Consider the following 240,906-nt stretch of genomic DNA (forward strand, 5'->3'; position numbering starts at 1 on the left):
TCTGGCTGCCTGGTAAGCTGGGACTTGATGCGATGACCCAGCATCCCTCATATGTCTGCAGAGAAGACAACCGGGAGTTATGCAGTTCTAAGTACATCTAGTCTCCTTAGATCTTCGTATATGATGGAGAAATTAATGAAGGCTGCAAGCCTGATTTATTTGCCCTCAGCCAGCTGTAAGCTGTGGCTGCCTTCATGCGAACAGCAGGAGAAGGACAGGACTCTCCTCTCTGGTTAATCTGGCTGTTGCCCCTCCTCCTAACAAACCTTTTGGAAAATTCTTTACTATGGACTATCTCAGAACTGACATTTCTTTATTACAGTCATTGGAGGTTAAGGGTCTAGGAAGTGTTTGCACAGGTGCAGAAAGTGAGGGCAGCATTCTACTTGACGATGCTCACTCTTAAGGCAGAGGAACGGAAACTAGGGCTGTAAATTCACTGTTGTGAATACTTGAAGGTGGGAATGGAAACGAGTTTCCCACCAGTTCCTGTGGGAGGAAAAGATCACCAAGCAGGGCACATTCTTTGGCAGAATTCCTCTTCCCTGTGTGCCCAGGGTTTGGCCCACGTGTGCCAGTGTTGCTTGTCAGCATGGGGCCAGGGCTGCAAGAAGGGCTGCAATTGCCATGTAGCAAAGCAGTGCACTTCTGGTATATAGTTCACGTGTGGTCATCCAAAATGCAGCTGGAGGTCATCTCAGAAAGAAGTGCTAGCGACTCTAAATTAAAGCACTGTCCAAAATTCAGTGGCTAAAATTTAATATTTACAGATGTTTTAGACCACACACACACACACAGAAGTGGTGTGAGACTAATGAGTGAGCTGTGTTTGAAGAGTGACCAGTTCAAATGTGGTAGACCTTGTAAGGTGGCTGAAGTTCATGCTTGTTATACCAGGGCAGAAGGTGGGTTATCCTTACGCAGGAACTTGCGTGGAGTTTCTGCACACCTGAGCCAGTGTATTCTTAGACATGAGTCTCAGGCACAAATTTCCCCTCAAAATTCCATCAAAATATGCTTTTGTTTGCATATCTCCTAGGTGTTGATTGTAATGACTCTTTCCTGCACCTTCCCCTCATTCTGAAACACAACCCTAATCTCTCCACATCTTGTTCATCAGATTTTCCTCAACCAGGTCAATACCATGTCACACTTTAAACAGTAGAAGAAGCAGGTACATGGTTAACAGCAAGGCTCACAATGTTGCTTATGAAGATTGAAGTAAGTATTCTTGAATTAATGTGGGAAACGATTGAAAAATCTGTTGTATAAACAAAGTCCAAGAGTGTTATATTCTAAGATAAATAATACCTTGTTTACAGGGAACAAAGCCAAATGAAATTATAGTTGCAGTTGAACCTTAAAGCATGGTTTGACTGATTAGATAAGGAACTGTACATAATATCTGAGAAATTTCATGTTGTTATTGAGAAGGAGCCACTGAAACTTGAAAGGGTTGTACAACGTCATGGTCACAGCATATATCAAAATAACTTGGAGGTATGGTATGTTTGCCTGGGTGACGACTAGAAATACATGGGATAAACAAGATCAGTAGATTGTTCTGCTGAGTCTGGCAAACTTAAACTTTTCAAGGAATTTGATTCAGTGCCCTGTGTTAACCCTTCAGAGACCTTAAATACTGATCCCATTTCAAGGATGTCATGCACACACTTAATTCTACTAAAATATTGCAAGCAGTGGGGTGTTCTCAGAGAAGGGAGTCATGGTGACTCAGCACACCAGAAGAGTGGTGCCATGGCTCTGACCTTGTCTGTCACAGAAAACCCATGAAGTTATGAATAAACAGGTGCTAATCCTGGTGCCATGTGCTCTGCTCCCGCTCACCGCCTGCAGAAGAGCAGCAGCAAGCCTTCCTTTTGGGGGCCCGAGAGCTGTAGAGGGGAGTTACGCAGGGTGGGCACTTGTCCGCAGCAAACATCATGGTGCCTGCAGCTTGCTTGGTCTTGCAGAAAAATTGAGTGATCTCAAGTCAGTGGTAAAAGCTTTCTCAGGAGAGCCAGGATTTTGCCTCTAAAAATCAAGTGGATGTGGTGTTGCGCTGCCTCACTTTTTAAAGGAAAGGGTTGCAAGAAGACAGCATTTCTGAAAACGCGGTCCTGAGGAAGAAACACAATGCCTTCTAGCTTCAGGCAGAAGGTGGCTGGTTGGGCGAGGTGTGTTTCAGTGCCCTTTCTAAGGCAAGTCTGTTTCTAGATACTTAAATACCAGGGGGAAAAAAATTAAAAAAAAGGTCAGTGATTTGCCTGTAAAATCTGAAATGTGGTCCTGAGCCATGGGAAGCATGGACAGGGAGGTCCCCAGGGTCGGGCAGGGGCAGTCAGTCCCTGTGGTACCCTCAGGGCCCTGATGTAGTCAGTGGCTGTACCTGGGGCGTCATTTCCAGTGCTGGACACCCTGGTTCCAAGAGAGCTGTTGGGAAACTGGTCTGACACGAGCATACCAAGATGGCAAGGCCCTAACACGGAGGGGCTGAAGGATGTGGGCTTGTTGGAGATAGGGAGGCTCAGGGAGACCTGGACAGCAGCCGACACATGCTTGGAGAGGAGTCATAGGGGCAACGGAGCCAAGCTCTGCTCCGTAGAAATGGCCAGAACAAGAAAAGTCAACAGACACAGGTTGTGTCTTGGGAGTTTCAAGCTGGGCATCAGTCAAAGAAAGGTCACCAGGAAGTTAGTTGCCCAGAGAAGCAGCAGACTCTCCACCCAGGGAAGTTCTTGAGGGTCAGCTAGACAAGACCTCAGCTGACCCAATGTAATGTTGGTGACCATCAGATCTGGGCAGGAGGTTGGACTTCTGTGACCCGTGGAAGGATTTAATGGGCAACACCATCTATAACTGAAATTGGTTTGCCCTTTTGCTTGCAGGCTCGGCGGTGCCCATTAAATGCTGCTGTGCCACGGAAAGATTCCTCCTCGAGGCGTCACACAGACCTAGGCCTCCAGGGGCTTGTTGGCTAACCACAGAAACCGTAAGAGACACTTGTGTATGTATTCATAGCCTGGAACCAAATGCACTGTTACCAAAGGAGAAGCACCCGGCTGTACTCAGCTGCTGCTCATGAAATGCTTTCTGCACTCGCACCTTTGCTGGTTGAGGAGACTACCTGCTGAGTGCGAAGCTGGCGGTGGCTCTGGGGCAGGGTAATGGTGGCCAGCTGCAGCACCCCAGCACGGGGTGACCCAAGCACTGGGAAGCCTGGACCTTGCAGTGCTCCATCCCGTAGCTGCGTGCAGCACTGCAGTAACCCGTGTCCAGCAGCAGCACGTGACACACGCAGGACACTCTGTTCAAGGAAACCTTCTGGTTTCTGACTGTTTAATAACCCTCTTAGTTGTTTGAGTTCTTCCTCCACATTTAAGGAAAAGTTGCTGTTAGTGGCTGTACTGATTGCCAAGGCTTCATAAGCAACTCCCCCGGCTACTACAGCCCTTGGAGTCCAGAGGAATTGCTGGTGCTGGTTTAATGCTTGGGGAGCTCCTGGGTCAGGCTTCCGACACATTTTGCTGGAGGGAGATGATGCACACCCTGCTCAACCCTGCACAGGTCTTGCACGGCACAGAGGCTCCGCGGCACCCCCGGGGATAAAGCCACAACAACGGAAGTAAGTGGAAGGGTTGGAAAGAGTGGTAGCAAGTGAGGCATGGCAGGTGGTACCACCACTTTTTCAAAGATTCACGTACATTTTGAATTCGTTGCTCAGTCTGGCTTTGTTCAGAGGTCACTAGGAGCTGTGGTTTCATCCCACCTGTGGGAGCTGGGGCTGGCCTCAGCCATGTGGGCAGCTCCCCTCCTCCCCTGGCGAAGCAGAACCTCTCTGGTTTTGCAGAGACAGATAAGAGTCAAACAACTGCTTGGCACTGTGACATGCTCTCAGTGTGTCTGCACGGTCTAAACATCAACTGGGACTTCAAACCTAATTGCTTTCAGTGAGTTAAGGCCACACGTAGGGAGAAATGAGAAGTGCCCCAGGGAAGGATGAGGCATTACAAATGCTGCATCTGCTGCCAAGTGACTGTTTCCTCATTCGGAGAAGTATTCTGAATAACTCGTTCATGTCAGGACATTGCAGGGTTAGGCAACTCACAGGGGTATGGCCCTGCCTGGAACCAGTGCCGCATGAAAAGGCTTTCTAAGGAACCCTGGTTGGCATGGACCTGCTCCAGCTGCCCGGGTGAGAGCATCTTGTGCTGCTGTGAAGGACAATGGCCTGGATGCTGCAAAGAGGGGTTGAGTATGCTGGTCTGGTTGCTTTTCAGGACAAATAGGCACAGATCCCTGCCCTCAGTCAGTCCCACAATACCAGGGAGACCACCACACACGACATCCAGATATCCAGGGGTGGGCCCAAAGACTTTGCACCCAGCATGTTTTAGATCTACTCCCATTCAGCGTAGGAGCTGATTCCCCAGGAACCTGCAAATCCTCCTTGTCTAGGAAGGTTCTCCCTTCCCACCACGTAGCAATTTCAGTCACGGTGCTGGCTGGCAGGAATGCAGCATGGCATAACCAGACCTATAGTCTGTAGACTGTACATCTGTATGTATATAGACACCCACACAGTCAGATGGGAGAAACTGTTACACCACCCCTGCAGAAAAGAAATGTTATTTGAAGACACTGGTGTGCAAATTTATTTTTTCACTTGGACATGCGCAAACAAACACATATCCTGTAGGTAGGAAAGTATTCTGTCATTATTTTCCTTGTTCTCTGAAGCTGGTTTTAATATATGGATAGACTATTTCATCCCTGATTCAATATTTGTGCTATTGATTTCCTTGCTCATGCCATTTATTTTTTGCAGTCCTCTTTTGCTTTATTTTTCCTCGTACCTTTTCATACTGTTTGCTTTAGGTGTAGTCTGTGGAGATATGTCCACACTGCAATCAGCCAGTGTGGTCACACATGCACACTCGAAGCTAGTTCCTGGGTCAATGGCAGTAGGGTGAGTACAGCCCTGGAGTAACTGCACCCACCCTGTTGCACCCTTTCCAAGCACACACTGTGGGCTGCAGGACCACGCTTCAGAGGGTGGAGGGGTCCTTCTCCCCATCTCGAGTCTCTTGATGGGGTGGGACGAAGGTGCGAGGAGCAAGTTAGCAAGCTAGGGCTGTTCGGTGTAGGAAAGAGGCGGTGGTGGTTTGTAACAGGGGCTGAGAAGACCACGAGTTGCGTGGAGAAAGTAAGCTGGGGTAGCCGTTGACTGTCTCTCCTCCACCACAAGGACGGGGCACAAGGGAAGCTAGCAGTAGCTTCAAAGCCAGAGGATCTTCCTCATCCTACAGTGTGTCATTCAGCACAGCTGAATGCTCTGCTGCCTGCAGGATGCAGCAGAGGCTGGTGGATTCCTTGGGTTCAAAAAGGTGGTAATTTAAAGGAAAAAAATAATAATTAAAAAAAAGAAGCTTCTGTGAGGAAGAAGTGGCAGGATGGAGATACTCTTTCGTTGCACAAAATTCTGAAGTATTGTTTTGCTGAGAAGTCATTTTATCTTGAGTCATTTTATCTTGAGTCATTTTAGTTCAACATAAAAATCATCTCGGCACTGGAGCTTGCTAATTTCAGCATTTCTGGTGCAACAGTTGAACCAGAGTTGAGGGTCAAGCAGTCATAGCACTGAAATCCCAAGCTCAGCTTCCACACGTGTTGATTCCTATATCTGGACTGATTTTGTCTCTTGCATCTCAGCCAGGGAAGCGTAACAGGATCTTGAAAAATACCCAGGAAAGGTATTTTAATGTTGCAGCATTTTGGCTTGTTAAAGCAGCTCTGTATTTTTTCCAAGATGGCCTGGCCTAAACCCTCAATTTCCTATGATGACCACAGGACTTCTCTTTCAGATTTAACACCAGCCAGCAAGTGCCATGCAGCCGCTCGCTCACACATGCAGCCTGGTGCAGGATGGGGAGGAGAATCAGAAAAAGGTAAAAACCAGAAAAAAGTAAACCCCGTAGGTTCAAATAAGAATAGTTTAATAATTGAAATAAAGTTTTTAAAAAATTAATAACAACAATAATAATGAAGAGGAGAGGGAAAGAGAGGGGAAAAAAATCAAGTGATGCACAAAAACAATTGCCCACCACCCGCTGCCCAATGCCCAGAAGTGATCAGCAGCCCCCAGCCAGCACACACACGCACCAGTTTATATACTGAGCATGACGTTCTATGGTATGGAATATCCCTTTGGCTAGTTCGGGTCAGCTGTCCTGGCCATGCTCCTTCCCGGCGCTGGCAGGGCTTGGGAAACTGCGAAGTCCTTGACTTAGGGACACTGCTCAGCCACAACGGCATCATCCGTGTGTTACCAGTGTTACACTCATGCTAAATGTACAACGCAGATACTAAGAAGCAAATCAATTCTACCCCAGCCGAAACCAGGACACAGGGCAGTGAGAGTGCTACACGAGAACTTTTTGCTTGAGTAGCTATAAGCCTACATTTGGTGTATGTGCAGTTTTGGCCTCTGTTTTCTCTCTCTGCTTTTTTCAGGAGCAGACCCCTGGGTGGTGCTGGGTTGGGCACAGAGTGATGTGGTTTTCATTTCTTCTGGAGGTAAATGCCCAAAGCTGGTCACCTACATCCTTAACTTAGGTCCAAAAACCCTCTTTCAAGGTTCAGTGAGAAGGAAACAATGAACTACCGTAGACATTTTATAACATCAATCACGTCTCTGGTATTTGACTCTGGGAAACTCATTACCAGGTAGCTGGGGTCAGATGACTTGGAATCAGTTAAAATCTGGGCTTGGCCATTTTGCATCAACCCCTGATGTCCAATTGCCTGTCACAAGTTGGTTCATGTAAGACCAGGAGAGAAGCTGCCTCCTGGGAACATGGGATGCCCTCAGGGCATGGCTGACAGGCCACTGTCATGGCCCATGGTTGGTGCAGTGAGTGAGAAGTGATCAGATCAACACTCCTTTCAGAGTAAGAGCAGCACTGGCGTGTCAGGATCATTACGTGGACGAGATGTGTCTCACTACTAGGAAATTCCTAATGACTGGGATATAAGCTTAATGAAGTGATGGGCGGGGAGACACCAACATAGCACCCCAAATAAGGTCCAGCTCAAAAGACACGGACCGAATCCCTGGCTGATCTGTCTGCAGTTGTTTTTCTTTTTATTCCCCCAAGACTTCTCATCACTTTTCATTTCCTACGCTGTGATTCGCAAAGGACTCCACTTGTACTAGATGGTACATGCAGGAGCAGTCCTGCTGTGGTCAGTGGAAGGGACCTCCTTGCCGTGGTGCCCCTCAGGACCCAGACACGGGCTGTATGTAGCGTGTACCTTGGCGGATGCACCGCTCACCCCCATACCTCAGAGCAACTCCTCAGGGTGGCCGGGAGGATAAGTTCATCTTTCCAGAGTACCAAAAAGGAAACCTTTGGTGCTTTTGATCTGTGCTTTGAGTGTTACTCTGATTGGACATAGAACAAACAGAAGTAACTTGAAGCCTTAGATGGTTATAACAAATGTAGAACCATACACTGCTATTATAAAAGGCAACTTCTCCATAACTAGACATGGTGTGGCAAGTAAATGATGTAAAACTAAGGACTGGGTTGCACTTCATGTCTTTCCTACTTGGTATTGGTATCTGTGGTCATGGTTTAGATGTCTAGACTTGTTTTTTCATTTTTGATACACAAAATAAACAAAACCTGAACAAAGGGCAAGCTTGTAAACAGGAGCAGCCACTGGAGAAAGATGATGGTGTTCATTTGCATTTTATTACCTGCTTATGACAGTTAGTAAGGTGACTTTCCTTATAGCAGATACATGCAGATAAGGCTGATAGCCTCTGGTATCTGGTTTTGCAAGCTGGGAAGTGAGTTGCTGAAGTTACTGGTAATAGGCTGGAAACGGCCTGTGAAAAATATATCATAGAATTATAGAACCATAGAACGGTTTGGGTTGGAAGGGACCTTAAAGATCATCTAGTTCCAACCCCCTGCTATGGTCAGGGATACCTTCCACTAGCCCAGGTTGCTCAAAGCCCCATCCAGCCTGGCCTTGAACGCTGCCAGGGATGGGGCATCCACAATGTCATCTCCTGTTTCTGTTAATTAGAAGAGTATAATTTTATGAGATAGATTGAAGTGATTAACTGTTGTGTTAAGTGTTGTGACTGTTTGGGGAAAAAAAATCAAAAGGGCTGGTATTTTTCATACCTTCACCAAGGAGGAGGAAAAGAAGTCATGCTGCTGAACCACAGCCAGCCACTCTGGCCAGCAAAGACAAAGGGAGATTTGCCTGTAGGAAGGACGGAAATCACCTGCTGACAACATGAAACGAGGTAAAACTATGCCTTTGAAAAATGTTCCTGCAGTTGAAGTTGAAATCTCTTTTCTCAGACCTTACTGAGAAGAGCAGTCTCAGGCGGTATTACAAATACAAAGGTTCGATGTCCTCTCCCAGCAGGAAAAACTTGTATGAGCCAGGGGAGAAAGTTAATGTAAGAGTGTTGTATCACATGCCAAGTTTAGTGCCGTTGAATCGAGGTACTACCAGTGCATAGAAAAAAATCATGGGAGCAGGGAAAACCAGTAGATGCACAAAGTGAAAGAACTGAAAGCTAGATGCTGTCTGCTGTAATAAACAAAAAATTCCTGTAACAGTCAAAAGGTCAACCACCTTCCAAGGTGGAGAAGGTTCATGGCAGAGCAGAACCCACACCCATTCAACTTCTACAATCCTTCCTTGAATTCTGATGTTCAAAGTGAGGGTCAGAACGTGCATGCAGTTGAAATCAGCCTTTTGCGAAACCCTATAGGACTGGAAATGTGAGTGTTCCTGGTGACTACATGCCCTGCTTCCACCACTGACCATCTGGCACGCACCTAACAAAATTTTTTCAGGAACGAAGTGTTACTGACATGAACCCGTTCCTGTTTGTGAAAATCTGTAAATTTTCCTGTAGAACTGCTGTGTCAACACAATTTAATCTGCCTCCAACCAAGCATGGAATGATATATATGCTGATAACAGGTTGGGACTGGATTAGAAGGCTACTGTCAGTGATTTCAGATGAAGTGGATTGCTCTGTTCCTGCAATTAAGTGGAAACCAGTAATATACATCATAAACGTTCAGATTGTATCTGTTATTGATTATGTTGTTGTACTGACATTCCACATATACTTTACTTCATCCCATGCTGTTTCTAAAGAAAAACGTCTTTCACCCTTTGGGAGGAAAGACATGCAGTGTAAAAGCAATGCTGAAAGGTAAATTGGGGTTACAGTGGGGTTTTTTCAGTAGTGAAATAGGTAATTGCCAGCACATTGTCTGATGCTGAATGGTGAGTGATGCTCTGTCTAAGAACGCTGGCGGTTTGGCTGTTCCTACAGATGTCCCACAAGATTGTAGATGTGTACTGAACCCTCGGTGCCCTGTGATGCACTAGTGATGCTCTCAACTAAGGACACCCAACATACACCTGCTAGCGAGTAGTGACATGCTCAAAGGGAGGGATCTGCCAACTCAGCACCTAGCTTACGCTGACATTTCAGCACCAAATGAAACAGTCCTCCTGAAGTAAATACCTAGCTACCTGAGCTGATGGAGAGAAGTCAGTGCCTTTGAAGGCTTCCACAGGGAGATCTTGTTTAGGGAGATCCTACGTTTAGGTGTGCCCGCCTTGCAAACTGAATCCTGCCTTGCTGGACCCTGGGCTGCTGCCACGAAGGGAGGCATTGAGGCCTGAGGCTGCTCCCATGGCTGAGCTGCCACTTCACTTCTGGGTATGGGGGAACATGTTTGTATCTCTTTCTGGCCACTGTTCCCATGTCGCTGTTGGCCTGTGTGTGGCCAGCTTTCCCCTCCATGGAATAGACTCATCTCCCCATCTTTGGTCACCCTGAGGACCAGCATGGGGAGGCACATGGGGTCCAGCCACCTCCTGGGCAGACGCCTTTGGTACAGCTGTCAGCAAAAAGCATCTGGCAGACAGCTCCTAATCCACTACTTTTCTTGATCCTCCTGGACATTTCTCCCGTTTCCCACCTGCCGGGCTATCTCCCTTGACATCTGCCTGATGCCATGGGGAGGGGACCAGTGCTAGAATCCTTGGGCTTTCCAACCCGTAAGTGTAAACACTGGATTTTGGCCCACAGCTTCAAATGCTTCTGTCCCAAACATGATGACAAAAATCTCATTAACTTCAAAGAGACAAGACCTAATGAGGAGGTCTGTTTTCCTAAAGACTAAATGTTTGTGGGCTGCCTTGTAAAGTTGGCCCTCGAGTTGCAGTCCCAGTAACCTGGGTGTCAGGGCATAGGTGCATTCTTGTTACTCATCTAGCCCGTGATTTTACTGTTTGTCAGTGTAGGGTCTGTCCACTTGTCATCTGATTGTGTAAGTCCACCTTCCATGTAAGTCAGGATTTAAGTTTCGCTGTTTTTCAGGGTCTGACTATGTGCAGAGGGAGTTGTAGTCATTTGTGTGGGTTTTTTTTTTTTTTGCCACAGGAACTTCCTTTCTCTAAACACCACCCCTTTGGCAGTGGACCTGCTGACACCTCAGAGCCCGGCACTGATAAAAAGGGCAGCCCGTGTTCCTTCGCCACACTCAGAAGCGAGTGGCAGAGGCTACTCAGGAGCTTGGAAGCTGCTGGCACTGCAGGCACCTCGGGTCGAAACGCTGACAAGAGCCATGAGCGGTAACGCTGGTGAGTTTTTAACACTCGGCACGATAACCTGTGTTAGATGTGCGGTTTGGCAGGTCTCTCGCAGGGAGGATGGCAGCTCTGGCAGAGGTGGGGGGGTTCTCACCCTTCTGACTGCCATAGGTGACACCTCGGAGAAAGGGGTTTCGATGCCACTGCTGCTCAGGGGCAATAGGTTTGCTCTGGCTGTGCAAGTTCTGGTTTTGACAGATCGGTAAAGCAACTGAAAAATGCGACTCACTTTTCATCACTTTTCATCACTTTTCATCAGACTGTAGACATCAGGTTCTATTGGTGATAATGGGAAATAAACGCAGCTCTTTAAAACTTATTCCACGTTAAGGTGAAAGGAACTCTTTTTCTTTCAGTCTACTAAGTTGAGCAGGTTATTGCTTTTTAGTGATGGCTGGTACCATCTGACGGAAGTTTTGAAGTTAACTGAAAAGGGGACTTATTTGGACTTGAGCTCTGTCCTTTGGCCGTCCTGCCTGCCCTGTTGTCAGAAGATGCTGCGCTACTTAGAAAGGTACCCAAGTCTCTCCTGTAGCAGCTGCTGAACCACCACCGCTGGCTGTGCTCCTGGGGCCAGCCCAGGCCCAGGGTGCCCCAAGCCCCCAGGCTGCAGCAGCTGCCTGTGGGCTGGCTGGTGCCTGCAGCAGGGCCAGGAGCAGGTCTCCGCAGCTATCGGGAGAGGAAGGGTGTCCTGACACTGCTTCAAGCCCCTCCATTTCACACTGCCGTATTCTGGGTGTGGATGAGACGTCTCTGGGATGTGAGAGAGTGCCTGGAGGTTGGGCAAGGATGGGAAGTAAATGCAGGAGTCCAAATTTAGCTTTCTCTTGCAAAACTACAGTTCTCATCCCACTTCCCTCCTGTCCTTCTGAGCAGCCCTTATTACCACTGAAGCCAGGCATGCTATAAAAACTCTGCTCCATATTAATATATTTTTTAAAGCCTATCACCTCAACCTCATGGAAAAAAGGCCCCAGATCCTTACCAATGCAAAGTCCTCATGTCCCTATTTTTGTTCCAGGTGATCGCTGTGCTCTCAGAGCTCTGAACACCTCCCCAGGGGGACAGCAATGCGATGGGGCTGGTGGGTTAGTGCAGGAAGGAGCTCTACAGGAAATAAAACATAGCACTAGGAGATAAAAATAAAAATACTTCTTTAAAATTTCTTCTAAAATAGAAGTCTGGCAGCGTTCAGTGTTTGGGTTTGCTTCTGGCCTGCTCCAGAAGCGAGCACAGCTAGGGCTGCCCCTTGCAGCTTGAGCCTCTGTCCCTCAGTGGGTGTGTTCTTGGCGTGCTCAGCTCTGCTATAAATTGTTAATTCCCGTGTCGGCAAAGCAGAGTGCTTGCAGGCAGCCGGGCACAGGGCACCCAGGCACCCAACCCAGTGCCCCAGGCAGGAGGCAGAGCAGGAAGCCAGCGGCACGCAGGGGCTGCCCAGGGATGGGGGTGGCAGGCTGCGGCCAAGTCCCTTTGAATGCAGTGATGGGAAAGCCATCTTGCATGGAGCCAGCTTGCTCCGTGGCATTTCTTGGCTCAGGATACCGTGCCGGCTCTATCACAGGGTATCACGGGACTGTTTGCACAGGGATAAGTGCAGGGCAATCGGTAGGCAGTGCTGTGTGTGGACAGGTCTTTGGCACCAAGCTCTGCAATGTCAGGACACTTTCCAAGGCAGCTGTTTTTAGTGGCTTTTCTCTGTGCATCCTCAACATCAGTGATGACCAGAAACACAGGATGGAAATGCAGTCCCGAAGTTAGGAAATGCTGGAAGGATGGATTCCCCAGGGCCCTTTTCCCTGAGCCATCCTATGCGTTCAACTTCCACATCCCTCCATAGCCCTTTCCCATCATCAGGGCTGTTTTCTGGTACCTTCTCAGCCCAGCTCCAGGGTTTCCATAAGCAATAAGGTTGAGCAGCTTTGGAGACTGGAAATTTGTTAGTGCTAAGGAAGACAGGCTTGCCCTTCATCCTTTTCAAGAGGATTAAACAATATTAGCTGAAATTTTTGCACACACACCCCATTGTGCAAAACATCAGCCTGAGGTTGGTATCTGGCAGGCAGCAAGCAAACAAAAAGCACTCAAAAATGAAATCAGTTAACAAAAGATAACGATGGTCAGTTCTATTTCCTGTACGGTTTTTGTTATGTAAGTAAGATAAATATGGCTATATTTAATAATTATGATAAAGACATAAAGTTATAAATATATATTGATTATATATTTTATAATATGTATTATCTTTTAAAAGATATAAATTTTATCATTAAGATAAATATAGTTACTAAGAAGAAATACACAGATATAGTAACCTGGTGGGGATCCAGGGGTGTCAGTTCAGTTTACTCAAGGCTGTAGTCGCTGCTGGGTGCAGGTGATTTCAACCATCCCTGGATCTGGCCCTGCCTGTGGCACCTCTCATGCTACAGCAGCTGCCAGCAGATTTCAGCCTCTTTGATGTTAGGCTTTTGTTGATACGCCGGTTAGCGTGGTTGCCTGGTGCCATGTGAGTCTGTCAAGACCTTTGGTGAATTAATCCCCTCAGCCATTATGCCTTTGACTGGCCGATTTCTGTTACCATAAGCCGTTTTACATTTCCTGCCTCTCCCATGTCTTCGTCTGAATCACTCATGAGGCAAGTGCTTTTGAGGTATTGTTACTCCCTACTGTTCATATAGAATTTATCCTTCAAGGATATTTAGTGGGCAGGTACAAGACAGGTCGAACCCTTCCAAAGGAGTATAGCTCAGCCGCGTTCTGGCATGCTCCAGCTCTCCCTGTCACACCTGGGCAGCCTGCCAAAGCCTGACGTAGTGACCCCCAGATCCCCGTCTTCATGGAAAGCTGAGGGCTTTCCCTTTGCTCAGGTGTATCACCGGGTTGCACCTCTCAGAGCTCCACTCCTGTGCCACAGCCCCGAGCTGTGAGCCGCTGCGCACGGAGGTGCTGAGGCTCTTCCGAGCCCTGCTCCCATCCGGAGTTGCAGGAGCAGAGAGCAGCCTAGGAGACAGCGGCTTTAAATGCCATGTCCTACCAAATCAGCTGCTGTCTTGGGAATGAATGGGAGCGAGGCACCTGCAGGGACTCCCGCTGGAGTCCAAAACCCTGCTGAGGTCAAACGGCAGCAGCACCAGCGGGCATGGAGGGAGGCATCGCTCCACGGTGAGCGTGCTGCAGCAGCCCGCCCGGAGCAGGGACAAGCGCCTGCCTTGCCCTCCGAGGCAGCCCGGGGCTGCTGCCACATGTCCCTGCCTGCCTGCTGTACCACCCAGGGAGGCTGAGGGATGCTTGGCCTCTGAGTGTTTCTTTTATATCATGTTATGTCATGTTATAACATATCATATGTCATGTCATGTCATAGTAAATTTATTATAGTCTTTATTGTATGACACAATATGATATTATACTATACTTTATAGTGCTCTTCCCCCCCCCCCCCCCCCCCCCCATTTAGCATTCCCCTGAACAGGCAGCATCTCAGCAACACAGCTGGCTCCCAGCCCCAGCCCTTCCTTTGGTTACTTGGGTTGTAGGAGAAACCAAGTCCTTGGCAAAAAAGATACATCAACAAAACCTTGCACAGGTTTATGTATGCAGACTTCTGTAAGAGGTTGGTCAGTGATTATCGTGATATTTTTGGGGACTAATCTTTGAAGGGGAAATATGAAGAATGAGGTTCAGTGTCCTGAAGAGCCCCATTTCCCAGGCCCTTGGCAGCCCAGAGGGACTGGGGGACTCGGCACCTGAGGGGAGCCAAGTTTTGGCATATTCGATTTATTCCCGGCTTGACTGCACGAGCTATGTTTTGTAAGGAGCAATTAAAGCTACTGTTAATTATTATTTGAAAATCACAAAGAAGGTGTTCAATGCTAATATAAGGTTTGACCAGAGGGGAATACACTGAGATAAAAGTCCCAACAGTGAGGTTGAATTTCTAAGCTGCCCTCTGCTAGCTGGGAGCTGCCTGGGAGCACGATGTCTGAGTGTACCTTGGCAAGCAGTGCTTCCATCACCTGTCTGTACTACTACTACTACTACTACTTGTTTTAATACCAGCAGTAACAAAGAACCATTTGTAATACTCAAGGAGCTGATGCTCCATGCGTTTGGTGTGGCCCAGACGTGCGGCAAACAGGAGTTGCTCTTGTAGCTTTGGCTTTAACAAGGTGCCACAGCAAAGCAGCTGAGCAGACGGGGACAAGGAGGAGAGGGCTCAGGGACACGGCAGGACCATAGGCATTGCCCACAGGGATGCTGAGGCGGTCAGGACCTTTGGCGGGCTCCTATGTGTGATGTTGGGGGGAGCGCGGCTGCCTCGCAGCAGCTGCAGTCATGGAATACAGATGCACTGTCCCCACTGCACTTGAGAGGGGGAAGCGAGACTTTCGCTATTACAACAAAACGTGGAGTTGTGCCATCTTCCTGGCCCACGGTGGGCTGTGGAGCTGGCTCACGGCAGCTGGCCAGCTGGCAGCGTGCAAGGATAGCCCAGCAGACACGGACTGCCAGGCCGGTGAGATCCCTTTTGCAGCCTTTTGGCTGCTGTGGAAGCAGCCCCAAGGGCATGCACGCAGGGGTGCTGGGGGGCTGGCTGGGTGCCTGGCTGCGGCAGGGGCAGAAAGCCTTACATCGCTTCCAGCTCCCCCAGGCCGCTTGTTCCCTGTCACCCAGGGCCACCTCAGAGGCCAAACATCCCTCAAGACTCCCTGAGCTGCGAGGGAGGGAGGCGGAGGCACGCTGCAGCTGCCCGGGACCAAGCAGTCGGAGGGCAAGGCAGGCGCTCATCCCTGCTCGGGGCGGGTTGCTGCCGGCCTCTGCAACCCATCCCAGCAACATGACTCTCTATCTCTTTGTACATATGCTGAGTATTTGTATATGATATGATACTACATTATATATTATATGTTATATATTCTATGTAGTAGTATATATTATTATTTATAATGTAATATAATGTTGTTATATGATACAATACAATATGCTACTATACGATACTTTACGTTTTATATATCTACATAAACCATTGCACCATTCATTAGCTGTGGTGATCCTCAATCCTGTGGTGATTCCTTGTGCTAGATCACTGGACACTTAGATGTTTTGATAATTCACAGGATTCCATTAAGAGGAAAACTGTATTTACTGAGCAATTTACCATCAATCTCTCTCTTTTTCTTTTCTTTCTCCGTTTCTGCTAATGGCTTTGCAGAGACCAGTCTGGCAGTCACTGGGATTGACTTTCTCAAGAGCCAGAACTCCTGCCTGCACCACACGGATGCGTACAACATCAAGAACCTGGTGGTGCGACGGGGGCAGGCCTTCCAGCTGCAGGTCAGCTTCAACAGGGCACCCAGGACAACCGACAAGCTCTCCGTGCGTTTTGGCTTTGGTAAGCAGGTCCCCCCTCTGCGGCCATCGGACACAGCGGGAGAGCCCCAGCTGCCTCTGGCTGCCCGTCCCTGTGGCACCGCAGTCACTGCAGACTCGTGCAGCCCTCCTGCATCTTGTGCTGGGTTTGTTTCTAGGCGAAAAGCCAATGAAAGTCAGGGGGACCCTGATGTCACTGAACCCGAAGTGGGAGCAGGATCCCAACGAGTGGCGAATCTCCATCATCAGGAGCAGTGGCAAAGAGGTAGAGCGCGTGGGCGGTGCTCCTGCATGGAGGGCAGTAATGCCAAGCCCATCGGGAGCTACAGAGCAAATCCTCATACCCCTGTCCTGCTTTCCTGTAGCCCTGTAATCTTAGGCGGGCAGAAGCCTTGCCCTGTTTCATTCATTGTTCCTGCCCTGCGCATGCAGGATGTGCCCCATGCTGCCGCCGCCTTCTCCTCCCTCCCTGCAAGGCCCCCCACGGCCACCACGTTCGGCACTCGTGTCGGTCAGTCGCGTGGAGCAGTGCTTCTGCCGTGCCTGTGGCCGTGGTGGAGGGTCCATTGTGCCATCTCTCCTTGTCGCCTCCCCAGTGCCTGCTGTCTATCACCAGCTCGCCCAAGGCCCTGGTGGGAAAATACATCCTGAACGTGAAGGCTGGGACTAGCATTTACGAGCCTGAGAACAGTGCTATCTACCTTTTATTCAATCCCTGGTGCAAAGGTGAGTGGTCCCGCAACTGGCGGTGATAATTACTGCTGCTAGGGATTGTCCCTGGGGGGGCTTTTCCTCACATTTTTCCTCCTCGCTTTCCCACATACATTGCTTTTTCCCCATAAAACGTCTCAGCAGCATCCTCACAGAGCCTGTGGGAAGCTGGGCAGTAGCAATGAGCCAGCTCCTCACTGGGGGGTCCCCAGTGCCAGGTTCAGGGGCATCTCTGTGCCACCCCTCTCTGTTTCCCTGTGCCACCATAAAGGTTAACTGAGAGGACTGAGTTGACTTTAAATCCAGGTAAAAAAATAACCAGACAAAACCCCCGTGTGTTGTTGGTTGGCATCAGCACCGCAGCTCTCTCTGTTGTCTGTCTAGTCCACTGAAGTGTTTGCTCAGAAAGAAGCATTTTGCTAAAATAAAACAGTGGTCATGTAGTGATAGACCCACAGGAGTAAAGGAAAGGTTAGTCTTGCAGGAAATTCTTCCAAAATGCGAGTGCTGCATGGTCGTCATTTGATGTGAATGTTACAGCCCACCAGCTCCCCAAGTTTAGCTTTCCAAGGAAAACTTCATATAGTGTGTGTGCAAATGACCTAACATCTGAGAGGGGTTTTTTTGCTCCAGATGATGTCGTCTTCCTGGCTGATGAGGCGCAGAGAAAGGAATATGTGCTCAACGATACAGGCTACATCTATGTCGGCTCTGCATACAACATATACGGTAGACCCTGGAATTTTGGGCAGGTAAAACACAGTTGTCTTGTTGGCATTACCCTTATTTGCTCTTTCTCCCTTAGGTATTCATTTCAATGAATCAGACCTATAAACAGTTCAAAACTGTGAGCGGCTCAAAGCGCTTGAATAATCCCACCACTTCACTGGGAGGGCTCACTGCTTAGAGTAATCTGTGTGCTTGAGTGTTTTCCGCAGCCACAGCTGGAGAACGGGTTTTAACGGCAGGTTTATAGTCGGGCCATGAGACCCCTGGCAAAGGGCATGGAAACTGGGGACAGAGCATTTCTGGTTGAAAAAATTCCCCTAAGGAGTCCTCTCCACTCTCATGCAACACAGTAGCTGTTGGTAACCACAGCTCATGAGCCGTGGAGAGGGCTGATGGGGAAAAAAGTCTGATTGTTTACCTGTTGCATCATGATTGGGAAAAAATAGGGGAAAAGCACCGGCAGAGGTTGTCGTTGTTCAAGTGGTGCCTTCACCGATTACGAGGTGAACTGTTGGGTGCAGGACACAATCAGCCCTTCTTCTCAGGAAGGGTGCTCCTCGATGCTGCCTCCCGGATAACTCCAGTGGCGTGGCACAGCAAACTCGCTCGGGCTAGAGATAAGAGATGGATGCCAGGCCAGGTTTATTTACACTCCATAGAAAGCACACGGGCACCCAAGTGGAGCATCCTACACCCTACCCAGACAGACTTCCACACCAAAATTGTTGGAACCTGGGGTTTTTTTCCTTTTTTTTTCTTTTCTTTTTTTTTTTTTTTTTGTTTCGTTCGTTTTGTTTTATAAGTCTGTGATTTCAAGCTGCAGAATGCAGATGGCCCAGAAATAGTGTTCACGCTGATGCCGTCTCCCCGAAGGAGCTAGAGGGCATTGTCCATAGAGCTGTTCCTACCCTTACATTTATTCTGCTGTTGAGCAGTGAGAATTGATATTGATATTCTGCCAAGCTTCATTGAATCGGATGTTCAACATCTCTGTATACTGGACTTCAGGGAGCTTTATCAGCAATTGCTAATTAGGAGTCTTTTGCTGTAATAATCTGCATTTATGTACTCTTTTTCCCCTGGGGTTCATTTTGTAGCTATGTCAATAGGCTGGATATCTGTAGTGCTCTTAAGTTTTCATTAGACTTGTGAACAATTTGCAGGGCTGTAGAGGAGATGATGTTGGCAACTTAGGACTATGCACCAGGAGTAGAGATCGCTGGGTCAGGTTCCAACTGTGTCTACAAGACACATGGGACAGGCTTTTGTCTTCCAAGCTGGGGTTTCATTTAAGCCTCTCTTTGGAGAGAACAGTTTTGGGAAGCCCCATAGGCTTGAAATTCATTATCATAAAGGAAGTTCAGAAGTTAGAACTAGTCAGTTTCCTCCATGTACTTAGACAGACTTTGTAGTGATTGAGCAGATTCTGGTTTAGACTGGCGTATAAAAAAGTCTCCACTTCCTCTCCAAAACAGTTTGAGGACTTCATCTTGGATGCCTGCATGTATCTGCTGGACAAAAGCAAACTCAAGCTGAGCTACAGAAGGGATCCTGTGCTTGTGTCCAGAGCCATGTCTGCTTTGGTATGCCTCTCTGAGAACTGCTTTGCACCTCCAGCTTTCCCTCCTCCTTCTTACTTGCTCTTCTTTCCCTGGCGCCTTGAACACCATTTCAGGATGCATCTGAAATGGGTTCCTTCGGGAAAACACAAGGAAAGAGCCAGAGGCATTTTGGGTGGAGGGAAGAGGCAAGTGAGATACAGCATTTCCCCATCTCCAAAGCCTGCAGCTGCCCCAGTGGCTGTGCTTCCTCAGCAGCTGTGCTGGCAGGGCCAGCACAAGGGTTGCGTTCTGGGGGGCAAGTGCTCTCTGCGGTGGGGACCCTTCTTGGAGCCCTGGGGTTTAAGATACAGGATGCAGAGTGCATTTTGGCTGCCCCCGAGCAGCCGTGCCACCTCCCTCAAGATATCCAGGTGGAGGGTTTCCAACCAGGGGAGCCCCCAGCCGGCACCGGTGGCCTCGCTGGGTGCCACAGGGCTGTGGAGCACCTGGGGAGCCACAGGGTGGGCAGAGACCTTGGGCTTTAAGCCTTATTCAGCCTCACCCCTGTGTTTTTCTCCTTTGCATGTGTGTGGCCACAGGTTAACGCCAATGATGACAGCGGTGTCCTGCTGGGGAACTGGTCAGGGAATTACAGCCACGGGACCTCCCCTATGGATTGGATTGGGAGCGTCTCAATTCTGCAGGACTATTACAGAACGAAGAAGCCAGTCTGTTACGGACAATGTTGGGTCTTTTCAGGAGTCCTCACTACAGGTAAACAGTGAAGCATCTCCCTTCTTTGCTGTTCTAATTACTATGCTAATAAGGCAAATTACCATGCCTCTGAACGTCAGATGTGGCAGGGTTTGTCACCTAAGGAGAGGCTGAGGGAGCTGGGACAGCTCAGCCTGGAGAAGGGAACGCTCAGGGGGTCTTATCCGTGTGTATAAACAGCTGACAGGAGGGAGTGGGGCAAACAGCCAGGCTCTTCCCAGTGATTCCCCGTGACAGGACCAAAGGTTACGGGCACAAGCTGAAACACAAGAGGTTCTGTCTGAGCATGGGAAAAAAGTTTTTTTCACTGTGAGGGTGACCGAGCAGTGGCACAGGTTGCCCAGAGGGGTTGTACAGTCTCCATCCTTGGAGATATTCAAAAGCTGTCTGGACATGGTCCCAGGCGCCTGCTCTGGAGGACCTCGGGCGGGCAGAGGGGTCGGATGAGGTGATCCCCAGAGGTGAGTGATTTTGTGACCCTGTGTTTTGTCTGTCTGCGCTGCAGTCATGCGTTGCTTGGGAATTCCGTCCCGCTGTGTGAGTAACTTCAACTCAGCACATGATACAGAGGAGAACCTGAGAGTTGACGTTTACCTGAATGAACTCGGAGAAAAGCTAGAGAATAAATCCTTCGACTCTGTCTGGTACTGCCAAAGGGGACCAATGCTTTCTAACCCCCAGCACCACCCTGCAGCACTGCATTTCCCAGCCCCAGTAACTCCTTTGAGAATTTCCCTCCTGCTTTGGGTTTGCTACCCAGGAGAGGGAGAGAAAGCCTGGGGTTTCACAGTGTTACATGCAAATCCTCACTAAACCTGCCCTTACTTAAGGGTTAAGGGAGGAGATCACAACTCCTCTGGCTGTAACAGCTCACTCCTTTTCTTTCCAACCCAAACGAACACAGGAACTTCCACGTGTGGAATGACGTCTGGATGAAGAGGCCAGACCTGCCAATGGGGTTTGATGGCTGGCAAGCAATTGATTCAACCCCTCAGGAGAAAAGTCAAGGTAGGGTTTGCCTAGAAAGGCTCTTCTGCAACTCCCGAGGGAGGCAGGGACATTTTGTATGGAAACCATGGTCCCCAGTCAGCAAAGCATGCGTTCCCCATGTCACTTGGGCAGTGACATCCTAATGCCGGAGGTCTCGCTCCTGACATTTCAGCCCAGATTTACTACTAAGAGTCAACTGCCAAGACCAGGATTCCTGCTTGGGTGGGTCTGAGGGTGGAACAAAAATTGGAGGCTCTGCTCATATTTGAAAAAGCAAATTATGTTGAATATGCTTTCTAGGTATATTCCAGTGTGGTCCATGCCCGCTGAAGGCTATCCGAGAAGGGGATGTGTATTTGCCCTTCGACAGCAAGTTTGTGTTTGCGGAAGTGAATGCTGACAAAGTCTACTGGGTTGTCAGGAAGGTGAATGGCAAGGAGAAGTACACCAAGATGGGCGTGGAGACCCAGTGCATCGGCTTGAACATCAGCACAAAAGCCGTGGGGCAGAACACGCGGGAAGACATAACGGCGCAGTACAAGTTCCCTGAAGGTGACTGCCCCCATCCTCTAAAGCAGTACCAAAGAGGAGACCCGTGGCCGTGTAGATCACCCCACAACGGGTGTTTTCTCCAGCAGATGCAGGGGCCAACCCGGTGTAAGGCCGGGAGGCAGCGCTGCTCCCGGGCGTCTTCACGCCCGCAGTGACACCTATGGGCTGCTCCTTAGGGACAGATGCAAGCAAGCTTGCAGGCAGTGAAAGGAATGGGCTGAGTGACCAACCTAGTGGTCAGGCTCACCATTGCTTCATTTCTTCATCGTTTTTGTCTTTCTGTTCCCCAGACCAAATTTGAAACACAAAAACCCCCACATTCCCTCCCCACGGTTCTCAGGTCAAGCCGTGTTGTGCTAGACTGTTAAAACTCTTCCCAGTGAGGAGTGGGAGAATTTAAGATCATCCATCCTCCAAAAGTGTCTCCTTCAGGAAATTCTTCCAGTCCAAACTGTGCAGTTAGATCTGGTGGTAACATAAACCAAGAGGGTCTCCTCAGCAGGGGCTGGAAGTGTCCTGACAGCCTCTCTGCTCAGAAGCAGAAGCATAAATACGGCGAAGGTGGCTCTGGGTGATGAGACTGAGATCACAGCTGTCACCCATCTTTTTTCTTCATCTAGGCTCCAAAGAGGAAAGGCAGGCCATGCAGAGAGCTACCTCCTTCATACAGCCTTCAGGAATGACACCTCGCGCGCGCTTTGGTTCACCTATGCGCATGGCTAACAGCACGGACTCCAGGCCTGAGGTCCTGCAGGAGGCAGTCTCCAAGACTGGGATCCAGCTTGAGATAATCCATAAAGAGGCTTTGTATCCTGGCAATCCCCTTGAACTGGCTGTCACCGTGAAGACCTCTACTCCTGGGAGCTGGACCATCAATCTTACCAGCTCCTGCCAGCTGCAGTCCTATACTGGGAAAGTTCAGGCTAAACTTGGACATATCAAGGAGACCGTCAAGCTTGAAGGCAAATCTGGTAGGCACGGAAAGCTTGCTGCGTGCTGTGGGCTATTCACGGTGGCGCTCGGGGGGTCACCCAAGCTGGTTCATAATGACTCCGCTATAGGTCAGTGCATGGCACCGTATGGCACAAGGAGCAGAAACTGCCTGCCCCGCCTGCCTCTCCTGTTACTGCATCTGGGACCTCAGCTATAGGCTGGGATCCCACCACAGCAGGGAGCAAAGCGTGAAGGCCCTGGCCCCGCTGCAGCTTCAGCGAGGTGGTCAGCAATGCAGCGGTGTGGGCAGACAGACATTTGTATGGTGTGAGCAAGGTGTGCTGGAGCATCTCCCTCCCATCCTCACTGCCTAAGCATCAGGGAGGCCACCACAGGCTTTGGGTGCACTTGCGTGGGTCAGATCCCTCACAGGATTTAGGTGGCTGGAAACGTCAGCTTTTTTCCATTCTTGTGCTTGCCACTCTAATGGTGATCAGCTGGTGGTGATGCTGTGAGCGTCATTTTCTGAATTCTTCACCCAAGCAGGTTTCAGCCTTGCGGCTGCCTGCCTGGCTGACCCCAAGAGCTGTTCGCTGTTTGTTGCACATCTTTGAGCAACCTGTTGAGCAACCTGGGTTGCATGTCTGATCCCTGGCAATGTGACTGAAATCTGCTAAACAAGAGACTAAGGAGTGATGAATAATTAATAGCACTTGCTCATCCCAAGTGTGAGACACTCCTGCAAAAAAAATCTTTGCTCCTGGTGATTGCTGAGTGTTTTCACACATATACTGTGGCTGTAAAAATGCAGCAGGGTAGGACACAAAGGTAGCTACATACATTTAGGGATAAGGGCAGGCTTTCTTTTTCCTTTATTCCCAGAAGCAAGGAAGCCTTGCAGTTAAAGCAATGTTCAGGCTCCAGTGCTGCTGACTCCAGGGCTTTTCCGAGCCGCTGGAAGTCTGTGCAGGCAATTAAAGACAAAATCTGATGTGAAAGGAAAGCTGCTAATTTTATAGCAAGCAGTGCCTCAGAGAAACCCCAGGGGACGTGGGTTTAAACGTACCCAACCTCACGCTCCTCTGCCTCCTCCCGAGTGCTGGGGCAGCCAGGGACGAGGGCTGCTGAGATGCTGGATGTGAGCCTGAGCTTGGTGGGGAGATGCTGTGCGCTCAGCCACCCTTCTCATGGGCTGCGTGTGTCAGGTACCACCCACCCAGCCAGGGCTTCACCCACAGGGACACAGCCCTGAAGGACCCCTGGGTCTAGCTGAAAGCGGGGTGGTCTCTGCAAATACATCTCATCCTGCACCCTGGGACACCATCCACCAGAGCTGACTTTGCCACATGCCTGGGCATGTGATGAATCATAGAATTGTTTAGGTTGGAAAAGACCTTTATTATCATTGATTCCAACTGTTAACCCAGCACTGCCAAGTCCACCACTAAACCATATCCCTAAGCACCGTGTCTACAGGTCTAAACACCTCCAGGGATGGTGATGCCACCACCTCCCTGCGCAGCCTGTTCCAACGCTTGACCACCCTTTCAGTGAGTAAATGTTTCTTAGTATCTGATCTAAACCTCCTCTGGTGCAACTTGAGGCCATTTCGCTTTGCTTTTCCTTCCTGTTGCTTGTTATCTCGGAGAAGAGACTTACCAGGTAGCACAGATGAAGCAGCGAGTTGCGTTTTCTCTTCTGCAGAGATGCAGGTCCCTCTGAAAATTATGGCCGACGCATACATGAAGACACTGGCCTCAGTGGAAGATGAAGCACTCATCCACGTCACCGCCATTGCCGAGGTCCAGGGGACAGATGACAAGCTCACCAAGGAGACGACAATGAGCTTCGAGTACCCCCCCATCACCGTCCAGGTGCGGTAGCTGCCAGCCTGGCTCCTCAGGGACAAGGGTTAAAGCCCTGCTCACTGTAACACCGTGGTGGTGTTAGCATTCCCAGTGGCATCTCCGGAACAGCTGCCTCCTGGGATGCTCAGTCCTTGGCATTTTATTTGGCTGTTCAGCCTTTATTTGAAGGTTGAAAGCAGCCATGAAATGAAGAGTGGCCCATCTCAAACGGGCAGGCAGGGGCTGCTGGCGGGAAGGGGATGGAATAGGACAGTTTGTACAGGGCCCATCTCTGATCCCGCAGCTCTGTCTCCTGAAGGAAAAACAAGTTGAGAAACCAGAGGGAAGAGCTGGGAAAACAGGCAGTGTGTCAGAGCACACAGTGCTGCAGGAGGGTGGAAAGGATACGAGGGGTTTGTCCCCTACCGTGCTGGTGGTGAGGAGCAAACCTGCAGCAGCTCCAGCATCTTTATTACCCCTCTGATCCCCAATATTTGGGTTTGTTTCTGTCTTTCTTCCTCTGCCAGATGCCAGAAACAGCCAAACTGAACAAGGAGTTCACCTGTGCCTTCATCTTCAAGAACGAGCTGAATACTGCCCTGGACAACTGCAAACTGCTGGTGGAGGGCCTGGGCCTGTTTAAGATGGCAACGTTTGATGAGGGGTAAGGAGACGAGCCCGGTATGAAATGAGCATGGCAGGACTCTGCTTTGTTTCTTTTTTTTTTTCTTTTTTTTTTTTTCATTTCTCTTGAAGAAGCAGTTAGGGGATTTGGAGTAAGGGGGCCCTTTGCAAGCTGTTTGAAACCGTGCCACATTTGGGCACAGTCCATGCAGCAGAAAGACCTATGCAGAGGTTTGTATGCTCAGGGCATTCAGGCACGACAGGGACTCTCCCTGCGCTCCTTGCTGCGATGCCAGGTGCTGCCCAGCCAGTGTGAACACAGCTGCTTCCTTCAGAACCAAATTCAGTGTTTCAGCAATACCAGGAGGTCTGGGGAAGGTCCTCAGGACCACCGGCCGGCACCACCATGCCGAACCCCACTTGCTGCACTTTGGTCACAGGAGAAGGGAAACACCCACCCTAAACAGAGGCAGCAGCTATTTCTTTAAGCGAAATGATTTGAAAGTGGCAAAAAGAACCGTAACTCATGCGAGGACTATTTGTGTTTCCTTTGCCCTTAGGGATGTAAAGCCTGGTAGGATCATTAAGTCTCAAATAATATGCACTCCAACAAGACTAGGAGAGAAGAAAATAGTAGCCAAGCTGACCTCGACCCAGATCAAAGGGATCTCTACAGAGAGGGCCATCACCATCACCGAGTAGGATCAGTGCCTCGGTGGGGCGTAAACAGCGGCCTTACTAAACACGTAGCACCACTGCTGTCCTGGGCACTTCTTGCCTCCTCGATTGCTACAGTACTCTCGAAGAGGAAAAATCCCATTAGGCCAAGGGAAATAGAATGACTTAAAGGACACCGTTGTGTTGACTGCAGTTAATTGTGATTCAATAAAAATTGTTGAAATGGACTGTGTGATTTGGTTGTATGATATCACCAGGTTGGGGCGGCTCTAAACTCACGAGGGGACATTCCCACCTCAGGCCAGGGATCAGAGCTTGTGAGGGTGGCAGCTGCAGCCAGCAGCGGGTGCGAGCCTGGGGTGTTTTGCAGCCGCTTGGCTGCCAGGGCCAGCAGTGCTGCGGTCCTACAGGGACAGCCACCCAGGGACCTCACTGTGCCACAGGCTACTGCACAGCTCAAGAAATGTTTTAAGCAAATCCATCCTAGACTATTCCCTCTCCCTCCCAGCTGGCCAGCTGGGGAACGTACTAGAATGTGCATTTTTGTTGTCTTTAGACAACAAAAAATGCAAACCTGGCACAGTCTCCCCACACACCATTTTTCATACATCATCTTCCTATCCCACCCATTTTGGGGTAGGGGGGGTGTGTTTGGGGCATTTTTTGAAGCAGCACTGTCTCCAGCAGCATTACCAGTACCTCCCTAGAAACGTACAACCTCTATCCATCCCCTTCCACCCTGAACACTGGGTTACAGAAAGGACCTTGACAGCAGTGTACATCTGGAGCCCTTCCATTAGTCACATTGAAGGAGACAACAGCTGCGCACAGCTGGAGCCCAGCGCTGCACTGCACACCCCAGCCCCTGACCCCATCAAGGGACTGCTCTGCCCCGTGGCACCGCCACACCGCCGCCAGCAGCGCTCGGGCAGTGAGGTTTCCAGCCTTTCTGCCAGGAAAGAGGAAACTGAGCCACAGAGTAATACAGGGGTTTATTTATTTCTTTATTTAAAAGGCAAATATTCAGGCATTAGCACTGTAGAGTGGAAAAAAATAAATGGTGACTTAGACCTGGCCGTGTGCCAGCCCATAAAAAGAGAGGAGGAAAAAAAACGGGAAGAGGAAAAAAAAAAAAGCAAACCAGAAGGAAGAAAAAGGCAAAAAAAGGTTTTGACCACTCCCTTGCTTTTCAAAGATTCGAGGAACCCCCAGAGGAGCGCCCAGGCAGCTGTTGGGCCACAGAAGGTGGTCAGGCTGCCCCGGCCCCTGCCACTGCTCTGCCCACGGTGTCCCAGCACCCCGCAGCAGCACTGGGTCCCCCCCCAAGGCCACCTCCTGTGGCGGCACAGCAGGGAGCAGGAGCCCCTCTCCATGGGCAGAGCAGGTGCAGGGTCCACGTGCGTGGTGCCCATGGGGAAGGGAGGAGCAGGTGGTCCTTGGCAGATGGCACATCGGTCCTTTAATAAGTACAATAGCATAAAAAGGAGTTATAAATAGCAAAATATATATTTTTTCAAGAGATGTAAAATTCTTTACTTGCATAGAAAACCTGCCATAGAAGACACCAAGTAAGAATACAAGAACACTTTCTACATCGGCCACAACCCTGCCCATTATGTATGAACACCTCATGCTGGAGCAGCGATGGGATCTCCAGTGGCCCATGCAGCACTGAGCAGTGCAGGGGGAGCACCCTCCCCCACCCCCACATCTATGGCACCACAAACACGCTCTCCAGGAGCACCTTCCCCAGGGCCCAGCCAGTTGCTGGAACCATAGCAGCACGGCCTGAAGACGAAGGCACAATTTAACAAGGGGTAAGGAGTGCGTGGAGGGAAGGGAAATGGTGGGTTTGGTTCCAATTTCATGAAAATCATGTTTGGTGTCAAGCTACCAGGTAGTCATTAAAGAAGGTTTATACTAGAGCTGTAGTTAAAGATTTTTCCAGCTCACAAAGACTTCTGCAATTTCCAACAGCTGACACACCATACCGACACAGAGGAGATACACCAAAGGGTACTGGGACTTTGCCCAGGGCAGGAGGAAGAAAAGGGGGACGAGGGAGACTGACAGCCAACAGACACCAGAAGAACTGATTTGCTGGACATAGGAAATCACCCCACCAGGTCCTGGGGGGCACCAGAGCCGGCGCTGGCCTGGCTGCCTACGGCTCTGCGTAAGGCACAGGGACTTACCCCCGTCTCTCACTTGGACCAAAATTGTGCTGTGGGAGGAGGGGAGACAGCTCTTCTGTCTCTCACCCTCCTCTTCACACTACTTTTCCACTTCAGCTTTTAAAAAAACCACCAAGAAATGCCAGCACCTGAGGAACAACACAAGAGGTGGCAAACAGAAGTGAAGGACACCTGTTCTCACGGTAAGGCGAACCAGGTTTGAGAGTAGAGGAGGAAATACACCGCCTCCATCCACGCCCACCAGAAGGCACGCACGTACATGGGGTCTGTGTCCTGAGAAGCATCACGAGGTGGTCCCTCCTGGGCTCAGATCCCCACCTGCCTGCCTCAAGGTGATTTCCAGCCATCGACTAGTTCCCCCCCCCGGACCCCGCAGAGCCATTCCCACTGCAGCCACAGTACTGGAGGCAGGGATATTAACGGGATGCAGAGGTTGGACGGCAAGCCAAAATTAGAAGACATGAGCTAAAACGGGCACTCTTACTTTTTCTCCTTCGACATCCCTATTGCTCCCTGTAGGAAATCCCTTACAGATCTCTGTGTGTCCCTGATGTCCCTTTCCTGTGGGATGCTGACAGAGAGGAATGTATTCTGGTGCAGAAGTAGGAGAGCTTCTTCCCTCACTATCACACTGCTGCACAGGGCAAAGACGCTCAAGACCTCATGTCTAAATGGCATGAGAGGACACCTCAATTCCCCCCAGATGCTGGGTGTTTCCCTTTACCTAAATTTTTATAAATACACAGTTCCTAATGATTTTTTCTAAATCTATCTTTCATTGACAAGAGGAGACATCCAGAGGGGACAGGGGATGGGACGACTGTTTGCAAATACCCCTTGGGTTTTAGCCGAGCTGTGCTCCTAACAGTCATGGCACTCTGTTCCCAGTCCCTTTATCTGTCAAAGGGACGGCTGTGGCAGAGGGCAAGTCCAGGACAGAATCTCATCTTTCCACAGTAGCCCTGAATGTCACACCATTCATACATATTAAGATGCTTTTTTTGCAGGGGTAAAAAAAATAATATAAAAATCTTGCACAAATTCCATTTGGTATTGCTTCTATAAAGAATAAAAACTTCATACAGGTCTTTCACAAAATCATGCTTTCATCCCCCAAACTCCTTTCTCTTACTTTTGAGAGGAAGCAATTATCTTTGGTCCATGTTACAGGGGAGGGGGAGATAAAGTCAGGCATGTCCTGTGGGGGAAAACCAGGAGCACACCTTCTAATATCCTGCAAAATTTACTGACAATAAAGCTAAGGGAGATGACAGGAATTAAAAAAAAAATATTGCAAAACAGTCTAAATTAAAAGTACATTGACACCTGGAGGATGCCAGGTGTTTGTAGCGTTCTTGAATGCAGGGGCGAGCATCACCCCTGCATGATATCGCTGCAACTATTGCCACCAGCAGTGACACTTCCCTTGAGTGATGCACGTTCCTTCTATGGGTTCACCAACACTCACCAGGAGCTGGCTGCAAAATCAGCGTAAGGAAACCCTGCGTAATGGCAAGTACTGGTAGGACAACATTAAACCCCAGTAAGATTAAGCGGCAATATTAATTCTCAAGTAATTCTAGCTATCAAGAAAAAAAAAAAAAAAAAAAAAAAAAGAGACATCAAAATTAGACAAGTCAAATGGAGAGAGCCAGTACCTCCATCAGCAGGGTGCTCATGCCTTGCTCTCTCCTCCGACCCCAGGAACAGCCCTGGTGCCTGGCCTAGACCAGCTGCTTGCTTCCTGGGCTGCAGAGTTTGGCCAGGCAGCTGCTGCTCCACACATCCTATGTGCTAATGAACTGCAGCCCTGGGGAAAAGCTTCCCCCCCAGCCCCAACTCAACAACCCAGCCAGTATCTGCCCGCTCTCAGCTGTGCTGGCCACCAGCAAACTCTCCTGCCAGCCTGGCACCACCACCAGCCCGCCGGCTCCGACACTGCTCAGGCAAGCACCACCAGCCTTGGGCAGCCCCATGAGTGCAGATGGTTAAAATTTACCCCTGGAGATACTTCAGTGCCCAAAGGAATTACGCCCAGGGTGAGCTCACCCATCTCTATGTCCGTAGCCCCATGTCCCACCTCTGCTACAACTTGAGCACCAGCAGCTTCCATAATCCAGAGGCAGCCTCCATGGGATGAGCTAAACAGGACTTGTTTTTCAAGAAAACCTTTAGAGCTGGGCTGAACTGGCCATTGCACAGGGCTTATCATTTATCCCTCCAAAAGGCTGTAAGAGCAAAAGATGAACCGGACTCCTTAGGACTGCACATTCCTGGGAGCTGGGACCAATCTGTCTGACAACTATAAGCTTTCCTTAACGGCCAAGTAAGAAAAGCTCAGTAAAGCAGCTGATGCAGGTCCAAAAAAGAGCTTATGCACTTCATAACTTACAGAGCTTTCCCTGGAGATTTGCATTGCTTCTGCTAGTGCTGTACCTGTCTGCCAGATAGATATTCCTGAATTTTTTAATGCACCAGAAGTATGTTAAAAAACAACCCTTTAAATCTTCAGCACAATTAGTTATTAAAAAAAAACCAAAACCTGAAAGCTGCTCCTGACATCACGGAGGATGCTTTGCTTATTCATGCAACACTTGGATGGCAACATCTCGAGTGAGAAACTGCTCGATTTCTTCTTGGGTCATTATTGCAGACGCAGGAGCTGCTGCCACTGCTTCGACCGGTGCTGGGCTCTTGCAATTCAGGTTCGAAAAAGGGTTGAACCAGCCCAAGGAGAAGGCACCACCAAATGCCAGCTTCATTCCTTCCCAGCCGCTGATCTTCTCCCAGGTCGGCTTCTGATTTTTAAGACGCTCAATACCCTGCAAGAAGAGAAGAGTTTTGGGTTGTCTCACATTTACAGCAGGTATTTGAGCACCAGCTCCTGCAGCACATGTAAAACTACCTACCTATAACCAGGACATTACTCAAGTTTTAGTTAACGATGAAGACAGACGTCCTGCATTACTGAGAGCTTCACCCCAAATTTAAGAACAAAACCCTAAACCAAGGCCAAATTAATGGACAATCTGAATCTTGAGGACTTACTTTGCTATCAGCTGCTACTGATTTTTATGTTAGAATCGGCATCTTAAAAGCCATCCCTTTTGGAAACATGGACTACTTCTCCCACCACTTTTTGAATCCCTCCAAAGAGTAACAAAATACAATTAGAACTTAACATTTTGCCTTATTTGTGCATTTTTACAATAGTTCAGACACAGGCAAAAGACTGCAGTTTTTTTCCAGTGATCAGGAACGTACCACAGCCATACCTAGGCTTGTCACTAGAAGCTGACATGAGAACAAGTTTTCTCTGTGCCAATTAAGAGCAAATATTTAAGAACCCGATTTCCATTTAACGAATTGTCAAAGACAAATCATGATGCAAAATGGATACTCGCTGAGAGGTGAGGAAATCTGTACAGTGGAAGTGGAGGCTTCAAAATGGGACCACAGCCTTGGTCAGGCAATATTCTGATTCATTCTCCCTCCAAGAACATCCCTTTTAGTAAAGCAAACATTTTGACTGTATTTAAATGACAGAACCACCAAATCCAGGCACTGACTTCTTTTCTGGTAGTCTCCTCCATGCAGAAATAAGGAACTAAGAATTTTTTATTACTTTTTTAAGGCTACCGCTATGTGAAATAGGGCACAATCTTTTATGCCCATTTTCTGTATCATGTAAGAGGAGTCATATCTACAGCTGCATATGACACACTGCTGCTGATACACAAGTGACCATGTAGAAAACCTGTTCTTAGAGAAGCAAGAACACCGAATCCAAGTTTTGAGACACTCAAGGAAAGGAAAAATGAGAAAATTCAGTTAAAACCATTTAAAAAGAGCAGTTTTAGAAGAGCTGGATGAAAAATACACCTTGTCACATTCTAATTCTGCAGATTTTCCCTAATGACCCAGAAAACATTTCAAAGCTTTGTGGAGGAGGTGGGGGGATGAATACATGCAACAGCTGCACTCACAGCAAGCCTTATAAAGTAACATGACATTTTAATACGGCAGCAGCTTCGTCTTGCAACAACATTGAGTCAGCATGAGCAGGCCCAGGAGAAAACACACCATAAACCAAGGAATTACGTGCAAAGCTTCATTCATGCCCTGTTTCTCATGCTGACTTAAGAGAAATCCAGCAATGAATTCACAGAAGGAAATGATGCAATACTAAAACTGAAGTCTTCAGGGTTGCAATTTTGGGAAAAATTCAAGCCTTGAAGGACAAACGCGCACCTTGCAACGCTAAGCACAGGCACACGTCCCTTCGCTCCGCTCCCAAGCTTGCAAATGCGCGGTTTTGGCTGTTCCAGGGAGAATCCCTTGCAGCCTCTCGCCCCTTGGGATGCAACACTTCATTCGTTCTGCCGCGGCCAGTGCCTGTCCTTACCTCCCCGCTGGGCGAGCTGGGAGAGGAGCAGTGCTCACGCACAGCAGAGCAGAGCCTTGGCACAAAGCCTTTTAGCACTGCCGTGTGCTTTTCCTGCAGGATACTCTGGCTCCAGCGCCCTGCGGCTGTGCAACCAGGAGGCAGACGGTTTTGCAGCTTAAAGCAGATGATGACCTTTGGTTGTCAGCTGTTCCTTAGCAAACTGCAGAGGCTTCTAATATATTAGTAAGAAACTGGCACCATGGCTGCAGCATTTATTGCGTGAGTATCTAGAGAGAAGGAAAACAAGGAGCACAGGGCAGTAGAAACAGGCACCAAGCATTTAAGACCTTCCCCAGCAGCACGAGCCTTAACCCTGCCCTCAGTCACGTACATAATCCGTTTCGATCCATGCTTACATCTAGGCTGGGAATAAGGATCTTGAACACTTCTGGGCAGCAACCCATCTCTTCCCTTCCCCCAGAAGCATCATTCACCTGCTCTGAACAGTATCTGCTAACCAAGGCGATAAGCAAGGTCAGGCTGAGGTTGTACTAATGCCAGATTAGGGAGCAGTTAATCGGAGGCAGGGGCATACTTTCTCCCTCCCAGCCTGACCTCAGTAATGCCTTCGCAGCATGCATTGAAAATGAGCAGGAGTTTTAAAAATTGGATCGCATTCTGGCTGCCTGCCCCACGGTCAGTAGGGCATGAGGTTTTGCCTTAAAATTTTTTTGAAGAAGATGGAAGAAATGCACAAGACATTTCAGTACTGTTTAATGAAACTTCTAGTGTTTAATGAAACTAAATAAAAAAAATTTATTTACCCAAAATCTCTCACCATTACTTTACAGTGAGAATTTTGTATTTCAAATTAAACCAACATTTGTTTCTCTTTCCCATCACACAACTTAAAACAAGGGCACTTAAAAAGGGGGCTCAGAAAGCATCACCTTTGACTATTTCAAATGACATAGCTTTGAACAAATACTGAAAATAGAAGACATACATAAACAGAAAATACCAGACAATCCTGCTTCAGTAAGAGGTAAAATGTTGCAAACGCAGGGAGAGTAAGGTAAGGTTGACCTGTTAGCACTGTGACGCTGTAGGATATATCCTGTTTCTCCCATTATTGCCCTCAGCATCTGCTCCTGCACAGTGCCAGAGGAAGATGGGGGGCTGCGTGGCCTGACCCAGAAGCAATCTGCGGGACAGCTCTTGCACGTTAGAAGAAATGCATGAATTTCTTTTAATACACTTTTCAAATCCAAAAGGAAAGAGTGAACAGAAAAGGGAAGCATTGTAACAATTTCTCTCTCAAGGGGAAGATGCAGGAAGCACCACGATCAGAAATCATGATCAAAGCAGACTTCCCCTACGGCAGGTCCTTGCGCTCATTTCTGCTTGGAGCACCACTTCGCTTTTCAGAAAAGAAGTACCCTGCCTCTGATTGAGTTTGTCCTTCAATTTCTCTTGGCCATGCTCAGACAGAACTAGCACCTGAAATCAGGTAGTCCTGCCCAAGAAAATACTTTCTATGAGCAAATCAGCAAGTCTGCCTTTCTCGTTTTGATACTGACCCACATTTAGTATCATTCAACTAGCATCAAATTGTGCCAGCAAGTCGTACAGAGCAAATAAAACCGAGGACCCCCGGTTACTGACACACACACATAACAGGCACCAATGGGTATTTCTGCAAACCATGATGACGCCTCATTTAAAAAGTACAAACCAGTTTGACTGAAATTCTCAAATACTATATAACGCTGTTTAACAAATGAACAAATTTGTACTTGTTTGAAACAAGAAAAACTGAGCAATCACACATTTTTTCACAATGGTCAAAGTGCCAGAACAACTTAACTGATCTTCCTCCAAAATGCGTAGTGAATAAGGGTAACTAAAATAAACCCAAACTGGAATGTGCACCAGTGCAATTTATAATTGAAACAATTTTTAAAGCAATGAACTGTATAGAGAGATGCATTCTTTGATTGTCTAGGTAACTAAAGCCTCACCCCTCAATACATCTGGCTTTGTGTCAAGACAGCTTTAGGGCCAGATTCTCTAAAGTTCAAGTTACCCCCTGCACCTGTGTCTCACCTGCTGAACTAATCCTGGCCACAGAGCCAGCCCTTAACTAGTAAGCTGGGAGCATTCTCTGAAAAACACCACTGCATATAAAATCAGAGTTACATATTTATTTATAATACATATTCCACTATATGCAATAATAATAATTCCACTATCAGCAGTATCAGCACTATGAAAACAAAAGCTAAACTTTTCCTGAACTTTTCTTCCTTAAGGAAACGTGTATGCAAAGGCCAGATTTCCTTCACAGAATCTCCCCACCCAAGCACAAGTGCAGCCTGTGGCTCCCCCTGTGCAGCCCCGCAGCAGAGACCACAACATACCCCTGATGATCTAACCCTGAGCAAGCAGGATTACAGAAATAGCCCACCTACACAGCAGAGCAGTTACTAACAGCCTCTTCCAAGTGGCAAAATAAACCCACTGATTAACAGATCAGTATATTACCGATTAACTCAATTTTAAACTTAAACAGTCAATTAATGCTTCTGCCTGCTTGCGTATGGAAGTGAGAGCTCAGAAAACCATTACAGATTTTTCCCAATGTTTCAAGTGAGGACAGTAAATAAGAACAGCAAACAAGTTTTTGGAAAAGTTTTATTGCATTTGTTTTCCATATGGAAGCATTGACAGATTGAAAAGATGCAGCATTCACATTACTTCCAAAATGAGACATCCATTAAATTTCTCCTTCCCTGACATCCCTCCCTTCCCCCATGGCTTTGAAGCAGTCTAAACAGGTCATTTTCAAAAAAATAATTACCATTTTATTTTAAATCAAGGAAAGAAAAGATTCCTTGGAAGTCAGGGACACAGCTGATTTGTATTTCTCCTTCGTTTGCAATTCATTTGATAAGCCCATGGGAGTCACGATCCAAAAATGTAATAAAATTCCTGCCTGAACACAGGCTGTCAGTTGCAGTTATGAACGGTTTGGCTCTACCTGTTTTTGGAATGCCTTCTGCCCCTCCCACTTTCATCACTGCACGGTTCATAACAGTATGCATGCTCCTTACCACAAATATTTCCCAATTTAAAACACTTACACACATATGTGCATGTGTTTACACATATACACATGTATGCATTAATATAAAAAAAGATTTACAAAGCTCTAAATCAGGGCAATGCTAAGAATATAGACTCAATCACCCTGGTACAGCTACACATCCCATCAGTATTAGTAATCAGGTCGTTCATGTCAGTTTTTCATGTTAACACTGTTTAGCAGGCATTGCTCTAAGTCATTTACCAAGACAAATACATACAAACAAGATGATTCTGCTATCCTAAACACTTGAAAATTAGATTTATTTCTTTCTTGCAAGTGTAAGGCATTTAATAATCCAAAGTCTTCTAAATCTGCCACAGTTACCCTAGGAGGGCAACAACTTCCTGCACACGAGGGAGGGCACAGACAAAATAATGCCAAAAAGATGGAATCATTTCTGTGGCTGGAAGGAAAAAGGAGGGTAGGGTGAGGTGGGAATTGGTGTCGGCAATGTTTGGTTTCAGTACTTTAACTGTACGCGATCACCAGGTCAACTGGCTCTCTTGCTGTGTGGCATTCTTGTCTTGCACCTTTTGGTAAGTGAAGTGTCTGCTTCCCCGTTCAAGTTCACTTACGAAAGAGCAGTGTGCTCCTTCAGGAAGTCCAAAGGTAGCTGTGTAGGGTTGTTGGCACTCATATGTCTTCACAGAGCTCATCACAGTCAGGAGACAGCATGAGAATCTACTCAGAAGGGGTGGGTAACAACAGAGAAAGAGGATCCCCTTCACATTAGTTACGCCATACAGAAAGCAGGGAGAAACAAATGCCAGTAAAGTTAACAAGATTAAAAAAAAAAAAAAAAAAAAAAACAAGAAAGAAAAAAATAAAAAAAAAAGCAGCAGCAGTTTCAGCCAGAGATACAGAATTATCTAAAATTGTGAAATACAGAGCTTTTTTTTCTCTGCAATTATCAGCCATGTAATAGACATAAAAAAGTTTGTTTTGCTTTTTGTTTTAAACATTCATGGAAAAATTTTAACAGTAGTGCTGTAATATATTTCTATTTTAGTGAAAATGCTGGTCAAGAATTCCTCAGACCACATACTGGTATGGGTCTGCTTTTCCTTGGTCTGGTGTTGCGAATGGGCTAAGCCATGCTATAGAGAACGGATGGCCAAATACTGCTTTCATGTTCATCCATTTTGTTTTTTTAGCCCATCTTCTCTCTTCCTTTTTCAACTGTTCTATTCCCTGAAAACAGAAATACCACATTTTCAGTCAAACAGATTTTGTAGTTCTGATTCTGGGGAAAGGTCTACTCTCGGTTACCCCTTATCCAAAGGATGGAGTAAGAAAATAAAAAATGCATCTACACTGCCTTTCTTTTTCTTCTCATTGTTTTATGCTAAAAAAAAAATATTAAGGATAGAAAGTATTCCTTGAAAATAAAATTACTTTCATTTTGTTCAGGCCTACATACTTCATAAACCTTTTAAGACCTGCCATCCAATTGCCTCTGATATCAATCAAAAAAAGAGAAAACCCAGCACCTAAAACCAAACAAAAGTATGTGCTTTAATGGCTGAAAAGAGTATGTGCTAAACCAGATAGAAAATTGTAGAGGAAACCATTATAAGCTTGCAGACAAAAAAAGAAAACCCAAAATCCCAACAAACCCACAAACCCAAAGATAATCTATAATGCTCCCAGATTCACCAAGCAAGTTCAGGAAGTGCCCATGGCTCAGTGTAGCTGAGTCTACTTGGTGCCTGTTCATGTTCATTAGAATCACTGCTAAAACATGCATGGGGTGACAGCAGGGAGAAAGGGTTAATAAGATACCAATTTGAGAGAAATCATTGGCATTGTTTAGTAAAGGTTAGAGGGAGAACAAAAATAAGCCATCAAGCAATCAGCTGAAACATTCACTAGTCAATCATTTAAAAAATATACAAATTATCTGTATTGTGTCTAAAACCCACAAAGTTAATTTGGTCTTCCAGGAAAGCCAGGCCTGGTTGCCACAGAAGCAAAACGAAGTGCAGTCACTGGAGACCATTACTCTTCCACAGGTAGCAGCAGCAGCAGGCAGATAACTCTGTTCTTTCACTTCAGATCTTTTGCAAGGTAAGCTTCTCCTGACCTACATGTCTCTTCCATGCTACAGATTAATGCTCTGTAATACATCTGTATGCCTCAGATTACCGATTCTGGGAGCTCTGCACAACACAACATGGGTCAGCTGCAAAAGTTGTGCTGAGCCCTGGTAAATGTCACCTCCAGAGACAACAGCAAAACACTAGGGTTCTGGGTCCCTTGAGGGAGAAAGGAACCATCCCGGTGGGAGCGCATACGCAGGATGGGGAATGAGGTCTTGCAGTGACTAGAAGAGGAAGGTAAGAAAGGGCAAGACACAGCCCTGTCTCTAAAATGTGGAGTAAACACTGCAAGAGACCACACCAAGAAGAATTTCACCTGGAAATAATCCTCTGCCCAAAACAGATTGCTTGCCAGACACAGCTAGGTCAATGCTAGCACATCAGCAACGAGACAATCCACGGAACAAAATCCTTATTGGTACATATTAAAAAGGAAAACAAAAACGAAGCCTCACAACCGAACAGGGGAGACCATGTTTCATTTTTTATTTTAGATTGTGGCACTGTTGCTGTAACATCTATGAGTTCCCAGAATCTGAGCAGAAGGGAAAAATCGGGAGACATATTCGGGTACCCAGCTGTAGGAAGCAGCTTCTAAAAATTCTTGACAGGCTTCAAAGACTGAGAAATTCAGATGATTATTTCACAGGCAGCATTGATAATTTACACACCTATTGATAAACTCAAGCTCAGCAGTATCTTGTTGTTCTGTACGACATTATACTTCTTCCTGGGGTTCTCCCCAGCAGAAAGAACAGCTTAAGTCTTGCTCTGAACACAGAGAAGCCACAGTGTGAACACCAGCCTCTTGCAGAAGCCAAGCATTAAAAAACAGTACTGCACAAAAGACATAGGAGCAATGAGCTCTTGCAGTCTGTAACAGTCATAGCTCTCCAATGGCAGCAAAAATACATATTCTAGCTTCACCTGGCCATGGGCAAACAAGTGACCAAGAAAGAAGACTAAAGGAGGCAGGGGAGGAACTAAGAGTGGTCACTCTTTTTAAGACTATCACTTCTCTTCAACCATTCCAGTTAATTCAGATATCTGAGCATGCTTGGTGAAGGCTGGCGGTATTCACAAGTGTGGGAACATCCCCAGGAGTCACCAGCTCCATCCTTACGAACGTGGGCAAATGCAGGGATATATTATGGACTCCCACACTCAAACATCTCTGAATTGGGGATGATATGGCGGCTTTGCAGCAGACTATACAAAGCAGGTTTCCATAAGCCTATTCCACTCCCTTTTCTTTTTCCCTCTGGCAAGAGTTTTTGAGCTGTGTAACAAGCAGCTAAAACTGGAAATCTTCTAGACTAAAAGAAGTGTGTGTGCATATATATACATATATATATATCTCCCTCCCCCACCTACTCATCTTTGCTTTCCAGCACATAAAGCTGTAAATAGTGACACCAGGGGATACACAGCTGAATTTCAGACAATACCAATGTAAAAGCACTTCATTAAAGGCAAAAGGTTCTCGAGTCCACAGGGACAAAAAGTCTCCATGGAGTAATCCCAGTTACCAATGCCTACCTTATCAGAGGTACCGCCAACACAACATCCCAGCCAATACCTAGATGTACACAACTTCTCCCAGCAAGCTTCAGAGAGCACAACCCAGCACTGTCCTAGCACAGTTTATTACACTGGATCTTTCCTCACAGGGTACGCAGACCTGAACTCCCTGTGCAACGAGGTAAAACCCTGTAGCCCTTCACTGTTTCTACAAACAGTGAGAGACAGGGTAAAGGAGAGAGCGTGTGAGACACCCACCGTTTCATCAGTGCAGATGGAGTGTACTTGGGTCCCAAACATAACCGAGGTGAAGATGAGAAATAGGAGAGCCTCAAAACATAAGAGGATGAGAAGAATCACTGTAGTTGGTGGAGAGAAGGAACTGCATTCTGTGAAGAGAAAACAAGAGTGTTGGAAGAGATCAGGTAATGCAGTAGCTGCAAAACACCTGCTAAGCCACGAGTTTTCCATACTCAAACTGTCAAATTACATGATCACCATTCTCAAAAAGGTGCACAGGAAAGCTCTGACATTCTTGAGGATATTCAACAATGAAATGATCATTCCTGCATGTTTGTTTTGTTTTTGTGTTGTTTTTGTTTTTGTTTTTGAAGTGCAAAACTAAAACCACCCCTGCAGTACTTGAATAATGCAACTTTCTTTTCCACTTAGGTGTTTCCCCAGCACACTGGCTAGGACTCCACTCTACTCATTTCACCTGCAGTTTCTCTCTTAAACCTTAATCTTAATGGATCTTCCACAATGATAAAGTCCATTAGAAATCTCAAGCTGGTGGTCAGAACCCAAGAAAAATTATTTCTGTAGCATAAAACCAGAGTGTGCTTCCTTTCATAACTAGTCTAAGTCATAGCCTAAAGAAGGGCAGATTAAGTCAAAATCTTATTTTTCCTCATACTCCATAGTGTAAACTCAAGCAAGAGCTGAAAAAAAAAGTCTGAGAACGTAACTATAAAAGAGAAGCAGAAAAAACCAAGATGAAGAAAAACGTTATAGGGCAAAAATCAGCATTGAGTGTGTAAATGTCAGAACATCTCCACATTTTTCTGAAATCCAAGAATGAGTATCACCAAAAAATCCTACTTTTCTCATGAGATGTTAGGCTTTAACAGATACACCATAATGAGGGGCTAACACAATCAGCACAAATCCAAGGTAGCTGGAACAACAGATCCATCTCTCATAATAGCTCTGTTGTGCCACCTAAACCTGGGACAGGTGAGAGAGTGCCTCCCCAACAGGTAACAGGCCCTGAGAAAGGGGACAAAGGAAACTAACTTTTGAAGTATCCTTCCCCTATGGCCCTAACCACTGTAGTCAAATCCAGATGTTCTCAGTGACAGCTGGCAGCTGTCTTAAAGTTCTGAACTGCAGAACAACCTTATCAAATTCAGTTTGTATGTGCAAATGTACCCATCCTCTGCAGTATGATAAACTAAAAGCAGTTATAATATTGAATGATACAACTGGAATTCCAAGAAAAACAAAGTTAATGCTCTTCAAGAAAAATCCACATGCAGAACATACATCTGCACACACATTCTTTGACAGCTTGCTGTTTGACTCAGCATTACCCAGAGGATTTCCTATATCCATTTGTGTTTTTAAACACATATCTCAGCTGGCTTTGTGAAAATTTACTCAGTGGCTGCTCCACAGTGAGCATTGGGCTTTTTTTTTTTTTTTGCTTGTTTGGGTTGGGGTTTTTTTTGGTGTGTGTGTGAAAAGGAATTGTTTGTTCTTGTAAGGGTGGATTTTTGGATCAGAGTTAGCATGTTTTCCTGGCAGTCTTGCAAGAATGATTCACATCACCCTTTTTAAAAAAGCATACACATTCTTCTTATCTTGTGCTGGCATTCAGGAAATTAGTGCTGCGCTCATGTCAACAGTAGGTTATTGCACACATACTATCTAGGTGTCCCTAGATCTCAGCTTCTCCCTAGGCAGTTATCAGGCTTAAGCTGAAACAGGACTTTTCAGGACAGACATCCCAGCAGGTCAGAAAGAATTAGGAAGTTCCAGGATTGATCATTAAAAAAAAAAAAAAAAAAAAAAAAAAGAATAGCACAGCCCTGATAGCATTCTTCTGAAATCAGCATAAAAGGAAGAGGTTGGTTGTCTTACAAACAAACTACATTGTAAGTCTTATTTATAGGCTAATACGGTATTTTAATGAGGTATTTTGTTAGTACTCACTTGTCCAGTCCTCCTCAAAGCAATACAAGAAGTGAAATCCCACCATAATTAGAGCATGCAAGGAAATCAGTGCTATATACATCTGAAAAATAAAGCATGTAATACAGGTATCGGGTAAGTTTAAAGACCAGAGTGCCTGATTTTCCAAACACCTTAAATAAAGCAAAGTATTAAGAGTTAAAAAAAATCCTAACAACCCCACAAACCCTCCCTTCCCCCCTAAAAAAACGCCCTGAAGCTGGCAAAGGCAAAGATTACACTGACTTACTCTGGCCTTACTAATAGCTCTGATGGAACAGGAAGGAGGTGGCTTAATTCAAAGCCGAGCTGGACACAAAACCCTGTGTCCCAGCGCAGCTTTCCACGAAGTTTACTGTCCTTATCTCTACCCAATAGAGCACAACTTCCAGAGCACAGCAACACCCTGACACTGAGGTATCATATTGTCAAAGCTTACATCCTTACTTGAGAGCACTATAGTTTCCCACAACAGCTAATTTAACCACAAAATATACTTCACCCACTTTCCAGCTTGAGTTTCAGTAAAATGATTTTTTAATTTTTTTTTAAGTAAGTATTTTTCCCTGAGGCAGACACTGGCATGGAAAATTTCTCTCGAGCTTTAATACTTTGTACTTAATCCTTTTTGGTTTAAATTAGGTCTTGGCTTTGTAACAAAAAGCTTTAAATTATATGCAAAGCTACACATACACTACAATTCACCAAGACAGGGCTAAAAAAGATCACTCTCCTGAACCTCAGACTCTGACAAAGATTGGCAGATACAAGATGTGAGAGAGATTTTGTTACAAGAAACCCCTGTGGAGGCAGTAAAAGGTGACAGGAAAGTATTTTGGTTTTCCTTCCAAGTTGAGCATGCTGCCATTCTTTCACCTCCTTAGGTCTCAAAAAGAATAACCAAGAATTAAACCAGCAACCCTTATTTTGTTTCTCTCAACTACACTAAGTGCTTAATATAGCCTGCTTGAAAGTAGATGTCAGTTTAAACAGAAACAGAAACCATTTTGATAGGATTAAAACACCTGGCTCACTCTCGTGGTGAAAAGACATTTGCTCAAGGGAAAGAAGTGGGATTTGTTTTGTTCTGTAACCCACATTCTAATAAATCACACCACAGAACTGTAAGCCTCTCCATTTAACAGAAAATCTCCCTCTTGTTACTTGGTAATACAAGAACATTCTTCCTCGAACCTACAGACGTCTCGAAAGGTTTATTAATAAAACAGAGCATCACTGAAACTCAGCCTTGTAATGTTCATGCTACTCCCACGGGATATTTGCTTTGATGAAACAGATTTCAACCCTTCCAGAAATATGTAGTATTCAAGTTCACACTCCCGTTTTCTTACTCATGATGTCACAGATATAGTACAAAAAGTCAAACACCTCCTTGGTTTTCAACTACGAAAATAAACCACTTGCAAGTAAAAGGTGGATAATTCTTGCCAAAGGGGAAGACTTACCACTCCTTGCTTGAGACGTGCCAATAGCTCTTATTATCTGATCCCACAGGTACTCACACAACCACAATGTTTAGGAACCTATATATGGCCTGGGACCCTACCAGCCACACAGTATGGTCTAAAAGGATGGCCCACACCTCAAAGAGCTCAACGCCACAATAAACTACTTGCATTATGAAAAAAGTGCTAAACAACTGTCAACACAAACCAAGGTTTGAAAAACCTTGGCAAATACTTCCTGTGATGCCTTTTGCCCATTGTTGAGTTGTGTGTGTTACCTACTTAGTGAAACACAAGCCTGCAAAAATTTCCCATAAAATTCTTCTGATACAGGAGAGAAAGCCAGCCTTCAGAGCTGCTTCTCAGACTACACGCAGCATTTCAGCACTGTTCACTGGACAACCTCAAACACCACTTGCAAAATACTTACTGTAAACAGTACAAAGTACTTCTGGTTATTCTCTCCTACACAGTTATTGACCCACGGGCAGTGATGATCCATTTTCCGAATACATCTCTTGCAAACACTGAAAGAATACAGGTCTATTTATAGCACATTTCGTTCCAGGAACAGAAGATTTCACAGGGGTTTGGGGGACACAGAAATTAAAGGAAAGAATCAGAGCTGAAATTTGAACCTAAATAAATTTACTTGTCACCACATTTGTATTTGTGGTTTGCTCACTTGACTATGTCTGTTCAAAATTAACCATACAATACCAAATCACCATTGCAAAAATTAACACCAAGTAAGACACCTTAGTGTAATACTCACACACGTGGTTCTGCCAAAATATGGTTTGAACAATACATTCAGGCAGACGGAAATCAAAAAGATTAAAACTAAATTAAATTACAGATATTTTTTATCTGTGAAAATGTCCACAGATTAAAAAGAAGTAAAACCCAGAAAGATGTGAAAAGTAGTAATGAATAAAACATATTTTTCACAGTTGCAAATAACAGACTAAAGTTTATTTACCAACATTAGCTGGTAGCAGGAAATTGCAAAAAAGAAAATAAAATAAAGCATTAGAAAAGATTCTTGACATCAAGGTAAGCCACATACTAGCATAAAACAGCTGTGGCAGTCAGTCAGAAAGACAGGACCACAATATACATTCAAAGTAAAATTAGATGTTAAAGCACTTCACAAGACCAGACTATGAAAATTAAAATTCTTGCCAGCATGCACATTGTGGCTAGAAGTCAAATAATTAAAACATTATTACTTTGCCTGAACATCACTCTCTTGCTTCGTAACTGCTTCAGCTCACATAATAAAGGAAGTCTTTTTCTGTGCTGCTTTCTCATATGATAGGAGACAAAAGGCAGTCTCCTGATACCACATTGCACAAACAAGCACAGAAATCAAATATGAAAAAAGAAAAACCCCAAAACAAACAATAGACCCAGAAAGGAAGCAACAAATCCAGAACAATTCCAGCAGCATTGAAACAGAAAGGACTGAAGGCTCTGCTAGTTTTATTTTCTTCTTATAACAAAAAAATACTTTGACCTTAATATAAACAATAAACTTCAACACCCAAATGCTTAAGGGAAACTCAAACAAAACCATAAACGTGTTCTTATGAGCATGTATGAAATAAATAATAGAAAGCATCTCCATCAGAACAGCCTTGCACTCACTCTACATGCTGGAAGGGGGTAATCCCCAAGGATACATGCCATGCCTGAAACGAAAATGAGTTGCTATAGCCCTGATCCTAAATGAAAGGCCAGTCAGGCAGGCCCCTGCCTCAGGCCAGATCAGGAGCTGCTTCTCCTCAAGCAGGCCTGGATACCCTATTACCTGCCAGCCCCAGGTGCAGTGGAAAACAGAAAAAGCCTCATTTTGCTAGAATAAGCAGCTTGAAATGATTTTTGAGCTATGTGGGAACTAAAATCAGTTGGCACAGTAAAAACAATTTACCTGCCAGATAATGACATGCTTTGTATAAAAAGCAGGGGTGGGGGCGGGAAGGGAGGGAGGCAGGGCTGGTGGTATGAGGCTGGAGGATGCCTCCGTGTGGTCTAATTTACTGCCTGTACACGCGCACACACTTTGCTTGGGCTCTGGAACAGGTAATGCCCAAGCAACCCCTTCAATTGCTCCCAGATCCTAGCTCCCCAGAGGGACAACCTGAAGCAGTCAAGCCAAAGACCACGCCTGTGAAGGAGGCAGCTGAGGCTGAGAGGAGAGGTTTCATTCCATGCATGCGTACCAAAAGCACTTGGATGACAGGCTGAATGTGAAACTAGCTGGTGGAAAAGGAAACACAGCAACTAAGACTAAAAACTGTAGGCAGCAGGAGCTGCCCATACTTAGACACTCTCACCCTGCTCCCAAATGCTGGCAGGAACAGTTTGCTGGGCATGGAGGACTCACAAAATAGCATATGAATCAAAAAGCACCCTGGTCACTCAGACATACCAGCTAGCAGCATCTCCTGCTGATGCTTTGCCTACCCCAGAAAAAAAAAGTTTGACTAAAGAGTCTCAACAGCATTAGTGCTCAGCGGATCAGTTTCCCAAATCTTAATGTCCAAAAAGTTATCTTAAAGCATAGAAAAAAGGACCATGGAGACAAAGTTTTGTGTTTAGCCAAAGTGTCTTTTCCATTTACGTAAGCTGTGAGTCATCAGCAAGACAGCATTTTAGATTCAAAGTTTCATTCATAATTGAAGAAGTGTCAGAGGGGATTTTACAGTAGCATTAATAAGTGATAGGCGTGATCACATTGCTCCTGCTGAATAACCAACTCCTGATTTTGATTAAAATAAAAAAACAACAAAAAAACCCATTTGCAAACTAAAGCTCTGAAAATAAACATGAAAAATGCAAACAGCATAACAAGTCTGCTCTGTTCAGTACCACATATTTCCCCTCTCCACAAGACCCCTGCATGAATCAGCAGCAATCCTGGTACGAGCTCGTCTCTCAGTACGTATTGGTTTTTGAGTAGATCGGGAAGGGACACCAGTGCAAACTCAGTAACTACTTACTGGAAAGCAGCTTCGCTTGCTGTAAAAGCAGAACAGAATTTTAGGAAGTAGTTATTTTTTTTGCTCACTGCCCTTAGTACTAAAAATCTCACTACTCTCTTCAGGGAAGTTTATCCTACCAGAAAAAGAAAGGATATGACACATCAGTAGGCATACTGATCTATCACAAAGCACAAAAAGTCACAGTACTCAATGGAAATGTGGAAGTCTGAACTCTTAAAAATATATATGGTTACCTGACCTTTAGTTTTAACTTAAAAATCACTTCTAAACAGAAGCTACAGTTAGACAGATGGGTTTGTGAACAAAAAAACCGGAAGGGACACTGACCTTTTCAGAGACATTACATTTTATGGATTTCTATGCATTCTAGCATATAATGTCTCTTTTTAAGTCACATTTACATGCAAATTTACAGAATATCAATTACAGGTCTGGAGTCAAGGCAGCATTCATTTTAAGTATTTCCCATTTTGCAAGAAGTGGCCCCAGTCCGCTATAGATGAAAACTTGTCAGAAAGGCCCTGAGATTTCTTCAGAGAAGCTTGAACATGCCTGCCACTAATTGGCATCTGAATTCTGTTGCCAATCTCTCAATTTAACCACTCCAGTCTCAGACTCAATAACAATTTAGATCACTGCACACTAGATAATTCTTGCAGTCTTGATAAAAGAGCAGTCCTCAGAAAAGACTCTACCTGCAGTGGTGGGCTCTGTCAGGTTTGATGCTACAACACTTTGGGCACTTGTAAACCACCTGTCCTGGCTTCAGCTGTAAACTCTCGATGAACTCCTTTGTGGCATTACCTTTGGGTACAGCACCCTGCAGTAAAAAAACACAAACCAGAATATTAACCTGTGGACATTACAAGTGCTAAGAACAATGGGATGACTTAAAACTACGGGGAGGGGAAGGAAGAGAAAGAAATGACAACTTCCCTACAATCAGTTTCAAGAAGAGCAAGAAGATTCAGAAGATAAATTAAAATGATATATGGAATAACATAATGGAACCACATACCAATATAATAATATATGGAACCACATACTTTAATTTTGGTGGATTTTTTTTTAAATATTCATAAATCCTTACGTAAGCAATTAGTCTTTTGTAATCCTATCTTGTAATCCCTCTCTTCACCTCTAACAAAAAATCTATCATGCTAGTGTTTCATATCAAAACTGGAAACCGCAGATGTTTTATTCCAGTAGAAGCAGCTACTTCTGAAGTACAATTGTGTGCACTAAGTGTTGCTGGTAAACACCTCGTGTATTCATACCTATGCTTCCATTGTGTATTTGTTATTTAAATTAGGGTTTAACATTCAAACAGTGAACACTAAGAATCCTCCCACCTGAATAAGACTAGGTAACACATTCTTAGCTGTGCAATTTCCACTTTAAGATTATGTGATTTTAAACAGGTAACATATTGCTGCTGCAGGAGCCTGAGTTCAAGTTTCCAGCCTTTCTAAGGCGATAAATTTGCTCAGAAAAAACACACACCACCACCCCCAAAGTCATGAAATGGGCTGTATGAAATCAGTGCTGGTACACTGGCACAAATGCACCTCTGTGGATGTAAGGCTTTTATATTGAAAAACAGGGATGTAGTATTTCAACAGATTTTTGATGGAACAGTCTCTTTTTAACACGCCTCTACAACCTCCTAACAGCAATAAACAGGAATAATACACATCAATGAGAGAACTGCACATTAAACCAGTATTATAAGGCTTTCTTGAGCAGTCTTTGGGTTTTTCCACAAAAACATCCCAACAGGCCTGACCAATTTAAAAATTATCAAGACCAAGTTCCACAAAACGCTACAACTCATGTTCTCTCTCTTCAGTACACAACAAATCTCAAAACCTTAAGAATGTTTTTAGCAAAAAGCCATAGGAAGCAGCTCCTGAAGAGCATGACACGTACTATCTATTCTGAAGAATTCAGATATTCATTTATTCATAATAAGCATTCTGTTTGATTGCCTCAGCAGTGCTTTCTGTTTTATTCTGATCCTAGACATGCCCCTGGTTCCTTGTCCTGGCAGCTTCCTCATCCCTGACTCACATTGTCCTGCCAGATCAAGTTGCTGCATCCCCTCACTTTATCTTCCCTCCCCCATTTTGTTTAGCTGATTTCCTCACAAAAAAATAAAACAAAAGCCCACTGGCTCTTGCCATCCACACACATAAATCCCACCGCACGCTAGGAATTAACATATCTTTTCCCAATTCCTCTACATAGAGATCATATCTGCTTCTCCAGCACTGCTTGCCTAGCCTGCTTCAGAATACAGCTTTTGTTTCACAAGAGTTCCTGCTAACTCTGCAAAATAATTCCAGCGACCTGAAGGTCCCTCAGCATTAAAGCCACACAACATAAAATGATTAACAACAAGAACCCCTAGGATACAAACTATATATAAATTGCTGCATTTTATTGGACTCTGTTCCTGAGTCCAATAACCAGAAGTTTCAGAGCCTCAGCTACTGCTTACAGTTCTGCCCAGCAGCAGTAGCATGCAATTCATCAGTCTTTACCATAAACTGTGAAATTACCCCAAATCAAGTAATTTCTGCAGCACTGTGGCTTCTGGGAGAGCTGCAAACTAAGAAACAAAGATTCCACTGAAGTTTTAATGGCACCTAACAAGGTTTCAAGTAGAAAATGACATTTGGAAGGAATAATTAGAGTATCAGAGGTACACCACCATTCCCAACAGCAACAAGAACACTCAGGAGAAAAGGGCCAAGAGAAGCCTAAACTTATTTTCCCTTCCACTAACTAGTGGAGATGGGGTTTTAAACTGGATCTACTATCCAGAGGTTATTAAGCAAAATAAACCATCAAAGGCCACTCAGAATAAGCATCATGATACTAAGCTGTATCTTACTAGCTGAAAGACGAGAAAGCAACAGACCAGATCTCTCACAAAGCAATGTCCTATGGAGACATACAAGGGCATCTTACAACTTTGATGCTTCCCACTTGCCTAAGAACAGTCAGCTCTTAGCATGCTCACATAGTATTTATTTCAGCATGGTCCAATACACTCAAATAAATCACTAGTATGAGAGATGGTAACATGGCTTTTCAAAACAACACATGTTCTGTTCCATTCTGCTGAAGCGATACTTGCCAAGGCAGACAACCAAAACCAGCTTTTCCAGCTTTCCTGTTTGCTGAGACATGACAAGCCACAAACATGAGATCTACCACTGGGGAAAATATAGCGTCAGAGAGAAATGCTCTCCTTCCCAGTGCAAAAAGAGGAGCTTCTGACACAATGGGAATCTAAAGCTGTGTCCTTGACTTTGCATCTGACCCGCGTGGGATGAGAAATTAGCATACCATATCAGCAGTCTCACTCAGCAGGCTGACACAAAAAAAGTTATTTAAATCTGCCACTCACTTGGCAACTAAGTTACCCAACATCTAGCAGACAAGAAAAACACCGCCTGTTTCTTTCCAAGACATACAGAGAGAGATATACTTACTGGATCTGTCAGCATAGCACGAAAATGTGAAGCCAAAGCGAGGAAAGCCAAGGTGTTGAACAGTGTGCCATTGATGACGCTATAAACATAATCTCTTGATGGAACTAGCATGACAAGGAGGACTACAAAGTCGGCATAGAACACCAGCATCCAGGTAACGACAGCACATGCAATACCACAGCCATCTCGAATAAACCACATTGTTCCCAGGGAAGCGCGGCTAGGAGGTGGAACACACTTTTCTGGCTGGAGGTATTCAGGTTTCCTTTCAATATCTCTGAAGTGGTGGACTGGAGTAATCATCATAGGCTATTATGTCCATACTTGCATCTGAAAGAAAGTCAGAAACAGTGTTCACTGCTTTGCAAGACACATAGACCTCCGTTCGCATAATGGCATGGGGATCATGTGGGAAATTCCGAATTACAGAAAGTGAGCTGAAAAAGCAAAAAGGTTAAATAAATCAAACACGAAATAATGGATTTGGAAACCAGACTCTTGCGCTTATCAGAACACTCCTTACTCAGAAGACTCTCTAAGTGCTTTTAAGATTTGCTTAATTACACATAAAATCTACCAGTGTGCCACCTCCACCCACCTCTCACCTACCCCAGAGGAAAGGCAACAAGTATTTTAACGAAGAGAAAGTGATCAGGTAGGGGCCAACAGGCCCTGCCACAGCAGCAACTGAAGCAAGAACTGGACACTGTCATGGGAGGAAAAAAGGAAAGACCTGTCATACAGTTGCAGGGTCCCTTTTTGCTGCTTCGGACCTGCAGAAGGGAAACATCTCTCCTACACATACTGGGGAGCTTAGCAAGTGGAAGAGGTTTCTTTCTCCTTATCTATAGCCCCACAGCTTTGGGGTAAAAGTGCAAAACCAAACCACTGCAAAATTACAGCAGGAACTGCTGAAGAAGCAATCCAGGCAAAGATCTTGGAAGGAATTTCTAGCCCTGGCTGGAGGACACTCTTCCCAAACAACAGCCGTCTCCCACTCTCATCTCCTCCTTCGGCCTTTTGCCATGCTTCTCCCACCACCTTTGCTCCATCCCTCAATAGCACCACCCCCTTTAGCACTTCTAGGTAACTAACTCCACTCCATTATAATAAGGGCACTAACATGACATTTGCTGCCATGTCCTTTCCCTGTCCTCTCCGTCTCTGGAGGCACCTTGTCTACCCAGAGGGTAAGGTCCACCTTGGAGCCAGAAACTGTACAGAAACAGTGCTTACTGTGCATATAGTTTCAATGTAACTCCACCAAACATAGGCACTTGATAAAACAAAAAAGGTGCTCATAAGATTTTGGCAGGGGATCAATCCATCTGCATTGTGAACATACACCGCTCAATGCTAGAGCACACCTGGAATGCTACGCTTTGAAAGTGGCTCTTATATACCCAGCAACTTCTTCCAAAGACTTCTTCACAAACTAATCGCACAACGCTCTAAATGCTCAAAACCACTACAGCCTCTGCATAAAGACCTACCTTCTACAAAATCAGCTACAATACCTTTACTACCAAATACACTGAATTGCATATACTTGAACAGAAGGGGGGTTCAGCCTCCTTCTATTTCAACATGTAAGGATTATTCTCAGAGCTTTGCAAAAAAGCACATGCATTTTTCAGTTCTAATTCAGAGAAAAGAAGACATTGTTCACAATGGATTTTTTCGCCAAAACAGTTCATACTGAGGCTCTTTCTGTGCTTAATTGTTACCAAAGTGGCACTGCTGCCTATACAAAATGTATACATTTTACAGAAAACACAGTGATAAGATCACAAAAGTACCTAGGACCTTAAAATTCTCTCAAAATTTTTACAGGTAAATTCTGTTAAGTACAAGAGAAAGCTCTATTTTGCATAACCCCAACCTAAATGGAGACGCTATTACACCTACCTAGACAGGGAAGGAGATGACAGTTTGCTTCTTAGCTGTTATTTCAAGAGGACAAAATTCATAAGAGGGCAATTAGTCTTTCACAGCCAAAAATTAAGATTATTAATGAGCAGGATGATTAATTACATCCAAGCACAGAAGTGATGAGCTTGTCGCATTAGTGCAAGTTACATGGAAGAGGTGACTGGAACTGCTATTGCCACAGTGAGAGGCAAAAGCCAGGAGCACAAAGTTTCTAAGTGCACTGAAGTGGATGAAGCAGACCATTTATGATAATATCTATATAGTTATGTTAGAAAACTAAACTAGGAGAATCAGGTATTTTCTTACATTTCAGCTTTGAGCATTTAGTGTGCTGCTAAGTGAGAGAGTTTAAGATATTTTATTAATCTGAAGAGTCACATGGATTAATGTTAAATAATTGTATTTATCGTATCATGTAATATCAGCCTTATATTTATACATACATCACACAGAATAGAAAAATCAAGATTAAAATGCGCACGAGGATCTCATTTACTTTAGCAAGAAAAAAAACAACAACACAAAGAAACCTCTCCTCCCCATTCACAAAATTCACATACCACACTGTAATTACTTTGTATTTTAACCACAGCTATAATTTAGTCTCATGACTCCTGACACTTAGGGAGACAAACTACATAATTTTCAGAAACAGTGACTACCCTTACAATCTGGTGGTATAAATTCAGACAAATCTATATGTACTAGTAAATCCATACCTTTTCCCCAATTTTTCCACAATTTCTGTAAGGAAACTTATATATTCATACATTCACACAGACTTAACAAGTATTAAAAAGACTAAATCCCTCCCCTCCCCAAGGAAACAGGTTAACCTTCACTACTACTAATCTTACTGGAATTGTTATGTTGGTTTGCAGCTCAAAATAAAGCTGGCATAATTAAAAACTCATGCCTGACAACTGTGTTGACAGTAACATCACATTGCATTAAAAAATAAGAAAGAAAACAGTAATTTAGGTTTTTGATTTTCAAAAGGAAGTCTTAGACTTGACACATCAGGGGCAGTAACAAGTTGGGATAGTCCTGAACACAGACTGAGGATATTTTGCCTAGACTCTGACCCTTTTTTTTCCCCCTGCAGTTTTGTTTCCCAAAACAAAGGAATGGAACACTGACAGGAAAAGCAAACTCCTATTTAACAGAGGAATTAGTCTGACAAGTCACCTTAAGGTCAGTATTAGTAGAAACTTACTGAAAGCCAGACAAATACACAGTGATTAAAACTGTGGGTTTAGTCCTGAACAGCACATTTCAGCAGTCAAATAAAAATTCATCTCTTTTGCAAATGCAGGAAGTGGTTTCCCTCCAGTAAGAGTTCTTGTGCTCTCTCTCAGTAGTATTATTGAGCTAAATTGGGGCGGGGGAAGCTATTGCTGTGTAACTAAGGAGAAACTGGAAGGAGCCTTGAGGCACCTCAGTCTGAAAGTCGGGGGACTCATTTCTGCAGTGCAATAAAGAAGCAGTTAAGAGGATAGAGCACAGGCCTCCAATTAAGACAAATTGGTTATTTAATGCACTTTGTTATTTAATGCTTGCTTTAGAGGCATCATCAGGCAACAAAATGAAAAATCAGTACATAAACACCATTCATTATTTGAGAAATACATATGTGGTTTAGCGTACATTATCTTGAGTCAACTTACAGGAGTTCAGAGTTTCAGCTGCTCTTCTACATGACCCAGTTAGTTTTCTTTTTAATTCCTTGTTCCTACATACACAAACATCTATTTTTGTTTATGTTGTCCAACCTAGTATCTTCATATAAATAATAACAAACAAACCAAAAAAAAAAAAAAGACTGGAGAGGGGAGGAAGCAGTAACTTGCCCTAACTGGTCTGCCCTGCAACCATGCTGCATATGAGCTTAATTTATAGCACACAGGTGGAATGTGTCAGTCCCTCCTGCTCTGGAGCAAACAATAGGTAAACAATGAAGGCAAAGGGCTTACGGACTTAATCATGGTGTCAGGCTACAAGAGAGGCCACTAGGTAAGTGTGATGACACACACATCCATTTAGCTTAACAACATGTCAGAGCAAAGACCTCTTCTTTTTTATCTGGAAGGCACTGGGTATTACGCAAATAATAAAATAACAGGTAATACACAAATTAGAAATGTAAATAAAACAAAATCAACTTCCTCCTACAATGAACACCTAAAATATGCTATTACACCCTACATAAATCAAGTAACTGTCTTTTGACCTGCCATATGCCCTGTCAAAAACGTTTTTTTAATGGCCTGCAACTGCCAAAGAATGTGTTAAGAATGAACTAACGAATGATGTGAGCCTTCACCCAATGTGTACCTGAAAGCTACCTGAGGTTCTGATGTTATAAAACTTACACCAAGTTTAATGCCATCATCATCATCACCCCACTGATTTTCATGTAATTATTCATGCTAGTGATGTCAAGCACACAGGTATGACTTGCAAAACTACAGTATTACCATGTACACTGCAACCATTTCCTCTATTGTAAGTCCACTAACATTGAAGTTTGGGAAGAGGGTTACATTTTGTGGTATGAGCTAAGGGAATTTCAAGTTCTGCCAATTATGTGAAAACAACTGGGGGTCAGGGGTGGAAATGGGATCAGGGCAGATCATGGGCATTTTCTGAGGTTTTTAGTTTGAGTTACTACAAGCTTTAAAGAGATGCTCTGGAGCAGCTTCTATGACATACAGAGTTCATCAACAGTATTTTGAGAGCTTACAAACAACACTAAAGTTAACTTTTTATCATCAAAAGGAAGAAAATGTACATAACCAGTCACGTTATACTCATGACAGCTAAACTAGCCAATCTAGATCCACAGGACAGGATGTCCTTTTAAATAAAACCAGCAAACTCCACATAGCTAGCTAGCTAGCTAGAACCTGCAAGAGATGTCATTTTGAAGTTAATTTCGTTTTTCTGTATGTAAAACTGCATTGAATTAAAACACTACACACTTAATCTTCCTTTGCAACAGAAGTGAAAGGAAGTGTGCTTTCTAACTAATAGGATATTTACCTATGCTTCTCCTGCCACGCTTTCAATACAGCTCAAATCTTGACAACAAGCCTGTCAAAACTTGCGAAAGCAAGTTCTACCAGGGATAATAAGGAAATATTTATAGTATTCATATATTTTTTTCCTAATGGCTCCTGCAAGGCCTAAAAAGCTTTATCTGATCAGCAGGAGTGGAACAAAACAGTCCAGCTATGCTAAGAATCTTTGGCAGTCTCCTGCAGATTCATCCAGATATCCACCAGCATGGCAATTTCCAACCCCCGGTTTACAAAACCCTGAAGGGTCAATGGGACATTTTTAACAGGTCGGTGAAAGGCAGCTAAAAAAAGAAAGCATATTATTAGCAGGCTTAAATTTGCTATAGAGAGTTGTACTTCCATTGGAATATTTTCAGGACTCCACACATGGTTAAAAAAAACCCAACAATCAAACACAAAACAAATAAAAACAACCCCAAACCAAATCGGGTCAAAACCTCCTCCTCTCCTATGAAAATGGCAAAAGCAATAGGGACGGATAAAGCACGGAGTTTAACACTGTGCTGACAGGACACTTGACTCAGATCAAAATGTCACAGGGCAGTCAGTACTGCTAGCCCTATTCCAGCCACCCTAGGAGCAGGTAACAGAATTATACCTAACACAGGTAATTTTCCATTTTCTTCCAGAAATTCAGGCCACATTAAGGAGCACAGTTTCAGCCCAACTACTACATTAACAGCTACACATTTGCTTTTAGCAAGAGGCTCAAACACCTCTGGTCCCCCTGAAACATTTGGCTACTTGTCATGCAATTTCAACAGCTTCAGTTTCCACACTGAAGAAAAATGGTATACAGAGATAAGAATGTGAATTCTATTAAATCCATTTAAAATAATCTTTAAAAATTACAAGCCTTAAAACAAATTTGTGTTTTCTGAGGCTAAATGCACAGGCTTGGATTATCTGCCATGAAAAGGGGGAAAGAGCACACAAAACCAGATGGTAACCCAGTTATAACAGTTTTCCATACATGAAGGGAATAAGTGGCTATATTACAATGCTGTTTTATAGTAACAGTTTAGAAAACCGTTCACATCATTAAATATTTCAGTGAATCATAATTTATTTCTTAATTATTTTGAAGAGGCCATGAGTGAACAACACCTTAAAGAAAAACAGATCACACTAAAATACTTTTATTATTTTTATTAGAAGCATCTCATTAGAGAGGAAGATTTACTGAAGTAGTGCATTTCTGAAGAATGTATTTGAACAGGAGTATGAATACATACAGGAAATGTCTCCCTAAGGAGAGCATGGGGAGGTGGAAATTACCTCAAAGACATCTGTCAGGTCTAGAAACTCCATCCTGAGGGCCTGGATCGGGCTGAGGGTGACAGGCTCAAAAGAGATGCAGCCATATAAGGCATAAGCCCCACAATTCTCCTCCCATTTACATCAGTGTAAACAAGAAGCAACTTCAACAGTGCCAGAGGAATTCCATTGGTAGGACTGCAAGTAAGGCCGCATTTTCTCAACTGAAAACACGTTTGTGGTATGCAACCTTAACAGCTTCCTGGTTAATGTCTACATAATTTCTGTTTAACTAATGGATATGTATTGTATAAATAAATTATAATTCAATAACGACCGACTTAAGCGTCTGTCTGGTAAGTGAAGTGACTGCACTCCCACCTACAAGGCCTGTCAGCTGCCAGTCTGCACAGCGGAGAGGAGACAGACAATGTAGTTACTGTCCAAGGTACATAAACACTGGACCACTATGTGACAAAAATGGGGCAACATCTAGGAACAGGACACAGGTCACAAGGGCAACAGAAACTAAGGTCAGACTTGGATCTGACTTGGTCTGACCACAAAGTCAGTGATCTTAGTAAGCTTTTGATCAGAGACTGAACGTACTTTATAAAACTGTCATTAAGTGTGAACCATTACAAAATAACTTAGGGTAATTTTTTAACTATCCGAGCTGCAAGGGCAACAGTGAAATTCTGTCACTTCAATCTAACAGTTTCTCAAAAGGCTAAATACACATGAGCTACTTAACCTATGTAAAAAGAGAAATATTAATCCTGAACATATAAATACAAATGAGCTTTGTAGCATTGCCACCTAGCTGGAACAAGCATGGAAAGGACAATCTTGCAGATGGGACTGCACTGGGAAACAGGAAACAACAAATGGGGATCACTTTCACCCATGTGTCATGCTATCCCACAGCACCGCAGTTATCCTGAAGAGACAGCCTTATAAGAGACAAAAGAGAAGAAGACAAAAGAGGAGAAGCAGTCCTGGTCTTCTAGACAGCTCTGCGATTTTGATGCTGACTTAGGACTTAAAACAGCAAACCACTGGATCAAGGGAATTTAAATCCTCAATTTGCCCTGTATCAACTTCAAGAAAAAAGAGAAAAGGAAAGATAAAAACGAAAGAGGGAAGGTTTGTCTATACAACTAGCATTATTTTTAGCATCTATTTTAAAAACTACACTGCTTTCACAGTATAAGGAATATATTTTCCAGAGAAGCACAAAAGAGTCATAGCTTGACTGACATGGCAGAACCATCCTAGTCTAAGAAAAAAATATTCTGAATATTATCTTCCAAGGCAGAAAGAGCACTTTAACTATCAGACATACCTTTTCATTCAGATGGTCTAACCCAGGATTTGGCTCTCACCTGCTTCTGTTACAGCCCCGACCTTCACAAGCATGAACAAGTCACTCAGACTCTCCGTATTTTCTCCCCCCACTTGTAGCCTACACTTCTCTACCACATAGTGGTAGGGGAGATACAGGTATGAAAGCTGTAAGGCATTTAGATTTTAAATCTAAATACTACACCTAAGCAGGTACCTAAACCAAATACAGAAAATACACAGGGCATACATTAAAACAGGGACCAAAAAATCATCACCTCTATCCCGAAAAAAGGACGGAAGTTAAAATCACAACTGTCATGATCCACACCTTCGTGATGTTAAGTGTTAGCCTAGAAGAATCCTATGCTGCTACTTCAGAGAACTGGAAAAACCTGAAGGTTCAAAGTTGCTGGATGTTAAAGCTTTTGAGATGTAGTAAAGAACTCCTGACTTGGCAAACAAAGTATTTCTTGTTTTGCTCACTGTTGCATTAGCAAGCACAAGGGATCCCTGTCTCCATTTAAAAAAATAAAATTTCTGTGTGTAAACATTAACTTCATTATCCTTCGAAATACCAAGAATTGGACACCAGACTAACTGCAATATACATAGCATGCTGCTTAGCTGTTCTACGCTATATTGGACATGAGTAATTCAAGTAGTCATTGCAAAGAACAAAGATGTATATCACATTGCTATCTCCCTTTATCACCCTGCTATAGCCTTTTCTGTATCTATGGTATGGTACTACTGCCTTCCCACTAGGCCTGTACATGTTTCATTGTCTTGGGGTTGGGTTTTTTTGTGTTTTTAAATAGCATAGTACTTCACACTACCTTTATTCACTCTTACTGTTTCAACTCGAGCCCATTTGTTTTAACTTCTGCACACTGCACCAAGTTTAAGACTGGTCACCCCTGTCAGTTCATTATTGCAAAACTCACAGCTGAACGTCACAAACATGCTATCTACCACCAATCCAGCAGCAAAAACATCAACAAGGGCCTTGTGTTTCCTCCCATTCAACATTCCTCTGTTGTCCACGGGTATTAACACTCAGTTTTCTGTGTCCCTGTTTTACTTACTTTTACAGGTTTGGAACAGCAGCTCCCAACATCTTTCTGCTGCTGTAACCTTCCTTCTCACTTCCTGACTTTTCCATCTCTATTCTCGGCTTTAGGCTGGTGGGTTTTTTCTGTTCTTTTTTTTCTCCTTCTTGCACTCCTATTCCGTCCCATAACAGCACCAGTCCTGTATGGTCACCTTGTAACCTGGTGGAGTGAACAGGTAAGGGGCTATAAGCCTAGCTAAATCTATCTTCAGTCTCCAGAAGCATTCCCAAGCACACCCCATCCTCTGGGCACAGCCAGAAGCAGGTGAAAGGAGAATTAAGCTGCCAGTGCTCCTGTGGAGTAAGAGCCAGTACCTAGCTGCACCTTGCCTGTAACGTGTTGCTCCTCTCTAGCTGGGAACTACTGCTGTATGAGGAGGTCTTTGGCACCCACTGCCTGCAGAGGCAAGCTGGCTGGCTCTTTTGGACTCCCTCTCAAAAGGACAATGTGTGAAGTGTTACTGGCAGACTTGCTGCACTGCAGTTCCAGTCAAGTTACAGGCTGTTTTTTCTTATTGTCTGCACAACCCAGGAAATATGCAGCTTTAATTAGGAAAGCTTTAACTTCTCATTTTTTCTAATGCAGCCTTAAGTTTCAGATTAGTTACATGCACAAGTAAAATATGGTCTTCTGGGTACCATTGTTCACATCTGGTTTGCTCCAATGAGCTAAGCACAGAACAAGGAAAATAAAAACTGCCAACAACTTTTTCAATCTTGTTGTATTTTATATTACCTGCTGTCTTCTCTCAGGAAGGCAGATATTCTGGAATACAGTTTATCACCCTAAAAAAAGTTCATGTCTACACTGCAGAGAGACCAGAGAAAACTTCGAGCTCAATCAATCAACACCTGCAGAGACTAGCTGAGCTACAGCCATACCATTTTCAGACCAACACCACTGTGGGTGCTCATCACCTACCCTTGTAGTCTCCCCTACAGAAGAGAAACCCCATCACAGATGTATGAGAACTGCCTGCACAAGCAAGCTTCATGGCTCCACGAGCAAGTTTTCCTGAAATAATGCACACATGGGTTTAAACTGCCTTGACTATGCAACACTGCCCCAAAAGGACTCGTAACTACTTGGGTACAGCAGACCGGCATCTGCTGAGGCATTAAGCCTTCGTCTTCTTGCAACCTGGTCTCAACAGTAGGGTTAAATAAATTTTTATATTTTTGCCTAATACCAAACAATTTCAAAGTTAAATACACACTCTGTGACTATACCACCTAAAATGAAAGCTAAAAAGGAAACAGAAACATAACAAAAACACCCAATAGGTGTTAAATGTCACAACAAACATTTTAGCTTTTAGGCAGACCTTACATTTGTCCTTTTACAAACCTATAACCACACAGAGCTTCTGGGTTGCACCTTCTAAATCTCAATGAGCCTTCAGTCAGCCAAAACCTACTACCACAAGCAGCTCCCATTGGAACGGCAAACACTATTGCATCAGTGAGGCAGCATTAATTGCTACGCTGACAGAACCATAGTGTTTGAAGTACTGATCTGTACTGCATGCTGAACTACATTTTTTGAAGACATATGAATAATGTGGCTCCCCTTATACTGACTCTTATCACCAAAATGCCTGTAACGCTATACAAAAGACTTGTTTATTGCTTTTACTAAGCAAAGAAAAACATGGTACTCACTAAAGCCTAACTATGCCACCATTCACTGCACCCTGCCAGTCCCTTCTCTGTGATTCCACTGTATCAGAGCAACCATCTGAATGTGGGCCCCATTCCTACAGATCTGACATTGCACACACACCTCTGCTGTGTCAGGAGCCTGGGACACCATCTCTCTGTCGCATGCTGAAAAACTTAGTTTATCTTTTCTGAATCAAGACCAAAGGAAAGAAATCTAAACAAGCTCTGGTGTCCACCTGGCATCCCTCACTGGCATGCACGCAGCAGGAGAGGCCATCAGAGACCAGACTGCTGCCTCCTCCTCCCCCAAGCCTGTTTTCTTGAAAACTGTTTTTTAATGAGCCATCATGAGCTCCTGCTTCTTCTCAAAAATTACTTTTCAGAAGCACTCCAGTAATACTTGGACGCTGCTGTTTAAAAACAGACCAGATTACTTCCTATTAACATATAACTCTCCATCCATTCCAACTAAACCCGCCACAGTGCAGCGCCATGGTTTCAACACTGATCACTCCCGATGCAGAAGTCGCAACGGCTCTACGGTCCCATCGGACAGCCGCAGCCAAACGCCGGTGACCACGGCCACCTCTGAAGGCAGAGGGTCCGCTCCACTGTCCAGCCGCTCGCTGACGGGCACGTTTCATCACGGCAACGCATTAACAGACTGATTACAGGACCCCGTTTGCATCACTGCAACCCAGTAACAGATCACAGGACCCCGACGAAATTGCTGGAGGCTCCGAGTTTAAATTTCCTGCCGAAGTGACATTACGCTGCTCTGAACGGCCCCCGGAGCAAAGCTACATCACGTATTTAGTCCAGTATTATTTAACATATTTAGCCTCACAGTATTTACAGCCCAGCGCTGGAAGCCGGCGGATCAGAAGGCGGCGAGGGGCGAGCGGGAGCCCACCTCCCGTTTACCGACCGATGCCAACAGCCCCTGGGGACGCCGCTGCGGGACGCGACGCGACTCGGCGCCTGCCCGGGGCCCTGGGCGAGGGGCTGCGCGGGGCGCGCTTGGCGGCGCGGCGCAGGCGGCGGGCGCGGCCCCCGCCTCAGCCCTGGCGGCGCGGTGGGATGGCCGGGCCGCGCCGCTCCGCTCTGCTCCCCCCGCGGCGGGCAACGACGGCCCGCTTCCACCGCCCCCCGCCCGCCAGCACGCACCTGCCCGCGCGGGGGCGGCGCGGCACGGCACGGCACGGCGCCCCCTCCGCGCTGTCAGCCGCACCACCTACCCCACAGGCCGCCGCCGGTCCGCCGCACAACCCGCCGCCGCCGCCACCCCCGCACCGCGCGAGCGCACGCCGCCAACGCCGCCACGCAGCGACCCGCCAGCCGAGGCTGCCCCGCGCGGCGCCGCGCCCCATCCGCCCCGGGGAGCCCGCGCAGCGGCACGGCACAGCACGGCACCCCCCCGCCGCCGCCGCCGCCGCCCTCCCCCCGCCGCCCCTTACGCTGGCTCGGCGAGGAGGTGGGGCGGCCGCCGGGAGGAACCAGGAAGTGAGCGGCGGCGGCGGCCGCGCACCCCTTGGCCTTCCCGGCCCGGCCCGGTCCGTCCCCGCCCCGCGGCCGGGCGCGGCGCGGCGCGGGGGGTCCCCCGGCCCCGGGGCGGGCGGCGGCGCCGCGCCCGGCGGGGTCGGCCCAGCCGCCTGGGTGCCGCAGAGCCCCGTGCGGCCGGGGCGCGCCGGTGCCTGGTGCGCCTTTACGTCCCGGGCGTGCGGCGGGGGAGGGAAATGCGGGTTTTGAGGAAAAAAAAAATTTTTTTTTTTTTTTTTTTTTAAAAACATGGGGACAGATGTGCTTCACTGCGCGCCTCTGCGCCCCGGACAAGTTCGGGTGGTTTTGGTCTGCAAGTAGGCAAAGTCCTGCCGCGTCCTGAAGGACAGAGCAGCAGTTAAGTTCGCTTGACACCCTCCGTCTGCCGCTTACGGCCTCACCGGGCATTAATCATGTGGTGCGAATTTTTACATTCCCGGTGGTTCCCTCCGGCTGGCTTTATTTCAGCCAACGCATGTCATCCATTTACCACAATAAGGCTAGAGGAAAAGACATTGCTTTGCTTTTATTAAAAAAAACCAGCCCCACAACTGGCATGCTTTTCGTCTGATAACCTTCGCTGGTGCCTTGTGTCAGAGAAGGGAGTTTGAATGCACTAGTGCTTTTTAAAGCAAGGGGATGCCATCTGCCCTCCCTGAGGAAAAACAAGCCAGAGCCAGGCTTCTCCAGCCTTTGGAAAACAGCTGCCTGCATGTAAACAAGATCTGCTATGTGAGGACACAAGAACTGCGCTGCAGGTCAGACAAAGGGTCCACCTGCGCTGGATGGCAGCACTAGCAGGTGTTCTTTGGAAAGCACATTTAAACCAGGCCCCTTTCCTCCACAGGCACTGCCTTTGCCTGGCACTCCCCTGGCCTGAGAAGGAGGCCTGCCCCTGCGCACCTCTCAGGTAAGCAGGGAGGATGAGCTGCCCAAACCTCGGCTCCCAGTTCAGTCAGGCTCCACTGCTGGCTCTCCCCACTGAGAAGCCGTAAGTGATCTCCATGCAACAACCCTGGCGGCAGAAACTTGACTGCTTTTGGATGCAGGTAAGCCATGGGATGCATCCCAGAAATGCATCCACTCAGCTCCAACTGCTAATGGACCAGACCAGAGCTAGCCCCAACTAAAACCTCCTGAACATCTCTCACTCTTCAGGTTTGCTCCCACTACGTTGTATTGCCTGCTCAAGGGGGCACAGCCAGAGACACTGCACGTTTAATTGAGCAAGGAGTCTCAGAGAGGAGAGCAAGAAGCACCTGAATAATCTCCAGCAGTGTACTGGGTAATCCTTGGAAGCCACAGGTCATTCTCACCCAAGCAAGTACTGGCGCAAAGTCAGACAGCAACTTTTAAAGTAATTTAAAAATTTAAAAATAAAAGAGCTGTGCAAAAATGCGTGAAACGTAACAAGTGGTTAATGTTGTGAAACTTTCAATTAAGGCTGTCAGAAAATCCCCCCTTAATTACCTTTTAATATATAGTATGAGGTTTTAATTATATATTCCATGCTACTTTCCCAGGGATATCTGGCACAGCACCAACCGCACTCTCCTCACGACAGCATCTGGTTTCTTCCCTGCTCCTACACCAACCTGCCCCGGGCACTGCACCTCGCTCAGAACTTTTTCTGAGGTAAAAACCTCGGGTTTTTTGCGGGGTCTACCACTCCGCGAGCCCTTCCCCAGCACTGGGGTATTTCCACAGCCTCCTTCAGGAGCTTTTTACCTTGGCACAGAGCAGACAGAGAGCCGGCACTGCCCCTTTGTTTTACCATGAGTGTCAGCTTCTCGAAGGGGACGTTACTCGCGACGCGGGGTGCTCAGTGGGCGCCACGTCCACAGCGGTGCGCCTTACTCCCTGGGGAAAGCCTTCCGTGGGGAGGCTGACGGCCGCACACCCCGCATCGCCTGTAAGAAGGGGGAGACCCCCACCCCGCTGCCGCTCGGCGTGCAGAACGGCAGTTATGGCGACCCGGGAGCTTTCCCGCCCGGGGCGCGCGGGAGCGGAGCACTGTGCAGGCGCAGGGTCGGCCCCGCCCCCTCCCTGGTGTGGCGACGGCCGTTGCCAGTGGCGGCGGCTCGCGGGTGCCGGAAGCGGAAGTGCGGGAGGCGTTCTTCCGGCGGCGGGAGGAATGGCGTCCGTGGTGCTGAGTGAGGCGGAGAAGCTCTACATCGTACATGGCGTCCAGGTAGCGGCACTGGCGGCGGGCGCCTTGTGGGAGGTTCCCGGGCGGCGTGGAGACGGCAGATCAGGCCCGGGGAGCGGGAAGTCATTCAGACCGGCCGGTGACAGTGTTGCCCGGTGAGGCATGAGGCAAGGCCCGTCCCCGCTCCTCCGGGCTTGCTCCCTGTGAGGGCGGGTGGGATGGGAGCGAGTAGACTGGGGAGGAGAAAGAGAGCCTTCCGTTACCTGGTGCCTGGGGGCAAATCTCTGGGGTAATAATCATGCAAGCACACTGAGAACAGAGCATCTGTACAGAAAGCAGGCTGAAAACAGGACGTGGGTTTGTTTTTTTCATTTTTCGGTCTCCTTTTTTGCCCTTCTTCCCTTGCTCTTTTTCAAAATTTTGCTGTTGTATGGAGTTTTAGTCTCTTACTAAGCTAAGGAACAGTGAGTGGACCAAAGAGGAAGCGTTAACGACGTCTGGGGAGAAATGCCAAAGATAAATGGACTGTACTTTATGCAAAGTACAGAAACTATTTTAATGCAAAGAAAACTAGTTTTATGGGGACAAGCTGTATAGTATCTGAGGGTGCATATTATCTGTTTTTTAAATACAAACAGATGAAAGCATTTGGAAGGCTGGGGCTTATTTTTGTCTACTGGGTCCTAATTACATAGATATAAAAATACTGAACTTGACTGTTCCAGGAAAGACCCATGTTGTGTTAGGTAAAGTACCTTTTAAAGCCAAGACCTTTACACTTTTGCAGTCTAAAGCTTTCTTTTGAAATTGGAGGGACGTATTGCAGGAGTTCATGTCTGTCTTCAGAGAGCCTGTTGTAAGTTGTAGATAAATGAGAGGCAAATGGAAAAGTACCTTTGAGAAGACTCTATTGTACTCTTAAGTGAAAGTTAGTGATGCAGCTATGAGCTGTTGTTTTTATAGCCTTTTTACTGCTGTTTGGCACAGGAAAAGGAAACTTTAAAATCACTTACTGTATTTCTTTTCATTACTGAGTCCCTTAAGCACAATATATTGATTGTCATATTTAGGAGGATCTTCGTGTAGATGGTCGTGGCTGTGAAGACTACAGGTGTGCAGAAGTAGAAACAGATGTTGTATCAAACACAAGTGGATCTGCAAGGGTAAAGCTGGTAGGTAAATGTAGGGATTCTGTAACTTGCTGATGAAACTTCTGGTTAGAGTGAAACAAAACTACTTCTGGCATGTGTTGACTCTGAAGAAGATAAATGTACTGTGCAATATTATAAAGGCTCTGCAGAAATAGCGGTTTCGAGAACCAAACAATAGAAGTAGTCATGGATGTTAAGAGTGTTTTTTTAATCTAGAGAAAGCTAATATGTATTGTAACTATTTGAAGAATCTTCTTAGGCTTAATATTGTCCTTCTAAAGCCTTTCCTCTTTTTAAAAAACTTACATTCTTTTAGGTTCGCTCTGATAGAATGATCAGTGCAGATAACTGAAAGGTAGAAATATCAGCTTATGGTAGGCATTTAAATTAAATGAGTAGTTCTGTGCTTGTAATTCCATTTGTGCAATATGTTTTTGTTTTAACAGGGACACACCGATATCTTGGTAGGTGTAAAAGCTGAAATGGGGACACCGAAGTTAGAGAAACCAGATGAAGGTTACCTGGAGTTTTTTGTGGACTGGTTAGTATACTAGAAGACTGACTTGTCAGTTGTCTTTTTTATGATGATAGAATAGAGAAAAATCTCTTTCAAATATTAAGTATTCCAGAAAAAAAGATTTGACTGATACACATTGTTCTTTACTTTGTGTGTGAAAGCAGCGGAAAAAGTTTGAAGTTGTTTTGTACAAATCTGTTTGTTTAAAAACAGAAAAATCCTGACTGTAATCTTCAGATGCAAAAGTTAACTAGAAAATTTAGTTATCGTATTTCATTAACTAAAATGGTAATTTTTTTATCATATTCCTGGCTTTGCGCTACAAATGAATTATTATTTAGCCCTACAGTCTTCACAGTGCTTGCGTTATGAAGGAAGCTAAAAGAAAACTGAGAGCTCTTGTTTTCAGGTTGCTCCGAGATAGCATAGTGACAGCTCAGTGTTTTCCAGACTGTCTGCTGTCTGAAACTGCAGTTATCTGTGTCTTGCAGACTTCCTAAATCTGTTCTTTATGAAATAGAATGGTCTGGGAACCTCGTAAAAACACTGTCAAGTTAGCTTTTTTGCATGTGACTTTTTTTATTTTTATTAAAAATAAAAAATGTTGCTACTCGGACATTAAACCAATATATCATTAGTAAAGCTAAGGTATGAGAGCTGCTAAGTAGGAGGTGTATATCTGATAATCTTTCTGACCTAACTGGCTATGTGTGCCTTAACGTTTTTAGCTCTGCCACATTATGCAGCTTTATCTAAGACTGCCTCTGTACATCACGATGTACTAGTTAACTGTGGAAACCTAACGGTTTGTAGAGAGAAGGGCTCACCTGTGAATTAGTGGTTTGTCTATGATTACTGTTCAAAAAATGTCAGACAGGAAGAGACAATACTCTCAAATGTGGTCCTGCCATTAGAGGGCATTAGAGCTTGACTGCTTTATGAAACTCATGCGTGAAATATCCTAAATAGTGCCCGCTTTGTTCTGGTTGTTTCTATATAAAGAAAATCTACTGACAGCAGGGACATTTCCTTACTGAAAGAAGTGGTCTGTGGGAATTTGCAGTTCTGTGACACTTCTTTCATGTGTAAATAACCATTAGAAAAACTCCAACTCGTTAGATTCATGTTAGGTTGTATTTTCTAACTGAGATGGGAGTAGATGTGCAGTAATGTATTGTCCAAGGTGACCCCTAGCCTCCAGAAAGATCCCAAAGACATAATGTGAAGTGGAGGCAGCTTGTTCTGTGTAAAGGGAAATGAGAGGCTGCCAGTCAGTACTCTGATGCTTTTGCAGGCTGCCACTGGGTGGTAGTAAATGAGCGTGGTTTGATGCCTTGCATCTCCTGGTGAAGTTGCTGTATGTTCTACTTGGCTTTTATATTGTTGAAACTAGTAATAAAAACTCAGACTGCAGTGTTTGCTATCGTAATTTGCTTGTTTCCTGAAACCTCTGTGGTTTCTTGTACTGCTGAAAATAATCGCTTGCTGGATCATGTATATAGTTCTCTTCTCCAAAATTCCATTTCTCTTCACTCTGGTCGGAGTCATTAACCTAAAATCTTGAGAAGCACATTTAGTCCCATTTTGAGACAGGCTTTAATGTGTGTCTCTGGAAGAGATGATTTTTGGGGCACTTATTTGTGATACTAGAAATTAATTATCACAGAACAAATCCATGTCCTATGTGATGTCCTTACGTCACTTACCAGCACTGGAGAAGAGTCATTCTGGCTGTTGATGTTGAAAGCCTGCGGTGTCTTGCTTTTCTCATGTTTTAGGGCTGTTCTAATACTGACTTGTTAGGGGTGTGTTTGTTTTTTGACTGAGGCAAAGATTTATCATTTTCAAAGTGTAAGAAATAACACGCACAAAAAGCAGGCATCTGAATTTGAGTGCATTAAATTTTGTCTGTGGATTTAGGGAAGCAAGGAATGTATTTGTCCAAGTCTGACCATCTGTTCCTCCACTTTGAAGGCCAGACATGATTTTGTTCCAGCTGGGAAAGTGGGCCTATTTGTGATCCCTGCATGGGAGTCTGGATCAGATAGGATCTTAAATTTATAGATGAAAGGCAATTATTCAAATCATGAGAGATGACAGTATTGCAGAACAGCCACATCAGCATGCCTTTAGGTGATCCTCAGATATTGTTCCATTGTGTTTTGCGGGGAAAAATGTTAATTTCAAACAAGTTTCAGTGCAGTCACTGAAGGTATCACTTGACTGGTGGCTGCAGGAGAGGAGCCTTTCTCCCCTTCTCTCTCTCCTACCATAAACCTATTATCATGGCAACTGTTCTATGCAGAGGCAAACTAATGAGTTCTGACATAATAAAATGTCTTTACAGGTTTTTTTAGGGTACTTCCTCCATTAAAGATGCATTGTTTGTAATGGATGGGATCAAGATCAGTTTTCAGATCCAAATACCAGCTGATGCTTGAGTGAAAGTTTCAGACTCTGTAAGGAGATGTTCTTTTTGATGGGAGGTGTGGTGACATGCCTGACCAGGCAAAGACCTGAATCAGTAACCCCATGTTAGTAGAGTTACCAGTTTGAGTAGACCAAACCCTTGTTAGCCCAATTCTTTGTAGGGTCATGACCTTAAATATCACCATAATCATATTAATATGCTTAGACAGCATCTGGACCTGAATTCAGATCTATTTCTGGGGCTGCCTTGGCAGTCCTGATACATCATAAACGTGATGCTTTCTGGCTGCCTTCTGGTAGAGTGGAATAATAGTTCGGTGACTAACTTACGCTGATTCTGAAACATTAAATCTGTCGTCTTGTTTTAAATGGTTACATGTTTCTTTTGGTGCAAGAATAGAAATCTGGTATTGGTTACTTGAAGTAAATACAGCTTTAAGTGAAGAGTATCTTCTGTGTTACGAAGTCTTTGTATACCAGGGAAATGGCTGTAAGCTTTTGTTTAATTAACTATTTTATTTCTGCTATGACTACTTACATTGTAGATTATGGTATATTAATGGCCTGAGAAATAGATGAGAAGTACTTAACTACAGTGAGAGAAAGGTTTTGACTAGTAACAGCAAGGGTTTTGAGATCTGTGGTAGAAGTATCATTATGCCTTAGGAGGAGTCTTGATTGTTAGACCATGTGACACAAATGTGACTTTAAAGACTTTCAGAACCTTTCTGTTTGGGAGTAGAAATTCTGTGCTCCACCTGGCCACTACCAAGTCCTTTCTGTGCTCCATAAAAGAAGGGTTTTTTGGCGTTTTCTCTTACTAATGTGCTAGGCAACCCCTTTTCAAATTATACCCAGTGTAAATTACTGCAGTAGTCTGTGAGCATTAGGTGGCAGTATTTACCATATAGTTATTATAATAGTACCCTGCTAACTTTACTACTTTGATTGCAAGGAACTGAAGTGTTAAAATAATAATGGAATTAAGATGCAGTGAGACTTGCAATGGTATTGAGTCTTACATTCTTTCTGTTCACTGTCAAATCATCCATTTATAGTTAAAAAAGACAACATTTGATGAAACCTTCTGTATAGAAATAATATGGTATAGATTGAGGTTTGTAGAATTCTTTTCAACTTACCAGAGCAATCGTAGCGCTTGTGTAACTAAACAGAACATTTGAAACAGAGTGATTTACTTAACTTGCATAAAAGCTGCTTCCATGGATAAGCGCTTGTTTAATGCAACCTGAAGACCCGATTCAGCATATTTCCAGAATTAAATTATACTTAGATATGGTCCTATCTTATAAAATTGTTGTCCATTGTTAATGCAACTGTGAATAATATAGTGTGTCACACTTGCGGTGCTTATTCATGTGGCGCATGTAGTCTGGAAGCATATGTCAGTGCTTGATTGGCAGTAATTTATTTTTTTTAAAGCATGTATAGTGTTGTCAGTTTATAGTAGCAGCAAAAAAAAACTTTTGTAAAATTCTGTAGCTCTTCCTGACATTCTGAGTTTTTATCAGTTCTGCAAAAGAGTAAGTTTGGAGAATTACTGTGAGGTAATTCTTACAAGTAATAATAATAATAAGTAATTATGTGTAAGCTTATGGGCTCTGCAGTCTTGTTGATACAGCTCACTTGGTTTAAGTCATTAACTCTTCAGTTGTTGTTTTAAAGGTGAAGGGATTATATTTCAAGACTTTGTTTTCTGCTGTATGTTTGTATTCCTGCGGTGTGCCTGTTGGAAGAGCTAAGGTTTTTGTTCGTTATATAAACACAAAACATACATGAGAAATCTGCACCGGAAGGTGCCCAGCCACGAGAATGCAAAGCTTTGCTATTGTAGATTTTGAACATATCAAAACTACTTCTATGGAGTTGCCTCCTTTCCTGTGTTCTGTAAGGAGAAATTAATTTGGGGGAGGTCTGACCAGTTTATTCAAAAACAAGATCCACTATGTGTGCCACAGGTCCACAGCTTGAGAATGCTCTTGCCTTCTCTATAAACCAGAGGTTGGGTTCAGTATATTTGTTATTTTGCTGTATATGCGTCTTTGGATGTTTGTGCTGTATTGTGTTGTGACTTAGAGGTGGGAGTTTTTTGTTTGTTGGTTGGTTTTGTGTGTGTGTGGTTGGCTGGTTTTTTGTAGGCCTGTTTTGTTGTTAGAATTCTGTTCTTAGCTGTGTACGACACTACAGCACCCAAGGACTTTCTTGCATGACTGCTCATAAACAAAGTTTGTTGTGTTGGAATCAAGGAAGTGAAGACCATGTGCTTTTGTCAGATCCCTTCTGGAAAAAATGTTCTTTAGTTGCTTCTCTCCATAAGCTGCAGTTGCTGAAAATAATGAGCTGCTGCCTGTAAATGGCTTGATAGCGGAGGGTACACTCAGTAAAGAAATTACCCATTAAGGTGAGGCATTCATGTCAATTTTTTAAAAAATAAATGCATATTCTACTTGTCATATCATCACATCTTTCTCTTCTTAACCCCCCCCCTTATTAATTAAACATTCAACTCTTAACAGGTTGCCTTGTTAGCTGTTCTGAGCTTAGTACAGATTTCTCTCACTTGATTTTTGAAAGCAGTGAGGTGGTAGAAGATGACAGTGCTTAAGAAATAATCCCTAAGAATTCACCAACTTTGGTATTGTAACTTGGGGACTGAAGATAGTGGTCTTTAATTAATATCAGAGTTTGTCGCAAAGTGTTGGTGTATTATCTGTATCAAGACGTTTTCTTGTGCAAATTGGAAATAATTTCCTTACAGATAGGATGCTTATTCTTGTACAAATAAATCCTTAGATATTTCTAATGCTTTATATTTAAGAAATTTTCTTTGGCTATTGGCTGCTTCAGAAGTGAAAGTATTTTTTCTTTCTTTATCTAGTTCTGCAAATGCTACTCCTGAATTTGAAGGCCGGGGAGGAGAAGAACTTGGCACAGAGATAGCAAATACACTCTACAGAGTATTTAGCAGTGAGAGCAGTGTAGACTTGAAATCACTTTGTATTAATCCCAGAGAGCACTGCTGGGTTCTCTATGTTGACGTATTGGTAAGTAAGGAAATGAAACAAGGATTCAAGGAGGTTTTTAAAGGTGCTGACAGACTTAGCATAACCATGTGAATTTTCATATGAAAAAAGCTTCTCATAATGTCATATAATGCTTCACAGCGTGAATGGCCATTTTCTTCTGAATCTACCTATAACAGTTACTTGCTATTTCCAGTTTGCTCCTTGTCGACTCTTCTTGATGGCACTGCTCCACTGCAGAGCTAATAAAACACTCAAAATCTGTCTCAGTTAAAAATCAGTGGTCTTATACTGGCAAGGAATCTGCCACTAAAGAAGGCTAAACTTTTTTCCAAGCTAGATGTAACAGCAAATATATCATTCTAATGAATGTAAGTTAGTATGGGTATATGTTAGCCCTAACATAATAATCCATCCTGTCTACCTCTTTGCACTGTTATCAATACTAATTCAGTAAAGTAAAATAGAAACTTCTCTGGCAGAAGTTACATTTGGCCTAGGCACTTTTTTATGAAAGTTGTATACATGTCTTGAATGTAGAAGAAAAACTGAGTATTTGTTCCCATTAAAAAATGAAACCTGAATTTTATGCATAAAAATCTCATGCATGCAGCAGCTCAATTTCCGAACTATGCTACATTTAGAGCACTCTGTCATGGGAATTTAATAGAATTCTGCAAGTCAGACTCTCCTGAGCATTATTTCGAATTCTTTTTAGTCCAAAGTTGAGTTTCTATTTGTCAAATTTGTAACTGAAAATATGTTGAGGGATCTTGCTCACAGGAATCCACTGTCTATGAAATGGTTTGCAAAATATTAAGCTGTATTGCCAAAAAAACCTCCCCAAAACAGGGTTTTGTTAAACAAAACAGGAACATTTAGACTAAGACCTAAACAAATGTGAAAATTAGTCCATTAGGTGTTTAAAAAGCAGTAGCATTAGCCTAATTATAGTAGATATGGTACATACCATGACAGGCCGCATACAAAATGATCAAATCTGTACCCCTGCTGAGTGCTTTAACAGTCCTAGTCACCGCCTTGGTGTAGTTTAAATGGAGCTTGGCATAGTTTAAATGAGAATGAAGAGCTAGTTCTGTGAAATCACACCAGGGCCTTTAGTTCCTAGGTAATTACAAGCAGAGGTATAAAATATTAAATGCTGTGCTTATTTAAGCAATCTACCACTTAACACTGTATAAACACTGCATAAACGAAGATTTTTGTAAAGCTGACTGCTGCAGAAACAGTTCTGTATAGCTTTCATATGAGGTATAACTGGTCATTATTTGATTCTTCCTGGACAAATGTGTTGATTGTCCACAGCTACAGAGAAAACCAGCCTTGACATCTTTATGCTACTAGTTGTATCAGAATTATGAGTGTCAAGACTTATGATATGTGATTAATTTTACATTTAGCTTTGTTTACAATGCCAATAAAGAATGTGTGCTAGGTTCATATTTAAGACTCTAAACTTGATGAGTCTTTTTAATCTCATATTCTGCAGGATTTTGTGTGTGAGCCATTGAAGAGCCTCTCAGTACAGTTAGAACAAGATCCTGTTAACATTTGTCTCTTATTCTGTCCACCCCTTTTTTTTTCCAACCCAGGCCTCTGTATTTTCACTTTTTTGAGGTATTTGTACTGTTTATTTCTCTAAATAGAAGACATGTATATCACATGTGCTAGTTTATACTTGGTGTAGGTGCTTGATGCCTATAGATTTTCCTGAAGTTGCTCTTGCTGAATCATTCCTATAGAACTCTATTTTCATAGTACATAGTGGAAGCATGACACTTGTGCTAATACAAGGTACGAGTCCTATTATTCATCATTTGAAGGAGGCAGATTCTAAATATAATAACAATGCTTACTGAGAGTCCTTTGGATGATGTTTTCCTTCAGTATTCCTGGAAATTGTTCAGTGGTGTTTGTGTTGCATAGTTAAGTTAGAGGGAAAATAAGCCTTAAATCTGTTGTAAGTGAAAATACTGGTGCCTTGTGGTCAAGTGGGAGGATACCTGCTTTCAAGTCTCTCATTCCAAAAGACAAAAGCCAGAAAAAATGTTATGAACCTGGAGATACTCCATCGCCATGTAATTTACCCATGCACACTTTGATCAAAGCATCTATATTCAGCATCTGTGTATAAACAAAATTTGAGATAGGCAACCTTAAAAGAGGAAACAGTATATTTTGCATAGTCATACAGCTTTATCAATTAAAAAATCTCTTAAGTATTTTCTAGTGGTCAGTGTACTTGGGAGGTGCTATAGTTGTGTACAGTCAGACTGGAAAGAAAATAACTTCAAGTATACATGCCACAAAGATGCAGACATATGGACATACATCGATTTCAAAATATATGCATTCTTTCTCAATAATAGTGGCATTGCACATTAGAAGAGGAGCTTGTGGAGATACATGGTACTGCAAAATCATAATCCTGTTTTCACCCATTCTGTTTCCCTCTATTTCTTTTCTATTCTAAGTCATGGATGTCAGAAATGAGCTTTTAGACATTTTTGGGGGTGTTCTTGATACATGTATACCCTTCTCCATATAATTTGCCTCAGCAGCCTGCCGTGCTGAGCAAGGAGATCACAGTGTGCAATCTCTTTTCATTCCCCACCCGATCACAGTACATTGTGTGTTGGGGGGTGTGGGCGTGTGCATTAGATTCTGTTGAAATTTTAGCAATTCACTACTGAGCATCCCTCAGAGGATTTCCTCATCTTCTCTATCCACCCCCATCTGCCAGCCCTACCCCGTTTGGAAATAAAGCATTAGAAATTTGTCCTTTTGGAGGAAAAATTTCTTCAAATAAGGCAAGGTCTGCAATATTTTCTCTTTTCCTACTCCTGATAACTTTTTCATTTGCATATCAGTAAATTAAAAGCAGACTTTTCTAAAGACTCCTTTGCTTCCCGTAGCTCAGAGCTGTGCAAACTTCCTTAGTCCTTAACAAGAAAAAAAATAAAATCAGGGGGGATCTCAGTACAAGGTGCTTCAGCTGAGAAGAGCGTTCATTTCTTTGTGGAGGAATTGTTGTACTGTGCTTGATGCAGGTTGTGTTCCTCGCCTTTAGGTGCCACTAATACAGATAAGGCTTTAGAACAGCAGCCAGAACATAAGCCTAGCAACAGTACAGGCACATCACATTATTGTGTTTTAATAACAGAGATACTGTGGGGCTTATTGTGTTATCCAGTAAAATCCGATATGACTGAAAGCAGCAAGTTAACCTCTGTATCCAGCAGCTGTTTGCAAAGAAATAATCTGATCACCTTTGTATTTAGCTTTCTATCCCAACTTTGGTCATTCTTTTTATACAATTCAGTCAGTCTTCATCAAAATAAACTGTCTTTCCAGAGTATCTGATTTACGATTTGCTCCCAGTGTGGGAGTTTATCTCATTTTTAAATAGATTTTGAAGAACAATGAATGCAATCAGTGTTGCAAAACTTGTTTTGCTCTCATCATACAGCATACATTGATGTAATGGAGAAGCATCCATATGTTCTTGCTGAAGTAGTTTCAAATGCTTGCCGGGGATGTTTGTGTTCAGAGAATAGTACTGGCAGCTGAGAGCAGAGCTTGTCAGAGAATTAACACTAAACTATGGCCAAATACGTGTCTGAGTTGTCTGTCAGCCTAGAGAAGGTATTGGTGGTTATGGGAGTCCTTTTTATCTACGTGCAGTGCTGCTGTTCTCTTTGACTGTTCTTCTAATCTTCATGGGAAGAAACTAAGTTAGATTTCCTCCACACACTTTAATTCAAATGATAGTGTTATCAAGTAGACTTTGACATCAGAATTCCCTTAGATCTTTTTCAGCTACAAGACAGACCCGATGATGACTCCTTTTCCATAAAGAATAGAGAATAAATCACAATGTACCTTCGTAGTTATACCTCCCATAACTACCTTTTCATATCATGTTCTGGGTGACAATTTGCTTTGCAGCTTTGAAAACAATTGTACCAATTGGGTTTGTCCAGCTGATGTTCAAAAGAGACTCCTTTTTAAAATATTCAAAAGAGACTCCTTTTTAAAATAAAGTATAGAAAATGGATTGGCTTGATTTAACATTGAGGAATGAATGTGGTGAGTTCATAAAAAAATATTCTGTTCATAGTCTAGTTCAGAGCCTTGTCACAAGAAGAGTAAGAACGGCGGTGGTTTCATTTCAGCTTCTATCATTAAATTGTATTATCAACTTTATTATGAAGTGTGTTAACTCTTTTATTTTGCATGTATAATACAGTTGGCTGGAATCTTAATTTCCTATCTGTTGTTTCTTTTCATAGATAGGCTTTGGAGACAACTTTGTTTTTAAAAAAACTGTTCTGGTTCTTAATTTTGTGCCTTTTCAAGTAGGTTTAAGTAAAATAAAGACTTGGTTTAAAGGCACTAGCCTTATTTTCTTTTAAAGAGATTCTTTTTTTCCTCCCCAGTTATTGGAATGTGGTGGGAACCTCTTTGATGCAATCTCTATCGCAGTGAAGGCAGCTCTCTTTAACACAAGGTAAAGCACAGATCTCATTTTACGGGAGTGAAATGGCATCGGAAGTGGAAGAGAAGGTATCCTCTGTGAGCTAAGCATTTTTAATGCTTAATTATTTAAATAAGAAATACCTAAGGCAACTTGCATTCAGATACAAGGCAGTCCATTTGCATGTAAGTAACATGAACTAATGTTACTTTAATTCAGTTTTTAATAATAAAGTGTTGTATTGCATTATATGCACAATCAGGCTCACAATATAACTTCTGTTCTGTAGCCCAGATCCAGAAAAAAATTGTCTTAACCATATGGTTTTGTTGCAAGTAGTTGGAGGCCTTGTGGGTTTAAAATAAAAAGTGTTTACTGGTATGCAGTGCTCCTGAATAAGAAGCACTCTGTCAGCGTGACTACTGCTTTGTAACTAGCCCCAGTTTCCCACTTCTGATGTTCTTTCTCATTAACTGTTGGTCTAAAGTTCTGTTTAAAACTACGAGGAATAAACGGTAGTGAGAGATTGTGGGGAGTGGGAAATTATGTGTCTTTAAAAGAACTTTGCCCCATGATTTTTAATTCAAAGAATCAAAGAACGAAATCTAGTAGAACGCATGCTGCAAGTGCTCTGTGTTTGTTTTAACGATAACATTCAATAATATCTTTTGTAATGCTTTTATCTTCTTTAGCTATAGGTAAAAGGGAATACAGAGCTTTGTAGCACCCTTGAGAAAGGACCTAGTGAATGGCTTTGTTATAAAACTTAACGTAGCAAAAGTAGCTAGAAGAGGTGCAAAAGTTAGGCTCAGGCATAAATGTTTTAAAAATTAATCTCAAATTGCTCTTCAGCTGTAGGTTAGAGATCTACTAAAATCACTGTTATGGTTCTGGCTTATTCATCAGGGAATCAGCGCACAGTACTAGAGCTGAAAAAGTACATGCAAGAAGAAGAGTAAAATGCACTTTTGAAGACAGGCAGTGTATCAGGTTATAAAAACTTTAAAAGGAGATAAGGGGAGAATCCATCTGAGACTGCAGCTTGTACATGCTGCTGAGAAATTTCCTGTGTTAATCAGGTTCTCAACAGTAACTTTTAACAGTAGATTGGGTTTTGTAGCATTAAGAAATACTGGCACAAGTGTAATGGCTCACAAAAGACTTGACAGTACGCTAAAGGGAAGAAATGCCTACGTCTCTGTGTGCGAGCTTCCAGGATGCAAAAGTTGTATGGTTGAAACAGTTGCTCCCCTGTGAGTTGTTTTGCAGATCCAAGGCACGTGCTTTATTTACAAGATAAGTAGGTCTTTTTTTTCTTATTTCTTTATTCAGAATTCTAGTTCTGAATAGAGAGAAAATCCTATAAAAAGTGGTTAAAACAAATAAATAAAAGGAAATCTGTTCCTTTGGGAACATGGGCCACGTGGAGGGTGTAATTTTTTTAATGATTCTGCTTTATTTTTATTCTTTTGACAGCTGTATCCTTCATATGATCTTTAATCTGTGGGCAAGCATCCACAGTCTTGTGAAAGTCAGATATCAAATCAAAATGTGGTACAGTATGACATGATGCAGAGCCTATTGATTTTTAACCTGTGAAAACCCTGTCTGTTGATTTGGGTGGGGAATACTAATATGTCTGATCTCATACAAGCTTAGAAAGTCAAGAGGTGAAATTCAAAGTGAAAACCTGTAGTCCTCATTCACTATTCCTCTCCCTTTCCCTTGGTACCTGCTAAGTTTTCCCTGGATTGACACAAGGTTGTTTAGAGTAGCTGCCCTCTCTCCATAAAATTTTGTTGTCCAAGCAAGATGTCAGTTTGAAGATCACTTCAGAGTAAGTGTTCTGAACTTTGCTTGACATGTGTGTCCCTCTTTGAGTCTTACTTGCCTTTCATAATCTGTTTACAACCAAGGTTTTTTTATAAGTGCTGTGATCTTTGTAAGCTTTGATTGCAGCCTTGGAACAAAGAGCAGCGAGCTCAAGCTGCTATTTTTAATTTGCAGCTACAGATTCTTAGATATTCAGATAGGCATTTGAGAACCTCAACTTCATCCTTAAAATCTTGTTCTAACCATTTTTACAATAGCTATGGACACATTTTTCTTCAGGGCTAAGTAAATCCAAAATCATAACTTAAGGAATTTTGTGCAAGAATTATGGGATTTAAAGCCTTTGTATGCTGACCTGACTCATTGTATCCCCTTCAGGCATGGAACAATGACAATACAACTGTTTTAGGGGGAACATTTGGATCCTTGGAGTTTTGTATTGTTCATTGTGTTCTAAAAACTGTATCAAGATCATGTGCAAAAGATAGCCAATGTCAAACTTTCTTAACTGTGTCTCTAAGGTGTTTAAAGGCTGGATTTGACCATAATGGAGGTAGATAACTGCGAAATGTGCAAGTAGCAGCTGTGCCAGGGCTTGGCATTAAACTTGATCCTGTGGAATGTGCCTGCTTGCAACTGAGGCAACAGAAACTGGGCAAGTTACAAAAGCTACGGGGTTTATTATAACACAGTAGCCTTGCAGATGTGGTTTTTTTTCCTGGGCAGCATGGCAGAGGCAGAACTGATGCCTGCTTGCAAGGGTAGAACTGGTTTTGCAGTTGTCTGCAAATCTGGGTCTGCAGCACACAGAAAAGAGCATTGCTTTTTATGTGACCAAGTACTGCTGTACTGGCAGATTTCTGCCCTGATTAGCTGCAGGAATCAAAATAGAAAAATAAAAGTTGCAAAGTAAACATGTAAGCTAGCTCTTCAGATAAATCTTCACAAGCCTGGAGAGGAAATCTCCAGTTTTCTGGAAATGTTTTGTGCTACTCTCTTGTTGACTAGTTTTTGTGTGTAAATATCCTCTTTTTATGCAACTATGATGCTTGTGTCTGTTCAGCTGTCTTTTTGCCTCTGCAGTTGTTCTAATCTGTACCTCCCTCATCTGTTCTTGGCCAAAACTGCTCCTTGCAAGCAGTTTTCGGGTATTAATTCTGGCAGCTTTTTCTTGCAGACCAAACATTACTCTGGTTTCATAGCTATTTTAGGATGGGGTAAAAAATTGCCTAATCTCACAGATTTTCTTGAAGATCTTCCTGTTTTTTAAACACTGCTCTGGCATAGATGCTTCTTGTCTAGGCTATTGTCCATTGTCCTGTGTAGCTTGAGCATTAGTCACCTTGTGATTTAATTCCATCAATTTTTAATAGAATGTTTTTAACTTGAAAATAGGCTTTGATGTATTTCTAGTGAGTTGCAAAGCATTTTGAGTTTCATTTCAGGAAAAAGTACACATCGCAGTTCTGCCTACTGAAAGTTTCAGTTCTGGCTTGGCTCAGGCCAGTGTTCTTGTAGGGAGCTTGTTCTCATTGAAGCAGGGTTAGCTGTTTTGAAGTACTTGCGTCTAGGACTCTTAGCCACAGCTAACTAAAGTACTCTTCCAGGGAACAGCAAAAATCACTTTGTGTTGTTGGGATAAATGTTCACTAAATCAGTCCCTATCTCCTCCTCTTTAAAAGAGATTTGGTACAGAATGCGTAAAAGAATGTAACCTCCAGAGTCTAGTTATGAAATGCAATGCTGCTGTAAGAGTACTAATCTAAAACCAGATTGTGGTTGCACTCCACGTGGTTACTGAAGTTAACTTTCTAGGGATGTCTTGAAATATTTTATGTTTTCAAGTGCAAATGTGTAAAAGTGAGAGCAGTATGGCTGAGCTGTGTCTGGGTTTTACTGGCCAGTGAAGCAAAGTCTCTCAGTTGGTACGCCATGCTAATGGGCACCTGGATAAATGAGCGTTTATAAGATGCTGACATTCCTGGCAGCTTGGAGATACCGTCTTCTACTAAATTGTTTTAAATTACTTCATTCATTATGCTAAGAAAACGGCATTAAATCATCCTGTAAAACTCCCATTAAATGGCGCTCACAAGTACAGTATATGTACCGCTGATAAGGAGACTGTCTAGCTCATTTGTGAGAGAGCTCATCACTCACAATTGAGGAGAAAGCATTTCTTGGATTTCTGCCTGGGTTTTTATCCCTGGTTGTTGCTTTTGGATATCTGTCCTTAGAGGAGTAGAGTCTTCTGGCTTCTTAAAGAACGAGAATATCTTGCTAAAGAAAAAGGATTTTACTAATGTCTTCTTTCCCTCTAACCCAAATCTCCTTAGTGTCATTCTTCCCTGAATGGCTTTACTACCTGTATTTGCTACTGATGTCACATGCAGTTGCTGTGATTCTGACAACTTCTGCTGTTGTTTGCAAGGTTGGCAACCACACTGCAAAAGGAGTCTTGGTAATTTCTGTCGTGTACATCCAGGCAGGTGTACAAAGAATTGTTCAGAATTGATTTATGCACATTCCAAAAGAATCTCCCAATATGTTAGTGTAAAAACCAGTTCAAATTCTAACTGTCTGAATGATGTACATATGATGAACTTATCCTAAGTATCTTCCAGCTTAGAATGTTTTCTTCCTAGTCTCAGTGAGTTGTTAATACTTCGATAACATTCTGGATTTCTTTCTAAACATTTAGCCTTATTTAGAGGAAAGGGTACTTTCTGGAGTTGAGACTGTATGACAACTGTATTTGTTATCTGTTCTGGCAATGATTTCACACATTTTGTTTCCACAGAATACCCAAAGTGCGTGTTCTGGAGGATGAGGAAGGCTCTAAAGAGATTGAGCTGTCTGATGACCCTTATGATTGTATTCGACTTAATGTGGATGATGTGCCCTGCATCATCACACTAAGCAAAGTAAGCCTGACAGATTTCTGACCTTCTACCTAGAGACTTCAGCTCCACCTGATGTTTATTTTTTTATCTTAGAGATGGAATTTGTGCTACAGAAATAGTCAGCATCTACAATGTATGTACTTGTTCAACTTTGATCTCCTAATTAAGAAGAACTTTTACTGAATAAGGGTTTCTATTTTCCACCTCTGACTTGCAGGTTTCTACTTAAGGCATTCTTAAAATGCATCTTCTTGCATGCAGAAGAGTTGTTTATTATTTTTCATCTACTCCTTGCTCAACATCCAGAGCAGCAGATACTTCAGTATGTTAAAACAAACGGTCATTGTTGTGAGGCGCAGAGGGTGTGTGAGCTACTACACGGGTATTTGTTGCTGGGGACAGAACTCTTGTTTTCATGGTGCAATACTGTCCTTCCCTTTCAAACAGGTTTTTTTTTCCTTTTCTGTATATAGCGCACAGCTAACAGTTAATTTGCTGGATGCTGCATTTTTCATTGCAAGCGTTAGTGATTTGCTTAGTTACCTGAAAATTTGTCTGACACTTCTTTTAAGCAAGTTGCATAAACAGTAGAAAGGCCGTCACTGAAGTGAGGGCTCACCTGAGTCTCAGGATGTGTAATTTTCACCTAGGAGGGAGGAAATTCCATGCTTGGAGTTAGGGGGGAAACAGGGGAATATGGGGTTTCATATAGATGAAAGGATGGTCAGAGGGGAAAACAGTATGAATAGTCACATGCTTATCTCATCTCTGTTTTGTATGTACACGCAGTTTGGGGTCAGAGGCTGTTCAGATACTGTGCTGTCAAGTCGGTCTCTGACCACTACCAAAGGGCACACGATATTAGGATGGGAGGCCGTAGATAACTAACAGAGCTGCCACTCACAGTTTAACTTCTTAATAAAGAGCTTAGACAACTGCAAATTAATATGTCATTTTGTCACTAACTTACAGATTGGATATAGGCATGTGGTAGATGCTACCCTTCAGGAAGAAGCCTGCTCTTTGGCCAGCCTGCTTATTTCTGTGACCAGTAAAGGCGCCCTCACTTCTATGAAGAAAATGGGGAAAGGCAGCCTGGATCCTGAGAGTATTTTTGAAATGATGGAGGTAAGGAGTTCTGAGCAGTTACTGTCTTGGGTGATACTGGAATAACTGGAACTTGGGTATATGAAAAGCTGCAGTAAGGACTTTAAGAGCAGAGATCTTGGCGCTTTGATTAGGTGCACAAGGGACTCACTGAACATCACAGTTCCTTTGAAACAGAATCTATATGAATGGATTTTATCTAGAACTTCTAGATGTCTGAAGTGTATGGTGCTCACGTTTGTTTCAGTCAAGTACTTCATGGCTGTAAGACTACAAAACCTAAGTTGATAAACTTTGAGAGTATTTTTAAAGAATATCTTCCCTCTCTCATTGTTAACCTTAAAGACTGAAAGAGCAAAACTTCTAACATGGTAATGTCCCTGTAGAGGTAAAGGTGGTGGTTGGAATTGCTAGTGCAAGGTGTTCTCTTCTAGCACAACTCATTTGTTTTGTGATAAGTTTACTGTTCTCATTTTGCTGTTGGTTTTCTTTGCTCCTTTATTGGGTTTCTGATCTGCCCCTACTTCATGAAAATACTAGTATCTGGATGTTGTTCACATCCACATAAGAATTCTTTTTTAAACCCTTCTTCAGGCTCTTCTTAAATCTGTTCTCCAGTATAAATTCTCATGCCTGGGTTTGGCCTTGAGCATGAGAGAGAAATGGATTCTGAACTTGGACTCAGAATGACAATTAAATACTTCAAACTGGCTCAGTTTCCTAGAGATCCAGAACTAATTTCAGCACAGCTGTAGTGAGGAACGCAGAAATTGGAGCCAAGTTTGAAGACAGTTGGTCTCAAGTGGAAATTACGTGCTGAGTATATATGGCACTTCACTGTTTCATGATGTCAATCCAGAGTGCTAATCTTGGTGGTACCAGTGGGTTTTTTATTTGCATTCGGAGATGTCATTTATCCCCCTTAGTGTGGGTAGAGAGGTGTTACAGCATCCTAAAGAAACCAAATTTCTTATGGACATGTGATGTATCTTCCTTGATGGATTTTGAGTCCAATTCTAATTAAATGTCATAGAAGACTTGAGATTTTGCTTCTGGGGCTGTTACGACGAGATGGGTCCTTATGTCAGATACAGGTTTGTGGTAGAAGCTGGCCTTCATGCAAATTATCTGCACAAAGCTTTGATCGGAGTCTCTATTTTGATCATTGGTTACATCTACATAGAACTCTAAATAGGAAATGAACTTCTGAGTTCCGTTGTATAGCCTACCCTCAAAAGCTGTGCTTGGGATTGTGTAATGCTCATCTAAACACTAATCACAGATGCGTATGGCAGGTAACCATGGGAAATCTTGAAACTGTCTTACTCTGCTTCAGAGCTTTAGTGAATTTGTTGGTGCAAGGAGTTAAAAGCTTAAGTGGATCACCCAGTGAGTTGGGCTGTCTCTCACTTGCTTTGGAAGAAGTCTCCCCTCCTGGGTGGTAAGCAGTTTGAAGGAGTGAGGGATAAAGCTGATCAGAAGAAACCAAGATGTTTTCTGGAAGGTCAGAGATTATCTGTTTGACCCTGCCTTAAACTCAGCAGCCTGGTTAGGATACCAAGTAAAACAAAAAGACCTGGGAACGTCCAGTGGAGGAGCTGCATAACCCTTGCTTGACGCCTTTGTTCCCCAATGATTTGGCTGCAGGTCAGAGAGTGTTCAGCTCTCCCTGCCTGGTAGAGAACATATCTAGGACATATACGTTCTAGGACATATGTTGTATATGTTCTAGAACATATCTCTTAGGAAGGCAGCTTCATGGGGAAGTTTCGGGAAGCTGCCAGCATTAGGCTTTTTTTACTGAGCTTATGATCCAGTCCCATAAGAGAGGCAAGCAAGAGTAAGGTGGTGGCAGTGTTGTGTCAATACCAAAGCTCTGCACAGTTCCTGTTTCCTTTAACGTGGTGTTGGCCTACATTTGAGAAGAATGCACGAAGTGTATCACCTGTCAGGACTCTGGACTGCTGCTGTGATCTTCGTCCCAGTGCAGAGCTGTAACAGTTCTTGTGCATGCCCTGCTTTATTTAGTATGACTCACAGTGTCTAGGGCTGACAGCTACCCTGCTGCATCAACGCTCTTCCCAGATTTCTTTTGGTACTACAGGCTATATCCTGTCACCTGGTTCTTCGATTAGAAACGTGCCTTATTTTAAGGTTTGTGTGGCCACAGTGGTGGCAGTTGTCATCAACAGATGAGAGAGCTTTGTGGTCAACTGTATGGCATGCATAGACTTTGTTGCATAGATCAGGAGCTAATAAACTCAGTTTAATGTAATCTGTCTTTGGCTTTTTAGGGATAGGTGGGCTCTCTTAATCTCTATGTGGAGTCAATATTTCAGTTTGTTTAGAGAAACCCTGGGAAAGCTGTAACAGGCACCACTGCCTTAAGATCTTCATTTCAGCGTTGCCCAGTGTTTCCCTGTTCTGTAGTTTCCACAGTACAGTTGTGCATGTAGGAAGAGTGGACACTGGTGTCGGAACTAATCCTGGTGGTTTTCCACTGCTGGAGTTTGTTTCTGTAAATAAAACCTTCTGTTAACTCCGTTAAGATGCTTGGACAGTACAGAATTGCATATCATAGTGAAGAATCTGCACATAGACAGGCAGTGTGTGTTCTGGGCTTCTCTGGTGACATGACAGGGTGTTGAGCTGGTCTAAATTAACTCCGCTGATTCTGAGCACATTCAGAAGAGTTTAATGAACTTTGGATTAGTAGGCTGCTTTGCTGGTCAGGTGTCTCTTGTCCTCTGGCAGCTAGCATATTGTTTCTTATTGCATGTGCTGGCTAATTTGGATGTATGCTTGTGCCTGATGTGAGTTTAATTAGAATTCCTGGGTGATTCAGTGGTGCACAGATCTAGTATAATGATCATGGAGTACTTCTCTGATGAATGGGAGCACTGCCTTTTATGTGTACATTTTTCCAAAACTTAATCAAATTAAAATGAAACTTTGAGCACCATTATTTTTCTTAATTAAAATCATATTTTTATTATACCAGCTGGTGTATATGAACCATTAAAGGGAAAATATTTGTCAAAAGGAAGTGTTCTGTGACAGTTGTTTTCCTCTTAATAAGCATATGTCACAAATTTGGGTTTTTTTCTTTTCATTGCAGACAGGAAAAAGAGTAGGCAAGTCTTTGCACATAGCCCTTCAGAAGATTTTGGATGAAGAAGAGAGCTTGGGGACCTCACGGCAGAAAGTTGGATTTCTAGGATGAGTTTTTATTAAATGATCAAACCTGTTTCTAATTGATTGTGCAATCTTGTCAGTTTGTATATAGGAAAAGGATGGGTTTTGTTCCAGTACCTTTATCCTTCTGGCTAAGAGGCCTTTAAAATGTCTTAAAATTTTAAAGAAACCTACAGTTAAATGCAAATAAGCAAATTTGAGATGCTGTCCATATGGGTAATCGTCCACACCCAGGAAGCACACCAGCACCAATTGGTGCAATTGCCTGGGAAGTGCTTGAGTCTCTTTTCCTGAGTGACTGGTGTAGGTTCCACTTAATTCTGTTTGCATGTGTTGCACTTCTGCAGACCAGCTACAGTGTTATAAAGCATATATGGGGTTGTCCTCCGTACAACACAAGCCAGGTTTTGGGCCTCTTAACATTTTTCTGTTGTTGTTCACCAGCCAGATGAGAACAGCACTTGGTGGAAGCCTTGCTTCAAATTACCTTACTTTTCTTTGAATGAAATATGGTTAGATTTTACTATAAATACAACATAGTCCCAAGTTTCTATTTCATATTTTAAGCCAGGATTTCTTTGCTTTCTAGTGTTCTGCCTATCCCTTTTGCCAGCAGGTACAATAGTAACCTTGCCAAAACCTCTCACTGTGGCTAAGGTAGAAGGGAAAATAAGTTAATTTTTAAGAGTTTGATACTTCAGCTGGAAAAGCATATTACTTGTCAGAAATGATCCTTTATAGGGAAAGACAGAAGATGACAGATAAGGTATGCAATGAAGTTGTATCACCAGGTCTTCAAAGCAGTGGATTCCCTCCTTACACCAACTGGCTGGCCCAGCAGACAGAGCTGTTTGTTTGGCAGGGTAGGAAGAGACAACAGATGGAAGAAGTCAGAGGAAAAAGCTGATTTTCAAGAAGTTGATTTTTCTGCGGCAAGTATTAGAAACATTGTTTGGAACAAATATGGCAAAAGTTAGTACAATAATCCAGGAATTTTTTAGCTCTTACTCAGGCAGCATTTTCTGAATTTCCTGTTTTAATTTCCTGGCATCAGATTAAGAACGTTATTTTGACTGGAACGTGCTGATGGGGAGAAGGGGAAGACTTGCTGAAGGAGAGTTGTAGCTATAGGTTAAAACATATTATGGCTCAAACTAATAATCATGATCACATTAAAATATATGGTGTACTTAAGGTCCCCAAGTCTCTTCAGCCCTTTTCCTAGAGCTCATTCATATAGTTGTTCAAGGTGACTGCAATACTACTGTGTATTTAAGATATGTGTAGCCACTACTAAAATGAGCAGGCAGGTTAAATAAATATATATAAATAAATTGTCCCACAAAACTTACCCAAAATGTCTGTTCTGAAGAGGTGGGATTTTTTCAGTATTCTTAAGTAATGGCTTAGTTAAGTTGCAATAGTGGTACGTAGTAATACAGCCAAGAAGTGACAATGGTTACACATACTCTTTTTAATCACTCCAGTAGAGTTATTCTATGTGAGGCAAAGACTAACCTGACATCAGCTTTATAGTAGCTGTGATCCATTTCTTGCCATGCAAAGCTACTTGTAAGAAAGTAGAAAAAAAACTAAAAAGGAAGGGAGGAACATTTACAGTACCTTAAACTTACCACAGGCAGTTTTTGTTTGGTCATGTATCCTTTAATGTTTCAGAAAATGGTTAATCTAAATCTCAAGTCTTAAACCACAGCCATTGTCTGAATAGCTGTTGCCTGTTTTGTTACAGATTTGGGGTTGGATACCAAAAAGGCTGCCCAGACTTACAGGGTGAATTTTGTAACATGGTAGTAACAGCATGTTTCTACATAGCCTTCCAGCTGAAGGTTCTCCAAGCATCTTGCAAGTTACATCATTTAAGATGCTTCTTGTCCCCTCTTCAGATTCTTTTCGTATTAAATTGATTGTTACCAATTTAAATGGTGGGGGTGGGGAGTGGGGGACTGTACCTCAGTGTGTTTCAGGTTTAACTGACACCTCTGTGGAGGTAAATATGTGTGCCTGCCCTTTACTTTTTAGTAACGATGGCAAATATTTACCCCATCTGAAATCCAGGGTATATGCTCAAGATACCTAAAAAGCAAACTCTTGGTACCTGAGCACCTGTGTCTGCTGCCAGCACAGAGCAACCTGTGGAGCAGCTGTGTATACAGAAATGGCTACCTCAGTCCCAAAGTACTTGATATCAAGCACTTCCTGCAAGCATGACTGTAATTAACGTGGTGCAAGTATCTGCAGTGCCTCCTCTAACCATGCGTGTCCTCCCCCCAGGTCTGCTGCAGGTGTGTAAGCAGGCACAGAATGAATTGGGAGTTTTCAAGCGGTCCTGTTGCTTCCACACTTGCTACCTCCCATCTGTTGGCATGGAAAAGCATTGGGCCTGCATCGTGACCCTAGTTCAGACTGGGGATGCTTCTACCCCTGAAATATAAATAATGAGCCTGGCCAAAAGTATTAAACAGCTGTTAGTTGGTCTCTGCTCCCCCTGGAGGTTTGCTGCTACCAGCTTATGTCCCAAATGGATAAACAAAGCTCCGACAAGGGTAAAAGGGCCTACAGCTCTTCCACTTGATACATCTGCCAAGAAATCTTTGAGGCTGTGGTTCTCAGGCATGTTAAGAGCTGTGCTGCCCATTTCTATTTTTTTTTTTTTTTTTTTAGCTTTCTTTAACCCCTCCCTTCCATCCCAAACAAAAATAGCAGTTAGATTTTTTAATGGAGGCTTCATCTGAGACTACTCCTGTTCCCATCTGGGCTGGTGGAAAGTTCCATGTGTTGCTGTGCAGATATTGCCACGTTCTCATTGACTCCAGTCCAGTAGAACTAAGAGGAAACATCTGTGGAGCGGGATAGCTCTCTGTTTGTCCCAGAAATTAATTGCTTCTGCTGGGAGTGTCGAGAGGCTGAAAGCTGTGTACTAGAGATGAGGAGTCTAGCAAGTCGTGCTGAGCTTCTATTTGTGTTGCTTAAAAAGCACCCAGCTGCAATTTACGGTTGGGTTTTTTTTTCCTCCTTCCCCGTGTACCCCAGCTTAGAGGTCTGTTTGACAGGGACAGTCCCCCTGAGGGAGGAGGGCTAGGCTGTAGGTTGGTGGACCAGGCTGGTTTGCTTCTCATGTTCCTCCAGATCTGTGTTTGCCCTCATGCTGATGCGCAGCAGATTTACCAAGCCCAGGAATCCCATCAGCAAATGTTTTCCAACTAGTAGCAGTTCAGTATTGCAGTTACGTAGTTTGGGGAGGAGAGGGGAGCTTGTTCTGCCTGGGACAGGGGGGCAATGGGGAGGAGAGGGCAGTGCCACTTGCAGTCAGGCTTTGTGAAAACTTGCTTCAGCACAGCCTGTTGTAAAGACAAGTTAGTGTGAGCCAGAGCTTGCCCATGGTTCCCGTGAGGCTGAAGCATTCAAGTCTCTTCGAGGGGTCTTAATGCCTTGATTTGATGTAGATAATACGGATTTTCTGCATTTTTTCTGTAAACAGGAATTAATTGGGATTTACCACCTTCTACTACAACTGCCTCCAGCTTTTCTTTTAAGCTTCTGCAGACGCCACTGCTTCCTTGAGCAGCAGGATGTTCTCCAGCCCTGCTGTGGCGCTGGTTTACTTTGCCTGTAGCAAGCAGCCACTGCGACCGAGAGGGGGCAAGAAGAGACTCTGTGACCGGTGAGACCTGGGCTCTCCAGTCCTTACCCCAGAGCCTTGTTCCCACCTTTCCTTTAACACACTTGAGTAAAGTGCAAGAGCAGGTCTGCAAGTGGGACTGAAGCTCTTAGCTGTCAGCCTCTGCTGTTCCTCCCAGCTCCCCAGCCTCTCATCTCCTAGGACGCTGTTCCTTCTCGCGCAAAATGGGATGCGCCTGTTAGCTGTGCCTGGCAGAGGCAGGTGTCACCTGCCTGCTCCCTGCTGGCAGGGAGGCGGCAGCCAGGGACTGGTTTCAGGCTGGCACTTGAGGTGCCTGGTCCCTCACTCTGTCTGTGAAGTCTCAGACTCCCAGTGTCAGTGCTCAGCCACAGCAGGGCACTTTGGTGTCCATCTCCCCACGGAGAGACTGCGGTTCCTCGGTTTTCCCCGTGGATCAGCTGCATTTCTAACTGTTCAGTAATAAAAACCTTTTTGCTGTTCCTGCAAAATGATGTTAGGATCTCAAAGGTGCTGCTGTTAATGACTCCCTGGTGACGGTTTCAGCCTCAGTTTCATCGACTGGAGCACTTGAATAAGGCTGTGGTTATCTTAAAAGCTCTGTGAACATCTCTGTTGCCATTCTGTTCTCAAGATGAGGGTAGTAGCAGCAGCACAAGCACACCTGAGTTTTCACATCACATCATTTGTAGGTGAGATTTGATCTGTCTGATTTAGATGGAGAAGATCATGGTTACTGCAGCCCCTTAGCTAATACCTTCCGAGGGGAAAAAGGAAATTAAATCTCAGCCGCTTTCTGAAGTACAGGGGCCCTCTTCCACTCAGCTGGCATGGTGGAGACTGCAGCCAAGCCAGTTGCGCTCGGGTGTTGGAGGTCCTTGGAGCCACCAGCCTGCAGGCCTGCCCTTCCAGAGGAGCACTTTCACTACACATTCTTCCTGTGTTTTGGCAAACGGTAAGTTTTGCTATTTGCAGCGTTGGAAACCTATGGGTTGAAAAGTCTTGCTTTGACTCCAGCCCCTTTTCTTTTCCCCAGCGAGAGACTAGCTTGCATCTGATGAGGCTTTTCAAGGGCATGGATTGCTTCCTTCCTGCTGTCTGATCACACAGACTTTTCTGTAAATTTAAAAAAATTCAGGAATTCATGAGACTGACCTTGAAATTCTCTTACAATCCATAATTCAGCATCCACAGCCAGATGAAAGCAAACCTGTCTCTCAAAGGTGAGAATGACATGCAACAAGATCATAAGCTGGCAGAACTGCCATCTGCTTGCCAGTTCTAAAATACTGACTGCGATTTCAACGGTGACTTCACTTGAGCTGGTGCCGAGACAGGCGGTTTTGTGCAGCCTGCTTGGCAAACCTACACAATTAGGAATTTCTCCAGTTTTGGTGTTAGATTTAGACACTTGACTACAGTTTTCCTTTGGCTGGTTGGACTTCGGGACACAGATGATGGGCAGAAAAGCGAAGTAGCGAAAACAGCCAGATTTACCCCTCGCCCACAGGAGCCGCATGCTCCAAACAGAAGGGAGGGCAAGTCCTTTGGGGCAGCTCCTTTTGGAAAGAGGAGGATTTTAAGCAGTTGATAGCACCTGAGTTCAAGTTCCCCACGTTTGGGTCCAGTTTAAGGCCAAAGGATCTCATTTAGCACAGATCCTTCAGTCCCATAGACCACTGGTGAATGTAGGGTAGTGATGTGAGCCGTGCTTCCCATGGGATGTGATGGGAAGGCTCCCTCCTTAGGCTCAGAGCCCATTTCCTAAAGTTGGTGCTGGGGATAACGTTTTGGCAGAGTGCTGACTCCTTGGATTTCCCCATCATTGTCCTTATGAATACCACCCTTTCCTGAACTATTATTGCATTTCTTCTCGGTTGGTCTCAGAAACAATGATCCGCATCTCTGGCTCTTTTCATTTTAACCTGTTGTGGTGGTGTTTATGCTGGTGGAAACCGGGAATGATGCCATCACAAGTTTGGGCAGTGGCTAATTAATAGAAGAGATTTTCTTCTGTTAGCTGCACTTCCTTGCAGCGTGTTTTACTGTCCGCTGCTGTTCCTCTCCCATTCTTCAAGGTTACTGTGGTGTGGCTGAGGCTGCATGACCCCCCATGTAAAGATGCCTTTGGGCCTCCCCTTTGCTCTCCTGCTGTCAGTGCCAGCAGAGGAGGCAGGAGCCTTGCCAGAGGATGGGGGCTGCAGGCAAAAAGCAAGCATCGTTTCAGCATCGTGGTGGCCTGCCTTTGAACTGGTAGCAGCCTTGAAAAGCCAGGTCTGGTAACTGCTGATCTTGATAATAACTGTGTGAATGCTGTTATCTAGTCCACCCTTCCACTTTCCAACCATTGTGCAGCAGTGCTGCTTCATTTCTTCACTTGGCGATACCTGCTCATTTCCTAGGAGCTGAATCAAAATAGCCTCTGATCTTGCTGCCCATTTCCTTGCCTGGCTGGGGATGAAATCGCAGGTCTGCATCGTTGCCAGGAGCATCCAGCTTCCTTTCATGGGCTTATTCCAGCCACTGTTTTGCTAACTGAAAGCCTTCCAAATTCAGCATCACAGCCTGCTTACTGGGTTTCCCAAAGCCACGTAAACTTTTCTGACTGCTTCCCTGCGGCCCTGGGACAGTTTCCATAAGCATAGGTTCTTCTGCCCTCTTTTTTTGGTTTTTTTATCTCAAACAATTTTCCTTATAGCTATGAGGAGCTACTTCGTGTCTGACAAGGAGACCAGGCTTGAAACCAGGGAGTGAAGTGCTTTCGCTGGGAGGTAAAATCCACAATTACACAGATTTAAAAAGATCATGGACAAAGCCCTAGTTTCTTGGCACAATTACAGTCTGTCTACTTCTCATTAACCCTTCCATGAATTAGCTGTTGCTGTCTTTCCCCTGCTGCCTGCTCCCTTTCTCTCCGATGGGCTACATGTGCCACGAGCCTCCCAGCTGGTTCTCCTCAGCTCTCATGTTTGCTGCTTCTCTTCCAGCCCTGAAGGGGAAGGAAGGGGCCGCGTTGCCAAAACCTTGCTGCTGTCTTCCAGTTCTGTTAGTTCATCTAATAGAAAGGCTTACCTCTTCCCACCTCCCACGCCTCCCTTACATAAGAAGTGTGAATCATCGGGATCTCGAAAGCGTGGTGTCTGCCCAAAGAGCCACCTTCAAAGGGACCACCCATAGTCCTGTGACTTAACTGGAACCGCAGCCTGGGGCTTCAGCAGGAGCCCGGGCTGGGGACCGGCAGGAGTCTTCCAGCTTTTAGGTGCCCGTTCCCTGTAGCATCCCCTTCTGGGCTCATTGCAGCAAGACTTCAGCTTGCTTCTGTCAGGTGGGTTTGCAGGGGTTTAAGAGCTTTTAAAGTGTCAAGGATTGGTTTTCTTTCAGTCTACATAGGGCAGAATTGGAGTAAAGCTCCCTGTGAATAGGTGTTACAGCGAGACAAGTTTTTTGAGTCTACTTCTCTTCATTTTTTCTCTCTTTCAAGAAAAACAACAGTGGCATCCAGCACAGGACCTGCTGGCTGGCACAGGGAGAGGTCCCTTTGGTTGCAGACCTGTTCTTCAAGCGCTAATGGAAAGCCACCCAGCCCTTCTCATTTCGGCTGGGGAACTGGAGAAATGCAATGCACTGGCAGGTCCCAGACACCTGTGGTTAGGGATTGCTGGCAGACTCCACACCAGAGCCACCCGTTTCACACGCAGCAGCAAAGGGAACATTCTGGGGTTTTTTCCCCAGCGTAGCAGGACTTGAATCAAAGTAAAGGCTGGCAAGCAAATCTGGAGCCAAGGAAAACTGGGAGGTGCCGAGTTACCAAAAGTACTTTGGATAGGTAAGTGCTACTCAAGTGTCAAGAGAAGGGAGGATGTATGTGTATGCAGCTGTCTGGCATCTCCTGGGCTTCATTACATTTTGGGATAGTCCAGGTGGAAGAACAGCAAATCCCCAAAATACATATTCTCTGGCTTAAATTTGAGCGGGGTTACATGTGTGTGGTAAAGGGGAGTGAGAATCAAACCCGTTCCTCCTTGGCTTCATGAGCTTGGACTCCAAAGGAGCTCTATTCAGGTAGGATTATAAGGGCAGGGTTTTCCTTAATCAGTACAAGTGAAGGCAGGGAAACGGTTGTGGCCAAACTAAATCAAGGGCAGCTGTTTTTCCAGCCACACCCCTGTTTATCTCGGACTTTTTATGCTCCTACAACTCCAGTGGTTCACATTGTGCTGGGTGGCATCTTGCCTTAATTTTTCAGAAAAGATTTAAGGTTAATGGCCAATGTCAAGAGCACTTTGTTCTACAAAATGCCCATCCTTCTCTCCTTTCTCTGCGTGAATTTTCTCCGCTTGCTGAGATTGTTCCTGTCCCTCTTGCAGGAAAGGCTCACCCACTTGCGTTGCAGCTGCTGAACGACCAGCACCCAAAACACCAGGCAGTGGCCTTGGTTTAGGCTGCAGTGTTGCTCAGCGCAGCCTGGCTGCTCCAAGAAGTCAGGCTGGGACCCTGCAAGGGGCCCTCAAGGAGAACGGCTCTTTGTGGAACTTGTTCCCCCTGTCCCGAGTGCAGCTCATCCCAGCTCTCTGTTACAGCTCTAAGGGTACTTAGAAGCCTGAACGTTCCCAAAACTGAGTGAAGACCCAAATCTCTAAGCATTTTTGGTCACCTAACCACTCAGGTGGCCCTGGGGAGGACCCCTCACATACTCAGCCTGGTCCAAGGTGGTGGGTGTGAAGCGTCAACCAGCTTTTCAGAGCCGCTGTGTCTTATGAAATGTCTGTACTTTGACAGACCTGGTAGCCTGGTTCCAGCTGGGACGGAGTTAATTTTCTTCCTAGTAGCTGGTGCAGTGCTGCGTCTTGGATTTAGAATGAGAATAATGCTGATAACACATGGATGTGTTTAGTTGTTGCTAACAGCGGCGTTTGCATTATGTCAAGGACTTTCCCAGGCCCTGCCAGCGAGGAGGCTGGGGGTGCACAAGGAGTTGGGAGGGGACACAGCCCGGACAGCTGACCCCAGCTGACCAAAGGAGTATTCCATACCACAGAATGTCATGCTTGGTATATAACTGGGGGGACTTAGTTGTGGGGGGCAGGACTGCTGCTGGGACTGGCCGGGCAGCGGGTGGTGAGCAACTGTATTGTGCATCACCTGGTTTGGTTGGATTATTTTTTTTCCTTGAGTTTTATTTCTCTTTCTCATCTTGCTGTCTCTTACTATTATTCGTAGTAGTAGTATGTTTATTAAACTGTTCCTATTTCAACCCATAGATTTTACCTTTGGGTTTTTTTTCGAGATTCTCTTCCCCATCCCACTGGAGGAGGTGAGGGAGTGAATAAGCGGCTGCATGGTATTTAGTTGCTCGCTGAGGTTAAGCCACAGCACCTGGCTACAAGATACTTTGGATTATTGTCCCTGGTGCATGCCGGGTTTCCTAAGTGCACAGTGCACCTCTAGGTTTTGATTCTCACAAGTGTGACTACTGCCAGGGGAGGAAGGGAAGTGGTCCAGTGCCAGGCAGATGCAATGCACTTTGCGTGGAGATGGAGCCGCCTTTCTCTTAGCGGGGCATCTGCACCAGCAGATCAAACATCCGCCCAGGTTTCTTCGTCCCTGCTTTTGCCCAGACCTGCCAAAACACTGTCCCTTTTCAGATCATTTTTGGAACAAAGTTGTAGAAACTGAGATCTCCTCACTGCTGGTGGGGTTAGGCAGACTCAAAATGCCTCCAGCTGCCAGCCAGGGCAATGGAAAGGGTTAAAGAGCAACACGATGAGCAGCTCTCTGGTTTGCTTAAAACCTCTGGAGCTGTTGTTTAGTTTCCTGTACTACAGAACCAAAAGCAGGTTTGGAAAATGAAAAGCACATGAAGCCGCTGCATGGTCTGGTGGTGGGGATGTGTTTGCCACCAAAGGAGTCTCGCTCCCCTGGAAGGTGCCACCCAGATGCCTCCAAGGTCTCAGTGTGATGCTGCTGCCAAGTAGCCCCACAGCACTGACCACCCCTGTCCTTGCAAAATTGCTACAGGGGTACAGGACGGTATGGCCAATGCAGATGTTCTCCACCCTGAGGATGGGAATCACTGTGTGGAGAGCGATTTACACTGGAACTGCCCCAGAACTGGCGACTGGAGCCAGGGCTGGAAGCCACCCTGTCCCCAGGGTGCAAGGAAAAGGGAGGTGAACACCAGGTCATCATCCCCTGCTGCCTCCCAGCCCCAGGTAGGTCCCACAGCTGAGGGGGAGTGCCACCAAGCTGCCCCACATGGGCATAGGCCAAAGCCTTATCCTGCAATATAAATTTGGTTGCTGGGAGAGAGCAAAGGCACAGCCGTGCACACCACAGGGCAGCTGTGCACAGCAACCCCCTTTCTGGGGGGGACTGTCTCCAAAAATAGAGATCCAAACCTATTGTGTTGGAAGCTGCCCTCAGGCAGAGCTGCCCAGCACCTGCCTCCCATCCCCGCAGGGAGGAGGGAAACAGGGGTCCCCGCAGCAGGAGTCACCCTCCAGAGGGGACCTCATACAGAGATGGGAAGAGGCAGACAATGAGGCGCCAGTCTCATCTCTTATGGAGAAGCACTGATGGCAGGACAACCCCCACAAGGCCGTGGTAGAATTGCTTTTCTGAGGGGTAAGTGCTGTCCTACTCCATGAGCAAGGACTACCCTAGAAAAAAAAAAGCCCTTTGCCCCTGTGGCTGCGCTCAGGCTGAGGGGATTACAGCAGCCCCTTGCAGTGGGAACAAACCAGACATCTCCATGCAGTTGTGCCATGGCAAGGAGTGGGCTGCTCAGTGCCCCCCGCGCTGCCTCTGTTGGGGCTGGCAGCATCCCCTGCGGGCAGCCCTGCCGAGGGGCTGCCCGGGCACCTGGCCCCTTTCTGTTCTCTCAGCCGCCCAAACGCTGTTTCACAGCTTGTGGTGTCGATGCCATCAGTGACACACAAGATCAAACTCACGGCATTTTGCTAAAGAAACTTAGGAAATCGTTCCAGCTGTATTCACAGCCTTTCCTCATGTTTAGCTTAGCAGGCTTTCATTCCCTTTTTTTTTTTTTTTTTAAAGAAAAAAAAAAAAAAACAACAAAAACAATCAGTGTGCTAAGAAACGCAAACCCGCTGGGATGTTTTCAGCCTTGGCTGGAGCCGCCGGAGCCCCCCCCGGGCCGGGCGGCTGCCGCTGGCCGGGGCTCAGCGGGCGGCTTTCTGGGACAGCCATTCGCGATCCCAGGCGGTGCGAAGCCGGCTGTGCGGGCAGGGCAGAGCCACTCCACCTCCGCTCGGCACCGACGGCAGCGGCATGGCGCTCCGGGGAGCCTGCCTGCTCCTCTGCATCCTCTCCCTCGCCCAGGTCTCCAGCCAGCAAACTGCCAAAGTCCGGCAAAAACCTGGGGCTTCCAAGAAAGGTAAGAAGCGGCGGCACCTTCCCCACAAGGAAACCTTGCGGGGGATGCAATTAGCCTGGTCCTTTGGGCATTTAACAGCGCTTTAATGAAACCGTAAAAGGCATCTTAAAACCTAATGAAGTGTCTTTCCCCCACCACCGCCCCGTGGGAATGACTGTGTGGCCCTTCTGTAAAGCAGTGAGGGTATTGAAATGCTTTTTGGGGAGTTGTACCTTCGATAAATCTGATGGAGCATCTTGGTCAGAATTTCAGAGGGCACCGCATTTTCCGTGTTACCTCTAAGGTTTGCCCCGCACTTTTCCTCTACTAAAATCTCCATTTCTATGACCCCCTACCCCTCCTCGTTAACTTTACAGAAGCAAGTGGCAGATGACTGACAACTGTTGTAGATTTGGAGACAAGAGTAGGCAGATAATATATAATCCATTAAATACCAACATCGATCTTCATTTTAAAAGGCTTGCCCCGGGTGTATGTCAAGCTGTACGCAGGCTCCAACTACTCAGGCTTATCAGAGGGCAATGCACACAAAAAGATGCCTACGTTTTCTTTTCCCTGGTGGTGTTGGGTTTTTTTTAATTTTCCTTCTTTTTTGCTGCTGCCCCAGCCTTTCTCTTTCTGACTGAATGCACCTTAATTATGGGAGCAGGCAGGTCGGGAAGCAGCTTGTGTTGCAGCCCGGCGGCGTGTGAGCCCACCTGCCCGGTGTGTCCGACTGCACTTGCATGGGCTTAGACTGCTTCTGGCAGGCGCTTTCCTGCTTGGAATGAAGCAGAGAGTGAAGAAGCATCCCAGGAATTTGCTTGGCCGGGCTGCTCTCTATGCTCACCCGGTGTCTGTTTTCATTGGATCCCATCCTTGGGAAATTTTTCCTTTTTCTCCCATTAGATCTTTCTATGAAATCACGGCATAGCTGCTTATTCCATATCCTTAGTCTGTGGCTGTTTTCTAGAGAAAAAAACACACCCCTGGGTGCATTTAGGGTACATACATGCATTGCACTTACTGGAGGTACTAAGAGAGAGATCAGTTTCTCAGAGAAATCTTATTTTCCTCTCTGTATCACTGCAGCTGCTGTTTGTAACTGATTGGTCACAAGAAGGTGGGAGAAAATTCACCTTTTTGACAGGAAAATTGGGCTCTGATTTAAAAACATTTGAGGAGAGGTTTCCTGAAAAATCAAGCCATCTGCAACAGCTGGTGGCAATTTTTACTGAGAGCTTAGGAGTTGCTTTGCAAAGGAGAGGTCAAGTTTTCTGTGGGGAAAAGGAGAAAAAAAAAAAAAAAAACTTGGCATTTTTTGGCCAGATGCATCCAGCCCCGTGGCAGGTCAGCTGCCCTGCCTTTACTGGAAACTTCCATCGTTTCTTGGTTAATGCCAGGGGGTGGGGAAGGGGGGAGGAAAGCACTACAACTGCCCTGCCAGGCTCCTCTTCACCCCCCAGCCCCTGGCCACATCCAAGCCTGCCTGCCCACCTGCTGCAGGGGCCAGGGCTCAGCTGCTCCTGCCCTGAGCGATGACAGGATGGTCCGGTCCTGTCCCATCCCCAACCCCATCCCAGCTCACCCCCTGCCTTTCACCCGGGAGGGTCGGGCAGGGTGAAGCCACTGGAGGGTTGGGGTGTTTGGCTGGATTTATTTTTTTTTAATCTGTTCAGCCAAACCACAGATGTTAGAAAAGAAAGCAATGATTCAAGCCAAGCTTTTCCTCTCTTTTTGTTTTTTTTTACTTTTTTTTGTTTGGGTTTTTTTTCTTCTTTTTTTGTAATTATTGCTTACATTTGGATCTGCTTCAGAACAAAAATGGTGCTGTTTCAACATGAAAAAGCCAAACCACAACATTTAGGAAATGCTGAGACAGCACATTCACTTTGCCTGCTGTTGGGTTTTTTCACCCCCAAATTGCTCTCCAGTGATTTTTCCAGATGCAGCAGTTCAGCAAACTCTCCCTGAACCCCAATGTCTTGGGGGACAGGTGGGATTCCAGCAGTCTTGTTAAGAAGGGTGTCCAGGGAAGGCAGGTGATAGCACCTCCCAGCTGGGGGGGGGGGGGGGGGGGGGGGGGGCAGGGGGGGCTCCCCTTGGTCACATTGGAGTGCTAGGGGCATCTTTGCATAGCACTCACGTGTATTTTTAAGGTAATTGGAGATGGAAATCAGAGCCCGGATGCTTAAATCATCGGATAGGGACTGATTTGGGCTCCACCCCTGATGCCACCCAAAACTTCAGTATAATGGCACTTCCCTGAAGATGCCTGTGAACACTTACAGCGATACAAAGCCACCGCAGGTGCATTCGGTCCCCTCCTCTGATCCAGGGACAGACTGCAATATGGGACCTGACCTCTGTCTGGGACATCTGTGGAAATGCCTTGTGTTACAAGAACTACTGATGGCCAAGGTTGGATGGCAGATACTGTGAACCAGAGCGATGCTCACCCTGCTGGGGGACAGAAACCCATTCAGGTGGGAATAAAACAGATGATGCTTAGCTGAGCTAAGCAACCCAGATATAGATCCAAATTTCATATAGGGGTAGTTAAATAATCAAAAAGAAGTACAGAGGGCTGTGTTTGTTATTCAGCATATGATTAGAGTAAGGAAAACCAGGCAAGAGCTCCCATTTGCAGCGTCCAATATGTTACTGGCTAGGCTTTCAAACCAAGAGACTGTTGCGACTCACATCCTTCTGTGAGTCTTCTTTTCATCTTGTCTCTGCCCACGCTTAACCCCAGTGCTGACACTCAGACACCCAAGGACCCGCTCCAGCTCCCGCGAGCGACACTGGCAGCTGCCACGCTGGCTTCAGGCACAGGAAACCCAAGCTATAAGTAGCCACGATCATGGGCTGTGGGAGGCAAGCCTTGAGGAAGAGACAGCACAGAGGCAAAACCCTCTGGCAATAACATAGAAAACTCAACTCCTGTTTGATGCAGCCGCGGTACTGGCTTTGTAGCCGAAGTGCAAATCCATTGCTCCCAGTTCTCCCTGGGACACCCCGCTGAATGCGCTGCTGTAGGAACATGCTGTGGCCCGGGATTTGGGAATGAGGTGGTGAAAAGGGACAGGGCCCTTAGGCAGTTATTCAGGAGGTGTGTCACCTTGTGTGGCAGGGACCCTCCAGATGGGAACCCACCAGCAAACTCTGCTGGAACGAGGTAAGGAGCTGCCCCAGCAAGACTAATTGGCAGCGCTGTGGCCCTTGGATGTTACTTAAACCTAAGTGACATCCCTTCTGCTGCCAGACAAGCTCCGTGGAAAACAAAGGGCATTAATTAGCTGTTTCCCACAAAGTGTTTTCATCAAAGGCAGCAAAACAACTAGTGCCTCGGTGTTAAGTGGGCCCATTAAAGTTAATTGAGCAATGAGCAAAGCAGCTTAATGCCCTCCTCCTGGTTCCTCAGGCTTTTTATAATCAGGGCACCATGTAATCTTTGGACTGGTCAGCATCCAAGCTACTTCTCCATTTGCCTGGTCTGGTGCCTTGGCTCCTCATCTCCTTGACCCTTGAGGAAGCCCATCCTACTGCCTTCGTGGACAAATTGTCCCCTTTCACCCCGTGAGGACTACCAGATGCTTATGCCAGGCAAGGTAAAGCAATAGGAGCAGCAGAGATAGCGTAATGAGTACAAATGCCTCAATGTTCGATCTCCTACCGTCTCCAAGACATAAGGGTCCTTCTAGTTCTAGACAGGAAAAATCCAAGTACCAATGAATAGCTGGTTGGAGCCATTGTAGAGGCAACACACCTAGCAAGACACGGACTTTAATAGCTGGCTTAACCAGCTCCCCAGCCAAAGAGGTGTCTTCTCATGGCAGGAGAGCAGGTTTTGGGTACCTGCACTGGGGATGCTGAAGGCAGAGGGGAGATGGAGGCAGCTGTGATGGCCTGAGGGATGGCGTGGTTGGTGGGCTGAGGGCTGGGGTGGCTGGTGGTGCAGGGCAGACCTAGTGGAGGTACTCCAGCACTTCCTGCTGAGCATCAGCCTGGCGAGAAAAGCGCTTTCCTGCCAGCACAGACAGGGGCACAGCAAGGAGTACATACAGAGAAAATCGTGCGTTAGGGTGTTGAAGGGAAGCTAGGAAGGTGTGCTGTGAGTAGAGAGAGGGAGGGCATGTTTTTGAGGAATTGAAAAAAAAAATCCTATTCATCAGCAGCTTGAAGTTCCCCACAAAACACTTGTGTGTGGCAGGACTCCGGCTCAGGCAGAGCAGCATCAGATGGTGTTCTGCATTTTGGGAGCTTGACCCCAGTGCAGCACCACCCCAGGTGAGTGCCCTACATAAGGGCTCCAGAGACGAGCCCCTTGCAACATTCATATGTGTGACCACCACCCCAGCACTGCAGCAGCAGCCCAAGGGGAGACCCCCTGCAGCACAAATCCCCACAGGGTGCAAAGACCCGAAACCCAAACTGGGAACCCTGTGTTGACAGTGGAACCAGGCTGGTGAGCACTCACTCTGATGGGTGTGTGACAGTCAACAGGTGTTGACTTTGTGGATTCATTTTGTTTGTCTTTCTTTGAGGGCACAGAAATGAGGAGTTCTGCTGATAAGAACAGCTTTGGTTGTGTCCCCTGGGGATGCAACCAATGTTTATGCTCCTCCCTTGATTCCTCCAACAGATGGTGTGAGCCTCAAAATGATTGAAGACCTGAAGGACATGATTGACAACATCTCTCAGGAGGTTGCTCTACTGAAGGAAAAGCAAGCACTCCAGACAGGTAAAGGACTCACTGAAGGCAGCATGGCTTTTGCTTTGAGAGAGGAGCTGCTTATAAAGCGGCTACTATCTCTCCACACGTTCTGACAAGAGATGCCCAAGTGCCCTGCAACAAGGAGTCCATCATGGGGAGAGCAGCTGGGGGAATCAAAGCAAAGTGCGGGGTCATTGCAATTCCTCCAAGCAGGTGAAACCCCTTGAGCAGTTAATGACTTGAGTTGTGCAGCACGTGCCCTCCCCCCTTTTATGTGCTAGAGCTTCCCTTTTGTAAAGCTATGGATAGTGCTATGACGCTAAGCCAGATGTTAATTTTCATTTATGAGTTGGAAGTATGGGTAATGGATTAGTCTGTGCTTTAGTCAAATGTAGCTTACGCTTTTGTCCGGTCCCCAGTGAAATGGTGACCTGGTCTCTTATACGTACCGTGCTGTTGCCCAAGGAACTTCACCGGAGGTCGGTCCCACCACGCTTCACTGAACACATATAGAGGATGGTCCCAAAATGTCCATCTTCTAGCCAGGCTCCACAGTTATTCTGTGCAAACTCCACCGATGTTGATGGGAGAGAGATTTGCAGAACGTGAAACAGAAATGAGATGAAAATGCAAGTTAAGGAGATTTTTTTCCTTGAAAGAAAAGGAACACTTAAAAGCAAAATCAAGGCTTTAGTTCCAAACTCACATTCACTGAGATGTAATTGGTTTGGATATTAATACATGGCTCTGATTAGTTATTGTTTGGCTACAGTACCCTGCATTCTCAAGATTTAGAGCTTAAAAGAAAAAAAAATATTGCCATTCTTAACAATAAAGTCAGAGGCAAGTAGAAATTTCCGCTGAAGACCTCGAGCTATGCAAGCATAACACTTCTGATCAAAGCTTATTAAAAAAAGGTGGGGTTTTTTCATCCTGTGTAATTAAGATGATTGAATTGGCATTGCAGATTTTCCCCCCAAATACTCCAACACTGGGCAGTGCCCATCACCACCTTTGCCTCCCACAAACCCGTGAGAGAAGAGCAAGGCCAGGGGAAGGGGTAGGAGAACCAGGCTGTGCCTCTGCTCCAGTGGTGGCAGAGCCCAGGAGGGGGGCAGGGGCACCCCGAGGTCCATTTTTCCCATCGGTTTGCAGATGGGGAGGAGATGCAGGAGGGAGAGGGCCCCCGGGACCCCCTCACAGCAGAGGGTTGCTGCGCAGCCTAAGCAGTGAAAACTGTTGTTTGGCCGCCACGTTTGTGGCTGCCGCTTCTTCCCAGGCACCATTTTTAAAACCAATTCCCTTTCTGTCTTTTTGTTCTGTTCATGTGGTAACCTCTCAGTCTGCCTGAAAGGCACCAAAATTCACCTCAAATGCTTTCTCGCATTTTCGGAGACCAAGTCGTACCACGAGGCCAGCGAAAACTGCATTTCGCAGGGCGGCACGCTCAGCACCCCGCAGAGTGGGGAGGAGAACGATGCTCTCTACGACTACATGCGCAAGAGCATCGGCTCGGAGGCAGAGATCTGGCTGGGCCTCAATGACATGGCGGCGGAGGGCAAGTGGGTCGACATGACGGGTGGCCCCATCCGCTACAAGAACTGGGAGACTGAAATCACCACCCAGCCCGACGGAGGCAAGTTGGAAAACTGCGCAGCTTTGTCAGGGGCTGCCGTCGGCAAGTGGTTTGACAAGAGGTGCAAAGACCAGCTGCCCTACGTCTGCCAGTTCATGATTGTGTAGCAGCAGGGGCTCCCCCCTGCCCGCCTGCCACCCGGGTCTCCCCCCTGGGCAGCAGGATGATAAAGCTATAAGTATGTGTACATGTACGTATGCACACACGCACACACGTTCAAGTAGAGTCACTCTTTGCAGAGAGAGTCGTCACGGCTCGGTGTCGGATTAGAGAGCATTAGAGCATTGTGTTTGGCCACATCCAACCCTGTTAGCAGCTGCATCGTTCTTACTAAGGCGTGATTTATAAATACATATTTTTTACACAGGGAATTTATTAGGACAGGTCGGTTGTTTCAGCAAAGAACCAGTACAGCAGTCCAGCCTGGCAGAGAGCCGCCTTGCCTGCCCCCCAGGGCTGTTGCTCTGCAATGTCCTTTCCCATCTTGCTGAGCTTTGCTGGGACACCAGCGCAGCTAGTTCTTGCTTTCTTCTGTTTTGCTTCCCCATAAGCCCTGGCAGCAATCCATGGGAGCTCCTTGTTCCTCACAGTGCCCCGATTCAGGCTCCCTGTGGATCAAGGTCCTGCCTCCATGAGCAGGGGGAGTTACTCCTGCTTTGCTTTGAGATACACAATTGGGCTTATTGGCCAACTACCAGCTGCTCAAAGGGTTGTTCGACTAGTTTTGTTATATGCATGAATGAATTAGCAAGTAACAGGCATGGGTCAACTTACTGAAAAGGCAAGTGTCTTTCCAGAAGTGTTCCCCACTTGCTGGTCCTTTTCTCATCTGCCAGAAGCCAGTTTCACTGATTTCAGTGGGAGAGCGGGACCTGCTGCCAGCTATTTAGAAAAAATCCCATCGGAAACTTGGTCTATGCTCCAGCATTATGAGGGAAGCAGCGACAGCATAGTCAGTCAAATATATTCTGGGAAACAGAAGATGAAAATATTATATCAATAACAGAAACATAATGCTATTAGGGAATATGCTGCCATATAAAAAACAACTGTGCATTGAAAATGAACCCCAGAACAACTTATTTCAGCAGCTTTAGGAATCACCTGACCTGTTGCAGTGATGGAAACCCAGCTGAAATAGTCCGGTCCTTGTTGGTCCAGGCACAGTCCTCATCAAACACAAACCTGCCGAGTACTGTTTGTGCTGATAAAGTCATGCCCTGCTGAAGGTCTGGCCTCAGTAATTTTTTGCTGGGGAAAGGGTTAAAGAAACAAAAAAAAAGTGAAATAAACAGCAACGATGGGAAAACAGTGCAGGGTCCCCCAACAGCTTAACGAAGCTTTGCTGGCTGTTGGCTGAAAGGTATCAGCGGTTCTTTGCAGTCCAGTGCCTGGAAGTAGCCCCTCCAGTTGGGGTCACGTCCCCTGCGCTGCCAGGGTGGGGGTCTCGGGACATGATGCTCTTGAGGAGCCCATGGGAGAGGTATCTCGATTTGCTGCTTTGTTTAAAAACAGTAACGGTGGGTCTTCTAAGACATCGAGTGGGAGCCAAGCTGGAAGGTTCGAAACACACACACGCACATACACACACCTGCAGAGTGCACACTTCCGAGGCTGTCACTATTGCCAAACTCTCCGCTGTTCAAATGACTATAAAATAAAGAAATATATATAGCTTGCTGAAGGAATGGTGTTGCGTCAATGTGATTGGAGTGCTTTCTTCTCCTTGCATTTCTCTTCAGAGCAGCTTCAGGGATCTGTCAGAAGGTCAGAGATATCAAAGGCAGAGGGGAAAAGCAGAAAGCGAGAGCTTTATCCCGCCCTATGATATGGTTTATAGGATTCCCCCCATCCCCCACCCCCCCCTTGCTGTTATCATCCCAGTCACATGCCACATGTGGGATACAGGCAGGGAATCCTTTTATAGGAAAATAAGATTTCCTTCCTCCCCTTGCTGCTAGGAAATGTCACTCTGCGATACATGCCAGCTCAGAAGAAAAGTCCTTCCCTCACCCCCGTTTGGCAGCAGTAGCAGTGCCGGGGGAGGTGGCACCTCAGGTCCCAGCACAGAGCCAGCGCTTCCCAGGCTGCCTCCCACCTCCTCTGCAACAAGCCGAGCTGCAGCATCTCCAAGCATCCCTCTCCTTCCCCCACTGAGTTGGCGACGACTTCTCTCTCCTCCTCCTCATCACCCCACAAAGGAAAGAAGATCATACATGAAGAAGACAGTGCTCCACACACGTCTGGGAGGTTTCAGCTGCTGCAGAACTGCATGTGAAATTAGGTTGCTCTTGCACAAGATGACAGCCCTTTGCTGAACTTTACTCTGGTCCCTGATCCTGAAGGTTTCCAAAGCTCTTTGCTGTAGGTCACAGTTACACCCTACAAGCCAGCTTGTCTCAATATAAACCCTCTAGTTCCCTTGGCACATGATCCCTCCACATTTTGAGATACAAAGCTGGAAGTGTTGCTGCCTTTGATCCTGACTGGTCATAAACCACAAGGTCTTAAAACACAAATGTGTGGTCAGAGAAGTGAACAGAGGGCTTCTATGGGAACTAAAGAGGGGCAATGTGAAAGCCACGGACCCTGGCAATGCTGAGCTTTGGGGAAGACGCGGGTGCTGTAGCGGGACCATCTCTGCATGGAGTGTGAGTCTGAAAAACAGCCGTGGAGATGGATGCCAAAGGATATTCCCAGAGAGGACATTGAAGACTCAATCTGTCAAAATCTAGAGAATAACAAGTTGCTCTCAGCAGATTTCTTGCTCGTATCTCTCTTGCTCTCTGTTTTCACATAGCTACACTCCTGCCAGCACCATTCTTCATAGATGTTTTGCTCTTCTAAAGCTGGGAGGAGCACAGGAAAGGGTGGCTTTGCTCCTGCTGTAGTTGTTGGATCCAGGATGCCAAAACTGACCTTGCAGTTCCAGGGTTGCATTTATGAGTTTAGTATTATTCTACATGCTGTTTCTTACTATGCATTATGGATTACGAATTTTGTTTTAAAAGCCAAAGAAAAAGAAATTCTAGAAGATACCTCACCCTTGCTTACCACAGCATTCTTTTGTTTGTTTGTGGCCAACCCCATGTTTTGTGCTCACGGTGAATGATGGGGTGCAGGGGTTGAACAGGGGACACTGTCTGTCCCCACTCCAGACAGGCTCAATGGGAACTGCCCAGAGCAGATGTGGTCCATCTGCTGGGAGCTGGGACAAGCATCACTTCTTTGATCTTCCGTTAAATCTTTTTGGCACTCAAGCCAGAGAGCAACATCTGCTGTCCGCAAAGCGTGGTCACAACCGAAGGCATGCAGACTAATGGAAAGAAACCTCAGCTCTTCCCCAAGAAAAAGAAATGTGGAAGCGATCACATCTGAACCAATGTACTGCGATGCCTGCAGTCTCCAGCAAACCTCACGTTATTAAAATAGGAGATGTTGTGTATGTAAGGTCCCGTGCTACTGATGGCGCTGCTCAGCTGCCTGAGGCTCTGTAACACAGCAGAGGAAAGATGAAGCATGAAACGTGCATACATTTATATAAACAAAAGTTACTAGGGGAGCACACAGAATTACCCCAGCGCTATGCTGTCCACAGCTGACTTCAACAGAGCTATGCTAATCTACCCAACCGATTTCCCCAACCCCAGTTCACCAAGGTCCTGAAGTACCGGCAAAGGACTAAATAGTTAAAAGTAAAATGGTTAACCAGAAAATGGGTAACACATTTCTGAAGTATCCCTCCCAGCAAGGGCCAGAACAGCACACTACGACCACAACCCAGCACCCTGGCCAGCAGCCATGTTGCTTTTGGCTTCCACCAGTAAAAGGGCCAGGTAGGCAAAGTGGGTAAGAATTTGGAAGTCACAAGTCAAAAGCTTGTTTTGAGCCCTGAATGCTTTTGTGGGACTCGGTCCTTAGCAGTCCTGGGTGAATTCATAGCAAGAGTTTGGTGACGTGGGAAAAGGACCCCAAGCAGCCAGAGGGTGAAGATTCACACTCAGAACAAGCAACCCAACCCCACGCCTCTGCCCTTCATGCCCAGCCACGCAGCCTGGGGGTTACTCAGACCCAAGGCTCTCACCACATCAGCTGTGCCCTCTCCCTGTCATCTTTTGCAAGGAACAGCCCCCAAACCTCTGCTCCTGCCTGCCACGTGGGGAAGGCACTTCCCACCTCCAGCTGTGGGATGAGACCACCGGTAGGATGCCCCGCAAAAGGGAAGAACTTCTGCCCCTGCGCTGAGCCTTGCTGTTCCTGTAGGCTCTATTGTTTGGTCCCGCTTCTCCATAAGCAGTGAACCTCATTCAGTACCTGACCTCTCAGTCCCACCTCTTGCAAATAAAATGAAAACTAAATTAAAGATACATTTTCCCAGCTCACAAGCCACCATAGGCGGGGAAGAAACACAGATCTGTGACGATCAACAAACAAGGGTCAGCCAGACAGCCACTGGGAGCGTAAGTATAAAACAGTTGGGGGTCACTATGCTGATGGAGAGTATAAAAATCATCTCGTAGGGGGTAGAAGATAAAACAGGGGATGAAAGAATATCAGCCTGTGGTGTACAGAGTGAAAAAACAGTGGTTTACCCCCTTTATCTCCAGTATAGAAGTACCTGGAGGGAGTCTAAAGGTGACTGCTAGGAACTGTTGCAAATACAGCTAAAACCAAACATCTGAGCTGCGACCAGCAGCCAGCAGCCTCACCGCCCCGTCCTGCCCCGTGCAAACAGGTCAGTGGCTGCATCACCTCGCTGCAGCCTCCCGCCCGCACACGTGTGCTGGGGCTCAGGCCACGGGTGCTGCCACCCAGCACCTGGTGCTTGCTCACCTGCGCTGTGCCCTCAGCGTCCAGCCTCACCCCAGGGAGGAAACAAAACCCCACAAACAGCCATGCTGCCATGGGGTGAGGCCATCGACTAATCGTGGAAAATACTCACTTTCGCTCCAGCCCTGTTGGAAAGCTGACCCTGCGCTTGCTGAAGAGAGCAAAACGCGCAAGCGGCTTGCCAGCCTTGCAGGCTGGCAATGAAGAGCGCGTTCCAAGAAGCTCTGTTTAGGAAACACTGTTTGGGAAGCACTACACCTTATAGAAAGGAAAATACAAAAGGGGAAATAAAACCTACAGCACCCACTGCTTTGCAGAAATGCCCCCCGGCCAGCTTAATTTCCCACTGCACTATCAGTAACCTTATTTCTATCCCACCCATTGACAGGGATCCCCAAAGCCAGGTCCCTGGCATTCAGTGTTGTACCCTGTTTCTCAGGATCAACGAGGCCACATCTGGAGCTCCAGGTCTGGTTGTGGGCTCCCCAGTCCAGGGGGGACACAGGCTTACTGGAGTGAGCGCAGCAAAGGGCCACACCAATAGTGAAGGGACTGGGGCAGCTGCTGTATGAGGAGCTTGTGAGAGCTGAGGCTGCTCAGCCTGGAGGAGGGAAGGCTCAGGGGTCTTACCAACACGTTTAAGTGCCTGATGTGGGTGGGTAGGGAAGACAGAGCCATGGGCACCAACTGAAATACAGGAAATTCTGCTTAAAGAGACTGATAGAATCATTCAGGTTGGAAAAGACCTTTGAGATCATCAAGTCCAACCGTTAATGCAGGATTGCCAAGCCCACCACCAAACTATGTCCCTAAGCACTGCATCTACGCGTTTTTTAAACACCTCCAGAGATGGTAGAGAACCCTCTTTCTCTGTGAGGGTGGTCAGACCCTGGCACAAGTTGCCCAGAGAGGCTGTGGAGTGTCCACCCTTGGAGATACTCAAAAGCTGGTTGGACATGGCCCTGGACAACCTGCTCCACGAGACCTTGCTCTGAGCATGGGGTGGAACCAGGGGATCTGCAGAGCTCCCTGACAACCTCAGCCAGTCTACACAGACACCGAGCAAGGGTTCCTACCTACATAACTGGTTCCTCTTCTACAGTCACAGGAGAAAACCAGGCATTTCAGGGGGAGACCGACCTGATGTTGTATAAAAAAAAAAGGCTGTTGTATAAAAGCCTTCCTACAGAGGAAGGTTATCAAGAAAGACAATAAAATAACCTCTCATGGGATGGGATTTCTCTCCATAATGTTGCCACAGCTCTAGATACTAGGTTTTGCTGCTCTGCCAAGTATGATCAGAAGAGCTGAAACTTCATACAGCTATTCAACCAAAAGCAAACGAAATGTATTTTTATATTAAATGATCAGTCCAAACATAATTCACAAGTGGTTAGATGCAGTTGTGAATCAGCTCAACCACAGGGTCAGATTTGCTTTACTGTTAGAGCAGGGTGGTCCATGGGCAGCTTGAATTTCATCCGGATTCACGTGCAGTGTGGACACTGCTCTGTCTCTGGAAAGGCTTGCATTCAAACCCAAACCCCCTGAGTGCTGAGCCACATTGACACAGGGGACCCAAACCCCAGGAGACGGGTGATGCCACAGGTCCCGCCTGCCCATGCACCAGCACAGAGATGCTGCCACGCATATGCATGGAGGCTGGCTCTTGCACTTTGTTCTATAACGTATCAGAGCAGCAAGCCAAACCCTCAAGCGGGCAGACCTTAAACGAGTCAACTTTTGGGAAATGCTCCAGAAATAGCACTGGTTATAAACACAGTTAAACAATTGGCTCCTTTGAAGAGCGAGGGCCTGGAAGGAGCTGTGTGGGTGGGGTGCTATGTACCTACAGCAAGCGACTGACAGCCTGGAAACGGAACCTGCCTTAAAAAATGAAGCAGAACAACAATCAACGCTTTTTAAATCCCTAAATTAAAATGTGTGCACCAAAAAGGGATGTGAACACAGTGAGTAATTGTAGCGTATCGCTAGAAAAAAATAAGCAATTCTGAAAGCATGCTACTGGAGAAAAAAAAAACAACCACCTTACATATAAAATGTGGAAAGCCTAAAACCAAATAAAAATAACCATTACTGAGAATTTTTCCATCTTTTGAACATTCACAGGAATTGTTATGCCAGCCTACACAGGTAGCCTATTTTCAAGCCTGCTGGAACCGCAGTTGTAGGTAGTGTCCACAGCCAGATATAAAACCACCTCATGACTTTTATTAGGTGATAAATGCCCATTAAAAAGAGCAGACAGCCCTGGAGGACAAACTGCAGTGAGCAGTGCATGCATCCAAAACCAAAGGTTCAGCCTTTGATTCATGTCCTAACAGGGAGCCTGGATGATCCTGGAAGTCCATGGAAAAATCACAGCCTTGAGTATCAGGAACTAGATGCATCAAGTGAGACAGAGCTCATGGTGCTGAGATACTGCCTTGTGATCACCCACCTTCTCACCTTCCCCTGCGGAGGGCAGAAGACACTGCTCCTTTCCTGCCATCCTTCCCTTTTCCTGCTCTTCTTCCCCTTTCCCATTGCCCTGAATTCACACTCCTTGGGAATTAAAGTTGGTTGGGAATTAAAGTTGGTTGCTCCAGGCACGGGGACTTGGAAGTTGCATAAAAATTGTCTGTTAAAAAAACCTCCGCCACATAATCTGACAGTTCTCTAGCCTGCGTATCCGTTATCCATCCACGGAAACTGCGGCATGTTAGCACTTACCTGCACACATTGTATTTTGCAACAATTCAGCTACTTCTCCAGCTGCATCCCCATGGCACAGAGCAAGCTGGGATATTCAGTGTAGCGTTGAGGTATACAAGTGCAGCACTAGGAGTTCAGCTAACAGGAGCAATGAGGAATTACACATACCTGCGGTCTTAAGCCATACCTGGTCCAGGAACCCAGTTCTCTGTTAAATTCAAGCCTTCCCAGGCAGATAAAACAGGCCAGCACCACAGCAGCCAGCCCCTCTCACCCCTGCTCATCTCATGTACAAGTTCCCATCGACTCGCTCCCCAGCTGCTCTTAGCAGAGCTGCAGGGAAAATCCAGCTTTGTCAAAGGAGAGGGAAAACTGAGAAGACTACCAGGGTCATAACACCTATGTTCCAGCCTTTTGCCACAGCCACACCCCAGAGACACGATACTGCTTTATTCATTGTGAAAGGTAACCAGGTGGTGCGAACTTCGCCATGGGGAGCTGGTTTAGAGGCCCAGGTTGGGGCAAGACAAGGCTCCTGGGCATCAAGCACCCTGGCGCCACATGCGCCCAGAAATGTCTGTGTTAGGGCTGTGATCATTCATGGCGCAGAGGGCACCTGAGTATCACAGACATTGCAGTTATGGGACCTCAGGTTTGAATTCTGCACAGTGAAAGACAACACACACACACAAAATAAGAGACATTAAGGCTGTAAAGCTCTGGATCTTGATAGAAAAAAAAAAAAGGAGGATGTGAAAATTAAGGTCACCTGGAAATCTCAATTCAACACTCTTCATCCATTATATCATCATGCATTAGCTGTACCAGTTATTTCATAGTAGGGTTAGTACATTTACTGCAAGCATAACAGCAGCACTAACCACAGCAAATGCTATTACAGCAGCAGCTTTGCAGAGAAAGATGAAACAAGCACCAAGGCAGAAACACGCTCTCCCGCTGTGCAGGAGAGCTCCTCTTCTCTCCCCCCTCCCTCCCATTCCTGGGCTGTGACCTAGATGTGATCAGTTTCTCAGCCAAAACCCGGAGTCCACTATCAATGTTGACAAAGTTAGTATGTCACATTCCTACTGTTGTATAAAGTCATCTAAAGATATTGTGCTGGCAAAGGTTAGGCAGAATAGCGATGTAACTAAACATCATGGCTAGGAGGGGAGACTTGGTAGTCAGAGAGGTACTAACTTCAGCTAACACCACCAGAAGCAGCTTGTGGTTTGGGAACACCCAGGGGCAGCATGCTCCGTTCTTGTCACTCCCAAAAGCTTTGCACAGCCTGCCTGCCCACTGCACCTGTGGGACACTGGTTGATTTTTCCAGGAATAAAAAAAAGAAAAAAAAAGAAAAAAAAAAAAAAAAGTGTCATTCACAGCTCCTGCCACAGCAAACTGGGTGCCCGTTGAGTCTGCATCCTCACAACGATGACGTGAGACAATGCGAAGTTTAGCATACATTATGAATTGTTGACAATAAGATATACCAAAATGAGGTGAAATTACCCCAAAAGGAAACATACAGGAAAGCATCTAATCTCAGAATAAGCAATAAGCTTCACTCTAATGATTAAATTTAAAATTGGTATCTGAGCCTTCAAGAGCAAAGGAAGGCATTATTCTCATCATCTTATTTACTTCGAGGTAAGTGGGAGGGGAACGGCTGCTCTGTTTTGTTCCTCAGTAGCAGAAAGTCATGGAGTCATCACATCACCTAAAGCAAGGTGTGAATGGGTGGAGACATTTTTACTATGGTAAATGTTAGTGAAACTATTACAGATTTTATAAAGCCTATCTTGAAAAGAGGTTATTGGTAGCGACGTCATTCGTTGCCTTGTCCGTGGACCTGGCTTATTGTTCTGCACACTTCCATCTAATTTGGTGTCTAGTTAGGTATTACTCATATGAGAGGTCGTTCATGACAAGAGGAGTAATAGTTCCCAGAATAATGTGAGGTTTTCCTACATATATTAACGTTTTCCCAAGTACTTCTCCAGCTATTTGAGACGTAAACCAACTATGTCAGGTACTGCCACCTCATTCAGCACTGAAGCAGCTTTGTGGCAGCCATACTAGCAAATCTCACCCAGCAGCTTTGCTGTAACCCAAGCAGGTTCAAGTGTGGCTAGGGTAAGAAATATGTTGTACACAGAGGTTAAAAGTATTTCACTCCAGCAGCGGCTGCTGGGTGTACATCTCATAGAGAGCATTCACCAAAGAAATGGTTTCTGGACAATTCTATCTTGAATTTGGCTGTTTGGCAGTGTGGGGAGAAAGGAAGACAAGACATGAAAATACAGCAGTATAAGCCCAGAAAGGGGGTTAAGGCAAAAAAATCTGCTCTTTAGTGGTGCCTGGAGCAACTTCGTTGACAAATAGTTCAGCCTCTCCAGGCTGAGTTGTCTCACTTCCAGCAGTGTCACCTCCCCAGCTATAACCCGGGCACAGACTCCTTAAGACTCACGTCCCATGAGCAGCAACGGGAAACGTCACAGAAATCCAGCACCTCCTTTCAGCTGAAGCTGTGTCTTGTCCTTTAACCCAGACAGGTGGCTACAAAAACCTAGGGAAAATGTGTAGGAGTTTGATCTGCAGAACTGATCAGCCAAAAATCAGATGTTAGAATACACCAGTACATAATAAATTGCCCATTTTCCTCAAATGTTTCACTAGCTGGGAAAAATATTAAATTGTCTTCTGGAATATTAGACATCTGCATGAACCTGTATGCTTTGCTAGGCTGGTTTAAGATATTTAGAAACTTGTTCTCCTGTTAACCCAAAGCAAAGAAATTAAAGAGGAAGATCTAATTGCTTGCTGCCTTTTTTATTTAATTGCTCTAGAAGACAAAGCTAAAGTGTTCACTGAACAATCATACTAGAAGATTTCATCATGCTTTTGCTTACTTTTTAGGGTTTACCACTTATTAAATAAACACTCATTAACTTAAGGAAACAAATGAAGGGAAAACATACATAGGAAACTTTTCAAGATTTTGCATTGGCAAAGCATTAAGCTGCGAAAGTAATTACCAAGTATCTAAACAGATTTGATTTGGCAGAAAGTAGAAGTTTTGTTTCACTATGGAAACATGAAATCTATAAGGATTCAAGCTTTTGGGTTTGCATCTAAGATGATTATTCTTATACGAAAACATTTATCCCAGCATTTATCTTTAAAGCCCTCACTTTTAAGAACATTGGAAGTCATGTCACTTATCTAAGTAGCATAAATCTGATAGTTCCTACAGGGTGAGAAGGCACCAGTGGATGTGCAGGTCTTGCAAGTTGAAAGCTTCACGCAATCATGCCCTGAAGTGCAAATGTGGCGTTTAGTATGAACAAAACTCTACCTAGCATCTTAAACTGTAGAGCAATCATTTTTTGCCTTTATTGTTAACCATATGTTACAGAACAACATCTGTGTGTATTTGAGTTTGGGTTGCTTTTTCCAGAATCCAGCAATTAAATAAAAGTAATGTTTTGAGAGGAGAAATGCATCATTAATTTGCTTTTTTTTTAAAAAAAAGCCAAACAAACTTTTAAATAAAAAGCATTTCCAATGATGAATTTGAAGCAGATGCTAAAACAATGGGCTCAGGAGCCCGCAGTTCATACTTCATTTAAGGCCAGGTCCTTCTGTGCAGAAAACTAGATTTATTCACACGTACTTAACAGATGCTTTGTGGCAATTAATCTCATGTAGGGAAGAAGCTGTCTGTGTGGGCAGGCTGTCTCATTTTTTAGCCCTCTAAATAAAGATCAAAGGCAGGGATACTTCTCCCATAATGGCAAGTGGCAAAGGTTCAGGATATCCTAATATCACCTGCAGGCAAAACATGCCCAGGGCTCACGAGAAAAAGGAACACCCACACCTGTCCCTGTTGCGTTTGAGGAGGTACCCCCTGAAATGGAAGCATCCCCCCACCTCTCCCAGTATTCACCCACCCCACCCCACTGGAGGACGCAGCCCTTCCTGCCTCAGCAGGCACCAGTGATGGCCTCGAGTAACATTCAGACATGAGCACTCCAAAGGCCTTTGATAAATATCATAGAAAAGGTCAGTCTGAACGGGAAAAGCCTGTGGGAGAGCTCCAACACCCCTGGTCTGCCAGGAGGCCTAAGGCCACTCAGAAATTCTGCATTTCTGGAGGAAAAAGTCACATGCAACAGCAACAGCAGCAGCGATGCCCTTGCTGGCTGATGGAGACGTGCTGGGACCTGCCTGCCTCCGGGGGAAATTGGTTTCAAAGCCAAGCAGCTAGGTGTAATTGAGCCAAGCACGGAGGGGCTGTGGCTGTGCAAGCACTGCGGTAAAAAATAGTGTTTAACCCTTGCTGGGGAAAACAGCAGGTAGGTCAAAGTTGTTGTAGGGACCCTGATGTACCCTGAAACTCTGCACACTTCACGAGCCTGCTCTTGTTTCCTATAGCTGGAAAACCCTCCACCCATAAACAAACTCAAACAAAAACCCACCCAAACACCACACCAGAAAAAAAACCCAAAACCCTCAGAACAAAAAGCTTCCAGAATAAATTAAAATACATCCAGGAGATCTGTAAATGCCGGCTTTCTGCTTGCTAGGGCTCAGCTCCCTTCAAGCCAGTCACATCTAGCAAACTTTAACCCTCCTGCGCTCGCCTTCGCTGTTTCTTCCCTCTGATGGGAGGAGAGGCAGGTGGCACTCCCCTCGCCCTCCGGCGGACCACCATTCCCTCCAGCGCAGACCTGCACCTGCGTGGGACAGGCACCCTCTTCACTGAGCAACATCAAAGTTCAGCTTTATGCTGACAATGAAATAAAAAAATAATAACAACAAGGGAAGCACATATTTTACATGAAACATTTTGTTTCTTCTAATTAACACTTTCTGAAATCAAATAATTTCCAGTTAGAAAAAAATAAAATAGTTTGCTGCAAAGATGACAGGACATCACCAGAACGTTTCCCCTCAATTTTCTTCTGAGAAAACACCTTTCAGAAAGTGAGACTGTTTTTCTAGCCTCATGCCTAAAAAGGTGTGTGCTGATGGAGTGTTGCTCTATTAGAGCATCTGCGACAGGACATGTCATGGCACTCCGACGGCTAAGAGTGACTGTAGCAGTTATATATAGACATGTGTATTTATCTTGATACAAAATACACACTCAGACACAAATGTAGCAAGAAACAAAGCAGTTCCTTCAGTTTTTGACAACTCACCTTGCCCAGAAGCATAAAGCCTGACTAGTGTGCAGCAGCATACCAATTCTTTCATACAGGAGATGGATACAGCCCAAACCACAAACACCCTCTTTCATATGTTAGGGGTGCTGCTAATTAAAACCATTTTCCATGCTTCATTTACGTTGATGGAACAACATGCCAGAAGTTTCTGAGTCTCTGTAGAAGGACTGCCCCTGCAGGCTGGATCAGTTTTCCACATCAGAATTCCTCAAAGAAAATTAGGTAACCCATGCTTATTTAATTGCTGGGAAGCTATACTTTAGGAAAGATAAATCAATCACCAAGTCAGATGTAGAAAGCCATTTATAATAAAAGGAATGAATCCTATAATTAGTTTGGGGTTTAATTATTATTTTTTTTTTACTTTCCAGCTCACAGTTTTTGGGGAGACAGATTTGCTCCCATCTTTGTGCACGCTGCAGCCCACAATTAGAAGCTGGCTGGTGAATATGTGCACATGGATGAGGCTTATTTCAGCATTTTGCTTCCTCCCTGCCCAACAACATGCACGTACTTAAATGTATTCTGTCACACTCACAGGTATCCCTGGATAGTTTCTTCAGAGTAACAGGAGTTCCAGCACCACCATCCAGGGTCAAGGAGTTAGAGTCTCAATATTACTCTGGTGTCAACAACAACAAAACCAACTTTTTCATTTCTTACTGCTGCTCTACAATTTTTGCTCTAATTCCAAGACTAGTAACTTGACTCTTGATTTATCTGGAAATTGTACTAGACTATTCGCATACGTGCTTAAAAATGAAACAATTGCTGAGTGTTTTGATAGATCAAGATTTTACAAACCTCATCGATTCAAGCCTAAGAAGTATCTTTTCAGCTTTGCTGCTCTGGGCAGTGAAACTCCGCACTTTTCTTTGCTCTTCAAAAGCAAATTTCATTTGGGCCAGGAGTTTCTGCACTGCTGTCTGCCTATGGACCCCCACCTTGCAATCAAGGGTTAACCAGACTTAGAAACTTAAATTTTTAGATAAAGACCACTGCATAGGAACTACTCCAGGATGGCACAATCTCAGCAAAGATTCAAATGCTAAGTACTTTCATTTACATTCATATTAAGTGGCAGTTTTGGAGAGGCCCAGGGACTCGCCAATCCTTGCTGAGCTTCCTATGCCTTCCAAGAGTAGATCCAACTAATTTAGCCTAGGATCCATTGCCAGCAATTACATGGATCCTCCATAGTGAGGATTTCAAACATTTTCTATGTGCATTAAAACTTGCCCCCCCCCCAAATAAACCAAGAAAACAGTCAGTATTTACTGATTCCATACACTTTAATTTAGAACAAAAAAAGGGCATCATACATTTTCATAAGGGTCTCTTCTAGGCTGAAGGACTAGTCATAGAATGTACTTTTATGCTATTATCCCTGAAAAGAAATTAATTTGGAATCCAACTATATGTATCAGTTGGGCGTGAATAAATTACAAACACCACGACCCTACTGAGAAGCCAGTGAACCATTCACTTTTATATGAAAGCTTCAAATATTTTATAACCCTTCTCCCCAGCAATATAAACACATGCCTTTAAAGACAGAAATTAATAGCATATCACTGGCTATGCGAGAAAAGGGCACGCACAGTCGGCAGTATATTGTCCCAGCAAACCAGATTCTCTAGAAGCCCATTTCTATTGTCTAAGGTGATGGTGTAGCTGCCAGCACTAAGACATCAAAATACTCGAGGCTAAGTTTACACACACATGAGGAAGACATACACCAGTTACTCCAGCATTGTTGTATTTTATTTACTTTTTAAAAAAATTAAGTCACAACTTTCTCTTAATGAAAAGTGAACCGGAATTTGTGCCTGAACTCTTAGTCTAAACATACCAAAATAAGCACAGTGAAAGTCAACCTTAGACTGGAAACAACTGTAAACTAAGGTTTATATTGCCATACCAAAAGTTATTTATTCTAACAAATAAAAATACCAGTCAATAAGCATCATCATCTTCCTTCAAAGATCAAGAAGTTGTTCACAAAAGCCTGACTTCCACTACATTTTCTTTAGTTACTTAGCAGGAACATGAGCTAAAAAAATTCATCTAAGCAATTGCAGAAACCAAGCTAGAGGGATGAGACAGCCTTGACTTTCTCTTACAGATTTCTCATTCCTTTTCAATAAACAATAAGTAAGAAACATTGACCAGACAAGTCCACAACCAAACTAATCTGATAAAAATGTATTGTGGCAATTCAGTTACCTGAGAGAAACAGCTATCAGTATTGTAAAAAAACCATAAAAAATAACAAAAAAAAAAATCTTTTAAAGCTCTCAAATGACATTACAATGACCCAAGTAAACATTGAAATATGTGATTCCAGTGCCTAGCCAGAGATCTAGGAACGCACAATTCTATATTAAAATTGATAAACATAAGCAGGAAAATACATGAAAAAATTAAAAGGCACTTTTAGCTGGCACGTTTTGCTATATACTACAGAAGACTGAGTCAGATATGTCACTATACTGAATCTTATAGTGGTCCAAGCAGTATAATGGTATACACTGTTAAGTACACACAATTGACCAAATAAATAGTCAATTCACAATGCCAGCATAGTTAACATAGGAAGAAATCCAATTATTATTTTTAATGTAAACAGTAAAGTTTTTAGTAAAGACATTTCAATTTTAGACATTATTATATTTTTAACATCATGGCATGCAACACTGTTTAAAAGTTTTATGGCACCTCTGTATCACTAGGCAAGAAACAGTCACGATAAGACTTTGGAGACAATTTCTCAAGTCATCAAGCCTAATGCTGCACACAAAATTGCAAACATCCTCAGTAACTGCACACCTGGACAAACCAGATGTTTGTATATAAAAGGCAGCTTTATTCATATACCTGTAGTCCCCTGCACAAAGACCTGACCCTCAAGTTTTAAAAGGCACAGAAACCGAGGGGCATGCTAACTACAGCACTTAAAAATGAGACCTATTATTTACCCGATTTCAAGAGGTGTCTTTCAAAGGCAGCCAGACAACTGAAGTTCAAGTCCAGCAAGAAATCAAGAGCTGTCCCTACCATCATTTCAACATGGTTGTTGTATTCAGGCTGATTAAAGAAATATTTAAACATCTAGGCTTTCCTTATGGATTCACTCTCATTCTTTGCATTGCAGAGAAACCACCTGCTGGAAACAGTCAGTTTTCTTTACCCCTTTTTAACACTGATTAAATAACCGAGCATCACTAACAGGTGAAGTGAAAAGCATTAGTAAACAGCTGTATGACCACATCATTATTTCTTTATTGAATTCTTACTCTTACTTGAGCCAAAAGCGTAAGATGTGTCGTAAAATGTGAATGCTACAGGTATCTGGAACAGAAGCCCAGATTGTTTTAGACTTCTGAAACTGTTTCTGTAAAAAAGCAAAGAAAACACAATCTTTGGTGTAGGCTCACACAGTGCTATCCAAGTATGATAAAATCAGCTGGAAATGAGAGAAAACCCATACTTCACTTCTGAACTAGAAGAGCCCAAGCTCAAGCGTTCACACTGGTCTTTCACTACACTTGCATAGTCACCAGCGTGCCAATTACAATGAATTTCCAAGCAGCAAGTGGTGGAAATTACAGTGTCCCCTCCTTTGCTCAGACATCAGCAGATTGCTTAGACATCTGTGCAACCTGGAGCTGCCCCAAGACGGTGACGTAGCCTATGCCTTCCAAGAGTCACCAACCAACACTCAGGAACAAATTACTGTCCAGTATTTCCTCCACTCACAAAACGCTCTCCCCACTCTAATTGCCACAGTTTTAAGCTGGCAGTTAGGAATTAATTTTCCTGATGTCATTATAATAAAAAGCAGGAGTGTACCTTTGCCACCCGTTTCAGAACCAGAAGCGCATGCAGTCCTGGAGTGTCTCAACCGGCTTTGAGTTTGCTAGATGTTCGATCTAAAACTGAAAGCTATCAACAGCTGAAGTTTTAAAAAAAATAATTAAAAACACACACACAAAACAAACCAACAGCAAAACATGTTTTTAAATAACACTCTGCAGGTTTTTTCCTAGACCCCTGTCCTTACACCTGTATTTCCACAGGAAACTGCTATACCTGGCATAAAATTACTCCTCTAAACCATCCTGTTCCTTATTTTCCAGCAAGGACTGACTCCTATCTCCATTATTCTTTTCACTTGTATCTCCATTGTCCTCTGATTTCTGATGAGCAAACGTGTAAGTGTCCTGGTCTCTGTCCGTCAGAGGTGGAGATTCCTCGGTGTTAGAAGAGCATTTAATGTCTTTTCGGAAGGAGAATGGAGGTGGAGAAGGTGGCAAGCTACCAATGGGTCCATCAAAAGGCCGGTACACGTCAACTTCTGGAGTGACTGAGCCATTGGATTCCTTCAGCAAGTGCCCATAGACCATAGCATCATCAATAACCGCATAGACATGAGACTCATTGTTTTTCCTCCCTTTTGTGAATAAGCCTTGTTTTCCCGGCACCTGAGTATTCACGTTAGCATTATACACTCCCACCATGGGATTCTGGCTTTTCTTCCTCCTGTTACAGAGTTGAAATTGTTAACAGGTCAGAAAGAACACACGGCTGATGCATCTGAACTCAGTAACGACAGCTTCTGTGTACCCATCCCAGTCACCCAGTGTCAGGCAGTCTGCCCTGACTGAAGGCTTTACTTGCAATCTTAGGATAAATAACTCGAGTTTAGACATGTTTTTTTAAACAGAGCAGAAAGTAACTTCATGCTATTTGGTTACCTACTGCTGCTCTGCTGACCCTGAAGTTTGCAAGATTAACTCCGATGGCCTCCCAAGCATGGGGGTCCTGGCTGTGCAGTGAACCGAGACACCCAACATCCACGCACATTAATAGGACCTAGAGGCCACTAGATCCTCACAAAACAACGCTGAGCATTACTGAAGACAAATAAGATAGTGAGTTCTCTATGAAAGTCAAATGAACTTTTCTTGGTTGCACCTTCTGCAGCAACTGTCCCCAAAATAGAAAGACCAAAGGCTGAACTGAAGAGTTCTAAGCCTGTATTTGTAAAGTCTTTCCTGTGTGGTAGTGTGCTCATAACTGTTCTAGCCTTCCTATTGCACAATTTTATTCAAACCCTACAGTTTTAGAACCCAATCACCCTGCCAGCATACATGTATCAGAAACCCCAAGCTATCGATGACTTCAGACTCTGCTTGCATGAGTAACACTATGCATGTTTGCTTAGCACAACCTAGTTCTCTCCCCAAGGGCTTATCTCATAGAAAAATGCTCCCACTTGATGTGCAAACTTCAGAAGTTGCTGGAGGTTGTGCAGATGAAAGATAGCTCCTAGGTTATCTGGGTGAGTTTACAGCTTGTTTAAACAAAGTCTTGTCTAGAGTCAGAGGTGCAGCAGCCACATTCATTGTTATTTCATTTCATAAGAATTGCTGGTGAAGTCCAACCAACAGCTAACCAACAGTACAGCCAGAAGCCTGCGCTAAGGCCAAGGCAGGCAATGCCCTAGAGGTTGAAGTAGTGTGACTCCAGAAATGCTGCTCTACTCTTAAAGTCAGTCAATTTAGAGTAAAGCAGCATTCCTGGAGTCACACTGCTTCCACTATTGACTACCTCATGCTTCAGACTCTTGCTCAAGGCGTCCATACCAACACATGAAACAAGAGGGCCCAGCAGCTTTCCCAAAATGCCTTCTTGAACTGCTAAGTTACACACACCAAATTATGAACTTACTTCTTCTTAACACAGCACACAGTCAGTCCAATAGCTGTGAGAACTCCAGCCCCAGCCACCACAGCAAGTATCACTCCTAGGTCTGCAAACAGAAAAGGCACAAGGACATTGAGCAAGAGAGAAAACATCCAGCTTTCTGCTAAAAGTTGTCTGGGTTTGAACCTCTTTAAAAGCTTCTAAGCATATCGGCTGCCTGCATGGCAGGAGTTTCCGAGCCACACTCACCACAAGGCAACACAAGCCATTTCCAAGAGATTGAAGGCCAAGCAATGACAAACTCCTGCTGCTAGCAGTGGAGCGCAACCAAGAAACACAACCAACCCAACCCACCTCCAAGGGTTCAATACAGCTCATGTGCGGCTGAACTTACCTGCAGCATCTCATATGCCTCTGGCTGAATAGGCAGGGAAGAGAAGAAAGTGTAGAAAGAGACAGAGAGGGATTCAACAGAGGAAGCGGTGACGTTTCACCAACTTCTCCTCAATACCATCCTTTCCTCTGAAATAAACAATTTGTGTTGACCTGCATGTTTCTAGGAGTCATAAAATTGATTAGGAAAGTCCATGCATAAGCAAAGGAAAATGCTGCGTGTTTTAAAAGCATACATTACAAAAAAAGAAAAAAAAAGAGGAAAAAATAGAAATGTGTACTGGTTTAGTTCTAGCTCGTGTAGCCAATACCTTGACAGACAGAAGTCTCCCAGAAGTGAAGAGGCAGTGCAAATTTGAAGCAAATTTACATAAGCAAAGCCCACCCCAAAATGTTTCCCCCTCGCTGTTTTTGTTGTTGTTGGGTTTTGTTTTTGTTTTTCTTGTAAACTATGTTTCAGGGAGGTGAAGGACAACAAGAATGCAGATTTTGCCGTCAATAGTCAGAACGCTCTCCACTAAATGGTCAGATCTGCCCCAGAAATTATTTTTTTGTTTGTGTGAACACTGAGACTAACTGAACTACTACCTGGATGAGTAAGTTTGCATAATCAAATCCCAAGTCATTTACCAGGTTTGTGAACTTGGGAGGGAAAAACATCACTTATCTTCTACATGCTGGCTGTATTTTTTTCCAATTAAAAAAGCTAAATTAAATTTAAAAAAATAAAATCTAGTCTTCCTCCCCCCAAGTACTGCAATCCCGTGTCAAAAAAAAAAAAGGAAAAAAAAAAACCCCAACCAAAAAACCCCCTAAAATCCCACAAAAACCCTACCACCACATTAAAACCCCTCCTTCCTCCCCAGCTTCTAGAGGTACCCAGCTGTAACTCTCAGAGGTTTTTGAGGAACAGGTATTTCCAAAGGCAGGGCTCTCATAACCCCCCCACCCAAGGAGGGCCAGCACCCATGACTGTTCCTCCAAGGGAAAGCAAACCACCACAACCTCACAGGACTCACCTATCTGCTTGTCAGCAAAGGCTACCCAGAACTGCAAGGTCAGTTGCGTCTTATCCACAGGTTTACAGTTGGAGACGTTTACCCAGAAGTTGTGATACATATTTCGGGGCTGGGGCAGAAGCTCATCCTCACGGCGCACAGTCTCCTCTGCCCCCAGTGTTTCCTCCTTTATGTTGACATAGGCACGGCCTGTCTCACAGGTGACACCCATGCGGTCCCTGGAGAACCCGAGGCGAGCAACTTGCTTATTGGGCACAATGACATACCAGGATATGGAGACATAAGGACGCAGACCATAAGGCCAGTTGGGAGTCTGCAAGTAAACTTTAGCTTTTGGATCTGGACTCACAGTGAAAGTGCACTCATCTGCAGTAAAGGAAAAGAATAAAGGAATGAAAACTTGGCTTTGATACTTCCTGGTTTGTTGTGGGGGTTTTTTTGTTGGTTCCCCCCCGCCAAGCTTGCTCTTTCAGCATGAAAAATTATCTGGTCTTTCTTCTCCATAACAAAAAAGCATCTACTATACTTGTGACCAGCAAATTTCTACAGTCAATTGCATCTCAGTATCAGCAATACAACTCACCTGTTGTCCCCTCCCACATCAATAATTATCACAATTAGCACAGATATATCTGCAGAATTTCCCACAGCCAACTATGCACCACCTGGAGTACAAAGTTCCTTCCTTCTTCCAGGAATAAACCATGACCCTGATTCAGACAAAGATTGCTCCCAGCAGTGGCTCTGGGACTAGACTCTAAAAAATTGAACTCTTATTTCTATTTATCCGCAAGCGCTCTAATAAGCGTATTGAGACATCCAACACCGTACAACAATATAGTATGTTTTACCTTTAATATGTGGCACAAAAGACATTTTCAGATCCTGATGGTTTGACTCATTAAGGAATCCTTTACCAAATGTTTTTAAGGCTATGGTAATATTATTTCTCATCTGAATCTTTTTAATGGATCCACCAGGACAGAACACACCAACATTCAACTCCATCTCTGGGGTGGCACTAACAATGCTGTAACTGTAGCTCGTGTTGCACCTCTGCTCTGGGACGTGTTGCTGAAGTTTCAAGGACGGAGACGTAATTTCTGTGTTGATCAAATCAGGAGCCAAGAGCTTCCAAATAAACTTATGCAGGCGAATTGGCAATTGGGTAATAGCCTTGGGCACTGAAAGGGAATAGATCTTCCTCTGACACCACCGAAAATCGAAGCAGCCTGCAATCACAGAAACAAGTCCGGATTTTCCTGTGTACCGGAGTACACGCACACACAGTACTGTCAGTTTTGTGTTACAGACCCAGATAAGCATCTACCTGAGAAAATATCCTCTCTTAGTAACCACATGTAACCAAACATATATCATTTGTATTTAAAGAGCTTTCCTTAAAAGGGTGCAGGACACCGAAGAAACCAACAGATACAAACATATTAAAAATCCCTCACTCAGCATATTGCTTTTGCTATATCACTTGCTGACTGGGACACTGTTGCAGGCTAGTCAAGGTCCAGATACATATTTTAAAACTGTTTCTCTACTGTTAGTTGAAAGCATTTGGGAAAATCCTACACCAAGTGTATATGCAAGTGGCACATGACGCACTCCTGATGGCAACCTTGGTCCTGCATTTTCATGGGCAGATTTATGGCTCTCCTGCTCCATTTCCATATTTTGCAGTTTTCAGTGAGAAGATTCTTATGTGCCTCATAGGAATAGCTACGGGGTTCAACAAGGCCATCTCCAGATTCATTGTACCCATCTCTCAGCAGGCCAACACCTGGTTTCCACCCACACTCTATTTAAACTCCAAGCGAGAAAGAAGGTTTGGCTGACTCCTGGGGAAAAGCATGCAAAAGCATTCCCTAGGAAACAACATTAAACCACTTTTGTCATACTTATGCCTTTTTCAGCTGTGATCCTCAGACGGGACAAGTCCTTGCAGAGAAAGGAGATCTTGTAGACAGCACCAGACACTAAAGTCAAGACACGGTCACAGGTGCGAGGATCTTTACAGATCAAGCACATGGATTCAGACATGAGCGGGATGTGGGTGGGCCACCCTTCAAAGTGTATCGTTACAGTCATATTCCACTCCTTGCTCAGGTCGACCAAATGGGTGACATCTGCAACAAAAAACATCCCAGAACAATTACTAGCAAGCAGCACGGTGTGAGGCAAAACTTACTCTGTCTCCTCTCATCCCATTAGATGAGCAGCCACATCAGCTGTTTCTGTGTCAGGTAAAACATTATGTACTTCTTTCCATCAGTGTAATATGAACTCAGGCAGTATATCACATCACTCCTAATTTACAGGGTTGAGCCCTTCCATACACAAACTCCATTTCCCTACCATTTTCCAGCTGTAACAGGATAACACATATGCTAGCTCCTTTTAAACAGGTTAGGCTACAATGTAAGGAGCTCAGCCAACTATGTTAGATTTGTTTTCCCCAAGAAGTTTCTGGTATTTCTTTTAAAGTCAGTTCTACTGATCACACAACAGTTGATCAGAAAAAGCATCGACAGCAGGTTGAGCAAGGCAAATCTCGCCCTCTGCTAAAGCACTGGTGAGACATCTGCAAATGCTGGGTCAAGTTTTGGGCTCCCCAGTACAAGACAGACCCCGACGTATTGGGGTAAGGCCAGCAAGAAGCCACAGAGACACTTCTAATGGGATGAGAGCATCTCTAATAGGAGAAAGGAACAAGTGAGCTGGGTGGCATAGGGGGATGTATGCACGTGTGTGTAAATGATATGTGCCAGACTCTTCTTGATGATGCCCAGTGACAGGGCGAGAGGCACAAACGGAAATACAGAAAATCTTTCTTAAACATTAACAACAACAAAGCAAGGTTGGTCAACAATGGAACAGACTACCCAGAGGCCTTTGGAGATACTCAAAACCCAGTGGACATGGTCCTGGGCAACCTGTGCTAGCTGACCCTGCTGGAGCAAGTGGCTGGACTTTATGATCTCCAGTGGTTCCTACCAACCACAGCCATTTCTGTGAGTTTGATAGCCTAGATGACCGACAGAAACATCTACTCCAGTCTAACTGAAAAATCACAACCCCTTATGAGACCTACTTCCATGAGTCTCCAGGCATGCTCCATAAAAGCAACTCCTACACAATATGTAAAACTCAGACATACATAAGGAGAAAGAGTTATGATTTATTGCCGGGTTTCCCCGATGAACTGGCTTCAAGGCCCTGTCTTCCATCACATACTGTTTGGAATTGACAGCACGCTGGAACAATGGAGGTAAGAAGGGATGACAAACACCTCCCACATAAGCTAATGGCAGGTGCAAATACTTGGAACGGCTGCAAGGGGGAAGGATAAGGAAAGAGGAAAAAATCCAAAATTATGCACTACAGCCTAGTTCAAAGATTAACTATCATGTGGAAAGATAGATTTGGATCAACACAGCATCCTAATGCTGTTAACAAGGCACATGTCTCTGATGTCAAAGCAAGCAAACTGATCTGGCAGAAAATGTGCCTGTCCATGGCAGTGGGGTTGGAACTAGATGATCTTTAAGCCTCTTCCTACCCAAACCATTCTGTGATTCTACTATTCTATAAAGGACAGATTTTTTTTAAAATATACATACACACATACACTGTTATTACTCTTCATTTTCTGGTTTTAGCTGTGGACCTCAAAGTCATAAACAAAAGGTGAATAAAACAGCTTTCTCCAATGTGGGAAATCAGACACATAAAAAGGCAAGAGGTCAGATGGAAATCTCCATCATTGCCACAATCAAGCACAGAACCTAGGATTCGTACTGCAAGGTTAGCCATTCTTCAGAATGTTTTTTCTTGGAGCAGCTAAACATAGAGAGGGTTAGATCAAGAAGTTATTTCAAGTGGGAAGAGCTGTATTTCCCCCTTATTTAATTATAAGCAACACAGACAGCTGTGGAATACCCACATGTTTGGGAAGCTTTGAGAATATGCAAATACCAATAAAATTTTAGTAAGAGCCATGTTTAATTTGCACACTGCAGATGGCTTTTTTTTTTTTTTAATTTAAATAAAAGTTTCAATACCATCCTGAGGGCTGAATTTGAATCTTTGATGAACTTATATGTATAAGATCACTCATGAAATCCTAATAAAATCCCTAGAGAAACCACTGTTGTCTCTCAAATCCAAGTGGTTCTTTACTTGCATTTCATTCAATAAATGACAACCTGTTTTTTGTACTTTTTTTTTTTGTGATTATCATCTCATTTACTGGCCATGAATACATTAAAATCCTTTTTTGCTTTCTAAAGTAGAAGAGAGATGAAGCTGATGAGTTGAATACAACGTTATCACTCTGTCTGGCTTCCAAGATACAACACAATAAATGTAAGCAAACATGATTTTGTTAACAATTTCAGGAGGATTTGCTGTTCCTGATTGGAGACAGGCTAGACAGACAAACAAGTGAGGATTAAAGTGGTGAGATGCTTCAGACTGTTCCTGGATACGTGACTTCATGGTACAGGGCATTCAAACTTTATTCTCTCTAAAATTACTTAGAAAGCCTCTGTAGCTCCTGATGCAGTGGTAGTCCAGAGTGTGGACTTTCCTCCACCTGCTCCCTCTGCAGTGAGGGCACCTTGATTATTAATCTCCACCATGAACTGAGGTCACAGCTTAGAAGCCAGAGGATAAATCACTAACTTCATAGCTCATCACCTAACCAGGCCTTTTATTTGTTTTTAGATAAATGCTCTAGTATTACAAGTCATTGTATTAAGCCAGTCTGGACTTTGGGCAAGGAAACAGTAAAAGAATAATTTCCTTAGTGTAGCAACAAGCAGCAAGAAACCTAAAGAACATCCAAACATGTAGGGAATATTATTAGTGGAGTATCTTACTGACAACTACTTATCTAGTGTGACTTCTTCACACTAGATTGTGCTCAGACTTCTCTAGGAAGCAAAAAAAAAAAAACTCAGAGGAAGAAAGAAAGGAAGGAAAGATGCATATTGATGCCATTAGTAGTATGGAAACAATTTTACGTATCTCATTTCACCAGTTCATGCCATGGATCTTGCCACCTACCACGACAGCTGGTTTTACCTTGCTAAATGTGACTGCTTATGTAGAGAGCAGAAACCTAGGCTCACATTTTAATAATCCTAGTGTCCCAATAAGCTTGGATTAAATTCCTGTACTGGAGAGCAGGCAGCAACATGTGACAATTCCAATCAAGCAGTTATGGTCCTTGTCCAATAGCTGGACTGGGCCCCCAGAGGGAACACAGTGACAAGGAAAAGCAAGCTGGTGCTTAGCTTTGTTTATATAATGTGCAAGACCTGATATGGCAGTTGTTAAAGGAATTTTTCAATTACACGATGCAGGTACTGGAAAAGGAAAGGAATCACCGTTTACAAGCTACAGTGTAAAATCTGCAATGGAGTTTTAAACTCCACCCCAAATTTTAAGTTTCAGCATCACTGCTCACCTTGCCGTAATGGTGGCTGGTGGTACCCAGGGCAGTAAAACAGGCCGCAGCATTGTCTGGCAACCCACCTCCTTAAACTAAAGTTCAAGGAACATCACAAAACCCTCAGTATTTTCCCTGTGGTGCTCAGCCCAGATGTTCATAAGAAAAAGCAATGGAAGGGGAAGGCAGGTACTTACTCTCATCAACCTGTGGGTGCTGAACGACAACTTGGAAGAGCAAGCGGAGGATGCCTGGGTTCTGGGCATCCTGATCACAGCCCTGCAGGGACAGATTGAAGCTGCCAGCGATATTGGCGGGCTGGCTGTCACTCAGTTTGAACACCTCTGGGTTGCTGAGGGAGCCAGGGATGTAGTACTCCACCCTCTCTTCTTTCCTTTCACAGTTTGAGAGGCTGTAGTTGTGGAAAAATACGCTTGCTCTCATGTTGGAAGGAATCACAAACTGCCACGTCATGAGCTCATCTTCTGGAAAGCCCAGTGGGTAGTTTGGGGACATCAGGGTGACTGAAGACTCCCCCTTCAAAATGGATTCAATAATGCACAACCCTAAAACAGGAGTGGAAAAAAAAAATACAAAAGACATTCCAATTAATGAAGGCACACTGGCATATCTAGCACCCCAGCAGCTGAGTATTTTCATTTTGTCAGTGAGGCCATCCACTTCAGCTACAGGTGAGGTATTACAAACTCTCCAGATTAAAACATATACTCAAGCTGATGATTTTTTCTTCAATTACAGATAAGGTAAGGGACATATTAATGCAGCATTTTCAGTTTAGTGGGTTCACATTTCAAGTATGTGGACAGACAAGCCTTTATCGTTTGGAAGTGAAAGATCCTAGTTCTTGCTCCTGGTTTTGCAAGAGCAAACATGCACCTGACAACTACTTCTGCGTCCCTGGGTTTTGGGAAACAAAAGATGTGAGCTTTTATACCAGCAAGGAGCTCTGCCCCAGTCCCCCCCAGATCTAACAAAAGCATGCCAGCAAAGAGCCTCAAATATGCATGATAAAGCACAAATGCAAACCATGGAGGCCATGTAAGACACTTTATGTTTGGATGACGCTTTGACAGCATGAAGCTGGGTACACAGAGATTATGGTCCTGCTCTAGGACTCCAGCGATGATATGCAACTGCAAGGAGTGCCAGGAGTTAAAAACTTGTATTCTAGAAACTTGAACCTGGAGCAGGTTCCTTTTATAACTGACAGCAATAACTGCAGAATTAAAGTATAGAGCAAGAGCATCTCCCAAAAAAGGTTTGTCATGATATCACAAAGTAACCCACTGATTGCTATATAATATTCCAGGTATTTTAAGATGATTACACAACATTTTATGTTACAGGTTGAAACAGCTGTATTTAAGCAGTATTTAAGCCTTTCAGGCACTACTTCACCTTTTCCCATCTTCCTCTCATGAAAAAGAGGGACTAATTTGAGGCTCCAGAAGTTAAGGAAGCTTTATTTTAAAATAAACAAACCCAACTACACACTGCAACCAGCAAATAACTCTCTTGGCTCATTCTAATTACGCTATCTAGTCTCACCTAGCCAAAACCACAAAAACAACAGAGCAGGTATGTTTAAGTTTTAGGAAATTTAAAGAGATTGAAAATAAGTATTGTGCACCAAAACCAGCAATGCAGCAGTTTTCATAATTATTAACCAAACAAACTAAGATATTTTGACCCCAGAAGAGCACCAGCTACCAAACTAAAAACCATGCAACAATAGCTTTTGGAAAGATGAAGTGGAAGTGAGTTAGGGATAGCAGCACCACAACTAGGAGGTTACCTGACAAGAAAGGTTTAAATAATTCTGCTGCAATCTGCACGAGCTGATTACAGGTGAGGAAACACTACTCCATACTTACGTTTTATGGAAGCCCTGTTAGCTATGTTGAAGCCTGAGGTGGTGAGAGGTGAGTTCCACGGGAGGTGCAGAGACAGGACAACTCCTCCCAGCAGCTTGACGCGAGACACTGACCCATTCCTGCAGAAGGTGCCAATGTTGACCTTGGCTGTATCAATACAGCTGTTGATGTTGTAGCTAACAAAATCTGGGCACGTCTCTCCTGGTTCAATCTGTCTTAGCCATGGGGTAGAAAATTTCAGTTCAAGTCCAGCCTTTGTACTTGCCTTCACATCCCAGGTGAAAGTCCTGTTAAGACGAGGTAGCCCCAGTGGGTACAGATGAACATCTCCAAATGGACATGGGCCTGACACACAGTCTAAATGCAGAGACAGAACAGCCATGACACATTCTGGCAAGCATTCAAGTAAACGAGGAATTTGACACTTTCCCCTTCATTGCTATTTTCACCATTTTTAGGTTGCACTTCTCGTCTACAAGCATTAAAAGACACTCCTATAACACGGTCACATGCTGTCTGCAAACAGGACTCCTAAACCATAGACAGGATAAACCTGCTTTCATCAGGCTGATTAACAAAATTGATTGTCTCTACCCGCCTTGTTTGTTGAAGAATTCAGAAGGTATTTAGTGAACAGGGTAGAGCGCTGAAGGGGCAAAAGTGAGAAATGCAATGTTAGGGGAGCTGGATATCATGGATCTAGGGAACCAACTTCATCCCATCTCATTTGCAGAACTCCTGGCAAGTCATTAATCTTTAAATTTTCCACTCCTTGCCATGAACTGTATCTTCATTTCCCTGGTGCCTTGATGAACAATCTGGGCCCCAGATTTTGCAGAAGTGATGAATGACAACAACTGCTGCTGCACAACTCTGGGGAGAACTTAGAAAAGGATTCTCTGACAAATCTAAACTACTGGTATTTCTAGCTGGACATTAAAAATGAGCACACTTTAATCTACATCTAGGCTTCAACTTAAAAGAAGAAATATCACAAGGGCATCTTACAAATACATAATGAAATATTGCATGAATCAAATTAATAAAATGCCAAAATGCAAAGAGAATTGTCCTTGAACACCACCCCATGAAGATGTTACCAAAGACTGAATACCCTATTAAGTTTGGGATCTTGTTGAGAAGTAGCACATGTTCACACCATTAACATTAACATACACCAGGGATAACATTCAAAGCAAATGAAGCTTTAGTTACACTTGCAAATTTTCTTCTGAACTTCAGCATTTACTGAACTTCAGTACTGTTCATTAAATATAAGGAACCACATGCATGCTTTCAATGCTTCTGTTGCTCTTATAGACACAATCAAGCTGATCAACGAATAATGTGGGTCATACAGCATTATTAGTGCTCAGAGACTTTTGAAAGGAAAAAAGATTCTCTGATGCATTTATAAACTGCAGGAAAAGGGAAGGCAGCAAGGAATATGATGCAACAATTATTTAACTGTTTCCAAAACAGCCTAGTTAACGTTAATTCTGCCAGCCATAATACAGACCACTTCAACTTACATAGTTTCAGTAATTCAAGGTTTCCTCTTACCCAAGGTTACAGGGGATACCTTAGTATAGTAACTGGAAAAGACGGCACATAGTTTTATCAGAGGAAAATTACCACTGGGAGAAAAATTAAAACGCTTTATCTTACCAATATTTTTCTGAATTTCCATGATGAAATACTTCTCTGGAGTACTACAAGTGAAGGTAAAAGTCGTGCTCTCCCCAGGCTTTATCCAGAGTTCAGATCTGGTGACATTTTTAACATTAATTTGACAGCTTGGTGACATACTGTGTCTCAGTTTAATCATAACTGTGACATTGTCCGCTGCATGAAGAGAGATCATAAAGGAAGCTAAGAGAGAAAAAAAAAAAAAAAAAAACACAACAAAAAAAGAGGTGTTTTGTTACTAGCACACACAAGTATCACCAGGCATTCCACACATCCCCACAGATGCCACATTGTCAGAAGAAATATTTGCATCCACATTCTCAGAAGTCTCTTGGTTCTTCCAGTACAGCACAGACGACACAGAAATCCACTTGCTGCATGTGCCCAGAGGCAGGCATACATGGAATTTGTGTAGGACCAGTTCTGCTCCAGTTTACCTTCACCACTGTTATTTATTTCACAATTTTAAAGTAGCTCAGCTATTCCATTCAAGTTTTTGTTGCCCTGATTTTGGTTTGCAGTCTGTTATGCCCACCATACAGCTTGCTTCATTTCTGAAGGCACCCATGAAGTCACGATAATTCAGGTTTATGCAGCTGCCACACAATCAAGTAAGCCTCAACTTTAATTGCAGGCGATGGTAACAAGACCCTCTGGGTATGCCTCAACAATTACTGAGACCAGAGGAGGCATTCTGGGGATACCAAAAGCACATACCAACACTTGTACATGTGGTCACGGACTTTTCCCACCCTCCCCACGTTTTACAACTCATCCTCTGAAGGTACAGGACATCCATGCAATGCCTCTCAGCAGCACAGAAGGCACCTGTGGCCTAGGACAGACCCTGTGTGCTCAGATACCTCCTCTCCACCCCGATACGGCCATCATTGGCTTTTGGGGAACACATAAAAAGCTCAGCAACCTTCACAGATTTCAACCCATCCTCAAGCACTACTGAACACAAGAGCACCTCTCAGAAGAAATGCTGGAGCCAAGAATAAACTGCTTGTTGAATAATCTTACTTCATGGGCAGCAGTTTATCAACAAATGGACCAAACCCAACTTCTAAAAAGATACACAAAAATGTAAGACACCAAGAAGCACTGACTGGACATTCAAGATGACTAGAAAAGTTATTAGCATTAATTTGATGCTTAGCAAAGATTAAGCCCAGCTCTGACTGAAGAGAGTAAAGTCTGCATTGAAGTCAACCATATGCCAGCCCCAGGTGAAAATCTGAGAAGAGGTCAGCTCGTAGGTTTTCTGCTGTTTGTTTTTACTACTCTGCCTTCCTTATTTCAGTGTATGGAAGACACAATCACAGTGTCTACGGCACTTGTGCTTTTAATGTTTACCGGGGTGGGTGGAAACGTATATAAAAAAATGCAAGAGATCTAGAAATAAGGGTACCCCAAGATATGTTCAAAAAGGTCTCTTCCTTCACTGGGACATCATGCAGAGCTGCATGACAAAGCTCTGCCCGTACACCAGGTTGCTCATTAACCCAATAAAGAGAGGTTTACCCTGGCAAACCCAACAGTGCAGCACCCCAGGAGAGCCCGTGCAGCCGTTCCCATTGCCAGGCAGCACACCAGGAAGGCATAGGAAAACATCTGGCTCAGAAACGCACATCTGCAAGGCGCCCCAGGCTCCGCCCAACTGCACAGCATCCCTTGAGCACCTGGACAGCCAGCCTGGCCCAGGCCAGCGACTGCTGCAATGGTGTAAGTACACTGGCCCAAGCCCAGAGACCCAGGGGCTCATCTGCTAAGGGTTGTGGGGAGCAGGGCCGAGCACACCGTGGGAACCCTTCATCAGCAGAGCCCTCTCATGGCAGATGAGTACACCAGAGACCCTCAGACCACCTACCCACCCAACTCACAGCTTCAGCCACCCCAGCTACAGAGAGAAGCATATTGCATTAATGACTCCACTTCCCTGTCCTATTTTTAAACCCCCCTGTTCAAATCTCCAGATTTTTACAGCAATCTCATTGTCTTGCAAGGCCTGACTTTCATTGCAATGTTTTGCAAAAGCCCTGGGCACTGAGCAGTCAGCACTGGCTATTGTCCTTCCCAGCCTCTGGGAACGCTGCAACTCCAGGTTCGCCAACACTAGACATCTAAAAATCTCACTTCTAAGGGGAGTAGGGCATAGAGTACTCAAAGAGATACCCCATCATGATTTTATTTGAGTTTTGTTGTTGCCTTTTTCCAGCCTTTCTGCCTTTTCTACACAATCTTGAGAGTCAAAAGATTTAGCAAGCCCTTGAAACTGCCTTATCTATTTGCCTCCAGGATCAAAAGCTTTAAAAGAAAACCTCACACCATGAGGCTGGCCAAATTTCTGCACATACTTGTAACAACAAGTCATCAACCCTCAGACACCATTAGTGAGAACCTGATCACCGAGTAAGTTTCCTACATCTTTTAAGTGACAGGACAGTCCTCTGACCCGAGAACATACACTGAATTCCCATGCCTCTTCCAATGGCTGGCACTACCTGACGTCCGCGTTCCTGCCTTAGAAACGCTTTTGCAAAGGTTTTCAGTCTGGGTTTTCGCCATGAAGAAAACAGAAACAACAAAACAACCCAACAAACAAACAACCATCCAGGCTAGGAAACTGGCTTGTGCCATGACCTTCCAAGCATGCAGGGGACAATTGCAGGGACAAAGTGCGCAGGGTGGGGAAAAGTAAAGCAAAGTCAGCAACCAGGATTGCTCCTCCTCCCTCTTTGGGAGGAAGCAGTTTTCAGACGAGAAAGTGAAACAAGCACTTCCAGCCCAGCCCAGAGTTTTGTTTTCCATAGCACTGGACACTTTTGGGGTTCTTTGGAGGTTTTTAGTTATCATGCTTAGCACACAAAATACCCTTTGACCGTGATAGTCATCACTTCTCTGATGTTTATGCCACCCAGATACGAAGCGTTAACAGCATAATACCAATAAATAACAACTATGGACAAAAGAGACTTCTTTCTTGCATATGGTAATTGTCATACTCATCTACAGTTTCTACGTTTTACTAAGAAGTCTGTTCCTCACTTTCTGGTCAAACAGTTATCACTGTTTCTTTTCAGGACAGCACAGCCATACAACCAGCCTGGCAGGATGGAGAAATGCACCTGGGCCACAAACAGCCAACGCTTCTGCACCAAATGGTCACACACAGCTCTAAGATCATTTTTAGTCACGATGATTAAGTTTAAGCATAACCTTAAGCACATGACTAGCTTTAAAACAAAACCGATACATGCCCTGAGCTGAAACCAAGGAATAAAATATTTCTACAATTTGAATGGTGTTTTGAAGTAAGCAAAGATTTCCTACAAGGGTCAAAACAAAGCATCATCTTCCCCAGCCCTTGAAAAGACCTGACTTCTGCACAGGTTTTTTTTGCACACATACACCCTTCTTCCAGACTTCATGACCACGTAGCCATTCATCAGATCTCCCTGCAAGATCAAATCCTTGTTAGTTCAGTATCACTTTCCAGCATGGACATGGCCCATGCCTCAGCTTTCCAAAACACGACCTGCCCAAAATCGCAGAAGTGCTGTAATGATCAACATACCAACTATCAACAACGTCCTAGCAGGCAACAAGGACGCAGATCTTTACTCGGCTAAGCCCAGCAAAACTGTCTGCTAGAAACCCACACAAATACAGACACACCAAGCTAAATTAATGCATAACCAAACAGCTTGCTAAGATGATACTCCACAGATAATAATTTTGGCCAGAAATAAGAACATAATCCTGTAATGTCAACAGCAGCCAGCTGGTAGGGATGTGCTAAGCTACATTAGACTACCAAATCTCATTTTCATAGGAAAAATAGAAAAAAAGAATGGTGCAGAAAGTATACCCAGTGATCCCCAAACCACTAAAAAAAACCCCAACCCTAAATACCTAAACCCCCTAAACTATAGCCCCACACATGTAGCGCAATACAGACTACTTTAAAAGCACCTTTATTGCAGAGCTTTTATAAACATGAATCTCTTCATGACTCACACTAGATGTCTTTGTCTATGATTCCCACTGCATACCTTTTTATTAGGATTACCAGTAACTGTACATGTTTCTTGTAAAGAATGATTTTCCACGCCTCGTTAACTCTGCACAGGAATGACACACAGGATATCCAAACCAACGAGAGGAAGCATTGCCAAGCTGGATTTGGTCTCTGTCTACACAAAAATGAAATCGCTGGACTAGAAGTTGTCAGAGATAAAGCCTGAAGTCCTGAGCTGGTTCACAGGCTGACGCAGACATCTGATCTGACCTCAATTTTTTTTCCTCTAAGCAATCACAGTTTTGCAGCCTCCCTTGGCTATTTCTTCAACTGCCCTAATCTCAATCTGCATCTTCCCTGCTGCAACTGGATTTCACTACTGCTCATTCTCATCTAAGGCTGTGCCTTCAGAACAGTTGTCTCATCACAGCATCCCTTTACCACTAGAGTAAAGCTTCTCTCTATGTGAACACACCTTGGCTAGCTTTTTCTCAACAGTATGACTTTTCCAAACTTTTCATAAATTTTATTGCTCAGAGGTCTCCAACTTGAGTTAGAAACAAACTGCATAGTGTCAGATTACTCCATAGAATTTAGCCTAAATTTATCCACTGTGGTTGCATCTGACACTAATCTAGAATTTTTAGTATGTCTATATAAATGTCAAAAGGATATTTTTCCTGTACAAGAGGGGGGTGCGATGTAGAAGACAGCTAGAGAGTAGTAGAGCCAGTGACATTCACCAAGAGCATATGTACATACATGGAAGGAAAAGACTTGGCAGGACAGAAATTTTTATGGCTACGTACAGTGCCTTGCTAAACAAAGCGGGAGTTAGACCAGAGTCCAGATAGCTTTGGCTAGAGGACTGCATTTTATTGCAGCAATTTATCCATAAGGGTCTATGGATTGTTGTATGTGACTTTGCTGGATGGATTAAAACAATCAAAAAACCTCCAGAAAAACAAGAAACCAAAGCCCACGAAAGCCACCACCACCACCAACAAAAAATCTCAGATGTTAATTTATCCCAAAATAATATACAATAGCTGTCGGTTTGCTCACTGCAGTTAAATCATGGGCTCATTCCACACAGCCAATTTTAACAAAAACCAGTTGGATGGTGCTGACTCAGACACTATTCACAAGCCGGTGGCAGCTGGAGGCGATGAGAGGCTGCAGAAGGCGAGTAGCAGCAATGCTCACTCCGGATATGAAATACCTGGATCCAAACCCCTGTTCTGCCTGAGGGGGATATGAACCCACACAACCAACACACCTCTCCAAAGAACAGGCTTGTCCACCGCAGCAGTTTGTGCCACTGCCTTGGGACAGGGATAGCACTGCTGGACTGTTTGTCTCTACGGCTCAGTAGGCTCTCCTGGAAAGCTCACTGCTTCTTCTGAGCCCCTGCAGGGATGCTGGCCCACAGGCATGCTCGTAGCCTGCTGAGGTTTTTCCACGACAGTCTACTGCAAGGGTTACAGCAAGGCGGTGGGAGCAAGGGGTACGACTCAATAACACAGTAACCTGGCCATAAGCTGAATGATTTCAGTTTCAAGCCATACCAACTCATCGCCCTGATCTAACAGACAGCCTTGGTGCAGAAGACAGTAGCATTGGCAGGACACGTTCACAGGAATCCATCCAAAGCCTCCTTCATCTAGCAAGTGGACCTCAAGGCTGTCTCCTGCGTGATGGGGATCATAGGTTCCAGCTCACACATCCTGAGCTAACACCTCAATGGCTCAACTAAGAGATGCGCCAACAGCTGCACCTGATCATCCATTGCCACATCACCTCCAACACAATTCACTGCACAGTTGCATCAAGTTTGGCAACAACAGGTCAAAAAACATTTAAAAGTCTCCCTCTTTGCCAATTACAATGTTTTGTACCGGCCTTATTGAATTTTTGTCAACTTAAGTTCCACTCCACAGTAACTACAGCACTCAATTGCCCAAGCATCATCCACTCCTCCAGTTCCACCCTCAGTGCCCATCCAGGTAATTGCCTTCACATTCTTCAAGCCCTCAGCAAGCTTAGTCAGGGACCCATACACCACTTCTACTCTTCTCACCTACTAAATGGCACTGTGAGCAGCAGAGATCATGAGCACAATCACAAATTACAACGCTGCTTGCTGCAAGCTGCCGAAATCCTTTTCATAAAGCAAACAGGTTTTCTGTTTACATTTAAAATATAAACTAACTACTCTCCACATTGCTCCATGATCCCCTTATGTTTCAACTAGTCTTTCAATGCCATGCTTGCTTGGGATATGATGTTCATATTTTGTGAAAGGATTGCATTCAGAGTATCACCCAGAAAATTAAAGCTTAAAACCTGCAAAGCTTGTAAACACTTACAGATAGATGCTGCCAATGACTATTATGCCAGGGTAACCATCCACAGCTCAGGGGAGGGCACCTGTGGAAGAGTATCCATTCCTCAGCCACCACAGTACAACTCCCTAATCTTCACTGATTGTTTAAACTAGTATCTAAGATGGGGACGCAAAGCAGGCAAGATGTTGCACATCCCATTCTCCTCATCCACATCATCAGGAAGGGTGGATGCTTCTGGGGTAGTGATGTTACAAGCCATCCCAAGCACAACTCACCAGAGAAGGTCTGTCAGTACCCCATGCCAACAAGGTTGCTCACTCAAGGCTTGTTAATTCATTAATTTGTAATTCCTAACAGGAATAACTAAGCTGAAGTACCTTCAGCTTAAAAAAAAAAAAAGTAGTAATAATAATTTCAGTACTTCCATCTTTTTCTCTAGAACCTTTTTGGAAAACAATTAAGACAATGTATAAAAGAAATTTTGAAAAGAAGCTTTTTTCACCAAAAGTGGGGGGGGGAAACCACTTTGGGATTTGGCAAGCTTAGCTTTAATTACAGAAAGGAGAATGTTGACTCTGAGCTGCCTTTTCTTTATTATTATTTTACAGAAATTAAGTTTTGTTCCTTCTGTAGAAGTGAGATGCAGAGCTCAGAGAACACTGTCTGCAAGCTGACCACCAGCTTGCATGCAACATACAGAATGTACAACACATGGGTCTGCACATGTTGACAAGAAAATGTTGCACTGCCACAAGGAACACTAAGGCACCACACAAGTCGCTGGAGGAGCCTCCCTTGATCAAAGGGGTGTTTGCTTGCACAGTTTATCCCTACCTTGATGTAAGCCAGTGAGAGGACAGCATCTCGGAGCATGTCTTAGCAGCTCTTTGGTCTTGGCTCTGGTGAACGAAGGTGGAAAAAGCGCATTTCACAATCAAGGGTCCCTCCCATGCCAAACATTCTGTTGTCAACTCGTCTCTCACTTCTAAGAAACTTGAGATCATCCCTTTTCACCTCCACAGTTTGCAGTCTCTGTACACTAATCTCTCAGCTCCACCAAAGCCAGGGCCAATTCCAAAATGCCGGCATGATCACACCTTTCCAAATGAGTTTGCTCTGACAGTGAGTAAAAACGCTCACTTTGTTCCCCAAGAAATCAAAAGGCACAGCTCGAAGCAGGCTGTCCCATGGCACCCCTGAGGATGGCTGTCGAAAGTGTTCAATGGAACAGGCAAGGGTGAGACTTTTCCCCCCATTACAGGGGATAGGTTGAAAAACCCACCAAAAAAAAAAAAAAAGTCCCAGTTTTCCCCCAGTGCTGGCAGCCTGGGCACTTAGAAGCAGACTAGACCTTACTAACACACACAGAATGCACATCCATTAGACATTATGGCATGATTCTTCAGCTGGCTCTTCCTGAAGTCTTCCAGGAGGTCCCATCAATACTACCTACACTAGGCTACCTAGGCTAGGCAGGTTCAGCTACAGGCAGCAAACCCTCGCCTCTGTCACCAGCTAAAACAGAAACAAGGATTTTGCTCTGACATAACAGCCAGCAGTCAACAGTTTTACTAAGCACAGCACAACCCACGCCACATCCTTTCCTTCATGCCCTGGTGGCACAAGCAGATGTTGAACAAGGCAAATCTGTCACACCTCCATCAGATCAGAGTTTTTGAGTTGAGGGATGGTGACCAGGCTTTATTAGCTGAATCCTATCAAGAGAGCACCAAAAGTCATCAGGTGCTCTACAGGAACTGGTTCATGGTTTGGCTCCAACAAATCAACCCGTGCTGCAGTGGGTGTGTTGTCCACCCCAGAGCTGAGGTTTGACATGGGTACCTGAGCAGCATCAGCAAGACAGCTAATGTCCCAGAAACTCTGGGAGCGCTTTGTTAAGGTAACATATTTAGTCTTTCCACCACCTGGGCAAAGGTTTATAAACTATAGAAGTTATTAAAAGATGTAGAATTGTAAAAAGATTTTAAAAGACACTTAAGAAAATCAAAGGAAGAGGATAGAGGTTTACCCAAAAAGAGCCCTGTTAGATCAAAACTGGTGTTCAAGGCCCATTTTCCCCATATCCTCCAGCCTAACACATGCTTTGCTGCAGCTGAGCCTTTTTAGGAGCTCTCACATGGAAACCAAGGCCAGAAAGCAACCACAGGGAAAGCTCAAAGGAGCACCCAGAAGACAGCAGGAGAACCTCGCTGCAGTAAGAAACAGTGGAACAGCAGTGAGCAACACCCAGCTTCCCTACTGCACAGCCCCAGCAACAACCCAGCAGCCCCGCACCAACCACAACACAAAGAGGTACCACCCCGGGGAACATCCACTGCTCTCAGGTTGCATTCCTCTGTCACTGCCCAGGACCCAAAGAAGATCATGTTTTGCCATCAGCAATTACAAAAAGCAAATTAAAATCTAATCAATACAGAGAAACTGCTGAAGAAGGAAAAGAGTTAATCAGCTATTATTGTACACTAATTTGCAAGCACACCCTGTCCCTGTCACCCGTAGCTGTAGCAGTCAACACAGGTAAAGCCAAAAGCATCTTGACTTTGCTCCCAGCATGCTGTTTCTAACGTGAAGTATTTCTGGAATGAACTAAGTGCAAAGTTGTTCAGCCTCTACCTAAGACTAAGGTTTTGGCAGATGGGGATTCCAAAGTTTATTAAACACATACACATGTATAAGTATCAATTAAGCTGGATGATAAGGGCTATACTAATAAACCAAGCCCCAGCAATACTTGTGAAAATAATGCTGCTATGTATTTCAAGAAGTCAAAACTTATTTTCAGTAGGTTTTTTTCAAAGCTCCTTTCTATTTCTATTTTTTCTATTTCTGTTTCTCAAAGCTCTTTTCTATTTCAACATCATCTATACATAAGATTAATTCTTTTAAGTAATTAACAAGCCTGAACACAACTGACCCAAAGGATACCTGATATCAGGTAGGTGAAAGGTTCTTCCCTTACTTCATAAAGCAAGCCCTGATTTCTGTCTAGAGAATCCTGTTACAGTGTAGCAAGACAATGCACACAAGTCAGAATAAAAATGAGAGTAGGGCAATTTTCTAGCTAACGAGTAATTTCCTCTGTGCCATAGGTCCATGGGTAGTACTCTGAACACAAGCTTCAGCAACCCCCAACCCTTCCACCCTATTTCTCCCCTCACCAGTCCTTTCAGCCCACGCCTTAAGCCAATGCTAAAAAATAATCCCTTTCAGCCTGCTCTCCCTTAATTATTTTTTTTGCTGATAAGCCACCACAGCTCATCAAACGACAACCCCAGGCACAAAAGACTCTTGCCAGCTCCCTAAGGAGCCAGGCTCAGGAGCTGGTCCATTGTACCACGTTTCTTCTCTCCTGGGCCACTTCTAAGTAAAAATTAAGTACTCCGGACTGATAATGGCACAATGCAAGGAAAAAAAAAAAAAAAAGAAAAAAGTACAACCAACTATTCAGGCACAATAGTTGTGGTCTTAAAAGGAGAGGTCTCGATGGAGCGAGCAAAGAGCAATTCAGAATGGAAATAATCCAGCTTCCACTGACTTCCAGAGCAGCACAAACAGGCCAGTTATTTATATAGTCAGAACAGCAGAAAGACCTTGCTAACAGCTTGGGGTTTTTTTACTTTATTAAGAGAAGCAGCTTTACATGTCAAGACTGATGCATGATTCAAATCAGTCAGTTGCCAAGAAAAAGTTAACTGGAGGGTAGAGCAAGAAGCAACACAGCATTATCTGCAAATTCACTTCTTGTAACGACATTTTAAAGACAAAGCCCAAAATACATATGCAGATTTTATCACATAAGGGTACTTTAAATCTGAAATATTTGTTTACATTTCATAGACATCATAAAAGTCTGATTAGCTGCATTATTAGTGCTTCAAAGAAACATGTTTTAGTTGGAAAAGACATTTTCAAAGGTCAGATACGCAGTACTATGTTCATGCTCCCACACCTATGCAAAACTATCGAACCAAATACTTTTCTGTCGTTTTCCACCTTTAAGTTAACCATTGTGACACTTGATAATTTACGCTACGTATAAAGTTGCATCTGAAAAAAAACACAAGCTCCTCTGAAGACAATGTGACCAGCCACGCCTGATCTACACATTCCTACAAGACAGTAAGAACACCACCATAACAGTGTACCTGCTGGGAAAGGGTGGGGAGAGAAAGCAAGAGAAGGAAGCACTTCATCAAGGATGACAAGAAACAGATTTAGAGACAGGCACACCAAGGTTTGTAGCCTTCCCACCAGAGCATCACCAGTCCCTGAGAAGAGGCACACGTGCCTCATACCCACCTTGCGCGTGGTTCTGCATGCCCAGCCTAAACCTGGCCTCGCTGAGGGGGAGACAGCTGCAACTTGCAGCCAAAATGCAGCAGCAGCAGTGCGAGCAGCAACGTCAGCACCAGGGCAAGGGAACTCCCAAAAAATAACCGACTGCATTGGGGTGCTGGGGAAAGAAATCAACCTGAACTATTCTGAGCTTTCAGGACAAACTTTTGCTCAGGGAAACGTTACAGTTTCAGTTGTGCAATAACAAAAGCAGCTCCCACTGGGATGAAGGACATACCAGGTATACAAGATCTGCCAGCAAACTTGGGAAGGCACCATTCCCTCCTCCCGTCCCACTTACGCCATCACAACCTTCAGCCTGCCAACCAGTGCCACTAACGCAGCTGAGACTGAGCCACCTCTTGAGGGGGGGACAGAGCTGGGGGCCCACAAAGAAGCAGAAGGCACTGAGTTAGTGAGTTTGACAGGATGACTGAGGACCTGGACCCAGGAGCAGTGGTGCTTGTGCAGGACAAGCAGACAGAAGCATGCAGTTGGAAAGGAAGGGACTGGAAGAGGTAGGAAGAGGGACTACCATCAGTGGCACCAAACAACTGGGTCTACCAGTGGTATTTTGGGCAACTTCACCATTACTAACCTTGTTTTACAGAGTAACCACAAAGCTTGCTCCCCCCAGTTCCTCTAGATTAAGCTAAGCAAGCCCCAGACCATGCAGATATCTTGTTTGCAGGGAAGGTTTGCACAGGACAAGTGAGACGTTCCTCATCAGACTCACCATCATCCTTCCACTTCCTGCTCCTTCCCATCTGATTTGGTTTTGTCATCTTCCCGACAGGAGTTGTTACAATCACACGCAAAGGAGACTTGCTCAGCTCTCCAGGGTCACCACCTGCACCCACAGCCACCACACAGCTGCTGTCCTGCTCACTGCTACACCCAACCAACTACTGGTGTGGGCCCAACTTTGCATAAAGAGGGTATAAAGTATTTTTTAAATGCCAATGTGAATGCACAGTTTGTTTGGATGTTTTAAGCAAGAAGCAAGAGATATTTTTAAAGAAGATGCAGGAGCAGATGATGACAATAGGAAAAAAAACAAAGACAGTGGCTCAAAAAGAACTCTACTGTGCCTTAAAAGAAGCCCAAGAAATTTAACATAAGGCATCAAGAAGATTGGAGGGTGAAAGGGGATTTTGATAACACAGTTTGACCAGAGGGTGAGGACTAATGTGTGAATAGGCTGCTGCATCTCTCCACGAAGGTCTAGACCTATGTATGCAAAAAGATGCAACTGAAGATTTTTTTAATTCGCTACTTCAACAATACAAGACTTTTGGAAAGTCTAGCTCCTCTCCTAGCACTGATCCATCTAAGCTTTTAAAAGTTTGAGTTTTTTGAAAACACCACACAATTAACCACAGTATAACATTATTTCTTTCCTTTGAAGAGCCTTATAGAGGCAAATAGCTGTTATTCATTCACTCAGAGGCAATACATGAAATACAAATATTTTATGTAAAAGACTACGCAGCTTGAAACTTAAATCTCAGTGCTATCCAATTTCACAGTCAACATTTAGGTTTTATTGTTTATAATAATAGCCCTAAGCCACAGATCTGCACAACCAGTACAGTTAAAGGTAACAGAGCTACGTTAAAAAGGCATTAATTTCATATCAGAGTCTTTAGGTTATTCACAGTCACTGCAAATAACTCAGCAGTTACTTTCTATAGAAGAAGACATACTTTAAGAGTCTTTAACAGGACCAATAGCTATACAATGGACTGTTTAGATTTGAGGATGAGCATTTTTTGCAATCAAGCAGCTTTGGAAATTGAGGAAAATCCCACAGACTGTCTCTGTGTTCATAACTGGCATTCTCTTGGGGTCACAGACAGGATTTAAGGAAATTATTCACGGGTTATACACATGGGATTGCATCAAGCGTCCAGGAATTTCAAGACACAGAGCTCCCACCTGCTCCGGCTCCCAAGTTACCTGCACAACCAGTTCTCCAGTAAGCCAGAACGTAAAGGTCAAATCATTTGCCCTGCTAGCACTTATTTCACGAAGAAAGAGGGATGTTCCAACGAGAGGTGCTGAGACGCGGTGCCCCCACGCCCTCTGCCCGCGGGGCCCGAGCAGCGCGGCCCGGCAAGGCCGCCCCCCGCCCCGAGGGCCCCGCCACCGACGCCCTGAGCCCTCGCCCCGGGCCGACGCGGACCCCCGCACCCGCAATGCCCGGGCTCGCCCCCCCCGCCGGCACTGGAGAAAGGCGGCCGCTCACGCTCCCCGCGGGGGGCTGCGGCTGCCGCGACGCACCGGCACCGCCGAACGCTACAGGCGCGGTCCTAGCCCGCTCCCACACACACACTCTCAGTACCCGATGCCGCCCCGGCAGCCGCAGCGCACGAAGACGAGCGCGGAGCCACCCGCCTCCCGCCGGGCGGGCCCCTGCCCGGGCAGCCCCGCCGCGCTGAGGGGCGCCGGCCCGGCCCGGCCCTACCTTCCCGCCGCAGGAGCTGCGCCGAGGCGGCCAGCAGCGCGGCCAGCAGCGCGGCCAGCGCCCGGCCCGCCGCCATCTCCCTGCATGGGCCCGGCGCCGAGGCGGGCGCGGGTCCCCTCCGGCGCCGCCGCCGCTTCCTGCTCCACCTGGCACCTGGCGGGGCGGGCCGGGCAGGTGAGGGCCCTCCTCTTCCTCCCGGGCGGCGGGGACAGCCTGGGCCGGGCCGGGGGCGGCCCCGGGCGCTGCCTCCGCCCCGTCCCGCAGGCGCGGGTCGGTCAGAGGTGCCGCCGCCGCTGCTGCAGGGCGTTATTTGTGCTGTTACACCTCGGTGTCGCGCTGTCCCTGCCCGAGCCGGGCAGCATTAACCCCGACAGGAGCGCCAGGAGCCCTCGCTCGCTGCTGGGTGCCCCGCTGCCGCCGGGCCCGGCGCTCCTTGCCGAGCGAGGCGCCTCGGCCTGCCGTGCGGGCGGCGAGGGGACCCTGCCGCTGCCCCTCGGCACCGGCGGGGGGGTAGGAAAGATGGGGACAGGCTTTTGGTAGGGCCGGTAGCAACAGGTAGTGGTTTTAAACTAAAGGAGGGTAGATGCAGGCTAGATACCAGGAAGAAATTTTTTACGAGAGCAGTGAAGCACTAGAATAGGCTGCCCAGGGAGGAGGTAGATGCCCCATCCCTGGAGACACCCCAGGTCGGGGTGGACGGGGCTCTGAGCAGCCCGGTCTGGCTGTCCCTAGACAGATACCGGTGCTCCCGCTTGTTGCAGGCGGTGGGACTAGACGACCTTTAAAGGTCCCTTCCAACCCAAACTATTCTGTGATTTTTACACCTGGAAGCGCCACATTTCACACAGAAGTAGGTTCCTCCCCGTGAGCAGTGGTTTGTACCCAGCTTGTTAAATGTTTGGGGACTTTGCAATGGAAAACTCTGGGCAGAAACCATCATGACATAGTCAGGAGTAGATGTTTTCCCAGTGAGTAAATACCTTACTAACATCAGACAGCTCATCTTCTAGCAATGCCCTGCTGTTGCTTTGGAGCGTCTGTTTCTTTGGCGATATTGTTGCAAAAAACCCAGTACATTTATACTTGCCCACAACAGCACTATTACAGAAACGTACACAAGAATATTCATGTTCAAAGAAGGAGAAAAGTCAAAATGACATCACAAGTCCAAGACCCTTTTACAGCTTTAAGACCAAGCCTTAGAGGAGACTGAAGACCCTTTGCTCTTGCTGATTTTAGCTGGCAACGAGGATACTCAGCTCTTCTGGGAGATCTTTAAACTTCTTTTATAAATATGTTGTTCAGTGGTCTTCTACATAGTATGGCTTTTTACTTATCTTAATGAAGAATATGCCATTAAAAGAAAATACGTATGACAAAAAAATGTCAGTCTTTAGAAATGGACACTGTTAATAAGAAAGTAATCAACTGGTTATATGACTGCAGAGAAATTAACAGCTAGGAGTTTTATAGCCATATGAAGAGGAACAGGATGATTTCTTAGGGGCTCAAATCAGTTCTGAGGCCACTTCGTTAACGTAAGGAAGCAAGGAAGGGCTATGACTTTTATTTACTCAAGGAAGGGCTACGGCTTTTAATTTTCTCCTACTGGAGAAATAGGAAGGCTTTTGGACAACTCACAGCTTTTCATTTATGTTAGTTGTATCTTATCAAGTTTCACATCTGCATAAAGTTCAGTACTTTCCCACTGAAGGTAACTCTTATGTCAGTTTTATATTACCTTACAGTTCCTTTTTTCTCTTTTCCAGATCAAAGCATGGAAAAAGTGTGGTAGACTTCCTAAAATGGATGTGCAGTTATATCCATTATAATTCTTAATACTATTATGTCGTTTGTAATTCTGATGTAGGAACACAGAACCAGAAATCACCCACGGTCTGGCTGCTCTTATGTTCTCCTCGGTCACCCCTCTGGTTGCCAACATTTCCAAGCGATCACATTATCATCTAATTCCTTTGGTAAGCTCTATAAACATTGGCTAGCCAGGCAAACATCACCTCTGCGAGACAGCTAAGTTCAGTTCCCTCTGATTTGGAGGTGATGGACGGAGGGACAGACAGTCCGTATGACTTTCCCAGTGTGACAGGAGAGTGAGTGCTCCTCCAAAGGGTTGAGAAGGCTCTGTACTGATGGACTGGCTAGTTATGAGAGTTACTTGGTGCATTTGGACATCTGCTGTTGCATAAACAGTGTAGATAGCTGGATTAAGATGCTTAAAATATTTGGCATGGGAAAGCATGCAGAGCTGACCACTTCAGGTCAAAAAACATTGTCTGTACACATAACTCTATGGGGAAAAAAATACCAACATGAAGTGAAGGCATTTTCCATTGGCTTCGTTAAGGCTTGCACAGCTAATGCACTTCCCTACAGTGGCAGCAATCATGGTTGCTCTAGTATCAGCTACAGTGAAGGAGTCAACCACCATCAACCCCTTTGATCTAGACATACCAGGGTGCTATAGCAGAGCCCTGGGGCTTGGCAGAGTTTAAGAGTTGTTCCACATGTGTGGTGGGTTGATGCTGGCTGGATGCCAGGTGCCCACCAAAGCTGCTCTATCATTTCCCCCTCATCAGCTGGACAGGGGAGAGAAATATAATTAAAGGTTCATGGGTCAAAGTAAGGACAGGGAGGTCACTCACCAGTTACCATCACAGGCAAAACAGACTCAACTTGGGGGAAATTAATTTAATTTATTACAAATCAAATCAGAGTAGGATAATGAGAAATAAACCCAAATCTTAAAAACACCTTCCCCCCACCCCTCCCTTCTTCCCAGACTTAACTTTACTCCTGATTTTCTCTACCTCCTCCCCCCGAGTGGTGTAGGACAGGGAATGAGGGTTGTGGTCAGTTCATCACATGTTGTCTCTGCCGCTCTTTCCTCCTCAGGGGGAGGCTCCTCACACTCTTCCCCTTCTCCAAGGTAGGGACTCTCCTATGGGAGACAGCCCTCCATGAACTTCTCCATCACGAGTCCTTCCCACAGGCTGCAGTCCTTCACACACTGCTCCAGTGTGGGTCCCCCACAGGGTCACAAGCCCGGCCAGCAACCCTGCTCCAGCCTGGGCTCCTCTGCTGCTCCAGCGCAGGCTGCCCACACAGTCACAGCCCCCTTGGGCATCCCCCTGCTCCGGCGTGGGGTCCTCCATAGGCTGCAGGTGGATACCTGCTCCACCGTGGACCTCCATGGGCTGCAGGGCACAGCCTGCCTCACCATGGGCTGATTCACCACGGGCTGCAGGGGAACCTCTGCTCTGGCACCTGGAGCCCCTCCTGCCTCCCCCTGCACTGACCTGGGGGTCTGCAGGGCTGTTGCTCTCACGCAGTCTCACTTCTCTCTCTGGCTGCAGTTGTGCAGTTTCCCCCCACCTTCTTAAAAACATTATCCCAGAGGCGCTGCCACCATCACTGATGGGCTCAGCGCCTTGGCCAGCTGTGGGTCTGCCTTGGAGCGGCTGGCGTTTGCTCTGTCAGACATAGGGGAAGCTTCTGGCAGCTTCTCACAGAAGCCCCCCCTGCTACCAAAACCTTGCCACACAAACCCAGTACGTGTCTACTCCAAAACAGCCTGACCCTCAGAGTACACCGTAAATGGAGGTGTACCACTCTCCATGATGATGCTCCAGCATCTGGGAGGTAAAGCATGCTCTGAAGGTGAATGCTGTTAAATAGGTACCCTGCTAAGGTTAGACTTTTCTCCTGTCTGCAGAGGTGAAGAATTGTCACTCTAGTGACAAGAGTGATCTGCTAAGCATAAAAGTATCTTAGTCTGCTTTGCTATGACTTTAATTGCTTCAACTTTGTTTTTTAAAAAAAGAAAGAAGGAAAACTGGAGGAAGATACCCTCCTCCTTTCACATGTCTTTTAACCAAAATTTCCTTTGAAATAGCTATTGACTTTCACTTCAGTGTATTTTCTTGAGAAGGTATGTGTGATATTGTCTCTTGTGATACTGTCGATTTGTCCACAAGTCTAGTTTGGCTGATGCAGCTGATGAACAATTCCCTGTCAGTCTTTTTACTGAAGGCAAAGAATTATTTTTTTTATTGTTCCATCTTCAATTTTTTTTGTGCTTAAGACATTTCTGGTTTTCTTCTCTTTTTGGTTATGCATATATATTGACAGTGACAGGAAGCATCCTGATTTGGTCCTCAAGTGAGTTAAATTTGAAAGAGTTTGTAAGCAGAGCTACCATCCTCAGGGTGGTGGAGAGCAAAAGGAGCAAAACCCATACCATTTTACATTCCTCCTCCCTGCTCTACAGTCATTTCCTCCAAAAAGGTCAGAATTGCAGGCCAGCCTTACTGAACCAGCTTCATGTGGTATGCAAGCCTATGGATTGAAGCTGCCGCGGATTGAGAAATAATTGTGTCTGCAGTCAGTGTGCCCACACTCAATGAAAGCTCCATCAAAACCAGATAATTTGGCTTTCACCTCTCATTAGATTAATGCACAGTGCCTGGTCCAGCTGGAAATGGTGTAGAAAATCAGAGGGTTTCATCCTCATTAACATTATTTGTCATTTTTATAGTATTCTTCTGCAAGACTTGAAGTGCTTTGCAGCCACCGTTCACATGGGCCATGCATTGTCGTTCAGTGGTGAGCTTTACTGACTGGCTGACCACAGTAATGCCGATACACTTCTGAGGAAGAGCTGCAATTAATCATCTTGGAAATGTGATTTAGCAAGGGAGTTCAGGCAAGAGATAAAAATGGGGTAAAACAAGAAAAACATCTGTGTGCTGGTTAGTCAAAAACCACCCTCCTTTGTCTATGGGAATCATATCCCTTTGCCTGGAAATGCCCTATAAATTACACAGAGCAAGTTACAAGAAAACACTGAAAAGCTATAAATGGAAGCCCAAGAATTCCAAACTATACTATTTTTGTGGAATAAATCTCGCCCTTCAGCTTCCTTACCCCCACATTCAGCGTGTGTAACAGTGAATTGCACACTGAATGTTGTTTCTATCAACAGTTGTCAATGAGAGATTCCGCTCCCCACTTTTTTCCACCTAGAATGAAACCATTAAAGTAATAAACATACAGGCACATGGGCACAGACCCCCACGGTCAGCTCGGGGAAAATTCTGTTCAAAAAATACCCAGCAACCTCACACTGAGAGAGACACAGGTAAATGTGCTCTTTGTCCTAAGGGAAGTTCACTTGGGTATCTTTAGGTTGGAGGTTTCTACCATGCTCTGACTTCCAACAGCAGAACAAGCTCAGCAGATCCTGAAATGGCAGGGTATGTAGTGCAGATGCCCATGAGGCAGGTGGTAGAAGCTGATGCAGCCTCAAAGAGAGTAATCAAGATGCAATTCATCATGCTTGAAACACAGCTGCTGTACAAGATAGCATTTGCTTTCGCTGTAAACCAACACAGCTTTCAGCCAGCTGCGTGACACTCATCCAGCTGCCCAAAGAGCACCAGATGAGTACTGTGCACTGGTGAGAGGTAGGGCACTCACTGGGTATTCCAGCTGAATTTCCAAGTATTTAATCTCCTCTGTTCTTAAAACTATCAGATTGAGCACCTGCTTTATAACTATATGCTGCGGTTATTCCTAAAGACCATACCTAACACGGACAGCTTCACCCTGGGCACCGTGCCAACGCTGAGAACGAGCCTTGCTCCACAGAGCTTGCAATATGTAAGCAAAAGGTGGCAGAAGATGGTAACAGAGAAGTGGACATGTTACAGGGAGCAGAACCGGGGGCTGTTGGTGTCTGCATGCGCTGGACAAGGGTGAGTTCAGCTCCACTTTCCTGGGATCTGAGGCACCGGGGTAATTGCTCTGCACTGGCTCTCTGGTTCTGCTGCAGCTGAGAACAGCAATGATGCACAGCATCTGTTTCCCCGTGCTGGAAGCTCAGCTCAGGATGGTAGGAGAATGGTAAGAAGTACAATATGTTTTGCAAGAGCACAGGAAATACTGTGTTTTTCAGACCTAGCAAATTCCAGGCATATTTTTTTCACTCTCTGAAGCTTATTACCAGAATATTGTGAATGTGCTACCTTCTGAGGTAGGCATGGAAATGTGTAATTGCATATTTACTTTTTAAGCTGATTTTGCTTACCGTGCTTTATGAAAGTAATCTATTTCCCTTTTACAGTAGTTGCATCACCTTAGCCGACTAATTAAGACAGAGCAAGTTAATACTGAGGAAAGACCAAAGAACTTTCTATGTTCCCTTGTCTCTGTTCAAGAGAACTGAAGTCACTGTTACCTCTGCTTCAGTCCTAGCAGGAATATCCAGCTACAAGGGTATGGCACATCTGTCATGGCATTCATGGGATGTGACACCTCTCTGCTGTTTGTAGCAGCTGCGTGGAGAAGGAGGAGTTGGAGCCTCATGACTACCTCAATAAATACGGAAGGAGATGGGATTTTCATTGCCTGCCGGGCATACAGCCCTACGCGATCTTCTGCATATTTGTGAAAATGCGAGCCATATGAGCACATTTCCATTCCTTTGATAACTTATGAAAGCAATTCTACTGAAGAAATTATTCTACTACAGTGATTCCACAGGGTAAGCCTGCCTCTGACCAGGTCTGGTGAGTCACTTCTCAGGGGTAGCAGGTGAATCAGAAGGAGCAAGGGAAGGGAGCAAACATAGATGCCAAGGTACATTAAAGTCAGGGCCCTTCTGATAAATATAGGTATGTACTTAGATGATTTTGTAATCAGCATGATCAATATCATACCAACACTGGCTCTAGTCTACTCAACCCTCTGGACACAGGATTAAGTCTATCTCTGCAGTATAGAACAGAATTTCCCACAATAAAATAGATGTATTTGCATGTACTTAAATTCTATTGCTTTCAAGTTAGGCACTTGCTTAAGGATGTTCTCAAAATAGAAGTTTCCTGAGTTGAAGCATATCTGCACTGTGAAACACTTGTTTGCTGTATTTGGGAGCTACTCTACTATAGTGTTTAACAAGGATACGTTTGATACTAAATAAGCAGTACAGCTTTGCATGATCTGTCATAAAATATTCATTATTGATCATAAAAAAAAAGAGGAAAGAATTAGACCCAGCTATAAATAATGATCCACAGAATATTTTGGAGTCAACAAATCAGTCATCCATAGACTGAAGTCATGCAGCACATAATTTTGGTCAAAAGTTTAATTATTTTCAAGTTATGCATGGTGGTTAGATGAATTGTAGGAAGCGTAGGGACTGCTTACAGCACTTGAATGCAGATTCTGTTTAGGTTTTGAATATGAGTGAGATTCAGTGATGCTTGAATGCGGGGCTTCGAGCCAAGGCTTGTTACCTGAAAATACACCCACAAAGCATCCCAATAGCTTAAAGAAAGTTTTCTCCTGCCAAAACATTTAAAACATTCTTGTTGATATCTCTGATTTGACTTACCAGGTACACTGCACAGCGAGTGCAGAAGCATTTGCTACAGCTTGTTCAATGATTTTATGCCACAAAACAAACAGCCCCTGAGCTGACTGGTTACCCTTCAGTCAATTAGTTAGCATGGGGCTTTTTTCTCATCACAGCAGTAATGAGAAAAATGATTAGACAATCAGGTTTCCTTAAAGGTCTTATCCTGCGATCTTTTGCCGTTTGCTGGAGACTTCACAGGCAGGGCTGGATGGAGCAGCAAGTCGGAGGGGGGTGAGGGAAGGTGTGCCCTGAGCAAAGGAGGAGGTGGGTCACAAACTACGTGGTAATTCTGTCCCTGCTTGAACTGCTCATTCAGATAAGGGTTACTCATTCATGTAAAGATTTATCCCCAAGTATGCTTCAATACACAGCTTGCAATTTTCCTGTGAAACTGGGTGTGAAGAATGTGGTGCTGTTACATCAGCCTGGGAGACAAATTGCTGCCCCAGGTACATTTCATTTGTCTTTCATATAAAGTTATAGTTTTCTTCTTGCTCACATTTTAAAGGGAGTTTACCCAGGGAAAGAAATAGAAGCAGGACTTCACAGGGGGCTGCCTCCCGCCTTTTGCTTTCTGCTATGCAAAATGCAGGGGAAGAAAAAAATGTATTGGCAAGCCAGAGTGGCTATTTGGCTGGTTTGTATCCATCTGCTCCCAAATGGTGTTCAGGGGTGGCCTCACCACATGGGACACTGGACTGAAAGGAGTAACCTCCTTGCGTAGGAAGGGAGCGCCCATCATATATCACACAGACAGGCAAAGGAGACAGCAGAGAGTCTTGAGGCTCAGGCATTTTTGAGCCTCTGGGAAGAAACCCAATTTTTTGTCAGGGGGAAGTCATATTCCATCATCTTTATCTGTCACTAAGTGAAATCATAACAAACCAGCTTAATAGCAGAAACATTCCTTAACACATAAGGACTGGCTATTTATTGCATACTGTAGGTATCTCTTTGTCACTTTATACAGACATCTCTGGTACAGATGTACAAGCTCTGATAACCAAAGTTATAAATAATACGTGTGGCAAACAACTTGTAGAATAGGATACCACTACCAAACAAGACATATGTCTATCTGTATACTTAGCAGAGACAGTGTGAGTCGCATAAGGGACTCCATGGGGAGAGCAGCCATTCCCCATGGCTCTCACGCTGGCACGTATGCCCTTTATATTTAGGAGCTATTAGTGATGTGCCTGCACTATTCGCTGTTCTGATAAACACTTGGTAAAGTCAGAAAGAGCTTGAAACACTGATGTTTCCTCCTTGAGTTGCACACATGGTGTAGCATTCCCGTGACTTTGTAAATGTCTATGGCTTCGTTAGGAAAGTGAATCAGGTGCCCACTGCATAATATTCTGCCTTTAAATGGGTTGTGTTAGGTACTGAAATGATCCAATTCACACAGACACCAATTGTACCTGGCACTGACAGTTTTTCCATCATGGATTTATAAAGCTCCCAAGCATGGGGGTGGCATCCCAGGATTTTCTGTTGTCATTCATACCCGGTCCCATTCCGGCAAAATATTTCCCATTTCAGGTGGACAAGGAAAAAAAGGACTAGGCCAGTGATTAAAGACAACTGTGGACTTTAGTGAGATTTTGTGGTGATGTTCTAGGTGCAATTGCAGCAGGTTGTCCAGGAAACTGAAGCTCAAGTTCTTATTCCACATGTAAAACTGCTGAGTCTTTCCTGGAAATGTTTAATGAGGAAGAAGTGAGCATATGCTAAACCTATTTTAAGTTATACAGACCGTATCCAAAAAGTGAGATTCTGCTCAACAGGATAATGTGAAGCGTTAAAGTTTTGTTTTAACTGAAAAGTTTGCAGTTAGATCCAGTTGTCACCAAAGCCTTGGAGAGCTGGACATCATGTTCCAACGATGTTGCATTTACACTTTGATTGTTCAAGCAGCTCCCCTTGCTGATGTAACAATTTCTGCAGGCTACAGAGCACTAGGCTGGGAAGCTTTCATCTATATTTGAATTCAGCTTTCTAGGAATCTGTAGCATGTAGGTCTAGCATCCTAACTCAGGTTTGTAGGAACAAAGTGTGATATTTAAAAGCCTGCCTTGGAATGGGAGCCCAGCAGTCAGCCTTTACACTTGGCAGTAATTAAATGCCTGCCCATCATTTCCCACCCACCCTTGCTGTGCACCTCTATAGCCCTGCTCCACCAGGCTTCCCAGCAGGAACTAGGCGAAGAACTTAACTGGGCTGTACTGGTGTTTGTGTCCCGCTCTTTAGATCCTGCTGGTTGAAAGCTGCGTTGCATTGTGCAGAGGTAGCCTTAGCCTTTCTGTGCCTCAGTTGCCAAATGCTTAACAAGAAAAAAATGGCAACATCTTTTTCATCAGTGATTAAATACATTCAAAACTGGGGGTGGTGGGGTGTTTTCTGATGTTGTGGCAACGGAGGTTGTTTAAGTGTGAGAAATTTTACTGTTGGTTGAAGTTACAGACTTCAACAAATCTCATTTTCAAAAGCAGCTGGAGAAGAGGCTCCTTTGCCCTCTGGGGAGAGGAGTTGGGTTTTGGAAGATCTGAATCTCCCCCACCACCACCAAAAGGCAGATAGCCTGGATGCTGAAAGGGCATGGATCAGCACAAAACTTCTGCAGAACCTGTTTAATACGAAGAACATACAGTCCTGGGGTGAGCTCTAGCTTTATTTTTTGTGTCCACAGATCATCAGCTGCTCTTTTGGGCACTACGTAATACATGCTGCTGTACTTCAGCCACAGAGGCAATGCATTCACAAAATCCCTAAGCTTGTACATCAAAGACCAAAACTCAGGTGAGAGGCACAGTAGTGGTCATTAGTAGAAAATCAGCATTTCTCAGAAGATAATTGCCACACATTGCCTACAGTGATTGTAAAAATACCGCAGGATCTGCAAATCACGATGCATTTACCTGGCACAGATGCCAGCTTTACCAAGAGCAAATAATGTTTCCATAAAAGAGAACTTCTGCCCTAGGATTTTAGAGCTGGACTTCAGAAATCTTCTACTTTATACTAAAAATAGAATCATAGTCTAGGTGAAAAATTATTTTACAAATGCCCGATTTATTGGACAAGGAGAAAGCGCTGGTGATGGCAGGCAAATGTAAGATCCTTTTGCCTGAAAATAGTCAACATCTTTTTCGTTCCTGATCACTGCCTGTGCCTTCAAACTCAGCAGACAGCACTGAGCCCTCTCAAATGAGTCCTTACAGACTAAGCCTGCTACCTTCCTCCTAGCAAAGCTGTACATAAAACAGAAGGAGAGAGATTATATCCTCTAGGAAACTGCATCTGTACCACAAATAAATTGTAAAAATCAGTTGGCTCTCACTTGATATTTAGCAAAACATGAATTCACATCTTTGATCTCAGAGGAATACTTTGAGAGAAATAGGTGCAGAATGTCACCATTTAATTTGTAACAGGACATAGCATAAGCCCCGGTGTACGCTTTAAATAATATTCTTCTCCTTACTTGATTTCATTCATCTTTTCATTTGTACTGTCAAATATTTCTGCTGTTCTACACAGGTAGAGTCAGCTGAACGCAAATGTCACCGCTGCAGAGAGATCATGCACAAATCTATCCCTTGCTGGAACCTCAAGCCTTCTGTCAGCTTTTTACATCAGGGAATTTCACTTTCATGGAAGAGAGTAGGTGCAGATCCTGGCAGGATATTTATACCTATCCCCTGATAAGGTGCTTAAATTTTCTTGACTTTAAATTCTGCGCATTTGACTTTGCAACATACTCAAAATAGAGGTTACGATGACCTGCGGAGCTAACACGGCTAAGAGTCACCAGGTTCTGTACTAAGAGCAGCACGAGGAGGTGTTGCATCTTTGAGTCCCCAGAGAGAACAGCGGGGTAGCCAGGTACATCCACATCAGTTCAGGAGATGCCTTCAGTGTAGGTTTCTGGGGACAAACAAGGGTGTGAGACAGCTGTGGTGGGTTGACCTTGGCTGGATGCCAGGTGCCCACCAAAGCTGCTCTATCACTCCCCTCCTCAACTGGACAAGGAAGAGAAAATACAACAAAAGTCTTGTGGGCCGAGATAAGGACAGGGAGATCACTCACCAGTTACTGTCATGGGCAAAACAGACTCAGCTCAGGGGAATTAGTTTAATTTATGACAAATCAAATCAGAGTAGAACAATGAGAAATAACGATCAAAACTTAAAACGACCTTCCCCCACCCCTCCCTTATTCCTGGACTTAATTTAAATCCTGATTTCTCTACCTCCGAGTGGTGCAGGGGGACGGGGAATGGGGGTTACAGTCAGTTCATCACACGTTGTTGTCTCTGCCTCTCCTTCCTCCTTGCACTCCTCCCCTGCTCCAAGGTAGGGACTCTCCTATGGGAGACAGCCCTCCATGAACTTCTCCATCACGAGTCCTTCCCACAGGCTGCAGTCCTTCACACACTGCTCCAGCGTGGGTCTCCCCCAGGGTCACAAGCCCGGCCAGCAACCCTGCTCCAGCCTGGGCTCCTCTGCTGCTCCAGCGCAGGCTGCCCACACAGTCACAGCCCCCTTGGGCATCCCCCTGCTCCGGCGTGGGGTCCTCCATAGGCTGCAGGTGGATACCTGCTCCACCGTGGACCTCCATGGGCTGCAGGGCACAGCCTGCCTCACCATGGGCTGATTCACCACGGGCTGCAGGGGAACCTCTGCTCTGGCACCTGGAGCCCCTCCTGCCTCCCCCTGCACTGACCTGGGGGTCTGCAGGGCTGTTGCTCTCACGCAGTCTCACTTCTCTCTCTGGCTGCAGTTGTGCAGTTTCCCCCCACCTTCTTAAAAACATTATCCCAGAGGCGCTGCCACCATCACTGATGGGCTCAGCGCCTTGGCCAGCTGTGGGTCTGCCTTGGAGCGGCTGGTGTCGGCTCTATCAGACATGGGGGAAGCTTCTGGCAGCTTCTCACAGAAGCCCCCCCTGTAGCCCCCCCTGCTACCAAAACCTTGCCACACAAACCCACTGCACACCTTTGTGGTCCCTTCCCTCCTGGCAGTATGCAGCAAATCTATAAAAACTCCATGGGTTTAGATCTGCGGTGCAAACTCAGCTGAAAATCCTAGTGAGTGTTCCTAAAGTTTTGTCACTTGGGAGTATTGGGTACAGAGATGCTAATTGCCTCCTGAAATATTCTTGAATATCTTTGGGCTTTCAGATGGCATTTTTTACGAGCCACACAAGATGTTGCCATTTACAGCATCCTTATACATCAGCAGTACCTGCTGATCATACAGTGATTCTTTACACGCTGTCCCCAGGAAATTGGTGAGGACAGCAGGTTTCCTGGAAGGGAAGGGAGACTGTCAGGGTGATTCAAACTGATTGCTCTGCCAAATGCCACATACACTGTGGAGGCTGAGTGCCCCTCAGGTCATTTCAGCAGAGTGATAACTTACGTGAAGTGATGGCTAGTTCATTTTGGAGAGAGACTATGCTAAATGGAAAGCCAGTTTCTCATTTCTCACTAGACAACAGTTGCAAGTAGAAAAAATCATTAGTGCCCAACATTTCACTGGGACATATGTTCCTTTGCAGAAGCCAAAAGCCTTCTGCAGGTAGTATAAACTGCTGCTGGATCCACCAAGGGCATACTTCTTGCACAGAGGAACAGCACTTCTTTAATAAAAGTCCCTGCTGAATACCTGCAAATATAACTGCACAACAAGGAAATCTGAATATCTGAAAATATAAATGTACAAGGAAATCGTCATCATCATCATTCAAGGAAACAGCTCTGTACCATAGGAGGTACCCATAATATCATACATGGCATTTAATGGGATATATGATAATCACTCATCACAGATTGGGAACAGCACCTCTGGTTAAGATTGTCTGATGCTTCCCTCTCTAAAATTGTTTTTGATTGTTTGTAAGCTTATCGTACTCTTTGTGCTAACATTTTTCATACCAACTACTTACTTCAATTTGAATTATTTGAGTACATTCTAACCAAATTGATTTAACTGAGTCAAGAAACTCATCATTTTATTACCTGTAAAAAATATGGTCAGCACTTTTTTTCCCAAAGACCTCTGCTGTTCACATGCTTTGGAGCAAGAACTAGAAATAGGATGTCTGTCCAGGGTTTTCCAAGATTTCCAGCAGTCTGAAAGTTCCTTGGCTTCTGTTGCTGATGCCATGTATTTTTCAGGTGTCCCAGTTTGCTGAGCCAACAAGGTTATGGCAACAAGCTCTAGAGGTGACATGAGAAAGGGAATAAGGAGGAGACAGGGCAGTGCTATTGTAAGTCAAGGTAAGACTTTCCTAAATGGTCTTTCAGGCTAAAGCACCAGAACCAATATTTTGGATAAAAGTTTGTCTTACCTGAAAATTCCCTCCAACCAAGATCTCAAAGCAAATACCAGAGAAAATCCCAGGAGGACGTCTGCAGCTCTGTCTTCAAAATACTGCCCAGCGGGGAAGGCGTGCAGCTTTGCCCGTCCCAGTGGGGAGAAAGCAGGAGGATGATCTGCTGGCACTTACACGAGCATCATCCCTGCTGCCCTCTGCGTTCGACAGCTGCTCCAGAAGAGAAGTCTCAGGAACTCGGGGATCACCACTGGGTATTGGCAGCTATCAAAAGCTGCAGGTTACATGTTGAGGAACAGAAGAATCTTGATTAATTTTTACTGCATGCTTGTGGATCCCCAAAGCACACAATGTTTCTACTTGCACATTGCTGAGGATCAAAATGGCTCGCCAGGCTGCTGCAAGTTTTACTTGCAGCCACGCATACACGTACCTTCTGTAGAGACTATATTTGCTGTTTATCATCTAATCTTTCCATGGATTAAAGTTTGCTTTATTTTGTGTAAGTCTTCTTCCAAGCAACATTTTAATCAGTCAAGTTTTCAAAAACTCATCTGTGAGAAAGGCTCACTAGTGCCATGTAGAAGGGCAGGGTAAAGAAAAAACAACGAAGAAAACCTCTACAACGCACTTAGAAATGCTCCCAGACTTTTAAGTTTGTTCCCCAGTTTTGTTTACTTTGCCATTGTAAGGAGAATAAGCATGATTTCTTTGTCATCATTCTTCCCTCCCTGAGACAGAAAGTTATTATCAATACTTACCACAGCTGAGCAAATAATTAAAAATGAATAATTTATACAATTAATGCAGTCTTTTCTCCCATTTATATAATAACTGCCAGAGGATCACAAATTTCTTTTGAATTTATTCCTTAGTTAAGTTTATTTGATAAATCTTAACGATCCTACTGCTCTGTTGATGGAATGTGAATTTTAAGTAATTATTCACATTTGTTAATATGCACATTGTTTTCTAGTGGCTGGTCAAATAAATCAAGTGATGTCATTTTTATTCCCTGGCTGAATAAATCTGGAGTCATTTCCAGTACAAACATTCATAAACATGAACGCAATACTTAATTTTCTGAAGAGTCAGGCATATGAACTTTGAAAATTTTCTTCCGTGTTTATTTGAACTTGGAAAAGGTGATTTCCCCCATATCTGCAAACAAATGAACACAAAAGGTGTGACAGCACATCTAAAGTGAATGTATTTAAAATACAAATGGATATTGCCTTGTGGTTTGATTATTTGTACACCTTTCTCCAGTCCTTCAAGTGCACCTGATGCACGCAGGTCTCTGCACCAGCCTGCTAGATAAAAGACATTATTCCCTCTAAATTCTGGCATCTTCCTTTCTCTAACACGTTCACAGCCAATAAACAGCATCCTTTTGTACTACTGATAGGCACTTAAGAGCTTCTCTAGCCAGTCCACACCGGCAATGAGAAATAAGGATTATTTTCCTGATACTGTGTGGCCAGACCACAGTGACCTGCTTTAATGTGCACTTTCCTTCTAACTTCAGTGGCAGATGGATCCTGGCTCCTTTTAGCAGATGGTAACTTTTCTTGGAAAACTGGCATTTCTTTAGCAGCAGTGTGCAGCCTTTATCCGAGGGCAAATCGTACCTAATTTCCCAAAGTCTCTGCTGTCTTTAAGAGACAGTAGCTTTTTAGTGTTGTATCAGTCCTCAATAAACCCATTCTCATCCTGTCCCAAAGCTCCTGGGAATGTCACAGCAGCAACAGTGCCTTGAAACCTAAGGGTTAAGGTTTCCTTAAAGCTGAAGCATAATTATTACCATCAACCCTTGTTCTTTGTGAGAATTTCAAGCGTGATTTTGAATCAGTTAAATGCTTGATGTTACTAAAAAAAAATTTATAAACCCCAATGTAATACAATAATACAATAATCATAGAATCATTTAGATTGGAAAAGATCTTTAAGATCGTCAAGTCCAACTGTTAACCCAGGACTGCCAAGCCCACCACTAAACCATGTCCCTAAGCACCACATCTACATGTTTTTCAAATGCCTTCAGGGATGGTGATTTCACCACCTCCCTGGGCAGCCTGTTCCAGTGCTTGACCACTCTTCCAGTGAATAAATTTTTCCTAATATCCAACCTAAACCTCCCCTGGCACAACTTCAGGCCATTTCCTCTCATCCTGTTCCTGGTTATCTGGGAGAAGAGACCGACCCCAGCTGCCTACAGGCTCCTTCCAGGTAGCTGTAGAGAGGAATAAGGTCCCCTGAGCCTCTCCAGGCTAAACAACCCCAGTTCCCTCAGCTGCTTCTCGTAAGACTCGTGCTCCAGACCCTTCACCAGCTCTGTTGCTCTAATAATGATACAACCGATATAGTATGATATAGCCCAAGAAGTATACCATGAAAAAACTATTTTGGTGTGAAATCTACAGGTCCTGTGGGTGGGGGAAGCCCTCCCTCTGCACACTGAATACCTCTTTGCTGGAGGAGTATCTTTGCAAAAGCATGCCCATAGCAACACCGCATACTCCCAACAATGCCCTGTGGTGAACAACAGGTACTACTGATGCGGTGGGAGGCTTTGCTGCTGTGGAAGAGCCAGAACAGCTACAAAATTGGTTTAATTTCATTGATTTACAGGGGTAGGCTTGAGGACAGCTGGAACAGGTTCTAACAGAGGATCAATACAGCAGGAGGTGCTATGTTGCCTGTAGGCAAACATGTAAGAAGTGATAATTTTATCTTCGATTCATGGGTTGGTATGGTTAGTGCAAGCTACTGCCCAAAACGACCAGCTCAGTGGCATGCAGGCACTTTGTGTTCGATCCAGGATTTTAAGCAAGGGCCACAGGGTGCTGAGCTCTCACCCTGCCTTTGGCTTCTCCTTCCACACCAGCGCAGAGCTCTCTCCTGGCTTCGTCCCTATCTTTCATTCTCTGCAGATTTTTACTTTGCAACAGGTATTACTCACCTGCCCAGCCTTTGTTTTCTCTTTTATTGCTAACACACTCAAATATCTGCTTGATAAAGAATTTCCCCCCTGATTCCACCTCCTCCAATTGTTACTACACGCTACCTTTTCCAGGGTATCCACTCTAACCAAGGTGCCTCCTGGGATTAATGATGGGCAATAAGCAGGACAGTCTTCCAAGGCATCATCTCCTTTGCAAGTCTGACTGTCCTGCTGCTATTTGTCCATTTTCTTGCATTTTGGCTCATTATTATTTTTGCATTTGTTGTTGCGAGTGCCAAAGCTCTGCTGAACTTAATGCTTGTTTAAGTAGATAAACTAAAGGAGGTTGCTGTGATAATATTCAGGTATTTATTGTTTTAATGGTCCACTTGGCAGCCAAGGCAGAGCAGGAGTGACCTCCATGGTAACCTAGGTGGGCTGAGCCCGAGGCAGAGTCTGCAACCAGCTGGAGACAAAGCTGGGGCTCAGTCCCCCCCCTGCTCATACCAAGCCAAGTCGGCTCCTGGGCAGAATGAGTCTTTTTTACCATGCACGTGACAACAGCTATAGCAACAAGTTTGTGGAGAAGTTTGAGGATAATGTGTGTTGACTGAATTATTTGCTAAATATCAAGATTAGTCAGATGAAGAGAAAAATTACAAACATTATAAAAGTCATTATAGGGGAATCATTTGATGAGCTCAGGAAAAATTCATTCAAAATACCAGAGATATTTCTTGTCCATGTATAAGAAGAGTAAAAAACCTTGAGAAGAAATCAAGCAACTTGTTTTTAACAATTTTATGAAACCATCACAGTAAATATTCTGCTTTGTACAAATGGATACCATTGATTTATACACAGATGTCAGTCTGTCACGCTTTGGAAATGTACTTTTGGGATTGACTTAGATAAAATTCTACTGTTCAGTTAAAAAGAAATCAAGGAGACTATTGGACGCAGAAGTACTCTTTCCCCCAATGTTTTTAAACAAGAAGAATTTGCACTGGTAAGGAAAATAACCATGCAAAGTATTCAGTCTACATTTTCTTATCTGGGGGAGGGAAGCGTTGCATTCACATGGGGAGCTGCATGCACCAGAGCACCAGCAAGCTGGGCTGTTTGTACTCAGAAGCAGACTGCTATGGTCTTAATTTTTTTCTGAAGAGGGTGCTTGTGCTGAGGGAACAATGACAGGGTTAGCAGGTCTCTAGATAATGATCCTGAAGGAAGCTTTTAGCAGAATAGATTTCCTGTTATTGTAACGCACCTATTCCATGGTTCTAATTGTTCCAGATAGATCCAGTGCTTTCCATTATGCATCGCTCAGATTGCTTTGATAAACAAAGCATTTGCTCATGTTGATTGTAAAGTGAGAAGGAAACTCACACCCTAATCCAATTTAAAATATGGCCAGGAGGTGGATGCTGATTACAGTGTGAATATAGCCACCACCACAGTGTAAACCCAGTCACCAGATTAGCGAACAGGCAGTTTGGTACCTGCAATGCTGGGGGAAAGGAGTGGTACCCTCTCCTAGTACCCCTGGGACTCTCAGGCCTACTGATATTCCTTACCCATTAGAAACACACTCCTCAGTGTGCTCAGGCATTCTGCTTACTTCAGCTGCCTAGAGGTGGGATGGGAAAAATACATTTGGGTTAAAATGTGAGCACTGAGCAGGAGTCACACTTTGGGAAAAAAGGCTGTTATTTTAATTGTTAGCCTTGCTTTGAAAAAACTCTGAGAACTGAAGGATAGGAGAAAAGAAAAGCAGGAGCAGTGGAAGAGAGTAGGGAATTGAGGGGGAAGGGGAGGAGAGGAGACAAGCAAGAGACAAGGGAAGCGACTATCGGGAGCAGCATGAACATTAATGGGAAGTGATTATCCTAATCCCCCAAAGAACCAAGACTCCTGTTCACAGGTCAAATCTGTTTGAAACAAAAAGGCTCTACTCTCTGTTTAGTTGCTTTTGTTAAGACAAAGAAGGAGGTGGTCTCAGTTCATTTCAGGTCTCAGGTCTCGTTGCAGTTTCCATATCAAAAAGCCACCTACACCAGTGGCCTTTTTGTTACCAGCATAGGCATAGATGTCAGGAGCTGCAAGATCAAAAAGCCTTCATCTTGCTACAGGCTCTTGCCCAGCCCCCATACCTGTAGTGCCCAAGCAGAGCGATAATCCCATCTGACAGATGAGGAATAGAAGCAAAGTGATGCTCGAGTTCAACCAGGCAGCCTGTGCAAGAGCGGGGACAGAATCCCCCCAGCCCAAACCCAGCCTTCCTTCCAGCCATCACTTCTTGGCGAGGTACACAGGCACTGTAACCTCTGTGCTCTCTCCAGAAGAAAATAGGGCTGGTCCTTCTCATAGAAGAGCAAGGCACCAGGAAAAGACTCGTTTGCTGCCTTTCTAGTGGAGTTTTACACTGGGGGGGTGGGGGGTGGGGAAGTTGTTTTTGGGTAGCTGGATTACTGCAAACATTATGAACTTCAGATTAAGGGAACTGCCTTTGTTTTCCTTAAGAAATAAGTTTTAAAAACAGTGTAGATAAGATCCCACAAGACCTACTGGCTTGACTGCAGGCCAGATTCAACTCTTAGCTGCTATAAATGGAGAGTAACCCAACTGCTGTCCATAATGTCACTGCAAACTCCCTCTGAGGTAGCAGAGAACAAAATCCGTTCGTCTGTTTCTGCCTCAGAGTGAAGCCCAAAGGAGAACGCTTCTGAGAACATGTAATTTCCCCTGGAATCTCATGGCCAGCTACTCCAGATTTGAGTTAGACATGTCTGAAAACCATGTTTCTATAAAAGACTTGGACAAACAAACCGGCGATAAGATTACATGCTTTTTTGCATGTTACCTTGGTAGTGCTCCAAGCTGGCAGAAATAATACCACCAGGTTAGGGCAGTGCTGGACCTGCACTACCTACAGCCCCTGGTAGGATGGTGCTTCTCCACTGGACTCAGCTCCACGCAGAGTGCAGCTCTCCATCTTCCACCTCAGCCCTGACTCTCAGAGCATGGGCTGAGCTCAGTCGCTTGAGGATGCAAAAGCCCATGGAGACACACTGCTGGACAAAAGCACAGGAAAGAAAAGCAGAAGCTGGGAAACTTTTCCTGCACCCCAGAGAGTAAGACGTGTACAGCCGTCTCTGCCTTAGCCCTTTCAGGTTGTTACCAATACCAAAGCATGGCTCCACCATGAGTGGAGGGCATTGACCACATGAGTGCAGACCAGAAGGCTGATACCTTCTGCTAGCTTCGCATGGATCGGGATAAGCCACAGTGCAAGAGAGCAGAGACTCGAGGTTTAATTTTTCCCCATGGGATTACCCTGATCCGAGACACCATGAGACAAACCGTGCTGGGGTTCAGTGAGGCCCTGCTGACCAAGACCAGACAGGTTCAGTGAGCCATGGGAAAGGACGCCCCAACAGACAAGGCCAGTTTGTGGCACGCCTCCCTGTTCTTGAGGCTGGCAGCTTCAATGTGAAGGCAGGTACCTACCCAGTGTGGTTGTTTTGCTGGTATAACGCTGCAGGCATGAATGGTGCTTGACTAACAGCATGAAGTAAGTCTTGGCCCTGAGACATTTATAGTCCAAGACTTTGATAGTGGCAAGGAAGAAATGGGCAAATGGGCCTAAACAGATTTGGCAGCAAGGTACAAGCCGGAAAAGAGCAAGGGATGCTAACAGAGTCCAAGTGAGGTACTTCAGCACTTGTGGGCAACTCTGGTTTTACCACTCCCCATCCAAATAAACCCCTTTTCCCCTGTTTAACCCTCCCGAAAGCTCATTTCAGCCCTTGTGGCTGTGGAGCTGCATCCCCTCCTCTTGAGCAGCAGCAGCAGCTAGCGAGTCTTGGCTCTGCTCACCTGTCATGTGGCATCCCCTTGTGTGGCTGTGGGTGCTGATGCTCAGGAGAAAAGGAGAGAGGAGAACTAGGAGTACAACAGTAGCTATCAGATTTGCTTTTGCCTGTACTTATGGTGTTAGGCTGCACAGCTGGTTTGAGGATATGAACCAAGAAAAGCAATGGATTTGGGGGAAGAAAGTATAGAAGGGAGATAAGAGTGCAAAGCCCATCAGAAGGTGTATGAGCTATATACACATACAGACACAAACACATGCAGTATATATAATAAAAAAATCCTAAGCAGTCAAAAAAGAGTAATAAAAGACTACTGAAAATTTGCAGAAGGGTGTTTCTGAAAGCAGAGGCAAATACAGGAAATGCTTAGTTTTTAGCACACACAGACCCTTTGCAGCACAGTTCTTCACAAATCCTAAAAATAAACCTGTACCTGGAAATATTGACTGTTCTCTTATATTCTCTTTGTCAGCCTCATTTCACAAAGTGCCCTATATTAAAAAAAACAAAGGACTCAACCCCAACATTGGCTTAAGAGGATGAAGACTGTCTGTTAGCTGGCTTTGGAAATTCTCTCTTTTGTTGGGAACTGAAGATGCAGAGAAAAGGTTTTTGTCAATACGGTCTGGATACATTTAATTTAAGTGCCGGTTCTCTTTTAATTTGTTTTTTCCTTTGCTTGGTCTGTCACTTAACATACATTATAGCATAAAATGAACCCTGTCCAGGTAACAGTTCCTTATATATCAAAGAGGCACTGTTCTGGTTACCACCTGAAATTTCAAGCTTATGTGTACTTCTCTGCAAGCCATTTGGGTAAAGTAGCCAGTCTGACCTACAAGCTGTCTGTGCAAAGCGGAAAGCCACAACACTTGTACCACATCCCTCAGAGAGCCAAGGAGCCCCAGCAGTGGCTCACAGGTAGAGGGTAACTACCTTATCCTTGTGTGCATCCTTGCAGCTTGCAGGACAGAGCAGGGCTGAGCATGCCATTAGGTCCAGGGGCAACCTCTTGATGTTTGCAGCAATCTTCCTTCACACAGTCAGCAATGCACCCCTGTACGGGGACCACTCTGATGCCAGGGCCTGGGGGCACAGCTGTGCTTGGGTAGCTAGCAAAATGCAAGGGCTCATGATGTATGAGCCAGCCTCCCTGGTCTAAGGTTGTATTAGAGGAGCCAGCCTGCACTGATGGCTCACTTTCGGGCTGCTCAGAAGCCACCACTACTGCACAATAGCATTCTTCTGTTTCTAAATCCCAGCAGTTATTAAAGCTTCCTTACCTAGCGGTTGTTGCTAGGCAAGAGGTATCCTGCAAGTGCTCCATCACTGAGGTCAATTAAATGCTATCCTCAAGCAAGCTGCATTGAACTGAAGCCTGCGTGAAAACAGACAAGATTCTTGTTCTCTTCACTGAAGAATGATTGGAGAAGTTGGTAGAGTCGAGCCTTAGTCAGAGCTTTTAATTTCCTTTAAGTAGAAAGGAGGGGTTTGGACAATAATTTTTAGGACTAAGCAAGGACACTGAATTTTTAAAAGAAAGAAAATGCTTCCATCGTAATGTACATCATTTGATATAGCAACACAGAAAAGTCTGCCCACCCCCTCCTCCTTTGCATCACTTGTGCATCTGAAATGAGTGTCAGTGTTGAATGACACCATAGTTCATGCCCACATAAGTGATACGGTCCCTAGTTGTACCAATGGAATGAGGCACTTTTCTGTTCAGATTTGGGATTTACTGCAAGAGAAGGAGAAAGAGAGGAGGCTTGCTAAGGTTTGAAAAAGTGAAGCAGGGAAAGCAAAAAAGGGAAAGAAAAGATCATAGGTAGGCTTAAAGGTAAGGAGGTTTTCTCACTGATAATGAATGTTCTGAGAAGGCTGAATTCATTTAAAAAGGTCATTGGAAAAAAGTCAGATGAAAATGTTTTGATAATTGAAATCCAAGGTGTTGTGCATATTATTTCATCCTGGGTTTCTGTCAGCTCAGCCAAGCAGCTTCTGGGCAAGCATCATGGCAGCTTGTAAAGGAGCCCATCTCAGAACCAGGACCCCCTGTTCCCCTGCTGCACACAGCTCCACACAGCTCCATCAAGCAGACACAGCCAAGGAAGGAGCCTTGGACCAGCCAAAACAGTTCAATAACCTGGGGAGCTGCTTGCCCTGGGGCTGGGGAAATACCCAGCGTTCAGCTAAAAAAGCTAGAAGTAGGATTGCAGTTGATTTTTCCCTAATTTCAAAGCCCCTGGATTTCCTTTCAGCCCAGCAGGCAGAATTTCACTTTAAAAAAAAATAACATGTAATGCTACATTATTTTTTAATTATCTTTTCTTTTAGAAATTCCAGATCCAGAATGTTAATGTAACAAACTTTTCATGCCTCATTCAATCCTAGTGGGTACTTAAATTAATTTTTGTAGCAAATAATATTTTTGTCAGTGAGAGACAGTTTAGAAGCCACTATGCTTATTCGAGTTTCATGTTGAAATTGAACTATTTGGGCAGAAACAAGTACGTAGAAAATGTCAGATTTTTTACTCTGCGTTTTTGGTGTTTCATTCTGCTGCAGCATTGTAAAGCTAAAGAAAACAGAGGAAAATGCTTGGTGGTGTCAATTCCTTCATTAAACTGGGCAGTGGGGTGGAAAAATCCCCATCTTACTGCTCAGTGAATTGGAAACTAGAACCCACCTGGCCTTCGCCCGCTGAGCCTGTCACTACCAGGTTACGGAGTTGCTGGCTCAGTGTAATTTCAAGTATTTTATATTTAAATAAATGTATTTTGGAGCTACAGCATTCACCTCAGATATGAGGATGTCCAACTGTGTTGTCCCATATCTAGGATGTATCCCCCAAATGCTGGGCTTCTGTGGGAAGGGGAAGAAATATCATGACCATGTCAGTCTTCAGTATCCAGAACAAACAGTGTGATGCTGTACCTTGATATAAATAATTTTGAAACTTTTTAAAGAAACAAGAACGTCACCTTTCCTCTTGCTCCCTCCCAGTTGTGTTCCACCTCCTCCTGCTCAGGCTGCAGCAGAAGCTGCTGAAGGCCCCTGTGAAATGCTTTATAATTTTTTTTTCATTTAACCTGAACACAGTTTCTCAGCCTTTTCTTTTGGTGAGAAAAGCAATGCTTGGTTTTGGGATCAGTCCAAAAGGCATATCCTATAGCAATACAGTGCATCATTTCATTCCCCCTTAAATGGCTTTCCACCAGGAAAAAATGAAACCCTTACCCTTCCTCAATTACAGTGCAGGCATCTTGCTAGCAATAGCTACTTGTTGTAGGATGGCAGCATCCCAAACACGTATCTCAACTGGTGAACCATTTGTCTTTTAAACTGTGGTCTGCATCTTCTGGATATAGTTGACAGCCCAGCCTCACACAGGGGAGTAACAGGGGCTGCCTGCAGTCATATCTGCAAATATCAAATCTGCATATTCAAATGCAAAATATTTGAATCTGTGGGCTTGGTTCAGACCCAAAAAAAGCACAGATATTTTTTCTCCAGTCCTCCTCCTCTCTGAAGGACCCCTCCCAGCCTGATGTGGCTGTCTTGTAGAGGAGAAGGCATTCACGAATTCTTTCAACCAGGCCCAGTGCCTGGAAAACCACAGCAGCGTTGCCACTGGGTATTCTTACTGGCTTCCTTCCTCAGCAGTACTTTTCAAGGGTCCTTCCTCAATGCTGTGGAAGTCCCTCCAGGTAACATGCCATAGAAGACCTTCAGGCTGCTGGAAAAGCCTTACGTTGAGGCCAGTGTGATTTCAGAGCCAGGGTCAAGACATGGCTTGCTCCCATTTCTGGGGGGCTGCAATCCTGCCCTAGTAAGAGAAGTAACAAACGCTGCCCATGAGAGGAGACCGTACTGCACAAAAAATCATTGGGTGAGAAAACAAATGTTAATTATGTCAGCTAAAAGAACCCCTCAGTGCACTGAGAAAATGACAGGCCACTGCTGCTTTTTCCTGGTACTGCATCTCATTCCATTTTACTGCTAGAACTTCTTGCAAGAAGACTTAAGCTGCTCGCATATGTTAAGATTTGCCAGGGTTTTCATTTCCTCTGCTGTGCCAGAGGGGCAGGTGGCAAAGGAGCCTGGCAGTGGTTTTATCCAGCTTTAACATGAAGTGGAACAATACCATTCTGGCAAGGATGTTAAATGGGGGAGTCAAATCATCACGGCATGTAATTTCTCACTCAGCTTCCGCATGCATCCCTTTTTTCCCCTCTGGACAAGCCACTTAACTGCAGTCATCTTTAGTTGCCTTAGTTTTGTGTTAGAGACAAAAATAACTGTGCCACGTTTCCATGCCTACTCATATTTACAGAGTTTGTTCTGAAATCCCGAGCTGAAAAATCAAAGGGAAGGACTGCTAATAACACACCAGCAAAGCAGTACACCTCCTGCATCCCTTGTTTCGCCATGAGTTTTATCTCCCAGGAGAACAGTTAGTCAGAAAGGGAGGTCAATAAAACCCTAAAGACAAGCTAACTGAATAGTTCGTATTTCTTACAGTCTTTAATGATGTTCAATGACATGAAATTGTTACCATGGAAACTAGTTTAACAAAGGTGTTATATGTGCTATTTGCAAGGTTCAGACAAGGCTCCTGCCTCCACCGGTGAAGTTTGTTAGAGGATGGGATGGGGATAACTTTTCAATGTCTTCATGGGTCAAACAACAGCTATCTGAAAATCCACAGTTCAGTAATTAGATCGTTGCCTGACTTCAGTCAGATAGGATATCCACCATTCCCAGCTCTTTCCTTCTTAAATAATGGGTATAAATTTAAGATACTATTAGTTGAAGACTCTTCAGGAAAAACTAGAATTGACTATAGCATGAAAATGGACCCACCAAATCAATTATATTCTATTACTTTGCTGCAGGATACTTTAGAATGGAAAAGATATGATTTGGATTTTCAAGTTGGAGTTCACCTCTTTTGTTAGATGTTGAGAAAACAGAACACTCTGCATCTTTAGGGATTTGATGATGAACCTACTCTCAATGTCAAAAGACATATTTTCATGGAGTGAGACATATTTTCATGGAGCGTGCTTCTGAATTCCATATGGAGTTTATAGCAGGCAATTTATTCCTCACAGAATATAATTCCTGTTATAGTCTATTCCTATTCTATTCTTCATAGAATTATATGAAATAGCATGAAGAGGGAGACAGGAGACCTTTGGCTGTCAAGATCAGAGAGATTTGCTCAAGTACTCCAAAGCCAGCAGTGGCTACAAGGCAGGAACAGTGGCAAGATCATCTGCTGTACCAAGGTGAGCGCAGCCCTGCATGAAGCCTACAAAGGCAGAGGTCTGCTAAATGCAGATTGTGTATGTATGTTATGCCCAAGGTGGGACCGCCTTGGGAAGGCCAGTCTGCTGGAAAGATACCCAATGACACAAATCTGAAAGTCTAGAAAATAAGACCTGCAAAGAGAAATGGAAGGATGTGCGGTTGTTTAGCCAAACAGAGCATGGAGGAGTGATGTAGGAAGGGTCTTTGAAGACTTCAAGGGTAGCTATAAGCAGGAAGGGACTATTTGGTCGAGGGGTGTGGTGTGGTGAGAAGGACAAGGAATAATGGGTTTAAACTACACATGGTGAAATTTAGATTTGGCTTTAGGGGTGGGATTTATCTACTGTGCGAATACCCCATCTAGACTTCATCCCTAACAGTGGAAAGAAATAGTCACTTACAGCGCACAGAGCATTTAAGCCTAAAATAGACATCTAAAATAGTGCTTTCACAACACCTCCTGCTTTTCATCCACAGCAGTGCGAACCTGTTTCTTGCACCCCGTGCTTCCAAACTGGTTCCTGCTCTCACAGTCCCAGACGCTGAAGTCTGCGAATGCACTGAGTATGCAGGACTGGGTGCCAGGGGCTGGTAATCCTGCTTATCCTAGTCTGCTAAGATAAAGAGCAGACCTAGGAGCAGGCTGAACTGCTACATCCAATTAGCGCTGTGACCGCAAGGCCGTAGCAGTGGTAGCACTTCACTCTGAATGCTAATGGCCATGTTAGAAAGACTGCATGTTTCTGCAGAATATAAATGTCTCTGTTTCCTGCTGTCATGTGCTGGGAATTGGTTCCGGGTCATGCTTCCTATGAATCCTTTCAGGAGGACAAGGGGAAGAAAGGAAGAAGGAACATCACTTTGGTGAAGGACAGGTTTTCTCTTGCATTCCAAGCTGATGGCATGGCACAGAAGTCTGTGCAGCATCATGGTTTTGGAGATTTGGAGAATTAGTGTGTGATGACCAGGTTTTATATAATCAAAGAGAAATTATAGCTTAGGTTGTCAGAAGGTAATAAATTAAATGACCGCATCGCTCAAAATAATACCTTCCCTTCACTATATTGAGTTTTGTGCCAGACACGCTCCTTTTCCTTTTTATATAATTCTTTATTCCAGTATTACCCCTGTGAAAGGCCAGCAGCAAAACTGTCTTCCTTGCAGTCAGCTGATACACACACACATCTGCTCCTTGTTACTTTTCCTTTGATAGCACCTGTAAAAAAACACACAGGGATGCTCGTAAGGGCTAATGGCAAACAGTAATAAGAGTGCACATTAGTACATTATTATTGCCTTTAAAGAAAAAAGCAAATTGCAACAGCTATATCATGAGGAAAGAAAAAAATCTCTCCAGCCAGAGCAAATGGAAATGACTGTGCTTTACCCATCTCTGTTCTAAACCACAGAACTCAAAAGGGCTAAAAGTTGGTTTTAATAATCTCTTGATGAAGTGTAATGAAGGGTACCTTTACTGCCCAGAAATTCCAATCCCACAGCGCATTTTACTTACAGAAATACTCTGAATTTGAGCCATGGATAAACCACCATGCCTTTGAGACTCTGGCAAGCTTCTGTATATTTTATCAGATACAATAAATAAATACCAACCAAAGGAACAAAGAAACAAGCTGGGTCAGTAAACAGAAATCAGGTCAGCATACTGGTACTTGTAAAACATGGTAAACATATGTTACACCACCAGCATGGGTATTAAATCAATACGTGAGAAGATGAGGTGTTACCAGGAGGCAAGCAGCTATAGATATCTGCTAGTTTAATTGTATTTCTGCACCTCTGTAAGCTATTAGAGGTGAGTAAATACGCCAGCGCAAAGGCTTAATGATGACTTGGTCTAGCGCTTCTGTAACACTTTCCATCTTCAGAATGTCACCCGTCTGAGACATGTAGGTAAATATTAACCCTGCTCTACAGCTGACTTACACAGAAGCTATGAGCAGGCAAGTTATGCTGGCAGGCTGCAGAAACTAATTTATAGCTCAGCCGTGGGGTGTCACTTGGTTTGTCTGCACCCTGGAGCAATTTCATACTGTCACTAGTCCTCCTTCAGCCTGTGGATGGAGATTTCATTGTTGGCCAAGCTCCTGCAGTGGGAGGATAATGGATAGCTCGCAGCAGGAGCCCCGCCAGCCTCCTCTCCTTTGGATTTCATGGTCAGCCCGGGGCTGTGCAAATCCAGTCCGCCAGGCCAGTTTGTCCCCCAGCTTCTTAGCAATTGCTAGGGACAGCTGGGGGCACTTTGTTCTACCTTTGAAAGAGCTTTCTCTTATTTGCCAGAGAAAAGAAGGTCCTGACCTCATCTTCCCTAGTGTAAATCAGGAGAAATGATGCTGAAACCACTGGGGTTGCAGCATTAGGGCCAGGGCAGCTACAAGGAAATCGATTCCTTATTATTTATTGATCACACAGAGAATCTGATTCTTGCTGTGTTACAAAAAGTCAACCAGAGACGAAAGGACATTTCATTAAAGAAATAAATGTTTGGTGTGGGTTGTTCTAGATGCTAAGGGACTGCATAACAAATGATTTATTGGCACTTTTACCGTTTTCCGTTGTGGACTAATAGCACTGTAGCACACTTACAACACCCATCATTTCCTAATTTGCTAAAAGCAGTTCAAAGCGGGTCTCTAAAGACAAATAGGTGATACTTTCTGGACACCAGTTTATTGGCATAGCTGTTCTTGCTGTCTTGGAAACGAGATGTCACTGGTGACCATGGATAGGTATGCAAGGGCTGCAATGTGGGTGGCACCCAGCACAGCTGCACATGGGGTGCAGCCCAGCTGTGCAGAGAGGGAAGCAGTCGGCAGAGTATGGCAGAACCCAGCTCTGCTCCCAGTGGGGGAAGAGCCAGAACTGGCACGTGGTTTTCAGGCTAAAGCACACACATACTGAGATAATAACACTGATTTGGGTAAGTCTGTTTAGCCTATATGTACTGAGACATTAATGGTGCTTTATGCTACTGTGCATTAATGGGACGGATGGTGAATATGTGTTTTCATTCCCTTTCCACTATTTAACTTGGTAGTGAGTCACTTTCGCTCATTGCACAGGCCAGTATTCGATAGCATCATTAGACACTGTGATTACATCATAAATCACATTGCTGTTAAAGCAAATTCCCAACTCTGCAGAACATAGATGTGCCCTGTGAATACCAGTATGTCTGTGAGTCTCTGTCTTCCCTGAGAGTGCAGGTTATATTTGGTCCCATTCTTCTCTGATGCACTTTAGAGAAATCACTCATTTCAGTTGCAGTGGCTACTTAAACTTTTTGTTCGCTTCTTTTAACTTTATGAATTACTTACATTCAAAATGAACCATGAGTCATGATGAGGTGGAGAAGAGAAAAACTATCTGCACTAAAGGAACAAACCTTTCTATCTTCCAAGCCTTCCTTCTGAAAAACTTGAGTCCAAAGAGTCAGGTCAGGGGCATGGTATGGCCAGGAAGCCAGTAGAGAAGGATGCAGTCAGAGATCAAGAAAGATCAGGTCAAGTCATCAGGAGCAGAGACGTAGCTCGAAGTGAAGGGGTTCAGAGGCAGAAGCAGCACACAAAGCCAAAAAGTAGGGGACTGAACCAACAACCAGGAGCAAGAATCTCAAGCATAATGGCAGCCCAGAGTTGGGCCAAGCAAAGTCAAGGCATCTCAGCAGCCCTCCAGAGACAGTCGAGGGGCTGATGACCAACTGCAACTCGACTGCTTAGGACCCACAGACTGGGCTCAGAAAGCCCCTGACATTCTGGCTGATCAAAAGTCTTTGGGGCAAGAGGAATGGTAAGCCAGTCAGAGACCTCCAGCAGAGCAATGCAGCAATGGTACCACGCCTCTTCTGTTGCACTGCACTAAGCTGGACGTGTGCAACAGAGCTGAAAACTCAGCGGGGTTCCTGTGAGCGAGCACGATGATGCTACATGCTGGGTATGCTGCTGGGCCACGGCCTTAGGTGTTGACTCGTGCCTGCAGCACGTCAGAATGGGCTTGCTGATGTTTGTTCAAAGAGGTAATCATGCTAGTATTTTCAAAATCTGTCGCAAAGTCGTACGCTGCCTATACCCTCTCACAGTCATGGCCAATTCTGTGTGAGTCATCTTACCATTCAGATATCGTGTAGTTCCTCACAGAGACCCAGTTTTCAGTAATACTGCCTCCAATTATTATTCAAACACAGGCTTTTACTATCCATCTCATACATTTTTACATTAATTTTCTGCATTTCTTAATATGCAGAAAATAATATGATTACAACTTTGACCTTTAAGACAAGGCATAGCTTGTTTTTAAAATGCTATTTTCTGTATGATGTACACATAATCATAACCTTATTAGACACAATTTCTGGTTATTAAGGACATGAAGCATAAATACCCGTGCACAGAGACTATAACCAAACACACTGCTGAATTAAAATACCAGTCGTGTTAGTGTTAATCACTCACTTTGGGCACAAGCAACGCTCACGTAACCAGTAACATGTTAGAGCCAGGAACGGATTCCTCTGTGAGAACAACAGTGGTAGCTGCTCTGTCTTGCCCTCATCTTCCAACAGAAGCTCAGAGAAAAGAAAATTCAGGATATGCAATGAAATCCATGACAAGAATATACTCTTATGCAAAACCATGGAGCATGCAGTGATCTGATGCATGGGTCAGTGAAAAGAGGAAACTGTCAGAATTGTGGTGGGGTCTAGAAGCCAAACTGCTAGTGGGGAAAAATAACTTAGGGAAGGAAGTGTGAAACCTTAAAAACACAAGAAGCCCAGAGTACTAGAACAGGTAACGTCAACGCAAATGCCCTTCAGTCATGCAATTTGTATTCCATTTGCACAGCACCTTGAGGTGCAAACAACTGCAGAAAATCTTACTCAGTCAAAATGCTTTTTAAAAATTCTGGCTGCCACGAGTTGGTAACAAACTGAGGACTTTGTTTTAGTGATTAATATTTGTTAAACACCCAAGGCACTCCCTGGGCAGCTACCTTCAAGAGTGGAGATCAGCAAAAGTCAAGAAAGCATGACTGAGCACATGGAAACCGGAGTCAGTCGGAGCAGCTCCAAGTACAGCTTTAGACCAGCCTAAACACATGGCGATTTTGCCGCTTTTTCTGAAGCGGGACTCACACCGACAGCCACGCCAGCACAACGTGGTAACTCTCACCAAGCAGCCACAAGAGCAAAGCAGCTTCTCAGATTTGCCCCCACTACTTGCTGCATGGCCACGTGCCCATGGCTCGGGGATACATGCCTATGGCTGCAGGATCCTGCCTGCCAAGTGGCAGAAGTCTCCTTGTGGCGGCAGTAGTGACTGCTGCCCTCTCAGAGGGTTCACCCTCCTGGCCACCCGGGACAAAGCTCAGCTGTTTCGGCTTAGTGTGGTTAACTGGCACATACTGCAGCGCTGTTGGGTAAGTCAGTAAGTGGTATTTAAGGAAGGCTGCGCTGCTGTGTGGTACCTTCCATCAGCGATGCTCTTCACGTGATCTATTCTTTCGGTAAGCATGTATTTCCTATACTTCCTCTGAAGTAACTCAAACCCCTACATTTCAGTTCCCTGAAGTAACTCAAAATCCTACAGGAATGTAGAAGCTTACACCCCTCAACATATTTATTTATTAAATTATTCAAATTCTAACAACTACCAAGGCTTAAATTAAAAATATAGGAGCTGATACATCCTCCTTCCCTTACGCTTTGTCCAGACTGACTGCTCAGTGCTTTGAACTGATGAATAAAGATCAGTTTCTTAATATCATTGCAGCAACAGTGATTTCATTCTTTTCTGAAATCACGCTCCACACTTTAGAGCAGGCAGCATAAGGAAACCTCTGGCACCCTCTGTTCCTGTACTAACTCCAAGCCTAGAAGGATTAGTATTGTTGATAGCAAGTTCTTGCTGAATTGCTCGCATATTCCATTGCTTCCTAAATAACCACAACTATAAACAAGCTGAGCAAAACCAGACAGTACAGCAGCTGTAGGAAATAAAGGCAAGAAAATTAAGATGGTCAAAGGGAAAGAACATTTTGGACCTTTTAAACGCTAATATTCAAGACAGGCTTAAAGCTAGATGAAGTATGCTTGTATCATTGAGTAGTAGTTTGAAAATATTTTATGCGCATTGTCATGAGTAATTGGTTTTACTGTTAGTGTGGGATTGGAAGATATTAGGAAGTAGCTAAGCGTAACAATAATTTGCCAAGCAATAGCAGACAACACATCCTTGGGAACTTGCTGTGAATGCTTTCTGTTGCTACAGTCAACCTGTAGTCCTCAACACTGAGGATTCTGATATTTTAAATACATCGCAGAAATGTATTAACTCTTTGTTGTTTTCCAGCTTATGAGTTCTCTGAATATCATTGTTAGAAGGATTTAACTGGGATTTTAGAGCTGTTCTTTGGTCAGAAATGTCATTAACATTATTCACGATCACGGGTTTCTCACTATCTTTTTATATGTAACAGGAGAAAGACAGCAATAGAGACAACTTGATAGCCATGAAGATACTAAAGATAGTGCACTGAATCACACATAATTTGATGAAATTAATTGGGAAATTTTCAAAAAGTTATCCTATTCCATCACTATGGTAAAAGACCTTCCAATCACGCAGTTATGCTGGGCTGTTCTCATGGCAATCAGCAGCAATTACATGAACAGAAAATGGTTCTTGGATTTGTTTTTGGAGAACTGCATCATTCAGTGTCTGTGCTTCAGGGGGTTTGTTTTTCTTGCACAGGTAAAGCCACTCACTTCTGCTTCACTGTGCTCTGCACATGTAGGAAAACAGATTAGCCAATGTTGTTTTCTTTCTGTACCTCCTGTGTGGGAGGAGAGTAAATCTGTCTGACCCATTCCACCCACGACACTTCAGTTTGCATTGGGCAGAACCATTATCAATCTCACTGGCTGAACTCAGGGAACTGAAAATTGTCCCAGGCATGAAACATTCCAGATGTAGAAGGAAAATAAGAGTTGCCTTCTTCTGTCTTAACCCAGAATGGACTGGTGTCTGTAAGTGTTACGATTGCAGTCTCACAGGCAGAGGATATGAATCTCTAATTCAGAACTGGAGATATCTAAGTGACATTTTGGAGGGTGAGTTTTGTCATGGGCAATGCACTCTCACATCACGGTAGCTAGAGCAAAGCCTATGGAATTACATTACAGGGAAAAGGAGCATTCCCAGGTAGTATCTACAAAAATTGCTGGTCAAACTGTGAAAAAAAAGAATAAAGTAAACCACAAAGCCCTACAAAACTCTGAAGTATACGTTCAAGACATCAGTACACGGCTCATATAGTGCACAGACACTCCTGAATAGCTCAGTTAAAGATCTTTCCTGCTCAAAATGGCTTTCAGGCTAAAGCCTCATTAATTTTCTAGATTGTGAATGTGGTTTTCCTTAGCTGTCCCCAACAGACCTATAAGAACTACACAACTGTGGAGCTGTGGAGCACTCCATGGGCATGAACTGCAGTCAACTGAGGGCAAGAGGAATGAGAGGTCTGCTGGCAGTGGTCCTCTCCAGAAACTGCTACCAGTACAGCTCTATTAGCTTTTGTGAGAAACTGCTGCTTGTGTGGGCCTGCTGTATACATTTATCCACAGTAATGTCTACCATAATTGTGCTTTCAGGGCAGAGGGAAAGTCATATGTGGTCAAGGTAGAGCACAGAGGCATAAGACATCTGTCTTCATGCTCCTAGCCCTTAAATGATCCTACAAATAGATAGTGGGGATTGGGGTACCACGGGAAATCCCCATCTTGGGGAAGGGATGGGGTGTTGCATGTAAACATCATGCCCCAAAAGTGGGTTTCTCTGGATTAAGAAAATGTTGCGACCCTGCATCATTAGGTGCTTTACATGTCCTGGAGGAAATGAAAAAAATCTCAAGAATTCATAGTAAGTATTGCCTGAAGAAAGTAATTTCCAGTTTCCATTTAGGAGAAACTACATTGCTGGCATAATTAGGCAGAGCTCACATTCCCCAGAGAAAATGTGATGAAACACACAGTGCAAGAAAAGAAATTAAATAGCCCCATGATTAAATCTGCACCAGCTACCTCCACACCAATTTTTTCATATATTCACCTCCTAGAAAGTGTTTCTTACACCCTGGGGGATTCTTCCATATACTTCTGGATTAATGAGAATCTCTTCTAGTAACATTCATCACTTAGTAATGATTTGTTTTTAATACATCAGCTCACAGCAGCACCTTTCACTGGGAAAAGAATTTCCAGAGTACAGCTATTGCCTGGCTAAATTGTGGACAAAATTGTGTGGAATACCTTAATTTAACAACACAAGGCTCAAACCATGTCCTTAAGTGCAAAAAAATAACAAAGAAGGAATAAAATCATGTTCCTGTTTCACATTTTTATTGCGCTTCACATGCTCAAAGTGCCATATGGGATTTAGCTCATTAATCCTTTCACTACCAGTATGAGAAGAGTAAATATTTCCTCCACAGCTAGACAGACACAGGCAGACATGTTTTCAGAAGGCTTGAGCCTCACAAACTCCAGTGTAAGCTGTGCACATTTACCGTGTTATAAAAGGGCTGCAGTGAGGTGGCCTGGCCGCTCAGCCATTTACCAGTAAAACCAGCATGCTACTAGATCAGCACTTGGAAAATCTGCCAGGTCCTCTGCTCATACATCTTTTCCATGTGCCATCATCCAGGCAAGGGCCTTCAATTTCTGCAGAATCCAGTATTTAATTGAAAAGTAATGGTTTTGAGCCTGTAGTTGCATACCTGAGCTGTAACTTCAAACCCTGGTCCGTCCGTTAGTGAGATCGCTGCTCCTCTGGCTGTGCAGAGCTTCCTCAAGGTGTGAGACATCTACCTTCAGTTAGAGCAGAAGGCAGGGTGAGATGCATCCTGACATTTCAATCCAGGACACGTGGGAAAGGTGGCATGTGAGGGCTCCCACAATTGTTGAGATATGGTTTCGGGCAGGTGCACAAGTAGAGGGTTATTCAGAGACAGGACTTTGAGGAATTAAGGAGGAAGCAAGCTCTTCAAATGGGTCCACATCTTGGTTAGCAGAAGACACAGCAACTTAAAGGCCCTGCTCAATTTCTGGAGCAGAAGTGTGCAAGAAGTCCTGTGACCACAGGACTGGTGGGAGAGACAACTTCGCACATGGGTTTTGCCCTCAACACAAGGGTTCCTGTTCATCTTTTGCCTTGCAGGTGTCACAGACCAAAGGCATGAGAGGTACGGTCTGAATGGGTGGGAAGCAGAGTGAAAAAGCAGAAGAAACTGATAGCACAGTTTCCTGGAGTAGTTTTTTATAGCTTGATAATAAGACGTACTTGTGGGAAAGACAGGTGAGAAATCTGAGGGAAGAAATTGTCAAGATAAAAACATGCTATGCAAAGCAAGGAGGGAAGAGGGGGATAGTAAGAAAGAACAAATCTTAGGAATAATTAATTTTCAATGACAGAAGACAAATGGGGTGAAGCTTTGGAGACAATGAAATATATGGACAAAAAAGGAAGATTACATAAGTAGCCTTTAAAATATGTGAGTGAGAAAGTATTGGCAATAAATATCAGAAAGCTACAAACAGCATACCAGCACGTAGTCTGGTCAACAGCAGCAGCCCAGCCTGGGAAATACAGTCACACCAGCACTACTTCAGTTTGGGTGAAAAGCTTTTAATACAGCTATGATGAACATTCTTGTGCTGGACAATGAGAAATATCTATTTGACATGAATCAAAGCAAGATATGATGGAAGAACCATATCCATTACATAAAAACAACTTTTAGCATGTTTTCCTTACAACCTCAGAAAACATCTGAAGCAAAATTCGAGTAGATAGTATATGCAAGAGAGTATCTTGTCATTTTGTTGTTTGGTTTCCGGCAAGATGTAGAGTGATTTATTTTCCTTTTTATTTATGGTATGGTGGTCCCATTCCTAATTTTTCTTGAGCCTCTCATTTCTTTTGAGGCTGTTATTATCTGTTGCCATTTGGGGCCAAACCTGCAATCAGTTATTCAAACAAAGCATGGCAAAATTTCATAGTATATGAAGTACAGAATCAAGTACCTAATTCATCTTGTGTCAGCTTTCTTATTTCTCTATGACCTCCATCTCTGTCTTTTTCCCACTTGATATTTCACAACTTCTTTTCAGAATGTGCTGGCACATTTACTCCCTTTTATGTTCTTTCAATGTCTTTTGTTTCCTTTATTCCTCTATGCTTTTCTTCTGTATCTCCATTTTAACCACTCCATGTTGCTTAGCAACACCCAGAATGACACCAGCAAGGTAAGGTCCCACCGCTTCTAGCAAGTCTCACCTTACAAGGAACAAAAATATACTTTAACTTCACACTCCCCATGAATTCACTTCCTTAGAATGGCACTGATCTCAAAATCATCTCTCATTAATCAGATGTTCTTCTACAAAAGCTAAGAACAGATCAAGCACACAGAAACACACAGAGTTTCATAGGATATTTGGATCTTCCAGTTTTGCTCTGACATTTTTAACCTATTGAGATAGTAGGAAAGCTAAAATGAAAGATAAGGTTTTAGATCCTGGCTTTCCCAGCTTGCAGATACAGACATTCTGATTGTCATATAAATGATCAAACTGCTACACTCAGTTATGAATCCAAACTTTGTACAAAGTTGTAAGATGTTTGGATGGTAAGACTTAGTCTGGCCACAAATCTAATTAAACACCATCCAGACACTTCCAGTAAAGATCTTTGATATCCCAAATTTTATGCCAGGCTGCTTTCTCCCTTGGCATAATAGAATAGAAACAAAACAAATGGGTTAAGCTACTTTTTCTTTTTATTATTTTTTAATTATTTTTTTAAATTTTATTTATAGTTGTTTTGGACAATTATTTAACCAGAACTATCATGAAGATGGGACAAGAAGTGTAGAACCTTATCTGTCACAAGCTGTTACCAATTCTAAATCACTGAAGAGATTTTTTTCCCCCACAAAGGTAAGACACTTAAATGCGCTTCTAGTGAACATTTCATTGAAATGTTCTACTTTTGAGGGAAAAAATGGAAACCAATGTTTTTGTTTAAAAATATGTTTTTAAAAATCAGTTACTGATTAAAAAGATTTTTTGTTTTGAAATCTGAATATGTTTGGGATTTGATATTTACACATAGTCACAAAACTATTACAAAAGTTTTTTTGAAAAATCAAGGGCTTTTCCTGAAATATGCTGAAGAAAATGCTTTTATTCCATAAAATTCCTTGGAAAATAACTGGCATTTTCACACTAGCTTCAGAAATAAGTTACTTTCAAAACTAGCAAGGCCCTACATTGGACTGAGAAATCCTGTCTTTGGATTGACAAACCACGTGTATAAAAACCAGAGAGGAACAAGAATGTAATACCTACTCTTATAGCTAGATATATATCTTTAAAATAGATTTTTGATCTTCAGTCATACAACGCTTCCATTAACTATTCAATTTCATTGGGCCTTTGTTCAGCACCTGGGATCACGTAACATCAGCGCTGGAGATACTTTTATTCAGCAAGAGAAGGTCACGATGAATAATACTTACTCAGTCAACTAAGGCTTTTAATTAGTTTTTTTTAGGGCCTGGTTCAGTAGCCCTTACTCATATTGAGTAATATTCACTGCACAAATAGTACTGCTCTTGCAGTCATATTAATCATCAAAAGCACTGGCAAACTAAGCCCTAAATAAGTATCAGCTCTCACATTCATCCAAGTATGGCTGTTTTGCCCCAAATATCCACGTACCTCCTGACATAGAAAAATGCGCTTGATTACTGATTGAACCACAGTATGCCTACATAAGATGTAATTATTATTATACTGGACTACATTTCTATATTTTTATTATGGGAATCAATATCGCACCAAGTAACAGCAAAACTGTGTCCATGCTAAAACTGCATATTCATCTGTCTACTTCTGCCTTTAATACATCTAAAGAACATAACTAAGAAAATATGTGAGGGAGAGAGATTCAATTCTGAGGTCTGAATATACAGCAAAAAATGTACCAGTCTAACACTAGCATACAAGTCTAGTACCTTCTAACGCTGACTATCTCTCTGGAGAGAGTTTCTGCCTCCTGGAATGAAAATATATATAGATACATATATCTGTAATATAGTTGAATTACATGAAAAGCAAATCAAGAAACTACCTGTTTCTAGGTATCCCTTGCTTTCCAACAAACACATGTACCTAAATAAAGTCAGGATAACTTACCAGGAAACATGATCCAACAAACAGTGAAGGAAAACTGTATTACTTGTTCAATATTATTTGTTTCTCACCATCCTTTCTCTCTCTTTTGTTTGGAGTTTCTGTTCTACACAGTAAGTCCTCATGTATAGATGTATGTGTGTGTATGCATATATATGCCCTCCCTGAGTATGTGAAGGATTATATATGGTGACTAACCTGCTCTCATGCTGCCCCTGCTACTAACTGGTTTTAAAAATAAATGCAAATGAATAAAAATGGCTTAGAATCATCCCCAGTAAAAAGACAACAAAGCTCCACTGCCAGTGACAAAGAAAATAAATAGACACTTTGGTGTCTAAAGTTGGCATAAAAGTAGCTGGTGTGTAGATGTATCGTGCACATTGCCCTGGGCTTGACTCTTCTGGGTTTGATTTAGACGAAATTCCCATGGATGTGGGCAAAAGCTGTGTGTACCTTTTGTCATTCAAAATTATCCGTTACTTAAGAGTCTGTCCTGGTTTCAGCTGGGATGGAGTTAATTTTCTTCTTAGTAGCTAGTAAAGTGCTGTTTTGGCTATGATGTGAGAACAATGTTGATAACCACACTGATGTTTTTAGTTGCTCCTGGGTAATGTTTATACCAAGTCAAGGACTTTAGTTTCTTGGGCCTTGTCAGCCAGAATGCTGGGGGGGCACAAGAGACTGGGAAGGGACACAGCCAGGTCAGCTGACCTGAACCAGCCAAAGAGGTATTCCATACCATGGGACATCATGCTGGGTATAGAAACTTGGAGGGTTGGCTGGGGGGGAATCGTTGCTCGGGGACCGGCTGGGCATCGGTCAGCGAGTGGTGAGCAGTTGTATTGTGCATCACTTGGGTTTTTTTCCCCTTCCTTCTCCCTTTCTTTGAATTTTACCCCATCGTTCCATCCTAATCGTTATTATTATTATTATTATTATTATTATTATTATTGTTATTACTGTTGTTCTTATATTTTTATTTTATTTAGATTATTAAATTGTTCTTATCTCAACCCTCAAGTTTTACATTCCTTTCTGATTCTCTTCCCCATCCCTCTGGGTGAGGGGGGAGTGAGCAAGTGGCTGCGTGGTGCTTGGTTGCCGGCCGGGGTTAAACCACGACAGAATCATAGTAGCAGCCACAGCTATGGGAGCAGCGTTATTGATGTGAGATGTAATAGCGACTGAAGAAAGCTCACAGTCTGCATAATGTGTTTCCATTCTCTGTTCCATACAGGAGAAAGCTGCTGCCACCTCACTGAAACCTGAAGGTTCAGGGAGTTAGGTCCAGGCTAAATCCTGTACATCAAGTAATCTCTGTGCCCTCCACTGTGCTTTAAGTTCCTCTTTAAGGCACAGAAACATGGACTGTGCTCTCTCTGCAAAAGGAAAATGTTTACCCCGATGGTTACTGTGGTCTAAGGAAACACCTTCCCCAACTCAGAAGTGCTCTTTGCACAGGGTGCCTGAGATTAGTACTCCCTGAAAATGTTACGGTTTTTTATATTCTGGACAAGACTTGCCTTTGGGGTTTGTTTGCTTGTTTGTTTGATGTCATCCCTTGTTGTTTTAAACATTTTACATTTTGGCAGATTTTTAATAGTAGCTCCACTTGCAAGCATATTTATGGAAGAACTACAAGCAAATCCCTCTCCCCTATCATGTTTTTTTAAGTGAAGCAGCAAAGTATTCTGAGTGTCGCACTGCCTGTTCACAAGGTTTGCATACAAGCTGATATTGGTAGAAGATAGATGACACAAACCATTTTGCACCAGTTTTGGTGTACCACCTGCTAGGTGTCTGCAAGAACTGCAAACAATAAACTTTTAATATACTGAAGGTGCCTGTTTCAGCCAGTAACACCGTTCTCTTGCTTCTGTTGATGCAATTCAGAAAAAAACAACAGCACGCCACTGGTGAAACTAGGAGAAGCAAAAAAAGAGATTTCCAACCTTGTAAACACAGGCTCCCTGGATCACAGTGAGTACTACGCATCGTGCATTACAAAGCCAGCAAAACTTCCAACAAAAGTTGTTAACTCCCTGCCTAAATGTATCTCATTCAAATGAAGAAACTCTCTAAGGGCATCTTCATTTAACAGAGGAAATTCTTTCCTACAGTGGCAACTCTTTGGAGGTTTATTCCGTAGGTAGAACATTTCTCTTTTGGGAGGGTGTTAACATTAGCTTCGTGTCCTCTTGCTAGCCTTGCCTTTCAGTTTGAAGAGGCTTCTGTCACCCAGGGCATTGTAGGCAAATACCTGCTCTCCAGCATATCTCATGTCTGTGCACATGGCAGACATGACACCATGTTTTTCACATCAAGGAAAGAAAAGTTGGACTTTGTAAACTAAGCGTACAGGGGAAGGTGCCCTTTGGATCAACAGGTCAAATGAACATTTCTCACAGTGACTGGATCCCCTACTCTGAAAACTAACACTACTGCAGTGTTTACCCAAGTGACATGCCCATTAAGATCAACAGACGAAACAGTGGGTGTAGAGGTAGCCCAGTAACATGGAACATTTTAAAATCTTGATTTATTTCTGCCATTTTTCAATCTTTTCCCCTCTGCATTTTTTTTCCCAGTTAGCACACACACAGAGCACGCATTTATTTTATTTTGTTCTCCATTTAAAAAAATAGGAATCCTAAGAATTTAATCCTTCCAGACTTTTCATCCAGTCATTTCCACCAAACCATAGGGAAGAAAACAACATTACAAATAACACCAAATTACACCCCGGGTGAGTTCATGTGTTCCTAACAAATTAAATACATTGATGTTCACAAAGGAATGAGAATTCCAATTGCAAATCTTTCCCACTTAGCTGACATTTTTGTTTCAGAAACTTCAGCTGGACTAACTATGTCTAAAGCAAATGAAACAACTTCTTACAAAGTTAAACAGCTGGAAGTATACAACAAGCGATACTTCAGGCTATGCAACTGTTTGCTCGAACAAGAAAGAAGAAATCTTGCAAATCTTTCTTCTCTGCATGCTCGCACAACAGCAGCCGTCATCTAGTTCTGGACCAGCAGCTCCTGCCTTCTCTCCACCCCACAGGCTTTCTGGGAGCAACCCTGTGGACTGGTAAGTGAAACAAGAGGTATGGTATTACCATGCCTCCAACAAATACACTGCATCCGAGCTGTTTTGGAGGAATGCACTCAGTGGAAGTCAACAGACTTGCTTTTAACATGTCTCAAAGAGCAGGCCTCATCTTCCCAGGACCAAACCAACCCGACCTCAGAGGAGAAAGCCACAGTCTGTGGAGCTGTGTGGAGTAAATCAGCTTGGAGGATCTCTGGCACGGACATGTTCCCCATCCCATCCCACCCAACCTTGGTGCAGGTACATAGACCCAAATCGCTGTACGGACAGGGCAAGCACCATTCAGAAAGGGTTTGGTATTCCCCTTTTTTCTACCAAGAGCCCTGGTAACACCATCCCGCGGGGAAAGAGGAGCTTGGCGGTGGGTTTGCAGGCGGGGAGGCCTGCCAAGCCCTCCGTTCCACCCTGGCAGAAACAGACCGACAAAAGGATACGGTGGCTCCAGAAGGAAAACCTCTGTATTAAAAGCCAAGTAACGCCAAGCTACAATAATAAATACACACTATCTCAACTGGGAAATACAGTGTAAAAGATTCGTTAAAGTTCAGCTTCAGCAATAACAATATATATACTGCTTCAGTTTGCCATCCTGCCAAAACGACACTTCCCTTTCTGTAAATAAAGAAAAAACCCCACTCAAACAGTATTCATATACAAAAAAAGCTACTCCGACTACGACAACTGCGGTTGAATGGGAAGGTCTTCTATTTCCTGCGTTGATGGGGGAAGGACTTTCTCTTTTTTTCCTTTTTTTTTTCTTTTTTACTAAAAGGTTCGTTTAAAACGGGTATTAAAGGTACAAAACGAGCACGCAGGCCTGGTGGCCCGCGGCGGAGCTGCTCCCCTCAGGGCGGGCCGGGCTCTGAGGGGCCGCGCGCCCCCCGCGCCCGCCCGCCGCGCCCCTGTGACACGAACAAGAACCACGACAGAGCCCGGCCCGGCGGGGGGCGGCCGCCCGCGCCCCTCGCCCCGCACGACGAGGAGAAGGGACCGGGGGGTGCCACCGGGAGAGGCTACTTGGCGGCGGCGGCGGCGGCGGTGCTGCGGCGCTGCTCCATGCCGTTGGGCAGGAAGCCGGCGATGATGGGCACCGGCCAGATGAGGGCGGCCACGCTCCACACGATGATGACCAGAGTCATGAAACAAGCCACCAAGGTGGACTCGATGGGCTTGCGGTTCATCCGCCAGCCCGGCTCGCCCTTCAGCTCCTCCAGGCTGAAATCCAGGCAGCAGAAATTGAGCGGCTCCCCCTGCAGCCAGTACTGGCCGGGCTCCGCCGGCGGCGGGTAGGAGAGCGCGGAGGCGGCGGCCTGCGGCGCGGCGCCCCGCAGGCGCCCGACCCGGCGGCCCCGCACCCAGCTGCAGCCCACGCAGAGGCGCAAGTCCTGCTGGGCGCCGCCGGCCGCCAGCCCCAGGTGCTCGATGACCAGCGGCGGCCCCACGCGGTGGAAGGCGGCGGAGAAGAAGGCACGCCCGTGGCTGTTGGTGGAGAAGAGCAGGAGGTCGCACTGGATGCCCAGCGGGCGGCTCCAGCGCACCAGCAGCGAGCTCACCATCTGCCGCTGCACGCTGATATTGCAGTGCGGGTCCTCGGCGGGCTGCGGCTGCCCCTGCGGCTGGGGACGCTGCTGCTGCTGCTGCCCGGAGGAGGTGGGAGCGGAAGGGAAAGGCTCCTGGCCAGGGGCAGCCGGCGTGCCCGGGCTGGCGGTGCTGCCGTCCTCCTTGCTTGCTGCCCCGTCGAGGTCCATCTCGAGGCTGGCCAGGGAGCGGGAGGAGGAGTTGACAGGCGGCAAGAAGAGCTCTTGCTCCTGCTCGTCCTGCCCGCCGGCAGCCGCCGAGGGGCTCCAGCCCTGGCAGGGCGGCAGGCAGGCGGCCAGCAGTGCCGGGAGGAGCAGCGGCAGCATGGCATTAACTTAGAGCCGGAGAGGAGGAGGAGGAGGAACGGGAGGCTGCATGGCGCTGCCGGCTGCCATCTGGGAAGGGAGGCACACTGCTCTCGCCGAGAGCGAGAGAAAGGGAGAGAGGGTGGGGGCAGGCGAGGGGGTGGGAGCGGGGCTGGGGCTGCCGCGGCGGCGAGGCGAGCGAGCCGGGAGCCTCGGTGACGGCAGCGGCTCCCCCCTTCCCTGCCTCCTCCGCCCCCGGCCCGGCCCGGCCCGGCAGCGCCCCGGCGGGAGGAGCCGTGCGCCCGGCCCCGCTGCCGCGCCCCGAGGTGCCGCCGCCGCGGCGGGGCAGCCCCTCCCCGGGGGCACCGGCCGGCGCAGGCGCCCCCCGTCCCCTGCGGCGGGCCCCGCTCTCGCGTGCCGACACCCGCTCCCCCCCGGAGCGCAGAGCCGAAGCCTCCCTGCTCCGCCGCCGCGCCCGCGGGGCTGCCGGCGCCCGTACCGCGCTCGGCGGGCGGGCAGGGGAGTGGGGAGGGGGCCGGTGCGGGCTGCGCGCTCCGCCTCGGGCGGGGGCGGGGGCAGCCGGGCAAGGGCGTCCGGGGAGCGGCCGCACACGCCGGCATTTCGACTTCGCAGGGAGGGAACGGGACGGCGGAGAGGCGGAGGAGAGGGCGCGAGCCGTCGGGCTGGAACCGCCGCGGTGCGCTGCCCGGCCGGACCCCGGCCCGGCGCCCGCTCCCGCGGCCGGGCGAGCACAGCCTGGGGGGCGCAGGGGTCCCACGGACCCCCACGGCCGGGCGCGGGCAGCCCCTAACGCTGGGGCTTAAGCGCGGAAGCCTCTTACGGGGAGCACGAAGCTACCGAGCGTGGCAGCTGCGAGGCTTGGCTGCGTTTTCCGAAAGGCTGCTTTATAAGCGTGGTGCTTTGTAATCGATCTAGGTGCTCCAGCTCGTCTCACAACCCCGTGCAGGCTCCGAGTATTACTCTCGGCGCTGGCTGAGGCTCGCCGTGTTGCAGTTTGACACTTGGAGCCCTCGAAGAGGGACAGAACTGGGCGACACAAACGACTGAACATTCCTTAGCCTTTACCTTGGGCAGTAGGTGGGATAGTTACTTTTTCCTGGCAAGCATCCAGAACCGAGACTGTTCTTTGCCTTCGCAGCCCTTTTTTTGACAAATACAGGCACAAAAGGGAGACACAAGTACAAAAAGTAGGCTTTCCCAAATATATATGGGACTATTTATGTAAATGATAGAACGGAACTCTGTAAGGTGCTCGCTCCTTTGAAGCTGGCATTGGTTCCGTGTCAGACATGGTCCCACGTCAAAGCAACACATGGGCACGTTCTCACTTGGCGAGTGAGTTACTGTAATACCACTCTCAAGTCTTTCAGATGAGTGAGGGTAGTGAATGAGGGTAGAGAGTAAATTTCAGGTTTCCTGTAATTCAACATGAATGAAGGTAGTGAATCGGTTTTCTTTTCAAAACCCCTGCCTAAATGTGTCGTGATAAAACCCAGAGTTGTTTGCCTTCTACTCAAAAGAGACCTGAGCACCAAGGTGGACTCATGTCCGGTCCCAAATTAGCCCAAAGGATATTGTCTCCCAGATGCCTATAGTCTGGCGGGGGTTTTAGTTTGGCTTATTACAGAGGAACATGCCAGATGAAGCAGTCGAAGCAAGCTGCCTGGTTCCAGTTCTGGGTTTTTGCTCAGATCTTCCAATACAGTTAATACATTTTTTCAGTGCTATTTCAGTCTCTAATTTAAGAGTCCTCTGACACTTTTATTGTCCCTTCAGTGTGTCTCTACATGCATCTCCTGATGTCCTTTGTCATATGCACAGTCCCATGCATTTGTGTGGCTGCAAGTTCTTCTGTTGTAGTATGTCCATAGACCCCAAACAGATTAAGAGAGGGCTAGCGTGTGGCAAATAATGCCAAAACTGTGCGACCACTCACGTGCGCAAATTACATTGCATTGGGGTTTTGGCACAAAGGACTGGAAATGAAACTAAACCTCATAAATAAGATTTAGCTCCTGAACACTGTTGCAGTATGTGGGTGGCAAATGTTCTCAGGCAGAGCTTCAGTTCTTCTGGTCTCAACTCCCAGCACTCAGCAGAATGCAGTCAGGGGCACTGCGAAGAAGTTTGGGGAGGGAGAGTTCAGCTCAGTTTCTTTTCCTGCAAGGACAGGTAACCTGGCACAGGAAGGTTAAATGCATTTAGTGTCATTTAGACTACCATAGCAAAGAACTAAAAGCGGACAATTTATTTCAGGTTGGAGACGCATGGGTGTCTCATATCTATTTATCTTCATCAAGGAATAATTGAGCCAGTGGGTAGAAGAAGCAGGAAGTATGTTAGATTGTTGGTTGATAGCCACTGTCCAGCAGGGCTCTTTACAGATAACTTCATTTCTAGGTGTAGCAGATGTAATTAATCTCTGCATGGATTCGGTTGTTCAAAGAGGTTGCAGCAGACTTGAAAACTCTTTATAAATGGTATTAACATATAGCTCTGTTCTGTGGTTTTCAGCTATAATCTCAAAGAACAAAGCAGTTTCATGGGTGGGGAGGCTGAAGCATAAAGAAATCAGGGGCTAGCCAAAGGTGACCTACAAGCCACAGGCAGATCAGGATGTGGATTTTGCAGGTTTGATTCTATAGGTATAACTAGAACTATAATATGCACCGTAGGTCACAGTAGCATTTGTCAGTGTGGTAGAGGAGGTGTGAAGTGGGCTATAATGATAAAATTTGAGAAGGGAATAATGAGGTAACAAGACAGTAGGAGTTTCATGAGAGACCGCAGAGCTGTTGCGAGGATGAAGACTAATGGTAAAGGACAATCAGAATCTTTGAGAGCTGTTCTAATGACATTTTAACTAAACATTTTTATTCAGGTACTGCTTGTGAAATACTTCAAGTAAGATGAAATTGTGAATAAGTATTTGTGCCCAAGTGTCAGTGAAGTTGCTTCTCATGAGGGCTCTGTTTTAGAGCCTGAAGTCTCATGGCAGCTAGTGGGAACTGACCCTAAGCAGATACAGACAGATTCCAGAAGGAAATCTGTAATTGCATTCAAGTCAAAAGCTTGTGATCCTCAGCCAGTGTTTCTCAATTCAGCAAACCTATGTTGATCTGCACTGAGGGAAGAGAATATCTGTGGAACTTTTCTTGACAGAGGATGTGCTTTTGAGGTTGTCATTTCTGAAAGGAGTTGCATGTGGGAGAGCAGATGGGAAAGTAGCAGAGCGAAGGGTTGGATACCCAGCTATAACATCACAGAGATACTTTTCTGTGGAAAGACACCTACTGTCAATTGCAGGAAAAAAGATGTTAGGAGCAAGTAAGTATAGCGATGCTGATCTCTGTAAAAGTGCCAGGTAAATAAGGAGAATTTCGCAGTCAACAGCTGAAGAAGGAGGCAGGGTCAGGAGAAAGAAGTCGGTACCAGAGTCCTCTCAGAAAAGAGCAGTTTCAGTTCTGTGAAAGGAGTAGGATCCAATCATCCTGGGGATTGTTCTGGGAGCGATGCTTATTCCCAGGTGAGGAAAAATGTTTCTGTGATACAACTTAAAAGGCTTGGTTGGCTAATCGTTTCACAGCTGATGTGGTGGGAGAATCTTAGGGTAATGTAAGGAAGTGAGCTGATCGTATGATGGCTTTAAAATATGCTCTTTGAAGAGTCATCAACAATCAGTGGTTTGCTGGTTGAGGAAGAAGCTAAGGGATGTTTCATACTGCCCACTGACACGTTGCTTTGATTGTAAGCACAGTGATCAGAACCTTTACACTCCTCCCTCTTGCTTGGTATTCTTGCAGATTTGTCAGAAATTATTTGTGATGAAACACTTAAAGGCCACTGAAGCTTCTGAAACGGATAACAGAAGCTGGCTGGACTAAGCGGCTTGCTACTGCTGCATCATCTCAGAAAGATTTATCTGCAGAGAACAGAGATCATGCACTGCACAGAACAAGCCAGGGGTTTGTACCGCTCTTTTACACGAATATCAGAAGCCCAGACAAAGGGAACAGCTGGCTGGCAAGCAGACTGAGAACAAAGGCATAATCTCTCCAAAGAAGTCAACACACCTATCTCAGCAAAGACACTAAGCTCATCATTTCACATGCATTTCTATCAGCAACAGATACTGCTTCCACACCACCCTCTCAGTTATTCAAACAGATTGTAGAATCATAGAATGGTTTGTGTTGGAAGAGACCTTAAAAATTCTCTAGTTCCAACCCCCATGTTTTTTACATGCTTGCATAAAAAGAAAAACTGAAAAAAAAGTCCCGTCAGCACAGGCTCCCCTCAGTCCTCCAGGACAGGACCTCCTCAGTCCCTGCCAAGAACAGGATGTCCCTGAAGCTACAGAATGACCCATGTCAAAGAGCTGGGGCAGATGACTGCTATTTTAGAGTACCTTTGATATACATCCCTTTTTCATTAAAATATCATAAACATTTTCAGCCCAGTCTTTAACCCCTTATGATCGCCACGCACTCCTGCAACAAGCTGTTCCTGTGTCACTGAGGGAGTGAGGGAAGGCAGCAGGGAAGGCGAGAGGGTTCGAGCAGTGAGGGCCAGGCTCGAGCTGTTCAGCCACTGTATATCGAGGTGGGCTCTGGTGAAGCTCCTCTGGGCTGCAAACCACACCGCTGGTGGAGCGTGGACCAAGAGAAAGCAGCTGCCACAGCAATCCAAAAGACGTACTCAAGGAGAGTTACCCATGGCAGTTACTACAAGGTCTAATCTAGCTGCAAATAAGATTGCTAGCAATCAGGAAAACGTCAGTTCAGAGCGTCAGATGGGATCAGTGAGATAGAGGGCCTGCAGGACGAGGGCTCTGGCATCTTTGAGGTGTGCTTAGGAGCTCATGTCCAGAACTGCACTAGTCAGACTGTGTGTTGTACTAGCACAGACTAAAAAGACTGCTTCAAATCTAAAGTTAACTGTGAAATATATGCAGAGAATGCTAAAGGGAATGTATTAATAAACTTTCAGAGCTTTTTTTTTTATAGCGTGCTTTATATAGGTTGAGGCTCTTAGACAAAGATCAAAAAGAAACAACAGGAAAGGAAGAATCTGTGGGAATGGGTGTAAGAGAGAAGTACTCCAAAGAAGAAACTTTGCGCCTCCACAGCGGAAGGTAATATAAGAACAAGACCAGACTGGCTTGAGGAAATTGGAAAACACAAAAAAATATAATACAGGTTGGTTAGCTCTAGTTAGCCTACGAAGAGTGATAAATGCAGTACTTTCATGTATTCCATTTACACAATGAAGTTTTTAAGGTGGGTTTTGACCTGAAGCAGTGTTCTAGGAAGGCTCTTGCCTGGGTTCCCATTTGCATGTTGAATAAGACCCTCACTCATGTGAGACTTTCTCTCAACCGAACTTCTAAAGCTTAGGCAAGATTCAGCCCTGGGCTACATTTATTTTGTCTTGTAACTGCCTGCTTGCTTATTTTATGTTTTATTGGCCAGGAACCTGGCTATAACTGTAACCTATTTTGCCTCATTTATTTCACCGGTAGACTTACCCAGTGATGGAGCTTTGCTGACACTGGGAGGTTTAGGATCTGTTATGTGGATGATGAATCCAAATTGAGAGACCAGCAATCCGAGTCATGTAAGAAACCTCAGAAAGGGTTAAAGGGCAATATTACACCTTTATTCTCCCCAGAACACACACATTGCAGGACTTGGACCTACTTTCCACCAGATTGCTAAAGGCCATTGTAGCGTGGGTTTGACCAGGTGTCAAACTTTGTGTGTTTGTGAAGCACAGATGTTCTGAACATCTCGATTGATCCGTGGGGTTCTGGGCAAGCCCTGACGTGTCACAGCCATTTTTGAAGGAAACGAGATGTCAGCTGAAACAGCAGTTGTTTCATGGTGATGCTGTGGAGGTACTAGGAATGTGAAACTATTTTGTGTGATTACATATTAAATTGTTCTGCAAAATACTTGTACATAAAATAGCATAACTTCACGACTCTTTCATGAGTTTGTCTTTGGAAAATCTAAACATTTACTGCAACAATACATTGAAAAATAGCTCCCTGGAAAGCATTTAGTTCTGCAAACACCTTGAGTGTGTTTCCCAGCCTGTTCTGAACATGGCCCTAGGGCTTGCCTTTACTGTTATTTATCTCTGTACAGGAAAGAGAGACAGTTGCCGAAGTCTGGTATTAGTCTGCACTAAGCAGACGTGGGTTGGGCACTCCCATGAGCTTCCAGTGTGGCCTCAGTCTCTCTGTGGCTTTAAAACCCAGCTATAAAATATAAAATCCTGCTTCCCTAGCAAGTTGCAAGACATCTGGACTGTGAAGCAATACTGTTCCACAGGAGAGGAACACAAGCTAGTTCACAGGTTATTTGAGAGTTGTTTTACCATAACACACAGAAGACACACAAATACAAGACATTGGCGATGACAGTCTGTATCCTAAAGAACTTTTTCAGCAGACAAATGGATGAGAATCAGAGTTCAAAGGAGAGGGCGTGATAAGGATCCTCTGCGCAGCTCCTCAGCCAACATGCAGCCCTGACCATCCTCTACCTTGCTGTTATTAGCTGGTGCTTCAGTGCTATGTGATACATGACAGAGACGTTGTAAAGGAGCCCACAGCAGGGACTTTAATGGTTTCACTGCAGGTTTTTGACCCCAATCAAAAAGGGTAGTGTAGAACTGAGAAGCAAAAACAGGGGCTGCAATCGACCAAGCCAGGGCAGGTGAAAGGATAACAAATTCCAGGACTGGTATGAGGCAGGACTGAATTGTGAAGGGCTTTGAAAGTGAGGACAAGGGGTTTGCATTTGGGGAGCGGAAGAGGAAAAATGACAGAGAACTGTGAAAAACTCAGTGATGTGCCCAAATGAATGAACTTGAGACAGTTCCAGGTGCTGTAGCCAGAGGTGAGATTACAATAGGGAAGAGGCACAGGCCTTGGCTAGGACTTTTGGCAGAGCGAGCCGAGACAAATTGTGAAACTTGGGAGATGCTGTATGAAACAAATTGGTGACATTTAAAACACAGCAGTATCAACATCATCAGTAAAGTAAGCAGTAAAAACTAAACTTCTCCCTGCCTGAGGACTCTGCATCAACACCTTAGATTGGGGCTCCCAGAGCTGCTGTAGCTGTCGGTGCGCAGAAGCAGAGACCCTTGAATTCTCAAGCAGCACTCAGGTACCACTTGCGGTGGTCTGCATACTAGTCATAAGGATGGCCCTGTATGGGAACCCTTGCCTACTGCCCCTTCTCCAGTGAGACACTTTTGCTGTGTATCAAAATGGGAAAAGAGGTTCATCTGCCTCCAAGAGTCAGCAGAACCCCATTAACTCTTTCCAGAAGTGTCAATGCCAGTGAGAGGGGCTGAGTCACCCAAGCAGACACAGCTAGCCTGATGCCCACACATTCCTTTAGCTGGGAGGCAGTCCTAAGGTATCGAAGAGAAAAGTAGTTACATTTCCCATTCCACTCATCAGTCCAGCATCATAATTATTTGCAAAACAGCAGACAGTCTGAGTTTCATCTGGCAGATTCAAAAAAACTGTCAGCTGTTTCTGGGTTAGACAGGAACCAAATTTAAAAGGAAAATGTTCTTTGTTTCTAAGAAACTCACTAGTTCCCAATACTTATTTTCCCAGCAATGGCCACAGTCAGTATGACATCGCAAGAATTGTCTGAGCCATAATTAGGCACTCAAACCCCAAGACCAGTGCTCAGACATCCCTGTTATACCTTTGCAAGCCAGAGTAGTTTCATGAAAGTCAAAGGAGTCAGAGCTTCAATTCCTAACTTGTAAAGCACTCTAGTTCTAATCCGGTAAAGTCAGCACATGAACAAGGCAATTGATTGCTTTCAGCAGGACCATTGCACTCATAAATGCTATTCTGTATGATACCAAGAACTGAGTCCTTGATGCGGGGGTGCACAAGAACAAATGCATGTTTCAGCCTTCAAATCGGATGCGTTGAACAAGCAGCAGAGGAACGCAGGCTCTTCAGAAACAAAGATTTTCTATTTTCATGCAAATGCTGCCAATGTTCTGAAGCAGGACATGCTTAGAAAATACATGCAGTACAAACAGCTTGCTCTCTAAGAGATCAATAGTCACTCAGCATTGCCTACTCTTTCCATGAACTAATAATCACAAAAGAAGTAGGGAATATAGCCTCTGATGTTACGTGCCTGGTTCTTCACTAAACTGACCAGGTTTAGAAGGTCTGCCTGGTTTTTTACTACAACTTGGCCTGATTCTGCAAATTAGAGGGACACACATCAGCCCTAAAATGTGTATCTTAAATTAGTCTGTGGGATTTCTTGCTCAAACCATGACATCAAATGCTACCATTTCTAATATTATATGTGAAACTGTCACCCACATCCTTGCAATTACCCTTGGCCCTTTTTGCTATGTCACTGTAAAGCACCGGAGCTGACAATTGCCTTTTTATCTTCTCAGGAAGACTGGTGGGTGGTAATCTGTCATAACCGTGTTCAGGCTCCTCTTCTCGAGTTCTAGCCATGAATGAAGCCATTGTTTCAATTCTCATCTATACCCATACGCTATGGTCTATCCAGACTGATCCTGCTGCAGCTGACAAACTGCTGGTAGAAATGCCATGGTCCCTTGGTTTCCAGGCTCTGATATACACATCCCAAACCCTAGAGGAAGACTCAGTTGTGAGAAGGTGACATAGGCGTGTTTGTGCTTTTGGTCACATCTTGACCATTGTAGCTGGGTAAAACGATAAAGGTAAAAATAGGATTTAAAAATAATCCCCTATATTCTTATTGCAAGTCAGGAAAATTTAATTAGTCTCTATGGGATTTCTATGTGCCATGACAGTGGACCACTAGAGTAAAGAGGATAATCTGGTAGAGAGTTTACAATACTTTAATTAGCCTAATGCCTTATGAGAATATTATTTCTATTGTATTGTCTGCATACCTGAATATTGAATTAGCTTTAATCCCTGCCATAAAATACTCAGTGGCTGCATTTTCTTCCTCATTGCAGATCAGTAGTGTCTGCAAGCAGCAGGTTAGATCAGAATTTGCTTTCCCAACTTTGCTGAATAGGTATAAGTACAATGGCAGAAGAGAAAGGAGTATCTTCCTCTCTCAGCACAGGGAAGCAGTTTACTCAAAAATCCGGCTCAGGATCACCTGAATATGCTGTTTTAGAAGGTCTTCAATTTCCTTTCCATTAACTTTTGTTCATGCTTTTGCCATTTGATTTTGATTTTTGTCTCTTGACACTGATGTCTGCCAATAGGCATATTGCTGCCTACAGTTGAACAGATGGCTTCTCTGTGCTACAGAGTGATAGATGCTAATCCACCGGTCATGGCTTTTGAGGTACCTTTGAACGGATGTCGGAGCCTTAAGTTTTATGTGCAGAGCCTTGTAATATATACAATATAAGAACATAACTTTAAAAAAAAACACCATTAGTCTTGGACTTCCATCTCTGTTTTCTACTCCCTTCTGTTATCATCCCTGTACAGTTTTTGGTTTCTGGTATGCTGAAGTGAAATCCTTGCTCAGAAGGCTGGACCTTGATTCACATGCTTAGAGGTTACAGACCTTTCCCCAGGCAGCCTGGATTTTCTGCCTGCAGTACCTGAACTGGTACTCCCAGTCCTCCTCTTCCATGATTTATACCTACCAGTTCTGAAACAGTGCAACTGGGACTCCAAGTTAGATGTCTGTCACTATTTAGAATGACCAGTATAGTTTATTTTCACTTTCTGCTAGCAACTGCGGTTAAATGGACATACTGGATGGCTGGTCCCAGGAGACAAGGAGCACAGTTTCAGTTCAGCGACATTTTTATCTCACTTCTATTCTCCCTGCTTCTAGCCTACAAATAGGAACACAGATTTGGTATGTCAGCGGTGATAAGAGGGAAGCTGCAGAGATGTGGAGTGAAGGTAGTTGCTTGTTAAAATGGCAGTTGCCTAAGAGGAAATACAGACCTTAGTGCCACATGTTAACCAAAAAAAGAAAAAAAAATCAAGATATTTGTGCCTTACAGAGAAAATCATGTTAAAGGGACAAAATCAGGAAGAAGTATGGCGCATAAGCCTTAGGCAGTCTGCCAGAATTTTTGTTTTTGATGTGGTTGGAGGAGGTGGGTATTAGACTCTCCAGCTGTTCTCCCTGTTGTCAAGTACACTGGTAGCTGGTTTTCTCCAGAGATCTTACAAATGCTGATGCTATTTTTGTTCCATAATTTTATACTCCTGAGCACACACATAAGGAACAAGAATTAGTTTAATATACAGGACTCACTGAGGCTCTGCTGATTAGTGAAGATGAATATGGTTAATTATTTAGCATTATTTTCTTATTCAGAATAGTGTCCTTAGCATCAAACACTGACATGATGTGCTATAAAGATTTCCCCAGCAGTGAAATCAAATTATATCATTTAAGCAAAATTGTCCACATAACTTGAATCTGAGGTTTAACTGATGCAGAAGGCCTTGTGACAGTCCTTTCTACTGGAAGGAAATTTGACATGAGAGCACAACTGGGATTTCTTTTGCCACTATGGAGAAGAGGAGCTTGAAGTATGCTTGAAAATGGCACCTTCAAAGGCAAAGTCCAAAAAGAGTTTCAAGGCCATGGAGCTTCTTCTGTGAAAATTCTCATTTACTATAATCAGAACTTGTTTGGACTGATGCCTCTTCCACAGGCAATTCTGACATCAAATAAATGAATATAAATCATTCTGAAAAGTGAAATTCCTCAGGAAATTAAAATTTGTTTCCAAGCTACTATTGTATGGATTTTAAAGAGTTGGCTTACTACTAGCATGCCAATATCAAAACCCACTTTGTGCCCACCATACTATCTTGATTAATTTTGCTCAGACTTTTCATCATATTAATGTCTCAAATGTCACATATCTGCAATATTATGTTTATATATTATCTAATATTATTTAATACACAATATGGAAGAGAATACATACAAAAGCCAATATCAAGCAATAATATCAAAAGCATGTTGTATTTTATTCAACTAAGTGTTTCCACAAGTTCACAACAAAACTAAGAGGGTGACAGGGTTACATCGTGGAAAACTGAACTGGAAAGTGGCAAGCTGTCACGGAATGGTTTGATCTCAGCAAAGCTACATTTGATGCCAGCTTTGCAGACCAGGTCTTTGGCTCTTTTACACACCTAAAACTGCTCTGATTATTCGTGTTGTTAGAAAAATCCTTTGTATAGATTTTACTTCTGGTCACTCACAGTTTGTCAGATTCTTCTAGCCCTCCTAATATACCGTTTCCCATGTGCCAGGGCTGCAAAGTGGTATGGATATGAGTGCTAAACCAATTCATTCAAAAGACCAGGTTTTCCTCTGAATACAGGATTTACATCAATGTCATCCTGTTGATTTTGACAGAGTTATTTCTAGTTAAGACACATGAGAATGAAGAGGCTTGAGACTATAAATTTGATTGCAATACAGCCAGGCACCTGCTGAAATAATGGTGTTTTCATTATTTTAGTAGTATTTTTTTGTGTCAGGTTTTTCAGCTACTAGAAACTGCTTTTGAATTCAAAGCCACTGAAAAAGTATTCGCTCCACAGAAAATATTTGTCCCTGAGACATTCAGGGACTGTTGGCACTGAATGAACAGCTCCAGGAGCTTGCCACTGAAGACAGTCATTGTTTGTATAAGTGGTATATGTGCAGCATTACTGCACCAGGATCCATTCAGCTCGCTGCAAAGAAGTTAACAAAAGGCACTAGAAAAACTTGCAGATTATAACTTTGGCAGTGCTCTTATATATAGGTAGTCCACAAAACTATTCCAAGAGTTGAAAGCCCATACCTGAGGCAGGATGACCGCATATGTACATATACACACATCTTTCTGTATATTGTAGAGGTACTATTATATTCACAGGAAAACTTCTTTCATTTTCCCAACGAGTTTTACATAAAAGCCAGACCCAGGCATGCACTGAGCAATGTGAAACCCATTGTAACTGAGCTCTGAACGGGAGGCAATTCCGGGCCCTCCATATTCTGTCCCCAGCATGGTCTAGCAGATGGGCCATCAGAACAGGCCCTGAAGGGAATCCGAATTCTTTGATCGACCCACTTGGTAACTGGGCAGAACAGGGTGCTTCGCTCTGCCACTGCTTCCTCCAACTTCCACCTACGACTGCAAGTGCCTGGGAATATGTCCTGCATTTTTTTTCTGTGCAAGTGTACAGAAGCACAGAATAGTTTGAGTTAGAAGGGACCATTTGTCCAACCCTCCTCTTGAATCTGACTCAACTAGAGCAGGTTGTTCAGGGCCATGTCTGGTCAGGTTTTGAATATCTCCAAGTACGGAGACTCTACAACCTCTCTGGGCAACCTATGCCAGTATTTGACCACCCATATTTAAATGGAATTTCCTGTATTTCAGTGTATGCCTATTGCCTTTTATCCTTTAACTGGATAACACTGAGTTGCAAATCAGTGGATACCACTACAGCACCTAGCGCAGTGAGCAGCAGTCATGGTGGTGCCTGTAGGTGCCCCCGTAGTCAAAAAAACCCCATAGAGAAATAACAGTAACAGTCATGCAGGATTTCTGTCCCCAGCATTCCCAGAGGCTTCCAGTATTTCTCAATTAAATTGAATAAATAATTCATTTAACACCATAGACATTGCTCGAGATGAGCTAAGTGTTGATGGAGTGGGAACTACGAGCATCACCCCACAGGAACCATGTGAACCTCCTTGGTTGCTGGAGCTCCTTCTGCGCAGCCAGAGGGGAGGCAAGGAGAGAAGGGCTTCCAGAGCCTCAGGGACTGGAGTGACAATACCTGCCCGGGGAAGCAGAGCTGCTGGACACTTGCAGCCCACTTTGGGAGCTGGAGGCTCTGCAGAGTGGGTAGGCTCAGTATTCCTCTCTCCCCATCCTTTGCCTGAAGTTTGCCATAAAGGTGAAGCTGAACTTTACTTGTCAGGAAAGAATGAAATGATTCCTGAGGTTAGCAAAGCACTCAGAGACCCTTTGGGAAGAAAAGTGCTACGTAAATAGAAGCTGATTCCTACAGGTTATTAATAGATGTATCTGCAAAAGTAATGTGCAAACTACAAAGGAAAGATCATTCTGAATTAAATTACCATAATTTTTTTCATTGCTGTCTCTTTTCAGGAGACCTGGATAATACTGCTAACAATGACAGGTTGAATAAGAGACGGGGTTTGTGTGGGCCAGAGGTGGGAACAGAGAAGGAGACTAAATATATCTTTTTTAACCTTTGCATGCAACTGGGCAGGATAAAAATGAATTATGCAACCAGCAACTGAGCTGTTGTCCCAGTGGAGGCTGCAAAATGGTGCCCAGGTCATCCAGAAACATGATCTAAGCTGTCCCATCTCTTCTGGATCTAAACATTTTACAAACCATTAAATACAATAGATATTTTCTGCATGCCTCACCTAATACTCATGTAATTATCCTATGGACAAAACAAACCAGATTTATCTTACTTGCTGTTACCTCAGTGGTTCAGAGGATGAAGGGCAAGCACTGATCTGGTAGGGGAGAGCTAGAAGTAACATTCTTCAGGGTATGTTTTGAAACCTCCTGGGTCTTAATAGGTGAAAGATGATGACACTGCTTTTACGGTCACTCAGATGTATCATTTGAACACTTTATTGTGTGGCAGTTATTCTGCTTTTAATGCATGTTGTGACTTGAAGCTTTGTTCAAAGGCCAGAGACAGATGGGGAAGTGTAGCAGGACCTTCAATACCTGTATTGCTCAGCAAAGCAGCAGGTGTGTGACCAGAAAGGGAGAGAGCCTCTTTGCAGGCAGCATTTCTAGAGGACTACATTCCCATGAAATAAGAACTCTTTTGCTTCTGCTCCTTGACTTGCCTCCCCAAAATTCAATCCAAACTACAAGTAAAGCTATATCCTATATCCTACCACTTTAAAGGGGTTTTGGCATAAATCGGAGTCATCTCCCAAGCAAAGAATTTGACTGTTCAGTCTTGAATTCTTCTGAAAACTATTCCCACCATTTTGCAGTGTCATCTGTGCCCCACACCAAAACAAAGCTGCCTGTATCGTACAAAGGGCTTGTTATGAACAGAGCTTTTTATTGCTCCCTAACGCTTCAGCCAGTTAGCCCTTTCCTGGCTGAGCTTATCAGAATTGAACTCTGGAGGCTGAATGAAGTATTTTTGAGAAGCCGAACCCAAACTTCGCTCACTTTTCTATTAGTTGCCTATCTCTAATTTGGTCCAGTACAGTATTTATTAACTGAGTGGCCCAGGACACTACAAGGCTTTAAAACTTGCAGCCTGAGCCAATTTAACTAGTTCAAGAATTTTGGCTGCTGCTTGTTATTTTCACTCTTTGTTGTCTCAAGCAGATAGCATCAGTTATGTCTGTGTTTTGAAAAGAGGGTAGAGAATATGTTATATTTGGTTGCTATTGACTTACAGAACAGAAAGGAGCAATATTTCACTGGAATCGCTGTGCCTGATGGAGTATGAAAGACTCTTGTTATGTGGATAACCGGATACCTCAAAGATGAGTACATGCCATTTCATTGTCTTTAGTGTAAAAAGCCAGAAAATTAAGTGGAAATACCGTAGAGTAAGATGCAAGACAAATTCTGTTCCTGGAAGGTCACGTTTTACTGAATTGAGATTTTCCCCCATTCTTCCCTTTTGTAATCTGTGGCACGTACTGTATTTACAGTCAAGAACTTGAGATTTTGTAATTATTTAAACACTAAATGCTAGGTAACCTGCTGCCTCCTGAGTGACTGAATGCGTCTGCACTGAATTGACAGTAATGACCCAGTTAAGCAGTAGTCTGTGCCAGTATCTGTAAGAAGGCCAAGTCAGTTTCTGTAAGGCACCCCAACACAGCAGATCTGTTGATAACTTTGATATAGTGTTTAACATGAACGCTTGTGTTAGGAATTTAGCAGTCCTAATATCATTGTTGCCTCTCTTTAGAGCTATCTGTCATACACTTGTCATCTTCTTGCTGATGTGGCCTTCAGAAGACAGCCCTTTCTGCAGTCCTCAGTACACACAAGCATCCCTGACAGTGGGGAATCCTGCCCAGTACCCATGTCTCCTGGATTTAGCCTTCGGCCACATGGTTTGTATCCTCCTAGCATGTTTAGTACAGTGAGCTTAATGTGAATGGAACTCCTGAGCTTGTGAAGATCCAGAGGATTAAATACCTGCAGCTTACTTGTCAGACCAAGCAAGTGAGTACAATCCAATGCTGCACTCACTTATGATACCCCATGAGAAGAGAAACAAGCTCAACATTTTAGTCCCTATTTTTTAAACCTCCATTGGACTGGTCTTGGTTCAGAAACAACCTTGGGACCGTCTGTGATAGCAGTGTTCTGCTGGATGCGGAACCAGCAAGTCTCAAGGGACAGGAGGGCTTGTGAATGCAACTGCCTCCTCGTGACGTGAAGGGATTTGCCAGTATGCATTGCACATCTATGGCCACTGATGCGTACATTCCTACGCAAAGGAAGAACCAATGCAATAAGCATTCACGTAACATAATCAGTACTGCCCATGGGGAGCAAACTTTATTAAGTATATAAGCAGAAGGAATCAATCTAGGAATAAACATCGCGTCCTGAATGCCTTGGCAGGTTACCAGCCCCCGTAAAGAGGAGTTGTGACTGTTTGCATTATCTGAAGAAACAGATGATAGCAGCAAAGCAGATTTAGGACAGAAATCACTGAAAACTTTCTGAAGGACTAAGGAATCAGAAATGCATTCGACATTCTTGACAGGAAAAAATTAGCAGTTGTTGCCTCATATATGTTTATTTCATTTCTTCAGGGGTCTTTTGGGTAAAAGTGCTGTCGGCTCTATTAAACCGGTACTCAAGGTCAGCAAGACTGTGCTGCCCATTCGCCATTCCCAGGCAGATACCCAGAAATACCATACTTATTATAAGCAAGGAAAATGATCCCCAAATCAACAAAAATTAACGGAACACATATATTGCACATGACTAAAACAGGGAGTTGCACTGAAATTAAATCACTGGGTGCTCCTTGCAGCACGGGTGCCATCTCCAAGAACGGCTTGTTTATCCCAGAGCCTGGTGTTGGCTTCTAAGCAGCAGCCAACCTCTCTGAAAAGGACAGTTCAGACGGTGCATGGACACAGGGCCTTGACTCCAGCTGCAAATGGCACTGTGGAGCAGGAGAGGGCTCCATAAGTGGTGCTGGATGTAGGTGCTGGGAAGGGGAAGAAGGGCAGAGCCCCATCCTGCAGCCTGGCCAACAGCCACTTGGTGATATAGGGGCTGCTTGTGGGCCAGCACCGTGTCCCCAGCACCTGACACACTCACCGTGGCTGGCAGACAGCGCGTGCTCGTTGGGTTTTCAGCAGTGAGGGTTTTTTTTTTCTGAATGAGAGGCACAACCCTGAATTCCTCCTGAAACTACATATAATTCCAGTTTACTGTTCCAAATCAAGACAGAGAAAGCAGTATGTAGACTACATGTGCACAGTTCTCCTTCAAGGAGACAGACTTTTCCATTCCGGGCACCAATGGAGCCCTTGCACTTCAGCCATCTTCCCAGGCAGCTCTTTAATTAAAGTTGTAACGTATCCCAGGGAAAGATCCAGAAAATATCTGGATCTTCTCTTCCTTTCATCAACCTTCTGCCCTGGGCGAGTAGATAACAAATTAGTCACTTCAAAATAGTGCTCACTGTGAGCTAATTTATTTTGTTACATTTTGGAGCTTGATGGTTCGTGCAGACTGGGGATTTCTCCCAGAAGTTACAGAATATTTTCAGCTGACTGGAAAGGCAAGCTTGTTTTCTCCAACTATTTAGTTCTTAAGTGGAAAGACATCAGGAGCATTGTAGCATTTAGTCAATATGCATTGAATGTTTCAAGAGCTGGATGGAAAACACAGAGGTGTGGTTGTGGTGTGCCAAGCCAGTGTGATGTGTGCTCCTGCCTTTTTGCAAGAGGGCCTCCCTGTGAAAGCAGCAGTGAGTTGTGGTACGTGTGCGCTCCGTGAGCAGCTGAACAGGCTTCCCTTGCAGGCACCTCACAGGAGATGCGAAGTACCTGTGGCTGTGCTGGGCTTTCCTTGCTTGGCTGCTTCCCCACCACTCAGGAGTGATTATCGCCCCCGCACGTAGCCTATTACGGTGCAGAATTTTAAACCCAATCAAATTGTTCCCCCTGTCAAATTATTTATGACTGCTAAACTTCCTAATCAGTTCTCATGATATAAATTATTTCCTGTTGCCTCATTTTCTTTGATGACTTGGCTGCTGCAGAGGAGTCAGATGAAAAAATCTGGGGAAAGGGCAGGGGAGCTGAAGACCTTCCTACATCTTTGCCCATCAAGAAGGTAATTCAGGGCCTGAGATTTGCAGAGTTTCTGTGGGCACTAAGCTGTGGCTGAGGCTGCTTCCCACTTCCAGGCAAACACAAAAGGAAGGGGAAAACTGCGGGGGCTGAGGGGATAAGCAGCAAACCAGCTCGCACCATTGCCAGTTACTGTATGTGCTTGGACTAGATCTTCTCCACTTCTGAATCAGGTGTGGCACCAGTAGGCATCCTCATGTTGTGCTGTTGGCATAAGAGGAGGAAGAAAACAACAGCATATAATTCTCTCCCTGCTGAAATTAAAAGACCTGGTAGCTGATTTCCAAGGGCTTTTAAGATACTTATGGTCTCCTCTTGCCTGTCTGATATTCTGCAGCTCAGCTTTCTACTTGTTGAGCCCACAGTTGCAGCTTAGACCTGCCCTGCCCATGCCGTGGGCTGGCCTGGAGCATCAGGAGGGCACGTGGGGCTGGAGGTGCCACAGGGCAGGGTGCTCCAGCCATGCAGGACACTGGGTTGGCTATGGCTTCCCAAGTGCAGATTAGGACCAGAAATGGGTGCTGATGGAGAACAAGGCTCACGGTCGGAAGAGCTTGTCTTTTCACCAGGGCCAGGAGAGATGACCCTGGAGAGCAAGATTTATTTCAAGTTGATGACTCGGAACTTCTCGAGTTCTTGAGAACTCTGAAGTTAGGGGGAGGGGGGTTCATAGCAGAGGGAGAACTGTAGTGTGACATCGCCCAGGTACATGACCCTAGCAGAAAGCAGACCATGAAGCCTACATTCAGGTTTAGGAACTTCTTAAAATTTCAGCACTTCTACGGCCAATCTTTTTCCAGGCGGCTGTCATTTGTGTTCTTCACATAAAATTCAAGGGTATTAAGCTCCTGATTTAGCAAGGGAGATGGAACACATTTGCAGCATATCTTGCAGAGGACTGGTCAAGTGCTTGGAGTTACCTGCCCGGTTAAGTGGTCATGCTGATTTGAGACCTCAGTGGCTTTAGTTTCCTGCTTGCTTGAGAATTTTCTTCCTCCTGGAGAAACCAGTGCACTAGTCACTGGGGAGGGCACTGCAGTACTGGATCGTGTTAGAGGCACACACAGAGATGTCAAGTCACATGAGGGATGTGTTGGTCCATGAGATGACAAAGAGTCGCAACACTGCAGCTGGGACATGTATGTTTCAGCAAGGTTTCTAGGGCCGTGAAGCCCCACCAAGAAGCTCCCGGTGCCTGCAGAGCACTGCTAGCGTCTTTCTTTCAACGCAGAATGTCAGAGCAGCTGCTCTGCCGAGCTCCAATGAGGGTAACCTAGGCATGCAGTGCTGGGTATCACAGAGATGGAGAAAGGCTGTGCAGCTGTGCCAGTATCGGAGCCTTCAGCAGAGAAGGAGGAACACATTGCATGAGGGTTGACAGGTCTGGAGCACAGAAAAGGAGATGGAAATAATTCTTTATAGGATGAAGACTGTGACCTCATCCCAGATCCCTTTTGCTTGAAATTATTCTTATAGATGACCTAAATAGAAGTCTGTTTTCCTCAGAAACTCATCTCAACTTTAGCTCCACTCCTCTCAAGTTTAGCTACAGATTCACAGACAGCAGGGAACCTTTCTGCTAATTGGCAACTAGTATCAGGTGGGACTAGCATAATTTCTGTGCAAGATCTTTTAAGGAAAGCGCGTTTTTAAGGAAAAGCTGTGCTACATCTATGCCATTTTTACTGGCTAATTTTTTTGTGTGTGTTATTTGAAAGTAGTGAACCTCAAAGGGTGAAACAGCAGGTGTCAGCTGTGATCAGTTCACTTACATTTTGTAGACTTGGGTGCTTGTGGAGCTGGAACTTCAAGTAAAGCTCGTAACGGGATGTTAACAAAGACATAAAAATGCTTGTAAGAATCTCATGAACAAAATGGCTTCATGAAGTCTCTACTTTTGGTTTAGAACGTGCAGAGAGTTTGTCAAATCTAAGATGGTCTTCACTGTATTAACATCAATGTCAGCCCTCCTAATGAATTCAGGCTCTCATTTCTATTCATTGATATTTTTCTTTCGACCCACTCCTAAACTTTAATTCCTTTCTTCAGCATAGGAAGCGATATGTATATTAAGCATAAATTAATATCTGCCATTAGATACACCTGCTTGTATCCCATCACAACCAGACATGAAGAAATAATCAAATTCTACATTTAGATTTATCTAATCTAATGACTGTATTTCTGCGTTGCTTGATGGGCTTGTATAGATTTTCCTACATTGTGATTCACCTGTTTTATATTTATATCAGATTCTCCTGTTGTATATTTATATCACCCTCTAGAGCTCCCACTAATGTCACCAAACATTCAAACTTGAGCAGTAACTGCACGGGACACAGGAAGGAAATCTATTTAGAGTTTAGTAAATCGGAAACCTACATGGTAACACATGTTGTAATTAAACTGTGGTTTTTAAAAAATGCAAACAGCAAACCAGAGGAATCAAATCTAAAATTAAATTTATTTTGGTTGAAGGGAAAATATGAAGCAATAGGGAAATCAGTGAAAGACTGTCTCTTCACTGTAGGTAGACCTTAGTTTTAAAAAAAAAACAACAAAAAACAACAACCCCTACCCATGTCATTGTGTTTTTTTCTGAGTATCATAGTAGATATTGCCATTTTTATTCAGAACCAGTGGTGAGGTGGACACCAGTTCTTCATCTCTGTTCATAGAGAATCGGCAGCTAGATTTAACAGATCACTACAAATGCTCCAGGTTTGTCTTGGAGAAGTTTTCCAAACAGGGTCATTACTGTTGGGTAATCAGGATGCTGCCAGCTGTACAGGTTGTTCACAGTCCTCTTCTGTGTCAAGGAGACATGTATCTGCCCATGGCTCTGGGCAGATGTTCTCTCCTGGCTCCAGCGATGCCACCTAAGGACAACATTGATTCTGCTCGTAGCTCTCCTGAGGGTCCCAGCTGCCCACCACCTGGAGGTACCCATCTGCCTGCCCACCACTCCACTCTGCTGTGTCAGCTCCGTCTGATCTGACCTGGGACTACTGGCTCATATTCATCCTTAAAAGCAAGATGACCCCACCAACATTTTTTTTTCCTGAAGCAGGTGAGGGAGCATTCACAAGGTCCCTTCCACTGGCAGAGCTGGGGCAGTGGCAACCTCCAGCACAGATGCAGTGACCGGCAGCTGAGAATGGCACAGCTGTTTGCCAAGTGAATTTCTGTGTGTATATACGTACATATATTTTATGACCTGAGCATTTCTCCTTTAGAAGAAAAATGACCCACAGTCTATAGTGAGCAGACTCACCTCTGTTACCTGGTAAGGTGGCTGTTTCTGCCACAGCTGGAGGAAAGCAAAGGCCTTTTTGCTAAAGAGGACCTCTCTGAAGTCAGTCCACCGTGACTATGCAGAAGGGGTGAGGAGCTTATTCTGATTTTCTAACCCAAGATAAAGACTTCCCTGTACGAATGACACCCCCCCACCCCTCCACCCCCCACCCCCAATGTCTTTCTTACAGGATGTCTGAAGAATGAGAGGAGGATTGGGTTATTATTTTTAGCCTACCCGTTTCCTCTGGCTGTGCTATGAGTTGAAAACTTTTCTTTGTGATTTCAGTGCTGTAGGGTAACTAGTTTCCTATAATTCTCCAAAAGAGAGAGATTTGCGGTCATACCATATTACGTGTTTATGACTATACTTGGGAAAACTTGCATGACCCAGAAATGTTTGCCAGTATTTAAGGGGATTTGCTGAACATTGCATGGATCTCTATTACAATTTCATGATGATTTTCTGCAGTCCAGATACTGCTTTTATGCTGACTCTTGTAATAAGACATCTTTTACCACCTTCACCTCTTCTGTAGTGTGCATAAACAGCTGGGTAGTGTACATGTTACCGATTACTTTGTTTTTACTCCATGATTAAATTGCTAAGTTGGATGAATTCACTAACATCTCATTTTGCCATCAGATTAAGTCCTGCTTTTATTTTCATTCTCCATTCTAAGAGTCCTTGGTATACTTATTTTTGGCAGTACACTGAAACCTAAGTCAGTGTTACTTAATTTATAACATATTCTTGATATATTCTGGTCCATTAAACAAAGGAATGTCTTCACAACCTCTTCCGTAGACAAATTATAGCACTATTCGAGTGTCTGCATTTGAAATGTTCTTTCGCTTTAGCCCACGTAGGACATTCAGTTCCTCTGATCACACTCTCGTGTGGGATCTGGGTAGCTACGCCACAACAGTTTGTCTTAAGCTTGCTTTATGGAACAAGCTTTATTTTGAACTTTAACAAATGAAAGGTGCAAATCTTTTCCTGTGCTTACAGTCATTATCTTTGGCTTGCAAAAGGAGAAACAACCAAGAAATGCCAAAGGCAGGGAAATGTGCTGGATGCCAAATGTATTACTGCCAAGAACCCAAATATGTAAAAAGCAGACCATTGGATAGTCAAGGACATCTTTTCATAGCTCACATAAAACCAAATTATTCCAATTGTCTCTGTTTTCCTAGTATTAGGAGCTTGATTTGTGTAAAATTGTGTAGGAGATGAAAATGTTGTTGCTACTGAACAACTATAGACATGTGTATTGATTAAAAAATCATACTGTTTTGATAAGAATGTAATAGCCATAGCTATATATTGATATATATATATATAGATACAGATATAGATATAGATATATGTCCTTAACATATTTATAAAGGAACTTCATTTTTACTAGCTGCTGAGGCATTTCATTTATTTACATTTCTTTTCTAACAAACAATTTCTTATTCATTGCAGGCAAGTTGCATTGGCATGCTTTTCAGAGGTTCACTTCCTCAAAGGAATTTAGGCAACTCTGATATCAAAGGGAATTTGTTACCTAAAATATCACAGAGGAGCTGGGCATAAGCTCCTCGCAAAAAAATACACAATGAAGCCATGTAGCCATGCTTCAGTTCCACTACATGTGCTGGCATTCCCCCATTTACAAACGTCATGATCTGGTCTGATAACTGTTTGCCATAGTTGGTCAAAAATGGGGGAAAAAAAGAAAAAAGAAAGCAGGGGTGGGGGAAAGCAAAGAACAAGAGCAGAGAGTCCTGGAATTCCAGAGAAAGGAGAATCCGTTCTTTGAGTATTGGAGAAAGCTGAAGAAAGAGTAGGAAGAAACCCCAGACATGGTAAAGAAAAGTCCCTGCAAGACTAAAGCTGAAAAATAAAATTTCAGTTGTTAGCAATTACTTTCAAGATATTATCAGCCATCGCTGGTGTGTTGTCATGGGGAGAAAAAGGCGTTAGAGCATCAAAGGAAACAAGGAATGTAATGAAGAAAGAAATTAGAGGAGTAATTTGCATCTATTTGGTGGTACAATCTTCAGAGGCACTTTTGTTAATTAGAAGGTTTGAGCTGTACATATTAGAGTACTGAGAGGCTGGTGGAAGTCTCCAGAGATGTTTCACAGCAGCAATTTGGATGGTCACAGAACGTTTCTGTAGCCTGACAATTTATCAGCAAAATGAGTTATTTTTCCTTCATCACTGGAAACTGGACAGTCAGAAGGGAAAATGACCAACCTCTTGCAGGACCCTGTTTCTGTGAGCAAACATAATACTGAAAAGCTCATCTTTTCTTCCAGAACTTTTGATAAGATGATGGCAATGGCATACTCCCTCTATCCACTGGGGTGTGACTATATTTGAGTGTATCCAGTCTTAGCTGTGACCATTTGTTCTTCTTTTGTATTGTGGGTTTTATTCCTTTATTATACTTTTGTGGGTGTTTAGAAATCTAGATATCTGTTCTGAAATAAGTAAATAAATAAAAGAAATGCATAAAGGGATGGAGAGAGTAATTCTCTGTTCCACTGAAGTCAGTGCAGACAGAACAGCAAACAAATTTAGCACACTTCCCGGCAGTGTTTATCACTTCAGGTGTTGCTTAGGTGGACTTTTTTTCATCATTAGTATCTAAAATTCCCAGTGGCAAAAGTTGAGCACTTAAACTCATACACTTCATGAATCTAAAAAGAGTCTTTGCTTTTTAGAGACTTCTTTACGTGTATCAGTTCCTCTGAAACTGAGATTTGAGTGAAGCCTAATCTGTTTTTGTGTATACTCTTTTTTTAACTATAGACACAGAATTTTTCATCCCTTGTACAGGAAATTCCCGCATCCAAAAGCTTCTTCCTTCCTTTCTGCCTTTTATTTCCTTCATATGGGACTTTCTTTAGTCCCCAGGTTCTCCTTTCCCCAGGTGCGTCTCCTGCTCCGGAATATACCACGTCCCTGCCCCTTCCCTGTGCACCCAGCTCCATTCATTAGATGTATAATTGCCCACAACGGTTTCACCTGAAAACCATACTTTCTTCCAGTCCAATCTCTTATCCCTGCTGGAGTCAAACTGAGTCACAGGGTCTAAAATTATCCCTGAGGACAACTCTGCAGAGGTAAATATAGTGGATTTAACTGTGTGTTTTCCTTGTATTTCAAAGATATTTTTTTTAAAAAAATCAGTCTAAACGTATATGTTTTCAAAACCCATTTTCATTGAAAAGTATGAAGGGAAGAGTTTGTTCATTGCCTTCACCTAATACCTATTCTTTTCACACAGCTGCTGCACCAAATCCAGAAATCTTTCTTTTTAATCAGAAGCAGCAGACTGCTTTCACAGCTTACTTGCTGTGACCCTCGTTACTGTCTTTTGCTGTAACCGTGGATCTGTCCGTAATGCTGCGTTTTGTGTGTAGTAAACTTTGTATTGCTGGAAAAGCTCTGACCAAACTTGCCTGGGAGTCTCAGCCGAAGACCATTCACAGGATGTGGCTGAAACAAAGAGGTGTTTCCACTGTTCCATAAATAAACCCTCCGAAGTGTAAATTGTGACCGTTCCTCTCTCCATCTGAGTGCTTCAAGCTCTTCAGAAAGCTGTTTTTATATAAGATTAGAGAGCTGTCTCCATGACATGATGCTCTGTTTCTCTTCACCATTAGTTGGGCGTTAGTTGTTCTGGCTGTAAATAGACAGGCACAGATGGTACCACGACTCTCCGAGCCTCCACACATCTTGCACTGCAGGGATTTTTGTTATTCTTGTTATCTCTCTAGCAGCTCCTACTCTTTCCTAACAGTTTGTTGAGAAGTAAAAGGAAAGGGTAAAGAACAATCAGTGCCTTTCCTCTCTGGGATTGCTGAAGGCTTTAGACAGGACAGCAGCATTCAATTTGACTTTTGTCTTTGCTAGGGGAACCCAGCCATGGGCTCTTCAATGAAGGAAAATTTCTGCCAGCCTCACCAGGTGAAGTCCGTCCTCTCAGAGACAGCTGAGCAGAGCTAAATGTCCTAATGGCATTAAACTGCACGACTTGAATAGCACATCCTCCCTCGGTGCCCTGCAGCCCCGACCACCACGCTGAAAGAACCGTGATAGATAAGAGAAGCTGGTATCTTGAAAGACTGCCTTGGTGCACAGGAATAGTGTTTGCAGGAATTTAGCAACACTGAATCTGGAGAGGGCATGGATAAGGAGGATGCAACAGAGTCATATCCCCTCCCTCCCCTTGCACATCATGGAGAAGGTAAAATGGGTGCTGCTCCTTAGTCTTTAATATAACAGAACAACAAGATGTTAACTTGAAGGCAACAAATTGAAATCAATTAAAAGGAAGTAAATTTTTTAAAGAGTACGTTAACCTCCTACAATAACCATTGAAGCCAAGAACTCAGTGAGGCTATAAAAAGGATTAGATGTTTGTATAAATTACAAAAGTATTCATTTCATATTTTCTCTATCCCATCTCATGTAAGGCTATAAGCTTCCGTTGTCTCTAGGAAAGTCAGGTTACTAGCAGAAGGATAAGAAGCAGTCTCCCTTCTCTGCCAGCAGGCAAATCTATTTGTTTACTATTTGGTTTTTTATCATCTTCCTCTACAGTCCTGGTGAAAGGAAGAATCAGTGACATGGTAATGTGTGGACCATTCACCTGCTCCTTGACAGCAGTTCCTGCATTTTCATCTATGAAGATACTAACAAGAAGAAAACTGGTAAAGGTTAGTCAACATGTTCATGAATAGCTCGCCTTGCTCCTGGGCCTCAGACTGTTCATATAAACCCATGCAACATTTCTTTCGGGGTCTAACCTTTTTCAGATACACTAATGCCACAGCTGAAGACAGAGGAGGAACATTTGTAGATGCAGAGCAAATCCCTCCCCCTCCAAGGAAGATATTGAAATAGCAGCAATGCAGCTGCAAGCTGGCTGTGGTGAAATACAAACCCAATCCACTGGATTTCATGGTCAGGGCATGGTTTCCTTCTTCTTCATCCACCTCTTTTGTAAGACTCCAAACTCATCCATCAGAGCTCCGTAATGATACAGCTTATCTTTATACAGGTACTGCTGCAAAACAAAAAAGTGCTCCTCTTCCAGGGAGGTACACCCACATACAGCAGCCATGGGTGGTCCCCAGAAACCTGTGGGCAAGCAGGAGCAGTGTCAGCGGGTGGCCCCGGTGGGCCTGGACCACCACACACAGGGTTCCTCTTTCATGCTGCTGTGCCCTGCTCTCGGGGGTTTATCTACATCTGTATTCATGTCCCCATCACAGGCCCTATCTTAATCAAGATTGTAATATCCTGTAACAGAGGACAGGCTTGCACAAGAGGAGAGCGTGATGAAAACATTGCAAGAAGGAACATCACACCTCACCTCTTTTTTAATGAGAGGATTGACTGAGAACAGTCCATCAAAAGGGCTAGACGCCTAAGTGATAGATTAATGTCCTAGAATCGCAGTGTTTCAACAAGAAAAATGAAAAGCACCTTAACATTAAATAGAAGCTGTGGCTGTCATGTAGAAATAAATCTATGACAATCTGAAGAGGAAGCAGTTGGAGGCACAAAAAGTCTGATGAGTTTATAAATAATATCATATATTGCATTACACCATGCTCATGCAGTTTGCGTTTCCTCAACTACTTCATATAGACTGCAGTATCTGCTGCAGACCTCGGCGATCTCTGAGCTCCCCCATAAATGAGACAGTTTGGACACCAACACATAGGAATGGGAGGTGTCTCATTTCTCCCCAGATGTCAATGTATGTGGCAAATTTGAGTGAAATCCTGGCTGTGTGAATAGTTGAGGATCTGCCAAAAATATGTTGGAAAAGGTGAGCAGAGATGCAGTTGTTCTTTGCAAACGTGAAGACAAATAAATATAAGATTCACTTGACCGAGTCAGTGGTGATGGCTTTAAAGCCTGTGGAGCGGTTATGGCAGTAGTCGGTTCCTTCAGGCGCTTGTGCACTGTTTTTCCTGGAGACTGCACAGCCGCTCCCAGGGCAGCTTGCAGATGTCCTGCTGCAGAACGCGGGAGACAGTCGATTCCTCCATGCTTGGTGCCTTCCAGTTAAAACCCGCTGCCTTCCTAGAATGAGCGCATTAGCCGGACACACACGATTAGGATCAATACAGAGCTGCAGAGGGAACTTTATGGACGTTGGCATCCAGTGTCATCTAAAAGCAACCCCTGCGGATCTATGAGACACTCACTGTACTCTCCTGCTTTCCTGTTTGTCTCACCAGCATGTCCTAGCTTGCCTTTCGGGGTGGACTCAGTTAGAGAAAAAGCCTGTCATCTACCATGCAGTACCGCAACAGAGTGGGCCCCCAGAGAGGTTCACTTTGGAGGCTGTAATGGAGCTCTTTCATAATTTTCCCAGCTTTTTTTTTTTTCTGATTTCTGCCACTGAACACTGGGTTCTGATGATGAATAGAGCAGAGCGTTAGAGCCAGGTACACATCTGCCACTTCAACTCTCATGCTTTGCTGCTGAAGTGAGCTGCTTGCAGGAGTTGCTAGGTAACCGGTAACCTGCTCACAGCTGATGCGAGCCAGCGAGATGCTTCTGATGATGTCATGCTTCAGATTCATATTTCATCTCTTAAAAGAGTTTTCTCTCCATTTCTACAAGAACAGGTGCGTGGGGGAGTTCTTCAGCGAGGCAGAACTTCCCTGCTCTATCGTGCTTATGCAGCTTAATTTCACTCTTGCAGAACACCGTAATACAACAAAGCTGGCCAGGGCTTCTCAAAGTGTGATTTTAAGGGAGAACTTAGAGCTGTTCAGACATCTTTTATTTTTTAGACACCAGTTCAAGGGCTAACTCTTTGGAAACCTAGACATCTTCACCTGCTACCCTGCTGCCTGCATCTGAACAAAACAATGGCTTGATCAGTAGAAAGATAACGAGAGTTTTGTGATGATGCTTTTCAAGAACACAAAAATTCAAATATTATGTGCCAGAAATGGACTGAAACTGGGAATCATACCCCTTTCACTAACTACGTGCCTAACTTTAGAATCTGGTTACGCCAATATGTGACATTACAAGTGCGTGTAGCACATCTTTGACAAGGCAGATGAGAAAAGCTTCTCAGACAGGATGCTTTGAACTTGCTGTTGTGAGTGTGGGATGCATAAGCAGGACATCACAGTTGTGGGAGATCTACCACGCCTGGTCTTGAGACACTTCAGCCCTAAACCTGGGCTGAACAAAGCCTGCAAGGTGTGTGTGTGTGTCCTCATTCCTGAGCCCAGAGGGGATGCACACTTGAAGTATGGTGTGTCTGAAGGCTTTCTAGGTGGCTCTCTGTCCATATGGAAAAGCAGGGCATGGAGACAGGTGTCTGGCCATAGCTCTGTGTGTTTGACTCCCACTGGAGCTCTCCAGGTGCATTTGTAATTTTTCCTGGTTTCTCCCCCTAGTCTGACCTATCTGTTCCTTATTGAAAGCCATCACTTTGCTTGGAGGCCCTCTCTCGGGTTGGAGGGTGTGCTGTCATCTCTGAACAGGCTGGTCTTGTCTCCTGGTTTTTTCTTCAGTGACCACCATGTGCATTGACAACAGCAGGAGCACCACATTGCAGTGGTAGCTGGTGCAAGCAAGGAGAAATCAAACCCTTTGTCTCCTGTCCTCCAGCTTGTAACTCTTGTGCATCCTCTGAGAACTACTGCCTTCATCCCTGACACTTTTAACTCTATCTATTGGTTGTTCTTTCCCTGTTTGCCTGTCTGATTTGATCTTCCTTTTCTTTATCGCTGTCTCTTGCTGTTCTTCTCCCCCACACTTCCCCACGTGTGCAAATTCCTAATCAGTGCAGAGCGCAGGTCCCTGGTGTGTGCTGTGCTGTGCTGCTGCGGCAATTAGTTAATGTTTGGAGAGTGCCGAGCAGCACGGTCTCCAGCAGCTATTTTAAGATGCGCAGTCTTGATCACATATACGGGCCTACCTGGTGGGAAAGGAACTGAGGCAGAGCATACAGCTGATGTTCCCTAGGCTCCGGAGGAGTCCTGGTGTTAAATGTACTGTTTAGCACAGAGAAGACCATTTTATGCAGAGGGCGAGCAAGCAGGCACTCGTTAGGACAGGCACAGTCCAGTGGGAAAGACTGTGCGCCCCACTGTGAGCAAGTGCCCCAGTACCTTCGCCTGTTCACAGGGTGATTAGACAAGAACCCCCCGCCCTCCAAGGCGAACCATAGGAAACCTTTCTGCTTTGTGTCACTTCCACAGAAATCATCGGGATGATTTGCATAAATATGCAAGTGGCAATCAAACCTGGGGAGTTCAGCTGGGTTATGGTTCATTTTTTAATACATGCTGTGCATACGAAGCGAGTAGATTTTCACTCTGTTTAAGCTGCACAAGGTCATTGCATTGAGCAGGGACCGAAGTACTGGAAGGCACGTTTTGATCCCCTGCTTCTCGGTATGATACCTCTCCCGGGACATAATAATATGGTTACTGTCATGGCCAAAGAGCGCAGCAGATCTGCTGGTCCTGCAGTAATGGTCCTGTTCTTCTGCCTGAAATTTTCTAACTAGTTGAAAGCAGTAAGTAAATGAGGATGATGACAATTGCTGATCTCGTTAGGAGACTTTTTTTCATGTATATTTTACATACCGAGACACTCTGCTAAATCTAATTTCTGAGCAAGAGTCTATGAAGAATGAAGTGAAGGAGATTCCTCACTCCTGACATTTTCGTTTTGCTTTCTGCTTAATTCCCTGCTTGTTCTGATATTCCAACCAGAGATAACCCACGCTCCACAAAGCTTCCCAATATTTTATAGAAAGTACTTGAGGTTTTTGTGCGACTGCCCAACAATGGCAGAGGGCTCCAGAGCTTTACAGAATGATCAAATACATAACTTCAGCCATGTCAGTTTGCCTATTGTTAAAGCTGGAAACTAAAGATCTGATGATTTTTCAGAATTGAAGTAAATGAAGACCAGTGTAAGAACTGAGCCAAAATGAGGATATAAGTATCATTCTCTTAATTACCTGACACAAACCTGCCATTTTTGTTTTAATGAATTGCATAAGTGCCAGCTAAAAGAAAGTCAATTACCTAGAAATCTGGTAATCATTTATTGAGTTGTCTAAAAACCCAGTACTTCCCAGTTACGCAGTGAAATATTTATGACTTATGACTAGTGGTAATACATTCTGAAGGCAGATGATCAGGTTGCACATAAAATAAATCGGGCATCCATACTTAGGAAGGTGTCATTAAAGTCTACATTTTTGAGGGGTTCTTAACTTCCTGGTGCAATCATTTTGGGGAATGAAGTTTTCCATTGCTCGGTCTTTTCCCAAAGATGATGCCTTTTAAATATTCATTATCTTTCTAGCTTCATACCTACATTTGAAGAAAGCATTATATCAGCATACTGTTTTGCATGATTAACAGTGGTATCTGCTGATGAAAAAAGTGTGGTGATACAGGATAAGGGGTGGACTTAAGAGGGTACCCGTAACTGAACATTGCAAATGTTGAGGGCCGACAGTAAATGTTTCACTGTACAACTTGATGATGGCGATCTGACACATTCACAGAGGGAAAACTTTTTTCATTGAAGACAAATTTTTGTACTATGTTGGTTAGAATAATCTGATTTTTGTAAACAAGTGGCAAAACAAGTACTTTAATAAAATACCACCAAAATTACAAGCAGTGTTTAAGAGTACCCTTTCTTGGGATTAAGGCTCTGAAATTTTTCTCCCAAGTTTTGTATTCTGTTCTCATCTTTTTGTACAGAGAAGGCTTGTAGAAACAGTTATGATTTATTACGCTGCAAAGAAAACAGCTTACCCAGGTGAAGGCATATGAGGATCAGCAGGTTTTTAATAGTTCAATTTGTGTTTGCATTGTGACAGTTGGTTACATTTTCGGTTTTGTAGGAAAAGCCATGTCTGCCCTGGCCCATACAGGATGATTTTCAGCATTTCCCTTGTGGCTGTCCCCCAGTGCTGAGGACTCGGGTGAGATCACCTCGGGTGTGGAGCAGTTCAGCTCCGTTCACCTCTGATGAGGAAGCTGGAAGCATGATGAAAGGTGCTTCTCCCCAGCCGGCAAGTTACATGGATGCTTTTCACTATAGAAAAACGATGCTGTGAGATTAAAGCAAAAGTAAGTGCCCTTCATCCCAGCTCCAAACATTGTTCACAGCTGTTTATTCAACAGCAAAGCTCTTGCAAACAAAGCCTTTCCTTAGGGGCAGCTGCCCCCCCTGGAACACATCCCTCCAGGGAGCTGGAAAGCAGCGGCAACTGGGAGGTCCCCCTGAAAACACCAGCAGGCACCGCACAGGGCTGAGGGATGCACTCCCAAGTGCCCCCCACAAAGGCAGCGTGGGCATGCCATGACGCTGCCACTGGTGCTCCAGGCAAGAGCCGCTGCTGAAGTTGGCTACGGCCTCTGAGGAAAATGATGATCGGTTGCATTTTATTTTTATACCCTGAGCTTTCCTTTTTACACTGGTAAAGGAACAGCTGCCTCTAATCTCGCTTCTAAATCCTGAGCCTGGTATGGCAACCTCTCTGGCATTGCGGATGCTATCCTTAACTGGCCAATGAGACTCAAATGCCATCTATTATCCTTATGGCAACTATGTGTGGCATTAGTTGTGGGTATTTTGCTGTCTATTTAACTTTTACAGTAGCAGTTGGGGTTTGGGAGTCAGAGGAAAACTCTGCGGTCCCTTCTCTTGCTAAACACTCAGATTCACTCACTGGAGGCGTGCAGAGGGTTGTTTGGGGCTGCTTTGACACTAAAGGTTTCATTTCCAGAGACTGTCATACAGTGATGCAAACTGCCAGGGGAATTTAAGCACGGATGATTAACGCATAGTGAGGTAACCTGTGGACTAGCTGAGCTGCTGTTCCTTTGGAAAGACTGCCTTATAAGATGTCATTTATATAAAAGCAGTGAGACACTCTGCCCTCAGCAGTGCCATGGTCTGAGTTCACCATTTCCGTAAGAAGTATGAAGGGAGGGCATAAGGCTTCTCGGCAGGGTGGGCAAAATGCAGCTCTTCCCACCATGGATGAGACTCGGCAAAGGTTGCAGAGGTGAGGCTGCAGGAAGGTGGTCTACTCTGCCTATACAGAGATCTGGTCCATCAAAGAACATAGTCTATACACATCAGCCCATTGGTATATTTCTGCCTTTTGGAAAGTAGAGAGGGGACCTTCGTTTCAAATGACTGCAAGAATGTGGAAGTGGATCTATCGTGTGGAAGCTCTTCCTCTATCAGTCTGGGAAGAGCTCAATGCAGGTGTAAGAAAAATGATTTCTGTCTTCCCTGAGATTGGTCATTAAGTATGAAAAGCCATTCCCTCTTCTCTTTGCTAACTTTTACTAAAAGTGAGACATTCCTTCCAAAAACTTGCCCGCCACATACTCCTGCGTGGGTCGGTGGACGCAAGGCTGAGTAAACCCAGCTCCTTTGCAGGATGAATACATGCCCGGGAAAGAGACAGGGGGAAAGTATAGAGAAAGTGCAATACAAGAGACTGGAAAGAGGTAATTTGCTCTTTTTGTTAGAGGAGTTTTATAAAGGGCTTCGCAGTTGGTGCTTGTATCCACATAAGACTTAATATATATTCTTTCTGATGGTGATGAATTGCTTTGGTCAGAAGAGATCCTTTTCCATATAAGCAATACAGAAGGCTTGGCTGGAATATTTTCTGTTGAAATGACTGGAGTAGTACTGAAGGTGCCAGCTGCCTTCAGAGCTTGTGGTTTGTTGACTTAACATTTCTCTTCCAGGAAAGCTGATGTGCTGAATGAAGACCAGGCATCCTTCGTGTTCCTGGCTGCTGTCTGTGGTCTGCTCAGGTATTGAGGGATTATTTTCAAGTGTCCCCCTTGTCCAGCCTTCACCCCACAGAGAATACAGTACGTTAAAATGTGAGATGCCCTGGTGATAGAAAGCATTGAGAACAGAGATTCAAGCTTAAAAATATGAATTCTTCTCCTGATGTAAATTCAGCAGCCTTCTAACCTGAGCCCATAGCCAAAACTGCTGAACACCAGTAATTAATTTGAAGATGGTTCTTTTGTATAAACAAAAATACACAGCGATGTACGCAGGGAGACATCTACAAACATTTGCAATGCACTGTATTGGCAGAGGACATAACTGAAACCGGGTTAAGAATGTTGAAATTATTTTGCAGAGAAAGGTGCAGTAACCTCATCCTTCCACATGGCCTCAGTTGTTGTTTAGTAACTCAGAATATGAATCATTTTAAAAAGCTGTAAAAAACCTGTTTATCATCTCCTTTATCAGACGGGGTAACAGAAATTATAGCAGCTTCTACCCCGTGCACAAGCAGGGCACCACTCCATTCCTGGAAGCATAGCCCTGGGATGTCTGGGTTTCCTCATGTGTCAATGATTCATCCACTGTGTTCAGCCCATCCTACCTTCCTTCTCTCCCAGAGTCATTAGCCTTTCTGCTCTATTGCAGGCACAGAGGAACCTTCCACCCACCTAAACCTAAAAAAGCCAACAGAGTCTTTGGGTCGCATGTTATCTGTGCTGAATATACTGATTTGCATAAATATGTATTACTTTTATTTCCTCTGCCAGCAGATTGCTCTGCCAAAAGTTTTAAATATTTATCATGCATGTACTGGGAGTGGTCCTGCTCACCTGTGGTATCCCAAACACCTCTTGCTTTCCAGGATAGGAAAGGGTACAGAGCAGAGCAGCTACGGAAGAAATGCCTCAGCCCTCTTCCACTAAATGAAGGCTGGATTAAAAGGGCAGACACCCGACCTGCTGAAATGGAGTCTGGAAAAGAAGTGAAGCTTTCCCTCCGTCACCCTGGGCTGAGTCCTGTAAAGAAAAAGGTCTCAGTGCCTCCTGGCCGAGTTTTGGGGCTTCTGTCTTGACCTTCCTTTGGTCAATGTATGCAGATTGTTTTTTTCAGACTTAAACAGTGAGGGAGGCTGAGAAAGGCAGATTGAGAGGAAAAAAGAAGAGGGGCAAAAAAAAATAATGAGCTCTCTTATTCTTTGCTTATGGGCTTTCTCTAAATTCTAGAATTGCCTTAGGATTGAGTCTTTTTAGAGATATGAAGAATATCTACATCAGACATAATTTAATATTTTTCCCCCTTTCTATTGTACTGGTAAATCCCCCCACATACCTTCCACTGAAAAGCAGATCACTTTGAAATGCGTCACCTCGGCTAACACTTTATTTTCAACTGCACTGGGCATGCTTGGGTACTCCTGGTTCCTACTCTTCCCAAGTTTGTAGTTATCAAGCAATATTAAAAGGTAAATACAAAAGCCTTTTACACCAGCATTATAGTCCTGATCTCTCAGGACATTCAAAACCTCAGTTTTATTTCTCTGCTATTTTTTTTTCTTAACTTGTTTGTATAGTATTTTTTGGGTACAATATCCTTACATAGCAAAGGCTAATCAGAAAGCTTTTTGTTCATCAAGCATTGCCTTTCACTAATAAGCATGTCCTGTTAGAGCTGCAGTGTTTCTCTCTGGTTGTTTGGTTTTTGGATTGCCATCTGTGAAAGCTTGTAGCCAGTCCACTCAGCTTGAACAAGGAGAAAGCTGACAGGAGGCCCTTCAAGACCCTGTTCTTCTTCTGCTGGTTTGCAAGCTAGTTCTGAGCTGGTAATTCCCCCCAAAAAAAGTAATTGTTTTTATTTTGTCTCATTACTGTAGTGGTTCAAGAAGGGAAAGAAATCAGAGGGCATCGAGCTGTGCCGGTGAAGAAATGTCTCTGTGATTAGTGATCAACTTGTTCATTAATTCCCAGTTCAAAACAATGTTTTCATTACCCAGTTTGGCTTCTGCAGCCACAACTAGCTTGAGAAAGATTGAGCTGTTTATGTGCAACTTAAAGTGGATGTCCGAGACATTGCTTTTTTAAATAATTGTTTTGTATTGCTGACTGATTTTCTACTAAACAGACACAGTTACTTAAATGATGCTGTGATATTCACACTTTGTCTTCTGTTCAGTTCCAGGAAATTTGTCTTATGAGGATTAGACATGCTGCCATCTGCAATACAGACATTTCTATCAGCGGATATGACCAGGAAAACCTACTGTTTGTGAGTAATTTCTTCTAAAAATAAGCACTGTTTCTTAAAAGTGAAATGGGAGAGTGACATGTAGCTTTAAAACTATTCTTCTAGTTAGTAGCAGAAAATAACCCACATCTATGACTATTTTGTAAGGCAAACGCTGTGGGCATGGAGCAGGGTGCTAATCCTCTCCCAGCCCAGATGCAGCTTTTGAACCTCTGCCCCACAACAATGCTGGGACCATCAGCTGGAGACCCTCAAAGCCTTCAGAAGGATAATGGTCCCAGCTCCATTCGCCTCTGGGGGGTGTAAACCTCCCTTCTGTTCACACACTGGAGAGGAGCTGCAATAGCAAGGGGCCAGGGTTGGCACAAACACCCAGGCTACTGAGATGGAAAAGAAAAGCTAGCGTGGGTCAGATTAAGGGGCAGGATCAGACCTTCTCCTTATCCCATAGGACCAGCCTGGGCAGGTACCAAAGCCTCCATACGTCTTCTGAATGGCACAACAGACCTTCTTTTGCCAACTGCTAACGGAGTAAATCAAGAGTTTATCATCAGTAATGTAACATAAGACGGCTCTTCTTGTCTCTGTCTTAGCCCCAAGTCTTTTGTGCCACCAAGAGACAACTAAATTGACCCCACCTTCTTAATATACTTGCTCTAATGACAGGGCTTCAGTCACTCCTAGCTGCACCCCTGCATTAGCTTCAGACAGGGTTGCTACCTTTGTAAATACTGCTCCATCAGCAACGCATTAGGCACAAACAGTAACTGCCAGTTATCACCCTTTTCCCACAAACCCACAAGGGGGGGAGATTTTTGTCCTCTCTGTTAGAAATGGGCCATAAAAAGGTCACTGATTCAGTCTCCGTCACAAGTGAGAGGGCACAGAGGGCTCCTGTGGACAGGGGGCAGGAATGGGGCAGGAACCTCTTAGAAAGGCAATAAAAAGGTCAACTGGTTATAGCCTGTGAAAACGATAGCCACTAAATAGTCCACCATTTAACTGCCTACTTCTACTGTGGTACTTCGTCATTAAGTCTCAGTGTGACAAATGAATGAATGCCTTCCTCTGCAAAAGTGCCTTGTTTCTGGTTTGTCTGAGGGAAACAACTTGAGAAGCCTTTCTAAGGCTCCTGTTTGGTTTTAAGGCAGGGCCAACCTTGTCTCTAAAAATTACAGCTTTCTAACAGGGACACGTGAAACATCTGGCAACGTAGACTTTCCAGATCAGAGAAATAATCACTACTGCCACCAAAACCAGAGAAAACAACTTCCCATGCCCTACATCGCCCTGTCCCATTGGCAAGAGCTCAAGGACAGTCCATTATCCACCCTTGGTCAGGATTTTTTCTGGGCATTTCTGGAGTCTTGTAGTTCACAAAGTCCTTGGAAGAAAAAAAAAATCTTGTACTCCTAGTTAATGGAGTGAACACAGTGTGAAGCACTCCTTTGCTTTCTGCAGGACTCATACAGACTGAACCAATTACCATCTTCGAAACTGTCATTCTTACCCATATGCATCTCCTAGAGCCAATCCAGTAAACAAAATGAGAGTTTTTTGCACCAGGACTCTAAGCAAAGCAGAGGGGAGCCTGCTGAGCAGAGGCAACTGTGGAGCCAGCTGAGGGCCACGGTCCTGGTGCATTACCTGTGCTCTGCTCCGGGCACAGCATCCTCCAAGCAATTCCACTGAGGAATGGGCTTCAGGGGCACTTTTTGTTGGGTATGAGCATGAGATAGCAGAATCTGAGCTTTTAAATTAGTCTGATTTCAGATAGTTTTGGTCTGGGATGCTTTTTGTGATTTTCCCAAGCTACAAAAGGCCTGAGGGCAACAGGAACGTAGGTGGAGAGTGTAATCTGGACAGCACATGCATGATGCAGTACAGGAGAGAGCTGGGAGAAATTTGTGGAAAATTAGCAGAAGAAAATGGTGATCGATTGTCAAAAAGAATTTCTTTACAAAGTGATGATCTAATCAAAGAAAGTGGTAAGAAGTCCTGGCCACTGGGACCCTACAATTACTCAGGGTGAAGAGAGGAACAATCTGCACTGGCTGGACCCGTTCTTCCCCCAAAAGCCAGAGCGCAGGGGCAGCTCTTTTATAAATATTTTACAGTACAGCTCGCTATGCAGCCTTCAGGCTGAGGCCAGTTGCGTGGCCATTTCTGTCCCTAACGGCCTGATCCGCTACAGCCTATGTAAATCAGAGAGAAATATTCTCATGGGTAAGTGGGGTCTTGAAAAAGGCCCTGAAATACAGCAGATAAATCAGCAGCAGTGTTGGCATTGCATAAAGGGCAGGGTGAATAATAATAGCAACAAAGAACTCCCAGCATCCAGAAAGCATGGCTCTGCCACCAGGACAGTTGTTCAGGCGAGATTTAAATGTTTTGAAGGAAAGCTCAGCAGGGCAATCGTGCAGGGAGCTACTGAGAGGCTCTGTTTCAGCTGCAGCCCAGGGTGCCAGGTGCTGGCTGCGGATGTCACCACGGATCATGGCCCCTTCAGCACTTCTCTGTGTGTCTCCAAGCGTGCACATCCCATAGTCCACACCCCTGTCACAGGTAGTTCAGTCCATACTGGTGGGCTGTGAAAACTGAAGCCCGCTCCCCGGCAGCCTGTTAAAAGGTGCCTCCATCAACCTTCACCCTGGCCAGCCCTTGCTCGCCCCTCCTGCAGCCATTTCAGCCATCTTCAGCTTGGTGAGTGGCTCCTTTACCTACAGAAATTCAAGCCTGGAGCTGGCAGCTGCCATCATCCAGCCTCTCCCTCCATACCCCCCTTGCAGCATGTTGCCAGAACTTCCCTTGCAGACCCTGGCCGTGTTCCCACTGGCCACTTCATTCCCAGCAAATCCTCCCTGCATCCCTTCAGGGAAGCCTTAAGGGAACACATTACCACAGCCATCTTTGCTGTGCACTGGCTCTTTGGAGTCTGAACAGACTGCAATATTCTCAAATATGTCTGTTCTTCAATGGATTACTTTTGAATCTCTTCAACAATTAATTCCTGGTCTGTACCCTGACTCACTGAGTGCTGTACCTCTCTTAAGTAATGCATGCTAATGATCAGCTTTTCTGGATTTTATAGCTAGTAGCGGTGAAAGATGAAAGCCCAATATTGCCTATTATACTGGGGCTATAGTCAGACATTAAAAAAAAACTAACCCTCCAAGATGACATCTGTTGTAGCCAAAGTTCATATATTTTTTCATGAAAATTCAACCACATTAAAAAAAGAAGAGACTTTGCAATAGATGGAGGATGATTCATGCTTGAATATGCAGCTGAATGCCACTCAGGATTCTCTTTTTTCCCTAGTCCTTGCTTTTTTGTGAGTCCAGCCAGAGAGGAACTATGACCAATGCTAACAAATCTCCATTTTCTCACCCTGGCCTTCAGTATTTCATCAGAGATAACAGTAAAATCTGGTGCTCTTTTGACATCATGCAAATAGCATTTCCTGGCTCTCTTCTCTCTGCAGCCTGCTTTATCTCTCATTGCTCAGCAGATCTTCACATGAAGCTAATGTTTAGCTGCAGAAATGAAGTGTATGGAGGATATGCATGAATTCAGAAAGTAGCAGGACTGTCACTGAATGGCCTTTTTCTGAGAAATTGGCCCCATTTCAGTGGTTAGTGAACAGCTGCCTCCCAGCTGAGATTTATCAGCTAAAGACAAGGTGATACAAAATCTAGCAAAAGCGATAAGAGAGCTGTGAAAACTGGAGGGCTTCTTTCTGGCTGTAGAAATGCCCAAACCTGGGCATTTACGTCCCAGTGAAGGATGCCCAGATATATGTAAGCAGCCCATCTACTGCCAGCAGCTCCCACTGGGAAGAAACGGGCCCCTGCAGTGAAGGGATGATGCTGCCGAGAGCCAACTAGCAGGAGAAAACAAAGCTGAAGCCCTGAGACAAGTGCCCAGATTGATGTCTGGCACAGTCTCCTGCATGCGTGAGCTGCAGAAGTAGGTCAGAAACTTAAGAGACAGACTGTAGCATTTCTATCCAAGTAGCAAGTGCTGCCTGGGATGATCCCCAGTTTACAGCTGCTGAGCGTCTTCCCATTTCTCTTGGTCAATCCAGCTAACATCCAAAGCCAGCCTGGGTCTCCTGCTCCACCTACGCAATGCCTCAGGCAGAGGTGAAAGCCAGAAAGATGCGATGGCTCATGGGAGAGGGTAGGGCACTACTGCAGCCGTTGCTATCTTCCTTTTTGAATGCCTGCAGCAGCAAAGTTAAGGTGGCACCATCCTTCCACAGACTCACGTCTCCATTATGTGTTTCTGAGGACTACCATGTGCTGTAATTCAGAATGAAGTGATTGCAGTTTTGTGGGGGAAGATTAGCCTGCTAAGATGCTGGCACACCTCCAAAGCAGCCATGGCTGGATTGTCAGTGGGTCGGTGGCATGTGACACCAGGTTGCAGGAATGAGATGGGGAACATGACAGGTATGTAGGTATCCTACTGAAGCCATGGAAGAGAAGAACGGGGCTGAGACCCCACAGATAGGAGAGCTGATGGAAAGAGGCAGGCAGACGTGGAAACCATTGCCCAGGGGAGTATGGGGCTGAGCTGTGTTTTGTGCAATACAAACATCTTGCTTACATTACCAGTTAAACTGGGAGGTTTTGTCTGCCAGAAGCAAAGAGGCATTACCAAATGCCTAGGTTTTTTCTTCTTATTATATCATTCAGCTTTCATGTACCAGTGAGTTTCACAGCAGGGCTGTATCCTTAGAACCTGAGCAGGGTTCTGCAAGACTCTAGCCTGGGATCACAGTGGTGAGGGAGGACATGTCAAATACACCACACCAGGCAAGGGAAGCAGGATACCAGCCAGGAGCTGTGAAGACTGCTTTGAAGTTAAGTCCGGGCTTTTTTGGTTTTGGGTTGTTGTTTGTTTTTTTTGTCCTTTCATCTCTCAGGATATTCTGACTTCTGAGGCTTTTATGGTTGCTCTGGTAATTGAATGATTCTCTGTGGAAATAAAAATGTTATTTACAAAAACTCCTTGCAAAAAAGTGACAATTAACTGCCAGCAATTTTTGTAATGCACATTGCAATCGCAGCTACCAGAGCACTGATTAAAACCAAGGGCCACCCCTGCAGATACATGGGCAAAATCACTCACGGTCTCTTGCAAATTGCAATTGCACATACTGGCAGCCCACCAAAGTGCCCTGACTCAGGCCTGGCCAATAAAAGCACGGGAATAGCTTTTCCATGTGTTTCTCCACTAAAGTTTGGTGTTAATGTAACTGGACGTTCCAATAACCTTTTAAAAGGTTGGACTAATTTAGTTGTTTGGGTTTGCGAGAGCCGAAATGCATTAGCCTGGTTATTGGGTAATAAGTGAAGGAAGGTGGCAAAGAGGGGAGGGGGCCAGTGGCTTAAAGTGTTTTCAGCTAGTATAGAAAGACAAATGAGCTGACCAGTGGGGAATTTGGCTTGCTAACAAGGGACCAAGGGGACAGACACCTGCAAGGTTGTTGTCTCTCCCTGGCATCACCAGTCCAGAGCCAGGCTGCACCTGTGCAGTTCTGGTACTATCATCCTGGGATGAGAGGGATATGCGGGGATGAATAATTCTGCAAATCAGCTGCAAATCAGCTCTCTGACTGCAAAGCATTTCTTTCTGAGTTGCTATTTTTAATTTAGATACTCCCACATGGGTGTTCGGTAGATTAGAGACGTATGAGAAATAGGAGAGGGTGGCTCACACAGGCAGGTAGCAGAGGCTGAGTGTGGCAGAGGTTGAACCAGCACTGGCCTAGAGCAGCTCCAGTGCCACCTTCCCACTGACGGCAGCACAGGACTGAGCATCTCCGAGTCCTACTTACTTCGGTGGGAGCTGAAAGTCCTCATCGCTGCTTGCTTGGATTTACACCCCTGTGTGGGCAATCACAAAGAAACAGTGGGGGTGCCTGCATGGTTATAGCTGTGGCTGAGTATCAGGGATCTGGGTTCGGTTTTGAGGTCTGCTGCTTATCTCCTCTGCCTAAACCTTGTAAATCCTCTCTCTTGTAGTTCCAGATTCATTAGTGGTAAAATCATTACCACTGATTGTTCTGCCTCACCTAGTTATAACCTCTGGGGAAGAAACCATCACTGCATGTTTATAGCTATAGAAGATAACTCAAGGGGGAGCCTCTTCTGTTGTAAGGTGGCATCTTCCTGTCATGTTTTTTAATCACAAACATCAGAAGGAGAGAGTCGTCAAAATGTTTTAAGAGGAGAAAGGTTTTAGCTACAGCAGCCTAATGAGGACTGGAGGGACTGTAGAAAACAATGGGACAGAAAAGCTGCCAATTTGGGCAAAAGCAAAACTATCATCACATGCTCATCTTTGTGAGAATCCAGATTTCCAGAAGAGGATGGCTGGCAGTTTGATTTGTACACTAGTTCCTACAGATTATAAAACCAAAGATTGAAGCATATAAGAAATCCTGTCATGTCTGAGAATCTTTTCTTTTTCTTCTTGCTGTGTATACAGTGTTTTCCAATAAATTACTTTGGATGAGACCTAATACTAGTAATAACTGCTTTTACAGAGTCTAGACTGCTTTTGCAAATCCCTGGCTGGTAAAGGCATTCATGTGTTCCTGCAGACTCAAGGAAAGCTTTGAAATTTAGAGTAGTTTACTCTCTTGTTATATTATATGGACTCTCAACTTTTCAGCTGTAAGTCACTGGATATGGGGAACCTTTTAAAAATGTGGTAAGAGGAAAGCAAGTATTTGAAAGCCAAAAGTGAATTAACTAATGTGAGATCATCCTGTAGACTACTGCCAGGGTCATGGAAAGCATCCATCTTTCTGAGGCATGATGTACTGTCCTACCCCTTCTCAGCATCTGAATAAAGGACCTTAAGTAAGAAAAGCCCTTCTTCCTCTATTTCTTGATCTTTGTGGTCAAGAAAATCCTGGACAATTGCTTAATTGCTCAATACCAGGTCAGGAAAATCTGCTGCTGCTCCCAGATTTTGGAGGAAAAGAAGGGAAATACAAAAGGAATCTGTAGTGATGAACAAGCTAATATTCTTCGCAATAGAAATTTCATGACTAATGGTTCACAAAGCCTGGTGGTCAGCTTTAACCATGTGATATCCAGGAGACTGGAACAAAAAGCACTGTTAGTTATGCTCAGTTCAGAAAGCAGGTCATTAGCCAACGAGCTAAATGCCTAATAAGCTCCGTTTATCATGCACCTTTGCCCTCCTGACTTCTCCTGGGAAAGCAACGAGCACCAGTAAAGTACACACCACATGGTGGCTTCTCATACCAGCATCTCAAAAAAAGTAGCTACAATTTTAAAACACAAAATACCATGCCAGACAAAGGTTTCTCTTTCTTTCCTAAAATGTAAATGTAATCTCCAAAACCTACACTTGCCTGCAGCCTCTGAACAGCAGGTCTACAGCACCGAAACAGAGTCTGGCTTGATATATGGAACCCTTGGAAGCATTAAGGCAGGAATGGATTGCTTTATATCATTAGAAAGCCAAGACTGTCTACTTTTCTAGGGGATAGGAAACATTCGGTTGCAGCTGGTACTTCACAAGATCCTGAGCCACAGCACTGCCCCAGAATTAGCTTTTGCATATGCATTGTAGACCATTTTAGAGTTTCTAAACTTCTATTAAAAATTTAATTACTTTTCTTGTCTCTAATGGCATGTCTAAATGCATGATGCAGACTTCTTACATAACTTTTTACCCACCTAATTCTCCATCAGTCCTTCCAGACTTTTGGAAAGTTGTTGGTATGTAAATTTTTCTTTCTAGTTGGTCTTCTCCAGTTTTGTCAAAGCTCAGATGGACAGAGAGACAGCCACTAACAGCTTTCATCCTGTGAATAAGCTGTAGTACAGTCACTTGGTAGACTTCTATCAGGAAAGCACTGACACCTGATTTCCCACCAGCAATTTGGTAAGTCATAGGATTATAATAGCCTGTGGTAACCATCTCCCAACACATCTGTGCAGCCGTTGTCTGTGCTGGCTCCTAGCCTGAGGTCCCTCAGCACACAGAGAAGCTCCCTGAAACTCCACTGCATTAGGAAGATGTCTTCGAGACATCACTCAACACCCTTCGTCAGCATCACTTTAGGTCATGGAATGCTCTCAGTATGCCAACACGTTTGTGACACTGGATGTATGGGGGTATCACCACTTGCACAAGCAATGCCACTGCTCCCCAGCATGCTGTGAGAGCCAGCGTGCCCTGCAGTCTGGAACTTGCTGCTCTATGATTGTCCACAGTGTCCTGTGGGAAGTGTCCTGTGATGGATGAGCACCTCAGCCACAAGCAGGCAAGCGTGGGAGAAGCCCTTGGTTTAGGACAAATTGAAGTGAGGACTACTTCAGGGAAAGCCTGAAGGCTAGTAAGAACTACTCAGTTTTTCTGTCCTTCCTTATACAAATGATAAGCCATTTTGTCTCCACATATAGCAAAGCATTTAATAAAGAACAGGCACTAAAATTCCTGGACAGGTCTTAAGAAATCTTAGCATTCACATAAAAGCAGTGTTAATGTGGGCTGGGGATTCTAGGTGTCAAGTTATCTTCTAATCTTAACTCCTCTAGTGGGCTTTTGAATGTTAAAGAGGAGAAAGCAGTATTTAAATTAGCATAAGGTTAACAGTGTAAGTATTGGGTTTGCACAACATACATAAACCCCACAAATATTACATTCTCTGCTTAGACTTGGGAATCTTAACAGGAACAAATACATCCAAAACAACCTTTAGAAGAATCAAAAGTAGGAATCTGACTGTATGGGCTGTGTATGTGTACCTGAGTGATATTCTGGTATTTTGTTCACTTCGTGCAAATTCTTTTTCACAAATTCAAACTGAACTAAAAAAAGAGTGGAAATTGGCTACTGAAGCAACTCTGGACTTCTCACGTGGGACACAATAAAAGGACACACAGACAGGTCACCTCAGCATCCCTGTGGATCTGCATAGCTAGAAGCAAACCTTGCCTTGAATTCCAGCATATAACTTGGCGTTGTTGAGGTTATTTATGGCAACCGAATCTCAAATGAGCCACACTCTCTAAAGAGATGCTCTCAACTGTTAAAACAAAAGTTTCACTCATGTAAAAAGTCTTACATTGTTGAAATATAACTACTTAACTTTTAAAATATATTTTGGTTTTTTAGACATATCATATAACTTTCAAACATCTTCTATTAAGAAGCAATATACTCCACTTTCTTATACAGTTTTTGTGACATCTCTTCCTATAATTTCAACTACAAAGAGAAAATGAGTGGCAAGTTTCATAACATCAAATCCTGAAAATGAGGTGTTAATTGGTATTTAGGAATTGCAGTCCAGAGCATTCAATCATCCTATTAGTTATTTAATCATTGGGAAGCAAAAGGATTTCTATCTAGTACCAAAGGATTTGAATAGCATATGCATTATAGCTAACAACCAAGGCCATTCTATGTAATGGACTTAATATCTCCATAGTCTACATGGCATTAAATATACTTGTTTGATAGTCATATTAGTAAACTAACGAAAATAGAAAAAAAAGGACATAAGTTAAATCATAATAGATGATCATTAGGAAAGACCACCAGGCTTCAAAGAGCATCCACAATGCTTTGCCAGTCCTGTTTGCTTCCTTTCCAAAGAAAATTAAATTAAAAATTCCGTTAACAGGACTCAGAGCTGCCAACAGTGGTAATGAAGAATATAAGGTATCTGCAATTCCATGAGACAGCAGGGGATCATAATAGCATCATAACTTTCCCAGCAGTAATATATGCAATATCCTAAAGCAGCACAACAGGCTCTCTGCTAGACTGTGAGCAGGCTTCCTCTCCCCCTGTGCATACCATCCCTGACACAGTGGCTTGCTGGGGCCAGTATCTAGCTGCTCTTGGGCCGGTCCTGCTTGGGCTCCCCCAGCTAAATAGCCTTCACCATTCCCAGATCTGGTCTGAACCCTGTCTGGGTCTTGGGGATCCCAGACCAGCACTTGTTTTCCCCCTCTGCTTCACTGCTGGGCTGAGAGTCTGACTTCTGACAGCAGATTATTAGCAACTCCTAGGACCTTCTATTTGTCATCTCTTGTGTTTGTTGATGATGGAGTCCTTACTTTGTCAGTAGAGTGCAGCACACTGATTTGGACAGAACATTACACTCAACATTTCTTGAAATTTTTCATGCTCAGTTTATCAAGCTGTTTTTATGCGCTGTTGGCTCTTCTGCAGATTTTCCTCCCAGCATCACAAGAAGCAGCAGATCGGTAAAAGAACATAAAATATTAATTTTAAAATGCAGAGAAATCCTGCAGCTTTCGCATCTTCACAACAGTCCATCGTGCCCAGAGGACACAGCTGAGTGAGATGTTGACAAAAGCTATCCTTAGGGGAGGCCAGCTCCCTTCTTCTGCTCCTCCTGTAGCCAACGGAGGAAGCAGGGGTCTGGCTTAGGTACCCTGCATTGCCACTAAGGCTCTTCCTTAGTGCAAAGGCTTCCTCAGCTAAAATAGTCCCTGGTGAACGCTGTCCCCAGCCCCACGCCCCAGCTGGGCTCCACAGGGCCCTAGGAGGGCTACCCACACATGGTTCCTCACTGGCCCAGGACAAAGTGACCCACAGACAACTTGTCTACCTTAGATGTAAAATGGGCACAAGATAACACTCTGTTCGTCCTTCGTGGCACTACCTGCTTTATCACCCCAACAGCAAGGAGCTGCCATGGCTCAATTGTAAAAAAATGCTGATAGGGAACACCACTGAGTCATCCATGACCATCATCCCTGGGCTTAGATCATTCTTGAGTGAACAAGTGATTTTCTTATGTCAGTAAAGTATGAATCAAGGTATATCCTGTGCTGAAATTGCATGGCCTTTGCTTGAATCTGCTTTTTGGAACTGGAAGGCATGGAACATTCCCTCCTGCCCTTCTCTAGCAAGTCATTTCAATGGGAGTAAGGAATGCTGAGTGAGCTTATCGGGTACATCTAGTATGCCTGCAAACCAGGCAGGCAGCTTTGCTGAAAAATGTGCAGAAGAACCTTCCCCCTGTTGAAACATAAATTTTCATTTTTATTTTTATTAAAGCATAATGATTTTGAAGGGGGAGAAGAAAGTGATTTACAGAAATGCCAACTTTGCATTACATCTATGAGACCTTCAGGTTTCCCTCTGTACTGTAGAATAGCATGGCTGTATATGTGTCTGTGATTCCAAGCTAATTGCTAGCAAGCAAGGCTCCCATTTAAAATGTTACTTCACAAGGTAATTTAGATATTTCTCCAGGGAAACAAGGGCTTGAGTGACCAGTTACAGTATTTCAAGAGGCCACCTCTATTACCAAACCTAGACGAGACCCTGGACCTCCACAGAGATCATGCCACATCATCTTTTCTGTTAATGGGCTGAATTTCATCCTAAAAGTTGCTAGAGTTATTGGAGGGGGGAGGCTGTTTCCACTCCTCTGGAAGATTGTTAGAGGACGTCTCTGATCCAATAATGAGAACCTGCTCTTGCTTTCCAGTCTAGATGTAATACAGTTACTTGGGATTTTTTTATTATTATTGTTTTCCTTAAATAGTTCTTCTCTGTTTCTGGTATTCTGCTAACCAATATATTCTTAGAAAGAAATCTGTATCATACCATAGCCTTTATTTTTTAGACTAAGCAGCACTTTATGTCATCTCTCATATGACATGCTTTATGGTACCTCTGCACGTGTTGCAGATGAATTATTCTTTCCTAAAAAATGTGACAGCAGTTGTGTAGCAGATGTGCATTCATCCATGCCTTCTACAATGAAACTGCCTTTCTGCTGGAAATACCTTGTCTGATGTATGCTATGTGCATGTACACCTTCCTCATGGCTTCATCCCGTGGTCAGATTCCTAGTCATCCTGTGATCATTTCTGACTCCCGGAGTTCTCTCCACCTGTCATCTCTCATGTCAGACAAAAATTTCCTCGTTAACCCTGAGTGCACACCCTGCCATTCTGTTCTAATCAAACACTTCTTCCCACTTATCTGCCTAGCAGAGTCAGAAGGGTCTTAATGTATGATAGTCTTCTTCCATGTTAGCAATGTCCCTTCGTCTTCAGGTTTCAAGGGTATGCTGACTTCATACGCTAATGTACTTAATGAAAATATCACCAGCACTGGCCCTAAAACTGACCCTTGAGGAACTCAGAGTAACTTGCTTCTCAACTCTTCTCTTTTCTTGCTTTTCCTCTGCCCTTTCCCATCTGTCAGTTCTTCCCCACCTTTTGTGTCCTCTATTAACCTCCATCTTCTTTTGCTTCATTAATATCTTCCCATTTAGGAGTGTATCAAGAGCTTTTCTAAGGTCCAAATGAGATTTACCACATTTTCTATTTTGGAAAATCCATTATCTCATTTAAGGAAAGCTATCAGATTATTCTGGCACCATGTTCCCTTAGTAAACCCAGGCTCCTTTCATCTTGTTTTCTGTTTAACTAGAAAGTATGATTCAATCTTCTTTGTTCTTTGGTAATTACACTCTGTAGAAATATAGAAAAGAAATTGAGGCAGATCATATTTACTTCCATCTGGTGCATATTTATATGTTTATAGATAGAAAACACACATACATGTATGTGTATCTGCATATGTGTGTTATGTATTTTTATATATATATATATACACAGAGAACATATACACATACATGTAATTATGTGTATACATCAGCTTCCAAGCTGCACTGAGCTTTTTAGCAAGTATTAGCATTTTAGTGTTTCCATACAATAAAGATCAATTACCACTCATTAATTCTAAGTCTTACAGATATTTTCCTCCTGTTCTGCTTCAGTACTTCTTCTGGAGCCAGCCAACAGCCAGCTGACAGCCAATGACACAAACCCAGTGTGCAGGATGATTTTACCCAGTGCTCAAACTGTTTCCTGCTGTCAGATATCATTACAATGTTTAAGTGCAATCTAGTTGTTGGATAATTGCAATGATGAAGTTTGACTGCCAGTGTACAAAGCTGTTTTAATAGTCACAGTGAACGGAAAATGTCCATTCACCACCTATTTTAAATATGGTTCTGAGTGAAAGAAACATTATCACATGACAAGGGTTTGATTAGTGGGTGTCTGTCTTGTTATTCTTTCTTGTCTGACATGGTAGCACACACTTTTGTAACACAAAAATTTACTGTGAAAGAAGGTGGAGGAAAAGGGGCACAACACCACTCTATAAGGTGGCTGTCCAGATGGATGATCTTCTCCCCCACGTATGTATACGGGGTATGTATAGTATCAGCGTGGCAGCCTTCGCTAACGACTTCAAGCAGCTGGAAGCGCCTGTCTCTAGACACACAACTGACTTGCCATCTCAAATGACAAGTTTCAAGAAAGACAGGAGAATAAACCCCCAGATTTCCAAAATTTGCATTTGTAGCTGTAAGAAGGAGACGTAACACTCCCAGATGCATTTGAGTTGCAGATAGCTTAATGACAACAAGGCATCACCATAACCAGAGTCCACCAGCTCCTGAGGACTGGGCTCTCAGCCCTGTGAGTGTAAATTCAAAACTTTAAACAGTCTTACAAACAGCTTTTTTCCAGATTAAAAGCAAGAAACATAGAGCTTTGAATGCTGCAAAGGAGTAATTTTGCTCGCCACTGTTTATAACTAGTTCCAAAACCCAGAAAAATTGTGCTAGTGAATTAGAATCAGAGGATCATTTAGGTTGGAAAAGATATTTAAGATCATTGAGTCCAATCATTAACCCAGCACTGCCAAGTCCACCACTAAACCATGTCCCTAAGCACCACATCTGCAGGTCTTTCAAATACCTCCAGCGATGGTGACTCAACAACCTCCCTGGGCAGCCTGTTCCAATGCTTGACAACCCTTTTGGTGAAGAAATTTTTCCTAATATCCAATCTAAACCTCCCCGGCACAACTTGAGGCTGTTTCCCCTTGTCCTATTGCTTGCTAATTGGGAGAAGAGACCAACACTTAACTCGCTACAACCTCCCTTCAGGTGGTTGCAGAGAGCAATAAAGTCGCCCCTGAGCCCCCTTTTCTCCAGGCTAAACAACCCCAGATCCCTCAGCCACTCCTCATAAGACTTGTACTCCTCAGGAGAAGAAGCCCAAAATGAAAATACAGCACAGATTACTTTGCTTGAAAACTGGACTGTTGATGAAAGGCAAAAAAGCAAAGGTGCATTGATTTTGATAACTTCTCCCCATCTACACACACGCACACCTACTTGCAAACATTAGTCTGAATCAGTAAGAAGCTGCTGTCACAGGCACTGCTCTCTGATACCTTTATGTGGAACATCAAGGGTGTGCATTTTGGGTTAAATGCACCCCCCCTGCAAACACCCAACAGAATACAGATGCTGCACAAAATCCCTTCAGGATAAGGCTCACCTAGGACTCAAAATGGACTCAGCCCCATGTCCCAGCTTCTGACTTGGCGGCCAACATCAGCCTGCTAAAACAACACTGATAAATACAATTCTACTAAGTTCGGATCTTACACATCTTCAAAATCCTTTTGCATCATTCAGTGGTATAAGTGGCACAGGGATTGGCACAGGTTCATGGATTTTCCAAACAGCGAGGGCCATCCCGGTCATCAAGTACAGACCCCTGGATGGTGGGGTGGGAGGCTGTTGAATTCTTATTTAACTATCTCTTCTTTCATTGATGCATTGTTCTTCTTCATTTTGCAAAATCAAGGAGTGACGAACCTGTGTAGGTTTGGATGACAATAACCTCCTCTGTCATCAAGGCCAGTCTGCAGCTGAAGTGGGCATCAACTGTATCGTGTAATACCTGTGTAAGCAGATTAAGCTCCACCCCTAGTAATGTGACCAGTCTTGCCCAAATCCATTCCTTTCTATCCAAAAAGTGTAACTTTTTTCTCTTCTATCTGTTTCAAAAGCTTATTCTTCCATTACCACAATATTTGTGTGCTTTTTAAATAAAGTCTATTGCAAAAATGAAGCTTCTATTGATCTTTATGGGGTCATCTCTCAAAGAGAACAGCTCTCTTTGAGATCTAGGCTCAGATGGTGGACGTGGCTTTGAGAGGTGTTTTTTTTTAATACAGTCTATTAATTTCTTGCTTTTTTTTATATTCTCAAGTGCTATTCTTCACATCCCTGCAATCCAATCACCCGTATTTTTTATCTGACCTTGTGCTTTAAAAGCAAAAACACTGAATAGGTAAACAAAGGCAAAATGAAACTCAGAAGCAAAACCCACACTCAAGTTTAACATAAAAAACCCAAGCAAACTCTTTAATTACATGAAATGTGTCTGGGATTCAAAGTATGCAGGCAATAAAAATTATTTTCTATTCCAAATGCTGGTTTTTAATCCTCTTTTTTGTGGGAGGCTGGAAAAATACTAGTCATGTTGTTGATGTAGGAGCAAAAGAGCAATGCCAGGAAACACAAGCATCAATCCTGGTAACTATCAGCAAAGGCAAAATTATACTTGTACGGAAATCTGGGAAGCATGTCTATTTAAGCGACAGACAACTGGAGCACTTTTGCACATTTCCCATACAGGAACTAATGAATTACCTAACTACTTAATCATCTCCAGGCTTTGTGTTGACTACAAAAATGCTTACAAACAAGTTAATTTAAAATCTAGAAAAGAAAACAGGGGAGTATCAGCCTTATGGAAAACAGTTTACTACCAAGGTTATTATTAAGGCAAATATAAATGTCATTAATTTCCTGTAATGAAAGGAGACCAAACAAACAGCCCAGGTTAACAAACAAAACTCCACATGGGGAAGGTGGGGATCATGGGAGAGTGGGGTAGCTCCCCTCTTTGGAAAAGTCTGAGGATCTCTTGTATTCATCCTGTTACAATACACCCTGCCATTTGTGGGGTTCACAGTTTGATGTTTTGGCTTAAGACCCTGGCACAACTAGACGCTCTTGAATGCAGAAATTAAAGAACAAAGCAGAGGCATAGTACCGTAAGCTCTCTGTAATTTTCAGCAATATCTCAAGCTCCCTCTCATTTAAAAAGAGCACACTTGCCCCTGGTCATTTTCTCCAACTCTTTTTCTGCTTGTCATACATATAGCAGGTGGGTTACCTTCCTTTCACAACCTGGCCAGCCTTCCACACAGCCAAATATGCAAACAAGGCACAGCAGACAGGAAGATCTGACCTCCTGTTGCTGGATGAAGAAAATCTCTCAGAGAGGTTAGCAGACTTGGAAGAGAACACAGGAAAAAAAAAAAAAAAAAAAAAAAAAAAAGAGTATCAGGTTTTGGAGGAAAGCTTTGGTGTACTTTTGGCTGTCCTCTTCATGCCATGGGACAATCACTCACTGGCACCTCTGGGACTTACTGCTGACATGGGACCTCAATGTTTTTAAAATGGTGATGCAAAGCAATTAGTGCTTAATAGATAGGCAAGTCACTACTGCTCTTACTATGAACAAGCCAATTGAAAAAGCTCAAATAGCATACATTTGCATTGGTTTTGATCTTCATGGATTATCACGCTACTCAAAATACCTTTGCTCTTCTTTCATTCTCAGTATGCTTCTGGTTTGTCTCAGTTTTTCTCAGCCAATTTTAATTTCTGTTTACAGATAATCTTGCACCTTGTTTAGCTTCATCTGATATTGGCTGCCTTCCTCGCCATCAGAATCCAGACAGCACAACAAGCTTCAATAACATCAATGGGAAAGTGACACAAATTAAAAGTTTGATATAGTCTCAGAGTAAGTTCCCAGCATTATCTTGACAGAAGTCATCTCTTGCATGTCCTGAAGTAACACATAATTCAAACCTGCATCAAATGTGCTTGGCTTGTTTTTGTTAGCAGCTAATCAAAATCATGCCAGCAAGTCCTCCCAGAAGAAAAGAGAGAGTAATAGAAAATTATATTTTTTGGGTTTTATTTTTTCTCTAATTTTATTTTTTTTGAAAGAGTAGGTGCAAAGTAGCACCTATAGCCAAGCCTTGGCACAATACCCTGCCTCTGCCCATTTATAAACCCCTCTGCCAGTACCTATCGCAGCAGTATCGTAAGCTATGTCTGACTTTAACCAAGCCCAGTTTGGGTCATTGCATAATATGGCAAACAGAGAAGTGCTGGAGGCTCCATGTGGGCCCAGACCTAAGTGGTTCCAAGATATGGCAGGTCTGCTGTAAAGGAATTATAGAGGAATGAAGGCAGGTTAATTAACACTGTTAATATACAGCTGTGGGCTGGCTTCTCGGGGCGGTGGGTCGGCTGATGTGGATAAGGTGCAGCTGTGGCTGGTTCCTGCTAAGTAGTTAAATAGCCCTAAGGGTCAGGTGAAGAGGAACAGCTAGTGAAGAGAGACCTGGAAGAAGCAGAGGGAGGAGAGAGAGTGTCCTGGATGTAGGAGAGACAAGAAGGATGATGCAGCAGAGGCAAGAAGCATTGTGGACTGGCCTGAAGTGTATGAAGAAACAGCATGAACAGTAGACGAACTGTTGAAACCTTGTGGGGGATTGGTGGTGTGCTGGGGCAAGGTGCGAGAACTACTTATTGAAGTTAACCTGGTATGGGATGGTAAAAGCCTTGTTGCAGCCTACTAGTTTGCTAGTGCTGTGACAGTCTGCATTTATGTATAGCATCCATCTAACTTCCTTGGAAGCATTTAAGATGGTGATTAATTTAGTATTAATCTAAACAGATTATCCTCAGCTTCAAGCAGATGAAATACATAAGTAGATTTTCAGGATAAGAAAGCAATATTTTAGTAAAATGAATGGATTAAAAAGATAAGACAAAGGTCTGACTATTCAATCAGCTATAATCTTGATGGCAGGTCTTGAGAAATATAGGTCAATATGTTTAACGTTAGGTACTTCAGCAGTCCTGAGATTGAAATGCCTTTAAAAAAAAAACATAATTCTGAATTTGAGGCGGTGATGTGACTTTCAAAATGTTTTCAAGACAACATAAAGTAATTCTCTCATTCTTTTGCTACTGCAGCTCACTCTGAGCTCTGCTGTGTTGTCCTCAGTTGAGGTGAAGGGCGCTAGACACAAACAAAGACGTTTTCATTTTTAAGCAACGACAGCCAGCTCTTCCACATCATGTCCCTTCTTCTTGGAAGTGGGAACCTCTCAGGTTCCTGAGCTGAATCTAGCAGGGATCATGAATTAGAGCTGTGACCTGTAGAGCCCACCATATGAATGACAATCAAATTCAACAAGGGTTCATCTTAACAGGCCAGGCAGGGGTTGGATATGCTGCTCGCTCATCTGTCTGCCCTGAGTAGGCAGTAATCCCCGCAGAGCACAGGGAGCAAGCAGGGACACAAGCCCTTAAATGGTCCCACATGAATCATGGGAGTGCAGGGGTCAGGGCTAGTGTGAGGGAAATCATCTGTTGAGGTTAAAAGATGTCCCACCTCGTCACGAGCTCTCTTGTTTGTCCTGGGGAAAGGTGTCAGGTGAGGACTGCACTGCCTGTCCCCTCACACCACAAAATGCCCTGTCTTCCCCCCGCCCAGGAACTTGCACAGCAGCTCAGAGAGATTTGAGACTGGAAGATCTGTTATATCAAAGTCACCATTGCTGGCCAAAAGGGAGATCAACAGGAAAGCAAAATCAAATTAGTGAAACTGTACCAGTTTATAAGCTGGGTAGACATCAGAGCTGCTCTCAGTTTTTCTGCGGTGAAAAGGTTATAGTTTAAGCATATTTGACAGGTAGACACAACCAAGCAGAAAGCTTACACTCAATAAATACTTACTTTTAGTCATATAAGAAGCCCCTATCCCTAGAGCACAAAAAGGTACATGCTACTTTAAGCATTGCATAAACCAATGTGTTGGTTTAAACACTGCTAGAAACACAACAGCGAAGAGAAAGGCTTGAAAATGAGAAGAATCAACAGTGGCCAGCAGCAAAAGGGCACAATCCACAGGAAAAAGAATGAATTTTATGTTCCTTGGAGGCTACTACAAGCTACGTGCAGTGATTAAAAACAGCTTTGAACTGTAGAGTGTTGATGACATGTTAAGATGCTATTTTCCAGCCAAAGCTAGAATTAATTAATTGCTCTTTTCCTCATTAGTCAAAAAGACATCACAAAACAACTATTGGCTTTTTCTTTGAATCTGCCTCTCAAAAAAAGCAAAAAAAAAAATAGAGAAATAAAATTGAGGACCAAATGCCGCTGAAATATAACCCTGAACTACATGGCCACTTCACAGAGTATCTGAATAAACTGTGGAAGTAAGCAGAATTAAACACTGCGCAACTTACTACAGAGATTCAGTCCCAGTTAATTGACTCTTTATTTACAGTGGATTTCCTAGGTTGGCATGTTAAATATCTGAAGTACACAGATATATGCAGTGACAAATTTAGCCTCATGTTGCCCAGCAGAAGATCCTTCAGACTCTCAGGAGCGCTCTTACATGTTCCTTAGGTGACTATCTTGCTTTTATCCGCAGCCGTCCTCATCAAAGACCTACTGAAACGTTTGTAGGCCTGAGGGGCCAAGGACTGAGCAGCTGCCAGGCAGCCCTGGTAAGCCCTTGTAATACGTGAAGGCGGCGCAGGTACTCTGCCTGAGGTGAGGTGCTGTTTGGTCTTCTAAAATGCATGCCCGTGCCTGAACTCTCTAA

The 240,906-nt window shown here is 44.4% G+C and overlaps 6 protein-coding genes and 1 long non-coding RNA gene across 13 annotated transcripts; 4 read left to right on the plus strand and 3 right to left on the minus strand.

Annotated features, from left to right (window-relative positions):
- The first annotated feature begins 8,193 nt into the window (after positions 1 to 8,193).
- Positions 8,194 to 25,474, plus strand: TGM4 (transglutaminase 4). The gene is made up of 15 exons (XM_013303163.3): positions 8,194 to 8,323; positions 10,496 to 10,695; positions 15,914 to 16,093; positions 16,230 to 16,336; positions 16,668 to 16,797; positions 17,416 to 17,534; positions 18,987 to 19,094; positions 19,652 to 19,826; positions 20,332 to 20,470; positions 20,731 to 20,834; positions 21,117 to 21,368; positions 21,989 to 22,339; positions 24,006 to 24,175; positions 24,676 to 24,812; positions 25,333 to 25,474. The coding sequence occupies exons 2-15, from the start codon at positions 10,680 to 10,682 to the stop codon at positions 25,472 to 25,474; spliced, it is 2,130 nt and encodes a 709-aa protein (XP_013158617.2). The 5' UTR covers positions 8,194 to 8,323; positions 10,496 to 10,679.
- A 956-nt stretch (positions 25,475 to 26,430) lies between these two features.
- ZDHHC3 (zinc finger DHHC-type palmitoyltransferase 3) lies at positions 26,431 to 62,854 on the minus strand. 5 transcript variants are annotated; one of them, XM_013303156.3, is made up of 7 exons: positions 62,663 to 62,854; positions 49,007 to 49,336; positions 46,202 to 46,326; positions 42,929 to 43,025; positions 41,015 to 41,096; positions 39,059 to 39,189; positions 26,431 to 30,467 (listed from the first exon to the last, which is right to left on the minus strand). In XM_013303156.3, exons 2-7 carry the CDS (start codon positions 49,310 to 49,312, stop codon positions 30,225 to 30,227), a joined length of 984 nt encoding a protein of 327 aa, XP_013158610.1. In that variant the 5' UTR covers positions 49,313 to 49,336; positions 62,663 to 62,854; the 3' UTR covers positions 26,431 to 30,224. The 5 variants fall into 5 exon arrangements, with proteins under 5 accessions (XP_013158610.1, XP_055662738.1, XP_055662737.1 ...); XM_055806763.1 differs by lacking the exon at positions 62,663 to 62,854 and adding an exon at positions 60,853 to 60,997; XM_055806762.1 differs by lacking the exon at positions 62,663 to 62,854 and adding an exon at positions 60,634 to 60,802.
- On the plus strand, positions 61,145 to 62,330 carry LOC106112787 (uncharacterized). 2 transcript variants are annotated; one of them, XR_001227304.3, is made up of 3 exons: positions 61,184 to 61,692; positions 61,782 to 61,983; positions 62,093 to 62,330. It is a non-coding gene; the product is annotated as an uncharacterized LOC106112787 (long non-coding RNA). The 2 variants fall into 2 exon arrangements; XR_008747609.1 differs by having other exon boundaries at positions 61,145 to 61,983.
- Positions 62,855 to 62,981: 127 nt separating the features above from the next.
- On the plus strand, positions 62,982 to 83,820 carry EXOSC7 (exosome component 7). Its single transcript, XM_005242216.4, has 8 exons — positions 62,982 to 63,125; positions 64,154 to 64,255; positions 64,681 to 64,775; positions 70,081 to 70,246; positions 74,686 to 74,756; positions 79,357 to 79,480; positions 80,432 to 80,587; positions 83,685 to 83,820. The coding sequence occupies exons 1-8, from the start codon at positions 63,069 to 63,071 to the stop codon at positions 83,787 to 83,789; spliced, it is 876 nt and encodes a 291-aa protein (XP_005242273.1). The 5' UTR covers positions 62,982 to 63,068; the 3' UTR covers positions 83,790 to 83,820.
- Positions 83,821 to 94,529: 10,709 nt separating this feature from the next.
- CLEC3B (C-type lectin domain family 3 member B) lies at positions 94,530 to 102,831 on the plus strand. 2 transcript variants are annotated; one of them, XM_005242215.4, is made up of 3 exons: positions 94,530 to 94,815; positions 99,440 to 99,538; positions 100,854 to 102,831. In XM_005242215.4, exons 1-3 carry the CDS (start codon positions 94,710 to 94,712, stop codon positions 101,252 to 101,254), a joined length of 606 nt encoding a protein of 201 aa, XP_005242272.1. In that variant the 5' UTR covers positions 94,530 to 94,709; the 3' UTR covers positions 101,255 to 102,831. The 2 variants fall into 2 exon arrangements, with proteins under 2 accessions (XP_005242272.1, XP_055662742.1); XM_055806767.1 differs by lacking the exon at positions 94,530 to 94,815 and adding an exon at positions 96,932 to 97,280.
- Positions 102,832 to 115,527: 12,696 nt separating this feature from the next.
- Positions 115,528 to 143,424, minus strand: CDCP1 (CUB domain containing protein 1). The gene is made up of 9 exons (XM_055806851.1): positions 143,290 to 143,424; positions 130,074 to 130,277; positions 128,406 to 128,762; positions 126,708 to 127,076; positions 122,957 to 123,184; positions 121,898 to 122,278; positions 121,047 to 121,412; positions 119,659 to 119,740; positions 115,528 to 118,467 (listed from the first exon to the last, which is right to left on the minus strand). Exons 1-9 carry the CDS (start codon positions 143,363 to 143,365, stop codon positions 118,029 to 118,031), a joined length of 2,502 nt encoding a protein of 833 aa, XP_055662826.1. The 5' UTR covers positions 143,366 to 143,424; the 3' UTR covers positions 115,528 to 118,028.
- Positions 143,425 to 183,776: 40,352 nt separating this feature from the next.
- Positions 183,777 to 186,804, minus strand: TMEM158 (transmembrane protein 158). The gene has a single exon (XM_055806987.1). It carries the CDS (start codon positions 186,494 to 186,496, stop codon positions 185,606 to 185,608), a length of 891 nt encoding a protein of 296 aa, XP_055662962.1. The 5' UTR covers positions 186,497 to 186,804; the 3' UTR covers positions 183,777 to 185,605.
- Positions 186,805 to 240,906: the final 54,102 nt, after the last annotated feature.

Source organism: Falco peregrinus, chromosome 5 (assembly GCF_023634155.1).
Source record: "Falco peregrinus isolate bFalPer1 chromosome 5, bFalPer1.pri, whole genome shotgun sequence".
Taxonomy (NCBI): Eukaryota; Metazoa; Chordata; class Aves; order Falconiformes; family Falconidae; genus Falco; species Falco peregrinus.

Coding starts and splice junctions, on each gene's coding strand:
- TGM4 (XM_013303163.3), top strand. Junction 17,535..18,986: donor GACCCTGGAATTTTGGGCAG/GTAAAACACAGT, acceptor TCTCCAAAACAG/TTTGAGGACTTCATCTTGGA. Junction 20,835..21,116: donor CCCTCAGGAGAAAAGTCAAG/GTAGGGTTTGCC, acceptor TATGCTTTCTAG/GTATATTCCAGTGTGGTCCA.
- CDCP1 (XM_055806851.1), bottom strand. CDS start 143,365: ATGGCGGCGGGCCGGGCGCTGGCCGCGCTGCTGGCCGCGCTGCTGGCC. Junction 122,279..122,956: donor CACAGCTGAAAAAGGCATAA/GTATGACAAAAG, acceptor CTGTGATTGCAG/GCTGCTTCGATTTTCGGTGG. Junction 121,413..121,897: donor TTTTGTGCCACATATTAAAG/GTAAAACATACT, acceptor CCTTTACTGCAG/ATGAGTGCACTTTCACTGTG.
- EXOSC7 (XM_005242216.4), top strand. CDS start 63,069: ATGGCGTCCGTGGTGCTGAGTGAGGCGGAGAAGCTCTACATCGTACAT. Junction 64,776..70,080: donor CTGGAGTTTTTTGTGGACTG/GTTAGTATACTA, acceptor TTCTTTATCTAG/TTCTGCAAATGCTACTCCTG. Junction 79,481..80,431: donor GCATCATCACACTAAGCAAA/GTAAGCCTGACA, acceptor ACTAACTTACAG/ATTGGATATAGGCATGTGGT.
- TMEM158 (XM_055806987.1), bottom strand. CDS start 186,496: ATGCTGCCGCTGCTCCTCCCGGCACTGCTGGCCGCCTGCCTGCCGCCC.
- ZDHHC3 (XM_013303156.3), bottom strand. CDS start 49,312: ATGATGATTACTCCAGTCCACCACTTCAGAGATATTGAAAGGAAACCT. Junction 43,026..46,201: donor GACAGAGCCCACCACTGCAG/GTAGAGTCTTTT, acceptor GTATTCTTTCAG/TGTTTGCAAGAGATGTATTC. Junction 39,190..41,014: donor CTTTGAGGAGGACTGGACAA/GTGAGTACTAAC, acceptor TTCTCTTCACAG/AATGCAGTTCCTTCTCTCCA.
- CLEC3B (XM_005242215.4), top strand. CDS start 94,710: ATGGCGCTCCGGGGAGCCTGCCTGCTCCTCTGCATCCTCTCCCTCGCC. Junction 94,816..99,439: donor ACCTGGGGCTTCCAAGAAAG/GTAAGAAGCGGC, acceptor TTCCTCCAACAG/ATGGTGTGAGCCTCAAAATG. Junction 99,539..100,853: donor AAAGCAAGCACTCCAGACAG/GTAAAGGACTCA, acceptor GTAACCTCTCAG/TCTGCCTGAAAGGCACCAAA.